Genomic DNA, 288358 nt, shown 5'->3' on the forward strand with positions numbered 1-288358 from the left:
TTACACTGGCTGCCTGTCCGTCAGAGGATAGACTTTAAAGTTCTGATGCTGGTCTATAAAGCTCTGAATGGTTTAGGACCAAAATACATCAGTGACCTCCTGACCCAGTATGAACCTTCCAGATCCCTCAGGTCATCTGGATCCGGTCTTTTATCAGTTCCCAGAGTCAGAACCAGACACGGAGAAGCTGCATTCAGCTTTTATGCTCCTTATATCTGGAACAAACTCCCAGAAAGCCTCAGATCAGCTGAAACACTCAGTTTATTTAAATCCAGGTTGAAGACTCACCTGTTCTCAGCTGCATTTGAATAAAGCACCAAATCCACACTTTTAAGCTTAAATTTCAAAACTTATATTAACTACTGATTTTATCTACTGTTCTGATTTTATCTGTTTTGATTTTATATACTGTTTTGTTTGTTTGTTTGTTTGTTAATTAGTTAGTTCGTTTATTTGCTTGTTTTAATCAATTTTAAATCGTGCTTTTTATTTGTTTTTGTTTCTAATGTCTCTGTAAAGCACTTTGAATCACCTTGTTGTTGAATTGTGCTATACAAATAAACTTGCCTTGCCTTGCCTTGCCTTTTTTGGACACTGTTAAATTGAGTTAGGGACTTTAGAGATTAGGCCAGATACAGTTAGAGGCTGATACTGGTTAATTGATTACAAAAAAGTTGGACTTTCTTCAGTTGGACCCGTTAACTTAAATTTGTCAAAATTGTGTAGGTGCTAAAGCTGTCAGGCTTGAGAGTGATTGTAAATATAAGACGTCTTTGTAATATAAAATAATAGAGCTGTGTGAGAGACTGTGAGTGAGGCAGTGAGTGAGGCAGTGTGTGACGACAGTGCGCTGCAGCGCTGCGAGCTATTTTTAGACGGTGTGTGAACATGCAAATGAGGTGAGGCGCACAGAGGACTTTTTCTTCCTGTTTAGCGTGTTTTTGAGTTTTATAATTATGATTTGCAAACAATGATACATGCCTGTAAATAAGACGCTGATTTTGCTGATTATAATATTACAAATAAAGTTTTGAATGACTAGGGTGAATGTTTGATATATGGCTGGGTTTTGATATAGAAAAGACAAATCGTGCATGATCTAGACCGGCATTTCAGTCGGCAGGGTAAGATTGAGTGATAAATACAGCTGTGATTTGTTTCAGTTTTGTGGTGTGAAGCAGGATTTATAAGATTTTTAAGTGACTCTTGGTTCAGTTCAATAATATAAGCAGTTACATTTGATTCACGGTTGGTTTGATCATAATATAGGGTGTGATCAAGCACGAATTTCAGCTGTGTGTGTGTGACAGGAACTCTGCATGCCCATAGAAGGCAACTGCCTGACTGTGTGAAGTATGCACCCAGAGAGAGAGAGAGTAAAATCTAGGCAGATGAAGCGAGTGGATGTTTTCAGAAAAGAAATAGTAAATGAATGTTTTAGTGTGTTAATACAGGTGGATTTCTCTCAACCTGGAAACCTGAGTACAGCAGCAAAAGGATTAATTAACAGAATTGGGACGACAGACAGGCCAAGCTTTGGCTCAAAAGTTACAGCTTGACCCCGGCTTTGTCCCCACCCGGAAAAGAAGCTTAAAGGACATCTTCTCCTCCAGTTATCGGTTACCATCACTGGAAAATTTCAGGCAAGTTTTTGGCTGAATTGTTATTGGCACCATGTGTCCCTGAATCTCACAAGCAAGCTCTAACTCCTGGTTGTAGACATGGAATGCTGTTATTTAAGGTGGGAAATCAAAATTTGGGAAACAAAATAAAAACACACACACAACCGGAGAAATGTATGAGAAAGACACGTGTTAGAGAAAAGTTAAAATAACCCACCTACAAACGCACACACACGCAATGAAAAAAAACAAAAAACAGCTTACATTCATGAACACGTGAAGATTTTCCAGGAAGGTTAAAGCAGCGAAACTTAACATACACCTGTTGTTAAAGGATAAAGTTGATCCACTACTAAAAAATAAACTCTCTGGGTTGCAGGACAACAACTTAACTTCAAAAAAGACACTGGTCTGACCAACCAGTGATGACACGACAAATTTAGTGGTTAGAAGATTCAAATTGTGACATGTTTTCTGCTGATTAATTAACCCTCCTGCCTTCTTGGGACCTTTTTGTGCCACTGCTATGTGTTAAATGGCTGCCATTTCCACTGTGTTCAGTGGAATATAACCAAACTTGCCACAGGATAGTTTTTACCTGTCAATGTTAATATTCCAGTGTGAATTCCTTAAATCAGCCTAAAATGGCTGAGCAGCAGAAATCCCCACACCCATCACCCTGGGGACCATTTTCTGCCCATTGACTTCCATTATAAACGCTATTTTTCAACCCCAAATTATCATCGTATGATTTTATTTTTTCTTCTTTTCTTGGATGTCAATGAAGACTCAGGGCCTTGAAGTTTTAATTTTTAAATTGCAAAAAAAATAATGGCAGGTCAAAATGTATGTTGGTGCCAATCTTTGGTCCATCTAAAGGCCTACTTATAATGACAATCACATATTACTTCAACTGGTTTTTTGTGGAAATATTTAGTTTCGTTTTTTGGTTTTTGGGGCTTATAACACAGGGCGCTCATGTAATAACACTGGGATTTGAAGGGTTAAAACAACGAAAATATAATTAAAACTTTACATGAATATTTCAGGGAGAAGTAGTTTTACAAGGTTGGCTAATTTAAAGTGGAATAAAATATGGATATATGGTCTTTTTATGGCGTGGCTGAGAATGGTCCCTAGGGTGATGGGTGTGAGTTTTTTAAAGGATGGCAGGAGGGTTAATACAAGTGATTACTGAATGAAAGAAAATTCCTTTTTTGTGCTTTTAAACATGATCTTAAGAATTTTAACATGTACCTGTATTGTCCTGTCAACTTGGTGGGTTATGAGTTGATTATATGGTGAGAAAAAACAAAAAAAGGGGGAGAGAAGGCTGACACAGGGCCTGGTCCCGGTGTTTCCCCCCTCTCTGAATATCACAGCCAACACAACATCATTTTCCTGTTCGTCTGTTTTTGTTTTGTTTTTTCTCTTTATGCTTGATTACAGGCTGCTTTGTCAACCTGAAAGCCGAGGCTGACCTGGACTCCTGCTCTCCCCTCTACCATCTTTGCTCTCTCCTCCACCATCTTTGATGTGACCCTGACCAAATGCTACAGTAGCTGGACCCACAACAACAACCTGAAAATGTCAACACTGCTGCAGGAAAACGATCTCATGCAGCGGAGATGGAGAGCGTTAAACCCAAGGCCCGTTTCACTACACGGGGGAGATTTCCAGACAGCTTCAGCTGACAGAGCTGTGACGAGACGCCCATTAAGCCCGGATGAAAAGTGAGGGCGAGCAAGACAATGCTGACCTTAACAACTCTGCATCAAAGCTGTGCAGGACAGTGACGGACCAACACGGATGATCGGGCAGCAAAAAGGGCGTGCCAGAGACAGGAGGAGTAACTGAGGTCAGGAGGCACCTCAGAATGAACAAAAGCACCAGAAGAAAATAAGCTGAAGGCACAGGTGTCGGGGCTTGGCCAGGAGCTCACCTCTGAGAAGAGCCGGACAGCAGAGCTGCAGAAGGCCGTGGAGCAAAGCAAGGAAAACATCAATAAACTTCAATCTGACGTGTACGGAAAAGACTCTGAGGTTTCTGCCCTCAGTAAGAGCTCAAGGCATCAGAGCAGAAACTGAGCATGGCTCAGGAGGAGCTGGCTGCTAATCGAACCCATCAGTCAGCCTTGGAGTCCCAGACACAGGACTTGAAATCAGGCCGGAGCTTGCTGGAGCAGGAGGTCACCAGATGGGACAAGAAGCTCCAACAGCAGCAACCCTGAAGGAGCTACAGAAGCAAAAGGGTCAAGTTAAGGAGGAGCTGGACAAGGAGAAGATGCAGGACACTGGAGAAAAGGACTGCCTCAATTGGGGCCAGAACCAGTATGGACAGAACTTTGAGCAGCAGCACCAATGGATGCAAACAGACTGAAATGGAGGAGGGCAGGACCCCAGGGCACGCTTCAGGCCGTGGTTTACCCATAACACCAGAACAGGAAAGTGATGAACACAAACACACAGCTGAACACCTCCTCTTTCCTCAGAAGTGATCTGTGGCAGTCTGCCATCATGGCTGCACACACTAATGCCGTGTCCGAATTCAGGGGAAGGATGCTCCAAAGGACACTACCTACATCACGTCCTGGCAAAAATCTCAGGTTCACATAAATCTGAGCTGCACCCCTTATGATCCCTGCAAAAGCTTCTTTCTAATCCTTCGAAAGGACACTACCTACGGGTAGATAGCGTCCTTAGTAGTAATGTCCTTCAACGTTTTTCCAGTCGCTAACGCCATAGCACGAAAACTTTAAAATGGACCGTCATGTCGCTCCGTTTTCTTGTACATTTTTAATTCTTGATGAGCTAGAAAAACCTTATCAACGTTACCCGCATGTTTTGTATCTTAGGCTCATCAGAGACAATCATATCCAGGTAAAATAATTTCCTTTAATCTACACGCATTTAGGAATTACAGTGGACCCCGTTTCACGAAAAATTCAAGTTACGAAGGCACTGAACGGAAATATTTCTGCCCGTGTTACGGCAAAATGCCCGAGTAACGAAATCCGCTGTCTCTGATTGGCTGAGCCTACAATGCCCACAATGCCTTCCGAATCATGTGACAACCCCTTGGCTTCTGTACTTGCGCTTCGCTGTTCCACTTGAACGACGTATTGTTGTTCTAGTTAGCAATTAGCCTATAGCCTATCGTTCAGCATCGCCTCACTCAAAACGCGCAATGGGTGCTTCGACTTACGAAAATTTAAGACTTACAAAAGACCCTCAGGAACGGATTCATTTCGTAAGTCGGGGTTCCACTGTACCTAGCTAATCACATGGATAATTGAATTCCAGATTAACTGGCGTCGCAGATCAACTGGCATTGGTCGAACAGATGTGTGGTAGACTTGCTTTTCAGGAGCTGCTACGACAAAACAGGAAATAAACACCAAATATTCCATGTGTGATATTTGTGAGGTTTCCTCAAACACACTCCATCAGTCTTGTGGCTCTTGAACAACAAAACGTTTAAAAACGTTGCGAGTTTACCTGGTGATATTCCCATGCAGGAGGCGATCGCGAAAAAGCAAACAATTAACACCACGCCGACGCTGTTCACAGGACAGCAAGAGTAAACGATCGGGAGAATCTTGTCTTCGTTATCGTTCCCCTCGCACGTTTTATTTCTCCGATTTCAGCATTTTTGCTGCACAACTAAAGCGTGCAGTTTACTTTGTGTGCACTCAAATGGAGTCGAGTCAACTAGCGCCACCTGTGGCCATAGACTACAGGCAGATTAACTCTTGAAACACATCTGCACCACGTTTGAATTTGTTTCATGCACAATATATTTGGAACTTTCTATTTTTTCTGTTTTTGTGTCTTGCAAATAAAACTTTAAAATAAATGAAATTGTATTATATATTTCTTTCTGGCCTACATCAGTAAGAAATGCCAAATTATATACACAAAGTTATAGAAATCCCCACTCATTCATGATGATTTCAGTATTTCTTCCCATGACAAAGAAATACGTCTGGAACAAATATATGACACATTCATGTTTCACTAGTGTTGTAACATCACATCCTGTAAGCAGAGTCTGCCTGTGTCTTTTCTCTAGAAATGAACATTTCCAGCCAATATAAGTAATTCATGGCTGGAGAGAGTTGGTAGTCATATACAGTCTGTATAAGTGTGGTTAAGATAATAAACATTTGTAAGGAGATGATTAGTAATAAACAGAGCCAGTGAGAGTGAGTGGAAGGAAGTGAGTGACTCAAGTGTGTCAGTTGGTTTGTCGTCTGTTTTTGAGTGTGGGGGAGAGCTAGAACTTTTAAAGCTAAGTTGGGAATATTTATAATGTAATTTCCAAAACGTGCATATGATCTTCAAGTTGTAGTAGATCTGCTATCACACAGTAGCTGTTCTTAATGTGAGCATGCTCCAGTGGAGCAGCTACACCAGTACAACAGGTCAGCTTTGAAACTGAAGAACGATGACAGAGACAGAGACAGTCCCCAAACCCTCAGGTGTACTTCACCTCAGCCATCACAGGCATGCAGGCCCACACACTGTGATTGGATGGTTGGGACACATGCAGACTCTGATTGGCTGTTCTCTTCTTTGAGCTGAAAAAGAAGTCTCATAGTAAAAACAAAACAAAACAGGAGTGACAGAAAGAAATGGGGAAAATATTTTGACAACTTTTATTTTTCATTTGTTTCATCACTTATACAAAAATCTTTTCTTACAGAGAGGAGACATTTAAAAAAATCATAAATCTGATATATATCGCACACACTCATGCCTTGTTTAGGACGACAAAGCATCATATCCACATAGTGTTTTTAACACAACAACAATCCAGCTTTATTATCTGTCACATACAGGATCACACAGAGTACAACATGCAGTGAAATGTTCTTGTGTCCGTGTTGTGGACAGGCTGCAGATGTAGCCGAGCCATTCCAGGGCCTTTTGGTTTGTAGCATGAAGGGTCTAGCCAGGACCCTTACTGGATACTGGATGGGAATCGAACTTGCGACTCCCGCTCCAAGGATGTGCAGTCTTACCACTACACATCTTTTTTGTTTTTTAAACAAACATTCTGTTTGTGTGTTTTCTCAAACAGGAGACATTAAGATGTTTATGGTTTTCAGAAAACCAGCTGCAGCTATCCAGATAAAAACGGACACATGAAGATGAGGTCACTGTGAAAACACACAAACATAAAAGAAAATCATGTGCACACCTTTGATGGAGATTGATCAAAAAGTGAGCAGCCTGTTGTGCAGCATCAGCGTGTTTCCATGAATGAACCACATTCGGTGGATGTTGGCTGTGCTGGACATCAGGAAACCAGAAACAGGAACCTTATAAATGCTATTTGGCCTCCCATGAAGCTTCCAGAGAAACCTCTAAACCTTCACTTTAAAATGCTCCGCTGCATCTGAAACGTCCCCCATCACACAGGCTCCACCCACCTGGCACAAACCGAGAGATAAACCAAACCACAGCATTTTTTCAGGCATTATTTTAACCCTAAAAACCTGTTTGTGATCAACCAGGCATCACAGTTGTTTGGTGTGTGTGTGTGTGTGTGTGTGTGTGTGTGTGTGTGTGTGTGTGTGTGTGTGTGTGTGTGTGTGTGTGTGTGTGATCAGGACGTCAGCGACAGCCTGAAAAACAAGGCAACAGAAAACAGTGATTAGCACTGACCACGTGTTTGTGCAGCAGTGTGCTTGACAGCAAGGAGCCGTGACCGTCACACAAACTGTGCTATCAGCTGAAGGTTCACAGTGTGAGATGTTCAAATATGTGATAAACAGGATAAAGTGTAACACGATCCAGCTACAGTCTCACAGCCTCCCTCTGCCTCGTGTTTGTGCTAGCACAGCTTCTGTTTAGAGGCTTAGAGGTGAAAGGTCAGAGAGCGAGCTGCTGCTAATGCTAAAGCTCCCAGTTTCAGCATCGCTGCAAACAAGTTATTATAGAAGGATCACCTTCAATCTGCAGCACAAAGATGCTAATCAGCTTCATCTGCGTGTGCCAGCTGAGACTGTGTGAAGCTTCCAGGGAGATGTGTGTGAAACCCACCAGAGTGTGGACCCTCAGTCTGCCACAGCAGAGTCACAGCAGGCCTACTGTCAGCAGCAGTGTTTGTGCTGCTGTGACACGTTTGATGCGTAACATTCACTTGTAAATAAACGTGACTTCTCACAATTGCAGTTCACACCTTTGTGACTTTTTCTGCAGCACATACATTGCTAGGGTGTGGTGTTCACACCATAAATAAAGCTTCATCCACAGTGTGATGTGTGGACAGCACGCCTTTGCTCAGAGTCATATTATGAATTTGTTCACATGCAGGGTTTATGTCGTGTGAGCAATGGCCTCATGTTGATTTACTTATAGAAACATAATAAATAAATGTCATAAATAAAAGAAATACTTTACCATTTCCTAGATGGCAGCAGTATGAACCCGAGTGAGTGGGGTTAGCAGCAATACGAATCAAGTCAGATCCTTGACTGTAGTCTACTATGACCTTCATCCACTTTAACCCCACAAATTTGTGACAAAGATGTTGTTATGATCTCTCTCTCCAGCTGTGTGTCCTCCCAGTTAGTTTGGTTTGGAGTTCCTCACAGTTTAGATTTTGTATGTTGTAACTTAGCAATATTTTTGTAACTTAGTTTTGCCGTTTGGTTCCTCAGTCTTACCCGATTCACACATATGGCAGAAACAGGAAATGTGTTTGCAAAGCTGTTGCTATCTGCACGAATTCTACTTGGTATAATACAAAAAGCGACGTCACAGAGAAATCAGGGTTTATTGTGCTTTTGTTCTCTTTGCTGTTTTTCTTGTGTCCTTTTTGGATTTTTGATAGTCTGCTGCACACAGGTGAGTAGGTAAGCAGGGCCTTGTCACCTGTCTTCTTTTTACTCCTCCTGGCATCACCAAATGCCCACCTAAGCCATGATAGTGTTGATGTGTGTTAGAATTTGGGGTCCATCAAAATCAGCATCTTGGTTTTGTGTCTTTTTGAGGGTTAGACAAACAATTAGACTTGGGGCCAGATGTACTAAACTGCTCAATCTATGTCTCACGTATTGTCAAAGCTCATGCAGCTGAATTTTGTAGGTTCACCAGTAAAACGGGTGTTAGACAGCTCATGCGATCACATTGAAAACAGTGTGTGCTGTTCATGGTCCTAAAATTGTTTGATCAGCATCTATCAGAAACTTCAAAGCAAATGAAAACATCACAATGAAAAAGGAGCTGCGATGTCTTGTGCCTGTCAAGTCAAGTCTTGATCATTTTCAGGATAAGATCTGAAGTTGGTGTTGTCATCCCTTTATTTTTGTGCATACACTTCCTGTTTGTTTGATTTTTGTTTTTTGCATATTTACTTTTGGCTAAACCATTGCTTTTATTGCTATGGTTAAAATATCATTGTTTTCTGTCCACAGCCATGTCATTTGTCTTTGAAGATGATTTCTTTTGGAACAATTATTCCTATGATTACAACGAATCGAGAGAATCATTCTCTCCAGATCCAGATACCTTAGTATGTGGATATGAACCTTTGGAACCTACAGCAGTTGTGATCCTGTGCGTCATCTTCACAGTCATCTCTGTATTGGCCATATTCGGAAACCTGCTGGTAGGATGGGTGATCAGAACCAGCCAAGAAATTTTGGCTCCATCAGATGTGTACCTGTTCCAACTGACCATAGCAGATGGACTGCTGGCTTTAACGCTTCAGTTCTGTGTTGCAGCACTAACTCGAGGATGGCTCTTAGGAGACTTCCTTTGCCAACTCCTCCACATCGTCATGGATGCGAACTTCTACACCAGCATCATCTTCCTCACCTGCATTAGCATCGATCGTTACCTTGTGATTGTGCGCGCCAGGGAGACACTGAAGAGTCACCAAAAGATGTGCAGCAGGATCCTCTGCACAGTGGTGTGGGTTCTCGGTTGTGCCCTTGCTCTGCCTACTCTTTCCATTCGCTTTGACATCTCTACCGCATGGAGGCTCACGATTCAGGGGTTCATTCGTGTTTTTGGCTTTTTGGTCCCTGCGATTGTCATGATCTCCTGCTACAGCATCACTGTTTCACGGCTGCTGCTCACTCACGGTTTCCAGAGGCACCGAGCCATGCGGGTGATCGTAACCATCGTGGTTGCGTTTCTGCTCCACTGGACACCATACCAGATAACCATGGTGATAGACATACTGCTGAGGGCTGATTTGGTACAGCATGACTGTGATACGAGGAGGTCGTTAAACACAGCCTTGGTTGCAACCCACTGCCTGGCTCTGCTGCACAGCTGCATCAACCCATTCCTCTATGTTGCTGCAGAAGAAAAGCTCAGGAAGAAGATGAAGCTGCTTTTTTAGAGAAAAGACAGACGGGAAAGTATGTGACGCTCAAAATTCAGGAGGTCAACATGTCAGTAGATTGATCTGAAGGTCATAGTGATAATAATGCTATTTAAACTATGTTTCTTACTGCCGTTGTTTGTACTGATAACAAATAGCAAATATTGGGAATGATTAAATAAAGTCTCTAAATATTTCACACTTGACCTCTGACCTCACTTTTACATTTCACATCAGTCTTTCTTTCAAGTTGACCCCAAAATCTGTTATTTTTACACATACTTTAAATTTTAAAGTATGTGTAAAAAGAAGAAAGACAACGAAATGGACATACACAAAATACAACGCTATCCCCTTAAAAGTAAATGTTGCCCAGGGACTGAGCTGCCTTGGCTTAAGTTTGGGCTCCCTGAGTGCTTCTTGCTTATTACTGTCATCATCACTAGTTGTAGTTGTACAAACTATCCAGCAGATGGCAATGAAGACCAAGAAGTTGTATAGACAAATACGTGACATTAAAAAAATTGAGAAAAAACAAGATTTAAGTGTTTATCATGCAGAATTTTCAGAAACAAATAAGTCATTCGCACGCGCAGTCAACTTCCAGATAAACTTTGTTACTAGCCATTGGCTATGTTGAACCCGGCAGAGTCCCAAATGATCATTATTTGAACTTAAAGACTTGACACCTGCCCTAAATGTGTTTTCAGGCAGAGGATGAACAGAGGTACTGCATAAAGGGTCACTGTGTGATAAATCATCACACCAAGTCAATTTACTTAAATGCAGAGCTGATAATGAGCACAGCAAAGTGTACTTAAATAATTTTGTGAGTTTAATTCTTCATTGACTTTAGTTTTGTTTGTTTGTCCGATTCAATGCACACTGTTAGAAAATACTTGTAACAGGCTCTGCAGGCATTTGTTGTCAATTTTAAAGCGACGTTGATAAAATGTTGTATTAATAATTTTGATGTGTGTTTTTTCTGTTTTGTTTTTGGTATATTAATTAAAGGTTCATTTAATTAACATGTTATAGAGCAAGTTATTACATATTAAATCTAAAACCGTACCCAGATGTAGAAAATGGTGTCAGTAGAGAAAGTAGTTCTAGGAAGTAAGTGCATCGCTTTTGTTTATATGCCATGTATGTGCTTAGAGTAGAGAAGTGAAGCGGACATGAAATGTGGGCGTTAAATCATCGTTGTGTCTTTGATTTTCTTTGTTCTTTTCTTTTTGAGTAATCCAGATCAGTCTTTAGATCTGTTATATTTTGCCATTTTGATTTTGCAACTGTTTATTTGTGTATAACCTCTGTCTTTGTGTGTAATAAAATGAAGTAGGTCTATTGAAAGAACTGGTATCGTTTCTGTTTCTGTGAATTCTGATATTTCTGCATTGACTGGTCTGTACATGAGCTCCAAGTCAACAGTACATCCATGCTGTCGTGACCAAATGGCCCCAAAGTCACGTCTGTATTTGTGGTTTTATGGTCTTTATGGTAATCTTAAAGGTAGTCTGAAAAAATGCATTTAAGAAAGCTTTTAAATTATTTAGACACCTTTGCTCTGAGTCATTTTACGAGTACAGCATGAATGCAAACAATATATTCAATAAAAGTATGGGTTTAATGTACATGTACAAGCCACATGTTCAAGATCCACAAAGTTTATTTTCCAGAGCAATGTCATGGAATCCTTTTTATTCAGGAAAGTGATCGTGATTTTTTATTTTACTTTCCCCCCCAGCAAATCACCGGGCTTCGGTGTGCCTATTTGCTGCTGCTGGGTCTTATGTAGTTACAATGAATTAAATGAATAATAAATTAAATTTTATGTTCTTTATAGAATTTAATGTAATGTCTCTGGCTTGAGTAGCCAGCACTCGTAGAGATCATTAAACACCCGTTTTTAATTAGCCTGAAGGAGAACTCAAGGCTTAACACTGATAATAACTGATAGCTGCCCTGATATCGGTTATCGCTATATGAGGTTTTAGGTTTTGTCGAGCCAACTACCTCAAAGGAAGCTGGGCTGTGTTGAACTTCCTTCACAGTAGAAATATAACATAGAAAATAATGCATCTTCCAAATTTTGGGGGACGTCCATAAAAATTCACATCTAATGTAAACACAGAAATAGTAAAACATGAGCAACGATTAAGGATCAAAGTTGAAAGGAATTAAACATCATGTTATGTTGATTATGTTGAGATTGGCTGTTATGGATGTAATGCAATGAGGTGTTATTACTGACAGCTTGTTGATGCTGATTCATCTGTCAAAGTATTATTGTATAGTTTGTGTTGTTTATGTTGTTATTAATGTCCATATAGAACATGTATAATGTCTATATGTAAATTGTAATAGTAATTCATATTTTATACTATACAAGGCAAACACATATCCAGTCATTAGTTTTGTTTTTTAAACCCCAATACATAAGTGGATCAAGTATAGTGCTGCTGCTGTTAGTTGAAGAAAAACATTTCATTACTTCTGGAAAACTGATTTGTTTCCAAACCGTTCTGTTGCTGACTGACCAGGAAAAGTGGTGCTGAGAAGTGGCAAAAAGCAGGACTGATATATTGTTGTTTGACCCATGGAGAGTATAAAACACAGACATAGTCACAGTAATATCTCCCACTGGATTGGGAATCCACATTTTAAACTCTGAATTGTGGCGTTTTGGTCATCACACTGTCATGTGGTATTTTTTGAAGCCATAAGTTGCCTCATATCGATGAAAGGCTCGAGATGAAAGCAGAAAGCTCTATTCATAAACTGTATCAGTGAAACATACAGAGACACATATATATTTGTTTTAAGTAATCATCTCAATACTAGAATTTCAGTCCTGAGATGGTCTGTAAAACACAGATATTAGTAATATTAGCTTGATGAATTCAGGGTTTGTTTGGTATCCTGGATGTTCAGGTTTTTTAGTGATGATTTACAGAAGAAAAGTTGCATTTCCAGTAAACTATCAAGGGTCACGTGGGATGGGTGGGTGATCAAAAGTTACATAATATGAAAGGTCTAATTTTTATCAACAGTTTGATGCCACCCCTCATCTTGTAGTGATGATTTTTTCTGGGTAAAAAGAAAACAAAAAATGTGTTAAAACAATCTAATCAGTGGCTGAAATTACTGATGAGACAGAGTGTTCCAGATAGCTATTTTCACCTTTTTTCTAAGAAAAACACTGCAATTCTTAAAGCATCGCTGTAAATACAACTATTTATTGCCCACCAGTACAATAACACACACAGAAAGCTCTCGTGTTCATCAGCTTTTCACAGTCATTTCTGTAAATATTTGAATATTTGTGAATATTTGACAATGTTTGTAGTCTGGCCTCTCTACGCCACTGCAATGGATTTTAAAAAACAATCAAGTTTGTGATTCCAAGTGCATCTTTTATGTAAGGGGTTTAACTTAACTATTGCATTAACTCAGTGGGTTTAATATATATTTGTTTTTATTTGTATCATATTTGCTTTTATTTATTTTTTTAGCGGGGGCAGATTATTTAACTTTATATTTTACAGCTCAGTGTATATCAACCCACTAGTCACTTCATTAGGCATGGCTATTCAGCTGCCACACAGCCACACAGTTTTTCAGCCCTGTGTGGTTGTTGGTCCGGATGGTCATGTCACGCGTTTTTATCCTTGTATTTTAGCTCATTTTAATCTTTCAATCTTGCAAACATGGATGTTTTTGGAAAGATGTTATGAAATATTTTAGGGTTTCAAATGGAAATAAATTTTTGTACCAAACTCTCTGTTCTTAGATTATTTTTGAAGACTAAGACTATGGTGACACCAAAACAGACCAAACTGTTTGAAGAGTACGGCCATCACCACCATCAGAATCACCGTCACTGAAGATATAAATACTGAAGCTCAATAAAAATACTAAAATGCCTTTAGTTGATTCAGTTGCCTTAGCTCATTGTAGAGCAATCTCCAACTTTCCTCTTATTTTGGAAGAGTAGTTGTGGTAGATGAGGTCAGGATCTGGAGTGCATACTGACCACTGCTGAAGGTTACGAATGATCTAATTGCCTCTGATAATGGACTCATCTCTGTGGTTGTCCTATAAGAACTCCGAAGCTTTTATTTTGGTATTTCCGTTGATCCGTACAATAAATTTGCATATTAGCCTAAACATTTAGGTTTAACATTTAACATTTAGATTTAACATTTAACATTTAGATTTATCTTTTAACATTTAGGTTTAACATTTAACATTTAGCATTTAGATTTAACATTTAGATTTAGATTTAAATATAATATTTAGATTTAACATTTAGCATTTAGATTTAACATTTAGATTTAGATTTAAATATAATATTTAGATTTAATATTTAACATTTAGATTTAATATTTAGATTTAATATTTAACATTTGATGAAAAGTTACAAATATTTTACTAAATGTTGTAAAAAATTACTCGAAAAAATATGTTTTTGTAAGGTTTTGAGCTAAATGTGGAAAAATGTTGCCGTTAATTTCAGCATGTTTCACTTTACAAACGGCGCCCCATAAGCAGGACACATTTAACTTAGCTGGGTTAGTTTGCTTTGTTTCTCCAAATCTTAATGTGATTAGTTGTAAATTCTTTACTTTACAATTTAAAGCGCCTTGTGGTGACTGCTGTCATAAATTGTCACTATATAAATAAACGTGAATAGAATTAACAAAGTCAGAAAGTGCTTTAGCCTGAAACACCAGCCACAACGACCCCTAAGGTCCAGCTGTCAACTATGATTTAAGGGCTAATGTGTTGACGAGTTTAGTCTGACCCATAATTTATGTTGGAAGCAGTGGAACAGCAGCAGAGCTGAAGGCAGAACTGATCGATTCTGGAACGATGACTTCATTCCCCTTTGTACTGAGGCTGCCTCTTCTCCTTGAAAGCAGACAAGCCTTCCAAACGGTCTTTGGTTGGTATCACCTGGGAATAACAAGCCTCTTCTATTGCCAGACCTGTAGATAAATCCACCTCTATCCCCTGGTTAATTGCCAACTTTGCCATCCTTATTGCAATTGGGCCCTGGGGGTTAATCTCCCGTGCAAGCTCCAGAGCCCTCAAGTAGGCAGCATCTCCACTGTTATTCTGCTCCACAGAATGACTGACAAGACCCATTTGTTGCGCCTGTGTTCCATCAACCACTCGTGCAGCAAAGATGAGCTCCTTGGCAAGAGAGACGCCAATCACCCTAGGGAGACGTTGTGTACCACCTGCTCCAGGAATAATTGCAAGTTTAGTCTCAACTAGTCCCATTTTGGCAGTATTGGAGGAAATTCTGATGTCACAAGCAAGGGCCATTTCCAAGCCTCCTCCTAAGGCAGCACCATCAATTGCAGCAATTGTTGGTACTGGCAGGTTTCCTAGCTCTGTAATAAGGGCTCGTGCTTTGGATACAAATGGTCCCACTTCGCTCTGGTGCATCTTGGCCCTCTCCTTCAGATCTGCACCTGCACAAAATATACCAGGAACCAAACTACATAAAATTACACTGCGCACTTTTTTATTCTTCTTGATGTCCTCCACAGCTTCAAACATCATTTTCACAAGATTTTTGTTTATGGCATTTTTAGCTTTTGGTCGATTTATTCCAACGACGACAATACCGCTGTCTTCTCCGTCCAGGTATCTAACGTGCAGGTCATCCTTTGAGTCGGAGCTGTAGTATCGCGTAACAGCACCGTGACCATTCAGGCGAGGACAAAGCACAGACTCCGCCCCTTCCTCCACCTGACACACTGAAAGGACAACAAACACAACATGAGCTGTACAAAGTGTGATTGGTGTTCACAGAGCAGCATCATGTGACTCTTGTTCTGCACTAAATGAAGCGATGGAGTGGCGCCTCCTTCAGGCAGAGAAACAGCTCATGGAGAGAAATAATTATTAGAGCAAAAACAAGAGTGGAGCTGCAAATTAAGGCCGAGAGGAACGCTGCAGAAAACTGTTCATGTGTGAATTCATAATTTCATAGATTTCTTTGAGCACTAAAATCAGAGCTGCTTCTATTTCTAATATGACAGCTGTACATTAGAGCTAGAACACTTTTCCTCCCAAACCCAAATGTTTTGGCTGGAAATCAAATAAAAACCAAAACAGCCACAAACATCAGACATGCATCATGACATTTGACCTGTATCTACAGCACTGACCTCTGACTTTCAGCTCCACTTGTTTCTTCATCAGGATGTTTCCCTCCCTGCTGTAGACGGTGCAGGTGTAGGTGGAGTTGTCTCCGTCTGTGGGGTATTTCAGGGTCAGACTGATGTCTCCAGGTTCCAGTAAGTTTCTCTTCATCTTCGTTAGACCGTTGTATTTATCGTCCTGTTCTTCAGGTCGGTCAGAGCCGTTCTCATACACGTGGACCTTCCTGTTGTTTGCATCCTTCCACTCCACTTTAGCATCTTTAGGCAGACAAACTGTGGTTTCGCAGATCAGCTGGACAGACTCCACCCCTGAATCCACCTCCACCCAGGGGACTGAGAGGACAACAAAGCACAACATGAGCTGTAGTAACATTTTTTAATAATCATCTGATGGCCTCCTTACAGTAAACCTACCTCTGTACTGCGCCTCAGTGCTGCATTTGATACACCAGAAAGCATTGACAGTAAAGTAATTATGCTGCTGCTGTGGTTTCTGTCATATCCATCTCATAGATTCATGAGGATTCTTCCTCAGTTACAAACGTTAGTCATGGAGTTCCAAAAGGTTCTGTACTGGGACCAGTTCTATTCAAATTATAAATCTTTCTCTTATAATATAAGAAAACAATGTAAACATTTTCACTGATATGCAGATGAAACCCATCCATCCATCTTCATCCGCTTTATCCGAGGCCGGGTCACGCGGGCAGCAGCCTAAGCAAAGAGGCCCAGACCCCCCTCTCCCCAGCCACCTCCTCCAGCTTATCCGGGGGAACACCAAGGCGTTCCCAGGCCAGCCGAGAGATATAATCTCTCCAGCGTGTCCTGGGTCTGCCCCGGGGCCTCCTCCCGTTGGGACATGCCCGGAACACCTCACCCAGGAGGCGCCCAGGAGACATCCTTGTCAGATGCCCGAACCACCTCAGCTGGCTCCTTTCGATGTGGAGGAGCAGCGGCTCTACTCTGAGCCCCTCCCGGATGGCCGAACTTCTCACCCTATCTCTAAGGGAGAGGCCAGCCACCCTTCGGAGGAAGCTCATTTCCGCCGCTTTATCCGCGATCTCGTTCTTTCGGTCACTACCCACAGCTTGTGGCCATAGGTGAGGGTAGGGACGTAGATCGACCGGTAAATTGAGAGCTTCGCTTCACTCAGGTCCCTCTTCACCACGACGGACCGGTGCAGCGTCCGCATTACTGCAGCTGCAGCCCCAATCCGTCTGTCGATCTCCGGCTCCCTTCTCCCATCACTCGCGAACAAGACCCCGAGATACTTGAAATCCTCCACTTGGGGCAGGAACTCATCCCCGACCCGCAGTAGGCACTCCACCCTTTTCCGGCTGAGAACCATGGCCTCAGATTTGGAGGTGCTGATCCTCATTCCCGCTTCTTCACACTCGGCTGCGAACCGTTCCAGTGCGAGCTGGAGGCCCTCACCTGATGAAGCCAACAGAACCACATCATCTGCAAAAATCAGAGATGAGATTCTGAGGCCACCAAAGCGAAAGCCCTCCGCCACTTGGCTGCGCCTAGAAATCCTGTCCATAAAAATTATGAACAGAACCGGAGACAAAGGGCAGCCCTGGCGGAGCCCATCACGCACCGGGAACGAATCCGACTTATTGCCGGCAATGCGAACCGAACCAAGCTCTTACAACGGTTGTATAGGGATCGAATGGCCCGTAACAATGGGCCAGACACCCCATACTCCCGCAGCCTTCAGGAACTCGGGGCAGACCTCATCAACAGCTGGGTTGCAGATGAAACCCAGCTTTATTAATCTATGAGAAAAGATAAGAGTTAAACTACCAGCATGTCTTAAAGTCAACAACCTTGATGACCTCCAGTTTTTTTTTAAATTCATACATAATTGATACATAATAATTCTTCTACTCGACCATTAAAACCTGAGAAACAGGGGGATCAATGACTGATACAAAAGGAGGAACATTTACTGTCAGCACATGTTTCCATGGCTGTATCCCAATTCAGGGTCTGCAGCCTTAAAGGCCACATTTTAAGGCCGATTACGTCACATTGACGTGACGAAGGCTGTCCCAATTCAAAGGCTGCTCGAAATGCGGCCCTCAAATTTATCCTTCATTTCCCTGAACTTCAAGGATGTGGCGGTGTAGACTTCGTGGCCCAACATATCCCAGAATGCATAGCGCGGCGATGGGTGTGGATAATTTTGCCGGGAAAAAAAAAAAAACGGCGGATGAGGGGCGCCCGAAGAGTAAACTTTAAGTACTGAATATTATGTCACTTATTTATGTGCAAATGTTTAATAACGAAGAACATTAAAACATTACTGTTGGCCACATGTCGGCAAAGTTATGTGACATTAGTGACGTTTGTACTAACTTGGTTTTAAAGCCTTTGCTTTAAAATATATGCCGTTCAATAGCTGAGCTTAATCTTACAGAGAATGATCAAAGCTCATGTAGAAAGAAACAAACAAATGAACAAAAGATTTTCTCCTTCATTTCTGTCAAACAAAGCTGTATGAAACGTTTCCAGCTGTTAGTATCATGGTTGCTAGGCAACCTGGGCAGCACAACGGAGGCTAGACCGTCCCATTTTACAAGCCTCGCACTTCTGGCCTTAGCGGTCTTTGAGTACGCGGCCCTTGAGGATCGTTGAGGCTGCATACTTTAAGGCTGCAGACCCTGAATTGGGATACAGCCCATGTCAGCCTGCTGTTTACCACCACAGAAGAAGAACAGCTTGTACACATACAGCCTCTGTGTCAGATCAATGCAGTGAAGCACACACACTGTTTAGTAAAGTCGTGTTGTGGAGCTGTTTCACTGATCAATGACTGAGTCTGAAGGAGGTTTTCTGACTTCTGGAACAAACCTGGAAGTTTCTCTTCAGCTCTCTGTATCAGCTGTTTGTAATTCTCAACTCTTTCAGCTTCTGGAACAAGTTTGTGTGAGCCACAGTCAAGGAGCCACCAGAGGACACCTGCTAACCATCGGCATTATGGGTAGTGTAGGAGGAGACACTCACCTGACATGAAATAGTGACAGAAATGAAATAAAAGACCTCCAGAAACCACAAGAAGAATCAGGAGAACCAGGAGAGCTTTGGCCCAAGATGGGAACCGTTCTGTGGAGAAACACAAAGAACAACATGACCTTTGACCTCTGACTGAATGTAATGATATATTTTACTGAATATACCTCAAGCCAAGATACTTGTAGTCAACATGTGTTTTCAGCAGTAAAATAATAAAGTTTTATCTGAATGATAAAACCGAGTGATCCGAGTGTTTGTTGCTGACCTTTGACCTGCACCTGTACATCGCCCAGTTTCATGTAGCCATATCTAAGGTCTGTGACGGAGCAGGTGTAGGTGGCGCTGTCAGACAGTTGGAGGTTGGTCAGGTTCAGGCTGAGCTCTCCAGTTTCCAGAGCGTCAGTCTTCATGGATGTTCGGCCGCTGTAACGCTGGTTTTGATCTTTCAGTTCGTCTCCTTGAAGCTGACGCTGGTGGACGGTTGGAGGACTGAGGTCGGAGCGACTCCACACCACTGTGGGGTCAGTCAGAGCGAAAGTGTTATACTGACAGGGCAGGATGAACGAGTCCCCCTCATACAGCTCCACAGCTGAGGCATGCTGGGAAACTGAGGACACACAGACAGAGACTCCATGAGTCACTTTGAGGTAAAGATACACCAGGTAGATATTTGTGTTTTTCTTTCCTTTACTTTCTGTACAGTCTCTCACTTCTTATTTTTTATTTTTAGATTCTTTACTTTTTTGTGAATCTGCATGCTCCATGCATGTGTAACAGGTGTATTAAAAAGACCATTTGTATTTCACCAAAGATCCATCCTGTGGTGTTATTTTCATTTGTCAGTCTTGTTTATGGACATGCATATGTATATATATTTATTTTCTGTATTTATATTTTGGGAGCTTTTATTTTCTTTGTGTGACCTTTGACGTCCCACAGAGTCACTTCCTGTTCCGGTTACAGAGCGATTAAACACAGTTAAAGTAATTGAAGTCATTCAAATATTGTTTGTTCCTAGGGATGGGTACCGGTGTCCGGTGCCATGATGGCACCGGTTCTGACATAAACGGTAGTAACCAGACCGAAAAGCAGCGCACATTTCGGTGCTTTATTTCGGTGCTTTTTTTTCCTGAGCTGTGATACACTTCTAGCCAATCATTTTACGTTTCCGAGGATAGTAGGCGGGCCCAGGTACGTACGTTCTTTTAGAGCAGAGCTACAGATTAAAAATGTCCAAGGCGAAGCGGTCAAAAGTCTGGCTGTACTTCACAGCAAAATATGCAAACTCAGCAGCCTGCAACAAGTGCTTTAAGCTGATACTGTGATACTGTCAAAGGAGGTAACACCTCAAATCCGATGAAACACCTGGCGACGCATAGCGTTTTTTTTAAAAGCCGAGAAATGCGCCGTATTTGATAGCTTGCTGCGAGACCTCACACCGAGCACATCTACTGCGGGTGTGGTGCCTGTTATCGGACCCGGAGTTAGCAACATCCCCCAAAAACCCGAAGAGGAGAGTCCTGGCCCCTAGCCCTGCCAGTGTAGCAGAAATGATGAGGATGATGATGGCAGCAGCAGCCGTTCTTCTCTGCGTGAGTAGCTTAATGTTGTTCGCGTGTAATTTACGCTGAGTAGGCTAACCACGTTATTACATTAATGCAGTAAGGTGAACTAGCAAACATCATCATAGCTACATGCGGCTGTCTTCTTGTTTGATGGCAGATACTCCCTTCACCCTGGCCAAAAAGGCTAAAATGACCAAAGAAAAAGTGGAAAACAGTTAAACATGAGAGGTTTTTGGATAAAGTTAGTGTTTTTTCCATTGTTTAAGCACTGCTTCCAGCCAAGAGTGATACCATATATGCCCCATAGCTGCAGAAAAGGCTAACATTGTTATCTTTTTACAAAAAAACTGCTGAACATGAGAGGTTTTTGGACCAATTTTGTGTTCTCCATTCTTTAAGCACCGGTTTGAGCACCGCCACCGTTTCAAAAGTACCGATTCGGATAAAACCTAAACGATACCCATCCCTATTTGTTCCACTTGTGCATTTTGTCTCACACTGTTACTATATGGTCACGATGCAGTGCATTTTAATTTGTTATATATGTTTATATGTATATTTCATTATTTTAGCAGCTTGATTTATAATGAGGTTTGTTGTGATGTCACACCTCAGTCGGCTAGAGGCCCTGCTGGGGAGAGGTGTGCATGCAGACGTCCAGTCATATGAAGTTGCTGCACTGAATTTGTTTTTATTTGAACAGTTTTGAGAGGATAAACCTGCCTCAGCTGGCAAAGCGAGAGTCAACTCGTCTCATCATTCGCATAACAAAACACAGAGAACACAGCAATCACAGTGTCAGGCCAGACCACCTACACCTGTCACTGTGCTGCTGGAACACTCACCCAGTGAGGGACAGTAAAGGATATTTCTATTCTTCTCTTTTTTAAGTTCTTTTTTTTAATTGTAAAGGTTTAATAAATATTCAAGTGTTGATTTTCTCTGTTTCTGCGCTTTGGATGTTTTGGAATAACCTTCCTCTCCATATTAGACAGGCTACATCAGTGCAAGTCTTTATTAAAAAGCTATTTTTATTCCCCCGCTTTTAATTCTGTGGGTAACTGATATTATTATTATTATTTTTTTTATTATTCATTCATTCATTTCTTTCTTTCTTTTTTTTTTATTGCTATGTCTGATTTTATTACTATGTGCATACAGTGTTGGGGAGTAACTGAATACATGTACCGCCGTTACGTATTTAAAATACAAAATATGAGTAACTGTATTCCGTTACAGTTACCGTTTAAAAAGGTGGTATTTAGAATACAGTTACTTTGTTGAAATAAATGGATTACACTGCGGTACTTTCCTGTTTCATATTGTGGCCTGTCAGGACTGTTTGGGTTTTGTTTGACAGCTACGTTCTGTTGTTCCAGGTGGCGGCGTTATGGTTGCCATGGTTACAGGGTGACGCTCTCTCTCTGCGTGTTTCCTGGGTGAGAGAGGCCTTTCTGTTGTTGTTGTGCTAAGCTAACAGGCAGAATGTTACAGGCATAGTTCTAAAGAATGTAGCATCATGGGCAGTGTAGTCCGTGCTGCAGGGAGAATGGACTGCCATACCCGTTATGTGTCTGTGAGCGCGAGGAGGGAGAAAAAGGAAAAGTAGAGCTGTCATCGAGCAGAAACGGGAGCTGGAAGCATGTAAATATAATAATAACTACTGCAGCCAAGAAGAGAGCCTGACGAGCCCAGTTGTAAGTAAGCTATTAAGACTCGACTGTACGCTGTGTTCGTGTTTTCCTCCAAAAACAACAAGTTCCATTGGAGCAGCCTTTCAACACCTCTCTCTGTCTCTCGCAAGCAAAGTTGACCCAGACAACAAAGTAAAGCTAGTTTGAGCCCGACACGGCCTTTTGTTGTGGGCAGTCTGAGGTACACCTGTGCACTACTCATGATGTCAGATCAGCATCCTGATGTGGCACACCTGTGAGGTGGGATGGATTATCTCAATATAGCAGATGTGCCCACTACCACACATTTGGACTGATTTGTGACCACTGTTTGGGAGGGATGGTTATATTGTGTATCTGGAATGAATTTTAGGTCTCTACGTCCATCCCATGGGGAATGGGAGCAGTAACAAAGGTGTTGCGTTTATATTTTTGTTGAGTGTAGTTCTTGTGGCGTAGTCTGTGTTTCTCTGTGAACCTCCCATGTAGTCTGCACTGTTCCATGTTTCTTCGTGTCTCTCTGCTCCTCGCTTCATGTCCTCCATTTTGCATTAGTTTTCACAGTTTAGGTTTATGTTCGGTTCTGCCCACACCTTGGTTTTGTGCACTGTAAATAAAACCCACTTGCACCTCCGCCATTGTCTGCTATTGGATCCTCCTTTCTCCTTTTTCCTCCACACGACTGCCGCCCCAGCCGTGACAGAATGAGAGAACTGACAGCTGTTATTTTAATCAGCCTGTCTCAGTTGTTTTAACTGTAAGTATCATAAAGTAATGTGGTAACATCTGGACTGACGAGTTTACTGTCAGCATTTTAATCGCTAGTTTAAAGGCTGTGGGCTGCAGCCGTTGCTCTAACACTATAAGTGCAACAGGCCTCAGTGCTGGTTCTAACAGTCTGAGCTGCTTCCAGCTTTATTTGTGAAGAGCACAGCAGCTTACAAAACACATAGCTAGCTCGTACAGCTGCGACGTAAAACTTTCATAAACTAAGATGACCTTAAAATAACGGGGCTACGTGCGGTGATCAACAGGTGGTCAGACTGCATAAACAGGCACACAGTCAAAGGTTGAGCTCTCTGTTTCGCTGCAGGGTCCCTTCATTCTTCACATTTCCGTGTCGAGCCGAGTGTAAATCCTGAGGCTGAACGGCCTTTGCACAAGCACACACACTTCTTAGCAGGGCGAAGCTATGAGAAGAAAAATCCAGGCTGGCAGCCTGTGTCTGTCCAACCCAGTGACTTTCTACAGTCATTCGTCCAACCAATCAGAGAGCTCCTTACATCCCACGGTGTGGCTAATTTGCATTGCAGCAGGATTTTTAAAATGCTAATCCAAATGTTAATCCCTGAGCAAACAGGAACGGGAAATGGATTTTGATATGAGGAGTGGAATCACCATTTTAAAAAGCATTTTGAAAATCAGTTTATTAAAGTGGAATTCAAAAATGAATTTACAAATGCAGAATTTATTCTACAATTCATTATTTAAGCACAGAATACTTTATTTCAATGCGCACGACTCTTGTGGTCCTCCATAAAGGAGTCCCTCTTGCAGCAGATATGTATATTAAAATCACCAGAAATATGAACACGGTTATAATTTTAAAAAAGAGAAGCTGGGAAATCTGCAAATCTGGAAATAAAAGACTTATTGTATTTGGGTGGCTGATAAATCACAGCACAGAGAGTCACAGGGGGGCCAGTCAGGTCAAATAATTGAGCCTCGACGCAAGAGAAAGTAGGAGTAGGCGGTCGCTGAAGTTTAAGTTTATTTTTGAAAACTGTGGCTTGGCCTCCAACCTTCCCTGGAAGTCTCGGTGAGCTGGGAAAAAAAACAGTCAGGGGGAAGGAGTTCAGAGAAGGAGAAAAGTTCACCGGGGTGAATCCAAGGTTTGGTCAGGAGCAAAACATCCAGCTGCAGGGTGAGGAAAAGATCATTTAGGATGAAGGTTTTATTCGCCAGTGATCTTGAGTTAAACAATGCCATCCGGCTCTTAGCCACGTCATCCCTGACAGAGGCGCGTCTCAGCTTGCTTAGGAGTCTCAGAGGTTCCAATCCAGGTCCGAAGCGGCGAGTACACAACTGGAAAGGTCGGATAAAAATGAAGTCCAATAGGGCAGATCCAGCAATGGCTGAGCAGTTAAAGGATGGCCGGCCATGGGAGGTGAATGGAAATCACAGAGGAGTTAGCCACAGCATGTGCCTTAAATAAGGCTTTAAGGGAGACCCGAATAGTCTAAATAGTCTAAACAAAAAGTCTAAATAAAAAGTACGGAAAGAGATGAGGATTGGAGTGGGTAGAGGTGAGCTGCTGTTTCTTTTGATCACCAGTTTTCTCCTGTTTTGAGTTAGTTAGGGAGGTCAGACTGTCTCGGTTTTGGGTCGCTGCTCTTGCCGTCGACCGGCCAGTCAGCTGAGCAGTTTTGCGTTCTTTTTCTAACTTTAATGCTGTTTTCGTTGTTGTTTTTCACCGTCTACTCAGTATATTTGTATTATTTTCTTTTTCCTAATTTTTGTGATTTTGTTTCCGACACTCGACATGACCCCAAGGCTCACCTACACCAGTGACTCCCTCATCTAGCTGCGGCTGCAGCCTGAACATTGATGGCTTTTCTTTTTTTTTTTTTTTTTTTTTTTTTTTTTTCTAAATGACATCAGAAACAGCAGTATGCGACATTACGTGATGGCAGAGCTTCAGTTCATCCTTTGTCATTTTTTTTTTTTTTTTTTTTTTTTTTTTTTTTAATAAATAGGACAGGGGGAATGAATGAGAGAGAGAGGGGGAGAGAAAGAAAGAAAACCAAAGGGGAGAAGAAAAAAAAAAAACTCCTGGGTCACCTGTATGGAGAAAAAAAACAAACAAACAAACAAACAAAAACAAACAGAGGAGACAGCAAACAACAAAGAGCAACATAATAATAGAGAAAACAAAGCACCATCACAATAAACTAGCTAGTCATAGATATCAGTATTTACTAAGTAATAAACGATATTGTGCAGCACGCAAGATAGACAGCGCACAGTGTGCTTTGAGGCAGCAGCCAAGAAATTGATGGCTTTTCACCACTTCTTCGTCTGGACAGGCGGCGGCGTGTGTCTGTATTTAAACAACAGCTGGTCCTCTACAGTCACTGTGAGGGAGAAACTGTACACCACAGACATCAAGCTTCTGGCTGTTTCCCTGCGCCTCTACTACCTCACCCGAGAATTCCCACAGCTTTTCATCATCTTGGTTTACATCAACCCCAGAGCTGATGCAGCTAAAGCCACAGAGTACTTCACCAACAATCTGTACAAACTGGAACAATTATCACCGGACTCTCCCAAGTTCATCCTGGGAGATTTAAACCACTGTTCCCCTGACAAGTCATTTAAAGTCTGGTCTGCTGGGGCGGCAGCATCTCTGCCGGGACAGGAAGAGACTGAACAGGCTGATCCGCAGGGCCAGCTCAGTTCTAGGATGCCCTCTGGACCCAGTGGAGGTGATGAGTGACAGGAGAATGGTGGCTAAGCAGTCATCCCTGTTGGACAACATCTCCCACCTCATGCAGGAGACTCTGACAGCACTGAGCAGCTCCTTCAGTGGCTGCAGCACCCACAGTGTGGGACGGAGAGATTTCACAGGTCTTTCCTCCCCACTGATGTCAGACTCCACAACAAAGACTTTAACTGATCAAACACACATTCACCAGTGTGTGAATGTGTGTGTGACTGAATGTGTAAAGCGCTTTGGGGTCCTTAGGGACTAGTAAAGCGCTATACAAATACAGGCCATTTACCATTTACCACACAAACCCACACATGTGCAAAGTTGTATTTTTACTTAGTTGTATAAAGCATTTGTATTCTATTTTTATCCCATTGTATATTTTATTTTATTCTATTGTATATAGTATTTTAGTTTATTCTTTTCTATTCTGTACAGTTGTGCACAGTATATTATTCTTATTGTATTCCAGTGTTCTCTAATTTTTGCTATATAACTTTTGCACTGTCCACTTTCTGCTGTGACAAAACAAATTTCCCACATGTGGGACTAATAAAGGTTATCTTATCTTATCTTATCTTATCTTATCTTATCTTATCTTATCTTATCTTATCTTATCTTATCTTATCTTATCTTATCTTATCTTATCTTATCTTATAGGATACCAACAGTATGTTACATGCAGCACACGTGAGGGGAAGACTCTGGATAAAAGCTATGGCTCTGTACCAGATGCATTTAAAGCCCTACCCCTCCCTCCTCTCAGCTCAGCAGACCACCACACCATCCTGCTGGCCCCTGCTTACACTCAAGTCATCAAGAGGATTAAAAAGGCCACCAAAGACATCATAGAGTGGACAGCGGAAAGTATCCTCACACTACAAGGAGGATTTTCTTCACCGGCTCTGCTCTGGATAAAAAGGACGTCAACAGGGCCATAAAAACTGCTAAACTGGAGTACAAAAACACAGCTGAAAAAAATTCACCACAGGGGACCTCCGCTCAGCCTGGCAGGGCCTCAAACCATGGCCTCTGTGAATACTGCAGTCACCACCCCCAGGAAGAGAGCAGCAACCCCTCCTCCCTCCCTGACAACCTCAATGCTTTCTACACCAGGGGCCTGTTCTTCGTACGTCGCTTACTACATCCAAGATCAAATGACACATCCAAGACCAAACCATCGCGCTAACCGTGAGCTCGCTAATCCGGTTCCCCGAACACACCTGCTGTTGACGATTAGTACAGCTGGACGCAGTAATGTGACATCACTGGGTGTCGTAAAAGGGGCTACGCATCGATAGTAGAAACATTGATCGGCAACCCGCTGATTGGTCGGCGAAAATGTCGAAGGGGCGTGCTCGGTATTTTCCGGCAGCAGAGCAAGAACTCATGAGTGAGAGATTTCAGGAGTTTCAGAGTTTAATTAAAACGCAAGAGAACACTGCAAAGGCTGCAGAAGCAAGGAGAGAGGGCTGGCAGAAAGTTGCTGACAAATCAAACTCGTAGGTAATTTAATAATAATACTAATAATAATGGATTGGGTTCATATAGCGCTTTCCAAGGCACCCAAAGCGCTTTACGATACCACTATTCATTCACTCCCACATTCACCCACTGGTGGAGGCAGCTACGGTTGTAGCCAGGCTGCCATATCGCGCCATCGGCCCCTCTGGCCAACACCAGTAGGCGGTAGGGTAGATCTATCATATGACACTATATTGTCCAATATCATATGGCATTATATTATATTATAATATGTTATATTATATCCCCTTTCACATTAGAGCCACAACAGGACCCACAAGAACATGGGAACAAGTAAAAGTGGAATACAGGAGTATTCTACAGAATGGTAATATTTATCACTTATATTGCTTTTCGTCTCTTGGAAAGAGACCCTGAAATAATCTGTTAGTTTGTTCATAACAGCAACCAAGAAAAGGGCAGAGCAAAAAAAGACAGGTGGTGGTCCTGCACCCCCTCGTCAACAAGTTGGTTAAGTAAATAATACCCTCACGGGAATATCGATATCTCTCAATGAGCACACTGTCGCGCTGAGCTAAAGGATCCTGTCTATCCCGCAATATACGCTGAATTCTGAGAACTCTCCTTATCAATCTTGCACCTTCCGCAATGGGCTGCTCGCGTATACGGACAGGACACGGCTGCGACAGGCTTCCCAAATCCACCTTCGCTTTTATAGCCGTGGTCTCTCATCTTGATTACACGAAGTAATTTACAATTACTACTCTGAAATATGAATTACATCTGTAATAATCACATACATGTAATAGAATGTTAATAGTACATTTCCCTTTTTTAGGAAATGACCTGTATGTATCTGTGTGACATCAATAAAAGGATCAAGTGCTGCATTATCTTTAGTTACATTGATGTTATTTATTTATGGTGAAACAGTGGTGGAATATCGCTGTTGCTTTCGTATAAATGAAGCGGACATACCTGCGTGGCCGCGATCTAATCCTGTTTACATAAAGTAAGCCTGCTCCCCAGCAGGTTTACGCTTACGGCTTTGTTGCTATGACAGCAAGTCCCGGATGAGCTTCAGGGAACCGAACGATCCAGGATCACGCGAAATCGTCAACAATCTAATCCAGCTAACTCACTTAGCGAGGTACGAAGAACGGGCCCCTGGTGTGAGACGGACAACATGGCCCAGCTTGAGGAGTCCAGATCCTCACTCGAACCTGGCAGCTCTGCACTCACCTTCAGGACTGAGGACGTGGTGAGAGCCCTCAGGACGACCAGGGAGAGGGTCAACATCAGCAGTCGAGTTCTGAGGCACTGTGCAGGGCAACTAGGAAGTGTGTTCCAGACTCCATTTCAACACTCAGTTGACAGTCACACCGTCCCCAGCTGTGGAAACACTCCACAGTCACCCCCATCCCCAAAAGAAACTACCCAAAGTCTCTGAATGATCTTCGTCCTGTGGCCCTCAGCTCCCTGGTGATGAAGGCCATGGAGAAGATCATAAAACAGCACATCGTAAGAGCAACTGACCCCCTGATGGACCCACTCCAGTTTGCTTATCGTGCACGCAGAGGTGTTTTCCACCACAAAGTTACCACCATGCAAACTAACATTTTTACTGGAATCAGGGATGGACTGATAATCTGGTACACCATGCATTTTACTGGTGGCTGCTACACAGCCGGCCCTACAAGAACGAAAAACAGCCCATTTGTTTATTTTCATTACTGACACTGGATTGTCCAATCAAAGCTCTTAGTGCAACTGGCCCCTCCCCCTCACTCACTTACTAACCAGGCCCCACAGTCACAGCAGGCTGCTGCACCAGCTGGGGACAAGTGAGGAATACAAGTAAGAAGGGGCAGATTGAAGGACTGAGGTAAAATGAATGGCTACTTTCACCATGACCACTGCTAACAGATAACGTGTAGTTAACTGCATAATGTTGCCCCGAGGCAAGAACGCAAAAAGAGACATTTTATAAAAAAGAAACTGAATATGAATCTTTAAACAACTACAAATACACCTCAGATATTCTTGTACATACACAATTTTTTAAAAATATTGTTTTTTAAACATGCATAAAAATGATATTGGTCTTAGGTCCAATCCTCTGCTGCTCCTTATTTCACTCAACACTGAGAGGTTTCACGTAACAAAATAAGTCAATAACTGTAAGGTACAGGGTCGTGACATAAAGAGTTAAACGTGACACACTATCTGTTGGCCGCTCCGCCCTGACCACAACCATCCACAAAGCACCACAATCCTACAATCCTGAAAGTGTGTTGTAAGGTTTTTGTACCATATGGTCCATGGGTGACGTTCCAGTCACCTTAATACTTATAATACCTGTTATGTTGGACTTGGGTTTTAGAATTTTTGGGAGATAGATGAAGCAAATATTTCTGGATTCATAAGCTCTTTATTCCGAGGGGTCACCCTGTGTGGTTTTTGATGCAGCCTAACAGAGAGGACACTCAGTACACCACTCATCTAAAACTGCAGCCATTTGTAATTTTTGAAACTTAGTCATCTGTCAATTATTGTAAAATGCTTTTGTCTGATTATCTGATTAATGATAAATAATAAATCTTCAAAAGTGAAGAATCTCAGGTGTTTCAGAATAACTGCTTTCTGTTTTGGAACTTTCAGTATTTTATAGTTGAACTAAAACCCAACTAAACCCATCATTGTATTTGCATGTTTACGAGTTTTAAAGAAAACATTTTCTTAAATGCAAAAATATGTAATTAATCTCAAGTACAGTCGAAGTCAAATGTAACAAAGCATAAAACATGAATCTTTACTCTGTAAATGTAAAGTCGCTCTTACTTCTCTGTTGCTTCTGTCTTGAACAGAAGCTTCTCTCGACTCTCACAGAGCACACATCATTGCATTTGTATTTTGTAGCAATGAATTTAAATCATCACATAAACACCACACAGTGAGATTATCTGCCTTAAACTGTGGTGTGAGTGCAGATTGATCTGCATTCAGTTTCTTACCATTTATGAGGAGCAGGATCACCAGCAACGTCTTCATCCTCCTGTAAAAAGCTCAAACAAACACAAAGTCCTTTAAATCTGCTGCTGACTGAACAAAGAAACAAACACTCAGCAGTTTCTTTCCAGCTGAAAGTACACAAGGAAAGTTCACTTTTGTTTTTAAGAGGAAGTCAGTCATGTGACATGAAACTGTCCACTGTGAAAAATCCTCTTTACAGCCCACAGCTTCCACCTCAGTGCTGACACAAGGCTCATCGGCAGACTGACATGTATTAAATGTCATTTGAATAAAGAACAATAAAAAAGTGTTGCCATGCTTAAAAAGCGTAAGTTTAATAACCCAAAGCTCCAGCTTGTCTCTATGTTTGTGATATATTATCTATGTAAGTGTAGGCTCATCAGTGCCCTCACAGAGTTGACTGTGTTTAATAAATAATGTGTCAGAATTATTTCAGAGTTTAGTCTAAGATTAGTTTTAAGTTTTGTAATTTAAGCTGGACTGTTTGAAACAACACTGCTGGGGTATTTTTGCACCACCTTTTCAGAGCAGGTAGAAACTCGTGATGGTCCTGGCAGGTCAGGTTTGTTCTCCTTCTTTCCTTCCTCTGCTTCCTCTCTGTGTCTCCTTCCCTCTCTCTTTCCTCTCGGGTGGCTGGCTTGATCTCCAGTTTTCCTGGGCTCTGGCTGTTTGTCATCAGCTCATTCACTCAGTAGAATTTAAAGACTAACAGGCACCTCCACTCTCTAACAGACTGTTGCCCTGTCAGTGGTGGTAATTGCCGTCCAGTGTTTTCCTCCCTGTTTGTTCCTCAGGAATTTTCTCACCTGTTTTCTTTTGTGTTCTGACAGCTGGAAATACGTTCATGTGGAAGAACTCATGGTGAGTCCTGCAAATCCTGCTCACCTGAGTCTTTGAGCTGGTTTGAGCTTCTGCTGAAGAGAGAAAAGCCTACCTGTGACTCATCTGCCTGCCCACTCTCCACAGCTCTTCTCAGTTCATCTCCTGCCAGGTTACGCTGGTGGATGATTGGAGGACTAAGGTCGTGGCAGCTCCACACCAAAGTGGGACATGCAGGTACAGAAGAGTCCTGACAGGTCAGCAGGACAGACTCCACCCCCTCATACACCTCCAGAGCCGAGGCATGCTGGGAAAGTGAGGACACAGAGACAGAAACATGAACCAGCTGTGTGTGAGTCTAAAGCTGAACTGCAGTAAATTTTGAACAATGAAGCTGTGCAGGTTTTCTGGTCCAAGATATCAAATCTAAGTTTAAGAACAGAAGATTTCACTTTAGATTAAGGACAGTATGCAGCTGATGTTTTATATCTAAAGGTCTCTGAGTTTTAGATTTAATAATAATAATAATAATAATGGATTTCATTTATATAGCGCTCTCTAGGCACCCAAAGCGCTTTACAATGCCACTATTCATTCACTCTCACATTCACACACTGATGGAGGCAGCTATAGTTGTAGCCACAGCTGCCCTGGGGCAGACTGACAGAAGCGAGGCTGCCATATCGCACCATCGGCCCCTCTGGCCATCGCCATAAGAAGCTCTTATGGCTCCATGTGTCACATAAATCCAAATCAGATCAGATCACAGCATCCAGATATCACTGAAGTCTGAAACCAAGACAAAGACCACAAAGATAGATCTTCCTTCTGAAGCTGCTTTGCTAAATTTCCTTCTGAGCCTGTTTTGTTTCATCCAGTCAACATGGCGCAGATCATTTCTACTCACTACAGTTATGAGGCAGGTTCTCAGTTTCATCCATGAGGTCTGGACTCTTCTCACTGAGCAGTTTCCTGTTTCATGGCAATAAAAACTCAAATTAGGTTCAGACGACAAACATTTGACATTTTAATTAGTTTTGATCCGTCAGCCACACGTCGTCTACTCCAGATACACAGGAAGTGTTACCGGGCAGGCTTTTTAAATATAAGAATATATTTATCTACATGTTAGCTGTGGCTGGTATCTCACAACATAACACAACCAAATCCAGCCCACAGCATCATATTATTTTACATCAGTTGGTTTCCTGCCACCAGTAACATTATTATTGTGTCACTGAGGCGCCGTGACAGTGGCAGCCTGTTGCAGAAGCTCCTGTTTCTGGTTGTTCGCCATAGTTTCGATCAATATTGTCGTTTTAATGTTTCACTTTATAAACGTACTTATTCCTCAGTCATGTGTCCATGTTTGTGTGTGAGTGACTCTGTGTTACATACACTCAGGACCAGCTGCTTGCACGCTCCCAAACATGGCTGCTGCCTGGAGTTAGACCTCCTGAGGAGATGTGGTGGAGTGAGAGTGTGTTAGAAAAACTCTCGTATGAAGTGAGACACACAGAGTAACAAGGTCATACATGTTTATTTACTGTGATGGAAGTAAAGGCAAACACAGTGAACGTCTATGTGAGTGCTCGCCGGGGCATTTCTGCTACTCTTATTATGTATGAATTAGGATTTTTTTTAAATGTACTATTATGTCTATTTTTAATATATTTTTGGACAACAGATGGAAATTAGCCGTGGCTGTGGTGTTCACACACAGGAGTACTGTCCTGTTGTAGTATTAGTGAGTGTTAATAACCTGCTGCAGGTAAACTATCCCCATGGATCCCCACACTGCTCTACATGAACGTCTCCACTAATGGGAAAACAGGCATCTGCACACATGTGCTTCACTAACTACACGGAGTATTGATGTATAATAACTCTGTCACAATCCTAACAAAGCAGCTTCTTTGAACACTTAACTTACAGCTTGTGATCATTTCCAGTCTGTCTCTGCATCTAATCTGGCAGCTGGATAGTTAAAGGAAACCAGTGTGTTACATCCCCCAGGAGGATGTTGGTTTTCTTCTTTCAACTAACTGCTTATGTTTTTTCTAGGCTCCACCTCCTCTGTCCTGATTGGATGCTGCTCACAGAATCCAGCTAATTGTCAATCAGCAGAGTTACTTAAGGCCTGTGGAGCTGTGTTTCTGGGCCCTCTGGCCATTTTAATTGCCATATCTGTGCAGGCTTGCATGCCTTTTGACTTATATGTGCATTTTTGTGTTTTCATGTTCAGACTGCCTGTAGGAGAGAGCTGCCTTTTGTTTTGACACCCTGTTTTCTCCTGTTTATGTGTTGTTAGGTAGGTTATGGTTATAGGTTGTATATTTTGTTTTCTCTAGAGTTGGGGAAGTTTCTTTTATTTTCATATCTGGGATGTTTTGTTTGTTATGTTGGCCTTGGCTCTTCCTGAAGTTAACCCTCAGTCTGAACCAGAATTTCAAAACGAGCATGAAATAAACCTTTTAAAATTACCATCTGGGCTCCTCCTTCACTACTTACCTTTATGTTAGTCCCTTCAAACCCCCTAGACTAGCCAGGGGATGTAACAAGTGTTATCCTTGGAGCTGCTCTAACTACACCAGCTTTATTACTCTGCTCACTGCTTTGTATCTGCTGTAAGAAAAGTTACAGCTGGGTACGGTTCATGGTGCCACGTGGAAGTTTCCTCAGTAAAGTTCAAGCTGAAATCATTTACTGAACAATAATAGCTGTGTGAGTCTCCACAGAAAGTAAGCTCTCTCTCTCTCTCTCTCTCTCTCTCTCTCTCTCTCTCTCTCTCTCTCTTTTAAGTCCCGCCCCTGAAACACAGGGTGAGGTTGACTCACTCACACGGAGGAGAGAAAGAGCATCAAGAGACAGAGGCAGGTAGAAAGTGTTGAGCCAGCACAGGAGCACAGAGAGATCATGACAGGCTGGTAGCTCGGTGTAGGCATCTAATGGTGCTCAGTCAGATGCTTGTTTTGCTCCTTGGTTTTCTGAAGGTCTGCCTGATGGACCTCCATAATCACTGACACTGACAAAGGTGATGCTGAGCCAAGGGAACAGAAATATCGCCTTTAGGAGGTGGAGGTGGTGGTGGAGGTACTGCTTTCAATTCTACATAATTAAAGTCTCCAGCCACTGTCAAAACCCCCTCTGCTTTGACATTCAGCTGTTCATCATGCAGTACAGCTAACTTAGCATTAGCCTGTGTGCTATATAAACCCCTGTGGTGTGTAGACCGCTCTGCATTTTACTGACAGATACTCCAAACCTGTGAGCAATGTGTTCACATCAGCACCTTATCTGTATGTAGACACACACACCTGCAGCTTTACAGGACACACACCTGTCCACTCGAACACTGGAGCACCTCTCTGACTCCACAGCTGTGTGGGGAGTATTGTGATCCAGCCAGCTCTGCTTTGGCTCTCAGAGGAGGCGGACGCACTTTTTCTCCTCTCCCTTATCTTTCCTGCTAGTTCTTATGTTTTTGTCTAGTCTCGTGTCTTTTTTGTATTACTTTCCCTGGAACACTCTCTCACAGTCTGTGTCTAAAACCTAAAAGAGAATTATGGATTTGATCAACTGGTCTCTGAATGCTATTGACACCCTTTAACAAGAAGTCTGGGCTCGGGAGAGCCCGAGTGCCCTGGATGGACATTCCCTGCTGGATACACGATGGACGGGTGGCAGAGGATCGTGTGCCTGGCGGGACTGTTGATCGAGGACGCTGAAGATATCTACCTATTCGGAACCATGATAACAGGGTTCTTGCTGATCGGAGCTGGCTTGGCCCTGGCTTATCGGAGAATTAAGAGAGCGGAACCGGCTGTTCAAACCCCCACAAGGCTGCCCGCTGGGATTGGAACGACAGGTGCGACTTCTCAGAAAGGGCTCACTGAAGGCAGCATGGTTAAGAGCTTGGAGGTGCTTACGACTGCAGTGAATGCTCAGAATGACACCTCTGAGCGCATGTATGTTGGATTACATCAGGAAAGAATCAACTCAGAACAACATCTCTGGGCGGAGCTGGATTACACCTCGGATCAGTTGGCTGCGGTCGTGAGGTCTCAGAATCTGCTATGTGAGCAAAAAGAGTGACAAGACCACAGAATCGACGGCTAATAACATCACGGAGAAGCTTGCAGCTATTAACGGGAGACTGAGAGACCAGTGTCGGTGTCGGAGTGTTAAAAACAGCTTGAAATTCTCATGAGTTGTGTGCAAAAGAAAAATCACCATCATAACCCGGCTACCCCTTCGGCGCCAGCTGTGGGCTCAAGGCCGGAGCTCAAGGCTGGAGCTGAACAACAACACCCTGATAACGACTGTGTTTAGTCTGTTCCTTCCCATTCCCTACAAGGCCACCTGGGTTGGCTGGTAGACTGTTTACTTAGCCTGGCAGGGTGAAGGACACTGTCTCAGCTGAACTATGGATACGCACACACATACATATACTGATAAGCACTCACTGACGCATCACCCTCCCTACCCCGGATCCAACGCCACCTCCAACGCTTACCTCCCCCATGATGTGGACATCGGGTCAGCTGGAGGCACAGTCGAAGATTGCAGCGGTCCCAGATCAGATGTACACACTGGGACTCTTTCCCGTGTTGTTGTCTGTGTTTATTGTGTTATGGTGTGTTGATACCTGTGCATTCCTGTATTATCCTTTTGTGTTGCACATTTCAATGTTTTTTTTTCTCGCTACCTGGCCTGACCTGTCTCCCCAATGTGATGATTGTGTACGGTCGGCAAGGTCTGTCATCTCGGTTGTGGGCAAAAGACCTGCAACTGACAAATAAAGGCTATCTCATCTCATCTCTCTGTGATTATTGTTAGACACCTGTCCGTCCTGGAGACATCTCATCTGCATCATGTCCATTATGTTGGTGAGTGACTTGGTGAGTTTGTGAGGACGAGACTCAGTAAAGCCGGTTTGTGTTAGCATGTAGCTTCTGTTAAGGTTCAGAAATTGAGGAGGAGAGTACAAACAACCAGGGTCCAGAAGAGCTTGGTCAAACAATTGATTTTAATGAATACACGCGTGGGGGGGACCAGCGCCGTTCACAGACAGCGCTGATCTCCGACTAATCAAAGCATAAGCAGATATTATATACCATCAGGGTTTGAATTTAATGACAACCCTTCAACGTCACAGATACATTTCATACATAGGTTCCCAGACCACAATGACTTTTAACACAGTTTAAAAAGAACATTGTCTCTGTCTTCGTGGCAGATGTTTCCTGTCAACCTTTTGACTGCCGCTTCTCCGAAACCACAGACCATGCTCTGCAGTGAGATAGCACTTCTGCACGCCCGCAGTTGCAAGAAAACATGATTAACCTCTCATCTATAAATGAGTGTATCTACTATGTGTGTGTGTGTGTGTGTCACAACCTCACTTGGCACTCTGTGTCACCTCTCACCTACTAACACTCGCAGTCAAACAGAGGCCACTCTCAAATGTGTCAGCAGTTTACTAAAACTATATGTGTAATATATTGAATAAATGTTTTAATCAAGAACCTCTACTAGAAGCTTAATAAAAGAATATAAAAGTATAAAAGATAATAATGAACAACCTGGTTATTCAAATAGCATCATCCCAACAGCTCCTCAGAATAACCTGCACTTAGACTCTGCTTTTAGTTTCACTTTTGCAAAAGCACGCTCTGCAAACCTGCAGTTCCTGTCTACTTTGCACAGAGTGTACTCAGAATCAACAGAATCAGCACATACACACTTAAGATTATAACAAGCATTCAAAAGCATTTAAGATCATAGATTCAACTCAACAGTTTAAAGTGGTTATAACTGCACCTGTAATAAATTGGGTGCCAATATGTTTAAACATCTAACTACAATATCAATGCTGTAGATTATATTATTAATGCAATGGTAATGATGATGATTATTAACAATAGCAGCAAAATAATTTCCCTGATCTCCACACTTCAGACGTGTGCCGGCCTCCTCAAAGGTGACATGGTGATGGCTTTGCTTGTTGCTCTATCTCTGGTGGTATAAAGTTTGTGTACCCTAACATTAACCTATATGCCCCTCCTCTTTCTACAAAAGAGTAAGAGGAGCAGAAGGAGGAACCAGCTGGACTGTTTCCACCACAGGTGGCCTCACAGCTGAGACACCTGAAGCTTTACTGACACCCAGTGGACGCAGCAGGAAACTGCAGCAGCTCCGACAGTAATTGAAGTGTTTATTCAGGGCTGCTGTGGCTCATTAAAAACTCTGATATTAAAAACAAATGAAGGTCTTTAAATGTCTCATGTTTCCCCAAATCATTGAATGGAAGTGTTTTAAGACTGGAAGGGAAAATGAAGCCAAGAACAATTATTATTAATAGTAATGATGATTATTATTCTTATTGTTATTTTATTTTTGTAAAACAAAAAAAAAACTGTTTCACTTGAAATTTATTGGTGAAAACTTGAATGAATTTTCCTGACCAATGAAATAGTGACATGTTCCCCATCCAAATCAATCAAAATAATAGCTCTTAAAGTGTTAGATCATAGAAAATCTCCAGGGCCAGACTTGCTAGATCCTTACTCCTTGAAACTGGCAGCTGATTTTGTGGCAGAGCCTCTCACAACACTTTTCAACCTCACACTCGATATGAATGAAATTCCCTCAGTATGGAAATCATCTTTTGTTGTCCCTCTGTTAAAGGGGGCGACCCAGCAGTGTTAACTAATAACAGACCAAAATCTAAACTATCTGTGCTGGCCAAAGTACATGAAGCTCCTTTGTTTGAGCAGTTAAAGGGGTTTTTAGACACCAATTCCATTTTATCTGAATATCAATCAGGCTTTAGGAAAGATCCCTGGAACTCTTTTGAGGAAATGAAAGTATTTTAAGCACACCTTATAGTCTGAAAAAATGCGGCACTGAAGTTATTGTGCTTAAAGTGCTTCACTGAGCTTAAATTTAAAATATCTCAAGATACATAAAATAAAAAGAAAGTCAAAATTAAAAATACCTCAAAGGCTTTGAACTGAACATCTAAATAAATGCACATCTTACCTTGGGCACAGGCATCAGAGGTCCCTCCCTGACTATCTCTGAATGTAACAATAATAAGTCAGGAAGTGTACTTCTAAAATGTCTTTGTTTCCTCTGTAAAGTGTGCATTTTTTGGTGGTTATTTTGAGGAGCTGTCTGGATGAGGCTATTTGAATAACCAGGATATTCATTACTGTCTTTTATTCATTGATAATATTAATATTAAGCTTTGAGTAGTGGCATTTAATTAAAGCATTTATTCAATATATACATATGTAGTTTTAGTAGATTGTTACACATATGAGAGTGGCCTCTGTCTGGTTGTGAGCTTTAGTAGGTGAGGTGAAAGGTGAAACAAAGTGCAATTGAGGTCGGGAGACATATACACACACATCTTAGGTAGACTTATATTCTAGGTAAGATTTCAGACATATTTTTCTTGCAACTGCATTTTGAGTCTGCAGAACTGACAGTTTTTGTTGCAGAGCATGCCCTGAGGTTTTGGAGAAGCGAGAGCGAGACGGGCTACAGGAAAGGCACCTGGCATGGAGATGGAGGCGATGTTCTTTTCACTGTGTCAAAAGTCGTTACCAGAACATTTGTGGTTTTGCAACTTATGCATGTATTGTATCTGCTTGGCGCATGAGGGGGCGTCATAAACAATACCCTGATGTTATAAAAACAACTGATTGTGTTCGAGTGAGATCGATGCTGTCTGCGTACAGTGTTCATCTCCCACACGTGTGTTCATTAAAATCATCGTTTGACCGACTCTCCTGGACCAGTGTTGTGATTTTGAATCCCTCCTGTATCCCTCTTCAATATTTGAACCCTTAAGTTTAGACCACGATATGGGCACAATGTGTGTCTGTTGTTGACCACACAGAGACTTTCAGAGTTGCAAAGACTTCTCTTTCTTTTTTTTCGTTCGAATAGCTGGTCTATGATTTTTTTGGCAGAACACTGGTGGAATGTGCAGGTGTCGCTGTGCGCAATTAGATTATTGTGGGAATTCCCTACGTCATTTTCCCTTTCTGTGCGTCTGTGCAGAGACACCCGCATGATACACAAATCGAGCAAACAGCAGCAGCACGGAGTCGGTGGTGCAACACTTTAGCGGTGCGTTCAGCTACTCTAAGCAGCACGTTAATGATTGGTTTAGGTCATGATGGGGGCATAATGTTGTCTGCTGTTGGCCACACAGAGACTTTCAAAGTTGAGGAGATTTTTTGTTTTTATTCGAACGGCTGGTCTCAACTGTAAGTTGTGTTAGCGCTACTTTAGCATCTAGCTAGCCCTGCTGAAGAGCAGCGAGCATAAAGGGAGGAACGTTTTTGAAGTGTCAGCTAATTTCAAATGCAGCGTTTCTATCAGCTCAACAAACATCAGCAAACACACAAACTGTTTGTGTGCAGTTTGTCTCACAGTGTGTTGCAGCCAAAGGTCCAGCTGCTGTATTTCACAGGGAGAGAAAGAAAGAAAAGAAAAGCTGCTGTAGGAGAGGAACCCAAGCTTTGGCATCGCTCTGAAAACTATCGCTGATCCTTTTACTCGCTGGCTTTCAAATCAAAGCTGGAATGAAATTTGTGGCGTTTGCAGGATCTAATCAATCACACAGGATCAGGAGAGAAGACAGCAGAGCAGCTGATTTTACACCTGAAGATAAAACTGTAATGTTAGAAACATGTGAAGATATTACACACACAATACAGACTGCAGCTCAGACAGCTGCTGGACAGATGTGTGTGTGTGTGTGTGTGTGTGTGAGTGTGTGAGTGTGTGTGTACTTTAACTCCTTTATTCCACACAGACAGCTTCAGCATTTGTTCTGCTTTCTCTGCTTTTATTTGAACGTGACAGAAAAACACGACTAGAATTTACACAAACGTGTTTACAGGCTGACTTTAATGTGTTTCTGCACATGCTTGTCCTCTGGTCATGTGATCATGTGGTTTGTAGGACACTCCTCTTCCTCAGAGGATCCACCTGTGCTTCCTCTCCTCTCTCCTCCACCTGTTACAGTGAGGGAACGTCCTCCATGATGGAGGAGCTGCTGGAAAGTGCTGAGAGTTTCCTCCAGAGTGAGACCTCTGTCACAGTTCAGAGGATCTACGGCAGCAGAGACCTTCATGGACACTAAAAGTCTCAAACACACAACAACAACATCACACTGACTCCACTCTGACATCACTGATCAATAATCAAAGAACACACAGATCAAACTGATTGATCAGCCATCAGAGGAGTCGGATCAATGGAGCTGCTTCTGTTCCTGATGTCCCCTGTTTGATCCTGGACCTGAACTCTCCCTGCAGAGGAGACACAAGACAGTCAGAGACACACACACACACACAAAGACACACAGACACACACACACACACACACACACACACACACGCACACACACACACACACACACATACAAACCTTTAACTTTAAGCTGCACTGTTTTGAATCTAATCCGTCCGTTCCTCCTCACTTCACATCCATATCTCCCACTGTCTCTCTCTGTGGGGTGTTTCAGGGTCAGACTGAGGTCTCCAGTTTTCAGCAGGTCTTCATTCATCTTCGTTCGGTCTCTGTAATCCTGGTGCTGTTCTTCAGGCTGGTCAGAGCCGTTCTTATACAGGTGAACAGTCATGAATGGGCCATAGCGTTCCCACTCCACTCTAGCATCTTCAGGCAGGTTTTGTGTGGTTCTGAAGGGCAGCTGGACAGACTCCGCCCCCTCCTCCACCTCCACCTGACACACTGAGAGGACAACAAACACAACATGAGCTGTACAAAGTGTGATTGGTGTTCAGAGCATCATCATGTGACTCTTGTTCTGCACTAAATGAAGCGATGGAGTGGCGCCTCCTTCAGGCAGAGAAACAGCTCATGGAGAGAAATAATTATTAGAGCAAAAACAAGAGTGGAGCTGCAAATAAGGCCGAGAGGAACGCTGCAGAAAACTGTTCATGTGTGAATTCATCACTTCATAGATTTCTTTGAGCACTAAAATCAGAGCTGCTTCTATTTCTAATATGACAGCTGTACATTAGAGCTGCAACACTTTAAATGTGAGCCATAAAAACATGATACTCTACAAGTGCATTCAGCTCTGACACTGTCACATCATGAAGGAGACGTGGAAATCACTTTGTTACACAAATCAAAGTCCAATCAATTCTATTGATGGAATATTGTGTGATCAATAGACTGATCAGTTTCTAATCTGTCATCGATCAGCTGGAAATCCAGCATGTCAAACAGACAGGCAGCAGATTAGGACCAAACACAAACACATGGAGACTTTTTCTTCACAGCAGTTGCAGGTAAACTGCAGCAACAATGCGACTCAGACAGTTTCTGTGTAACTGCAGGGCTTCCTGCGCTGCTGTTAGTCAGACACGGATCAACAGGTTGTGGATAGAAAGCAGATTCCTTCAGCAGAGGATCCATATCACACGTGAAGCATGTCGTCGGGAAACAATCAGTGAAAATGGGACACTTTGAGCCTCAAACTCTGAACATGACCTGCTGCAGACCAGCTGATGTGTTCAGTTACCATGGTGAGGAATTTCACAATAAAGGAGGCGTGCGCTCTGTCTTTTCCCGGCCCGACGCTCTGGGACATTTTAGACAAGTTTCCTGGCAGAATACGATCCCGTCCGGAGGCCGACACCATCCTTATCCACATGGGCACCAACCGGACTCCAAACAGCGCTCCCACTTCCTCAAACTGGACTTTGTGTGTCTTTGTGAGGCTGTGAAACAAGCCCACCGTAGTGTTTGTATCTGCGGCCCCACTCCCACCTGTGGCCGTGGGGCGTTTGGGCGGCTGCTCGGCCTCCACACCTGGCTCTCCTCTGTGTGTGACTCCCACAGCCTGGGCTTTAGAGACAACTTAAATGTTTTCTGGGACAGGAGGCATCTTTCTGCAGCAGATGGGCTCCACTTCAACCAATCAGGAGCCAGATCCTCTCTGCTAACATATCATATGGAGTCCAGCAGGAAACACTCCATCAAGTACCTGTCCACACCTGCCCACACCTGCTGACCGCTCCGTCACTGACTGACGTCCCCCAGGTCCTAGTCCCTATCACCTCAGTTCCACTCTAAACACTAATACATGTTCAGCTGGACTCGGAGCCTCTGGAGACATTTTGGATGTTCCAGTCATAATAAGTAACAGGACAGTTTGTGCAAGGTGGAGGAAATCTGCTGCATCATCCCATTGATGAAGCATTCAGCTCCACCCTACAGTTTCTCTGCTGCCTCCACCCACCTTGGTTCACTTTGCTCTTCTTAATGTTGGAGCTCTGAATAGTCAGGCTTTTATTCTGAAGGATTCTACAACTTCCCATCAGCTTGATTTGATGTTTTGAACAGAAACAGGATGAAATCTGGAGAGGACTGTCTAGTCTGTGAACTCTGACCCAACATATGATTGTTTCAGTCAGCCCAGAGAAAGTGGCTGGAGCTTTGGCTTCAAATGCTCCCCTATTAAGGTGGATGAAGGGTGTAGTTTGGAGGTGCTGCTTGTTAAAGTGTGAAACAGCTCCTATCTGTGCAGGTATCTCCGCCCTCCTAAGACTCCATCAGAGTTGCAGCTGAACTCTCAGATGTTTCCTGCTCCATGGTTCTTATGTGTGATCACATGATCTGAGCTGCTGATTTTAAGATCCATGTTGATGATCTTACTGACTCATTTGAGTTCCTCAGTACAGTAAATTCATTGGTTTCAAACAGCGTGTTGTTGGCCTACATATAACTGTGGGCTTCAGTATGAACTCCAGGCTTTGAGCTGATGTGTTTCTCTCTGATCATTGATGGATTCTGTTTGAGATCATTTTTCCAAGTGATCAGGCAAAAGCAGCTGTGTCAGTACGCTGACGCTCTTTTCATGAGGAAGCAGGAGAAACATGTTCATCAGTGTTTCTACCACCACTGGTGTTCCTCCTCCCTCACACACACAAACACTCTGAATGATCTGAACCTCCTTTGTACATCCACTTTAGATTCAACTGCACCTTTAAGATCAGGACTAAACGTGGTGCTCGCTCGCTGCCCTGGATCCACAAAGACATTCACAGAAAAGACAATGCTGGAGGGCAGAAAGGAGACGGAAGAAGGTGAATCTTCAGCTGCGTCATCAAGAAATGAAAGCATGAACGATTGCTTTCAATGAACAGGTGAAGGAGGCGAGGGCCGGCTATTTCTCTCCGTTAATTCATTCTAATAAGCACAGCCCAGAGCTCTTTGGAGCTCTTTGGAGCTCAGTGGAGCGTCTTTGAAATCCTGCAAGTTTTCATCAGATTACGGCATCGAGTGAGGAACGTCTCCACTTTCTAAACTTTCTGAAGGATCAAAAGAATGAGAGGAAATCCAAAACAGCAGCTCCTGATTCTTTTCTTGATGTCCCCGACCCCAGCCACCATATCTGATCTTCTTTTGTGCCAGTCTCTGTGGAGGAGCTTTGAAGGACTGTGGCACAACTGAAACGCTCATCAAGCTGTGTAGATATGATTCCTCCAAAGTTTCTGAGTGAAGTTTGGGATGTCCCTGCCCCTCGGCTGCTTCCAATAATGAACACTCGTCTGTCCTCTGGCTGTGTCCCAGAATACTTAAAGACAGCCTGTGTGCAAGCACTCATCAGAGATCCAGCCTCCATCCTTCTGACTACAACAATCACAGAGCCAGCTCAAAGTTTCCTTTTAGAGCAGAACTTTTGGAGAACACTGTCTGTCTGAAGCTTCTTGAAGCGTCACGTCCATGCTAGAACTCCACTTTGACTCTGACTGTGGATCCTGCTGAAGCTTCTCCAAATAGTGGAGAAATGAAGACAAGATCAGCAGAGCCAGCTCAACAATGTCTGCAGGTGCTAACAGGTCAATCTTTGAGACGCTGAATGTTCCCAGTTTGCTGCTGTGAAACTAGAAGTGATGACTATTATTGTAACAGCACTGCAGCTGGAACTGCTGACGGGGCTGGAGATGAACTGGATTCTGATTTCAGGGACAGTTTTGGCTTTCAGTCGTCATCAAAACACTTTGTTTCATTCATGTTGCTCTGAAGCTTTCCTTTCTTCTCATTGACGTGTTATGAACCAATCACAGCCCTTTCCTTTACAGCGCTCTGCCTTCACCCCTCCCTAAAAGCCCAAATTCACTCTCAGTTTAGTTCAGCTGGAGCCGAGATGACACAGAGAGCCTTTGGTCCATGAGATCTATCTAGGAGACATCAGTAACATCAGGTTTGTGTCAGCCGTCCTGTAGAACGCTTCCATACAGCTGCTTCTGTCTCTGAGTATCTCTCAGCTTCAGCTGGGACTCCACCCAGGTGTTGGTTGGTTGTTGGCACAGAGCTGCTGCAGTGACTCACAGCTGCTTTCATCCAGTTTAGATTCAATGGTGACTTTAAGCGTGTTTCATGTATGAAAGCCAATAAAGACAGAATGAGTGGTCAGAGGTGTCATAATGATATTCATGGTCAGATTTACTAACAGTTACAAAGCTGCTGTCTGAATTTACTAAGGAGCTGCAGGTCAGTCTGGGACTGAAACACGAGGAGCAAACTGGTGCCATGCTGCAGTCACAAACATGAGCTGATGGCTGATCTACCAGCAACGTGCTGCTTTATATACAAACATGCAGCCAATCATGACTCTGTCAGAGCAGCCAATCAGAGGAAAGCAGCAGATGAGGGCGTGTGAGGCAGAGAGTGATGGAGCCACCAGAATAATCCACAGTAAGCTCAGGTTTCACTGATGAGTTTCTCTGTGGAAACAGATGAATGAGAGGAGGCTGAAGGAGGATCAATATGTTTGTGATATCAGGGAGAACTCTGCTGATAGAAGCTGCTGGGACTGTGTGAGGTCCTGAGGACTGAGACTCAGGTGGAGCTCAGGATTTATCAGAGGAGAGCTGCATGATTACAAACTGAACTGTGAGGATCAGCTGACTGTACATGAACATGATTCAGCATCAGATCTGATCACTTACACACTCTGATAACATCTCCCCCTCTCTGTGCAAATACATCAACACTGCTAGAAGCAACAAGCACATCAGGATCAATCACATTCTGATTGCTGTTTGTGTTACATTGAGAACAATCTGCAGTAAAGTGTGCGTCACACACCTGATTTATTCCAACACTTTCCTTTGAAAGTGAAACAAACACATATGAAATAATCCAGCCACAGAAACTGTCCACAGCTTTCAGTCCCCACATTAGAAGCTCTGCAGGAAACCCTGACAGCAGCTTTTTAGCTCCAAAGCAGGTTTAGCTCTGGTGCAGAGTGTTGGTGACTCTGCCCGTGGACACAGTTATTTCTGCAGGTGACCTTGTTACAGGTGCATTTGGAGGAGACTCAAAGCTTTGTGGCAGGGAGTTTACTGCAGACTGCAGCATGTTTAATAGCAAGCATGATGTGAGCCTGATGTGGCTGATAGCTGCTTCTAGCAGTCTTCATGTATGTGGAATGAGAGGGGAGATGTTATCAGGACCAGTTGCTGATTGGACGTCTCAAAGCTGTGAGCGCAGCGCTGAAACTTTGTCCTGTAGCTCTTCACTCAGTCCTCACCCTGAGTGTTTAGAGCCCAGCCCCACATATTCCTGCTCCTCAGGAATTCTGGGATTTGGAGGAAACACAGCTAAACTGATGTTACGCCCCACTTAAGAACGAAGTGTCGACTGGAGTGAGGGGTAACACAAAGTGAAAGGGAACACATGAACTAGATACAAGATTTATTGCCTAAAACTACTACAGTACAAAAACACAGGGAAGCTCTTTTCTTCAGGGTCTCCAAGGCCAAAACAATAAACAAAACACCCCCCTTTAGCTAGAAATCAAAACCAAGTACTCACTAACCGAAAACAAAATACAATGGCTGAGCTCCCTGTCTAACCAAACCAGGAGAAAACAGTTGAAACAAAAATGGCAGAGAACCCCTACCTGCTTCCACAATGACAAACTGATTATCACAATAAGGGCACACCTTCGCTCACAATAAAAGAAAGAAAAACCAAAGTTCACAGAGGGTAAGTTCTCACACACATACACACAAAGGCCCGCTGCCCAAAACTCTACAGCTCACAGCTCTGGCAAACATGGGGAAAATGGCAGGGGGGGTGTGGCAGTTTAGGATGGCAGACTATATGCCGTGGCTGACGAGCTGGAACACACCTCAGCTGCGGCTCATGAGGCAGACCTGCAACACAAGAAAGGAGAAAAACAACTCTTCGACAGAGGGAGAGCCACTAGAGGTCAGCGACCGTAACACCCCCCCCACATAAAATATCACATACAGTAAACAGACACCTTTAACAACTGCCACCAAGTCCGTTACTGGGGTTAAGGGGTTAATACTGGGTCCTGGACAGTGCGTCAGCCACCACGTTGTCCACACCTCTCTGATGTCGGATGTCTATGTTATACTCCTGAGCAAGCAACGCCCATCTCATCAATCTTTGGTTATGATTGTACATGTGCTTTAGAAATACCAGAGGGTTATGGTCAGTATAGACCATGACAGGGGTGGTGGTTGATCCCACGTACACGTCAAAATGCTGCAGAGCAAGCAACATGGCTAGGGTTTCCTTCTCAATGGTGGAATAGTTGAGTTGATGAGGCTTGAACTTAGCTGAGAAGTAGGAAACCGGGTGACTGATGCCATCAACTCCATCCTGTAACAGTACTGCTCCCGCGCCGGTAGCGCTTGCATCCACTTCCAGCTTGAAGGCCTTGCTGAAGTCGGGAGCAGCCAGTACAGGGGCACTGCAAAGGAGAGACTTGGCACAGTCAAATGCATGTTGGCACTCAGCAGTCCATACGAAGGGTTCCTTTGGACTGCACAGACGAGTCAGGGGAGCCACCACTGTTGAAAAGTTCCGGCAGAAACACCTGTAGTAGCCCACCAGACCCAAGAAGCGTCTGAGCTCCCGTCTGGTGGTGGGCACCGGGTAGCTCAGTACGGCCTCCACCTTTGCATTCACGGGGCGCACCTGGCCATGTCCCACTTGTTTTCCGAGGTATGTCACTACCGCCTTGGCAAATTCACACTTTGCCAGGTTCAGAGTTAGGGAAGCCTGGGTTAAACGAGCAAAAACATCCCTCAGAGTACTCACGTGATCAGTCCAGCAAGAAGAATATACCACAATGTCATCCAAATACACATTACAACTGTGAATGTCTGCTAACACAAGGTTCATAAGTCGTTGGAAAGTGGCTGGTGCATTCCGCATGCCAAACGCCATCACTGTGTACTGCAAGAAATAGTCTGGAGTAACAAATGCTGAAATATCAGAGGCTCTGCTAGTTAGAGGAACCTGCCAGTACCCTTTTAACAGATCTAGCTTTGTTATGTAGGTGGCGGCTCCAATACTGTCTATGCAGTCTTCCATGCGAGGCAATGGGTATGAGTCAGGGACTGTGACTGCATTTACTCTCCTAAAATCAGTGCAAAAACGAGGAGAACCATCTGACTTTGGTGTCAGCAGACATGGAGAGCTCCAAGAGCTATGGCTAGGTATCGCCAAACCATTTCCAAGCAGGTACTGTACCTCGTTTTTCATTAATTCCCTCTTGAGTGGGGGGCACCGGTATGCGTGTTGCTTAATAGGGCACGCATCACCCACGTCAATGTCGTGCTTTAACACTGGGGTTTTAGACGGTACATCCCCAAACAGACTAGGGTGCGCTTGGATCAGATCTTTCACATCGTCTCTCTCGTCATGAGGAAGATAGGAGAGGTACGTGTCTAAGGCACCAAGAACCTCTGAGTTTGCAAGCCTGCCGCTCTGCTGACCTTCACTACCCTTCACCAAACCATCATCATGGTTTATGGGCACAGAAATGAGTGAGATGGAGCCCTCGCGATCGTTTTCCCTAGAGGGAAACAGTTTCAGCATGTTTATATGGCAGAGCCGTGTTTTACGCCTCCTATCCGGAGTGCGAACGATGTAGTCTGTGTCATTGACTTTGCTCTCTACCACATATGGTCCCGCAAATTGGGCTGACAGAGACGGACCAGATGTGGGCACCAACACGAGTACCTGATCACCAGGTTTAAAAGAACGCTGCACTGCCTTCCGGTCATACTGCCGCTTCATTTTCCCTTGGGCTGCTGACAGAGACTTCTTAGCTATTGCACAAGCATGGTACAAACGTTCCCGACACTGCGTGACAAACTCAAGCACATTTGATTGCGGCTGCACATCAGACAAAAACTGTTCTTTCAGGGCTTTTAGAGGCCCTCCCACACTGTGCCCAAAAACTAATTCAGCAGGGCTGAAACCAAGGGACTCCTGTTTTGCTTCACGAGCTGCAAACAGCAGGAATGGCAGTCCCTCATCCCAGTTCTTGTCAGTCACCAGACAATATTTTCGCATCATCAACTTTATGGTCTGGTGCCATCTTTCCAGTGCACCTTGTGACTGGGGATGGTAAGGGCTGGAAGGGATGTGTCTGATACCAAGTGATTGTAATGTCTGCTTGAACAGTTTTGACTGGAAATTGCTGCCTTGGTCGGTCTGAACAATTCTAGGCAGACCGAATGTTGAAAAGAATTTAAGTAGAGCCTTAATCACAGTGGGAGCGGTGATTTTTCGAAGTGGTATGGCTTCAGGAAAACGGGTTGTGGCACACATGATTGTCAAGAGGAACTGATTACCCGTTTTTGTTCTGGGTAGAGGACCCACACAGTCCACTAAAACACGCTCAAAAGGCTCCCCAACTACCGGGATGGGTTTAAGAGGAGCAGGTGGCACCGTCTGATTAGGTTTACCCACAATTTGGCAAACCTGGCATGTTTTGCAGAACTTGGCAACGTCTTTCTTCAGACCTGGCCAGAAAAAGTGCTGAAGAACGCGGTCATAGGATTTAGTAATACCTAAATGACCTGACCATGGGTGTTCATGCGCAAGCTGCAATATGCCACCCCGGTAATCCCTAGGAATAACTATTTGGCGTACCACCCCCCAACCCTCATCACCTCCTTCCTGCTGTAATGCAGGTCTTGAGACCCATTTTCTTAGCAGTAACCCATCCTCAAGATAAAACCTGTGTGCCTTTTTATTGTTTGCTAACTCGCTTACCTCTTTAAAACAGTTAGTGAGTGACTCATCCTTTTCCTGAGCCTGGCTCAAACACTCACGTGAGACCGGCAAAGGAAGAACCTCAGACAGAGTAGCCAGACCCTGTTCATCGAGCGCTGGTTTAGAAGGGCTAGCAGCTGGCTCTCTGTCCCCAGTTAGAACAGACCCAAGAACAGTCTCACTCAGGTTCACTTCCTCCAGCTTCCGAGCTTGCGACCTGGTAAGAACACTGACAGAAAACACATCAGGGTGGGATTTCAACAGCTCGTCCTCTTCCGGGATACAGCTGGGTTTATCCACCACTTCAGGAACAGGGAGTACTTTGTCCCCAGCAATATCATTTCCCATTATAAACTCAACTCCCTGAATAGTAAATGAGTTTCTTACTGCAACCTTGAACAAACCAGAGGCTAACCTCGACTGCACATGAACACAATGTAATGGTGCAGGTATGTAGGCCATCCCAATACCTTGCACTATTGTACTAGCGTTACAAGATGACTCATCACTGACTGGCAAAACGTCGGCCAATAGAAATGACTGCGAGCCACCCGTGTCCCTCAGTATTCTCACGGGCTTTTGATCCCCAGGAAACCCTGTTAAGGAGACAAAACCATCGAAAATGAAGGGTTTAAAACACTTATCAGGTTCACTCATGGTCACATGGGAGGGGGAGCTCAGCGACTTAACTAGGCCAACCCCTTTGGCTTGTTTTAATTGCTGGGGCACTTGTTTACGTTTAAGAGCCAAACACTCAGAAACTATATGCCCCACTTTGTGACAGTAGAAACATTGTCTATCAGACTTGGAACCCAGGGAACCCCTAGGTTGTTGAGGCTTTGTGCCCTTTTCCAGTCGTTCATGATAGTGTGATTCGGATTTACCCACAAACACGCTTTTGTGTGTTAAAGCAAATTCTTCTGCCAGGACAGCTGCCTCCTGCAAAGTGGCCACTTTTTGTTCATTCAGGTACAGCACTGTACGATCAGGAACACAGTTTTTGAACTCCTCCAACAATACCAGTTCACGCAATGCGTTAAACTCTGACACTTTGCTTGCTTGACACCACCTATCAAATAGTGTCCCTTTTTCCCTTGCGAACTCAAGGAATGTTTGAGCAGCGGATTTCCTCAGGGTCCTGAAACGCTGCCTGTAGGCTTCAGGCACCAACTCATAGGCTCTGAGTATAGCGCTTTTGACATTGTCATACACAAGACTGTCCTCGATAGTGAGAGCTGCGCATACTTCCTGTGCCTTACCAATTAATTTGCACTGAAACAAAAGGGACCAAACCTCCTTGGGCCAATGTAAAGCCATAGCAATGCGCTCAAACGCATTAAAATAGGCCTCCACCTCAGTCTCCCTGAATAGTGGAACTAGGGCAATGTTTTTGCCCACATCAAATGCCGGAGGTGCAGGAGCAGGGGGAGAATTATCTGAAGGATTGCTATTGTTGTCTTCATCCTTCACTGTAGGTGGAGCAGAAGGCTCAGGGGACAATTTGTTAGCTTGCAACTCCAGTTGACGCAACCTAATAGATGTCTCAGCTTCTAGCTCCCGACACTTTAACTTGAACTCAAGCTCATCCTTACGTTCCCTTTCTTTGGCCTCAAGTTCAAGACGAACTAAACGTACCTTTACGCGTGCACTAACACTGGGATTACTAGATTCGACAGAGAAGGGCTCAAACCGTGGAAGAGAGGTTGGTAGCTTTCCCTCACCTGGTTTGACCACCGTAGGTGTCCCCGCCCCCTCCTCAGCACAAACCTCAGGCTGACCAGAGGTTTCGAGGAGTGACGCGGCATCCCCCGAGTCCACCTCTAAGGGGAACACGCCTTTCCCAACCAACCCACTGACAACAAGAGTCTTTAACTCTTGTTGTCAGTGGGTTGCCCCCTTAGCTTCTAACCTGAAGCTAAGGGGGAGGAGCCACAATACAAGCTGCATCCAGCCAATGGGTGCACTGTTGAGCCATGGATGTGCAGAGGGTCACATGTTTAGTCCCATTTGTAGAAATGTGTCCATAATGAAGACAAATGCAGTCACACAGCTCTGCAACAGCACAAATCACTTTGATGGAGTTTGTTTGTGCTGCTCTCAGATCTGTACAACACTGACATGTGTGTCAACATGCTGCAGACTCACAAAGATGTGCCGTGTTAGCTTCATGTGTCCATCTGACACTATATTTTAGTGACTTGAAGAAATCCCTGCAGCATCACATGCAGAACAAACAGAGGCCACGTGTGGCACAGTTCCTGTAACGGGATGAATCCGTGGATGTGTCGGGATCTGACGCTGAATCATGTTGCTGTTCTTTTCCACATGGTGCAGGTCAGCTGTTCCACACAGATGTCAGCTTTCTAGAAGAGTTAGTCTGGAATAAAGCAGCTCTCCTCTGGACCAATCCTGCCTCCAGCTGAGCCGTCACACATTCACACACAGTCCCAGCAGTTTGTAGCACAGCAGTGATGCTTCTATCAGAAACATGCTGCTTCTCCTTCATCCTCCTCTCATTGATCTGAATCAGCTGTTTTCACAGAGAAACGCTGCACAAATCCTTCACTCCACTATTTCTGTCAGCAGAGGACTCGCTCTATCATGGCTGCTGCTCCTTTTTCACTCATTTGTGCTTTGAATCCAATCTGTTTCTCATCATCACCATGAACAGGCTGCTCATCAATCAGCACATTAGCTGTAGAATAGAATTAGAATAGAATAGAATTCAACTTTATTGTCATTGCACATGCACAGGTACAGGGCAACGAAATGCAGTTTGAATCCATCCAGAAGTGCTTTAGTGATATAGATATATTACAATATATATTAGCAATAATATAGATATGTGAGTATATTACAGAAATGGGTCTATTATGGTATGTTATAATGTACACGGTATGAAGTATGTTGTGAATATTCTATAACTATAAGTATGTACAGGCTGTAGTGAGTACGAGCTATGTACAGGCTATGAACAGGATATAAATATGAAAAACTATACAGAATATGAAATAAATAACTTTACAGAATCTGAGATATACAGCTATACAGAAATGGGAACTATGCAAGTTGTAAACAGTTGTAGGATTAAAAATTATCGAATGTACAGAATGATTATTTACACAGAGCTATACAGTAGTGCAGTTAAGATAAGTGAGATATAATTCCTACAGAGGCTATATAAAGTGCTGGTGGTTGTGAGTGGTGGTTCAGTCCATGTTGTTATTGTGTGTTTGAGGGTACAGTTGTCCATTGTGGGTGTGTATATGTTCAGTCCATGTGTTAACGTGGGTCAGATGTCAGGAGGCAGAGTTCAGGAGTCTGACAGCTGTGGGGAAGAAGCTGTTCCGGTACCTGGTGGTCTTAGTCCGGAGGCTCCTGTAGCGCCTCCCAGAGGGCAGGAGGGTGAAGAGTCCATGTGATGGGTGACTGGGGTCTTTGATGATTTTCCCAGCCCTTTTCAGACACCGCTTCCTGTAGATGTCCTTTATGGCAGGAAGTGGCCTTCCGGTCCGAGGCAGAGCAGTTCCCGTACCAGACTGTTATACAGTTGGTCAGGATGCTCTCGATGGTGCAGCGATAGAAGTTCACCAGGATGTCTGAGGACAGGTGGTTCTTCCTCAGAGTCCTCAAGAAGAAGAGGCGCTGGTGAGCCTTCTTGACCAGCTTGGAGCAGTTGGTCATCCAGGTGAGATCCTCGGAGATGTGGACTCCCAGGAACTTGAAGCTGCTCACACGCTCCACAGCCGTCCCCTTAATGTGGATGGGTGGATGTGGGTCGCAATTCCTCCTGTAGTCCACGATGAGCTCCTTGGTCTTCTCGGTGTTAAGCAGCAGGTTGTTTCTGTCGCACCACTCAGCCAGACGATCCACCTCCTCCCTGTAGGCGGCCTCAGCGTTGTCACTGATGAGGCCAATCACCGTGGTGTCATCTGCAAACTTAATGATGGTGTTGGAACCATCAGCAGGTCTGCAGTCGTGGGTGAAGAGGGAGTAGAGGAAAGGGCTCATCACACAGCCTTGTGGTACACTGGTGTTCATCGTGATTGTAGATGAGCAGCGGTTATCCAGCCGGACATGTTGGGGGCGGTTGGTCAGGAAGTCCAGTAACCATTTGCAGATGAGGGAATTGATGCCCAGGTCTGTCAGTTTCCTGATGAGTTGTGAGGGGTGGATTGTATTGAACGCTGAACTGAAGTCTATAAACAGCATTCTGGCGTAGGTGTTGTTGTTGTCCAGGTGTGAGAGGACAGAGTGCAGTGCGATGGAGACTGCATCCTCTGTGCTCCTGTTCTGGCGGTATGCGAATTGGTGGGGGTCTAGGGTGGGGGGGGAGACAGGATTTGAAGTGTGCTAGGACCAGCTGCTCTAAGCACTTAGTGATGATGGGGGTGAGTGCTACTGGGCGGTAATCATTGAGGGAAGATGGGTTGGAGTTTTTGGGTATCGGGACGATGGAGGTGGATTTGAAGCAGGCCGGTACCACAGCGTGGGCCAAGGACAGATTGAATATGTCTGTGAGCACTTCTGCAAGCTCCCCAGAACACGCTCTGAGAACACGCCCGGGGATGCCATCAGGACCTGCAGCCTTGTGGACATTGATCCTGCTCAGCACCGCTCCTACATCGGTGGGGGAGAGAGTCAGAGGTTGGTGGTCTGGCGTCACGTCTGCTTTGGTTGTGGTTGTGGGGTTCCCTCGCTCAAAACGAGCATAAAAGTTGTTGAGCTCGTTGAGGAAGGAGACATCAGAGGATGCGGGGGAGGGTTTGGTGGTCCTGTAGTCTGTGATGGTCTGGAGTCCTTGCCACATGCGTCGGGGGTTGGAGTTGGAGAAGTGTTCTTCTACCTTCCTTTTGTAATGGTGTTTGGCTTTTTTGATGCCCTTCTTTAGATTAGCCCTGGCTGTGCTGTAGGCGTGTGCATCTCCTGACCTAAAGGCAGTGTTGCGGGCCTTCAGGAGGAGACGAACATCCCGGTTCATCCAAGGCTTCTGGTTGGGGTACATGGTGATCCGTTTCTGGGTGGTGACACTGTCTGTGGTTTCGGAGATGTAATCCAGTACAGATGAGGCGTACTGGTCCAGGTCTGTGTGGGTGAACATGTTCCAGTCTGTGTTTTTAAATCTGTCCTGGAGCACTGCGTCTGTCCCCTCTGGCCACACTTTAATTGTCCTCACAGCAGGTTTCACACGTTGGATGAGTGGTGAATACCTAGGTGTGAGGAATAGGGAGAGATGGTCCGATTGTCCAATGTGGGGGAGGGGTGTGGCTTTGTAGGCTCCAGCCAGGTTGGAATACACATGGTCTAAAGTCTTGTCTCCTCTGGTGTGGCAGGAGACATGTTGGTGGAATCTGGGGAGGACTGTCTTTAAGTTGGTGTGGTTGAAGTCGCCAGCAACAATAAAAGCAGCCTCGGGGTGTTTATTCTGGTGTTTGTTAATGGCTGCAGAAAGTTCTTTCATGGCCAACCTAGCATTAGCGTCGGAGGGTATATACACGGCAGTGAGTATGATCGAAGTGAGTTCTCTGGGGAGATAATAAGGTCTGCATTTGACCATTAAAAACTCCGCATTAGGTGAGCAGTGACTCTCAGTAGTAGTGGAGTTCATGCACCAAGCATTGTTAATATAAATGCACAAACCTCTACCTCTGGTCTTGCCGGAGTCATCTGCTAGCCTGTCGGCTCGGTGTGTGTGGCGTCCTGCTAACTCGATAGCATTGTCCGGGCAGCTGTTGTTCAGCCATGTTTCGGTGAAAAACATGACATTTGAGTCCATAATCCGTCTGTTGTTAGTGATGGAGAGCCGTATCTCATCCATTTTGTTTGCCAGAGAATGGACATTGGCGAGAAAAATACTGGGTAAAGGCAGCCGGTGTAGTGTTAGCTTTAGCTTAGCCCGTAGCCCTCCGCGCCTACCTCACCTTTGTTTACGATCTCGGCGCCGTCTGCGTGCACTTCCGCCCGGCCGGGGAGAGTGGGCTGCCTCCGGTGTTCTGGAGATCTCTGGGATGAGTCGGAGATCGGCGATAAAACTGTTGGAGTTGTGAGTCCAGATGTCCAGAAGCTCTGGTCTGCTGTAGGTCAGCAACGCACAGCAATTCTGGACGAATAATCCGGTTAAAAGTAGATAAAAAACCGCTAAATAGCAGATTCTGGAGAGACACTGAGCCTCGCGTTGTTCACGCGCCGCCATCTTGGAAAGTAGAGATCAGCTGCACACTGATGAAGATGCTCAGACAGACGGGCTGGGCACACAGAGGACTTTATGATCTGTTCTTCAATTCAGTCCAACATGGATCATTTCTGCTCACAGTCCAATCATCTCTGGAAACTTGTGCTTCCATGGCACAGCTGGGCTACTTCAACAAATAGCGCTACACCTCTGGTTGTCAGCTTCACCATCCATCAGTGGAGGCTGTGGGCCAGTAAGGAGCAGCAGCTGCCTGCAACATGGGCTTTACATTGAAAACAGCCACAAGTCTGGGCCTAACCACGCCTTTGGACTTCTTCTTCATTTCAATGAGATTTACATTTCAGGGAGTTCCCCTGGAAAAAGAGCCATTTTGAAAGCTGTTTGCTGACTTCATCAATAATCTGCTTCAATCATCCAGATGAGAATCCTGAGAATGGAGCAGCCCTGATAGCAGCTCATAGGATCACAGTGTTTTTCATTCAGCTGGTTGATTTCACAGGTTAGGAGGTGAACAATCTAACTGTGCTCCTCCTTCCACCTTTGGACCACTCATTTGGTGACAGCCAGGATGTGACAATCAGCTGTGACACAGGAAAACATGAGGTGGGAAACTCTGGAGAAGATCTGCTTTTCTCTACAGGGAGGCTCGCACATCTAATCTGCTCACCATCACTCAACTCACTTCAACAACATGCTGACTCAGTCATTTCTGCACGTTTCCTCATGTTACAGCCCTGACTTCAGTTCAGCTGAGGAGGAGATGAGGGAGGAGAGAGCAGTGGTGGAGGAGGCAGATAAGGAAGAAGAGGAGGAGAAGATCCAAAGAGGAGGCAGGGGGAGAGGCTCAGGAACAGTTAGATCAGAGACTTTGAGCCATCATGGACTCCCACTCCTTCCATCCAGCCCTGTGTGGATCAGCAGCTCCAAAATGTCTGCTCACTCATGTTCTTCCTGTCTGTGCTCTTCTTTCATTTCACTCATTATATATGAACTGCTCCTAAATCACACTGGATATGGATTTTCTGTCCATCCACACTAATTCTCTTCATCCTCACCTGATTGTTTGGATGCTCTTTGACAGCACATTGAAAATCCTCACAGTGACTTCTATTGCCACACTGACTGGACACATACAAAGTTGAAGGCTTCATGTGTTTGGCACAAATAATACTTTGGTAGGTCTGAGTTGTGTTTTGAACCATCTCTCAGGACCAAAGTCTTTTTGCTTCCTTCAAAAAGAGCTGAAGGCTTTTTACCTCACACTTTGTCCTTTGATATTATTGGATGATGGACTGTGGGAAACACAAATGTGCACTTCTTAATGGCTCATATGTGCTGTGAAAGAGCTCTTTGTGATCTTGAAGCTTTTCAATAGTTTTTCTTTGGCTGTTTGTAAAGTTTTCTGTGTGAACTCTCAGGAATCTGGAGCAGTCTAATAGAAGTCTACTGGGGTACAGAGGGAGGAGCTTCTGTCAGACTCTTTCTGATGAGGAACTGAAGCCGCTCTCATGGTCTCATCAAATCATCAGACTCTGCTGAGAACAACAGTCATGTGACCTCTCAGAACAAACAGCCTGTTAGTTTCCTGCTGCCTCCATCACTCACTTTCATTCACTCTCAATCACACCAACATGTTAAAGCAGCGCTATAGCTCACCTGGCTGAGCAGGTGGGCTGAAGGCGGGGCTTGCTACAGGTGCCTGTGTGTCCCTCACTCTCTCCCCACTTTCCTGTCTACTCTCTGCACCTATATAATAAAGGCCAACATGCCTCCAATAGAAACCTTTGCAAACACAAAGTCCCACAGCAGCCCCGTGTTCTCCGGCTAAAATGAGAGTTTTTGTCAGTGGAGTCTGGTGGCTTTAACCACACAAACATTACAGCTGCGCTCAAATATCACAAAGAGCTGTGATAGCAGAGAAACACATGACCATCCTCCAAATATCATCTAGAAATAGAAATGTGTCCACTGTGGGACGTGTGAGGCTGACATTAATATGTCTTAAAGTGGGAGATGAAGAAATGACTCCAGGGCCCAAATCATGGAGACAAACATCAATCCACACTTCACTTTGTTTCCTGTCTCTAAAGTGGGAATATTTCAGTGTGATGAACAAACGGCCTCCAACAAATGAAGCTGATTTCCTTTTCCTGTCTTTTCTCCAGCGGCCTCAGCTTCTTCCTCTTTCCCCTGTCTTCTTCTGCAGACGCTCCTCTGTAGCTTCAAGCTGTTTCTCTTTACAAGGAGAGCTACAAACCTTTGCATCCAGCCACAAACACCCCATGGGCTCCTCTGGATCATCACACTCAGCATTTTCACAATAAAAGCCTCATATTTATGGCTGCTCCAGCCTGACATGTGACAACATCTAAATAACTGGATCAAAGTGTTTGAATGATCTCAGCAGCTTTAAAACTATTGATATTTATACATTTACATTGATTTGGACTAAACTAACAAAACTATTGATTTGATCCAAACTCACATCATGCCAGAGGCTTTTATTTTGAAGTTGGGATCATTTTAATGCTCTTCTTAGTTCATTTAAACACACAGTTGCTCCGCCTGACATTTTTGGCTTTTAGATCAAAACATCAAAGAATTTATTTTATTTGAATGAACTGAAAATAGATTCAAACTAAAAGCTTTTAGAGAATAAACTCCTGCATGACCTCTGACCTTTGCCCTGTATCTACAGCACTGACCTCTGACTTCCATCTCCACCTTTCTCTTCAGCAGGATGTTTCCCTCCCTGCTGTAGACGGTGCAGGTGTAGGGGTCTGTGTCTCCATCTGTGGGGTGTTTCAGGGTCAGACTGAGGTCTCCAGTTTTCAGCAGGTCTTCATTCATCTTCGTTCGGTCTCTGTAAACCTGGTGCTGTTCTTCAGGCTGGTCAGAGCCGTTCTCATACACGTGGACCTTCCTGCTGTATCTGTTCTCCATCCACTCCACTTTAGCGTCTTCAGGCAGGTGAAGTGTGGTGTTGAAGGGCAGCTGGACAGACTCCACCCCTGAATCCACCTCCACCTGGGGGACTGAGAGGACAACAAAGCACAACATGAGCTTGGATGGAGACATTTGTGTTGACTCTAACAGGCTGAATGCTGCTGCTTCACTGGGAGCTCACTGTTAGATAGAAAGTGGTCAGTGTGAAGAGGAGACGCAGCAGAAAGATGAAGACTGACAGGAAGAAAGCAGTGAACAGACTGTTGGAGCTGCTGTTAGTGGGACAGGACTTTATTCAGTCTCTGAGGACCAGATTTGACTTGATGAAGCAGAGAAACACAGTCTGAGTGTTTCTGTCACACTCACTTCATCACACAGCTCAGTTTGACAACATGTGGAAGAATTTGATAGAAGCCTTCCTTTAGTAAAAGCACCAAGAAAACACCATGAAAACACCTCACTACACACAAAACTGCAGTACTGGCAAATTGTACATAAAGTATGAAAAGTCAAAGTACTCATTGTGCAGAAAAATGTTCCCATCAGTGTCTGTGGATCAATATTACTGCTGCACATGTTTAAGGCTGAGCTCATTTCAAATCCTTTCTATTGTGTTGAATCTGCAGTAATGCATCATATTCTATAAAATCATATGTTTGTAGTGGCTGTCCTGTGAGGACCACGTCTCTCTAAACAAACAGCTGTTAATGAGCTCACAAACACAGGCCTACAGCTGGATTTGAAAAAGTCCATTCAATAGAAAATCAACAGTCACAGCTGGATTCAAAGGCTTGAGCTCTGTGTGACATGGTTACCTGTCAGCATCTACAGGGGGATTCAAATATGAAGGAAACATGAAGGTGGTGCATTAGAAAAACTGCTGCTTTCAAGTGCAGAGCAACAAACTGTTTGAACTGATCCAACTTTATTAACACAGACAAAGATTTGTCCATCAGCTGCTGTAACATTTGTAATTGTCACGGTCCCCGTGTCTCTCTGGCTGGCCCACGCTGGCTACAGGTTTTGTTGTTGTTCGTTTTGGTCTTCTCTGTCTCTCCTCCTCCTCTCTGCCTGGGTGGAGCTCGTTACGGGCTCTCGCTCTTGGCCCACGCACCCGTGTGATGGTGTCCACCTGCGGCTGATCTGGCTGATTTTCCCAGCTGCTATTTAAGGCAGTGGCACAGAGCAGCTCACCGCTGGAACGTTGAACTACCTGAGTTCGTGCTCGCGGCATATTCAAAGAAGAATCTCTTACATGTTTTTTTTCTGTTGTGGAACTAACCGTGAACTTCTGTCTGTAGATTCTGGACCGAATCACCGGACCTGTCCAAGTGGGGCAGTGTGTGGAGTGTTGGAGCGAGTGCGGCTGAAGAGGAGTGCGTGTGTGCGGAGGAGCGGTGGCGGTGACTGAGCCCTGGAGCCCTGGACCCCCTCCCAACTCACTGTACATATATTTTGCACTAAGGTGATCCCTATTGTAAATAAATCCCTTTTTTGTTTCCTTGAAAAGAACTGTCTGCGCGTGAGTCCGTTCAGTAGCCATGACAGAACGTTCCAGCCAGAATATGGACTCAGCAGACCAAGACCCAGTCCAGCAAGCCCTTGCGTCCCAGGAGACGATGCTGGTCCGCCACGAGGCGATGTTCTCACACCTGCTAGGCCAGATAGCGTCCCTCACCCAGGCAGTGGCTCGGCTTACACCGCTGGAAGGAATGCCCTCGGTGGCTCACCCCACCCTGCAAGGTGCCGAAGCCCAAGCTGTGGATCCGGCTGCAGCTGAAGTAACAGCCCCCTCTGCTCTGGAGCCAGGCACCGCAGGACTCCGTCTACCTGCCCCTGAGCCCTTCTCTGGTGAGCTGTCAAAATGTGCAGGATTTTTGACGCAATGCTCTTTGGTTTTCCGCCAACAGAGACGTTTGTTTGAAGATGATAGAGCAAGAATCGCATTCTTTGTACAGTTGTTACGTGACCGCGCGCTGCCGTGGGCACAGGCAGCGCTTAAAGCCAATCCACACATAACCTACGCTGTTTTTCTCTCGAAATTTAAAAATGTTTTTGAGAAGGGATCCGGCGCCGAAGCAGCAGCTCATCAGCTGCTCATCAGCTGCTGAACCTGAAGCAGGGGAAGCGGAGTATGGCAGACTACTCCATTGACTTCCAGATTCTGGCTGAGGAGACCGGCTGGGGTGAGGATGCATTACGTTGTACCCTGCTAAATAACCTTTGTGAAGAGTTAAAGGATGAATTAGCCATGCGGGAATTGCCCTCCTCGCTAGATGCTTTGATGAGTTTGTGTGTGAAAGTAGACGGCCGTCTGCGTGCACAACGGAGTTCCCGGCTCCACACCTTTCATGAGCCTTCAGGGCAGCCCAAGACGGCGCCCGGAGGAGCCCAGGCAGAGCTCCGTGAGCGAAGGGAGGAGTTGGATCAGGAGGAACCCATGCAGTTGGGGCACTCCCGGGTTAGCGCCACTGAGCGCCATCGCCGTTTGGTTTCTGGTGAGTGCTTGTTTTGTGGCAAGACAGGCCATTTCGTGGCAACCTGCCCATTGCGATCAAAAGGGCGCGCCCGCCAGTAAAGGCAGGAATACTGGTGGGCGGGCTCTCTCAAGATTCTCCTCCACTTCTTCTGCTGCCAGCCAAGATAACTAAGCAAACCATGACACACTCTCTCTCCGCTTTAATAGACTCCGGCGCCGAACAAAACTTCATTGACTCAAACCTCGCCAAACGCTTAAACTTGGTCTCCGACCCGTTGCCACACCCCCTTCGTGTTTCTGCTTTGTCGGGGCAGCCGGTTACCCTCACGTTATCTGGCAATCATTCCGAGACAATCAGCCTTTTTGTGTTTCAGGCTCCGCACGCGCCCCTGGTTTTGGGCCACTCCTGGTTACAACAACACAATCCGCGCATAAATTGGAAGAGGGGGTGCGTGTCTGGGTGGGGGGAGGAGTGTCATATGAACTGTCTTAGATCGGCCCCTCCCCTCGCTTCTACTGTCGAACCGCCCCCTGCTTTGGAACCACCGGACCTCTCCTCTGTGCCGCCAGTTTATCATGACTTGGCCGGGGTGTTTTGCAAGGACAGGGCGAGGTCGTTACCCCCCCCCACCGGCTGTACGACTGCGCGATTGAATTGCTTCCTGGGGCTCCGTTACCTACGAGCCGCTTGTACAGCATCTCGCGGCCTGAGTGGGAAGCAATGGAGACGTACATCTCAGAATCCTTGGCTGCTGGCATAATACGCCCTTCCTCGTCCCCGGCAGGGGCTGGGTTTTTCTTTGTTGAGAAGAAGGACAAATCGCTACGTCCTTGCATTGATTACCGGGGGCTGAACAAAATTACAGTCAGGAATAAATATCCTCTCCCGCTTCTCTCATCTGCATTCAAACTCCTTCAAGGGGCCACCATGTTCAGCAAACTGGACCTCCGAAATGCATATCACCTGGTCAGACTCCGAGACGGCGATGAGTGGAAAACCGCTTTTAACACACACCTCGGTCATTTCGAGTACCTGGTGATGCCATTCGGGCTAACCAACGCCCCAGCCATCTTCCAAGTGTTGGTTAACGACGTGCTCCGTGATTTCCTAGATCGTTTCGTTTTCGTCTATCTGGACGACATCCTGATTTTTTCTAAGTCTGAAACCGAACATGTAACCCATGTAAAACAGGTCCTCCAGCGGCTGCTGGAGAACAGACTTTTTGTAAAGGGGGAGAAATGTGAATTCCACGTTCAAACAGTGTCGTTCCTGGGTTACATAATTGACCAGGGTAACCTCAAACCGGATCCAGCCAAGATCAAAGCTGTTGTGGAATGGCCGGAACCAACTGATCGCCGTCAGCTTCAGCAGTTCCTCGGCTTTGCGAACTTTTATCGCCGGTTCATTAGGGACTTCAGTAAAATCGCTCTGCCTTTGACCCGCTTAACCTCTCCTAAGTTCTCTTTTCAGTGGGATCAGGCGGCCCAAAAGGCCTTCGCACAGCTCAAGGACCGATTCACCACTGCACCCATCCTGGCCCAGCCCGACTTGCGACTCCAGTTCATTGTGGAGGTGGATGCCTCCGACTCGGGGGTCGGCGCCGTGCTCTCGCAACAGCGGGAGGGTAAGCTACGGCCCTGTTCCTCCTTCTCTTGCCGTCTCTCCCCAGCTGAACACAACTATGATGTGGGAGACCGGGAGCTCTTGGCTATAAAACTGGCCTTGGAGGAATGGAGGCACTGGTTGGAGGGCACGGCTCAGCCATTCATTGTATGGACAGACCACAAAAACCTGGCTTACCTGCAAACAGCAAAACGTCTTAACGCCCGACAGGCCAGGTGGTCTCTTTTTTTCACCCGTTTTAACTTTTCAATCTCCTACAGACCGGGCTCGCGGAATGTGAAGCCGGACGCCCTATCACGTCAGTTCTCGGTGTCTGAGGAGAGGCGGGACCCTGAGCCTATCCTGCCAGCGGCTTGTGCCATCGGTACCATAACATGGGAAATCGAGTCGGCCATTCGTGAGGCTCAGCGGGCCGAACCAGACCCTGGAGGAAGACCAGCGGGGAGGCTCTTTGTTCCATCGGCCACTCGGTCTCAGGTACTGCATTGGGCTCACACTGCCCGCTTCACATGTCACCCAGGAGTACACAGAACGATCACCTTCCTTCAGCGCTATTTCTGGTGGCCCACGAGACGTTCGGGAGTACGTCTCTGCCTGTTCAACCTGCGCCCGCAGCAAGCTGGGACATCAACCTCCGGCCGGCTTGCTGCAACCTTTACCTACCCCGTCTCGGCCGTGGTCCCATATCGCTGTGGATTTCGTTACCGGCCTCCCGCAGTCAGCAGGTAACACCACTATAATGACTATTGTTGACCGCTTTTCGAAGGCTGCGCATTTTGTTGCACTCCCCAAGCTCCCAACGGCCCTGGAGACGGCTCGGCATCTCACGAATCATGTGTTCCGCCTCCATGGCATCCCAGAGGACGTGGTCTCGGATCGTGGGCCGCAATTCACCTCTCGTGTATGGAAGGAGTTCTGCTCGGCGCTAGGAGCCAAGGTCAGTCTCTCCTCTGGTTACCACCCACAGAGCAACGGACAAACTGAGCGCACTAACCAGGAGCTGGAGACCGCTCTGCGCTGCATAGTTGTTTCCAACCAAACCATCTGGAGCGACCAACTGCCCTGGGTGGAATATGCCCATAATAGCCTGACGTCTTCAGCTACAGGGCGATCTCCGTTTGAGGCCTCCCTGGGGTATCAGCCTCCTCTGTTCCCTGCTCTGGAAGGTGAGCTCTTTGTCCCTTCTGTCCAGTTTCACCTCCGTAGGTGTCGCCGGGTTTGGAGGGCCATCCGGGCGGCCTTGCTGCTCACGAAGGGACGCAACAAACGTCTGGCCGACCGGCGCCGCACTCCCGCTCCTGAGTACACCATCGGTCAAAAGGTTTGGTTGTCCACACGCTTCGTTCCTGTTCATGGCGAATCAAAGAAACTCACCTCAACCTTCATCGGGCCGTTTGAAATTGCTGCTTTGATAAACCCTGTTTCTGTTCGCCTTAAGTTGCCGCGCAACATGAAGATCCACAATGTCTTCCATGTGTCTCAGATTAAGCCGTGTCTCTCCAGTCCTTTGTGCCCTCCTTCCAGCCCCCCCCCCCCCCCCCCCGCCCGCTCGGGTCATTGATGGCCTCCCTGCCTACACGATCTCCCGCATCATGGACTCTCGCCGTCGCGGGAGGGGTCTTCAATATCTGGTGGATTGGGAGGGTTACGGCCTTGAGGAACGTTGCTGGGTTCCCCGCTCCGCAGTGTTGGATCCCGGGATGGTTGCGGACTTTCATCGCCTTCATCCGGATAAGCCTGGTGGGTCGCCGGGAGGCTCCCGTTGATGGGGGGGTACTGTCACGGTCCCCGTGTCTCTCTGGCTGGCCCACGCTGGCTACAGGTTTTGTTGTTGTTCGTTTTGGTTTTCTCTGTCTCTCCTCCTCCTCTCTGCCTGGGTGGAGCTCGTTACGGGCTCTCGCTCTTGGCCCACGCACCCGTGTGATGGTGTCCACCTGCGGCTGATCTGGCTGATTTCTCCAGCTGCTATTTAAGGCAGTGGCACAGAGCAGCTCACCGCTGGAACGTTGAACTACCTGAGTTCGTGCTCGCGGCATATTCAAAGAAGAATCTCTTACATGTTTTTTTTTTGTTGTGGAACTAACCGTGAACTTCTGTCTGTAGATTCTGGACCGAATCACCGGACCTGTCCAAGTGGGGCAGTGTGTGGAGTGTTGGAGCGAGTGCGGCTGAAGAGGAGTGCGTGTGTGCGGAGGAGCAGTGGCGGTGACTGAGTGGAAGAGGAAGCGTGTGTGTGGATCCCCCCCTTCTCTCCCTGGAGCCCTGGACCCCCTCCCAACTCACTGTACATATATTTTGCACTAAGGTGATCCCTATTGTAAATAAATCCCTTTTTTGTTTCCTTGAAAAGAACTGTCTGCGCGTGAGTCCGTTCAGTAGCCATGACAGTAATGAGCATTAATATTAATAAGTGTGAGTGAACAGAGCTGCTGCAGCAGTGAAACTCTCACTGACTGATGTCACGTGAGGCCTTGTTGGCTCGTTGTTAGTTCGCTGCACTGAAACAGGAAAATCCAGCTGTTAGTCATAATGTTTGTGTTTGTAAAGCACTTTATAACTGAGGACAGTGTGGAGGAGAGTCTGTGTGAGTCAGCTGCACCAGTGCTTCATGCTTTGGTGTTTGTAACATCAAGTCGTCCCTGTAGACTGCTTTTAGTTTCAGTGTCCTTAATTTGCCCTCAGTTATTGGTTCTCACTGTCTCCAGATCAGGTTCAAACACAGAGGAGATCAGGGCTTTGCAGCTGCTCCTAAACTGTGGAACAAAGACCCACGCAACATTAGAGACCTTCAACACCCTCCATCCTCTTCCTCTTCTCCTTATCCCAGCTAACACAGAGAGACACTCACAGCACACAGAGAGGAGTGTGGGGGGAAAGGCCCCACTCAGGTGGTGGAAATGACCTCAGGAACTTGTTGCTGTGAGGCAACAATGATCAGCACCACCATGCTGTTTGTTTCACTCATGGTTTCTCGTCTTATGTTTGTTTTAATCTGTTGAATTATTTCAGGACTTTGACTCCTTTAAATGTGCATCACTTTGGTCAGCAGCTGTTTCAGTAACACTTTATAACACCACCTGCAAATAAGGCTCAAGCAGCCTGTAGTTACCTGTAAGTTTGTGTAACAAGTAGGTTTGTACAGGAAGAATAAAATAATTACACTGTCAGTACATTTAAGTACAGCTTTTACGTGTGTGTGATGTTGATTTCAGCCTCATCATTGTTTTCCACAAATATACTGCACAGCATCATTTCCTGCTTCTGGTTTTCACACTAAATCTCTCAGCTTGAAAATAATTGGTTGTTATTGGTAGAAGTTATCAAATGAAATGAAAATGATGAACAGACTTAATAACAGGACTTCAAGAAGCTCAAACCTGGAACCTTTGGTTTGTTACTGGATTAAATGAAGACATTACCTGACCTGACATCTGATCCTCTGTTTTAGTAAACCCATCTTTTCTCTACTCAGCAGTTTAGTTTTTTTATTGTTTGAATCAAAGCCTCAGGTGGGATGATGTCACTTCCTGTCAGCAGAGGAAGCATTTGTTGTTGACGGTCGCTTTGCAGCCACAAACTCTGCACAAGCAAGAATAAAGAGCGTAGAAGACTTCAAATCCTTCCTGTCTCAGTGTTTTTATCAGCTGATGCTCTAAAATGTTCAGAGCTGAAGCTCCGCCCACATGGTTGCTTAGTTGCATATACACAAGTACATGATTGGACCTTAAATATAATCAGACATGACAGCACAGCTCTAACACAGCACTGTTTTTAAGCTGTTTCAAATATGACAAATAATATTGACAGATTGAGTCCACAGATGTGTTTGATGTGTTTAATCAGTCACAGCACCAGTGTCCCTCACAGCTGTGGATGTGTTCAGCTTCTGCTGCTGGGCTCAGTTTATATACAAACATGTGTTTATTCTAAATGTTACAATACTTTCAGTTTGCTTTTATTAAGTTTACAGTTTAAAAAGTGAACTTTAGCCTTAATGAGCTGAAGCTGCAACATTGAATGAAACCAAACATGTCTGATGTTATTTTCCTGTTGTTGAATATTAAATCACTTTATTACTGAATGACTGTTTCTGTCTGATGACATCACAGTCCACACTTCCTATTACACATCTGAGTCACTTTAGTATTTTCCACTCAGATGATGTCATTTTAATGAAAGCTCTGCCGTCCTATCTGACCACAGTTCCAGTCTGAACCATATACTATCCACACAGCTGCTTCATGTGACCCACAGGTACAAGTTATTATGAAGAGATACCAGAAAGTCTGTCACCAAGACAACCAAGTATGACAGTGTGAACAACACAACCCTGTCACACAGCAGCATCACTGTGAGCTCCAGCATGTGCATTTAAAACACTATATTTATGAAGTTATGCTTCTATCTTACTGTCTGTGAAATGTTCTGTGGAAATGACACGTCCACACTTTTTAATGGGCCCACAGTAACCAGAGATCATTAAAGCTGCACTAAGGAAACAAAGAGGAAAGACTTATAGTGTTATATCCAAGTTTGCTCTGTGACATTCATTTTGTAACACAGCTTGTAAAACTGTTGCAGCTTCATGTCACTTGCACATGGATCCTTGTAAGAAAGCTCATTGAAATGACTGTGAACAGGGCACGCTTGTTCTGATGTGCTGGGGTTTGACCACAGCCTCCTCCAGGGTTCACTGACAATGGTCCAAAGAAGAGAAGCTGTCCAGTGAGCAGCAGCTCTGTGTGAAAATACCTGGTTGGTGTGGATGTTTCTAGCAGGAGAAGCAAATCTGACATCATCTCAAAGCAGTTCTTCAAACATGAAAATCACTTCACTGGATTCAAATCCACCAAGTCTGGATCCAATAGAGCAGCTGTGGCTGTGGTGAAAGTGGATATTTGCATCATGATGTGGAGATGACACGTGTGCAGTAACTGTGTGACACTATCATGTTAACATGGTGAAAATGTGTCCTTGTTAAAACGATACTACAAAGAATGAAGGCAGCTCTGAAGGAAAAAGGGCTCCAGCCCATTACTAACAAGGTGGACCTAATGAAGTGGCCAGGAAGTGTGGTAGTAAGTTACCACCTAAACTCCCAGAGAGCAGCCATTTGGCTTTTCTACCTATAAAACCCGGAGAGCAGCCAAATGGCTGGTAGGCTTTTAGCTAAGCTTTAGCTTCAGCCAAGTGGAAGCTAAATTGGCTAGTCATTCATATGTATATTAGGTTGTTACCTGGGAATTCTGGAGGGAGGGGAGTGGGGGTGTGTGATTGAGGGGGTGGGGGAGCTGCTAAAAGCTGTGCACTTCCTTTTGTGTTTCATCTTGATGCATTCTCAATCATCCAGGGAAATAAATCTCCAAAAGTCACCAACTTGGAGTGTTTCAGTTTGCCATCTTAGGGAGAAATCAACACACATGGGTGTATGTCCTTTGTTGCTGAGATTTATTGATAAAAACAGTACAAAAAACCAACCATTTGTACACATATTTACAAATAATAATAAAAAGTGATATGCTGAAAAGGTCCCGGAAGAGGAGATCAATCGCAATGATGGCAAGCTGTGGTATATACCACACCATGGTGTTTACCATCCGACCAAGAAGAAACTCAGAGTTGTGTTTGACTGTGGAATGAGTTAACAGGGAACATCTTTAAACTCACAACTCTTACAAGGACCTGATCTTACAAGCTCTTTAATAGGAGTGATCACAAGATTCAGGAAGGAGCCAGTTGTAATTATGGGAGATATTGAATCCATGTTCCATCAAGTCATGGTTCCAGCTGAAGATAAAGATCTATTGAGATTTCTCTGGTGGCCTAAAGGTGATCTGGAACAACCAACATCTGAATACAGGATGAATGTACATCTCTTCGGGGCAACTTCGTCACCAAGTTGTGCCAACTTTGCACTCAGAAAGTGTGCAGATGACTTTGGACATCTCTACAGTGAGGAAGCTGTGAAGAAGTTGTTGCACTGTTTTTATGTGGACGATTGTCTTGTGTCCGTTGAAACCGATGAGGAAGCAGTGTTAATGTACCATGAGTTGGTTTCTTTGTGTGCCAAAGGAGGATTTCTGCTCAAAAAGTGGATCACCAACAAGCCTGGAGTGCTGGAATCAATTCCTGAAAGTCACAGAGCCACAGGAATGAAAGAGTTGAACATGGAATTGGATTCCTCAATGATCGAGCGAGTTTTGGGCGTGGAGTGGTGCATAAAATCAGACTCTTTTAAGTTCAAGATTGTGCTCAAGGACAGACCGCTCACCAGAAGAGGAATCCTTTCAATTGTCAGTTCTATCTATGATCCTCTTGGAATGCTAAGTCCTGTGGTCTTAACTGCTAAGAAAATCCTAAGAGATCTATGCCAGGAAGGAATCGGCTGGGACGATAACGTACCAGAGCTGTTTTCCAAAAGATGGTTAACATGGCTCCAGCAGCTCCAGCTATTGAGCAAGTTTGAAGTGAGTCGTTGTCTGAAACCTGATGGATTTGGAGAAATCACGAGTGCTGAGTTGCACCATTTCTGTGATGCCAGTGAGGATGGGTATGGAACAGTGACCTATCTGCTGATTGAAAACATCTGTTCAGAACAACACTGTGCGTTTGTTATGGGAAAAGCTCGTGTTGCTCCTCTTAAATCCTTTACCATCCCGAGAATGGAGCTCATTGCAGCAACCATGGCCAGTCGATTGGATGTACTCTGGAGGAAAGAGCTGCAGATGGAACTTCTGGATTCTGTGTTTTGGACAGACAGTGCTTCTGTTCTTAAATACATCAGGAGTGAGACTTCAAGATTCAAGGTTTTTGTGGCCAACAGAGTTTCACAAATCTTAAGAGTTTCATCTTCCTCGCAATGGAGATATGTGGACACTGCCAGTAATCCAGCAGATATGGCCTCAAGAGGAGTGAAAGTCGATGTTTTTATGAAGAATACAAAGTGGTTGTCTGGGCCTCAGTATCTTCTACAATCTAGAAGTGAATGGCCTGTCTACCCAGATGACATCAGTCTGCTTGCATCTGATGATCCTGAGGTAAAAACAGTTGCCACAGTGAGTGTTGGGCAAGCTGGAGAAAATTCTGTTACTCGCTTGTTTAAACATTTTTCCACCTGGACACGTCTTAAGAAGTCAGTGGCATGGCTGTTAAAATTTAAGGACTTGCTTCTGTCCTTTGTGAAGAAAAGGAGAGAATTGTGTTCAAGCTTACCACAGTCAGAGGTCACCAAAGAGCAACAGAAATCATTTGTGGAAGAAAAGCTGAGGAACTTTAAGAGGACATCTGTGATTAAGAATCTTACAGTGGAAGATCTGGACAAAGCTGAGGTCGTCATTATCAAGTTTTGTCAGAGGAGGAGATTTTCCTTGGAGCTTGTGAGTCTGGAGAAGGGACAACCCATTATAAAATCAAGTCCTCTAAGAAGACTCTGCCCACAGCTGCAAGATGGAATTCTCAGAGTGGGTGGGAGACTCAGTAGATCATCGATGCCGGTTGAGGTGAAACATCCCATAATACTAGCAAAGGATCAACACATTTCCGAGCTCTTGCTTAGACACATACATCAGGAAGTTGGACATGGTGGTCGTAACCACATGCTGTCTAAGCTAAGAGAAAAGTACTGGTTGATTGGAGCTAGTACAGCAATAAGAAAAGTGTTATCTAAATGTGTCATCTGTCGACGTCTTAATGCTCCACCAGTGACTCAACAGATGGCGGATTTGCCCAATGAAAGAATCATTCCAGATGAACCTCCATTCACGCGGGTGGGAGTGGATTACTTCGGACCCTTCAGTGTAAAAAGTAGGAGGAGCGTGGTGAAGAGTGTAGAATAAGGAGGGGATGTTTTTCTCATTATCATTTAATATTTTAATATGTCATTATTAGTTCCTTAGAAGTATATAACCAGCTTTGCATTAAGCATAAATTGAAGTTTTTGATCTTATATTATTCTTTGCATTACAGTGATGGTGATAACTTTAATTTGATCTTTCTTACAGGTACCAGAATAATAACATGATTTTCCATTGCAGATGTAATCATGATCATTCCATACACATTGCAGTTTGTTGCTCATTCTAGAGTTGTGCTCAAGGTAATTAAAGGTTAAAAGCTACAGCCAGCGCGAGTCTGGCTGATCTATGGAGGGCAAAGGCTTTGAGCTTGGAAGGCCGCACGCGCTTACACAGCACTTATAAGATGTCATTCTTGGTGATTTTGTGCTTAGTCATGTTTTAGTATGTTTTAAGTAGAAGTAGCTGATCCAGCAATATTCATTTAATATTATATACTTGATTTAGAGCAATACACACTGATGGTCTTAATAAATGAAAGAGTCCTTGTAGTTGCCATGTTGTGTCTCAGCAGGGTACAGACGGTTCCAGGAGAAGGGGGGCAGTTAGCGTCTGCCCTCGGGAAGGAGACAATGTTATTCTTTGTGTTAAATAAAATTGTCAACATTGATTGTATTACACCTGTCACTACGCATGAGGGGGCGTTCTAATACCCTGATTTCATAAAACTATGGTGATGTGTTTTTTGAGATGAGATCTGAGACTGTCTGCATACAGTGTCCATCTCCCACGTGTGTGATCATTAAATCATCGTTTGACTCAACCCGACCGGACCAGTGTTGTTATTGTGGGTTTTTCCTCTGGTGTCCATCTCCAATATTTTTGAACCATAACATTTTGGGGGCTCGTCCTGTGGTATTGGGGTGGACGTGCGAGGTGTGGACGGTCTGAGGTTGTCGAGCGGACAGGCACGGACCAGGGATCTGATGTGAGTGAGCTCCGCGGGTGCTTCTAAAGGTAAGGCACTGCCTGTTGAGTTGATTCCCAAATTGTGCCAAATTGGGCTGCATTAAATTAAAAGTTTGCTCACTGACGTTGCTGGTGGGTGTCTGTTTTGATTTTGATGAGAATCACCGGGTGTTATGCAGTTAAAGTTGTTTAAGAGTATTTAATGAAGTTGAAGAAATATGAAAGTAATAATGTTGGGTTTGAGTCCCTGGATATTGAGCTGAAGGCTCAGGTAGTTTGGTAGGGAAATTAGGACAGAAACTGTTCCAGAAGTAACAGATACTGTTTAATAGTCTTACAAATTAGGACAGAAACTGTTCCCAGAAGTAACAGAGACTGTTTAATTGGTCGTAAAAAAGTTATCTTTCTTCGGTAGGACCCGTTATGGTAAAATTTTTCAAAATCGGTTAGGTTAAAATTATTATAGGACGGCAGCCCAGAAGTCTGCTAAGAAGCACATAGCCCGGGGGTTACGCCCCCTCCTGGCCGTGGACGCGCGGTCTTGACCTGTCGGCGAACAGGGGTAGTTCAGTTTTGGTTTAACTGTGGGGTACAGGGCATCCCGAAATAAGCTAGGAGTTACCGAGACTCCTCATCGTTTGAAACGGTGTCATGTGCTTGTTTGGACAAAGTTAAATTGAGTTAGGGATTTAGAAGTTAGGTCAGAAACTGTTCCCAGAAGTAACAGATACTGTTTGATTGATTACAAAAAAGTGAAGCTTTCTTCGGTTGGACCCGTTAATTTAAATTTGTCGAAATTTGTTAGGTGCTCAATTTGTCATGTCTGTCAGTGGTTGTAAATATAAGACGTCTTTGTGATATAAAATAGAGTTTTGTCTGAGCTTTGTGTGACCCTGTGTGTGATGAGAGCGCAGCTGCAGCGCTGAGAGCTATTTTTAGACGGTGTGAACATGCAAATGAGCGTGTGGCTGGGAGGAGAACGGAGCTTTTCACTTCCTGCCCAGAGTGTGTGTGAGCCTTAGAAGCAGAAGGCCTTTTATTGCTGAAAGCCTGTAAAGAAGCTGCTGGTTTTGATGTTATAACAATGTAAATAGTTTCTGATTTAAAAAGAGTGGTTTAAATAATTTTCAGACACACCTTGCAAATGTGCTTATAATGAGTTGGCACTCGGCCTTTGAAGGTCAGAAGCTTCGTTCGGCGTGACTGTCCGGATTGATAAAGTGTAGTAAATGCTTTGAGTGCAGAGGGTTAAATGCAAACAAGCTTACAAACACATAGGCTATGATCAGAATAGGTCCCTAGAAGGCTTTTGAATGTTTTAAACCAAGTGGGAATCACTAGAACGTTATTTGTTAATCACAGTTGATTTATGTAATGTAAAAAATCATTTAAGACTGAGTAACTTCAGTTTTTGAGGAGCATAAGAGAGTGTTCCTAGGTCAGAGTAAGCTGCTGTAAGGCAATTGAAAACAATTTAATTAAATCTTAAATATTTTATACTGATAACACAACTGATTTTAAGCCATATCTTTAAATAAGTAAAGTTCATGAAGTTTTCTGAGCTGCCATGACACAGAGAAAGTGGAGTGTTTCACCCTGAAAGGATGAAATGATGCTCTGCCTTTGTTGTCAAGTTCAAATATAGGCCTTAAATAAATATGAGCCACTGATAAGCGTGACATAATTAATAATCTCAAACAATAAAGCACATTGGGTGAGTGACCCAGATAACAATAATTTATGAGCACGCAATAAAGTGGACCTGTTAGAACCCCTTTGACATTTGTCCCTTCAACAATAAATGATTATATTGTGTCCCATGCACTAAACAGTCCCATTTAATACTGTTAAATCGTTGTTTAAATAGAATAAGCAAACATGCCTGTGCTTTATTTTGCAACCTGTAACATACAAATAGCAGAGGAAGACGGTCAATTGGAGGTGACCTGTAAATGTCACATAGTGACTGAGGAAGGTGTTTCACCTTATGAGATGACAGTGTGGTCCGTGATTGAGCTGCATGAGCTAAATGCCTATATACAACGTTGCCTATTTTTATTTCAAGGCTTAAAGGAGATGACTGAGCATGAAAATGATCCAAATTGGGAGCCCACAGAGGCCGCCCACTTTGCTCAGGTTATGATAGAGTCGGTACTAGACGGTTTTGATTTTGATATGCTTGCTTGGGAAATAATATAATTATCTGTGGAGATGTCTCCAAGCGATTAGTAGATTTAAAGGAGACAAATGTGTGCTTGAGAGTGCGTGGTTGAAATTGTGTGTGTGGGTGTGCGTTTGAAAGGCTTTGAAACATAGGTTTGATTTGAATAAAGCTAATCACAGTACTATGGTTTGGCATTGAAGTAGAGCGAGCTATACAGCTAATTATTGAGGAGTTTGGAATTAATTGGTCCATTGCTCCCTCGCTCGGTAAACAACACAGTGAATTTGTTAGTTTGTGAGCAAACATGATATTGCTTTGGAGCAATTTTCTGTGAAAAATTTAAGGCTGTGTGAATGCATTTGAGCTGTGTTATTGTTTTGTGCCCCAAAGTTAACATGCAGTGTGTATGAGTTTATAACATTTATGTTACAGAGTGAAAAGTAGTTATTAAAAGTGAATAATGAAAGAGGCTTGGTTAAGTCTTGACACACTGCGTTGGCTGTGTGTCTTACCAAGCAGATCACAAGGAGACAGTGACCCTGGGAGGAGCGAAAGTATTTCTGAAAGCTAACAGGCAGACATTGCGGAGTGATCCAGAAGGAGGAGCCGTAAAACGTCACAAAAAAGGGAGGTAAGCTTGTGTTCTAGGATAATGGCTGACGGCCCGAACACGACACCTACTGGGCACAGAGGCTATAAGCCTCTAAAGGAGCAGCAGCAACAATTAAAAAAAGCTATTCGTTTAGCTTCCCCTGGATCAACAAAGTTAGCTGAGAAGGAAGGCAAAGCAATGGAAGCTGAGCTAAACAAGCTTATTGCTTCCCAACAGAGAGGGCTGGATGACAAAATAGCCCTAAGTCTTGTGCTCAAAATAGAAGGAGAGAGATGTGAGCAGCAATTGGAACAACTGCAAGCCGAGGCAGAGAAACGTTCAATTAACTGGAAGATTAAACAACAAATCAAGAAACTACAGCAAACTCATGCAAAGTGTTGCAAGTGGATGTTCTTGTGGAACGGAGCATCTTCCTGGATGGAGGAGGATGACACACCTGAAACAGAAGATATGGAAAGCATAATGGAGGCTTTGAAACAACTGAAAGACCAAAATAAGAAGCTGGAAAACCAAATGAAGAACTGGATTCCAAAACCAGGAGATGCTAACAAGTATCACACAGCAGAGATTCTTCCTTGGGCCACGTTAACATCTAATGCCGTAGGACGACAATATGTCATGCCTGTAATGACCCTCAGAGGAGGACAAGTTCAAGGCCCCGATGGACAGACGGCAGTGGTTGTGGGAGGAGTAGCTGATGTTGAATACACCAGAGCACCACGGGTGTTTCATAATGAAGGGCCTATGACAGTTAAATGTCAGTCCCTGAATGGGGAAGGGAAAGTGATAACATCAGTCGCAGAGGAAGGCTTGCCTTTGCCTTCTTGTTCACATGAGGGAGGAGACAGGCCAAAAGCCGAAGCATCAAGAGAAAGCCTGCCAGACCAGACTGGAGAAGCGGATTGGACCCCAACAAACGAGGAAATGATTTCACCGGTGGAAAGGATGGCACAACCGGCTTTCATCGGACTGCCAACACCAGCAAGAGAAGAGCAGGCCCAAACCAGGTCAAAACACTCCAAAGCAATAGCCAAGTCAGACACATGGGCAGGAGAAGTATTCGGACGAATGCTTGAAGCCCCGCAAGGGCTATTGGAAGTATTAAATACACTGAAGATCGTAAAGGACAAAATGACCAAAACCATGGCAGAAGAGGAGAGCGACAAAGATTCATCTACCACAGAGGAGGAAGAAGATGATGAAGATAACGACAGAGGAGGAGTCGCGTCAGAACCAAGTATAGCCAGGAATCTTAGGTCAAGACAGGTGAAAAAAGAGCAGGGACAGAGAAGGCCTATTTTTAAGAGTTCAAAAGGCAAGGGAAAATTGGGACAGTGTAAAACTGTGACCAAAGCAGAAAAAGCTGCGGGTACTCATTATAATTTGCCTTTAGTGGCTGGTGCAAAAAATGAACCAGTGTACCGCGCATACAAAGTAAGAGATTTGGAGGCATTGGTTAAACAGCTTCCACCTATAACTGGGGGAGGAGCAAGGTGGTTGCGTGAATTAGGCAGACTAACAGAAGGAGAGGAGCTTGCGATTGGCGATTTTCGCGCCATTTCTGCGCGGTGTATGCTCGGTGGTGGGCTAGCAGATGTAGAGGCTATAGCTCGCACAACTCGCCATGCAAATGATTTGCCTTACCATGAAGTGCAATGTGCTTTGTCTGACGCAGTCCGTGAAAAGTACCCAACCCCTAATACAGGAGCCATACCTAAAATAATTTGGGACCCCCAAAACACACCTAGAGAGTTTTTAGAAAAAGCCAGAGATCAGTGGTTGTTAGAAACAGGTACCCATCCGGGTAGAGAAGGTGAACATCGGGCATGGTTTCGCTCAGCGGTGCTGGCAGGGCTGCCAAACCAGGTCACAGAAGATCTACAGAAAAACCCAGATTTTGCCGTAGCAGATTCGGTGCAGTGGGAAAGACACGTCTCACATCGTTTGCAGCTGGAGCAGGACAGGGCGAACAAGCAGAAAAAAGAGTTGGAGGAGGCACAAGCGTCTCTACTCAAACTACAGTTGGTGGAGGCCAGAAACAAAGCCAGCGAAAAGAAAAAAGAGGAAAAAGAAAAAACAGAAAAAATTATGATAGTTGCGACCCAGCCTGGTCCTGGGCCTGAATGGCCAGATAGTGGCCCGGGTCCCTGCACTAATGACGGATGGCCCGCCAATGCACCAAGGCAGAACCAACCCACAGGGAATTGGGGAACCGGTGGATCGTACAGAGGGCGTGGTGGCTCAGCGGGGGGAGTACAAAGAGCTCGTGACACGGGGAATCTCAGCAGTGTGCCTTGGAATGTCTGTTGGAGGTGTGGAGCAGAGGGTCATTGGAGCAGAAATTGCCCAGAACGTCGTCAGAACAATCAAAGAAGAGGCTACCAATCCCAGGCACGTGGAGCTCCGAGAGCAAGAGATGGCTCTAGGGGAGCATATCAGGCCCCAAACCCGAGTGCAGCACCAGCCGCGCAGTATCCAGTGGCTGACTGGAGGGAGGACCAGTACTGAAGGGACCCGGAGGGACCAAACAGTATGGTGGTGGCAGATCCCATGCTGTTAATGACAATAGAAGGGACAGAATTGCCCTTCTTAGTAGACACTGGAGCAACATATTCAACCTTGAGAGCAGCACCAGACAGTGCAACGTTGTCCTGCCACACAGTGAATGTGGTGGGTTTTTCCGGGATCCCGACAACTCTGCCAGTGACTGACCCAGCTTTGACAAAGCTGGGCAAGCAGACTTTGAAACACAACTATGTGGTGTCATCGCAAGCGCCAGTAAATCTTATGGGCAGGGACCTGCTCGTGAAGTTGGGCGCCACAATCACATGTTCAGCAGATGGATTATCTGTGACTCTGCCAGGGGGCCAGCATTTTCCGTGCCTGGGAACAAGTTCAAAGACTCAATATCTGCTCCAAGACTGTGAAAGAGCAAAAGTCAATATCTACTGGGGGAGACTAGTGAAAGAGGATGTTCTGAGGCAATTTCAGCTGTGGAGACCCTGGATAATGAGCTTGGCAGTTTACTCCCCTCCGCGCGACCCTTACCACGTTACCCTGTTTTATGATAAAGAGAATGACGACACCTATCGTGAATTATTTCAATCTGATCTTGAAGGTCAGACGTGGAATGTGCAAACACATGACATCTACATCGGACCAGAAGGTGTAGCCGCGGCTGTGAAATTAACTGATGAACAACTGCCTTGGTACAATGTGGAAGAAAATTCAACCCCTCACATTACATTGGCGGTCCACCAAGGTCATGGTGCAGGTGATCTAGGTCCAATGGTCAGGCGAGCACTGGACGACACAGGGTGGCAAAGAACCCAAATTCCTAACTTATCTTATGCTCCAAATTGTAAAACCTATCGCATAACTTGTGCCTGTGAGGATACAGTGATCTTGGAACATAAAGAAATTTCAAAAACACATGGTGAGGAGTGTGTAGATCATCCTCACGCAGTTGCTGGACTGTCGAATCTGCCTGACAGTCTATGGTCAAAAGGGCCCACGGATGTTGGCCTAGCTAAGTGTCCTCCTGTCTTGTTCCAGCTCAAGTCACACACACCAATCAATAGACCACAGTATAAACACAAACCTGAAGCAGAGGCAGGAATTACAGAAACAATAGAAGGCCTGCTAAGGGCCGGGGTGTTAGAGCCCTCTCACTCACTGTGGAACACACCAATTCTACCAGTGGAGAAACATGGAACAGGAAAATACCGTATGGCACATGATTTGAGAGCCATTAATGAAATATTGCTCTCTACTACTGCACCGGTACCAAATCCGTACACAGCTTTATCAGCTATCACATGTGACCAAAAGTGGTTCACGTGCATTGACCTGGCAAATGCATTCTTTTGTCTTCCTCTGCATGAGTCACTCAGAGACATTTTTTCATTCACATACAGAGGCCAACAACTCAGATACACACGTTTGCCACAAGGCTTTGCACTTTCTCCAGGCATTTTCAATCAGGTGCTTAAAGAAGCCCTGTCGTCATGTAATTTGCCTAATGATTGTACATTAATACAATATGTTGATGATGTTCTCATTGCAGCCCCGTCAGCAGCGGATTGTTCAGCGGCATCGTTCGTTGTGTTGAATAGGTTGGCGGAATGTGGCTTTAAAGTAAGTAAAGACAAGCTGCAGTTAGTTCGCCCTGAAGTGACCTTTTTGGGCCGGGTAATCGCACACAAATCAGTGGGTTTGATGAACACACACAGAGACCAAATTTTGACACACCCAAAACCGCGAACTGTGAGAGAAATGCTTTCTTTTCTTGGTTTAACAGGTTACAGCAGGCAGTTCATTCCGGATTATGCAGGCAAAACTGCCCCTTTAAGGGGCCTAATGAAGCAAGTTGGTGTTCGAAACTTTAAGGCTGAGTTGCCTTGGACGCCTGAAGCTGAAGCCGCATTTATTAGGGTAAAACAGGATTTGTCAAGGGCCTCAGATTTAGCCACACCCAATTATGATGAGCCATTCTATTTAGATGTTTCTGAAACAAACTCAATTGTAAATGGAGTGTTGTTTCAGAAAAAAGGGGGGGGTAGAGAAGTGCTCATGTATGTTAGTGTAAAACTACATCCAACAGAAGCAAAGCATCCTACATGCACACAACATGCAGCAGGGGTCGCTAGAATTATCCAAAAAATAGCACATGTAGTGAGAGAACACCCACTAAAAATACTCACTACACATAGCATAGTGGCATACGTAAATTCACAAGCATTTTGTATGTCACCACGGGCACAACAGAGACTGAGCAAAGTCTTAGAGGCCCCAAATTTGACATTCACACATGAAGGAATTAACATGGCAGATTTAATGGGTGTAGGGGAACCACATGACTGCGCCAAAAGAGCACAGATCGAGGAAAAGATTAGAGAGGACCTGAAGGCCGAACCCATACCGGGAGCTGAGGACTGGTTCACCGATGGATGTTGCCACCGAGACGAAGGAGGACTGAAAGCAGGGTATGCGGTGGTCTGCAGAGTAGAAGGAGATTATCAGGTCAGAGAGTCAGGAAGGATTGAGGGAAAGCAGTCGGCCCAGAGAGCTGAAGTGATAGCCTTAGCTCGAGCTTTGAGACTAGCCAAGAACAGGAGAGTGAACATCTACACCGATTCGGCATATGCGTTTGGAGCAGCGCATGTGGAGCTGCCTCAGTGGAAAAGAGCAGGATTCAGAACAGCAACCAATGCACCTATTTCCCACAAACATGAAATGGAGGAACTGGAAAAGGCCTTGGCTGACCCAGAGGAGGTGAGCATTATAAAATGCAAAGCTCACTCCCAAGGAACCAGTATGGTGGAAAAAGGAAACCAGAGAGCAGACGAAGCCGCAAAGGAGGCCGCAGGCTACAAAGGACAGAGACAAATGATACAGGTAACATCAGAAGAAGAGATACCTGTTGACCTGATTGAGGAAGTTAAACGGGCCCAGGAGGAGGCATCCCCAGAGGAAAAGGGGGTGTGGAAAAACAAAGGAGCCTGGCAGGATGGACATTTGTGGAGGGGGCCAGACGGGCGCCCCGTGCTGACAGCCAAAATGGCAGAACAGAAGGTGGATGAAGCCCACGGACTTGCCCACGTGGGGAGAGCCCAGATGGAAAGAAATTTGTGTCATTGGTGGCATCCTGAGCTGCGAGGAATGATAAGGGAGAAGGCCAGGATGTGCTTAATCTGTGGGGCACACAATCCTAAGCCAGCAGTAAAACCGGAAGTGGGTAAGTTTCGGCCCCCTGAGAGGCCGGGAGAGGAGATTGTTATTGATTTCACTGATATGATTGATTCCGGGCCGGGCGGTGTAAGATATTTGCTAGTGTGTGTTGACGCTTTGACCGGCTGGCCAGAGGCCTGGGCTACAAAAAAGGAGGATGCTAAGACTGTCATTAAGTGTTTAATCAATTATTACATTCCCCGTCATGGGTTCCCGAAAAGAATTAGATCAGATAATGGAACCCATTTTAAAAATCAAGATTTGGAAAAAGTAGAAAAAATGTTGGGCGTCCAGCATAAATTTGGAACGGTCTATCATCCTCAGTCTCAGGGGAAAGTAGAAAGAATGAACCTAAATTTGAAAAACAAATTGGCAAAAATCTGCGCGCAAACAGGGCTAAATTGGGTCGCAGCCCTGCCGGTTGCGTTGATGACCATAAGATGTTCTGTTAATCAATCCACAGGTTTTACACCATACGAGCTGCAAACCGGGAGACAGTTTCCGGCACCTTGGACGGTGGGCTCGGGTGAACGGGACAAAAAGGGGAACCGGTCCCACGCAGACTACTGGAACGAGCTAAAGGCGCTAGTGTCCAGTTTCACGAAACAGGCGGCTTGTAAAGGGCCCACAGGAGAAGGAGAGGTCCCGGACGCGAAAACAGTGTGGCTGAGAGTCATCAAACGAAAGTGGAAGGAGCCCCGCTGGACTGGTCCATATGAGGTATCGGCTCGGACGGCGACAGCGGTCCAACTGAAGGGGAAAGGCGACACCTGGTATCACTGGACGCAGTGCGCAGCTGCGCACGAGGGCTTGGTGAGGAAGGATCAATCTCAACTCAACGCAGGTGAAATTGAGCGGCACAATAATCCCTCACACCTGTGCAACGGACCGACCGGTAGTCTACCTGGAAGGTCGAAGAAAGAAGAGCAGCCAAGGAGGAGATCGCCGCGCCAACGAAAAGGAGCGGTACCACACTGAACACCTAAAACAAGAGAGAGGCTCTGACAAAGGGCTTTGAACTTTTTACTACACCATAACATTCACATACCACCATGCCATCACAACAATTAGACACTGGTGATGAAAGAAGAGTCTCAAAAGCCATCACAATGTTTAAAATTATTATGAGTTTGATGTTAACTATGTTGCTAATCATGGCTATTTGTTTTTTGATTTGTTTGTTGCAGACCGACCCGGGAAACCAGTCTGAGCACGGAGGCCATGCCAGTCCGGCGTTGTTTGATACACCAAGTACATCACACGTGGTCCATAGTGATTTAAGGTTGCGGGCAAGAGTGAAGCGCGAGGTCTCTGGTAAAAAGGATGAGTGTCTCAGCACATATGGTGGTTTAGAATTAGATTATGTGATTGGCTCCACAACTTCCTTTACGTTTGATCTGTGTGATGTTGTTAATTGCAGGGACGTCGGCAGTGCTTGGAGGGGATACAATGTGTGGGTCTGTTGGGATTATTCAGTGAGTACGCACTGTGAGAGGGGAAATCGTCCATATGACAGCTGGTGCCGTAATTGGGACCAGGTAAGGGGTTACACTGGGCAAAATTGGGAACCGTTAGAATCAGGATCAGAAAACGGGCTTAAACTACAGAGGGATTTTAGCCCCTCTGGAAACGCGTTAACTTTATCATTGGGGAATTGGCATCGCAAACAATCTATGTATTTAATTTTGGGGGTGGAAATAGCGGGGGTTGATCCAAAAGGGTTAATTAAAGTTAATTTCCTAGAAAAAACTAATCGCGTACCGTCAGGTAGAGAAGACATAACAACTCGTGTGATTTCTACTCCCACCAGCTCTGTTGCATCTTTTACAGGGCAGGAGGGGAGCGGGTCATCGGAAGCTATACCAGAGGAGCACGAACCAAGGGAGAGGCGAGTAGTGTCGGTGGACTACACCACCCTGAAACCTCAGGATTTGATTGAACGCGCTACCGGGTTCAGTGACAGTAACATCTGGCTGGACTGGATAGCCCAAAATGCTAGAGAACAAAAAGTGGCTAATTGTGTAGCCTGCGCTTCAGCAAGGCCGCGTTTATTTATAGAGCCTGCACCTCTGCATCCAGAGGATCAGTGGGGCTATAATTGTATGTTGCAAATAACTAGAGGAGCTGTGAATACGGGGAACTGCACTGTGTTGTCCAGTCTATTTCCCCCTATTGGCAAGCTCACGCAAGTAGGGCCGTTTATGCCCCGGAAAGATAATTATACGTGCTTTAAGTTTACCACAGATAAAGTTAAATATCGGTTGGGGGAAATTGACCCCAGTTGGTGTTCGGTCACCCAGATTGGGAGGACCACCAACAATGTGAGTGATGCAGCCACCCTAATTGGGACTTGGGCTAGGAGCGGGCTGTATTACTATTGCGGGCACAGGACTCTACTGGTGCGTGTTCCTCTTGGGAGCGTGGGGACGTGCGCGATGGTGAGACTAGGAGCGCCACTTATGCTAATCGGAAATAAGGTAAAATCAATTCCCTCACACAATACGCGCACTTTGGCAGCCAAGCGCAAAAGACACATTTTGAGAAAGAGAGGAATACAAGACACAAATGTTTATGACCCTAGAATGAATTCCCCCACCTGGATCGACTCCATTGGAGTGCCCAGGGGGGTTCCAAATGAATTTAAACTTATTGATCAAATAGCAGCCGGGTTTGAAAATATTCCAATAATTTCTGCTTTCTTTCCAGTGACTCCAAATAAGAATGTAGACAGGATTAATTATGTTCATTACAATGTACTGAGGCTCTCTAACCTGACCAGAGACGGATTGGAGGGGCTAGCGGAGCAGGTGGGTCCGACCTCGTTAATGGGAGTGCAGAATAGAATGGCCCTTGACATGTTGTTAGCGGAAAAGGGGGGCGTGTGTGCTATGTTTGCTGACCAGTGTTGCACCTTTATTCCAAACAATACTGCTCCAGATGGGTCGGTAACCAAGGCTCTGGAGGGCCTAAAGAGCCTTTCTGAAACTATGCATGATCACTCCGGTGTTGGTAATCCGTTAGAAGGCTGGCTGACCTCAGTGTTCGGACGGTGGAAGGGGGTCATCGCTTCGGTCATGTTTTCTTTGTCTATTGTGGTGGGTATTATGGTTATTTGTTGTTGTCTCATCCCTTGTGCCAGAAGAATGTTCAAAAGTATGTCTGTGAGGGCAGTGGACCCTGGAGTCATTACTCCAATGTCCATGATGCCAATGATGCATGTGGAACTGAATGTGTAGGCCAAGGAGGGACACAACTGTTTGTGACCTCTGGATTCTCCAGAGGTCAACAGAGGGAATTGTTGTTGTCTCATCCCTTGTGCCAGAAGAATGTTCAAAAGTATGTCTGTGAGGGCAGTGGACCCTGGAGTCATTACTCCAATGTCCATGATGCCAATGATGCATGTGGAACTGAATGTGTAGGCCAAGGAGGGACACAACTGTTTGTGACCTCTGGATTCTCCAGAGGTCAACAGAGGGAATTGTAGAATAAGGAGGGGATGTTTTTCTCATTATCATTTAATATTTTAATATGTCATTATTAGTTCCTTAGAAGTATATAACCAGCTTTGCATTAAGCATAAATTGAAGTTTTTGATCTTATATTATTCTTTGCATTACAGTGATGGTGATAACTTTAATTTGATCTTTCTTACAGGTACCAGAATAATAACATGATTTTCCATTGCAGATGTAACCATGATCATTCCATACACATTGCAGTTTGTTGCTCATTCTAGAGTTGTGCTCAAGGTAATTAAAGGTTAAAAGCTACAGCCAGCGCGAGTCTGGCTGATCTATGGAGGGCAAAGGCTTTGAGCTTGGAAGGCCGCACGCGCTTACACAGCACTTATAAGATGTCATTCTTGGTGATTTTGTGCTTAGTCATGTTTTAATATGTTTTAAGTAGAAGTAGCTGATCCAGCAATATTCATTTAATATTATATACTTGATTTAGAGCAATACACACTGATGGTCTTAATAAATGAAAGAGTCCTTGTAGTTGCCATGTTGTGTCTCAGCAGGGTACAGACGGTTCCAGGAGAAGGGGGGCAGTTAGCGTCTGCCCTCGGGAAGGAGACAATGTTATTCTTTGTGTTAAATAAAATTGTCAACATTGATTGTATTACACCTGTCACTACGCATGAGGGGGCGTTCTAATACCCTGATTTCATAAAACTATGGAAATGTGTTTTTTGAGATGAGATCTGAGACTGTCTGCATACAGTGTCCATCTCCCACGTGTGTGATCATTAAATCATCGTTTGACTCAACCCGACCGGACCAGTGTTGTTATTGTGGGTTTTTCCTCTGGTGTCCATCTCCAATATTTTTGAACCATAACAAGAGATACGGTGTTATGTTCACCTGCCTTGCTATCCGTGCTGTTCACATTGAGGTTGCTCCATCACTGGATACTGACTCTTTCATTAATGCGTTCAGACGTTTCAATGCAAGAAGAGGTCAGGTTCGAGAACTGCGTTCTGACAACGGGACCAATTTTGTAGGTGCTGAACGTGAACTTAGAACTGCCATTGAACATTGGAACCAGGTAAAAATCAATGACGTCTTTCTGCAAAAGGGAGTTAAATGGACCTTTAATCCACCTGGAGGTTCACATCACGGAGGAACCTGGGAGCGACTGATAAGACTGGTTTGCAAAGTACTTAATTCCATAATGAAAGTACAAAACTTGGATGAAGAAGGTCTTCATACTGTACTTTGTGAGGTTGAAGCCATCATTAACAGCCGCCCAATTACCAAAGCCTCAATGGATCCTAACGACCTGGAAGCTTTGACCCCTAATCATCTTCTTCTGTTAAAGACCTCACCGATATTACCACCAGGAGTATTCCATTTCACTATGTACACACACAGAAGATGGAAACAAGTCCAATACATGTCTGACTTGTTTTGGAAAAGATGGGTGAAGGAATACCTACTACAGCAACAGGAACGTCAGCGATGGATTGGAGTAAAAAGGAACCTCATCGTGGGAGATCTGGTTCTCATCATGGACAGTTCGGCACCTCAAAACTCTTGGCCAATGGGACGTGTGATAAAGACTCTTCCCGACCGAAGAGGATTCGTTCGTCAAGTTCGGATTAAAACTCAGACTAGTTGCCTGGATCGACCTATTACCAAACTGTGTCTACTGCTGGAGGCAGATCACAGTTAAAGACTTCTGGGTCCAATTATCAGACTTTAAGACTCATTTTTCTTTAAAGATAGACTTTAAGATTACCTATAGGATTCCTGCGGGTAATATTGAAATACAGTAAATGCTTGACTTTTCTCTGCATGTTTTATGTCTTCTACTTGGTTAATTATGGGTAATTATTAGAAGGGATCCTAATAATTAGGGGCTGGTGTGTAGGAGCCATAATTGAATGTATTGAATTTTGATGATCACTGGGTTTTTATTTGTTTGGTTGTTATGGGAGTCACGTGGGAGCTAGCGGTGACATAAATGGGCGTTGTCAGTCTGTCATTCACTGGTTTTGATTTTGACAGAGAGGAGGGCTGGGTAGCCGTAGTTTTTGTTGACCGCTGCACAACATGTTTCGCTTCGTTATATTAGAACCTGTGACGTTGTAAGAGTCTGAATCGGGATCCGATGACATTACTCTGTAAACTCTCAAAGCACTTTAATAAACAAGCAAACAATTCCACCTCTCGCATTATTGCGTAAAGTTGACGGCGCGTCAGGCAAATAGGCAGGCTTCATCCCCGGCCTCTAGCGACTGTGGAAGTCGCTACATCTTTATGCTTTTGGCAGTTCCAGAAATTCGTCACCACAAAGAGCGGCAACCTCCAGTCCTGATAAAGTGTTGATGCTCACAACTCTTTCCTGGCCCATGGTTCTGAGGAGGATGTTTCCTTTCCTTCCCTCAAGGTGAAGTCTGCGCATCAGACTCTCAGCGCAGAAAACTGCTGTGCTCCCTTGGTCCAAAAAAGCATATGTTGTAATAATGTTGCTTCCTTTCTTTGACTTTACTTGGACAGGCACAATGGGCAGTTTACAGTCCTGGTCTCCAGCCCCTGTAAGACCACTCGACACCAGTGTGCTCACATGCGGCTGCATGTTCCTGTCAGTCTTTTCAGAAGGTGAACTTTCTTTGTGCAGGATGGTGGGATGTTTCCGGCTGCATTTGGAACAGGAAATCCTCTTACGGCAGTCTTTACTGATGTGTCCTATACACAAGCAGCCAAAACAGATGCCATTTTCCTTTAAGAAGGTTATCTTCTCATGAGCCATTTTTCCCAACTGTGCACAGACGTCCAACATGTGTCTTCCTCCACAACAAATACAGACGTTCCTTCCAACCTGATTATTTTTCATTTCCGCAGGCTTAGGTGTACTCTCCACAACTTGCATAGTGGTGGCAAAGCTTGTTCCTTTATTTCCAGGTCTGCCTTGATACTTGGCTTTACTCATTCCTTTTGTTGGTAAAGAAAGCGGAGAATCTTGAATATTACCGAATACAGGATCAGTTAATATTCTTATTTGCTTCTCCAAAAAGTCTGCAATATCCATAAATTTGGCTCTTCTTTTATGCCTTTCTTGCAGGTCACAAACATGTCTTCTCCATTTGTCCCTAAATTTATACGGCAATTTTTTAATAATGTTCACCATATTAGAAGGCATGTCCAAATCACTCAGATGCTGCACCTCCTCCATTGCATTACAGCATCCCCTGAGGAACAAACTGTAGTTCTGAAGAGCTTTTACTTCCTCTGTTTTAATTGATGGCCATGAAAGTGCCTTGTCCAGATATGCAGCTGCGACCTTCTGTTCATCGCCATAGTGCTCCTTTAACAGTGATTTTGCCTTGTGATAACCACGATCTGAGTTCATTTGTTGACAGCTTCTCACCAATTCCTTTGCATGGCCTCTTGTGTACTGTTCCAAAAAATATAAACGATCGCTGTTATTTTTCGTATTGCACTCAACTTTATTCTCAAATGCTTTAATAAATGAATAATATTGAAGTGGATCTCCATCAAAATGAGGTATTTCTCTCTTTGGTAAAGAAAAGAGGCTTTGTTGTTGGATTAAGAGTGTTGTTATTTCATTTTGTTTAGTCATTATTCCAATAACATCATTTTGTGGTTCCAGTTCCACCGTACCATTTGTATGACAGTCATTTTGTCCATTTGCATCAGATGGGTTTGAAGGAATAACTGAATATTGTCGAGGATGCTTATTTTGAGAAGATTCAGTCAGCACGGCTTGTTGCATGACACATTCCTGGGTTTTATCTTTTCTCCTGTTTTGAGTTTCAGCATTAGTCAATGAATTTTGTTTTGCAGAAATGCGAGGTATAAATTCCAATGCATCAACATTAAGGGTTTGTTTAGATCTTTCATGGGAAATGTATGAATTCATTCCATCTGAAACTTTTAAAGATCCTTTTTTGCTTGTTATACTTTGAACTTTAAGGACATTTATTGCAGCCATTTTTTCAGCAATTTCAGTGTCCAATTTTAGCCTTTCCTTTCTTTTACGAAGACGTTCCTCCTCTTCTTCCAGTACATGTTTCTCATCCAATAATTTCTGCTTTATCATTAAAGCTGCCAACTCTGCCTCAGCTTTCATATGAACAGATGAAGTTGAAGATCTTGATGAAGAAGTTTTGTGGCTTTCAACATTTGAAACACTATCACTTGGCTTGATATCATCCTCCACTTCTGTCTCAGTATTTGATGCAACATTGTTTTCCAATAAATTGATTTGCTTTGAACGAACAGCAGGATTTTGTTCTCTTTGATTTATCCAGTTTTGAATTTCATTTAAAAACACATTGGTGTATTTCATGATACTTGAAAACCATTCCTCTTGTTTTATTACTTCTTCCTCTGGCACCAAAGACAACACCTCAACATGTGAACTTGAAGCCTTTTCACACAGTGCCTTTAAATCCACCAAATACTGCTTAATTTGAGAAAGATTTTCATTGTGTTGCATGAGCGCTTTCATTTTTTGTATTAGTTCTTTCATTTTATTAACATATATTTTGCATTCATTTTGTAATTTTTCGATTTTATTCAACAATGCCTTTCCAGTCATTTTTCTTTCTCTCTTTCCCCTCAAATCATTAGAGGAACAATCATCACCAGCTGTTTGACTCATGATTTTCCCGTTTGTTTGTTCGATTTTTTTATTTATTTATTTTAATCTTCAGTGATCATCCATTAAAACATATATCCACTGGAAGCCACAATAGACTTTGACCATAAAATCCTTTCAACGTAACGGCACTTTAATTGTCCATTTGAACGTCATCCAAGCAGCAATTAATAAGACGCAGCGCAGACATCATTCCAAGAGCGCAGCCAAAAACGTTGCACATTTAACCAACATTCATTCCATTCAGTGTCTCCTCTTGAACATCTCAGCGCTAATGCAATGTGGCTTCCTTTTCCACAACCAGACATGCACAGGTATTCTTACCTGCGCTCCTCAGAATTGCGTCAGGTGTGTCGGTGCTGCTGGGCTCACTCATTCAGATGCGCTGCACTTACTTGGCGTCTTTCAGGTTCCTTGATCTGATTTCTTTGATCCTGCTTGCGGCTTGCTTCTCCAGAATGCCGTTTTTTGTTGACTAAAGATGTAGCGACTTCCACAGTCGCTACAGGCCGGGGATGGAGCCTGCCTATTTGCCTGACGCGCTGTCAACTTTACGCAATAATGCGAGAGGTGGAATTGTTTGCTTGTTTATTAAAGTGCTTTGAGAGTTTACAGAGTAATGTCATCGGATCCCGATTCAGACTCTTACAACGTCACAGGCTCTAATATAACGAAGCGAAACATGTTGTGCAGCGGTCAACAAAAACTACGGCTACCCAGCCCTCCTCTCTGTCAAGTCAAGTCAAGTCAAGTCAACTTTATTTGTCAATTCTGCCATGTACAGGACATACACAGAATAGAAATTGCGTTACTCTCAAACCCTAGTGATTAGAAAAATGCAAATAAAATAATTAAAAAGTAAAAATTTAAATAAATACAATACAATTTTACGTATAACAAAAAAAAGCTATGCAATATACAATATACAATATTCAAGTAAGAAGGCATAGTGGTGCAAAATAGGCAAATAGTGCAAATGGAGATTTAGTAGTGTACGGTAAGAGATAGTGTAACAACAAAGTCTTATGAGGTAATGGCAGTCCAATGCTCCACAAAGTGACTGGAGCAGGCCAGTGAGTGCGTCAGAGAGTGAGTGTGTGTGTGTGTGTGACAGAGTTCAGTGAGACCGTGGTGGAGAAGAGGGGAGAGGGGGGCAGAATCGGGAGGGAGTTAAGCTTCCTGACAGCCTGATGGATGAAGCTGTCCTTCAGTCTGCTGGTCCTGGCCTGGAGACTCCGCAGTCTCCTCCCTGACGGCAGCAGCTTGAAGAAGCTTTGCATTGGGTGCGTGGGATCAGCCGCTATGCAAAGGGCTTTTTTAGTGAGACGGGTGCTGTAAATGTCCTGGAGGGAGGGGAGAGAGACACCAATGATCCTCTCTGCAGCTCTCACTATGCGTTGGAGGGTTCTATGGCAGGACGCATTGCAGGCTCCAAACCACACAGTGATGCAGCTCGACAGGATGCTCTCGATGGTGCCTCTGTAGAAAGTGTACATGATGGGGGCTGGAGCTCCTGCTCTTCTTAGTTTGCGGAGAAAGAAGAGACGCTGCTGTGATTTCTTGGCCAGTGCTGTGGTGTTGTACGTCCAGGAGAGATCCTCTGTGATGTGCACACCCAAGAACTTGGTGCTGCTCACTCTCTCCACAGACGCTCCGCCAATGGTCAGAGGAGCATGTTGGGTGTGCATTCTCCTGAAGTCCACAACAATCTCCTTCGTCTTCTCCACATTCAGAGAGAGATTGTTGTCAGCACACCATGTGGCCAGGCGTCAAAATCAAAACCAGTGAATGACAGACTGACAACGCCCATTTATGTCACCGCTAGCACCCACGTGACTCCCATAACAACCAAACAAATAAAAACCCAGTGATCATCAGAATTCAATACATTCAATTATGGCTCCTACACCATTTAAATCTATTTCCAGAACAATCAGCTGGGCTGCATCAAATAAGAAGGCACACAAATTATTTGTGCCAGTCCAAAAAACTAGTTTGTGTTCAGTATAAGACAGGAGAACAGCACAGGCCTAAACCCTGCAGGTCTGACAGCAGGAGGAGCATCAGTCCAGTTTTCCAAGTGGAATCAGAGTTTACACTGGAATCTGCCTTTGACGGCTTTTTAGAGCAACTGTGACATTCAGCAGTCTGACACACAACACACAACAATAACTACACAACACACTAACTACAGCCTCCAAACACGCTCAACGTCACTAATGTCTCACATGTGAAAACTCGCTCTCTCTCTCTGTCTTTCGCTCGCCCGCTTTCCGTCGCCGGTGTCCTAAAAACTTCCCCTTCTCCCTAACAACCAAATGTCACATGTTGCCATATCATTTTTTGATTGGCTGACATGGTAAACTCTAACACCAATAGGGAAGGGGTGTTTTTTCTTTTTCTTTTTTCACTCACAAGCGGAGAGTGTTTGCTAGCGCTATCTGTAGAAAACGCCGTTTTTACCGTTCTTCCCGATGTAAACACCACTGTTTTGTTCAGAAAAAAACATCGCGTGTAATTTTTTATCATAACTCTGGTTTTACGTGGCCCATTGACACAATTCAAAAACTGGTATATAGTTTGAAGTCCGCACTTTCGACCCAAGCTGTGAAATGAGACTCAGAGTCGCTGTGTTGTCTTAAATTGATCATGTGATTTTGACGTGCCGGCGCGTCCCTCGACCCCAGAGGGTTAATGAAAAGTTTTAGTTTTACACACAAGAAGACTGAAGATGAAGTAAAAACCTTGAACTTAACTTCTGTGTCTGATGTTTATTGAAGCTGTCAGCTGTCTGTCAAAGTGGACAAATGGACGCACAGTATTGGCGAAACAGTAAAGCCCCTTCATGACGAGCAGAGACATTCAAGGAGAGAAATGCTGCTGATGCTGCTGCTGACGCCTGGCTCACAGCAGCATCGAGAGATGGATGACACAAAGAAATAACACAGCTGTCCGCTCTAGAGACCACCGACAGAGTCAGCTGTTCACCAGCTAACACCTGTGACTCCACCCAGATGAAGCTTTAGCACCACTCCTGCAGAAGCTGCCTGTTCACACCGAGGAATGAATGAGAGCATTTCAAGGTCAGGACCACCTCAAGAACCAGACTGTGATTTATCCCCACTCAGCACCTCACCCACCACACAGCATACAGGAACAGTCTTCCAGTCATGACACTAGATGGCTGTTATTACATTTGGCACGAGGGGATCTCAAAGAAGTGTCTCACAAAGTTGGACTGAGCACAGAAATGCTCTGTTCAGAAAGAATCAGTGAAGGGAAACTCCGTCCTAATACCCTCGTACACACAATAATAACATGGACTGAACCACCACTCACAGCCACCAGCACTTTATACAGCCTCTGTAGGAATTATCCACATATCTCACTGATCTTAACTGCACTACTGTATAGTTCTGTGTAAATAATCATTCTGTACATACGATCATTTTTAATCCTACAACTGTTTATAACCCGCATAGTTCACATTTCTGTATAGCTGTATATCTCAGATTCTGTATAGTTTTTCATATTTATATCCTGTTCATAGCCTGTACATAGCTTGTACTCACTACAGCCTGTACATACTTATAGTTATAGCATATTCATAACATACTTCATACCGTGTACATTATAACATACCATAATAGACCCATTTCTGTAATGTACTCACATATCTATATTATTGCTAATATATATTGTAATATATCTATATCATGGCTAAAGCACTTCTGGATGGATGCAAACTGCATTTCGTTGCCTTGTACCTGTGCATGTGCAGTGACAATAAAGTTGAGTTCTATTCTATTCTATTCTAAGTGTCACGGTCCCTTTGTCTGCCCGGCCCTCCCAGCAAGGCTTCCTGCATTTTTGTTTTGATTTCTGCTCTCCTGTCTTTCCTCTGCCTGGGTGGAGGTCTTGGCGGGCTCCCGCCTTCGGCTCACGCACCTCTGAGTACTCGCGGACATGTGGCTCATTATCCAGCCTTCCTCAGCAACTACTTAAGACGCTGGTTCAAAGCTTCTCGTCGCTGGATGTTGTTAGACACACATCAATGACACCCTGGCTCTTGTTATGTCTCGTGTTTATTCCTAGCGTTTCCTGGTTCTGATTCATCTCTCGTTTACCTGTACATAGATTCCTGGACCCGTCCTGTAATATGACCTCCTCTCCTCTCTCCTTCCTGTGCTCCTCATTTCTCCTTTACATTTCTAGACCATCATCCTCTCTTTTCCTCCACTCACTGCTTTCCCACCTGTCTGAACACCTGTGCTGTAAACTGACCAAAGATGAACCCGAGTCTGATCACATGACTCATCGTAGTGTTCTCATGTCTCCAGCCATCTCTCCTGTGTACACTGATACCATCATTGATCCTTTTCCTACTTTGACAATGAATGCTGTGTTTTGATTGGCTGTGTTCTTTGATGCATCTGTACAGATTTGAACATAACTGTGTGATCAGTGTTTGTTCTGTGTGTCAGTTTAAAGTCAAAGCTCTCAAACCTGCAGCATCAGGAGGATCCACGGCTGTACTGTTGGTACCAACATTGTCTGACTGACAGGTTTTAACTTCAGCTGTTTTCTCTTTCTTCTGACATCCTTTCAAACCACACACTCACAAACTGCAGTTGTTCTGTCCTCCCAACTGTTGTTCATGAGATCTGAGTTTGATTTCATCTTTTTATTGTTTCATGTTTTAAACATGAAGCTGGATCCATCGTACTTCTCCGTCTCCTAAACCCACTCCGATATCTTTCATTTTCATTATAGTTTGTTAATCTGTTGTTTATCATCGTCTCCATTATGTTGCAGATGTTGGATGTTGAAACCATCTGTCTGCCATTTCCTGGTTTCATGTTGGTACAATCTCTGCTTCCTTCCAGCTCTGTGGAAGTTTCCCATCCTCCCAAACTCTGTGATATTCTAATAAAATATCTTTAGAGATGATTTAACCTGACGTAGATCATTGTTTAAATGATCACCAAGCAATATTTGTTTGTGCAGACCTGCAATAACTGTGGCGGACTAGTCCAACCGGAATAGTATGGTGGGGGGAGTTTTGTTCTTCCGGTGCGGTCGGTGTGTTTTGTCGTGTGCTGGAGTACGCATTGAAAGTTTTACAGCGGACTAACATCGAGAGTGATTATTGGCTCGTCGCATCACACGAGAGCGCTACATGGTAGGGCTGCTCGATTATGGCAAAAATGATAATCACGATTATTTTCACTGAAATTGAGATCTCGATTATTTGACGATATTTATTTAACCCTTTAAGACCTACCATAGAACCAAGTTCGCCAGAGCTTATATTATTTTTTTTACATGCTGTAGTGCCATTTTTGGGAGCATTTCAAGTTGCTATACATCAATACAACTGTTACAGCCCATATTTTAATAATATGTATGCATTAAGTCCATAGTAATTATATTCATTGCAAAAAAGTGCAAAAAACTACAAAAAAATTGAAAATCGTTTTTGTTTTTTTTTACATATATTTCCACATGGGGAAATTTAAGAGGCTTATTCCTCAAAACTTTAAATACAAAAAAGTTGCAAATAATAGTTTACAACAACAGGAAATTTATTTTGAGTGTCTTCATAGTTTTATTTTGGAGATACAGCAATTTTTATATACTGCAGGAAAAATGAAAAAACAATCCTATGATGCAAATTTGCAAAGAAAACAGCAGGTGCATCAAAATAAACTATTTCCAACAGTGCAATTCGAGTTCTAAGCATCCCAGAAACTATTCAGAAAAGTCAAACATGACTTATAAAAACACCAGTATAGGTTTAAGGCCTACAAGTAAAAAACTACATTTTCCGCGAAAATGACGTCACTTCCGGTTTTGGTCAGGAAATGGCGGACATGCGATAGTTCGCGTTGACGTCTTTTTCAACGTGGGAAGTGTTACGAACAGCTGATCGGATCGGCAAAGCGTGTTTCTGGAATATTATGTTTTTGTTCCTGCAAGCGCTTTTTATGCAATTTTTGCAAATCTTTATGTGGAAGGAAACCGTGACCGAGGACAAGCTGATGGCATCAGATGTAAGTACAACTCCTCCGGTTTCATATGCAAAACAAATTATTGCGCTAGCTTACGCGGTTCCGGTTCTACAGGGATTTAAAGGGTTAACAATAACAATGTATTGAATAATGACTTTAAAAATAATATAAAATAGTGTGCAAATACTGATAACAGTGCAAATGTTTGCAATATAAGAAATAAATAAAAAATGTAAACATCTATGTTTAGTGAACTTTGCAGTGTTGCTCTGTGGTGCAGCTATGACACCGTAGCAAAGTTTACACACTATGTCTACTTGATCCACGTCTGACTCCGCCAACCCATAATGTTTCCACACCACTGAAGTTTTTTTTTTACCTCTCTTGTCAACCAACAGCAGTCACTCTCCTCTCCAAATAACTTCTGCTTAGCTTTCCGAGCTTCCCTTGGGTCCTCTTAATTGTTGTGATGTGTGTTCGAAATGGAGAGAGGTGCGCTCGATTTACCACACGGAGCAGCGCAAGAGTAAAGCACGAGGGAGGGGCTAATAATCGGCTCAGTCATTTTTAATGATCCTTGAAAGCCCAGATCGTAATCGTGATTAAAATTCGATTAATTGAGCAGCCCTACTACATGGTGTCAGAAGACGGTACAGACGTCACGCCAGCGCGTATGTTTATATCCCTGTCGGGGTACCGCACTGCTTATTGTGCGCTGTGTTGGATTAGCCGCTAAAGAAAAAAAAAAGAGAGAGAGAAAAGAAGTCGCCCCATCATGGCGGACGGATTTCGCAGACCTGACCCTCTGGTTTTTGATGAGAACATTGCCAAGAATTGGCGTGTTTTTGAAAGGGAGTATGATATTTTCATCGCCGCTGCTCACTCTGACAAGCCGGCAAAGACAAGGGCTTACATTCTCCTAAATATTGCTGGACCAGACGCCATTGAACGAGAACGCTCATTCGTTTATGCTCCTGCCATTCGCGCAGCTGGTGCAGATGGAGAGATACTCACTGCTGCTGAGTCCAGAGAGGATCCAGAATGTTTGAAGGCAAAATTTCGAGAAATCTGTAATCCTCAACACAACAGGACGATGGAAAGATATAGATTCCACACCAGAAATCAGAAGCCAGGTGAGACACTTGAATCATTCATCAGTGATTTAAAGATCAAGGCTAAATGTTGTCACTTTGGGGACCTCACTGACGCTCAGTGATCGTATCGTCTGTGGTGTCATTAGCGACACGTTGAGAAAGGCTCTGCTAAGAGACAGCGAGCTGACACTTGCTAAAGCTATCTCGGTGTGTCGAATACACGAAATGACTGAAAAAAAAACAGCAAGACACTAGCAACACAAGCTACCAGTGTCGACGCAGTAAAGCCCATTCTGAACAGCAAGCACAAGCCTACGCCCCTTTCATTCCCACAGACTGTCACCAATTGCTCCAATTGTGGAGGCAGCCACACGGCCAAGCGAGACAAGTGTCCAGCATTTGGACAACAGTGTCACAACTGTAAAAAACTGAATCACTACAAAAGTTGCTGCAAGTCTAAACCACGCAGCCATCACAGAGCCCCTAACAGACAGACTGCAAGGCAGCTTGTGAACGAATTAACAGTGAGTGAGCCACCACTTCAAGATGAAACGTTTTACGTGGATGGTGTAGAGCCTGACAGACAGATTGACTGCATCCACGCTAAAGCTAATAAAAAAGATGAGGGATTTGTCACAATACACATAAATGGCGTGCCCACAGAGATGAAAGTAGATACGGGAGCGAAATGCAATGTCATGCCACTCAAGACTTTCGAAACAGTGAATGGCGGAAGACAGACTGTTAAACAAGAGAATCCTGTGAGCCTTGTTGCCTATGGAGGCACGAGAATTCAGACCACTGGAACTGTTACACTCCCTTGTTGCTTAAAGAAGCAGTGTCACACGTTGCCTTTCTTTTTGGTGGATAGAGAAGTGCAACCGCTGCTAGGATTTCGAGCATGCATGGAAATGGGCATTGTGAAAATGAGCCCTGAGGTCCACCAGATCAGCACAGAAAGCAGCACAGATTTCAGCTCCCACATATTCACACAATACCATGACCTGTTCAGTGATGAACTGGGGGAACTTCCAGTCACATACTCAATGATGCTAGACCCTGATGTACAGCCTGTGGTCCGTCCAGCTCACCGCATCCCTGTCACGATGCAAGAAAGAGTCAAAGCTGAACTTGAACGCATGCAACGCATCGGCGTTGTAACACCAGTCACCGAGCCTACTGACTGGGTGTCCTCAATGGTGGCAGCACACAAGAAAGACAAGCATGAGATCAGACTGTGCATAAATCCAAAAGACCTCAACACAGCACTGAAAAGACCCCATCACCCAATGCGCAGCATTGAGGAAGTGGCAGCACAGATGTCAGGAGCGACAGTGTTCTCAGTGCTAGATGCAAAAAACTCCTTCTGGCAAATACGGCTCGACGAGAAATCCTCAATGCTGACCACATTCAGCACCCCATTTGGGCGATACAGGTTTCTGCGGATGCCCTTTGGTATCAACTCAGCCAGTGAGGTGTTCCAGCGCTCCATGGAACAGCTGTTTGCCGGTTACCCGTGCTCTGTCATCGTGGATGACATCATCATCGGAGGACACGGAGTGGCCGAACATGATGCCAACCTGAAAAAAGTGCTGACACGTGCTCGAGAGATCAAACTCAGGCTAAACCCTGACAAGTGCAAATTTCGCCTAGATCAAGTGTCATATGTGGGCCACATCTTCACAAGGGACGGTCTAAAAGCAGACCCCTCCAAAACCACAGCAATAGGAGCAATGCCGGTGCCCACGGATGTCACGTCGCTACAGCGCTTCCTCGGTATGGTTAATTACCTTGGGAAATACATACCGAACCTTAGTGAGATTGCCGCACCCCTAAGGAAACTAACCCACAAGGAGACTGCGTGGTGCTGGTTCCCACAGCACCAAGAGGCTTTCGACCACCTCAAATCATGCCTCTCCAGCCCGCCAGTATTGGCGTATTACAACGTCAAGGAGCCAGTCACACTGACATATGATGCATCATGCTATGGGCTGGGTGCCGCGTGTTTGCAAAATGGCAGACCGGTGGCCTTCGCCTCGCATGCTCTCACTGACACAGAGGCGCGATATGCTCAAATAGAGAAGGAGCTCCTCGCCGTGGTGTTTGCCTGCACGAAGTTCAAAGATTCTGTCTATGGCAAAGCAACAATCGTTGAAACCGACCACCAGCCCCTGGTGACCATAATGAAAAAGCCAGTCCATGCCGCCCCTGCCCGGCTCCAGAGGATGTTACTGCGACTACAGAGTTACAACATCAGTCTGGTCTACAAAAAGGGGAAATACATGTATCTAGCCGACACCCTTTCAAGAGCCCGGCTCGCTCCGCTGTCACGCTGCCCGGTTGAACACACTGATTATGAAGTGATGACAGTGAGCTACATCTCCACTGCTTGCCTGGAGGAGCTAAGACAGCACAAGATGATGTGCTACAAGCGCTCAGCACAGTCATTCAGTGAGGGTGGCCCAGCAGAGAGAGCCAAGTACAGCCCGCTCTGGCTCCGTTTTTTCCATTTAGAGATGAGCTCAGCATGGAGGATGGGATCATCATGAAAAGCCACAAAACTGTCATTCCCCAGTCCCTGCACAAAGAGTACATCAACATCGTACACAAAGGCCATCCAGGTAACCAAGCGCAGACCTTGGAGTGTCATTTTTTGGCCAGCAATGTCAAAAGACATCGCAGAAGAGCTGCTCTCTTGCACTGTGTGTAACAGCACTAAGACACATCAGCAGAGAGAACCGCTACAACAGCACCCTGTTCCAGACCTCCCATGGTCAACGGTGGCTGCTGACATTTTTGCCTGGCATGGAAAACGATACCAGGTCCTTGTAGATTCCTATTCAGGATGGATTGAGATTGACCTTCTCCGTGACTTGACCACAGCAGCGGTCATCTCCAAGCTAAAGAGACACTTTTCAGTTCATGGCACACCGCACACGCCCCTCACTGACAATGGCAGACAATACACTAGTCAACAGTTTATTGATTTCGCAAAACAGTGGGACTTCACCCATTCAACCAGCAGCCCAGAGTTTCCACAGTCAAACGGTCTTGCTGAGAGAGCGGTGCGAAGTGCAAAACAGCTCATGGAAAAATCTCACCGAGATGGAACCGACGTGTTTCTTGACCTCCTAAACCTTAGAAACATTCCCCGTGACACACAACTAGGCTCCCCTGCTGAACGCCTCATGTCTCGTCAGACACACGCGGGCATTCCTGTGTGCAGCAAGGTGTTGGCACCCATTGCAAAAGACACAGGACAGATCTGTGACCGACTTCGCGACAAAAGACTCAGACTGAAGCGTCACTATGATAAGTCCAGTCGCACGCTACAGCCGTTGCAAGAAGGACAAGTGGTCCGCGTGCAGACAGAGAAAGGCTACGACAAGCTGGGAATTGTGGAAAGGAAGAGCAAGGAGCCATGATCCTAAATCATTCAGGTCGATCGAAGAACCTACAGGAGGAATCGCCGCCACATCCTCCCAGTGGCAGAACCGCCGCCGCCACCACTCCATGACTATGACCTGATATACACCTGATATAATAACAGAATACATGCCCCAAAATGTATTTTGTAACGTATTCCATTACGTTACTCAATGACAGTAACGTATTCTGAATACTTTGGATTATTTAATATATTCTCATGCTTTTTACAACTACATGAATGTACTATTGCTGTGTGATTTATTACTATTACTGAAGGTTACTTGCCATATAAATACCAACTACATTTTTAAATCTTAATATAAATGAGATTATATTTATATTAATCCCTCTGTCATCCGGGAGGGAGGAAGGGAGAGGCAAGTGACGGAAGGGAGAGGTAAGTGACACATGTTGTAGGTGACGTCAGACGCCGGAGATTTGGCGGAAAAAAAAAAAAGCGAATGGTAGCATAGAATTTAACAAAGTTTCTTTAAACTTCAGTATTGCCAAATAAACTAACCAACTGTCATATAACTAACAACATCTGTCCTATCATCTCTAACACCCTGGAGGACAACGAGGAGAGTTTAGACGCTCTCCAAGAATACATCGACCGGTGCTTCGAAGATTTAGTAATGAAGAAGGCCCAGAGCGCGTCTTCCCCGGCCAAAGCTGAGACGCCGTCATCTAAAAGATATCGTCCGGCAGACTCCCCCGGAACAACATCGCCTGCCGGCAAAGATATCGTCGACATCCTGGAGTCAATCGATAAGCGATTGTCCAGTTTTGATGCAAGGCTGTCCCTGGTGGAGATCTTACACCGGGAATTTAAATCTCTAAAAGAATCCCTGGAGTTCAGCCAGCGGCAGGTGGAAACACTTGCTGCGGAAAACGCCACGCTACGGGACTCGGTCAAATCTCTAACCGAAAATGTGACCATTAAACATAGAAAATAAAAAAATAAAAGAGACCGTTATAGATTTACAAGCCCGTAGCATGAGAGATAATCTGGTGTTTTCTGGTATTCCAGAGTCTGCCGGAGAGGACCCGGAAACGACCGTGAGAAGCTTCATTAAAATCCACCTGAAGCTGCCGGAGGACACGATGAAAAACACAGGGTTCGATAGAGTGCATCGCATAGGGGCTCTGAAGACAGGAAGCGGGAGACCACGTCCTATTGTAGCCAAATTCGGCCACTTCAAGCAGAAGGAGCAGGTGAAGAGTCGCGGCAGAGAGCTGAAAGGAACGGATTTCAGCGTGAACGATCAGTTCCCCAGAGAGATCCTGGAACGACGCAGGGTCCTCTTCCCAGTCCGACGTAGTTTTATCCAGAAAGGCTCCCGGGCTGTCATTGCCGTGGACCGGCTCTACGTGGACGGACAGCTCTACCGCGACCCTGGCATCACTCCATGGCTGTATTGACCGCAGACCAGATAAGAATCCGCTACACTATTCTCTTCACTCATACTCTCTTGTATTAACTTTTGCTTAACTATGTAATTTCAGTTTGCTAATTTAGTATAACGTCACCGTCACTCTCCGCCAACGCTTTAATTGGAATGTTTCCGTTTTTATTTCTTTTTCCCTCTCTCTCTCGTCGCGCACGTTGCTCTTTGGTTTATTTGCTTCTCTTTTCTATCACTATGTCGATCACCTGTTTCCCTATCCATCCATAAGCGACACTGTCTATTTCTACATGCTTACTCTGCACGATCACGCACACACGTGCGTTTAAAGGCAACACATTTACAACAGCCACACAGCGCACACAGATATAGGACACATGCACACATTTGCTCATATTAGTTATTATGCGCACACATAGTCAGACCTATGGAGCTTCTTACCGCGCATTTTCTTCTCTTTACTCACCAAAAAAAAAAAAAAAAAGATGTGTTTCCATTTTCCTCACCCGTCTAAGCGAGACACACAGCGTACATCATTAGCCACAAACACACAACTATGGGCATGCTAAGATTTGTCACATGGAATGTGCATGGAGCTGGCTCTAGGGAAAAAAGGTTAAAAATACTTAACCAACTTAAAACATTACAGGCAGACGTTGTTTTATTACAAGAAACCCACATGCCTGTCACAGTTTCGAATAAACTTAAAACACCTGAGTTTCCTAATGTGTTCTCAGCCTGTTATAATTCTAGACAAAGAGGAGTAGCAATTCTAATACATAAAAATATTAATTTCACAGTACTCGATACAGTTATAGATCCAGAGGGCAGATTCCTAATCGTCAAACTATCTATACTTAACCAAAAGCTAGGTATTGTAAGTATATATGGTCCAAATGTTGATGACCCCTCATTCTTCCACGGTTTTTTCAGTGCACTCTATGAACACTTAGATGGCACACTTGTTCTTGGAGGCGACCTCAACCTTGGACTAAATGAAGACATGGATAGGCTCAATACAGCAGGAACTCAGCGTAACTGGCAGTCCACAAATATAATCAAACAGTATATGAGCGACTTTGGCCTTCGCGATGCATGGCGGTCCCTTCACCCCAACAGTAAGGAATATTCTTTCTTCTCACATGTCCATCACTCCTACTCTCGTCTGGATTATTTTCTGGTCAGCAGCTCACTGCTGAGTGACATTACAGACACTGAGATTCATCCTATAGCTGTCAGCGATCATGCTCCTGTATCTTTAACACTAATACAGATGAATAATACTACACCAAGAAAAAACTGGAGATTTAATACATCACTGCTCAAAGACGAAGAGTTTATCAAATACTTTAAAAAAGAGTGGACTCTATATTTAGGCTTTAATGACATTCCTGGAACATCAGCATCTGTCCTCTGGGAAGCAGGGAAAGCCGTGATGAGAGAAAAACATCAAATTCTTAGAAAAAGCCTATGTGTCACACCAAGATCAAGAAATATTAAACAAAATACGCAAGACAAAACTAGAATTAAATTAAATTATTAATAAAAAGACTAAATTCTTAGTACAAAGACTTCGCCTGCAAAATTATGAACACGGTAACAAATCCGGACAATTTCTTGCTAACCAGTTAAAAATCAATAAAGAAAAAACAACTATATGTGCTGTTAAAGATTTATCTGGGAATACAATATATGATCCTAAAAAAATGAACACAATTTTTAGGGATTTCTATGAAACTTTATATACACCACAAATAAACCCATCTAAAAACGAAATTGATCAATTTCTCGACAACATAACTCTTCCAAAATTATTAGACACCCAAGCAATGGCACTGGATTCGCCACTGACACCAGGTGAACTCCAGGAAGCCCTGATAAGTACCGTATGCCCAATAATAAGGCTCCTGGTCCAGACGGTTTTCCAACAGATTTTTACAAAGAATTCTGGACAACCAGTTTTTCACAGGATGTTGCAGGAAATCAAAGAAAATGGTAGACTACCACCAAATATGAACTCTGCAAATATCAGTCTCTTACAAAAACCAGGCAAAGACCCTGTATTTCCTTCAAGCTATCGTCCAATATCCCTTATTAATGTAGACCTTAAAATAATCTGCAAAGCTCTCTCAAAGAGATTAGAGAAAATAACCCCCCTTTTAATTCGTCCTGACCAAACTGGTTTTATTAAAGGTAGGCACTCATCAACAAATACACGTAGATTACTTAATTTAATAGACAAATTGAAGGAAATTGCCTTCCCGGGTTTCCTCCGTGGCGTGAGCGATAAGCAGAGTTCTGTCCTTTCCTTATAAGATTCCTAATTATTTAAAGTAACACTCAGGTATGCCATTCAGCTGGGTTAGTTACGACGTCGGGAGCAGCTTGGGAGAACAAGGAAACACAGACTGCTTCAGGTTGTCTTCCCAAATCGACTCAAAGGTTTATTTGATACACAGCAGTTTATATAGAGGAAAAAAAAGGTTCGTGTGTCAGCTTTCCCAGTTCAAACCGGTACAGACCAAATAAGGAAACGTCTTCCTGCCTTGTGAGCAAAGAAGTATCCTGTGTGTAGTTTATCAGCTCAGCTACAATTTATGATCATCCCAGCAAAATACACTCCTAGACATAAAATACAGAGTTCTTTCATTAGTGAATTCTGAAACGAACCACCTAGCCTTTAACGAGCCTTTTCCAGGAGATAAAGAAAAAGGGAGGATGGGAGTAAGGAAGTGGTCTCATCTCTGTGGTGTTTTTGACCTTCAGGTACCAGCTTGTGAGTCTTACACATTAATTCTTGGGTCACAGAGAAAGAGAAAAACAACTAGTAGTTGGGCCTTATTGAGTAACAGTTTTCCTGTATAAAACAATATCCTGTAAATGCTACTATGGTATCAAAATATCTAACAGTTCCCCTCTTTTATTATTTTTAAAAATAATAACTCAAATAGAAAGGAAAAATCACAAATGTAATAACATAATATAAAAAGCAAATCATAAAATGTAATAGTTCACAACCTAATGTTCAATATACACATCAGGAACATCATTGGTAACATCTGACACATAATCTGGGTCAATTTGTGCCAATTGCAAATACATTGAAGTAGCTGTACTAGTAGCTATACGGGTTATCATTGAACGTACACAGGGTACCACACAACAGACAATAATCATCAAAAACATGCTGCAACGGTTACAAAGGCTACAATTAGTTCCTTCCATCTTCCAAACGTGTCCTGTAGCCACCTATGTAGCCACTGACCGTGACCTGTATTGGCAATTAGTTCTATCTGCAATGCTTCAAGTTTATTCATAGCTTGTGTGAATGAACCGTTAGGAGCGGTGTTATTGGGAATGAAAGTACAGCATACATCAACGGTTACTAGACCACAGGTACCGGTCCAATTAACAGGTAAAGCTAATCTAAGGGTATTATTGCACAACCAATAAGCATGTGGGATTGGTCTGGTCAGGCGCGTGACCATGTGTGATTTAACTAACTCCCCCCAGTCAGTATCATTTAAGACACCCTCTGGGGGAACAATGATCGATTCTCTGCTCGAACTCGAACTGTGTGTGTGTTCCTCCAGATATGATAAAACTTCAGCCACAGAGACAGCTAGCCATGTCTCATTACAGCGTGCACCTGGGGAGTCAGAGAAGAATGTATAGTTATCCTTTGTATAATCTATGTGTGTGTCTGGGCCAGTTAACTTTAGTCTGCGCAGACATATCATACTAGTATTAAAATGGAGAGGGATCTGTCCTAAGGGCAGTGAGGGCTTTAACCTATTCTTAGGGCGTTTCATTGGGGCGCAGGTCCCTGCGGTGTCATTAGATAACTTCAATAATTCGCCTAATGGAGTCTCAGGGTTAGTTGGTGTGTGTGTGTGTCTAAGTAGGCAGTCGAGAGGGCTCAGAGTCAACTGTAAAGCGTCTTTAAAGAGAGCATTATTTCCGCTGATTTTCTCTAGTCCCTCAGTGAGGGGGAAACCGGATATGGGGTATCCTACTATTACCTGTTCTGGATTAGCCTTTGAACAGACATAACAGTTACTGTTTCCTAAGTCACGAGCGGCTGTTCTGGCATTTTCATACCAGGCGTTAGCTCCTGTTCTAGAGGGCGCATAAGATGGTTTATTAGTGGCGTCTATGTTGCTATTTACTGATTTTAGGGAACGTAATGAGTGCATTAAGTAGGTGTCTTGCAAAATGGAGCATGAGGTATAGTCAGCAAAATATGACCTGCAGAAATGTGAACATGGTTGCAGTCTACAATACAAAATAGCAAAGAGAAATCCTAAGGTTAATGCGATAGATATGATAAATAACCTAAATATATAAGAAAGTATATAAGAAAAACAGTTCTTCAGTCGTCTCCTGGCCTGGTCCCAGGTTCGAGAGACATTGAATAAGCGTCGTATGATGACAATGGGCATTTCATTTTCTCCATTATCAGGATGAAATGAGTCTGGCTTTATCAGGTTAGACATCATGTGGTACTTTTGGCTTTCTGTTCCTGCTGGATGTTTGAGTACCTTGTTGTTGTTCTTTCAGGCGTTGTGTGTTAATCAGTGATTGTGTGTGTGTACATTGGATCCGGGCGCTGGCTCGCCTGAGATGTCGTCTACCCGTGTGTGTTTATTTGCTCTAGTTCCGGGCGCTGGCTCGCCGGAGATGTCGTCTGCTTGATCCGACGCCTGAGATGGTCCGATTGGGCTGGTCTTAACCCTGCTGGCATGAATCCACTGAGGTTGTCCGTCTGTGAGGATGCTGGTTCTTCGTCACTGCCAGTAAAGCCTGGGGGCTGGAAAACGCGGCCTCCCAGAGTGTCCTTGGTTTTAGTGGCTTCTCCAACATGCGTCTCCTTGTCTCCACTGGTGGAACTGTGGAGGGGAAAAGCTGAGAGAGACAAACTTTCTGATAGTTATTATTCAGTTTTTCTACCAGGTTGTGAACATCAGTGGACAATGCAATATACATCACCTTCTACTAGCGGTGCCCCTCTGGAAGCTGACCATGGTGTTGGAAATAATCTTATTTCAAATGGAGATAATTTGGTTACTGCAGATTGAGTCATTCCAATCTCACAGAGGACTTGAGGAAGTAATTTGACCCAGGTCATTAAAGTTTTAGCACACTTTTGAATTACTTCTAATGTGAATGAAGATCCTCTATCACTGTTAATCTGGTGAGGTATTCCGAATCTGGGTATTATTTCATTGCTCAACTTTTGATAGACTACTTCTGCAGTTTCTTTTGAGGTTGGATAAGCTTCTACCCATTTACTAAATTGATCCACTATTACCAGTAAGTACTTGATGCTTCCTTGTGCTGGCATATGTGTAAAATCAATTTGTAATGTATGAAATGGAAAATCTGGTTGTGGTAAATGCTGATGTTTTGCTTTTGATTTTCCTACATTAGTTCGCGCACATGTTAGACAGGTTGCTAATATGCTTTTTACTGCATGTGATGTTTTCTCAATTACAAATCTTGATTTTATTGCCCCTATTACCCCTCTTTGTCCGACATGACTCACACAGTGAAAATGTCGGGCAAGGACTGGCATCAGGGAATATGGGAGGGCAATCAAACCCTTAAGATGTTGTATAAGCCATCTCTGTCATCTAAGGTACAGTCATTATTCTCCCAATAGGTGTAATCACATGCAGAGGCTTGCTCTTGTATGAATTTTAAATCAACATTTGTGTCTAAATAGTCTGGGAGTGTAACAAGTGGCAGCTGTAGGGGCACAGATAATACTTCCTGCGGAGGTGGGAGCTGTGATGCAGCTGCAGCCTTGGCTGTCACGTCTGCTAAGGCATTACCTGTTGCTTCGTCTGTGTCAGCTGTACTGTATCCTTTCGTTTTTACAACTGCAACGGCCGATGGCAGCTGTATAGCCTGAAAAAGTCTTTGAACAAAATCAGAATTTAGCAATTTATTTTCCATCAGCAGATCTAAATCCTCTCTGTCTCCACAATGTGCCAAAGTCATGCACAACGCCAAATGCATAGCGGCTGTCTGTGTAAATCGTCACATGCTTATCCAAATGTAGCTCACAGGCGCGTATTAAAGCCATGAGCTCTGCTTTTTGTGCTGAGTGAAATGGTAATGAGTGAGCCTCTAGTATGATGTCAGGCACTGTTACCACTGAATAGCCACAAAGAAATGAGTTGTCACTCGGCCTTGAACAGGACCCGTCCACATAAACCGTGGCTGAGTCTGAGATAGGTGTTTGCTCTAAATCTGGACGTGGTGCTGTGGATTCCTGTATACGTGTCATGCAGTCATGATCGTCAAGCCTGTCTGAGCCATCCTGTCGGTCAGAAGAACACAGCATAGGATCAATAAATGTGCTGGCGAATCAGGTGTGCTGCTCGCTTTTATAGTGAGATTTGCATATGTTGTGTAGTTATGTTTGCTACAATGGTCGTGACCTGGTGATTGGTGTGTAGAATAGTGTCATGTGAGAGTGTGAGCTTCTCGCAGTCCCTTATCATGATAGAGCAAGCTGCTACTGCCCTCAGGCAGGCCGGCATTCCCTGAACAATTCAGGCAGCACCTTTGAGTGGCGGAGGTCAGCACTCCCTTTAATGCATTGAAAGAGGCAGTCATTTCTGTGGATCACAGTATTCGAGGAGGCTTGTCTTTTTTGCAGCATTCACGCAGAATGTGGTCATGAAAAGAACAGTCTGGTATCCACTGTCTGCAATAGTTCACCATGCCTAAGAAGGACGACATGTCCTTCTGTGTAGTGGGACGAGGGACGGAGGTCACAGCTTTGACCCTGTCTGCAGTCATGGGACGTTTTCCGTGAGACAGTGTGAATCCCAAATATTGAACAGAAGTCTGACAGTACTGCATTTTCTTTGCAGATGCTTTGTGGCCAGTCTTTTGGAGGTGCTGGAGAAGCATGTGTGTAGCAGTTTGACACAGTTTTTTCACTTTCAGCACAGAGGAGGAGGTCATCCACATGTGGATCAGGGTGCAGCCCTGGAGGAGTGGAGCACCATTGAGAAAGCAGCAGAGCTGTCTATCATGCCTTGGGGCAAACGAGTCCAAGTGTACTGCTTATTTCTATGTGTGAATGCAAATAACGGCTGTGTGTCTTACTGAGAAAAAGGAGCGGAGCATAAATCCACCACGGGAAAATGTGTATGCAATGCATGTCAATATGCTGTGAACATCTGAAACGAGAGGTGGCAGAGGAATGTTGACTGCATTAATTTGCCTTAAGTCTTGTATGAAACGCCATACGCCAGGTTTGTTAGACTTTGGCACAGGATTGACAGGAGTGTGGGCTTTATTACTCCTGTAGTCAATAAATCTCCTATCATGACATCTAGGGCTGCGGCTTTTTCCGTGGAAATGGGATGCTGCTTGACATATACTGCTTGTTGTGTTTTAATAGGTGTACGTGATAAAGTGTACAGTCAATAAATCCTATATCATTCTCACTTTTTGACCACAATGTCATATTCTGGTATTCAGCTGGCAATGTAACTGCAGAAATAGTACAGTGGATAGGGTAGGTTAGATCTATGTGACGACATGGTGTAGTTATATCATAACCTATGTCTGAGTTATGTGACAAAATCACTGTTTGACCTTCACTTGTGTGAGCAGTTATCATGTTGTTGAACAGTGTGAGAGAAACAAAAGTGTGGCTCCCAGTCATGGGATTACCTGTTAGTGGCGTCTGTACACGTTTTTTTTGGCACAGTGTGTGACATAGAGTACCGGACAAAAAGGATGTTGAGTTCATTCTCTGCTGAGGGTCCAGCTGACACAGAGGATGTTCCTTCTCCATCATGTCGGTACATAGGGCAGAGAAAACATAAGCTGTTATCAGTGTCAGCAAACATTTCACCCTTTATGTTAAATGAAATACACAAATTCATTTTTGCTTTGGGTGTCTGCGGCTGCTGGAAAACTGAGCTAAATTTGCACCTCTAGCTTGTCCAACAGTGCATAAAGCGTTTTATGAATACTAGGATAGATTCATCAGGCTTCTGTTTACACATAGTTACTGCATTTAAGTCAATTTTGTCTCTGGACATTGTTAGCAGGAATTTCTTTAGATTCTTAAAGAAATCGGCGACTTTGTCATTATTTACCCTCCTTTTGTCCATAGCGGTAACATTTGATGCATCACGTCGCGGCATTCTATCATATATTTTCTACAGGACTTTTTAAGCAGACTACTTTTCTTATCACAAATGATATTCAACATTTCTACTGACCTGTTTTCTGGCGATAATCGTTCGGGATAAGGCTCCGAAAAGAAATTAGAATGCATTGAACTTCTTAAGTTGTAAACAAAGTCAGTCACATAAGCACTCCCGCATGTTCTGGATACGTGATCATGGACGTCTTCACCGATTCGCGGACGTAGGTTACACGTAACCGGAAATGGGAGTTATACTGAGCCGTTATTTGAGACTTTATTTTGTATTTTATTAATTTTTTGGTTTTACAGGTACTTTAGATTTTTTATCGGACCTGTCTGTGGTCTTTGAATAATTCTGACCCATGTTCAGTGATTTCCAGAGGGGTTTACACGCTAGGAGGATTTATGTTAGTATTTTCGCTGCGGCACAGCTGAGGTCACTTTAAATTTATTGCTAGCAATTTTTTGTTTGTGTGAGCAACTCTCACTTAGCGAGCAACTTCTCGCTTAACGAGCAACTTCTCGTAAAACAACAGGCAACTTCCTGTGTCTTTCTGCTTTTAATTTACTGCTTTTAACCCTTGTATGGTAATCGGGTCTGTGAGACCCGTTTTCAGTTTTCTTTCGTTTTTTTTTTTTTTTTTAACAAAATTAAATTTAATTATTTACTAGCTTTCTGTGAGTGAGCAACTTCTCACTTTTTAACGTACGTTTCAAGATAACAGGCAACTCCCTGTGTCACTCTTTGATGAGCAACTTCTCACTTAACGAGAAGTATTTAAGACAACAGGCAACTTTCTGTGTCACTTTTTCTGAGTGAGCAACTTCTCACTTTTTAACGTACGTTTAATTAAACAATTAATTATTATTATTATTTTTTTTTTTTTTTAAACAAAATTAAAATATTCAAGACAACAGGCAACTTCCTGTGTCCACCAACACCACACAAGGGTTAATTTACTTTATTCGGGGACTGAGGAAGTCAGTCAGTGTATCTCTCTGGATCACTAAGTGAAACTTCGTCAGCATATCCCGTTTTTTTATGGATCGATCACTGAGAGAGGTATAATATGGTCTCTATATAAATATGAAAGACGCATATTTACCTTCTGTCAGTAATCCCACTTCTGACACCAAAATTGAAGGAAATTGCCTTCCCGGGTTTCCTCCGTGGCGTGAGCGATAAGCAGAGTTCTGTCCTTTCCTTATAAGATTCCTAATTATTTAAAGTAACACTCAGGTATGCCATTCAGCTGGGTTAGTTACGACGTCGGGAGCAGCTTGGGAGAACAAGGAAACACAGACTGCTTCAGGTTGTCTTCCCAAATCGACTCAAAGGTTTATTTGATACACAGCAGTTTATATAGAGGAAAAAAAAGGTTCGTGTGTCAGCTTTCCCAGTTCAAACCGGTACAGACCAAATAAGGAAACGTCTTCCTGCCTTGTGAGCAAAGAAGTATCCTGTGTGTAGTTTATCAGCTCAGCTACAATTTATGATCATCCCAGCAAAATACACTCCTAGACATAAAATACAGAGTTCTTTCATTAGTGAATTCTGAAACGAACCACCTAGCCTTTAACGAGCCTTTTCCAGGAGATAAAGAAAAAGGGAGGATGGGAGTAAGGAAGTGGTCTCATCTCTGTGGTGTTTTTGACCTTCAGGTACCAGCTTGTGAGTCTTACACATTAATTCTTGGGTCACAGAGAAAGAGAAAAACAACTAGTAGTTGGGCCTTATTGAGTAACAGTTTTCCTGTATAAAACAATATCCTGTAAATGCTACTATGGTATCAAAATATCTAACACTACTCATGCAGTAAAAACATTGAAACCATAATATTTTCTTTAGATGCAGAAAAAGCATTTGACAGAGTTAACTGGAAATTTCTATTTGCAACTTTACATAAATTTGGTTTTGGATCCTCTTTCATAAACTGGTTAAAAATATTATATAACTCCCCAACAGCTTGTGTCAGAACAAATGACCAAACATCCTCCAGCTTCTCTCTTCTGAGGGGCACCAGACAGGGATGCCCACTCTCCCCTTCACTGTTTGCAATTTTTATTGAGCCACTAGCAGCAGCAATTAGACAGGCTACAACAATTAAGGACATAAAATGTAAGAATATAGAACATAAAATCAGCCTTTATGCAGATGATGTGTTACTTTTTCTCCAAAACTCACAAACCAATGTCTCTGGGGTAATTGCATTGATAAATTCCTTCTCAAGTGTCTCAGATTATTCAATTAACTGGTCGAAATCAACAGTTCTTCCGATTAATTGCTCCTTCCATAATTCTCCTTCTTCCCCACTGCAATGTGGAAATATAAAATATTTAGGTATTAATGTCTCTCCTAAACTTTCAGAATTAACTAAATTAAACCACATCCCACTTTTAAAGACAGTAGAAGGCGACCTGGCTAGATGGAAATCTTTACCCATATCACTCATGGGAAGGGTCGCCGCTATAAAAATGATGGTCTTGCCAAAAATAAACTATTTATTTTCAATGATCCCAAATAAGCCATCACAAGATTGGTTCAGATCTCTAGACTCGTATATTTCTAAATTCCTTTGGAAAGATAAACCCCCACGTATCAGCTTAAAAACACTACTGTCATGGTCCTGGGTCGGTGACCCAGCGCTTTTAGTTTATCATTTTCTAGATGATGATTGTTTAGGTTCTGTATTATATTCGGTCTGCCTCTGAGTCTGCGTCTGTATCTGTCTGTCTATGGTGTCACCCCATCTGTTTGTGAATCTGTCTGTTTAGTTCAATGTCTTGTCTGGTTCCATGTGTCTGAGTTTCCTGTTTTATTGTGAAGGTCCGTGTCGTATGTGAGTGTGATCAGTTTACGTTTCCCCTGTCCCGTCAGCCCAGATTCCTCCCAGCTGTGTTGCCCTCTTGTCTCTCATCCCCTGATTACTGGTGTGTGTATTTAAGCCCTGTGTGTTCTCCTGCCTGTTGCCGGTTCGTCTGTGTTCCTCCGTGTCAGTCTGTGTTACTCGGTGTCCTGCTCGTCTCTCTGCCTCTCATTCCTTTTTGTATCATCTCAGGTTTGTCATTTAGCTTTCCCAGTTCAGGTCTTTAGTTTTGTCTTCCCTCTTGCCTGTTTGCCTTCTCACCCCTGTATAAATAAACTCACCGGCATCTTATCCACTGCCTGCATCTTGGGTCCTCCTTCTAAATCCACACGGCTCGCCTCGGCAGCCGTGACAGTACGAACCGGCCACTATGGACCCAGCAGCATTCAACCCGCCCAAGGAGCTCCGGGAGGACATTGTTTACTCCGTGGACAAATTAATTAACGCGTGGCTGGAGCACGAGGGGAGAGAATTTCGCCAAGCCGTGGCTAATCGGCTACAGCGCTTGGTTTCTGGTCTCCCCTGGCTGCTCAGCTCACTTCACCCGCTCGCACAGAATTTCATTCTGAATGGACTCCGTCTTCACCCCCCGGCTGCTACCACCCACCCTGCAACTCATGCTTCACTGCCCGGTCCGACAGAGGATGTTCTGCCCGGCCCGTCAACCCAGCCTTCGAGGGGGAAACGGCGCTCATGCTGACGACGCTCCTCGCCACAGTCGGACCTGGGGATTTCCGAGCGGCCAGCTGTGGTGAGTGGACAGGATAGTATTATTGGTCTGAACTGTGGGACCGTTTACTCAGGGGTGATGTTCTGTACGGCACAGGACAAAAACTGTTTATCGCCAGAAGCTCAGTTAGCCGCCCGGCCAGAAGCTCAGTTAGCCGCCCGGCCAGAAGCCCAGTCGCCACCTCCGCCACATTCAGCCTCACAATCCATAGCTCAATTACAGTCACAGCCAGACTTATTACAAACCCTGTTACAATCCATGGCCCAGTCAGTAGCCCGGTTGGCAGAAGAATCATTAGCTTTATCCTCAGTTCAGCCTCCTGTTCAGCAGTCACCAGCCCTGCATCCTGTGTCAGTTGCTCCACCACCTGTTCAGCCATCACCTTCACCTACTCCTCCTGTACAGCAAGCCATGTCAGTCCAACCCATAACGGACAGTTCAACAACTTCGTACTCTAAGCAGAGAGACAAACCCAAGAACAATGTCAACATTCCTCAAAGGCTGGCCAGTTCTGAGACTGAGATGCACTCCAGGGCCTCCCCAGAGGCTGGGTTTCAGCCCCCATCAGACTCTGGACCCCTGGAGTTTAAGAAGCCAGCTGAGGACTGCACCCGGCTGTCGCTGCCTGGGCAGGGTCAATGCTCTGCGCAGCTGCAGGCCGCTATGTGTTTGCCAGAGGCCCGTGTGCCTGCTGGTCCTGTTCTGTCCCTGCCAGAGGCCCGTGTGCCTGCTGGTCCTGTTGCGTCCCTGCCAGAGGCCCGTGTGCCTGCTGGTCCTGTTGCGTTCCTGCCAGAGGCCCGTGTGCCTGCTGGTTCTGTTGCGTTCCTGCCAGAGGCCCGTGTGCCTGCTGGTTCTGTTGTGTTCCTGCCAGAGGTCTCCGCACCTGCTGGTTCTGTTCTGTGTGTGCCAGGGGCTCCAGTGCCCACTGGTTCTGAGACTGTTTTTGCTGGGGGGCCCGAGGAGCCCGTCCAGCCTTCTGCCTCGTCAGCTGGGGGGCCCGAGGAGCCCGTCCAGCCATCAGCTGCAGTCTCATCACCAGCTGCAGTCTCATCACCAGCTGCAGTCTCATCGTCCTCGCCTGCTGCAGTCTCATCGTCCTCGCCTGCTGCGGCCTCAGAGTCTTCGGCCTCGCCTGGTCCAGCCCCTGTGTCTTCGGCCTCGCCTGGTCCGGTTTCAGCATCTGCTTCAGCATCCTCATCGCCTGGTCCAGCGTCTGCTTTGGCTTCATCCGCTTCGCCTGGTCCAGCCACTGCTTCATCCTCGTCTGGTCCAGCTTCCGTGTCCTCGTCAGCATCGCCTGGTCCAGCCTCCGTGTCCTCGTCAGCATCGCCTGGTCCAGCATCTGCTTCAGCATCGCCTGGTCCAGCATCTGCTTCAGCATCGCCTGGTCCAGCATCTGCTTCAGCATCCTCCTCGCCTGGTCCAGCCTCCGTGTCAGCATCCTCATCAGCCTCGCCTGGTCCAGCTTCAGCATCCTCATCAGCCTCGCCTGGTCCAGCCTCCGTGTCTTCATCCACATCAGCATCGCCTGGTCCAGCTTCTGCTTCCGCGTCCTCATCCTCGTCTGGTCCAGCTTCTGCTTCCGCGTCCTCATCCTCGTCTGGTCCAGCCTCCGCGTCCTCATCCTCGTCTGGTCCAGCCTCCGCGTCTTCATCCTCGTCTGGTCCAGCCTCCGCGTCTTCATCCTCGTCTGGTCCAGCTTCCGTGTCAGCATCCTCATCAGCTGCTTCGCCTGGTCCAGCTTCCGTGTCAGCATCCTCATCAGCTGCTTCGCCCGGTCCAGCTTCAGCATCCTCATCAGCTGCTTCGCCCGGTCCAGCTTCAGCATCCTCATCAGCTGCTTCCCCTGGTCCAGCCTCTGCTTCTTCGTCCTCATCAGCATCGCCTGGTCCAGCTTCTGCTTCAGTGTCCTCATCAGCTTCGTCTGGTCCAGCCTCAGCTTCCGCCTCGTCTGGTCCAGCCTCCGCTTCGCCTGGGGCTGCAGGGGCCACGCAGCCTTCAGGTCCCCTACTGCCACCTCCACATCATCGGTCATCTGCCAGGCCGCTTGTTGGGCATCTCCGCCACCGTGGACGCCCTCCTGAACGCCGCCACTGCCTTCCGCGTGGCCGGCCTCCGGACTTGTTTCCACGCCGCTGTTGCCGTCCGCACGGTCGGCCCCCAGAACTGTTTCCACGCCGCTGTTGCTGTCCGCACGGTCGGCCCCCAGAACTGTTTCCACGCCGCTGTTGCCGTCCGCACGGTCGGCCCCCAGAACTGTTTCCACGCCACTGCCTACTGCGTGGCCGGCATCCGGACCTGCCCCGCTGCCATTCGCATGGTCGGCCTCCTGAACTTGACCATCTGGGCCTTTTTGGACTCTGTCCCTCCGTCCTGGGCCCCCTCCGCCCGCCCTGGTCGGGTCCTTTTCTGTTTTGTTTTGGTCTGTTTTTGTGTTTCTGCTGGGCTGTCTGGAGCCAGCCCTTGAGGGGGGGGGGGGGGGGGGGGGGGGGGTACTGTCATGGTCCTGGGTCGGTGACCCAGCGCCTTTAGTTTATCATTTTCTAGATGATGATTGTTTAGGTTCTGTATTATATTCGGTCTGCCTCTGAGTCTGCGTCTGTATCTGTCTGTCTATGGTGTCACCCCATCTGTTTGTGAATCTGTCTGTTTAGTTCAATGTCTTGTCTGGTTCCATGTGTCTGAGTTTCCTGTTTTATTGTGAAGGTCCGTGCCGTATGTGAGTGTGATCAGTTTACGTCTCGCCTGTCCCGTCAGCCCAGATTCCTCCCAGCTGTGTTGCCCTCTTGTCTCTCGTCCTCTGATTACTGGTGTGTGTATTTAAGCCCTGTGTGTTTTCCTGCCTGTTGCCGGTTCGTCTGTGTTCCTCCGTGTCAGTCTATGTTACTCGGTGTCCTGCTCGTCTCTCTGCCTCTCATCCCTTTTTGTATCATCTCAGGTTTGTCATTTAGCTTTCCCAGTTCAGGTCTTTAGTTTTGTCTTCCCTCTTGCCTGTTTGCCTTCTCACCCCTGTATAAATAAACTCACCGGCATCTTATCCACTGCCTGCATCTTGGGTCCTCCTTCTAAATCCACACGGCTCGCCTCGGCAGCTGTGACAACTACAAAGGACCAAGGATAAAGAAGGATTAGATCTGCCTAACTTTAATCACTATTTTTTAGCCAACAGGCTTCAGTTCATCTCTAGATGGTTTAAACACACCCTCTTAGATGAACCTTGGATAGATGTAGAACAGGCACTATGTAATAACCTAGAAATTTCAGACCTACCATTTATCAGCTCAAACATCAAACGACATGAATGTTTTAAAAGCATCAATATCAGCTCTTCTCTGACAGCATGGTGGGAGTTTCTAAAAATGACAGTCTTCATTAATCCCATGCAAATGTACACCTATCTGGAACAATCCGGACATATTACAAAACAATAATATGATAAACTTTCCAGATTGGAGTTGCAAAGGAATTAAATACTTGGAACATACCTGTATGTGGGAAGGAACAGACTTTATTTCGTTTGACAGACTAGTTACACAATATGGGATCAACAAGAAACGATTTTTGGAATATCAACAAATTAAATCCATAGTAAAAAAGAAATTTAATCCCAGTGAAGCTGAATTACAAACACCACCAAGTGTGGTACAATATTTTAGTCTAAAAACCCCCCAAATTATTGTCTAAAATATACAGAACACTTTCTAAAATAGATGAATCAATATCCCTTCCTATTGCAAAATGGGAAGCAGATTTTTCAATCAACTTAGACCCAATCCTTTGGTCTCAGATATGCTTAAAAACCTTTCAATGGATCAGAAATCCCAGTTTGCAATTAATACAATACAAAATATTACACAGAGTGCACTATACTGGTCATAGGATGTTCAAGATGGGCTATACGCCTTCCAACAACTGCTCACACTGCACAGCAAATACACCGGACAATTACATCCACGCTCTTTGGTTCTGTCCACCAGTTCAGAAGTTTTGGCGTGAGATATGTGAAGACTTATCAAAGTATCTGAAATGTAACATTCCAGCCTCCCCTTTAGTATGCTTGCTGGGCAACTTGGATGAGGTCACTGCAGAAATAAACACAGCCCACGTTGTTTTTACGGCCCTATGCATTGTCAAGAAAATGGTCCTCATTAACTGGAAAAATAAAAATAATCTTAATTCTAACCAATATAGAAACCATCTAATAGATCAGATTAGTCTTGATACAACATCTGCCATCACATTTGATCAATCCCTTTGGGCTCCTTTGATCGGCTTCATCACCTAGTGGGGGGTCATGGTTTGGTCCTGCCTTTGCTATTGTGGTTGATATGGGGGAGGGACGGCCTTAGGGCGTCTGGGGAGTCCCTAGGAACGTTTCCCTAGAGGGACTAACCTGGGGGATGTGGCCATGACCTGGTTAGGAGCTCTGGGGCTCTTGGATGGTGTTTTCCTTGTGGCTGTGTACAGCGGAGATGGGGGAGGGTCTGTGCTGGCGGACGTTGGTTACTGGCCTGGTAGCCTCGCTGCCCCTGGGAGGATCCGGGACGGGCGTGGAGGCTTGGGGGTCTGGGGGTGCTCCGCCCCCCGGTCTGGGGTGCTGGCTGGGCCTTGGGGGCTTGGGTCCTGGCTGTTGTGTCACCGGAGCAGTGGGCGGGTGGGTGCAGGGGGGCTCAGCCCCAGTGCAGGGGACCTCTGGTGCATCAGCCCTACTAGGGGGCTCTCTAACTGGTAAGGAGGTTGTTATATCTTTGCAGGTGGTCTTCTCACTACAGGAGCTCACTCTGCAGGTGGGGGGAGAGATATAGGAGAGGTGGAGAATGAACTCAACCTGGGTGTCTATTGTCTTGTGTAGTTTGGGAGATGATGGGGTGGGTGCAGTTTTCTCTGGGGTGGAGTGGGGTGGGCTGCCCCGGACTCTGTGGGGCTGGGCGGTGCTGCTGCTGCGGGCCCCGGTCCGGATGGGCCTGGGCCCCCTTGCCCTGGTGGGTTCCAGAGTGTGGGGGTGCCTACTGGGGTCAGCGGGGGAGCTGGCCCCAGGGAGGGGCCGCTTACCCCTCCCTTTCTTCCCTCGCCATCCTCAGCTGCCTCCCTATTCCCGCTCTACCACACCCACCCACACACGCAGGGCTTGGGGTGCAGGTATGTCACCAGGGTGCAGGGGAGGCACTCCCCCTCTGTCCCCTTCTGGCCGCCTGTGCCTCAATTTTATTCTGCAACCTAGACATCCACATTACTCACACTCTCACATAACACATACATATAGGGCTTTGGGGGTGGGCACGTTTTACAGCATCCAGAGGATGGTCGGTGTACCTCTGGCGCTGGTGCCCTACCCTCAATTTTAAATGCATTTAGACACTAAGGGTTTTCGGGAAGAGCCGTGCTGCTCTCTGAGAGGAAGCTAGTACCATGCTCTCCTGAGTTTTAAATGCACTTTAGAACAGCACACAGCAACACTACATATGAGCGGGCGTAGGAAGGTTTGAGGTCTTCACTCACCCCGGTTCTGTTAGCCGTCAGGGCTGGGGGGCTGGGAGGAGGTGTTGGCCGTCAGACTGGGGTCTGGGATGCGGGGCCTCCCTGCTACTGCAGATAAGGAGGTGGTCCGCTTGCCTCCACCCCAGAGAGAAGGGTTGCATCTCCTGGGTCTAGGTGCGGCTTGCCCCTCTGAGGGCGGGGGTACCTGGACCTGGGATATAGAGTATGTTTGGGGAGTGTGACTGTCTGTGCAGTGTCTATTTGTGTCTGTCTACACGTTGGGTGAGTGCCTGTATTTGGTTGTGCATATGGGGTGGGAATGCACGTCTGTGTCCGCGTGCGCCTGTCCGTCTGTGTCTATATGTCAGGTTGGGTCTTAGACTCAACCTCTCTGGGTACATCTCAGGCCCTCTAAAGTACGGAGGCCTATCCTCCTTCACCACACTCCCTGCCGGTGGCTGATGCCCTCAGACGTTGGTGTGTTGGTGGTCCATGTCGTCTGGGGCTGGGCGCTCATGTATGTACCGGCTCACTCCTGGTGGCCGATTGGCGGGGCCGGGCGCCTGTGGCCCGGCTGGGCTCCTTCCGGGGGGTGGGATGCCCTCAGGCCTCTGGCCTCTGGGCCTGAAGCTCGGTCCTCTCTGGCACAGCTGGCTGCCGGCAGAGCCCGCGGGCACGCCACTGCAACCCCCACTGGCCTCTGCTCCGTAGCTGCTGAGTGACCTCTCCTTTGGGGCTCTGATCAGCTCTTCCCAGGAGGGAGGCACGGTTCCCCCCCTTTGGTGGTCCTCCTCGGGTCCTTGTACTCTGGGGCCTCTGGATATCTGGGGCCTGGATCTCCTCCATACCTGCTTCATACCCTGGTGGACGGGGCTATGGCTCCCCACACTCCCTAGCAGATCGTTACATGGCGAAACCTTTGGAATGCAAGCATGCTCATCCACACAGGTATGCACACAGGGGTACACACGGGTGTTCACAGACGCGGACTACAGCTTTCTTGGCTGCTGCCTCAAAGCACATTGTGCGCTGTCTATCTTGCGTGCTGCACAAAATCGTTTATTATTTAGTATCTACTGTTATCTACTGCTAGCTAGTTTATTGTGATGGTGCTGTTTTTTTTTTTTTTTATTATTATGTTGCTCTTTGTTGTTTGCTTTCTCTTCTGTCTTTTTTCTCCATACAGGTGATCCAGGTGTTTTGTTTGTTTATTTTTTTGTTTGTTTTGTTTGTTTTTCTTCCCCCCCTTCTCACCGTCTCTTCTCCCCTTTGGTTTTCTTTCTCTCCCTCTCTTTCTTTCATTCTTTCTCCCTGTCCTATCCCCCAGTCATGTCTGTCCCGTTTGTAGCAACTGAAAATAAAATAAATTCATAATTATAATAAAGGTCAATCAAATGGACCAATATGGCAAGGCCATGATGATCCACTTGGTAAAATAAATCCGCTTGGCATCTTTCTTGGCCTTAAGACAACAATTCTGATGGCTAAAGATCCAAACGGGACACACACACAAAAAAAAATACATATATATATATATATATATAAATGAATAACAGTAGGTGGACATTAGGTAAGGCTGCACTTTTTGCAGTGATCTCGTGTAGAAAACTGTTTCACGCGTATATAAAACAGGTCCGTGGCTCTGAACCGTAGTAAAGGGACCTCTGGCTAATACGTTGGGTTTGTGTCGGGCTCGTAGCTGAAAACTAGCTTTACTTTGTTGTCTGGGTCAACTTTGTTAGCCAGAGACAGAGAGAGGTGTTGAAAGGCTGCTCCAACAGAACTTACGGTTTTGGAGGAAAACACGAACACGGTGTACAGTCGAGTCTTAATAGCTTACTTACAACTGGGCTCCTCAGGCACTGTTTTTGGCTGCAGTGGTTATTATTATATTTACATGCTTCCAGCTCCCGTTTCTGCTCGGTGGCAACTCGTACCTTTCCTTTCTCTCCCTCCTCGCGCTCACAGACACATAACGTGTATGACAGTTCTCCCTGCAGCACGGACTACACTGCCCATGAGGCTACATTCTTTAGGGCTATGCCTGTAAGACTCTGCCTGTTGCTTTCATATTAAATGAGTTTTTGAATAATAATTTTAAAAAATATTTCTTCACGTCATTATGCAGCTGCAAGCAGAGGTGACATGGGCCGTGAGATTGAGACACAGACATTAGAGCCTCTTAATCGTGTTTTGTTTGGGTTTCCACCAACGTGGAATTACCAAAACTAGAGAGAGCATAGCCTAACATACAGTGGGGCAAAAAAGTATTTAGTCAGCCACCGATTGTGCAAGTTCCCCCACCTAAAATGATGACAGAGGTCAGTAATTTGCACCAGAGGTACACTTCAACTGTGAGAGACAGAATGTGAAAAAAAAATCCATGAATTCACATGGTAGGATTTGTAAAGAATTTATTCGTAAATCAGGGTGGAAAATAAGTATTTGGTCAATAACAAAAATACAACTCAATACTTTGTAACATAACCTTTGTTGGCAATAACAGAGGTCAAACGTTTACTATAGGTCTTTACCAGGTTTGCACACACAGTAGCTGGTATTTTGGCCCATTCCTCCATGCAGATCTTCTCGAGAGCAGTGATGTTTTGGGGCTGTCGCCGAGCAACACAGACTTTCAACTCCCGCCACAGATTTTCTATGGGGTTGAGGTCTGGAGACTGGCTAGGCCACTCCAGGACTTTCAAATGCTTCTTACGGAGCCACTCCTTTGTTGCCCGGGCGGTGTGTTTTGGATCATTGTCATGTTGGAAGACCCAGCCTCGTTTCATCTTCAAAGTTCTCACTGATGGAAGGAGGTTTTGGCTCAAAATCTCACGATACATGGCCCCATTCATTCTTTCCTTAACACGGATCAGTCGTCCTGTCCCCTTGGCAGAAAAACAGCCCCATAGCATGATGTTTCCACCCCCATGCTTCACAGTAGGTATGGTGTTCTTGGGATGCAACTCAGTATTCTTCGTCCTCCAAACACGACGAGTTGAGTTTATACCAAAAAGTTCTACTTTGGTTTCATCTGACCACATGACATTTTCCCAATCCTCTGCTGTATCATCCATGTGCTCTCTGGCAAACTTCAGACGGGCCTGGACATGCACTGGCTTCAGCAGCGGAACACGTCTGGCACTGCGGGATTTGATTCCCTGCCGTTGTAGTGTGTTACTGATGGTGACCTTTGTTACTTTGGTCCCAGCTCTCTGCAGGTCATTCACCAGGTCCCCCCGTGTGGTTCTGGGATCTTTGCTCACCGTTCTCATGATCATTTTGACCCCACGGGATGAGATCTTGCGTGGAGCCCCAGATTGAGGGAGATTATCAGTGGTCTTGTATGTCTTCCATTTTCTGATGATTGCTCCCACAATTGATTTATTCACACCAAGCTGCTTGCCTATTGTAGATTCACTCTTCCCAGTCTGGTGCAGGTCTACAATACTTTTCCTGGTGTCCTTCGAAAGCTCTTTGGTCTTGGCCATGGCGGAGTTTGGAGTCTGACTGTTTGAGGCTGTGGACAGGTGTCTTTTATACAGATGATGAGTTCAAACAGGTGCCATTCATACAGGTAACGAGTGGGGGACAGAAAAGCGTCTTACAGAAGACGTTACAGGTCTGTGAGAGCCAGAGATTTTCCTTGTTTGAGGTGACCAAATACTTATTTTCCACCCTAATTTACGAATAAATTCTTTACAAATCCTACCATGTGAATTCATGGATTTTTTTTCACATTCTGTCTCTCACAGTTGAAGTGTACCTCTGGTGCAAATTACTGACCTCTGTCATCATTTTAAGTGGGGGAACTTGCACAATCGGTGGCTGACTAAATACTTTTTTGCCCCAGTGTAACTGTATTCTCATTGCCACCTATTTAAACGGTAACTGTAACACAATACAGTTACTCATATTTTGTATTTTAAATACGTAACGCTGGTACATGTATTCAGTTACTCCCCAACACTGCTGTAATAACTCCTGATTAGGGATGGGTACCGGTGTCCGGTGCCATGATGGCACTGGTTCGGACATAAACGGTAGTAACCAGACCGAAAAGCAGCGCACATTTCGGTGCTTTTTTTCCCTGAGCTGTGATACACTTCTAGCCAATCATTTTACGTTTCCGAGGATAGTAGGCGGGTCCAGGTACGTACGTTCTTTTAGAGCAGAGCTACAGATTAAAAATGCCCAAGGCCAAGCGGTCAAAAGTCTGGCTGTACTTCACAGCAAAATATGCAAACTCAGCAGCCTGCAACAAGTGCTTTAAGCTGATACTGTGATACTGTCAAAGGAGGTAACACCTCAAATCCGATGAAACACCTGGCGACGCATAGCGTTTTTTTTAAAAGCCGAGAAATGCGCCGTATTTGATAGCTTGCTGCGAGACCTCACACCGAGCACATGTGGTGCCTGTTATCAGACCCGGAGTTAGCAACATCCCTCAAAAACAAGAAGAGGAGAGTCCTGGCCCCTAGCCCTGCCAGTGTAGCAGAAATGATGAGGATGATGATGCAGCAGCAGCCGTTCTTCTCTGCGTGAGTCGCTTAATGTTGTTCGTGTATAATTTACGTTGAGTAGGCTAACCACATTATTACATTAATGCAGGTAAGGTAAACTAGGAAACATCATCATAGCTACATCTGGCTGTCTTCTTGTTTGATGGCAGATACTCCCTTCACCCTGGCCAAAAAGGCTAAAAGTGTTTTTTCCACTGTTTAATCTCTGCTTCCAGCCAAGAGTGATACCATATACAGGGAGTGCAAAATTATTAGGCAAATGAGTATTTTGTCCACATCATCCTCTTCATGCATGTTGTCTTACTCCAAGCTGTATAAGCTCGAAAGTCTAGTACCAATTAAGCATATTAGGTGATGTGCATCTCTGTAATGAGAACGGGTGTGGTCTAATGACATCAACACCCTATATCAGGTTTGCATAATTATTAGGCAACGTCCTTTCCTTTGGCAAAATGGGTCAAAAGAAGGACTTGACAGGCACAGAAAAGTCAAAAATAGTGAGATATCTTGCAGAGGGATGCAGCAGTCTCAAAATTGCAAAGCTTCTGAAGCGTGATCATCGAACAATCAAGCGTTTCATTCAAAATAGTCAACAGCGTCGCAAGAAGCGTGTGGAAAAACCAAGGCGCAAAATAACTGCCCATGAACTGAGAAAAGTCAAGCGTGCAGCTGCCAAGATGCCACTTGCCACCAGTTTGGCCATATTTCAGAGCTGCAACATCACTGGAGTGCCCAAGAGCACAAGGTGTGCAATACTCAGAGACATGGCCAAGGTAAGAAAGGCTGAAAGACGACCACCACTGAACAAGACACACAAGCTGAAACGTCAAGACTGGGCCAAGAAATATCTCATGACTGATTTTTCTAAGGTTTTATGGACTGATGAAATGAGAGTGAGTCTTGATGGGCCAGATGGATGGGCCCGTGGCTGGATTGGTAAAGGGCAGAGAGCTCCAGTCCGACTCAGACGCCAGCAAGGTGGAGTACTGGTTTGGGCTGGTATCATCAAAGATGAGCTTGTGGGGCCTTTTCGGGTTGAGGATGGAGTCAAGCTCAACTCCCAGTCCTACTGCTAGTTTCTGGAAGACACCTTCTTCAAGCAGTGGTACAGGAAGAAGTCTGCATCCTTCAAGAAAAACATGATTTTCATGCAGGACAATGCTCCATCACACGCGTCCAAGTACTCCACAGCGTGGCTGGCAAGAAAGGGTATAAAAGAAGAAAAACTAATGACATGGCCTCCTTGTTCACCTGATCTGAACCCCATTGAGAACCTGTGGTCCATCATCAAATGTGAGATTTACAAGGAGGGAAAACAGTACACCTCTCTGAACAGTGTCTGGGAGGCTGTGGTTGCTGCTGCACGCAATGTTGATGGTGAACAGATCAAAACACTGACAGGATCCATGGATGGCAGGCTTTTGAGTGTCCTTGCAAAGAAAGGTGGCTATATTGGTCGCTGATTTGTTTTTGTTTTGTTTTTGAATGTCAGAAATGTATATTTGTGAATGTGGAGATGTTATATTGGTTTCACTGGTAAAAATAAATAATTGAAATGGGTATATATTTGTTTTTTGTTAAGTTGCCTAATAATTATGCACAGTAATAGTCACCTGCACACACAGATATCCCCCTAAAATAGCTAAAACTAAAAACAAACTAAAAACTACTTCCAAAAACATTCAGCTTTGATATTAACCCTTTAAGACCTACCATAGAACCAAGTCCGCCAGAGCTTATATTATATTTTTACATGCTGTGGAGCCATTTTTGGGAGCATTTCAAGTTGCTATACATCAATACAACCATTATAGCCCAGATTTTAATAATATGCATTCATTAAGTGCATAGTAATTACATAAATTGCAAAAAAAAGTGCAATAAACTACAAAAGAATTGAAAATCGTTTTTGCTTTTTTAACATATATTTCTAGTTAGAGAAATTTAAGAGGCTTATCCCTCAAAACTGTAAATACAAAAAAGTTGCACAAAATAGTTTACCACCACAGGAAATTTATTTTGAGTGTCTTCATAGTTTTATTTTTGAAATACACCAATTTTTATACACTGCAGGAAAAACGAAAATAAATATTATACTGCAAATTTGCAAAAAAGCAGCATATGCATCAAAATAAGCTATTTCCAGCAGTGCAATATGAGTCCTAAGCATCCCAGAAACGACACAGAAAGTCATAAAGTCAAAGATAACTTTTAAAAAGAGCAGTATAGACCCTGAGGCCCTGATGGCAAAAAAGACTACATTTCCGCGAAAATGACGTCACTTCCGGTTTCGGGCAGGTAATGGCGGAAATGCAAAAGTTCGCGCTGACGTCTATTCCAACGTAGGAAGGGTTATGAACAGCTGATCGGATCGGTAAAGCGTGTTTCTGGAATATTATGTTTTTGTTCCTGCAAGCGCTTTTTATGCAGTTTTTGCAAAGCTTTATGTGGAAGGAAACCGTGACCTAGGACAAGCTGATGGCATAAGATGTAAGTACAACTCCTCTGGTTTAATATGCAAAAAAAATTTTTGCGCTAGCTTACGTGGTTGCAGTGCTACTGGGATTTAAAAATAGTTACGCAAAACAGAGCGTTCCCGTTTTGGGTTCATTGAGAACATGGTTGTTGTTCAATAATAAAATTATTCCTCAAAAATACAACTTGCCTAATAATTCTGCACTCCCTGTATGCCCCATAGCTGCAGAAAAGGCTAACATTGTTATCTTTTTACAAAAAAGCAGCTGAACATGAGAGGTTTTTGGACCAATTTTGTGTTCTCCATTCTTTAAGCACCGGTTTGAGCACCGGCACCGTTTCAAAAGTACCGATTTGGCACCGTTATCGGATAAAACCTAAACGATACCCATCCCTACTCCTGATATTCTATAACTGTTTTCTTCACTAATATTATCTGAACTATATTGATCTTTCACTGCTGTGACTTCACCAGCCTCCACTGTCACTGCTCCACCCTCCCCTACAGCTGAGCTACAGACCTCCACAGCTCTTTAATCACACTTTGTGTCACGGTCCTGGGTCTCCTGACCCAGCGTTTTTAGTTCTTTGTGATGTTTGTATTATTGTACTTGTGTGAGTTATTCTGTGGTTTCTAGTTTTGATCCCTTGCCCTTCCTGGGAGATGTGGACTTCCTGGGAGTCCACATCTCCGAGGATCTCATCTGGACGACCAGCTGCTCCAAGCTGGTCAAGAAGGCTCACCAGCACCTCTTCTTCTTGAGGGCTCTGAGGAAGAACCACCTGTCCTCAGACATCCTGGTGAACTTCTATCGTGGCACCATCGAGAGCATCCTGACCAACTGTATAACAGTCTGGTACGGGAACTGCTCTGCCTCGGACCGGAAGGCGTTGCAGAGGGTCGTGAAAACTGCCCAGCGCATCGCCGGAGCACCACTTCCTGCCATAAAAGACATCTACAGGAAGCAGTGTCTGAAAAGGGCTGGGAAAATCATCAAAGACCCCAGTCACCCATCACATGGACTCTTCACCCTCCTGCCCTCTGGGAGGCGCCACAGGAGCCTCCGGACTAAGACCACCAGGTACCGGAACAGCTTCTTCCCCACAGCTGTCAGACTCCTGAACTCTGCCTCCTGACATCTGACCCACGTTAACTCATAGACTGGACATACACACACCCACAATGGACAACTGTACCCTCAAACACACAATAATAACATGGACTGAACCACCACTCACAACCACTAGCACTTTATATAGCCTCTGTAGAAATTATATCTCACTTATCTTAACTGCACTACTGTATAGCTCTGTGTAAATAATCATTCTGTACATTCGATAATTTTTAATCCTACAACTGTTTACAACTTGCATAGTTCCCATTTCTGTATAGCTGTATATCTCAGATTCTGTAAAGTTATTTATTTCATATTCTGTATAGTTTTTCATATTTATATCCTGTTCATATCCTCAAATTTAGCAAGAACAATCACTCATCCTGGGAAAGCACAGGAAAAACCCGATACACTGATTGACAGAAATCCATATTCTATGTTTCTCACAGCCGTTGATGAAAATGAAGTTCTTGAAATTGTCAAAAAATGTAAAAATCACAAATCTTTGGATTGTAATGATATTGATATGATAGTGGTTAAAAGAGTCATTGAGGCTATTATAAAACCATTTACATACATCTGTAATTTATCATTTCAAACTGGTCGATTTCCAGACAGAATGAAAATAGCAAAAGTTATACCTCTATACAAATCTGGAAACAAACACCATTTCACAAACTACAGGCCTGTCTCTTTACTACCTCAATTCTCAAAAGTTCTTGAAAAACTGTTTAAAAACAGACTGGAAAAATTTATAGATAAACATAAACTACTCACTGAGAGTCAGTACGGATTCCGATCAAGCAGATCAACATCATCGGCACTATTAGATTCAATAGAATACATCACAAATTCCACAGACAAAAAGCAATATGTGGCTGGGTTATTCATAGACTTGACAAAGGCATTTGACACTATAGATCATGATATATTAATAAGAAAACTGGAACGTTATGGTGTCAGAGGGGTAGTTTTAGATTGGGTCCGGAGTTATTTAAGTGACAGAAAGCAGTTTGTGAAAATAAATGGTGGTTGCTCCTTATGTATGGACATTGCTTGTGGTGTACCCCAAGGGTCAGTTTTGGGTCCAAAATTCTTCAACTTGTACATTAACGACATCTGTAAAGTGTCCAAAGTATTAAAAGTGGTTCTCTTTGCTGACGATACAAACATTTTTTGCTCTGGTGATGATCTGCAGAATTTATTGGAGGATATGACTAATGAAATAAGTAAAGTGAAGTTCTGGCTTGATAAAAACAAATTATCATTAAATTTGAATAAATCTAAACTTATGTTATTTGGAAATAGTAGTTTAAATACTAATGCAAAGATTCAAATAAATGGTGTTGATATTGAAAGAGTCAGTGAAAATAAATTTCTGGGGGTAATAATAGATGAAAAACTTAACTGGAGAGCTCACGTAAGATATGTTCATTCCAAAGTATCACGAAGCATTGCAGTACTAAACAAGGCAAAACAGGTATTCGACAGAACATCACTTCATATTCTCTACTGTTCACTGGTTTCACCATACTTAAGCTATTGTGCAGAGGTCTGGGGCAATAACTATAAAACCACATTACATTCACTTTTTACTCTTCAAAAGAAAGGAATTCGAATCATCCACAATGCAGGTTATAGGGAACATACAAACTCACTATTTTTGCAGTCTGAAATATTGAAAATTGACGATATAGTGAAATTCCAAACAGCACAAATTCTATTCAAAGCAAAAAATAAAGAACTGCCAGGTAATATTCAGAGTATGTTTTTTTTGAAAGAAGGAAGTTATAATTTAAGGGGTTTTTGTAACTTCAAAACAATGAAGGTACGTACTACAAGAAAACGCTTTTGTGTTTCTGTTCAAGGAGTGAAACTATGGAACAAACTGAATATGGAATTAAAGCAATGTCCAAACATAAAACTGTTCAAAAAGAGTTATAAAAATATGATCTTCTCGATCTATAAAGAAAAGGAAAATATTTAAATTAAGTGAATGTCTCTATTTAAAAACAAACAAACAAAAAATTCATGATGTGATATTATAGTATATAGTATATCAGAAATCTGTTCACTATTTTTATTACAAATTATATCAGTAAGGAAGCTGACTAAATATTCACTGATAATTTATGGGACAGGGGTGGGATTAAATAAGTGTATACTTCTTCCCACTCCCTTTCAACATGTAAATTAATCAGAATGTTTTTTTGTATGTAATTTGTATAGTATATTTTTTTTCTCTCATTTCTTTTCTAAATGTACTTGTATATTGTTCACATGTTGAAATAAATTACCAATCAATCAATCAATCAATCAATCAATCCTGCTCATAGCTTGTACTCACTACAGCCTGTACATACTTATAGTTATAGAATATTCACAACATACTTCATACCGTGTACATTATAACACACCATAATAGACCCATTCTGTAATATACTCACATATCTATATTATTGCTAATATATATTGTAATATATCTATATCACTAAAGCACTTCTGGATGGATGCAAACTGCATTTCGTTGCCCTGTACCTGTGCATGTGCAATGACAATAAAGTTGAATTCTATTCTATTCTATTCTATTCATGTTTCTCTGTGTCCCCTCTGTTCTGTGTGAGTCTGTGTCTGCATGTTTGAGTTCCCCTCTGTGTCTTTCGGTTCTTAGAGTCCTCTGCCTTATGGTTTATGTCTCTGTGTTTCTTAGTTGCTGTCTCCACTGTGTCAAGTTCGCGTCTCTGTGTGATACTTCCTGTTTTACTTTGAAGGTCCGTGTCTTATGTGAATGCGTCCTGCTTTGCTTGTCTCGTCAGTCCTGATTTCTCCCAGCTGTGCCCTCCTTCTGTGTCTCATTCCCCTCGTTACTCCCCAGTGTATTTAAACCCTGTGTTTCTCTGAGTCAGTGTTGTGTTGTCCCTCATGCTGTGTGTGATTGTCCCCGTGTCTTCTGGTATGAATTTTAATTAGCTTTTCCCAGTTTAGTTTTGTATTGCTTGTGTTCTATTTTCCAGCAATAAAGCTGTGCTTTTGAGTTCAAGTTCTGTCCCCGTGAGTTTGCGTTTGGGTCCAATCCCTGCCTGCCACACAGCCGAAACATGACACTTTGTTGTGTCACTTTGTTTGTGACCTTCCCTCCTTACAGAACAACTTACATCATCAACACTCACATCACTTTGCACAGTTTACTAACAAATCTGAATGTCCTCCAGTCAGCAGCACTGAAACACCACCCTGTATCGCTCCTCTACACTCAGCTCGGTCTCATCATTACAGGCAGTGGCGGTCCCCCCCCCCACACACACACAAACAAAACATATTAAGGATTGTACATTAACATGAAGCTGTCGTACACACACACACACACACATATGAAGAGAGAGAGAGTATGTCATGGTCCGTGGTCCTGTGTCTGTGGAATGGTCTTTTCTGTTAGCGCGGAGTCTGCGTCTGGATCCTTTTGTGCATGCGCGCCGCGGCATCTTTATGAATGAAATGTGCTCTATTTGGAAGCAGCCGACCCCCCTCCCCTTTCGACGGGTTGTGTGTGAGACTTTAAATCATCAAACTGTAAATTTTAAATTGTCATTGATCCCTTTATCCCGAGTCCTAAAGTGTATATTTATTTTCTTACTCTTCTTATATATATTGTTTGTTTACTTGCACTGCTGTAACTGGAGCCTCGTCGTCTCGTCTCTCTATATGCTGGACTGTCTGTAGCGGAGATGACAATAAAGTTTACTTTGACTTCAGCAGCGAGCAGGCTCTCGCGCTCACTTCTTGTGTATAGAATTTCGAAAAAACATCGGTGCAAATTATAAGTCAGTATTATAATGTCTGCTGTTTTCGTGTTTGTTGGTTTGTTTTTATTTTGTGTTATTTTGCGAGTTGGTTATTAGATGCTGCTCCAGCCGGTCAGAGACTCCCCCACCGCCCTGCCCTCCTCTCCAAAAGCATAAATAAGAATTCTCCCTCAACCTACAACCCACTTCTTTAAAAGCACTAAAAGCTGCTGTACGTCGCAAACGAAGGGCGCCCTTACTCCCAGCAAATGGGCGACAGAAGACCGATCGGTGCCTGTGACATTCCCAATATGCGCTGGCTGACGTCGGGGCAGCATGAGTACGAGCATTTATTTATTTATTTTTGCCGATGCCCGTGATGCCGCCCCCCACCACGATGCCGCCCCGGGCAACCGCCCGAGTCGCCCGTATCTAAAACCGCTACCGATTACAGGAGTGAGGTCACTTCCTGTCTGTGACTTCCTGCCATCAACAAACACCTGACAGCCAATCTGAGACCATCCTGAGATCAGCTGCTGACTCTGTCCCTGCTCTAATATCTACTCTTGTACAGCTTCTTTAACTTCACTCATTCTTCACTGACTGCTCTGCTCACTGTGACCATTAAAATCCCCACACCACATTATCTTCACTGCACTGGTTTCATCCACTGGTTCTGATGACAGTCTGCTACATAGGCTGTAAAAGCTGAGCTTAAACTGTCCCAGTGTACAACAATCAGCCTGTCCTCTCTGCTGGTCCTCCCCGAGTCTCTTATTAACATGACACGTCTCTGAGAGCAAACACGTCTCTGCTGCCTTCAAAGTTACTTTCATATGTTTCCATTTGTCTGTACACTTTATTACATATGCAGTGAATCATCTTCTCTAAGCGCTGTATGAGGTTCCTGTATTTTTCTGACATCTGATGCTGACACTGAACAAATGTTACTCGTCCTCTCCCTTCTTTCCTTTGACAGTTACTCTGTAACTTCATGTTATCGACTGCTCTGACTTCTTCTACTTCCAGCAGTTTGTAGCACAGCAGTGATGCTTCTATCAGAAACATGCTGCTTCTCCTTCATCCTCCTCTCATTGATCTGAATCAGCTGTTTTCACAGAGAAACGCTGCACAAATCCTTCACTCCACTATTTCTGTCAGCAGAGGACTCGCTCTATCATGGCTGCTGCTCCTTTTTCACTCATTTGTGCTTTGAATCCAATCTGTTTCTCATCATCACCATGAACAGGCTGCTCATCAATCAGCACATTAGCTGTAGATCAGCTGCACACTGATGAAGATGCTCAGACAGACGGGCTGGGCACACAGAGGACTTTATGATCTGTTCTTCAATTCAGTCCAACATGGATCATTTCTGCTCACAGTCCAATCATCTCTGGAAACTTGTGCTTCCATGGCACAGCTGGGCTACTTCAACAAATAGCGCTACACCTCTGGTTGTCAGCTTCACCATCGCTCTCCCCGTGGCTACAGTACAAGTGAGCTGACACATCCATCAGTGGAGGCTGTGGGCCAGTAAGGAGCAGCAGCTGCCTGCAACATGGGCTTTACATTGAAAACAGCCACAAGTCTGGGCCTAACCACGCCTTTGGACTTCTTCTTCATTCCAATGAGATTTACATTTCAGGGAGTTCCCCTGGAAAAAGAGCCATTTTGAAAGCTGTTTGCTGACTTCATCAATAATCTGCTTCAGTCATCCAGATGAGAATCCTGAGAATGGAGCAGCCCTGATAGCAGCTCATAGGATCACAGTGTTTTTCATTCAGCTGATTGATTTCACAGGTTAGGAGGTGAACAATCTAACTGTGCTCCTCCTTCCACCTTTGGACCACTCATTTAGTGACAGCCAGGATGTGACAATCAGCTGTGACACAGGAAAACATGAGGTGGGAAACTCTGGAGAAGATCTGCTTTTCTCTACAGGGAGGCTCGCACATCTAATCTGCTCACCATCACTCAACTCACTTCAACAACATGCTGACTCAGTCATTTCTGCACGTTTCCTCATGTTACAGCCCTGACTTCAGTTCAGCTGAGGAGGAGATGAGGGAGGAGAGAGCAGTGGTGGAGGAGGCAGATAAGGAAGAAGAGGAGGAGAAGATCCAAAGAGGAGGCAGGGGGAGAGGCTCAGGAAGAGTTAGATCAGAGACTTTGAGCCATCATGGACTCCCACTCCTTCCATCCAGCCCTGTGTGGATCAGCAGCTCCAAAATGTCTGCTCACTCATGTTCTTCCTGTTTGTGCTCTTCTTTCATTTCACTCATTATATATGAGCTGCTCCTAAATCACACTGGATATGGATTTTCTGTCCATCCACACTAATTCTCTTCATCCTCACCTGATTGTTTGGATGCTCTTTGACAGCACATTGAAAATCCTCACAGTGACTTCTATTGCCACACTGACTGGACACATACAAAGTTGAAGGCTTCATGTGTTTGGCACAAATAATACTTTGGTAGGTCTGAGTTGTGTTTTGAACCATCTCTCAGGACCAAAGTCTTTTTGCTTCCTTCAAAAAGAGCTGAAGGCTTTTTACCTCACAGTTTGTCCTTTGATATTATTGGATGATGGACTGTGGGAAACACAAATGTGCACTTCTTAATGGCTCATATGTGCTGTGAAAGAGCTCTTTGTGATCTTGAAGCTTTTCAATAGTTTTTCTTTGGCTGTTTGTAAAGTTTTCTGTGTGAACTCTCAGGAATCTGGAGCAGTCTAATAGAAGTCTACTGGGGTACAGAGGGAGGAGCTTCTGTCAGACTCTTTCTGATGAGGAACTGAAGCCGCTCTCATGGTCTCATCAAATCATCAGACTCTGCTGAGAACAACATTCATGTGACCTCTCAGAACAAACAGCCTGTTAGTTTCCTGCTGCCTCCATCACTCACTTTCATTCACTCTCAATCACACCAACATGTTAAAGCAGCGCTATAGCTCACCTGGCTGAGCAGGTGGGCTGAAGGCGGGGCTTACTACAGGTGCCTGTGTGTCCCTCACTCTCTCCCCACTTTCCTGTCTACTCTCTGCACCTATATAATAAAGGCAAACATGCCTCCAATAGAAACCTTTGCAAACACAAAGTCCCACAGCAGCCCCGTGTTCTCCGGCTAAAATGAGAGTTTTTGTCAGTGGAGTCTGGTGGCTTTAACCACACAAACATTACAGCTGCGCTCAAATATCACAAAGAGCTGTGACAGCAGAGAAACACATGACCATCCTCCAAATATCATCTAGAAATAGAAATGTGTCCACTGTGGGACGTGTGAGGCTGACATTAATATGTCTTAAAGTGGGAGATGAAGAAATGACTCCAGGGCCCAAATCATGGAGACAAACATCAATCCACACTTCACTTTGTTTCCTGTCTCTAAAGTGGGAATATTTCAGTGTGATGAACAAACGGCCTCCAACAAATGAAGCTGATTTCCTTTTCCTGTCTTTTCTCCAGCGGCCTCAGCTTCTTCCTCTTTCCCCTGTCTTCTTCTGCAGACGCTCCTCTGTAGCTTCAAGCTGTTTCTCTTTACAAGGAGAGCTACAAACCTTTGCATCCAGCCACAAACACCCCATGGGCTCCTCTGGATCATCACACTCAGCATTTTCACAATAAAAGCCTCGTATTTATGGCTGCTCCACCCTGACATGTGACAACATCCAAATGACTGGATCAAAGTGTTTGAATGATCCCAGCAGCTTTAAAACTATTGATATTTATACATTTACACTGATTTGGACTAAACTAACAAAACTATTGATTTGATCCAAACTCACATCATGCCAGAGGCTTTTATTTTGAAGGTAGGATCATTTTAATGCTCTTCTTAGTTCATTTAAACACACAGTTGCTCCGCCTGACATTTTTGGCTTTTAGATCAAAACATCAAAGAATTTATTTTATTTGAATGAACTGAAAATAGATTCAAACTAAAAGCTTTTAGAGAATAAACTCCTGCATGACCTCTGACCTTTGACCTGTGTCTACAGCACTGACCTCTGACTTTCAGCTCCACCTTTCTCTTCAGCAGGATGTTTCCCTCGCTGCTGTAGACGGTGCAGGTGTAGGTGGAGTTGTCCCACTCTGTGGGGTGTTTCAGGGTCAGACTGAGGTCTCCAGTTTTCAGCAGGTCTTCATTCATCTTCGTTCGGTCTCTGTAATCCTGGTGCTGTTCTTCAGGCTGGTCAGAGCCGTACTCATACACGTGGACCTTCCTGTCATATTTGTCCATCCACTCCACTTTAGCGTCTTCAGGCAGGTGAAGTGTGGTGTTGAAGGGCAGCTGCACAGACTCCACCCCTGAATCCACCTCCACCTGGGGGACTGAGAGGACAACAAAGCACAACATGAGCTTGGATGGAGACATTTGTGTTGACTCTAACAGGCTGAATGCTGCTGCTTCACTGGGAGCTCACTGTTAGATAGAAAGTGGTCAGTGTGAAGAGGAGACGCAGCAGAAAGATGAAGACTGACAGGAAGAAAGCAGTGAACAGACTGTTGGAGCTGCTGTTAGTGGGACAGGACTTTATTCAGTCTCTGAGGACCAGATTTGACTTGATGAAGCAGAGAAACACAGTCTGAGTGTTTCTGTCACACTCACTTCATCACACAGCTCAGTTTGACAACATGTGGAAGAATTTGATAGAAGCCTTCCTTTAGTAAAAGCACCAAGAAAACACCATGAAAACACCTCACTACACACAAAACTGCAGTACTGGCAAATTGTACATAAAGTATGAAAAGTCAAAGTACTTATTGTGCAGAAAAATGTTCCCATCAGTGTCTGTGGATCAATATTACTGCTGCACATGTTTAAGGCTGAGCTCATTTCAAATCCTTTCTATTGTGTTGAATCTGCAGTAATGCATCATATTCTATAAAATCATATGTTTGTAGTGGCTGTCCTGTGAGGACCACGTCTCTCTAAACAAACAGCTGTTAATGAGCTCACAAACACAGGCCTACAGCTGGATTTGAAAAAGTCCATTCAATAGAAAATCAACAGTCACAGCTGGATTCAAAGGCTTGAGCTCTGTGTGACATGGTTACCTGTCAGCATCTACAGGGGGATTCAAATATGAAGGAAACATGAAGGTGGTGCATTAGAAAAACTGCTGCTTTCAAGCAGAGCAACAAACTGTTTGAACTGATCCAACTTTATTAACACAGACAAAGATTTGTGCATCAGCTGCTGTTTGCTGCTATAGATATAATCCAGCTGATGTGGAGAACTACATGTGACACTGTGATGCAGCCATGAATCTGACTGATTTCTTTCCATTTTCAAAGGTTAAAGTCCTTAAAAAGCTCAGAAATAAAGAGAAAGGTTGGTTACAGCAAAGAGAGGCACTGGCAGCATTTAAGACACTAAACTGTGTTGGTCTGCAGGACTTCCTGTTCTTCTGCTTTAATGCTTTTTAAACATTATTTTTTTATGAGTATTAATGATGATTGAAGCTGTCAGCTGTCTGTCAAAGTGGACAAAGGGACGCACACTTTTTTTATAACAGTAAAAAAGCTCCTTCATGAGGAGCAGAGAGATTCAAGAAGAGAAATCTTCACTTTAGAGCTTCTCATTGTCAAGGCTCGAGGGATGAGCCATGTGAAATTTAATGAGGACCCAAGATGCAGGCAGCTGAAGCTCTAACTGGAGACCAAGGGAAACATAGAAACACGCAGGGAATTAATGCAGACGAACCGGCAACAGGCAGGAGAACACGGGGCTTAAATACAAAGAGCAGTAATCAAGGGATGGGAGACAGGAGGGGAACACACCTGGGAGAAATCAGAGCTGACGAGACACGGGAAACGTAAACTGAACACACTCACATGAGACAAGGACCTTCAGAAAAAAACAGGAAACAGACATAGAGGACCAGACAAGACACTGAACTTAACAGACAGACTCACGAGCAGACACAGTGACACCATGAACAGACAGAGGGAACACAGGCAGGCATAAAACAAAACCCCAATACATAGCAAACCTAAACAAAAGACATAACAGAATAAACAAGAACATAGAAGAAACGCAAAAGACTGAGTCGTTTTGAAGCTGCAGCAGAGGTGTTTAACCAGAACAGAAAACCGTGTTTGAGGAGGACTCTGAAGGACACAGCAGTGTGTAGAGCAGCAGCTACAACCAGCAGAGAGTGCAGCACCAGATATAGGCTGTATCCCAATCCAGGGTCTGCAGCCTTAAAGTACGCAGCCTTAACGATCCACAAGGGCCGCGTACTCAAAGACCGCTAAGGCCGGAAGTGAGGGGCTTGTGAAATGGGACGGTCTAGCCTCCGTCGCGCTGCCCAGGGTGGAAACGTTTCATACAGCGTTATTTGACAGAAATGAAGGAGAAAATCTTTTGTTCATTTGTTTGTTTGTTTCTACATGAACTTTGATTTGATGAGTATCTGAGGCTGAGACCACGGGACTGTGAAACATGATTGTTGGGCTTCATTTCTGTACTGAACAGTCATTTTAAGATTAGCTAGTAAATAACAGTTAGCTAATGTTGTTCATGAGACTAAAGTCATCTTACTTTGGTAATGTAAATATAATATGGCCAATATTAAAGTTATTATTTCAATCATCATTAGTTATTAACGCAGTGAATGAAGTCTGTTTCAAACACTGAGCTGCAGTAAAGATTCAAGCTGCATTTATTTATATTTCCTGTCACCTTAAATCTTCACTCAAAGACAGGTTCCTTTGACACTGTATATGTATTATGTATAATAGACAAATATTGTTCTTTTAATATGTTGGCATTACTAAATTTGTCTCAGTGCTTACTTTTAATATCCATAAAATCATCACATTGATGAAGGTCGACTATTGAACGGCGTATATTTGAAAGGCTTTAAAACCAAGTTAGTACAAACATCGCTAATGTCACATAACTTTGCCGACATGTGGCGAACAGTAATGTTTAAATGTTCTTCATTATTAAACATAATATTCAGTACTTACTTTTAAAAGTTTACTCTTCGGGTGCCCTTCGTCTGCCTTTTTTTTCCGGCAAAAATCATCCACGCCACCGCCGCGCTATGCATTCTGGGATATGTTGGGCCACGAAGTCTACACCGCCACATCCTTAAAATTCAGGAAAATGAAGGACGCATTTGAGGGCCGCATTTCGAGCAGCCTTTGAATTGGGACAGCCTTTGTCGCGTTGCTGTGATGTAATCGGCCTTAAAATGAGGCCTTTAAGGCTGCAGACCCTGAATTTGGATACAGCCATAGAGCCTACAGACTCAGCTGTTCACCAGCTAACACCTGTGACTCCACCCAGATGGAGCTTTAGCACCACACCTGCAGAAGCTGCCTGTTCACACCGAGGAATCAGAGCATTTCAAGGTCAGGACCACCTCAAGAACCAGACTGTGATTTATCCCCACTCAGCACCTCACCCACCACACAGCATACAGGAACAGTCTTCCAGTCATCCTGAAGTTTAACTGAGTAAAGTCTGGGACTGTTTGAAGGAGTGTTTTGGCTCTCCAGAGATCATTTAGTGATCTCTCTCTATGACCTCCTCTCCTCTCACCTTCCTGTGCTCCTCATTTCTCCTCCACATCCTCTCTTTTCTTCCACCCACTGCTTTCCCACCTGTCTGAACACCTGTGTTGTAAACTGACCAAAGATGAACCCGAGTCTGACCTTTAACCTTTGACCTCACCAACTGAAGAGAACTTTTCTTCTTCTTCAGTTGAATAGAAGAATCAAACAGTGATGTCACAATAATCCATCAGTCTGTTTTGGCCCTGCTCTCTTAAACTTACTGCACTACACTCTTTATGGAAACACATCATTTCCTGTGTGAATTTCAAATTAAAAGCACTCTAACATGTCAGTGGACACAAACGCTTCCTTTCTGAGGGTCTGCATGGGTCACAAAGAGCTCTTTGTGATCTTGAAGCTTTTCAATAGTTTTTCTTTGGCTGTTTGTAAAGTTTTCTGTGTGAACTCTCAGGAATCTGGAGCAGTCTAATAGAAGTCTACTGGGGTACAGAGGGAGGAGCTTCTGTCAGACTCTTTCTGATGAGGAACTGAAGCCGCTCTCATGGTCTCATCAAATCATCAGACTCTGCTGAGAACAACAGTCATGTGACCTCTCAGAACAAACAGCCTGTTAGTTTCCTGCTGCCTCCATCACTCACTTTCATTCACTCTCAATCACACCAACATGTTAAAGCAGCGCTATAGCTCACCTGGCTGAGCAGGTGGGCTGAAGGCGGGGCTTACTACAGGTGCCTGTGTGTCCCTCACTCTCTCCCCACTTTCCTGTCTACTCTCTGCACCTATATAATAAAGGCAAACATGCCTCCAATAGAAACCTTTGCAAATACAAAGTCCCACAGCAGCCCCGTGTTCTCCGGCTAAAATGAGAGTTTTTGTCAGTGGAGTCTGGTGGCTTTAACCACACAAACATTACAGCTGCGCTCAAATATCACAAAGAGCTGTGACAGCAGAGAAACACATGACCATCCTCCAAATATCATCTAGAAATAGAAATGTGTCCACTGTGGGACGTGTGAGGCTGACATTAATATGTCTTAAAGTGGGAGATGAAGAAATGACTCCAGGGCCCAAATCATGGAGACAAACATCAATCCACACTTTTCCTGTCTCTAAAGTGGGAATATTTCAGTGTGATGAACAAACGGCCTCCAACAAATGAAGCTGATTTCCTTTTCCTGTCTTTTCTCCAGCGGCCTCAGCTTCTTCCTCTTTCCCCTGTCTTCTTCTGCAGACGCTCCTCTGTAGCTTCAAGCTGTTTCTCTTTACAAGGAGAGCTACAAACCTTTGCATCCAGCCACAAACACCCCATGGGCTCCTCTGGATCATCACACTCAGCACTTTCACAATAAAAGCCTCGTATTTATGGCTGCTCCACCCTGACATGTGACAACATCCAAATGACTGGATCAAAGTGTTTGAATGATCTCAGCAGCTTTAAAACTATTGATATTTATACATTTACACTGATTTGGACTAAACTAACAAAACTATTGATTTGATCCAAACTCACATCATGCCAGAGGCTTTTATTTTGAAGTTAGGATCATTTTAATGCTCTTCTTAGTTCATTTAAACACGCAGTTGCTCCGCCTGACATTTTTGGCTTTTAGATCAAAACATCAAAGAATTTATTTTATTTGAATGAACTGAAAATAGATTCAAACTAAAAGCTTTTAGAGAATAAACTCCTGCATGACCTCTGACCTTTGACCTGTGTCTACAGCACTGACCTCTGACTTTCAGCTCCACTTGTTTCTTCAGCAGGATGTTTCCCTCCCTGCTGTAGACGGTGCAGGTGTAGGTGTAGTTGTCTCCATCTGTGGGGTGTTTCAGGGTCAGACTGAGGTCTCCAGTTTTCAGCAGGTCTTCATTCATCTTCGTTCGGTCTCTGTAATCCTGGTCCTGTTCTTCATGCTGGTCAGAGCCGTTCTCATACACGTGGACTGTTTCCTCTTCATCATCCATCCACTCCACTTTAGCGCCTTCAGGCAGGTGAAGTGTGGTGTTGAAGGGCAGCTGCACAGACTCCACCCCTGAATCCACCTCCACCTGGGGGACTGAGAGGACAACAAAGTAAGAAACACAGTCTGAGTGTTTCTGTCACACTCACTTCATCACACAGCTCAGTTTGACAACATGTGGAAGAATTTGATAGAAGCCTTCCTTTAGTAAAAGCACCAAGAAAACACCATGAAAACACCTCACTACACACAAAACTGCAGTACTGGCAAATTGTACATAAAGTATGAAAAGTCAAAGTACTCATTGTGCAGAAAAATGTTCCCATCAGTGTCTGTGGATCAATATTACTGCTGCACATGTTTAAGGCTGAGCTCATTTCAAATCCTTTCTATTGTGTTGAATCTGCAGTAATGCATCATATTCTATAAAATCATATGTTTGTAGTGGCTGTCCTGTGAGGACCACGTCTCTCTAAACAAACAGCTGTTAATGAGCTCACAAACACAGGCCTACAGCTGGATTTGAAAAAGTCCATTCAATAGAAAATCAACAGTCACAGCTGGATTCAAAGGCTTGAGCTCTGTGTGACATGGTTACCTGTCAGCATCTACAGGGGGATTCAAATATGAAGGAAACATGAAGGTGGTGCATTAGAAAAACTGCTGCTTTCAAGCAGAGCAACAAACTGTTTGAACTGATCCAACTTTATTAACACAGACAAAGATTTGTGCATCAGCTGCTGTTTGCTGCTATAGATATAATCCAGCTGATGTGGAGAACTACATGTGACACTGTGATGCAGCCATGAATCTGACTGATTTCTTTCCATTTTCAAAGGTTGATGCATCAGTTAAAGTCCTTAAAAAGCTCAGAAATAAAGAGAAAGGTTGGTTACAGCAAAGAGAGGCACTGGCAGCATTTAAGACACTAAACAAGAGAAACAGATCAGAGAACATCAGACTGAATAAATGGAATAAAGTGAAACAGAGAACTAACGCTCCCTAAGAATGGAGCTGTCAGAGGAAGAGAGCAGCAAACTGAAAGTCTCTGTTAGCTGCAGAGCTCTGAAATTTCACACAGCTTTGGATGATAACATGGAGAAAGGATGTGGAGATGTTCACACTTCTGCTAGAAATCATCTTCTAGTTATTGTGACTCAGATATGACTGATTATAGATGAGGACCAAAGAAGGTTGTTACTGAGATTTGAGCTGACTTAGCTTAGCCTGTGTTTTAGCCACATGCTAAACAAACACATGTTCAGAAACTAGAAGATGTGACCTTTTAGATGAAGTCTCACACATGAACTTTGCTCCTACTGTTCATCTGCTGAAGCTTTTACATTTGGCTGGAAATCAAAGATAAACCAAAACAGCCACAAACATCAGACATGCTAACACTGTGACATTATTGGATGGAGCCACTGAGACTGAACCACCATCATGAGTCTGACCTCTGACCTTTGACCTGTATCTACAGCACTGACCTCTGACTTTCAGCTCCACTTTTCTCTTCAGCAGGATGTTTCCCTCCCTGCTGTAGACGGTGCAGGTGTAGGTGGAGTTGTCTCCATCTGTGGGGTGTTTCAGGGTCAGACTGAGGTCTCCAGGTTCCAGTAAGTTTCTCTTCATCTTTGTTCGGTTCTTGTATTTATCGTCCTGTTCTTCAGGCTGGTCAGAGCCGTTCTCATACACGTGGACTGTTTCCTCTTCATCATCCTTCCACTCCACTTTAGCATCTTTAGGCAGCCAAACTGTGGTTTTTAAGGTCAGCTGGACAGACTCCACCCCTGAATCCACCTCCACCCAGGAGACTGAGAGGACAACAAAGCACAACATGAGCTGTAGTGAAGGTTACTAATGTTCTCCTTATGACCTGTTACAGAGGACTTATTTCTGTGCTTGTCCTGTTAGACCTCAGTGTAGACCACAACAGTTTACTGCAAACACACCAGAGTTATTAAAGGAAATTTACTGCAGTGGTTTGAATCACATCTGCACAACATTTTACTACAAACACTAGAACACACCAGAGTTATTAAAGGAAATTTACTGCAGTGGTTTGAATCACATCTGATAGATTCCAGTTTGTTTATGTAAATGAGGAGTTTTCTTCACATAGAAAACTTTGGCGTGGACTTCCACAGAAAGGTCACCATTTCTGCTGACATTATACTTGGTTTTCTACAACATAATGTAAAGTTATTATATATTATTCACGTTTCTGTTCAGTTGTATTGGTTGTTTTCATTGTAACTTCTGCTGCCCTCCGCTGGTCTCTCTTGTAAAAGAGATTTTAATCCCAGTGAGACTTTTACGTGCATAAATAAAGTACACATGCAGCCTCTGTGTCAGATCAATGCAGTGAAGCACACACACTGTTTAGTAAAGTCATGTTGTGGAGCTGTTTCACTGATCAATGACTGAGTCTGAAGGAGGTTTTCTGACTTCTGGAACAAACCTGGAAGTTTCTCTTCAGCTCTCTGTATCAGCTGTTTGTAACTCTCAACTCTTTCAGCTTCTGGAACAAGTTTGTGTGAGCCACAGTCAAGGAGCCACCAGAGGACACCTGCTGACCATCGGCATTATGGGTAGTGTAGTAGGAGACACTCACCTGACATGAAATAGTGCCGGAAATAATATATGAGACCTCCAGAAATAACAAGAAGAACCAGGAGAACCAGGAGAGCTGTGGCCCAGGATGGAAATGGTTCTGTGGAGAAACATAAAACGATATCAACATGACTGCTGAACATTGACCTCAATTTCCTCCACTAACACCTGGTGTTTTTCTACATCTCTGACCTTTGACCTGCAGCACTACTTTGTGTCTCAGGATGTCTTTGTCCCTGTAGATGGTGCAGATGTATCCTCCACTGTCTCTCTCTGTGGGGTATTTCAGGGTCAGACTGAGGTCTCCAGTTCTCAGCAGGTCTTCGTTCATCTTTGTTCGGTCTCTGTAAAAACTGTCCTGGTCATCCAGGTGGTTACTTTTGTTTGGATACACATGAACCACCATCAGTTCAGGGTCAGAGTGAGTCCACTCCACTCTCGTGTCCTGAGGCAGGTCAGCTGTAGTTTTGCAGGGCAGAATGACAGACTCTGAGCCTTCCTCCACCTCCACCTCCACCTGGTGGTCTGAGAGGACAATAAACCACAGTATCAGGTGTAGAAGCAGCAGCAGTCACACTGATGGTAACTGAAGCACGGCTGAGTATCTACACAGCAAATCTCTGGAGTTAAATATCCTGGAGTTTATTTTTCACCTTATACTACAGTCAGTGTTGGGGAGTACTCTAAGTGGTGTAATATTTAGGTGTTCATTCACTGGGTGCTAAGGAGTCTAATTCAACACATTGCTGGTGTTGTTTGTCTGTCGACCGTTACCGCGTCTATCTGTGTTTCTTTCTTGGACTCCGACATGTAGGAGGTAAAAATACTTTATTTACTTTGGGATTTTCTGAGAGTGTAGTGATGTTATTTATATATATTTGGTTGCATGTATGCATAAGTAAAATATAAAGTTAACTAACTAGCACTACATGTGTTTTCTGTATGTTGTGCTGATTTGGAGATAGCAGCTAGGCTAAAGCTAGTCAAAAGTTAGCTAACTAACTTATCTTACTGTATTTTAAGATACACATTTCATGTTGTCAATGAAAACGTTTATTTCTATTTCTTAATTTTAACACCAACGTTTAATTTAACGTTAGCTAACTACAGTAATATTCTGTTTAGACTCATGGTAATGGCCGTATTTAACCAACGAGAGGTGCAGCCTGCACTGATGAGATGTTGAGGTACCATTAACATCAGTTAGTTAGTCCTGCTGCACACTGAGATATGCACACAACCCTGTCTGCAGAACTGTAAAGACAAGGACACAGCAAACATGCGGTCACATAGTCTGCTAAACCAGCCTAGCTAAATAGATTTTAAGCAATATTTAGTGTGGACAGGCTAGCTCAATGTAAGAAAGTGTTTATTGATTAAGTTATACACAGTTTACATAAAGTTACCATATACAACCTCTTCTTCTTGTGTTGTGTTTCACATTAGTAAAGGTATTTTTTTTCGTGGGTGGCCAAGATGTTGATAAAAGTAAAACACAGAGAGACAAAGAAATATGCAAAATTGGAAGAAGTCAGCTTCACAGATTTTGTGAGAGCAGGTAAGTTATGGTTTGTACTAAGTCATTAAAGAGGAAATGATAATGTTGTTAGTAACCGAGTGATGATTTTACTTCAGTGCAGCAGAAGTTTCTCATACCAGAAAATGCAGCACTGAAAGTCACGGATGAGCAGGGTATAGAGGTGGATGAGGATGTCTTTCCTGAACTTGCAGCAGGCAAAGAGGTGTGTTTGTCATCTATACAGCTGAAGGTAAGTAAATATGCTCTGATAGATTTTGAAGGATTCGATTTGTACATCCATCCATCCATCCATCTTCATCCGCTTATCCGAGGTCGGGTCGCGGGGGTAGCAGCCTAAGCAAAGGTCTACCACGATAAGGTAGCGATTCAAGGAGGAGCGATTTGTACAGTTACTCTTAAATAAACATTTTTAATTTGTCTAATATCCTGTGGTAACAACAGTAAGTTGGATTTATCACATGCATTTCAGACATCCTGGAAACACAATCATCCAAGAAGCTGCGCGACTGCTCACACCTAACACACTATGTGACACTCACACCTTGTGGTATGTAAATTGTATATTACCATATTAAAATACAAGATAACCATCTGTTCTCCTGGGAGAAAGTATACTTTAATCAAAGCGTGCAGTTTACTGGCCCTGTGTGCATAAATGGCATCTTTGTTGTGTTGTGTTTTTGATTGTAGATACCTTATATTGTAATATTTTTATTTGTCACCCTCAGATTTGACTGTCCTGAAGCAACATGTGGAAGAGTCCTCCTCTCCAAGTCTAACAGATACATTTTCTGTCTCAACCACCGGCAGTCAGAGCAGTGACACAAGTGATGCCGGACTTCAAACGGTTCAACCTCTATTGGACAGCATACATGAAAGAAATGTAGATACGGTACTTAATTGACTTATACTTGACTCTTTAGTTGCCATTGAGCTATAGTCAAAATCTCTACCATTGGCCAAATTCATATTGTTTCTATCTATAGCCCTATAAGCGTAAAAACTATAATCTCTATCAAAAAAGGAAAGTTTGGAGTCTAACCTTAGAAGTAGAGAGGGTGTCTGGGATCTTTTGCTTTTACTCTTGAATGGTTTCATAAAATATTCACTGGATCTTTCTCTGGGACAGCCAGTCCACTGAAAAAGATGCTTTCTATTTAGTTTTTTACAAATGTCTCTCAAATGAGTAAATGCTTTGTTTGTGTATAATGAACTTACAGGAAAGTCTATCGAAACTATTTCAAGTGTTTCCGTCAGGCAGCAGCTGTCTGAGATGATGGTTGATAAATGTAACAGATAAAAACTTAAGCAGAACAATATCAAAATATAAACATCAGTCCTACAGTTTTATGCCATTAACTCTGCAGTCCCCTCGCTGTTACCTGAACCCCGCTATGATTTGCACTACATATCCTAACAGCAGTTATTAACCTGAGAGTCTCAGTGACATCAGGACCAGCTGGATGAAACATGATGAACCATCTCTGCTCTGTCTGCGTTTCATAGCAGCTCCTCCAGTCTGAGTCTGTACAACATCAGGACACTTCCTGCTGCTCTGTGAGCTGCAGTGAGGCTTAGAGAGCTCATGCTCTCCACTGTGTACAGTGTGTAAATGTTGCGAGTGTAACCCTGCACATGCAGTAAAGACTGCAGCTGTTGTAGCAGAGACATCCTGTTTGCACTGAGGTTAGCTCTGAGCTACATGTTGCTGCTGGTTTTTCAGGTTAGTCACAACAATTTACAAAACTTCAGTTTGACCTCTTACTCTGAGATGTCACATAGATAACAGGCTCCATGTGGAGTCTCTAACCCACCCAGAGTTCTGACTGACCTTTGACCTGCAGATGTATATCTCTCAGTCGCAGTTCTTCTCTCCCATCACTGATGGAGCAGGTGTAGCTGCCACTGTCAGTCTTTGTTGGTTTTCTCAGAGTGAGGCTGAAGTCTAAAGTGTCCAGAGCATCAGACCTCATTGATGTGCGCCCGCTGTAACGCTGGTTTTGCCCTGTAAGATCGTCTCCTTCTCGTCGTAGATGGACAGATTTGGGATCAAGATCAGAGCGAGTCCACATCACTGTGGGGTCATCAGGTATAAAACCTGAGTACTGACAGGGAAGCAGGACAGATCTTTCCCCCTCATTCACCTCCACCACCACAGCCAGGGCATGCTGGGAAACTGAGGACACATAAACACAAATTATCTGCATGCAGTGGGTTTGTCTCAGAGCCCACATTTATCAGCAGGACACAGAGACCAGTTTTATAGTCAGACACTCAAATTGAATGCATTTATTTATTAAATCTGAACATTTAATCTGTGAACACCTGACAGATTAAACTGAGTGTGTCTGTGCTCATGAACCAGCCTCAGTTTGGTGCATTTTACTGAGTTTACAGAAAATGTTGGAAAATGTGACTCTTCCTGGTCTTTATTTTCTAAGCACTTCCTTTAAACTCTGCTGTATCTTCATCTTTGTTAAATGTTTTGGAGGACCTGAAGGTTTTCTGCTCCCTCTGAAGAGTTCACTGTGACAGTCATAACTATTTATTTAATTAATTAATTCCAATTGTAATTAATTATTGCCACATTTAATTAATTATTTAATGGTGTATTTAATTAATTCATTATGGCAGTCCTGGCATTCCATACATCAGCACGATATAAAATACAGACTTACAATAACGCTATTTTATATTTCACCTGAAGTTGGCAGTAGACTTATAGCCACACTATCTAGGCGTGACCCTTGTGCTTATCCTTTTTAAGCCCATTTCTAAAATGGCAAGTGTAACTAAAAAAAGGAAAGCTGGCAGCGAGGGCTGTCACTTCCAGGATATGTGGAAATTGTTGTACTTTTTCACTGAAATACAAAACAACTGTGTCGGCCTAATCTGCCAAGAGACTGTGGCTATTTTCAAGAAATATTAACCCTTTAAGACTTACCATAGACCCAAGTCCGCCAGAGCTTATATTATATTTTTACATGCTGTGGAGCCATTTTTGGGAGCATTTCAAGTTGCTATACATCAATACAACCCTTATAGCCCAAATTTTAATAATATGTCTGCATTAAGTGCATAGTAATTACATAAATTGCAAAAAAGTGCAATAAACTACAAAAAAATTGAAAATTGTTTTTGTTTTTTTAACATATATTTCTAGTTAGAGAAATTTAAGAGGCTTATCCCTCAAAACTGTAAATACAAAAAAGTTGCACAAAATAGTTTCCTACCTCATGATTTCCTGAGGTCAGATGGCCCAGGATGTGAGTGGGCCTTCCCAGACGCCCACTCACATCCTGGGCCATCTGACCTCAGGAAATCACATGATAGGGTGGGGCCAGGTTTCACAATGAGCTCAAAACCCTGGCTGATTGTGACCCACACCCGCTTTCACACCTTGGCTCATGTGATTAGGTAGAGGATCATCAGGGGGTCCTTTGTCCCTCTTTGGGGGGAAACTCCCACTGGGTTTAAATCTGGGACTTTCCACCATTTGACCTTAGAACTGAAGAAGCTTCTCGGATGAGAGGTGAAACGTCTTCATTTTTCTTTCCAAGCTCCTTAGACTACGATGGCCTGGGTGACTGAGAACCTTCACAGACATTGCTCAATAATATTAATTTTTTGAGAGGAGTGGACAATGAAATGAACGTGAGTGAAGAGATACTTGACCCCCAGAGCCTTAAGAACCAAACAAGAGGATTTATTTGCTACTGTTTGTTCCGCTATAGATGACATGAAACTACCGTGGAGTAAAGTAGCAGCTCCACAGACCCTTCAGCTACACCCTGCCCTCAGTTCACAATGAGATCCTCTGTTCGTATTTGTTAATAGAGCTGAACTGAAAACTTTTACATTAGTTTGTTGCTCCACTCTGTCATGGTCAGTGTAAAATTAAGCAGTAAAACAAGGACACACATGAAACCGTCTCTGTGTTCAGGATACAGTCAGCTGTGGTTAATCTGGATGAACTGGTCCTTTAAACAGACCAGAGGCAGAGACAACAGCGTGTATCTGACAGGAAGTTTAACCACACAGTAATTAATGGATATGATCGCTGTTACCATGGTTTCATAGTCATTAATGTTCAGAGAGGTCTCACTCACTCTTTATGATAAACATCCATGGCAGAAATAATCAGTCTGTCAAACTGAGTCTGTGACAGCTCAGGAGATCCTGACCCCTCCTCTCTGTGCTCCAACTGATTTATACCTTTAAATAATTAATACAGTTTAATAAAGGGACTCTAATGAGATGTGTCCTCTCTCTTTATGTTACCTTTATCATACTTGTATCCCGCTGATGAAACTAGCTGCTCATCTTAACTGATGTTTGGAGTTTATGTGAGGGTTTTAATTTGCTTTGTCTTGTTATCACTTGCAGATGTTAGTGTCAGTGGGATGCAGATTATATGCAAATGACATTCAAGACTCAGCAGAGAAGCCCCGCCTCTCAGCCCCTCTCACACACAGTCAAAGAAAACAGGATTTAAACTGAAAAGCAAAAAGTGAAAAAAGAAAACTGAGTAAACAAATCTGTTTAAGGCTATGATCTTTTTAATGCTTGTATTTTATCTTTCCCTTAGGTTAATTGCTGAATTCTAAATTGCCCTTAGGTCTGAGTGTGAACGGTTGTCTGTCTCTGTGTTAGCCCAGCGTCAGGCTGGCAACCTAGAAAGGGTGTACCCTGCCTCTCTCCCTGTGGTAGCTGGGAAAGGATAAGCAGTCAAAGACTCATTGTTTTTGCAGCATATCCAGCTGTAGAACATGATAGAACATGGACCAGAAGGTTCTCAGTGGAACACATTTCTGACTGAGGATGGATCTTAACAGGGTAACACAGAAACATCAGCTGTGCCATGTAGGTAAGAATTACGAGAAAAAAGACCAGCTGATCCTTCTAAACAGAACTTTGCAGTCAATCCATCCAGTTTCCATGCAGATCATGGACATAAAGCAGCTCCAGGATGAAGAGTGTGAAAGAACTTCTTCCACTACAGTATTCATTACAGCACTGTGGCACTCCACAAACCCTCACACTGTCTCAATCCCTGTTTCCAGTTTGACTGAGAGAAGGCCTGAAGCTCAGCCAATCACAGGACAGGAAGTGATCAGCTGACACAGTGATTTGAAGCTGTCAGGGTGCGGCTGCTTCATGCAGGTGTGAAACTATGAGGAAGCTGAACGCCTCCTCTTTCCTCAGAAGTGATCTGTGGCAGTCTGCCATCATGTTTGGCTGCTCACACTAAATGTGACTCACTGAAAAGTGCAGGATAAGCAGGTTAGTTTGCTGTACTGTGATGGATTTAAAGTAAAGAACAGTGTGTGACTGATCCACCGTGGCTGTGGATTCATAGTCAAAGTTAGCTTACATCAAGTGTAGCAGAGATTCATTTGAACTTTAGTTGATGATGCTGAGATTCACTGACTGAATTCCACCTTCATACCAACTTTGTACCATCTAGTAAACAGACAGAATAAACGGTGTACTGTCAGTGTAGAGAATGAAATCAGCCAGGACAACTCATGAAACATCTGCTCACATCTGGTTGAATTCAGTTTTGTACATACACAAAGAGCATCAGGTCAGCTGATACCAGCCTGTACACTAAGGAAATCTTCTGGAGCTCTGAATAGAAATTATTGTAAGTCTGATTCTTTTCCCCACACTGAGACATTACAACCAGTTTTAAAGTTCCTCCACCTGCTGAATCCACTTTAACCACTGACTGTACACATTTCACTGTTTAGAGGCAAAATCACCCTCTACAATGTAGCAACAGGAAATAGAAATACAGTTTTATTTTCTTTTGTTTTCTACTTATTCAAGCCAGGTATGATTAGAATAAAAAAAATAAAGTTTGTTTCCCATCTACAAACATTATTTTATTATTATGTTAATAAAGCACGAGGTTCAGTTAGCTTTGCACAAACGTCCTCCAAAGAGCTGTTTTTACTTTCTTACTCTGATTACATTTCAGAGCCTCTACTTTTTGACTTTTACTTGAGTAAAGAAGTGGAAACAGTTCTTCAGCTTTACTGGAGTATTTCTAATAGTAGTATTTGTAGTTGTACTTAAGTACTGAATGTCTGTACTTTGCCAACTCTCCTCATCTCCTGATGTGTTTACCTGTCCAAGCGTGCACAAGTGAGGGACCCTCACACTCATGTTTTTCAACCTTCACCTGCTTCTTATTACACTTAATGCTCTGGTCTGTGTTTGATGTGAGACTCACTTATATATTTTTATTGTTTTAATCCACAGCTCAGTTCTGTTAAATTAAACCAATCGTTTCCTCCTCTTGCTGTCAGTGTGGTTGCTGAACATGAACTCTGATCTCTGAGCAGCAGACTGAATAGACTATGTGCACCTTAGCATATGCTACTTCCGGTGGGGAAACTCCTGTAGGAGTGCTTTGTTTCCGGTGTGATATTCGCGTCTTTAAAAAGTCAACCAAATGACAATAGAGGAAATTGGAGCAACCTGGGGACTTGGAACCACGAGGAATCAAATAATGGCCGACAACCCAACGAGGAACAAAGGAAACACCCACAATATATACACAGAGGGCTACGAGGTGTGGTGGAAGATTTCTTTTCTGATGTATTAATCACATATTTTAATCATATCACTTTAGTAAAGCAAGATCACTGCTGTCACCACTTGTATGTATGCATGTATAATGTTATCACAAGTGGGTTTATTGCACTTTCACAGAGGGCCCATTGTAAAGTTCAAGAGATCCATCCATAGAGTGGCAGGGGGTCAAGGATGAGCTGGACTGGATATATGATGTTCTTTCTTTGAGAGTGTTTGGGAAGGTATAAAAGAGTTTCAGGCCGTGTCAATATTCAGACAACCATTTTGGTGTTTGACCTGAATGTTTTCTCCACTGCTGTGTTTTTCTTTTTTAGTAAACCTCCCTTCAAAAGAGATGCTCATCTGGTGGTTGCAATTTTATTTAAGATTTTCCACAACAGAGGGAATACACAACAGGAGGGAGACATAGCTGAACATAATCTGACATGATGAACCAAAGGAAGCAAACCTCAAAACACTGAACGTGGGATGCAAGACTGTCTAAATAAAAGAGGAAACAAGAGGCATTTACAAAGACGCAGACTTCACACTGTGATGTGGAGACATGACTGACTAGGGAAACTGATGCAACATGAGAATAACTAAACGTGGGACAGAAAACTAGAAACTAGGAACTATAAATATAACACAAGCAGAAATCAATAAAGAGAACCAAACCTATACTAGAGACATGAAACACTTAACAGCACAGGAACAAAACCTAAGGAGGAGAAATTACCAAAATATATCCAGAAACGAAGCATATTAGTAATCAAAAAACACAAACATGGAGTCACCAGACTCCGGACCTTGGCAAAAACACTAATTATGTAGATTAGGACGGTCACAATATCAGATTACCACATGCCCAAATTATCATGATCACAAGAATTCCTGACAATGTTCTTATCTCAATGTCTGTGCAGAAACAGAAAGAAAATATTAGTCAAATTAAATGTTAAATGTCTTTTCAGCCTCTTGCTCTTTCTCAAGTGGATAAACCTGTTTCTGTTTTCTGCTGTACTCATGATCTTTCCCCAACACACACACACACACACACACACACACACACACACACACACACGCACACACACACACACACACACACACACACACACACACGTCCCCCTCTTCCCCTCTACTTGACTGACTGTGATGCATCTGCACAAAACAAAACTTTGTAGAATCGCTTAAAACTAGATAATTTAACCAATAAACAGTTAACAGACTCTAATCCAGTAACTGACTCTTACTCAGGTATCCATGAAACATATTTCCATGGCTGCTGTAAACATTTCCTGCCTGAAATAGGCAGTTTACTCACTTCTAGACTTTTAAATATATTCGGAGTTTCTTACCGAGGAGCAGGAACGACAGCAAGTTTTTCATCATCCTTCAAAGAAGGACAGCAAACACAGAGTCCTGATCACTCCGCTCATAACTGAGTGAATCCACATCTCAAAACTCTGCCATTCCTGCCTCACTGCTAACGAACAGAGAGGATTTCCTGCTGGGCTGTGATCCAGTAAACTGGTTCAACATGCTCAGAGGCTGAACTTGAAGTTGATAAACCCTCCAGGGCGTGGGTGCATGATTCACCGTGGAAAGAGCAGAGCCTCCATTTGGTTTGAGTTTATTGAAAGAACCACATAAGTTTGAAATAATGCCACATATTTGAACTGGATCAATAACAGATAAGAAAGGTTATCAGAACATCATCAGCATCTGAATCCCAACATTAAGGTGGAGGTGAAAGAAACCCTGCTTGTCTCCAGGTGCAGCTGAGTTTGAGAGAAGTGCTCAGGGACCGTCTACAAAGTGCAACACCACAAAAACATGTTGCTGCTTCACTGATATACAGTGGTGTTTCTCCCAGATCACTTTATACTGCAGGGCCATCTGGTCCTATCAATCATTCTGCCATAATAAATAAAAATGTGAATTTTTAAACTGTCTTGATGCATGCTCAAACAAACAAGCTTTATTATTTGTCATATACAGTATCGTACAGAGAACGATGTGTAGTGAAATGTTCTTGTGTTTGTGCTGCAGACAAAGCCACGCCATTCCAGGGTTTTCTGGTTAGCATGAGGGGTGAAGCCAGGATCCTTACTGGATACTGGGTGGGAATCAAACTTGCAACTCCTGCTTCAAAGATGTGTAGTTTTACCACTGCACTACCCAGCTACTCAGTCATCAAGGTAAGGTTTATTTGGAGATAGACTTAAACCAATCAAAAGGAAATATTTGAAAGAATCCAAACTAAAGTGAAAGAAGAAAATCCTCTGAGGAAACTCACTGAAACTGAAGTGAAGCCAAAGAAAAAGTCCAAATGAAATCCAAATAAAAGTCAGTAGAAAATACAAAGTAGAATAAGTCTGTGAAGGTTCTCAGTCATCCAGGCCATCGTAGTCAAAGGAGCTTGCAAAGAAAAGCGTCTGGACTTCTTTAAGTTGCTTGAAGACGTTTCACCTCTCATCCGAGAAGCTTTTTCAGTTCTAAGGTCAAATGGTGGAGAGTCCCAGATTTAAGCCTAGTGGGAGTGACCCCCCACAGAGGGACAAAAGGACCCCCTGATGATCCTCTAATCGCCTGAGACAAGGTGTGAAACTGGGTGTGGGTCCCAATCAGCCAGAGTTTCGGGTGAGTTCATTGTGAAACCTGGCCCCACCTTATCATGCGGCACCAACTCTCTGCCATCTATAATCCAGTTTTGAGATCCCTTCCCAGACGCCTTAACGCCCACTCACATCCTGGGCCATCTGATCTCAGGAATTCGCATGATAAGGTGGGGCCAGGTTTCACAATGAACCCACCCGAAACTCTGGCTGATTGGGACCCACACCCAGTTTCACACCTTGTCTCAGGCGATTAGAGGATCATCAGGGGGTCCTTTTGTCCCTCTGTGGGGGGAAACTCCCACTAGGTTTATATCTGGGACTCTCCACCATTTGACCTTAGAACTGAAGAAGCTTCTCGGATGAGAGGTGAAACGTCTTCAAGCAACTTAAAGAAGTCCAGACGCTTTTCTTTGCAAGCTCCTTTGACAAAGTAGAATAAGTGAGCTTTGGATGCTGCTCTGGGACTTTGTTTAAAGAGGTTCAGTGTGGACTTGAACTCACTGATCCTCCAAACATCAAATGAGTGAACATCAGGAACACATCTGCACTCTGGTTCCATTTATGTGAGAAAGAGTCTGAAGGTGTTTGTGCTCCTTCACAGCTCCGTCTCAGGAGCTTCATCCACCTCAAACAGCAGGAACAACACTCGGTGAGGACACCAGCCACAGACTGAACGACTATAGACCAGTTGCACTCACTCCAATCATTGTGAAGTTCTTTGAGAGAGTGGTGCTGGCCTACATCCAGAGCAACATCACAGACACTCTGGACCCCCTGCAGTATGCCTACCAGTCCAATAGGTCCACGTCAGACATCATCGCAGCTGCCCTTCACTATTCACTCTCCCACTCGGAAAACAAAGACAAAGAAAACAATACTGTCATCCCACACAAACTCACTCACAAGCTGGCGACACTCGGCCTGCACCCCACCCTATGTGACTGGCTACAGGACTTTTTGACTGGCAGGCCTCAGTCTGTCAGGATCGGCAACAGGACTTCAGCCAGCATTATTACAAACACTGGTGTCCAACAAGGTTGCATCCTCTACACCGTGTGCACCCACAACTGTTTCACCTCCAACAAAGACAACATCATTTTGAAGTTCGCAGACGACACTGCTGTGATTGGTCGCATCACTGGAGGAGACGAAGCGGCTTATAGGAGAGAGGAGGCCGGTCTGGTGTCATGGTGTTAGGACAACAACCTCACCCTCAACACTGACAAGACAAAGGAGACGATACTGGACATGAGGAAGAAGAGGAGGCCTCACCCACCGCTGTCTATCCAGGGCCTAGAAGTGGAGAGGGTGAGCAGCTTTAGGTACCTGGGCGTCTACATCGCTAAGGACCTCACCCTCGAGACGAAGGTTTAGAAGTGTGAAATCCAGAACATCCAGACTCACTAACTCCTTCTTCCCCACTGCTATCAGATTCTTGAACAGCTGACCCATTCTGAACAGTAATAATAATTTTTTTTGCACATCAGGTCAACTTACATATTAAGCCAGCATATTAAGCTACAGGTCTTTTGCACACATCTGTTTCAAATCTCCATATTTTGTCTCCTTTTCTGTCTTCAGCTATTTATTTGTACTATTTGTATTTATATGTTCTATTTCTAGTGTATATATTAATCGGCATCTGTGGGCGGACAGCAAAGAAAGAATTTCATTGCACAAAGAAGTGCCTTTTCTCTTGTGACACATAACAATAAACACTTTGAATCTTGAAGCACAGAGACATCTTTGTGCTCGATATCACAAACACTCTTTGCAGCATCTCTGCACCATCAACACAACAGCAGCACATGTAAAACATTCATATTACATTATATCAGCCAAGGTTGTGACCTACACCCGTTTTCTCTGACTCTCCACCATTTGACCCTAGAACTGCAGAAGCTTCTTGGATGAGAGGTGAAACGTCTTTAAGCGACTTAAGGAAGTCCAGGTGCTTTTTTCTTTCCATGCTCCTTAGACTTAAACAGATAGTGAGACTCCTTCTGCTTATCAGGGATAATCTCTAGGTGACCGCTAAGCAGAAAACAAGGTCTTTCTTTCGCTGTGTGTATATAAGATGCCAGGGCGGCGGCTGTTGGGCAGAGACCATCCTAGTGTTTGGCTGGGATATTTCTCTCCACATTGTTTTGTGTTTATTAAACCCACTTCAAATAATGCTCACGAAGGTTGTGTTGTAGGTTATTGTTAAAATTTCCATAAACAAAGCATTTAAATGGCATTTCAATTCAAAGCAGAGAAACAAAAATAATATTTCTGGCCAAAATCAGGCAGACTTAAAACTAGTCGGTGATCCCCACATGCTTCAAAGAGTCCATCATTGTTCCTGTCCCGAAGAAACCCCACCCTGCTTCTCTCAATGACTATCGCCCTGTAGCCCTCACCTCAGTAGTGATGAAGTGCTTTGAACGCCTGGTCAGAGACTTCATCATTTCTTCACTACCAGACACACTGGACCCACTACAGTTCGCTTACCGTCCAAATCGTTCCACAGACGATGCCATCTCTCATCTCCTCCACACATCACTCACTCACTTGGACACTAGAAGGGGGAATTATGTTAAAATGCTCTTCATAGACTACAGCTCTGCATTTAACACCATAATTCCCTCCACACTCACCACCAAGCTGGAGCATCTGGGACTCAGCTCATCTATGTGTCAGTGGATCTCCAACTTCCTAACTGGCAGACCACAGGCAGTAAGGATGGGCGGACATGTCTCAGCCTCCACCACTCTCAGCACTGGAGCCCCCCAGGGGTGTGTTCTGAGCCCCCTGCTGTACTCTTTGTACACATGACTGTGTGGCCACTACCAGCTCCACCACCATCATCAAGTTTGCTGACGACACCGTCGTGGTGGGCCTGATCTCTGATAACAACGAGACGGCCTACCTGAAGGAGATTAGGAATCTGGAGAACTGGTGCCAGAGGAACAACCTCCTTCTAAACGTCAGTAAGACAAAGGAGCTGATAGTGGACTTCAGCACTAAGCAGGAGAGGAACTACCAGAGCCCCGTCATCAACGAGTGCCCAGTGGAGAGAGTGGACAGCTTCAAATACCTCGGAGTTCACATCACGCAGGACCTGTCATGGTCCTGTCACATCAACACCGTGGTGAAAAAGGCCCGACAGCGTCTCTACCACCTCAGACGCTTGAGGGACTTCCAACTGCCCTCCAAGGTGCTCAGGAACTTTTACTCGTGCACCATAGAGAGCATCCTGACGGGAAACATCTTAACCTGGTTCGGGAACAGCACCATGCAGGACAGACGAGCTCTACAGAGGGTTGTGCGGTCAGCTGAGCGCACCATCTGCTCCAAGCTCCCTGACCTGCACTCAATCTACAGCAGGCGGTGCTGGACCAAGGCCAGGAAGATCGTGAAGGACCTCAGCCATCTCAACAACAGACTGTTCTCTCTGCTGAGGTCAGGAAAGCGATTCCGCTCCCTGAAGACCAACACAGAGAGACTGAGGAGGAGCTTCTTCCCGCAGGCGATACGGTCTCTCAATCACACCACCACACAGTACTGACCCACACATATGGTTCTTACACACACACTGGACTTTCTGGACTTTGTTTTCACTTCATCACTTAAATCACTGCTGCTGTTATTGTGTATATATTTATTTATACTTCTTGTGTATTTTGTTCATACATTCTTATATAGTTCTATATTGTGTATTTTGTTGTACAGTTATTTTATTTTCAATTTAATTTATATATTTTATCTTATTCTTTCCCAGTGTGTTGTACAGTTATTTCATTTTTAACCTTAATTTATATTTTATTCCTTCCTAGTTAAATTTACACTTTTTAATTTTTCATATTTATTTCCTATCTTATTCATAGCCTTTTCCTTTTTTTGTTTTCTTTAGGTCACGAGCAGTTGTCCAAGCATTTCACTACATATCGTACTGTGTATGACTGTGTACGTGACAAATAAAAATTTGAATTTGAATTTAAAGTGCTATTTTAAGTGCTTTAAGTACATTTTAAAAATGATACTGCCTTTAAATAATAATGATTAAATTTGAACATAAATTGGAGCTTTTCTTCTTACAAAATAACACAGAAACATAAAAGGTTGTTTGACCAACTTCACCTTTAAGTGAGTAACCTTAGCCAACATTATTTTGTACATTAGGCTAAAACAGTGTGATCATTGAACATTTTAGTGCAAAAAATAACAAACCCATCGGACTCACAATACTTCATCTGAGATTATTGCAGCTCCTATGTGTGCATCAGCATAATCGGTATACCAGGACATCTAGCATTGTCAAAAGTTCCCTTTTGCTTGGAATGCAAAGTGTCATTAAATGCGTTTTCTTTTACGTGTTATATTTTTCAAATGACTTAATCATAATTACCGCCTTAAATTCCCACTCCTAATTATATTATATTATATTATATTATATTATATTATATTAGAAGCTGAATCACAGAAACAGAAATAGAGGACAGAGATGTAAATGGCCTGTATTTGTATAGCGCTTTTCTAGTCCCTAAGGACCCCAAAGTTGTAAGAAGTGAAAAGATGTTTGTGGAACTTGATTCCAGCTGTCGGTCGGACTTCTCCTTGTCCTGTTGGCTGTTCGGAGAGAATATTCCATTAGTGGCACGACTGACGAGGAGGACCTTTGCTTCATGTTTGCTGTGAACTCATCAGAACAGCAAGCTGATAACATCCATGAAACAATAATCAGAGGAAGGAGGAAAAAATACATTTTTCAAACAGTTATTGCCTTTCATGTGTTGTGAAAATTTACAACTGTTATTTGTCCACTGCCATTGTAGCTGCAGCTTCACTCACTGTGATCACCAGCTCCTCTATAAAGCTTGTTCAGGTCCAGGCTGTATCGATCCATGGATCAATAGTACTGACAGCAGTGTTGGTATTGGTTGAATATCAGCATGATATGAGTGTCTCTTATACACTGATTTGTTCTACATTAGTTGATCAGAAGGTTTTTTATTTTCATTCGTCATATTTTTACATAATCTTCAGCTTTACAGCAGGAATAGGTTCCTAATAAAGTGAACAATGAGCATGGACCGTGTAGTCCTCAAAATGTTGGAGCCAAAACTGCACCCTGAATTAACTTTGAGGGACACCAGGTGAGGAACCTGCAGCTTTACTGACACCCAGTGGACGCAGCAGGAAACTGCGGCAGCTCAGACAGTAATTCAAGTGTTTATGCAGTAATTCATTAAAAACTCTGATATTCAAATAAATGAAGGTCTTTGTCATGTCACTCGCTCAGCGTCTCTCTTCTTATCACCGCTGATCAGACACATTTATTCATTTGAAGATGCAGTTAGCAGCTGACACGCTGATGATGCTCAGCAGACCTGATCTTTGTATCTGGATTTGTTTGACAGGGACAGTGTTCATGTTCATGGACATCAGGATAATGAGCTAAACTGCTCATTTCCATGTGTAGTCCCTGGGCAGGTCACATGACTCTATCCAACATACAAAGACACACAGACACACAAGAAAAGCCAGAGAAACAAAGACAAATCCAAACGATCCATCATACTGAGTCAAAGTGATCACAGGTCTGCTTTGTTGGAGATGAGCTGTTAGAGCCAATCTATAGAGAAATATTTTTGATACTGTTTCAGTTATTATGTTACATGTTTGATTTTGTATAATATGTTGTTAGAGAATAAATGCTGCGCGTTTAATTTGTGTCGGGTAAGAAAACATTACAGCGCATGTGTGGTAGCAGGTTAGAGTGAGCCAGGATGGCAATGGAAATGTGCGCTGTAGCAGCAAATACTTTTTGACCGTGACATCTTTTGTTTGTATGTACGAGTCAGACATAAATCTGAACAGCTCACATTAAGAAGTGGAAGAATTATTTTTTCAAAGCTTGGAACAGAAATTCGCCACTACATGAGCCTTCAAAGTGGAACATGTGGACTGTTCCTTTATTACTACCACTGAAGGCCACGCCCCTCTGGTCATGTGATCATGTGGTTTGTAGGACGCTCCTCTTCCTCAGAGGATCCACCTGTGCTTCCTCTCCTCTCTCCTCCACCTGTTACAGTGAGGGAACGTCCTCCATGATGGAGGAGCTGCTGGAAAGTGCTGAGAGTTTCCTCCAGAGTGAGACCTCTGTCACAGTTCAGAGGATCTACGGCAGCAGAGACCTTCATGGACACTAAAAGTCTCAAACACACAACAACAACATCACACTGACTCCACTCTGACATCACTGATCAATAATCAAAGAACACACAGATCAAACTGATTGATCAGCCATCAGAGGAGTCGGATCAATGGAGCTGCTTCTGTTCCTGATGTCCCCTGTTTGATCCTGGACCTGAACTCTCCCTGCAGAGGAGACACAAGACAGTCAGAGACACACACACACACACACACACACACACACACAGACACACACACACACAGACACACACTCACACACGCACTCACACACGCACTCACACACGCACTCACACACGCACACACACACACACACACACACACACACACACACACACACGCACACACACGCACCCATGCAGACATACAAACCTCTGACTTTGAGCTGCACTGTTTTGTATCTCCTGGTGAAGAAGATGAAGATGTCTCCACGACTCCAGACTCCACATCTGTATTCTCCACTGTTTCTCTCTGTGGGCTGTTTCAGGGTCAGACTGAGGTCTCCAGTTTTCAGCAGGTCTTCATTCATCTTCGTTCGGTCTCTGTAAACCTGGTGCTGTTCTTCAGGCTGGTCAGAGCCGTTCTTATACAGGTGAAGCTTGTTGTATGAACCCACCTCCCACCACTTCACTTCAGTATCTTCAGGCAGGTTTTGTGTGGTTCTGAAGGGCAGCTGGACAGACTCCGCCCCCTCCTCCACCTCCACCTGACACACTGAGAGAACAACAAACACAACATGAGCTGTACAAAGTGTGATTGGTGTTCAGAGCAGCATCATGTGACTCTTGTTCTGCACTAAATGAAGCGATGGAGTGGCGCCTCCTTCAGGCAGAGAAACAGCTCATGGAGAGAAATAATTATTAGAGCAAAAACAAGAGTGGAGCTGCAAATAAGGCCGAGAGGAACGCTGCAGAAAACTGTTCATGTGTGAATTCATCACTTCATAGATTTCTTTGAGCACTAAAATCAGAGCTGCTTCTATTTCTAATATGACAGCTGTACATTAGAGCTGCAACACTTTAAATGTGAGCCATAAAAACATGATACTCTACAAGTGCATTCAGCTCTGACACTGTCACATCATACTCCCTAAATACAGACAGCACATAGACTGCCCCACCAGGGACAACATCATACTGGATCACTGCTACACCACTCTAAAAGATGCCTATCGCTCTGTGCCCCGGGCAGCTTTGGGACATTCTGATCACTGCATGGTCCATCTTATTCCAGTTTATAGGCAAAAACTCAAATGTGCCAAGCCTGTAGTCAAAACTGTGAAGAAGTGGACTAACGCAGCAAAGCAGGAACTGCAGGACTGTTTTGACTCCACTGATTGGACTGTTTTTGAAGCTGCATCTGAGAACCTAGATGAGCTCACGGACACTGTGACATCATACATCAGTTTCTGTGAAGACGTGTGTGTGCCAACAAAGACCTTTTGCACATACAACAACAATACACCATGGTTCACTCCTAAACTCCAACATCTTCGCAAGGCCAAGGAGGACGCCTACAGAAGTGGTGACAGGGTCCTGTACAAGCAAGCCAGGAACACACTGACCAAGGAGATCAAAGCAGCTAAAAGGATCTACTCCCAGAAGCTGGAAGAACGGCTCTCAGCCAACGACCCTGCGTCAGTGTGGAGGGGCCTGCAGGAAATCACCAGCTACAGACGCCCCCCACCCACTATTGAAGCAAACAAAGACCTGGCCAACGAGTTAAACACTTGCTATTGCAGGTTTGAGACGGACAGACTCCCACGCCCCACCCTCCCCAGGGACATTGCTTCAGACACTGACCCCCAACACACCTTCCACCTCTCCCCCCTTCACCCTGCCCCTCCCCAATCAAGACTCAACGACCACCCCCACCCTCCCCAATCCAGACTCAACGACCTCCACCACATCTCTCACCCCCCTTTCCTCCTCCCTGAAACTCAGAATACACACTCAGGATGTGAGCCGACTATTCCAGAAACAGAAGCCCAGGAAAGCCCCCGGACCAGACGGCGTCTCACCCTCCTGCCTCAAAACCTGTGCTGAACAGCTGGCTCCCATCTTTACTCGCATCTTCAACAGATCCCTGGAGCTGTGTGAAGTTCCCTCCTGCTTCAAACGCTCCACCATCATCCCTGTCCCCAAGAAACCCACCATCACAGGACTGAATGACTACAGACCTGTCGCCTTGACGTCTGTGGTCATGAAATCCTTCGAACGACCGGTGTTAGCCCATCTGAAAGACATTACAGGCCACCAGCTGGACCCTCTGCAGTTTGCCTACCGGGCAAACAGGTCGGTGGATGATGCAGTGAACATGGGGCTGCATTACATCCTGCAACACCTTGACCGCCCGGGAACTTATGCCAGGGTCCTGTTTGTGGACTTTAGTTCGGCTTTTAACACCATTGTGCCTGAACTTCTTTCCTCCAAACTCTCCCAGCTCAGCGTGTCACCAGCTACCTGTCAGTGGATCACCAGCTTCCTGACAGACAGAAAGCAACAAGTGAGGCTGGGGGAGATCACCTCTGAAACCCGGTCCCTCAGTATTGGTGCCCCTCAAGGATGTGTCCTCTCACCACTACGGTTCTCCCTCTACACTAACGACTGCACCTCCAAGAACTCGGCTGTTAAACTCCTAAAGTTTGCAGATGACACCACTGTCATTGGCCTCATTCAAGATGGTGATGAGTCTGCATACCGGCAGGAAGTTGAGCGGCTGGTACTCTGGTGCAGTCAGCACAATCTGGAGCTGAACACTCTTAAGACTGTAGAGATGACAGTGGACTTCAGGAGACATCCCTCAACTCTGCTCCCCCTCACCATATCAGACAGCCCTGTGTCAACTGTGAAGACCTTCAAGTTCCTGGGTACAACCATCTCCCAGGACCAGAAGTGGGAGACCAACATCAACTCCATCCTCAAAAAGACCCAGCAGAGGATGTACTTCCTGAGACAACTGGGGAAGTACAGTCTTCCACAGGAGCTGCTGATCCAGTTCTACACTGCGGTCATTGAGTCTGTCCTGTGCTCCTCCATCACAGTCTGGTATGGAGCAGCCACTAAACAGGACAGGAGCAGACTGCAGCGGACTGTACGGGCAGCAGAAAGGATCATCGGCACCCTCCTGCCCTCCATCCAGGATCTGTACCTTTCAAGAACCAGGAAACGGGCAGGGAAAATCATCACAGACCCCTCACACCCTGCACACAGACTTTTTGATCTGCTGCCCTCTGGCAGACGGTACAGAAGCCTGCAGACCAGGACCACCCGACACAGGAACAGTTTCTTTCCCCTCGCCATCTCCCTTCTTAACAGTTGACCTGTCACACTGCTCCCACTGCCAGACTGCAACTGCACCTTTTGTACATTCTGTAGTATTCATTCCACCTCATCCATTTCTGTATTTTATGTATATAAGTTTAGATTAGTTATTTATAGTTGGTTTACACAGCTTTGTGTATGTATGTGTAATGTGTATATATAGACACTTGTGTGTGTGTGTGTGTGTGTGTGTGTGTGTGTGTGTGTGTGTGTGTGTGTGTGTGTGTGTGTGTGTGTGTGAGAGAGAGATTTACATTGCTGTGCTTGAGAGCCACCATCTACCGGAACCAAATTCCCTGTATGTGTCTGCACATATACTTGGCCAATAAACACGATTCTGATTCTGTTTCTGATTCTGATCATGAAGGATCAGAAATCACTTTGTTACACAAATCAAAGTCAAATCAGTTCTATTGATGGAATATTGTGTGATCAATAGACTGATCAGTTTCTAATCTGTCATCGATCAGCTGGAAATCCAGCATGTCAAACAGACAGGCAGCAGATTAGGACCAAACACAAACACAGTGAGACTTTTTCTTCACAGCAGTTGCAGGTAAACTGCAGCAACAATGCGACTCAGACAGTTTCTCTGTAACTGCAGGGCTTCCTGCGCTGCTGTTAGTCAGACACGGATCAACAGGTTGTGGATAGAAAGCAGATTCCTTCAGCAGAGGATCCATATCACACGTGAAGCATGTCGTCGGGAAACAATCAGTGAAAATGGGACAATTTGAGCCTCAAACTCTGAACATGACCTGCTGCAGACCAGCTGATGTGTTCAGTTACCATGGTGAGGAATTTCACAATAAAGGAGGCGTGCGCTCTGTCTTTTCCCGGCCCGACGCTCTGGGACGTTTTAGACAAGTTTCCTGGCAGAATACGATCCCGTCCGGAGGCCGACACCATCCTTATCCACATGGGCACCAACCGGACTCCAAACAGCGCTCCCACTTCCTCAAACTGGACTTTGTGTGTCTTTGTGAGGCTGTGAAACAAGCCCACCGTAGTGTTTGTATCTGCGGCCCCACTCCCACCTGTGGCCGTGGGGCGTTTGGGCGGCTGCTCGGCCTCCACACCTGGCTCTCCTCTGTGTGTGACTCCCACAGCCTGGGCTTTAGAGACAACTTCAATGTTTTCTGGGACAGGAGGCATCTTTCTGCAGCAGACGGGCTCCACTTCAACCAATCAGGAGCCAGATCCTCTCTGCTAACATATCATATGGAGTCCAGCAGGAAACAGTCCATCAAGTACCTGTCCACACCTGCCCACACCTGCTGACCGCTCCGTCACTGACTGACGTCCCCCAGGTCCTAGTCCCTATCACCTCAGTTCCACTCTAAACACTAATACATGTTCAGCTGGACTCGGAGCCTCTGGAGACATTTTGGATGTTCCAGTCATAATAACTAACAGGACAGTTTGTGCAAGGTGGAGGAAATCTGCTGCATCATCTCACTGATGAAGCATTCAGCTCCACCCTACAGTTTCTCTGCTGCCTCCACCCACCTTGGTTCACTTTGCTCTTCTTAATGTTGGAGCTCTGAATAGTCAGGCTTTTATTCTGAAGGATTCTACAACTTCCCATCAGCTTGATTTGATGTTTTGAACAGAAACAGGATGAAATCTGGAGAGGACTGTCTAGTCTGTGAACTCTGACCCCACATATGATTGTTTCAGTCAGCCCAGAGAAAGTGGCTGGGTGGGTGGAGCTTTGGCTTCAAATGCTCCCCTATTAAGGTGGATGAAGGGTGTAGTTTGGAGGTGCTGCTTGTTAAAGTGTGAAACAGCTGCTATCTGTGCAGGTATCTCCGCCCTCCTAAGACTCCATCAGAGTTGGAGCTGAACTCTCAGATGTTTCCTGCTCCATGGTTCTTATGTGTGATCACATGATCTGAGCTGCTGATTTTAAGATCCATGTTGATGATCTTACTGACTCATTTGAGTTCCTCAGTACAGTAAATTCATTGGTTTCAAACAGCGTGTTGTTGGCCTACATATAACTGTGGGCTTCAGTATGAACTCCAGGCTTTGAGCTGATGTGTTTCTCTCTGATCATTGATGGATTCTGTTTGAGATCATTTTTCCAAGTGATCAGGCAAAAGCAGCCGTGTCAGTACGCTGACGCTCTTTTCATGAGGAAGCAGGAGAAACATGTTCATCAGTGTTTCTACCACCACTGGTGTTCCTCCTCCCTCACACACACAAACACTGAATGATCTGAACCTCCTTTGTACATCCACTTTAGATTCAACTGCACCTTTAAGATCAGGACTAAACGTGGTGCTCGCTCGCTGCCCTGGATCCACAAAGACATTCACAGTCTGAAAAGACAATGCTGGAGGGCAGAAAGGAGACGGAAGAAGGTGAATCTTCAGCTGCGTCATCAAGAGATGAAAGCATAAACGACTGCTTTCAATGAACAGGTGAAGGAGGCGAGGGCCGGCTATTTCTCTCCGTTAATTCATTCTAATAAGCACAGCCCAGAGCTCTTTGGAGCTCTTTGGAGCTCAGTGGAGCGTCTTTGAAATCCTGCAAGTTTTCATCAGATTACGGCATCGAGTGAGGAACGTCTTCACTTTCTAAACTTTCTGAAGCATCAAATGAATGAGAGGAAATCCAAAACAGCAGCTCCTGATTCTTTTCTTGATGTCCCCGACCCCAGCCACCATATCTGATCTTCTTTTGTGCCAGTCTCTGTGGAGGAGCTTTGAAGGACTGTGGCACAACTGAAACGCTCATCAAGCTGTGTAGATATGATTCCTCCAAAGTTCCTGAGTGAAGTTTGGGATGTCCCTGCCCCTCGGCTGCTTCCAATAATGAACACTCGTCTGTCCTCTGGCTGTGTCCCAGAATACTTAAAGACAGCCTGTGTGCAAGCACTCATCAAAGATCCAGCCTCCATCCTTCTGACTACAACAATCACAGAGCCAGCTCAAAGTTTCCTTTTAGAGCAGAACTTTTGGAGAACACTGTCTGTCTGAAGCTTCTTGAAGCGTCACGTCCATGCTAGAACTCCACTTTGACTCTGACTGTGGATCCTGCTGAAGCTTCTCCAAATAGTGGAGAAATGAAGACAAGATCAGCAGAGCCAGCTCAACAATGTCTGCAGGTGCTAACAGGTCAATCTTTGAGACGCTGAATGTTCCCAGTTTGCTGCTGTGAAACTAGAAGTGATGACTATTATTGTAACAGCACTGCAGCTGGAACTGCTGACGGGGCTGGAGATGAACTGGATTCTGATTTCAGGGACAGTTTTGGCTTTCAGTCGTCATCAAAACACTTTGTTTCATTCATGTTGCTCTGAAGCTTTCCTTTCTTCTCATTGACGTGTTCTGAACCAATCACAGCCCTTTCCTTTACAGCGCTCTGCTTTCACCCCTCCCTGAAAGCCCAAATTCACTCTCAGTTTAGTTCAGCTGGAGCCGAGATGACACAGAGAGCCTTTGGTCCATGAGATCTATCTAGGAGACATCAGTAACATCAGCTTTGTGTCAGCCGTCCTGTAGAACGCTTCCATACAGCTGCTTCTGTCTCTGAGTGTCTCTCAGATTTGAATGAACTGAAAATAGATTCAAACTAAAAGCTTCTAGAGAATAAACTCCTGCATGACCTCTGACCTTTGCCCTGTATCTACAGCACTGACCTCTGACTTTCAGCTCCACTTGTTTCTTCAGCAGGATGTTTCCCTCGCTGCTGTAGACGGTGCAGGTGTAGACTTCATTGTCTCCATCTGTGGGGTGTTTCAGGGTCAGACTGAGGTCTCCAGTTTTCAGCAGGTCTTCATTCATCTTCGTTCGGTCTCTGTAAGCCTGGTGCTGTTCTTCAGGCTGGTCAGAGCCGTTCTCATACACGTGGACCTTTGTGTATGAACTGTCCATCCACTCCACTTTAGCGTCTTCAGGCAGGTGAAGTGTGGTGTTGAAGGGCAGCTGGACAGACTCCACCCCTGAATCCACCTCCACCTGGGGCACTGAGAGGACAACAAAGCACAACATGAGCTTGGATGGAGACATTTGTGTTGACTCTAACAGGCTGAATGCTGCTGCTTCACTGGGAGCTCACTGTTAGATAGAAAGTGGTCAGTGTGAAGAGGAGACGCAGCAGAAAGATGAAGACTGACAGGAAGAAAGCAGTGAACAGACTGTTGGAGCTGCTGTTAGTGGGACAGGACTTTATTCAGTCTCTGAGGACCAGATTTGACTTGATGAAGCAGAGAAACACAGTCTGAGTGTTTCTGTCACACTCACTTCATCACACAGCTCAGTTTGACAACATGTGGAAGAATTTGATAGAAGCCTTCCTTTAGTAAAAGCACCAAGAAAACACCATGAAAACACCTCACTACACACTAAACTGCAGTACTGGCAAATTGTACATAAAGTATGAAAAGTCAAAGTACTTATTGTGCAGAAAAATGTTCCCATCAGTGTCTGTGGATCAATATTACTGCTGCACATGTTTAAGGCTGAGCTCATTTCAAATCCTTTCTATTGTGTTGAATCTGCAGTAATGCATCATATTCTATAAAATCATATGTTTGTAGTGGCTGTCCTGTGAGGACCACGTCTCTCTAAACAAACAGCTGTTAATGAGCTCACAAACACAGGCCTACAGCTGGATTTGAAAAAGTCCATTCAATAGAAAATCAACAGTCACAGCTGGATTCAAAGGCTTGAGCTCTGTGTGACATGGTTACCTGTCAGCATCTACAGGGGGATTCAAATATGAAGGAAACATGAAGGTGGTGCATTAGAAAAACTGCTGCTTTCAAGCAGAGCAACAAACTGTTTGAACTGATCCAACTTTATTAACACAGACAAAGATTTGTGCATCAGCTGCTGTAACATTTGTAATGAGCATTAATATTAATAAGTGTGAGTGAACAGAGCTGCTGCAACAGTGAAACTCTCACTGACTGATGTCACGTGAGGCCTTGTTGGCTCGTTGTTAGTTCGCTGCACTGAAACAGGAAAATCCAGCTGTTAGTCATAATGTTTGTGTTTGTAAAGCACTTTATAACTGAGGACAGTGTGGAGGAGAGTCTGTGTGAGTCAGCTGCACCAGTGCTTCATGCTTTGGTGTTTGTAACATAACCCTGTAGACTGCTTTTAGTCTCAGTGTCCTTATTTTGCCCTCAGTTATTGGTTCTCACTGTCTCCAGATCAGGTTCAAACACAGAGGAGATCAGGGCTTTGCAGCTGCTCCTAAACTGTGGAACAAAGACCCACGCAACATTAGAGACCTTCAACACCCTCCATCCTCTTCCTCTTCTCCTTATCCCAGCTAACACAGAGAGACACTCACAGCACACAGAGAGGAGTGTGGGGGGAAAGGCCCCACTCAGGTGGTGGAAATGACCTCAGGAACTTGTTGCTGTGAGGCAACAATGATCAGCACCACCATGCTGTTTGTTTCACTCATGGTTTCTCATCTTATGTTTGTTTTAATCTGTTGGATTATTTCAGGACTTTGACTCCTTTAAATGTGCATCACTTTGGTCAGCAGCTGTTTCAGTAACACTTTATAACACCAGCTGCAAATAAGGCTCAAGCAGCCTGTAGTTACCTGTAAGTTTGTGTAACAAGCAGGTTTGTACAGGAAGAATAAAATAATTACACTGTCAGTACATTTAAGTACAGCTCAGTCATTTTAAGTGCTGGGTTATTTCATGGGAAATCTCAGAACAACAAACAATATTCCATCTTTGAACTTTCCGGGCCGCGGCTCATATTATGGAGCGACTCAGCCTTAGCCTAACATCCTGGTATTTTACAGCAAAGCACGCTAAGAAAGGAAATCCAGCCACACTGTAGCCGACTGTCTGCATTGTAATCAGGCTGCAATGTAGGGACGTGTCTACAAAGAAGCTCCAGCTGAAAGGATTACAGCAGGTTAGTGTGATGACAGATAGAGGTGGAAATGTGCTGACATGGAAAGAGTGTGTTGAGAAGCTGGAAGAGTGACGTGTGAGCAGCAGCTTCATGACAAGAACAAGCACTTCAGATGTGCAGAGAAGGTCAGGAGGAGCTGCACTGTTTCTGTGTGCATGCAAACAATGGTTGGTGCAGTACATGTATGAGGACAGAGAGACAGTGGGAAGGTTTGCAGCAGCAGGGAAAGATGGGTTCCTGCTGGGGCTGGGATTACATCAGAAATCCACTCTGAGCCCTTCTTGTTAGCAGTGCTGATGGACAGGCTGGCAGATGAGCTCAGGCAGGAGTCTCAGCAGCTCTGTTTGCTGAGGACATTGTGATCTGTAGTGAGAGCAGGAAGCAGGTGGGTGGAAGAGAGCCTGGACAGGTGGAGGTATGCTCTGAAGAGAAGAGTGTGTGTGAAGAAGCTGGAGACACGACAGTGAAGATGAAGGAGTGGAGGTGGTGATGGTGGAGACATGACACAACGACAGGAGGCGACCTGGAGGTGGCAGAGTAGAAGATTTGAACAAGTGAGCAGAATAGAAAGGATGGAAATGAGTGGGTGACAGGGACAGCTCAGGCTGAGGAGTCTACAGGACAAAGACAGAGAGGAAGGCTGAGACTGATGAACAGCAAACGTGCAGAAGAGGGACGCTGGATATATCCATGCACCATGTTGGACCTGGAACTACCAAACATCAAGTGTTTGTATGGAAAACCTGAAGCAGCCCAGGAAACGTGTCCATCCATAATATTTGTGTCATTAGTCTTTCTATAGTCACCTGAACACAACACAAATAACACACAAACCAACAATCAGCAGGGTTTGTGTTGTTTTACGTTCAGTAACCATGAAGCACGACTGCAAACATTTAGTATCACAAGTAGCAGCTAAAGCATCAAATAAATGTTCCACCTGCTGTGTTTACACACAAATGTTGTGTTTATTTTTACGTGTGTGTGATCTTGACTTTAGCCTCATCATTGTTTTCCACAAATATACTGCACAGCATCATTTCCTGCTTCTGGTTTTCACACTAAATCTCTCAGCTTGAAAATAATTGGTTGTTGTTGGTAGAAGTTATCAAATGGATGAAAATGATGAACAGACTTAATAACAGGACTTCAAGAAGCTCAAACCTGGAACCTTTAGTTTGTTACTGGATTAAATGAAGACATTACCTGAATATCTAACCATGCAGTTTAAGGCACAGTTTACAAATTTAATTAAAACAATGACAACATTTAACGATATGGCAGCCTCGCTTCTGTCAGTCTGCCCCAGGGCAGCTGTGGCTACAACTGTAGCTGCCTCCACCAGTGTGTGAATGTGAGAGTGAATGAATAGTGGTATTATAAAGTGCTTTGGGTGCCTAGAAAAGCGCTATATAAATGCAATCCATTATTATTTCAACCTAACAACATCTTCCCCTCTTGATCCTGTTGGCACTAACCTCTGACTTTCAGCTTAACTTGAGCCTTTATTAGGATCATCTTCCACCTGTTGTAGACGGTGCATCTGTAGGTCTTTGTGTCCCAGTCTGTGGGGTGTTTCAGGGTCAGACTGAGGTCTCCAGTTTTCAGCAGGTTTCTCTGCATTTTAGTTCGTCCTCTGTAAGCCTGGTGCTGTTCTTCAGGCTGGTCAGAGCCGTTCTCATACACGTGGACCTTTTTGTTGTCTTTGTCCTTCCACTCCACTTTAGCATCTTTAGGCAGGTGAATTGTGTTGAAGGGCAGCTGGACAGACTCCACCCCTGGATCCACCTCCACCTGGGGGACTGAGTGAAAGAGGAGGAGTTTCTGTCAGAGCAGCAGAATGAACTTATTCCCTGGAATAGTAAAAGTCTGTATTTTGAGACTCTGAGTCTAACTGTGATTCATTTATGAGAGTGCCCTTGTCACATTTGCATCTTGAAGCAATCGTGATGTTAATTACCAGTTATAATTAATTTTTATGAGAAAAGTGACAGAGTTGTGCTGAGTAAATCACATCATGCCAGAAGCAGCATAATCTCCTCTGCAGATTCCATCATCTTTAAAGTTTACTGTTCACTTATATAAAGGAGAGCGGGGGTGGCTGTGTGTAATACCTGTATATTGTTACTGTACAAATACAAAATGACCACAGCAGGGCCCCAAACCCAGTCTGAATAAACTAGTCCTCCTGTGTGTTATCTGGTTACTGACCTTTCTCTCCCATTTTAAGCTCCACTGGTTTTAACAGAAGATTCAGATGTTTGATCGTTTATGTTTAAAACGTGTTTAAGACATAACACATAAATGTGTCGTGTCTTCTATTCAGTTGTACAGCACTGACCTCTGACTTTCAGCTCCACCTTTCTCTTCATCAGGACTTTTCCCTCCCTGCTGTAGACGGTGCAGGTGTAGGTGTTCGTGTCTCCATCTGTGGGCTGTTTCAGGGTCAGACTGAGGTCTCCAGTTTTCAGCAGGTCTTCATTCATCTTCGTTCGGTCTCTGTAAGCCTGGTGCTGTTCTTCAGGCTGGTCAGAGCCGTTCTCATACACGTGGACCTTCCTGTGTAAACTGTCCGTCCACCCCACCTCAGCATCTTCAGGCAGGTGAACCTTGGCTTTACAGATCAGCTGGACAGACTCCACCCCTGAATCCACCTCCACCTGGGGGACTGAGAGGACAACAAAGCACAACATGAGCTGTAGTGAAGGTTACTAATGTTCTCCTTATGACCTGTTACAGAGGACTTATTCCTGTGCTTGTCCTGTTAGACCTCAGTGTAGACCACAACAGTTTACTGCAAACACACCAGAGTTATTAAAGGAAATTTACTGCAGTGGTTTGAATCACATCTGATAGATTCCAGTTTGTTTGTGTAAATGAGGAGTTTCCTTCACATAGAAAACTTTGGCGTGGACTTCCACAGAAAGGTCACCATTTCTGCTGACATTATACTTGGTTTTCTACAACATAATGTAAAGTTATTATATATTATTCACGTTTCTGTTCAGTTGTATTGGTTGTTTTCATTGTAACTTCTGCTGCCCTCCGCTGGTCTCTCTTGTAAAAGAGATTTTAATCCCAGTGAGACTTTTACGTGCATAAATAAAGTACACATGCAGCCTCTGTGTCAGATCAATGCAGTGAAGCACACACACTGTTTAGTAAAGTCATGTTGTGGAGCTGTTTCACTGATCAATGACTGAGTCTGAAGGAGGTTTTCTGACTTCTGGAACAAACCTGGAAGTTTCTCTTCAGCTCTCTGTATCAGCTGTTTGTAACTCTCAACTCTTTCAGCTTCTGGAACAAGTTTGTGTGAGCCACAGTCAAGGAGCCACCAGAGGACACCTGCTGACCATCGGCATTATGGGTAGTGTAGTAGGAGACACTCACCTGACATGAAATAGTGACAGAAACAATATAGAAGACCTCCAGAAACCACAAGAAGAACCAGGAGAACCAGGAGAGCTGTGGCCCAGGATGGAAATGGTTCTGTGGAGAAACATAAAACGATATCAACATGACTGCTGAACATTGACCTCAATTTCCTCCACTAACACCTGGTGTTTTTCTACATCTCTGACCTTTGACCTGCAGCACTACTTTGTGTCTCAGGATGTCTTTGTCCCTGTAGATGGTGCAGATGTATCCTCCACTGTCTCTCTTTGTGGGGTTTTTCAGGGTCAGACTGAGGTCTCCAGTTCTCAGCAGGTCTTCGTTCATCTTTGTTCGGTCTCTGTAAAAACTGTCCTGGTCATCCAGGTGGTTACTTTTGTTTGGATACACATGAACCACCATCAGTTCAGGGTCAGAGTGAGTCCACTCCACTCTGGTGTCCTGAGGCAGGTCAGCTGTAGTTTTGCAGGGCAGAATGACAGACTCTGAGCCTTCCTCCACCTCCACCTGGTGGTCTGAAAGGACAATAAACCACAGTATCAGGTGTAGAAGCAGCAGCAGTCACACTGATGGTAACTGAAGCACGGCTGAGTATCTACACAGCAAATCTCTGGAGTTAAATATCCTGGAGTTTATTTTTCACCTTATACTACAGTCAGTGTTGGGGAGTACTCTAAAGCGGTGTAATATTTAGGTGTTCATTCACTGGGTGCTAAGGAGTCTAATTCAACACATTGCTGGTGTTGTTTGTCTGTCGACTGTTACCGCGCCTATCTGTGTTTCTTTCTTGGACTCCGACATGTAGGAGGTAAAAATACTTTATTTACTTTGGGATTTTCTGAGAGTGTAGTGATGTTATTTATATATATTCAGTTACATGGATGCACAAGTAAAATATAAAGTTAACCAACTAGCACTACATGTGTTTTCTGTATGTTGTGCTGATTTGGAGATAGCAGCTAGGCTAAAGCTAGTCAAAAGTTAGCTAACTAACTTATCTTACTGTATTTTAAGATACACATTTCATGTTGTCAATGAAAACGTTTATTTCTATTTCTTAATTTTAACACCAACGTTTAATTTAACGTTAGCTAACTACAGTAATATTCTGTTTAGACTCATGGTAATGGCCGTATTTAACCAACGAGAGGTGCAGCCTGCACTGATGAGATGTTGAGGTACCATTAACATCAGTTAGTTAGTCCTGCTGCACACTGAGACATGCACACAACCCTGTCTCCAGAACTGTAAAGACAAGGACACAGCAAACATGCGGTCACATAGTCTGCTAAACCAGCCTAGCTAAATAGATTTTAAGCAATATTTAGTGTGGACAGGCTAGCTCAATGTAAGAAAGTGTTTATTGATTAAGTTATACACAGTTTACATAAAGTTACCATATACAACCTCTTCTTCTTGTGTTGTGTTTCACATTAGTAAAGGTATTTTTTTTCGTGGGTGGCCAAGATGTTGATAAAAGTAAAACACAGAGAGACAAAGAAATATGCAAAATTGGAAGAAGTCAGCTTCACAGATTTTGTGAGAGCAGGTAAGTTATGGTTTGTACTAAGTCATTAAAGAGGAAATGATAATGTTGTTAGTAACTGAGTGATGATTTTACTTCAGTGCAGCAGAAGTTTCTCATACCAGAAAATGCAGCACTGAAAGTCACGGATGAGCAGGGTATAGAGGTGGATGAGGATGTCTTTCCTGAACTTGCAGCAGGCAAAGAGGTGTGTTTTGTCATCTATACAGCTGAAGGTAAGTAAATATGCTCTGATAGATTTTGAAGGATTTGATTTGTACAGTTACTCTTAAATAAACATTTTTAATTTGTCTAATATCCTGTGGTAACAACAGTAAGTTGGATTTATCACATGCATTTCAGACATCCTGGAAACACAATCATCCAAGAAGCTGCGCGACTGCTCACACCTAACACACTATGTGACACTCACACCTTGTGGTATGTAAATTGTATATTACCATATTAAAATACAAAATAACCATCTGTTCTCCTGGGAGAAAGTATACTTTAATCAAAGCGTGCAGTTTACTGGCCCTGTGTGCATAAATGGTATCTTTGTTGTGTTGTGTTTTTGATTGTAGATACCTTATATTGTAATATTTTTATTTGTCACCCTCAGATTTGACTGTCCTGAAGCAACATGTGGAAGAGTCCTCCTCTCCAAGTCTAACAGATACATTTTCTGTCTCAACCACCGGCAGTCAGAGCAGTGACACAAGTGATGCCGGACTTCAAACGGTTCAGCCTCTATTGGACAGCATACATGAAAGAAATGTAGATACGGTACTTAATTGACTTATACTTGACTCTTTAGTTGCCATTGAGCTATAGTCAAAATCTCTACCATTGGCCAAATTGATATTGTTTCTATCTATAGCCCTATAAGCGTAAAAACTATAATCTCTATCAAAAAAGGAAAGTTTGGAGTCTAACCTTAGAAGTAGAGAGGCTGTCTGGGATCTTTTGCTTTTACTCTTGAATGGTTTCATAAAATAGTCACTGGATCTTTCTCTGGGACAGCCAGTCCACTGAAACAGATGCTTTCTATTTAGTTTTTTACAAATGTCTCTCAAATGAGTAAATGCTTTGTTTGTGTATAATGAACTTACAGGAAAGTCTATCGAAACTATTTCAAGTGTTTCCGTCAGGCAGCAGCTGTCTGAGATGATGGTTGATAAATGTAACAGATAAAAACTTAAGCAGAACAATATCAAAATATAAACATCAGTCCTACAGTTTTATGCCATTAACTCTGCAGTCCCCTCGCTGTTACCTGAACCCCACTATGATTTGCACTACATATCCTAACAGCAGTTATTAACCTGAGAGTCTCAGTGACATCAGGACCAGCTGGATGAAACATGATGAACCATCTCTGCTCTGTCTGCGTTTCATAGCAGCTCCTCCAGTCTGAGTCTGTACAACATCAGGACACTTCCTGCTGCTCTGTGAGCTGCAGTGAGGCTTAGAGAGCTCATGCTCTCCACTGTGTACAGTGTGTAAATGTTGCGAGTGTAACCCTGCACATGCAGTAAAGACTGCAGCTGTTGTAGCAGAGACATCCTGTTTGCACTGAGGTTAGCTCTGAGCTACATGTTGCTGCTGGTTTTTCAGGTTAGTCACAACAATTTACAAAACTTCAGTTTGACCTCTTACTCTGAGATGTCACATAGATAACAGGCTCCATGTGGAGTCTCTAACCCACCCAGAGTTCTGACTGACCTTTGACCTGCAGATGTATATCTCTCAGTCGCAGTTCTTCTCTCTCATCGCTGATGGAGCAGGTGTAGCTGCCACTGTCAGTCTTTGTTGGTTTTCTCAGAGTGAGGCTGAAGTCTAAAGTGTCCAGAGCATCAGACCTCATTGATGTGCGCCCGCTGTAACGCTGGTTTTGCCCTGTAAGATCGTCTCCTTCTCGTCGTAGATGGACAGATTTGGGATCAAGATCAGAGCGAGTCCACATCACTGTGAGGTCATCAGGTATAAAACCTGAGTACTGACAGGGAAGCAGGACAGATCTTTCCCCCTCATTCACCTCCACCACCACAGCCGGGGCATGCTGGGAAACTGAGGACACATAAACACAAATTATCTGCATGCAGTGTGTTTATCTCAGAGCCCACATTTATCAGCAGGACACAGAGACCAGTTTTACAGTCAGACACTCAAATTGAATGCATTTATTTATTAAATCTGAACATTTAATCTGTGAACACCTGACAGATTAAACTGAGTGTGTCTGTGTTCATGAACCAGCCTCAGTTTGGTGCATTTTACTGAGTTTACAGAAAATGTTGGAAAATGTGACTCTTCCTGGTCTTTATTTTCTAAGCACTTCCTTTAAACTCTGCTGTATCTTCATCTTTGTTAAATGTTTTGGAGGACCTGAAGGTTTTCTGCTCCCTCTGAAGAGTTCACTGTGACAGTCATAACTATTTATTTAATTAATTAATTCCAATTGTAATTAATTATTGCCACATTTAATTAATTATTTAATGGTGTATTTAATTAATTCATTATGGCAGTCCTGGCATTCCATACCTCAGCACTGTTGATTACGATATAAAATACAGACTTACAATAACGCTATTTTATATTTCACCTGAAGTTGGCAGTAGACTTATAGCCACACTATCTAGGCGTGACCCTTGTGCTTATCCTTTTTAAGCCCATTTCTAAAATGGCAAGTGTAACTAAAAAAAGGAAAGCTGGCAGCGAGGGCTGTCACTTCCAGGATATGTGGAAATTGTTGTACTTTTTCACTGAAATACAAAACAACTGTGTCGGCCTAATCTGCCAAGAGACTGTGGCTATTTTCAAGAAATATTAACCCTTTAAGACTTACCATAGACCCAAGTCCGCCAGAGCTTATATTATATTTTTACATGCTGTGGAGCCATTTTTGGGAGCATTTCAAGTTGCTATACATCAATACAACCCTTATAGCCCAAATTTTAATAATATGTCTGCATTAAGTGCATAGTAATTACATAAATTGCAAAAAAGTGCAATAAACTACAAAAAAATTGAAAATTGTTTTTGTTTTTTTAACATATATTTCTAGTTAGAGAAATTTAAGAGGCTTATCCCTCAAAACTGTAAATACAAAAAAGTTGCACAAAATAGTTTCCTACCTCATGATTTCCTGAGATCAGATGGCCCAGGATGTGAGTGGGCCTTCCCAGACGCCCACTCACATCCTGGGCCATCTGACCTCAGGAAATCACATGATAGGGTGGGGCCAGGTTTCACAATGAGCTCAAAACCCTGGCTGATTGTGACCCACACCCGCTTTCACACCTTGGCTCATGTGATTAGGTAGAGGATCATCAGGGGGTCCTTTGTCCCTCTTTGGGGGGAAACTCCCACTGGGTTTAAATCTGGGACTTTCCACCATTTGACCTTAGAACTGAAGAAGCTTCTCGGATGAGAGGTGAAACGTCTTCATTTTTCTTTCCAAGCTCCTTAGACTACGATGGCCTGGGTGACTGAGAACCTTCACAGACATTGCTCAATAATATTAATTTTTTGAGAGGAGTGGACAATGAAATGAACGTGAGTGAAGAGATACTTGACCCCCAGAGCCTTAAGAACCAAACAAGAGGATTTATTTGCTACTGTTTGTTCCGCTATAGATGACATGAAACTACCGTGGAGTAAAGTAGCAGCTCCACAGACCCTTCAGCTACACCCTGCCCTCAGTTCACAATGAGATCCTCTGTTCGTATTTGTTAATAGAGCTGAACTGAAAACTTTTACATTAGTTTGTTGCTCCACTCTGTTATGGTCAGTGTAAAATTAAGCAGTAAAACAAGGACACACATGAAACCGTCTCTGTGTTCAGGATACAGTCAGCTGTGGTTAATCTGGATGAACTGGTCCTTTAAACAGACCAGAGGCAGAGACAACAGCGTGTATCTGACAGGAAGTTTAACCACACAGTAATTAATGGATATGATCGCTGTTACCATGGTTTCATAGTCATTAATGTTCAGAGAGGTCTCACTCACTCTTTATGATAAACATCCATGGCAGAAATAATCAGTCTGTCAAACTGAGTCTGTGACAGCTCAGGAGATCCTGACCCCTCCTCTCTGTGCTCCAACTGATTTATACCTTTAAATAATTAATACAGTTTAATAAAGGGACTCTAATGAGATGTGTCCTCTCTCTTTATGTTACCTTTATCATACTTGTATCCCGCTGATGAAACTAGCTGCTCATCTTAACTGATGTTTGGAGTTTATGTGAGGGTTTTAATTTGCTTTGTCTTGTTATCACTTGCAGATGTTAGTGTCAGTGGGATGCAGATTATATGCAAATGACATTCAAGACTCAGCAGAGAAGCCCCGCCTCTCAGCCCCTCTCACACACAGTCAAAGAAAACAGGATTTAAACTGAAAAGCAAAAAGTGAAAAAAGAAAACTGAGTAAACAAATCTGTTTAAGGCTATGATCTTTTTAATGCTTGTATTTTATCTTTCCCTTAGGTTAATTGCTGAATTCTAAATTGCCCTTAGGTCTGAGTGTGAACGGTTGTCTGTCTCTGTGTTAGCCCAGCGTCAGGCTGGCAACCTAGAAAGGGTGTACCCTGCCTCTCTCCCTGTGGTAGCTGGGAAAGGATAAGCAGTCAAAGACTCATTGTTTTTGCAGCATATCCAGCTGTGAGTGGAGAAACACTGCAGCTGTAGAACATGATAGAACATGGACCAGAAGGTTCTCAGTGGAACACATTTCTGACTGAGGATGGATCTTAACAGGGTAACACAGAAACATCAGCTGTGCCATGTAGGTAAGAATTACGAGAAAAAAGACCAGCTGATCCTTCTAAACAGAACTTTGCAGTCAATCCATCCAGTTTCCATGCAGATCATGGACATAAAGCAGCTCCAGGATGAAGAGTGTGAAAGAACTTCTTCCACTACAGTATTCATTACAGCACTGTGGCACTCCACAAACCCTCACACTGTCTCAATCCCTGTTTCCAGTTTGACTGAGAGAAGGCCTGAAGCTCAGCCAATCACAGGACAGCAAGTGATCAGCTGACACAGTGATTTGAAGCTGTCAGGGTGAGGCTGCTTCATGCAGGTGTGAAACTATGAGGAAGCTGAACGCCTCCTCTTTCCTCAGAAGTGATCTGTGGCAGTCTGCCATCATGTTTGGCTGCTCACACTGAATGTGACTCATTGAAAAGTGCAGGATAAGCAGGTTAGTTTGCTGTACTGTGATGGATTTAAAGTAAAGAACAGTGTGTGACTGATCCACCGTGGCTGTGGATTCATAGTCAAAGTTAGCTTACATCAAGTGTAGCAGAGATTCATTTGAACTTTAGTTGATGATGCTGAGATTCACTGACTGAATTCCACCTTCATACCAACTTTGTACCATCTAGTAAACAGACAGAATAAACGGTGTACTGTCAGTGTAGAGAATGAAATCAGCCAGGACAACTCATGAAACATCTGCTCACATCTGGTTGAATTCAGTTTTGTACATACACAAAGAGCATCAGGTCAGCTGATACCAGCCTGTACACTAAGGAAATCTTCTGGAGCTCTGAATAGAAATTATTGTAAGTCTGATTCTTTTCCCCACACTGAGACATTACAACCAGTTTTAAAGTTCCTCCACCTGCTGAATCCACTTTAACCACTGACTGTACACATTTCACTGTTTAGAGGCAAAGTCACCCTCTACAATGTAGCAACAGGAAATAGAAATACAGTTTTATTTTCTTTTGTTTTCTACTTATTCAAGCCAGGTATGATTAGAATAAAAAAACTAAAGTTTGTTTCCCATCTACAAACATTATTTTATTATTATGTTAATAAAGCACGAGGTTCAGTTAGCTTTGCACAAACGTCCTCCAAAGAGCTGTTTTTACTTTCTTACTCTGATTACATTTCAGAGCCTCTACTTTTTGACTTTTACTTGAGTAAAGAAGTGGAAACAGTTCTTCAGCTTTACTGGAGTATTTCTAATAGTAGTATTTGTAGTTGTACTTAAGTACTGAATGTCTGTACTTTGCCAACTCTCCTCATCTCCTGATGTGTTTACCTGTCCAAGCGTGCACAAGTGAGGGACCCTCACACTCATGTTTTTCAACCTTCACCTGCTTCTTATTACACTTAATGCTCTGGTCTGTGTTTGATGTGAGACTCACTTATATATTTTTATTGTTTTAATCCACAGCTCAGTTCTGTTAAATTAAACCAATCGTTTCCTCCTCTTGCTGTCAGTGTGGTTGCTGAACATGAACTCTGATCTCTGAGCAGCAGACTGAATAGACTATGTGCACCTTAGCATATGCTACTTCCGGTGGGGAAACTCCTGTAGGAGTGCTTTGTTTCCGGTGTGATATTCGCGTCTTTAAAAAGTCAACCAAATGACAATAGAGGAAATTGGAGCAACCTGGGGACTTGGAACCATGAGGAATCAAATAATGGCCGATGAACAGACAACCCAACGAGGAACAAAGGAAACACCCACAATATATACACAGAGGGCTACGAGGTGTGGTGGAAGATTTCTTTTCTGATGTATTAATCACATATTTTAATCATATCACTTTAGTAAAGCAAGATCACTGCTGTCACCACTTGTATGTATGCATGTATAATGTTATCACAAGTGGGTTTATTGCACTTTCACAGAGGGCCCATTGTAAAGTTCAAGAGATCCATCCATAGAGTGGCAGGGGGTCAAGGATGAGCTGGACTGGATATATGATGTTCTTTCTTTGAGAGTGTTTGGGAAGGTATAAAAGAGTTTCAGGCGGTGTCAATATTCAGACAACCATTTTGGTGTTTGACCTGAATGTTTTCTCCACTGCTATGCTTTTCTTTTTTAGTAAACCTCACTTCAAAAGAGATGCTCATCTGGTGGTTGCAATTTTATTTAAGATTTTCCACAACAGAGGGAATACACAACAGGAGGGAGACATAGCTGAACATAATCTGACATGATGAACCAAAGGAAGCAAACCTCAAAACACTGAACGTGGGATGCAAGACTGTCTAAATAAAAGAGGAAACAAGAGGCATTTACAAAGACGCAGACTTCACACTGTGATGTGGAGACATGACTGACTAGGGAAACTGATGCAACATGAGAATAACTAAACGTGGGACAGAAAACTAGAAACTAGGAACTATAAATATAACACAAGCAGAAATCAATAAAGAGAACCAAACCTATACTAGAGACATGAAACACTTAACAGCACAGGAACAAAACCTAAGGAGGAGAAATTACCAAAATATATCCAGAAACTAAGCATATTAGTAATCAAAAAACACAAACATGGAGTCACCAGACTCCGGACCTTGGCAAAAACACTAATTATGTAGATTAGGACGGTCACAATATCAGATTACCACATGCCCAAATTATCATGATCACAAGAATTCCTGACAATGTTCTTATCTCAATGTCTGTGCAGAAACAGAAAGAAAATATTAGTCAAATTAAATGTTAAATGTCTTTTCAGCCTCTTGCTCTTTCTCAAGTGGATAAACCTGTTTCTGTTTTCTGCTGTACTCATGATCTTTCCCCAACACACACGCACACACACACACACACACACACACACACACACACACACACACACACACACACACGCACACACACACACACACACACACGTCCCCCTCTTCCCCTCTACTTGACTGACTGTGATGCATCTGCACAAAACAAAACTTTGTAGAATCGCTTAAAACTAGATAATTTAACCAATAAACAGTTAACAGACTCTAATCCAGTAACTGACTCTTACTCAGGTATCCATGAAACATATTTCCATGGCTGCTGTAAACATTTCCTGCCTGAAATAGGCAGTTTACTCACTTCTAGACTTTTAAATATATTCGGAGTTTCTTACCGAGGAGCAGGAACGACAGCAAGTTTTTCATCATCCTTCAAAGAAGGACAGCAAACACAGAGTCCTGATCACTCCGCTCATAACTGAGTGAATCCACATCTCAAAACTCTGCCATTCCTGCCTCACTGCTAACGAACAGAGAGGATTTCCTGCTGGGCTGTGATCCAGTAAACTGGTTCAACATGCTCAGAGGCTGAACTTGAAGTTGATAAACCCTCCAGGGCGTGGGTGCGTGATTCACCGTGGAAAGAGCAGAGCCTCCATTTGGTTTGAGTTTATTGAAAGAACCACATAAGTTTGAAATAATGCCACATATTTGAACTGGATCAATAACAGATAAGAAAGGTTATCAGAACATCATCAGCATCTGAATCCCAACATTAAGGTGGAGGTGAAAGAAACCCTGCTTGTCTCCAGGTGCAGCTGAGTTTGAGAGAAGTGCTCAGGGACCGTCTACAAAGTGCAACACCACAAAAACATGTTGCTGCTTCACTGATATACAGTGGTGTTTCTCCCAGATCACTTTATACTGCAGGGCCATCTGGTCCTATCAATCATTCTGCCATAATAAATAAAAATGTGAATTTTTAAACTGTCTTGATGCATGCTCAAACAAACAAGCTTTATTATTTGTCATATACAGTATCGTACAGAGAACGATGTGTAGTGAAATGTTCTTGTGTTTGTGCTGCAGACAAAGCCACGCCATTCCAGGGTTTTCTGGTTAGCATGAGGGGTGAAGCCAGGATCCTTACTGGATACTGGGTGGGAATCAAACTTGCAACTCCTGCTTCAAAGATGTGTAGTTTTACCACTGCACTACCCAGCTACTCAGTCATCAAGGTAAGGTTTATTTGGAGATAGACTTAAACCAATCAAAAGGAAATATTTGAAAGAATCCAAACTAAAGTGAAAGAAGAAAATCCTCTGAGGAAACTCACTGAAACTGAAGTGAAGCCAAAGAAAAAGTCCAAATGAAATCCAAATAAAAGTCAGTAGAAAATACAAAGTAGAATAAGTCTGTGAAGGTTCTCAGTCATCCAGGCCATCGTAGTCAAAGGAGCTTGCAAAGAAAAGCGTCTGGACTTCTTTAAGTTGCTTGAAGACGTTTCACCTCTCATCCGAGAAGCTTTTTCAGTTCTAAGGTCAAATGGTGGAGAGTCCCAGATTTAAGCCTAGTGGGAGTGACCCCCCACAGAGGGACAAAAGGACCCCCTGATGATCCTCTAATCGCCTGAGCCAAGGTGTGAAACTGGGTGTGGGTCCCAATCAGCCAGAGTTTCGGGTGAGTTCATTGTGAAACCTGGCCCCACCTTATCATGCGGCACCAACTCTCTGCCATCTATAATCCAGTTTTGAGATCCCTTCCCAGACGCCTTAACGCCCACTCACATCCTGGGCCATCTGATCTCAGGAATTCGCATGATAAGGTGGGGCCAGGTTTCACAATGAACCCACCCGAAACTCTGGCTGATTGGGACCCACACCCAGTTTCACACCTTGTCTCAGGCGATTAGAGGATCATCAGGGGGTCCTTTTGTCCCTCTGTGGGGGGAAACTCCCACTAGGTTTATATCTGGGACTCTCCACCATTTGACCTTAGAACTGAAGAAGCTTCTCGGATGAGAGGTGAAACGTCTTCAAGCAACTTAAAGAAGTCCAGACGCTTTTCTTTGCAAGCTCCTTTGACAAAGTAGAATAAGTGAGCTTTGGATGCTGCTCTGGGACTTTGTTTAAAGAGGTTCAGTGTGGACTTGAACTCACTGATCCTCCAAACATCAAATGAGTGAACATCAGGAACACATCTGCACTCTGGTTCCATTTATGTGAGAAAGAGTCTGAAGGTGTTTGTGCTCCTTCACAGCTCCGTCTCAGGAGCTTCATCCACCTCAAACAGCAGGAACAACACTCGGTGAGGACACCAGCCACAGACTGAACGACTATAGACCAGTTGCACTCACTCCAATCATTGTGAAGTTCTTTGAGAGAGTGGTGCTGGCCTACATCCAGAGCAACATCACAGACACTCTGGACCCCCTGCAGTATGCCTACCAGTCCAATAGGTCCACGTCAGACATCATCGCAGCTGCCCTTCACTATTCACTCTCCCACTCGGAAAACAAAGACAAAGAAAACAATACTGTCATCCCACACAAACTCACTCACAAGCTGGCGACACTCGGCCTGCACCCCACCCTATGTGACTGGCTACAGGACTTTTTGACTGGCAGGCCTCAGTCTGTCAGGATCGGCAACAGGACTTCAGCCAGCATTATTACAAACACTGGTGTCCAACAAGGTTGCATCCTCTACACCGTGTGCACCCACAACTGTTTCACCTCCAACAAAGACAACATCATTTTGAAGTTCGCAGACGACACTGCTGTGATTGGTCGCATCACTGGAGGAGACGAAGCGGCTTATAGGAGAGAGGAGGCCGGTCTGGTGTCATGGTGTTAGGACAACAACCTCACCCTCAACACTGACAAGACAAAGGAGACGATACTGGACATGAGGAAGAAGAGGAGGCCTCACCCACCGCTGTCTATCCAGGGCCTAGAAGTGGAGAGGGTGAGCAGCTTTAGGTACCTGGGCGTCTACATCGCTAAGGACCTCACCCTCGAGACGAAGGTTTAGAAGTGTGAAATCCAGAACATCCAGACTCACTAACTCCTTCTTCCCCACTGCTATCAGACTCTTGAACAGCTGACCCATTCTGAACAGTAATAATAATTTTTTTTGCACATCAGGTCAACTTACATATTAAGCCAGCATATTAAGCTACAGGTCTTTTGCACACATCTGTTTCAAATCTCCATATTTTGTCTCCTTTTCTGTCTTCAGCTATTTATTTGTACTATTTGTATTTATATGTTCTATTTCTAGTGTATATATTAATCGGCATCTGTGGGCGGACAGCAAAGAAAGAATTTCATTGCACAAAGAAGTGCCTTTTCTCTTGTGACACATAACAATAAACACTTTGAATCTTGAAGCACAGAGACATCTTTGTGCTCGATATCACAAACACTCTTTGCAGCATCTCTGCACCATCAACACAACAGCAGCACATGTAAAACATTCATATTACATTATATCAGCCAAGGTTGTGACCTACACCCGTTTTCTCTGACTCTCCACCATTTGACCCTAGAACTGCAGAAGCTTCTTGGATGAGAGGTGAAACGTCTTTAAGCGACTTAAGGAAGTCCAGGTGCTTTTTTCTTTCCATGCTCCTTAGACTTAAACAGATAGTGAGACTCCTTCTGCTTATCAGGGATAATCTCTAGGTGACCGCTAAGCAGAAAACAAGGTCTTTCTTTCGCTGTGTGTATATAAGATGCCAGGGCGGCGGCTGTTGGGCAGAGACCATCCTAGTGTTTGGCTGGGATATTTCTCTCCACATTGTTTTGTGTTTATTAAACCCACTTCAAATAATGCTCACGAAGGTTGTGTTGTAGGTTATTGTTAAAATTTCCATAAACAAAGCATTTAAATGGCATTTCAATTCAAAGCAGAGAAACAAAAATAATATTTCTGGCCAAAATCAGGCAGACTTAAAACTAGTCGGTGATCCCCACATGCTTCAAAGAGTCCATCATTGTTCCTGTCCCGAAGAAACCCCACCCTGCTTCTCTCAATGACTATCGCCCTGTAGCCCTCACCTCAGTAGTGATGAAGTGCTTTGAACGCCTGGTCAGAGACTTCATCATTTCTTCACTACCAGACACACTGGACCCACTACAGTTCGCTTACCGTCCAAATCGTTCCACAGACGATGCCATCTCTCATCTCCTCCACACATCACTCACTCACTTGGACACTAGAAGGGGGAATTATGTTAAAATGCTCTTCATAGACTACAGCTCTGCATTTAACACCATAATTCCCTCCACACTCACCACCAAGCTGGAGCATCTGGGACTCAGCTCATCTATGTGTCAGTGGATCTCCAACTTCCTAACTGGCAGACCACAGGCAGTAAGGATGGGCGGACATGTCTCAGCCTCCACCACTCTCAGCACTGGAGCCCCCCAGGGGTGTGTTCTGAGCCCCCTGCTGTACTCTCTGTACACATATGACTGTGTGGCCACTACCAGCTCCACCACCATCATCAAGTTTGCTGACGACACCGTCGTGGTGGGCCTGATCTCTGATAACAACGAGACGGCCTACCTGAAGGAGATTAGGAATCTGGAGAACTGGTGCCAGAGGAACAACCTCCTTCTAAACGTCAGTAAGACAAAGGAGCTGATAGTGGACTTCAGCACTAAGCAGGAGAGGAACTACCAGACCCCCGTCATCAACGAGTGCCCAGTGGAGAGAGTGGACAGCTTCAAATACCTCGGAGTTCACATCACGCAGGACCTGTCATGGTCCTGTCACATCAACACCGTGGTGAAAAAGGCCCGACAGCGTCTCTACCACCTCAGACGCTTGAGAGACTTCCAACTGCCCTCCAAGGTGCTCAGGAACTTTTACTCCTGCACCATAGAGAGCATCCTGACGGGAAACATCTTAACCTGGTTCGGGAACAGCACCATGCAGGACAGACGAGCTCTACAGAGGGTTGTGCGGTCAGCTGAGCGCACCATCCGCTCCGAGCTCCTTGACCTGCACTCAATCTACAGCAGGCAGTGCTGGACCAAGGCCAGGAAGATCGTGAAGGACCTCAGCAATCCCAACAACAGACTGTTCTCTCTGTTGAGGTCAGGAAAGCGATTCCGCTCCCTGAAGACCAACACAGAGAGACTGAGGAGGAGCTTCTTCCCGCAGGCGATACGGTCTCTCAATCACACCACCACACAGTACTGACCCACACATATGGTTCTTACACACACACTGGACTTTCTGGACTTTGTTTTCACTTCATCACTTAAATCACTGCTGCTGTTATTGTGTATATATTTATTTATACTTCTTGTGTATTTTGTTCATACATTCTTATATAGTTCTATATTGAGTATTGTGTATTTTGTTGTACAGTTATTTTATTTTCAATTTAATTTATATATTTTATCTTATTCTTTCCCAGTGTGTTGTACAGTTATTTCATTTTTAACCTTAATTTATATTTTATTCCTTCCTAGTTAAATTTACACTTTTTAATTTTTCATATTTATTTCCTATCTTATTCATAGCCTTTTCCTTTTTTGTTTTCTTTAGGTCACGAGCAGTTGTCCAAGCATTTCACTACATATCGTACTGTGTATGACTGTGTACGTGACAAATAAAAATTTGAATTTGAATTTAAAGTGCTATTTTAAGTGCTTTAAGTACATTTTAAAAATGATACTGCCTTTAAATAATAATGATTAAATTTGAACATAAATTGGAGCTTTTCTTCTTACAAAATAACACAGAAACATAAAAGGTTGTTTGACCAACTTCACCTTTAAGTGAGTAACCTTAGCCAACATTATTTTGTACATTAGGCTAAAACAGTGTGATCATTGAACATTTTAGTGCAAAAAATAACAAACCCATCGGACTCACAATACTTCATCTGAGATTATTGCAGCTCCTATGTGTGCATCAGCATAATCGGTATACCAGGACATCTAGCATTGTCAAAAGTTCCCTTTTGCTTGGAATGCAAAGTGTCATTAAATGCGTTTTCTTTTACGTGTTATATTTTTCAAATGAATTAATCATAATTACCGCTTTAAATTCCCACTCCTAATTATATTATATTATATTATATTATATTATATTATATTATATTATATTAGAAGCTGAATCACAGAAACAGAAATAGAGGACAGAGATGTAAATGGCCTGTATTTGTATAGCGCTTTTCTAGTCCCTAAGGACCCCAAAGTTGTAAGAAGTGAAAAGATGTTTGTGGAACTTGATTCCAGCTGTCGGTCGGACTTCTCCTTGTCCTGTTGGCTGTTCGGAGAGAATATTCCATTAGTGGCACGACTGACGAGGAGGACCTTTGCTTCATGTTTGCTGTGAACTCATCAGAACAGCAAGCTGATAACATCCATGAAACAATAATCAGAGGAAGGAGGAAAAAATACATTTTTCAAACAGTTATTGCCTTTCATGTGTTGTGAAAATTTATAACTGTTATTTGTCCACTGCCATTGTAGCTGCAGCTTCACTCACTGTGATCACCAGCTCCTCTATAAAGCTTGTTCAGGTCCAGGCTGTATCGATCCATGGATCAATAGTACTGACAGCAGTGTTGGTATTGGTTGAATATCAGCATGATATGAGTGTCTCTTATACACTGATTTGTTCTACATTAGTTGATCAGAAGGTTTTTTATTTTCATTCGTCATATTTTTACATAATCTTCAGCTTTACAGCAGGAATAGGTTCCTAATAAAGTGAACAATGAGCATGGACCGTGTAGTCCTCAAAATGTTGGAGCCAAAACTGCACCCTGAATTAACTTTGAGGGACACCAGGTGAGGAACCTGCAGCTTTACTGACACCCAGTGGACGCAGCAGGAAACTGCGGCAGCTCAGACAGTAATTCAAGTGTTTATGCAGTAATTCATTAAAAACTCTGATATTCAAATAAATGAAGGTCTTTTTCATGTCACTCGCTCAGCGTCTCTCTTCTTATCACCGCTGATCAGACACATTTATTCATTTGAAGATGCAGTTAGCAGCTGACACGCTGATGATGCTCAGCAGACCTGATCTTTGTATCTGGATTTGCTTGACAGGGACAGTGTTCATGTTCATGGACATCAGGATAATGAGCTAAACTGCTCATTTCCATGTGTAGTCCCTGGGCAGGTCACATGACTCTATCCAACATACAAAGACACACAGACACACAAGAAAAGCCAGAGAAACAAGATGAGCTGTTAGAGCCAATCTATAGAGAAATATTTTTGATACTGTTTCAGTTATTATGTTACATGTTTGATTTTGTATAATATGTTGTTAGAGAATAAATGCTGCGCGTTTAATTTGTGTCGGGTAAGAAAACATTACAGCGCATGTGTGGTAGCAGGTTAGAGTGAGCCAGGATGGCAATGGAAATGTGCGCCGTAGCAGCAAATACTTTTTGACCGTGACATCTTTTGTTTGTATGTACGAGTCAGACATAAATCTGAACAGCTCACATTAAGAAGTGGAAGAATTATTTTTTCAAAGCTTGGAACAGAAATTCGCAACTACATGAGCCTTCAAAGTGGAACATGTGGACTGTTCCTTTATTACTACCACTGAAGGCCACGCCCCTCTGGTCATGTGATCATGTGGTTTGTAGGACGCTCCTCTTCCTCAGAGGATCCACCTGTGCTTCCTCTCCTCTCTCCTCCACCTGTTACAGTGAGGGAACGTCCTCCATGATGGAGGAGCTGCTGGAAAGTGCTGAGAGTTTCCTCCAGAGTGAGACCTCTGTCACAGTTCAGAGGATCTACGGCAGCAGAGACCTTCATGGACACTAAAAGTCTCAAACACACAACAACAACATCACACTGACTCCACTCTGACATCACTGATCAATAATCAAAGAACACACAGATCAAACTGATTGATCAGCCATCAGAGGAGTCGGATCAATGGAGCTGCTTCTGTTCCTGATGTCCCCTGTTTGATCCTGGACCTGAACTCTCCCTGCAGAGGAGACACAAGACAGTCAGACACACACACACACACACACACACACACACACACACACACACACACACACACACACACAAACAAACCTTTGACTTTGAGCTGCACAGTTTTCTGTCTGATGATCCATATGCTCCTGATGACTTCACATCCATATTCTCCACTGTCTCCATCTGTGGGCTGTTTCAGGGTCAGACTGAGGTCTCCAGTTTTCAGCAGGTCTTCATTCACCTTCGTTCGGTCTCTGTAAACCTGGTGCTGTTCTTCAGGCTGGTCAGAGCCGTTCTTATACACGTGGACCTTCCTGTATGAACTGTACCACCACTTCACTGCAGCATCTTCAGGCAGGTTTTGTGTGGTGTTGAAGGGCAGCTGGACAGACTCCGCCCCCTCCTCCACCTCCACCTGACACACTGAGAGGACAACAAACACAACATGAGCTGTACAAAGTGTGATTGGTGTTCAGAGCAGCATCATGTGACTCTTGTTCTGCACTAAATGAAGCGATGGAGTGGCGCCTCCTTCAGGCAGAGAAACAGCTCATGGAGAGAAATAATTATTAGAGCAAAAACAAGAGTGGAGCTGCAAATAAGGCCGAGAGGAACGCTGCAGAAAACTGTTCATGTGTGAATTCATCACTTCATAGATTTCTTTGAGCACTAAAATCAGAGCTGCTTCTATTTCTAATATGACAGCTGTACATTAGAGCTGCAACACTTTAAATGTGAGCCATAAAAACATGATACTCTACAAGTGCATTCAGCTCTGACACTGTCACATCATGAAGGAGACGTGGAAATCACTTTGTTACACAAATCAAAGTCAAATCAGTTCTATTGATGGAATATTGTGTGATCAATAGACTGATCAGTTTCTAATCTGTCATCGATCAGCTGGAAATCCAGCATGTCAAAAAGACAGGCAGCAGATTAGGACCAAACACAAACACAGTGAGACTTTTTCTTCACAGCAGTTGCAGGTAAACTGCAGCAACAATGCGACTCAGACAGTTTCTCTGTAACTGCAGGGCTTCCTGCGCTGCTGTTAGTCAGACACGGATCAACAGGTTGTGGATAGAAAGCAGATTCCTTCAGCAGAGGATCCATATCACACGTGAAGCATGTCGTCGGGAAACAATCAGTGAAAATGGGACACTTTGAGCCTCAAACTCTGAACATGACCTGCTGCAGACCAGCTGATGTGTTCAGTTACCATGGTGAGGAATTTCACAATAAAGGAGGCGTGCGCTCTGTCTTTTCCCGGCCCGACGCTCTGGGACGTTTTAGACAAGTTTCCTGGCAGAATACGATCCCGTCCGGAGGCCGACACCATCCTTATCCACATGGGCACCAACCGGACTCCAAACAGCGCTCCCACTTCCTCAAACTGGACTTTGTGTGTCTTTGTGAGGCTGTGAAACAAGCCCACCGTAGTGTTTGTATCTGCGGCCCCACTCCCACCTGTGGCCGTGGGGCGTTTGGGCGGCTGCTCGGCCTCCACACCTGGCTCTCCTCTGTGTGTGACTCCCACAGCCTGGGCTTTAGAGACAACTTCAATGTTTTCTGGGACAGGAGGCATCTTTCTGCAGCAGATGGGCTCCACTTCAACCAATCAGGAGCCAGATCCTCTCTGCTAACATATCATATGGAGTCCAGCAGGAAACACTCCATCAAGTACCTGTCCACACCTGCCCACACCTGCTGACCGCTCCGTCACTGACTGACGTCCCCCAGGTCCTAGTCCCTATCACCTCAGTTCCACTCTAAACACTAATACATGTTCAGCTGGACTCGGAGCCTCTGGAGACATTTTGGATGTTCCAGTCATAATAAGTAACAGGACAGTTTGTGCAAGGTGGAGGAAATCTGCTGCATCATCCCATTGATGAAGCATTCAGCTCCACCCTACAGTTTCTCTGCTGCCTCCATCCACCTTGGTTCACTTTGCTCTTCTTAATGTTGGAGCTCTGAATAGTCAGGCTTTTATTCTGAAGGATTCTACAACTTCCCATCAGCTTGATTTGATGTTTTGAACAGAAACATGATGAAACCTGAATCTGCTTTCACCCCTCCCTGAAAGCCCAAATTCACTCTCAGTTTAGTTCAGCTGGAGCCGAGATGACACAGAGAGCCTTTGGTCCATGAGATCTATCTAGGAGACATCAGTAACATCAGCTTTGTGTCAGCCGTCCTGTAGAACGCTTCCATACAGCTGCTTCTGTCTCTGAGTATCTCTCAGCTTCAACTGGGACTCCACCCAGGTGTTGGTTGGTTGTTGGCACAGAGCTGCTGCAGTGACTCACAGCTGCTTTCATCCAGTTTAGATTCAATGGTGACTTTAAGCGTGTTTCATGTATGAAAGCCAATAAAGACAGAATGAGTGGTCAGAGGTGTCATAATGATATTCATGGTCAGATTTACTAACAGTTACAAAGCTGCTGTCTGAATTTACTAAAGAGCTGCAGGTCAGTCTGGGACTGAAACACGAGGAGCAAACTGGTGCCATGCTGCAGTCACAAACATGAGCTGATGGCTGATCTACCAGCAACGTGCTGCTTTATATACAAACATGCAGCCAATCATGACTCTGTCAGAGCAGCCAATCAGAGGAAAGCAGCAGATGAGGGCGTGTGAGGCAGAGAGTGATGGAGCCACCAGAATAATCCACAGTAAGCTCAGGTTTCACTGATGAGTTTCTCTGTGGAAACAGATGAATGAGAGGAGGCTGAAGGAGGATCAATATGTTTGTGATATCAGGGAGAACTCTGCTGATAGAAGCTGCTGGGACTGTGTGAGGTCCTGAGGACTGAGACTCAGGTGGAGCTCAGGATTTATCAGAGGAGAGCTGCATGATTACAAACTGAACTGTGAGGATCAGCTGACTGTACATGAACATGATTCAGCATCAGATCTGATCACTTACACACTCTGATAACATCTCCCCCTCTCTGTGCAAATACATCAACACTGCTAGAAGCAACAAGCACATCAGGATCAATCACATTTTGATTGCTTTTTGTGTTACATTGAGAACAATCTGCAGTAAAGTGTGCGTCACACACCTGATTTATTCCAACACTTTCCTTTGAAAGTGAAACAAACACATATGAAATAATCCAGCCACAGAAACTGTCCACAGCTTTCAGTCTCCACATTTGAAGCTCTGCAGGAAACCCTGACAGCAGCTTTTTAGCTCCAAAGCAGGTTTAGCTCTGGTGCAGAGTGTTGGTGACTCTGCCCGTGGACACAGTTATTTCTGCAGGTGACCTTGTTACAGGTGCATTTGGAGGAGACTCAAAGCTTTGTGGCAGGGAGTTTACTGCAGACTGCAGCATGTTTAATAGCAAGCATGATGTGAGCCTGATGTGGCTGATAGCTGCTTCTAGCAGTCTTCATGTATGTGGAATGAGAGGGGAGATGTTATCAGGACCAGTTGCTGATTGGACGTCTCAAAGCTGTGAGCGCAGCGCTGAAACTTTGTCCTGTAGCTCTTCACTCAGTCCTCACCCTGAGTGTTTAGAGCCCAGCCCCACATATTCCTGCTCCTCAGGAATTCTGGGATTTGGAGGAAACACAGCTAAACTGACCTGAAGCTAAGGGGGAGGAGCCACAATACAAGCTGCATCCAGCCAATGGGTGCACTGTTGAGCCATGGATGTGCAGAGGGTCACATGTTTAGTCCCATTTGTAGAAATGTGTCCATAATGAAGACAAATGCAGTCACACAGCTCTGCAACAGCACAAATCACTTTGATGGAGTTTGTTTGTGCTGCTCTCAGATCTGTACAACACTGACATGTGTGTCAACATGCTGCAGACTCACAAAGATGTGCCGTGTTAGCTTCATGTGTCCATCTGACACTATATTATAGTGACTTGAAGAAATCCCTGCAGCATCAATGCAGAACAAACAGAGGCCACGTGTGGCACAGTTCCTGTAACGGGATGAATCCGTGGATGTGTCGGGATCTGACGCTGAATCATGTTGCTGTTCTTTTCCACATGGTGCAGGTCAGCTGTTCCACACAGATGTCAGCTTTCTAGAAGAGTTAGTCTGGAATAAAGCAGCTCTCCTCTGGACCAATCCTGCCTCCAGCTGAGCCGTCACACACACACAGTCCCAGCAGTTTGTAGCACAGCAGTGATGCTTCTATCAGAAACATGCTGCTTCTCCTTCATCCTCCTCTCATTGATCTGAATCAGCTGTTTTCACAGAGAAACGCTGCACAAATCCTTCACTCCACTATTTCTGTCAGCAGAGGACTCGCTCTATCATGGCTGCTGCTCCTTTTTCACTCATTTGTGCTTTGAATCCAATCTGTTTCTCATCATCACCATGAACAGGCTGCTCATCAATCAGCACATTAGCTGTAGATCAGCTGCACACTGATGAAGATGCTCAGACAGACGGGCTGGGCACACAGAGGACTTTATGATCTGTTCTTCAATTCAGTCCAACATGGATCATTTCTGCTCACAGTCCAATCATCTCTGGAAACTTGTGCTTCCATGGCACAGCTGGGCTACTTCAACAAATAGCGCTACACCTCTGGTTGTCAGCTTCACCATCGCTCTCCCCGTGGCTACAGTACAAGTGAGCTGACACATCCATCAGTGGAGGCTGTGGGCCAGTAAGGAGCAGCAGCTGCCTGCAACATGGGCTTTACATTGAAAACAGCCACAAGTCTGGGCCTAACCACGCCTTTGGACTTCTTCTTCATTCCAATGAGATTTACATTTCAGGGAGTTCCCCTGGAAAAAGAGCCATTTTGAAAGCTGTTTGCTGACTTCATCAATAATCTGCTTCAGTCATCCAGATGAGAATCCTGAGAATGGAGCAGCCCTGATAGCAGCTCATAGGATCACAGTGTTTTTCATTCAGCTGATTGATTTCACAGGTTAGGAGGTGAACAATCTAACTGTGCTCCTCCTTCCACCTTTGGACCACTCATTTAGTGACAGCCAGGATGTGACAATCAGCTGTGACACAGGAAAACATGAGGTGGGAAACTCTGGAGAAGATCTGCTTTTCTCTACAGGGAGGCTCGCACATCTAATCTGCTCACCATCACTCAACTCACTTCAACAACATGCTGACTCAGTCATTTCTGCACGTTTCCTCATGTTACAGCCCTGACTTCAGTTCAGCTGAGGAGGAGATGAGGGAGGAGAGAGCAGTGGTGGAGGAGGCAGATAAGGAAGAAGAGGAGGAGAAGATCCAAAGAGGAGGCAGGGGGAGAGGCTCAGGAAGAGTTAGATCAGAGACTTTGAGCCATCATGGACTCCCACTCCTTCCATCCAGCCCTGTGTGGATCAGCAGCTCCAAAATGTCTGCTCACTCATGTTCTTCCTGTCTGTGCTCTTCTTTCATTTCACTCATTATATATGAGCTGCTCCTAAATCACACTGGATATGGATTTTCTGTCCATCCACACTAATTCTCTTCATCCTCACCTGATTGTTTGGATGCTCTTTGACAGCACATTGAAAATCCTCACAGTGACTTCTATTGCCACACTGACTGGACACATACAAAGTTGAAGGCTTCATGTGTTTGGCACAAATAATACTTTGGTAGGTCTGAGTTGTGTTTTGAACCATCTCTCAGGACCAAAGTCTTTTTGCTTCCTTCAAAAAGAGCTGAAGGCTTTTTACCTCACAGTTTGTCCTTTGATATTATTGGATGATGGACTGTGGGAAACACAAATGTGCACTTCTTAATGGCTCATATGTGCTGTGAAAGAGCTCTTTGTGATCTTGAAGCTTTTCAATAGTTTTTCTTTGGCTGTTTGTAAAGTTTTCTGTGTGAACTCTCAGGAATCTGGAGCAGTCTAATAGAAGTCTACTGGGGTACAGAGGGAGGAGCTTCTGTCAGACTCTTTCTGATGAGGAACTGAAGCCGCTCTCATGGTCTCATCAAATCATCAGACTCTGCTGAGAACAACAGTCATGTGACCTCTCAGAACAAACAGCCTGTTAGTTTCCTGCTGCCTCCATCACTCACTTTCATTCACTCTCAATCACACCAACATGTTAAAGCAGCGCTATAGCTCACCTGGCTGAGCAGGTGGGCTGAAGGCGGGGCTTACTACAGGTGCCTGTGTGTCCCTCACTCTCTCCCCACTTTCCTGTCTACTCTCTGCACCTATATAATAAAGGCAAACATGCCTCCAATAGAAACCTTTGCAAACACAAAGTCCCACAGCAGCCCCGTGTTCTCCGGCTAAAATGAGAGTTTTTGTCAGTGGAGTCTGGTGGCTTTAACCACACAAACATTACAGCTGCGCTCAAATATCACAAAGAGCTGTGACAGCAGAGAAACACATGACCATCCTCCAAATATCATCTAGAAATAGAAATGTGTCCACTGTGGGACGTGTGAGGCTGACATTAATATGTCTTAAAGTGGGAGATGAAGAAATGACTCCAGGGCCCAAATCATGGAGACAAACATCAATCCACACTTCACTTTGTTTCCTGTCTCTAAAGTGGGAATATTTCAGTGTGATGAACAAACGGCCTCCAACAAATGAAGCTGATTTCCTTTTCCTGTCTTTTCTCCAGCGGCCTCAGCTTCTTCCTCTTTCCCCTGTCTTCTTCTGCAGACGCTCCTCTGTAGCTTCAAGCTGTTTCTCTTTACAAGGAGAGCTACAAACCTTTGCATCCAGCCACAAACACCCCATGGGCTCCTCTGGATCATCACACTCAGCATTTTCACAATAAAAGCCTCGTATTTATGGCTGCTCCACCCTGACATGTGACAACATCCAAATGACTGGATCAAAGTGTTTGAATGATCTCAGCAGCTTTAAAACTATTGATATTTATACATTTACACTGATTTGGACTAAACTAACAAAACTATTGATTTGATCCAAACTCACATCATGCCAGAGGCTTTTATTTTGAAGGTAGGATCATTTTAATGCTCTTCTTAGTTCATTTAAACACACAGTTGCTCCGCCTGACATTTTTGGCTTTTAGATCAAAACATCAAAGAATTTATTTTATTTGAATGAACTGAAAATAGATTCAAACTAAAAGCTTTTAGAGAATAAACTCCTACATGACCTCTGACCTTTGCCCTGTATCTACAGCACTGACCTCTGACTTTCAGCTCCACCTTTCTCTTCAGCAGGATGTTTCCCTCCCTGCTGTAGACGGTGCAGGTGTAGGTCCTGTTGTCCCAGTCTGTGGGGTGTTTCAGGGTCAGACTGAGGTCTCCAGTTTTCAGCAGGTCTTCATTCATCTTCGTTCGGTCTCTGTAAAACTGGTGCTGTTCTTCAGGCTGGTCAGAGCCGTTCTCATACACATGGACCTTCCCATATATATTCTTCCACTCCACTTTAGCGTCTTCAGGCAGGTGAAGTGTGGTGTTGAAGGGCAGCTGGACAGACTCCACCCCTGAATCCACCTCCACCTGGGGGACTGAGAGGACAACAAAGCACAACATGAGCTTGGATGGAGACATTTGTGTTGACTCTAACAGGCTGAATGCTGCTGCTTCACTGGGAGCTCACTGTTAGATAGAAAGTGGTCAGTGTGAAGAGGAGACGCAGCAGAAAGATGAAGACTGACAGGAAGAAAGCAGTGAACAGACTGTTGGAGCTGCTGTTAGTGGGACAGGACTTTATTCAGTCTCTGAGGACCAGATTTGACTTGATGAAGCAGAGAAACACAGTCTGAGTGTTTCTGTCACACTCACTTCATCACACAGCTCAGTTTGACAACATGTGGAAGAATTTGATAGAAGCTTCCTTTAGTAAAAGCACCAAGAAAACACCATGAAAACACCTCACTACACACAAAACTGCAGTACTGGCAAATTGTACATAAAGTATGAAAAGTCAAAGTACTTATTGTGCAGAAAAATGTTCCCATCAGTGTCTGTGGATCAATATTACTGCTGCACATGTTTAAGGCTGAGCTCATTTCAAATCCTTTCTATTGTGTTGAATCTGCAGTAATGCATCATATTCTATAAAATCATATGTTTGTAGTGGCTGTCCTGTGAGGACCACGTCTCTCTAAACAAACAGCTGTTAATGAGCTCACAAACACAGGCCTACAGCTGGATTTGAAAAAGTCCATTCAATAGAAAATCAACAGTCACAGCTGGATTCAAAGGCTTGAGCTCTGTGTGACATGGTTACCTGTCAGCATCTACAGGGGGATTCAAATATGAAGGAAACATGAAGGTGGTGCATTAGAAAAACTGCTGCTTTCAAGCAGAGCAACAAACTGTTTGAACTGATCCAACTTTATTAACACAGACAAAGATTTGTGCATCAGCTGCTGTAACATTTGTAATGAGCATTAATATTAATAAGTGTGAGTGAACAGAGCTGCTGCAGCAGTGAAACTCTCACTGACTGATGTCACGTGAGGCCTTGTTGGCTATTTTATAGCAAAGCACGCTAAGAAAGGAAATCCAGCCACACTGTAGCCGACTGTCTGCATTGTAATCAGGCTGCAATGTAGGGACGTGTCTACAAAGAAGCTCCAGCTGAAAGGATTACAGCAGGTTAGTGTGATGACAGATAGAGGTGGAAATGTACTGACATGGAAAGAGTGTGTTGAGAAGCTGGAAGAGTGACGTGTGAGCAGCAGCTTCATGACAAGAACAAGCACTTCAGATGTACAGAGAAGGTCAGGAGGAGCTGCACTGTTTCTGTGTGCATGCAAACAATGGTTGGTGCAGTACATGTATGAGGACAGAGAGACAGTGGGAAGGTTTGCAGCAGCAGGGAAAGATGGGTTCCTGCTGGGGCTGGGATTACATCAGAAATCCACTCTGAGCCCTTCTTGTTAGCAGTGCTGATGGACAGGCTGGCAGATGAGCTCAGGCAGGAGTCTCAGCAGCTCTGTTTGCTGAGGACATTGTGATCTGTAGTGAGAGCAGGAAGCAGGTGGGTGGAAGAGAGCCTGGACAGGTGGAGGTATGCTCTGAAGAGAAGAGTGTGTGTGAAGAAGCTGGAGACACGACAGTGAAGATGAAGGAGTGGAGGTGGTGATGGTGGATCAGTTTAAATACATGAAGTCCTCCATACAAAGCAGCAAAGTCCCAAAGAGGTGAAGTGACAGTATAGCAGGATGGAGTGGGTGCACACATGTATCAGCTGTGATCTGTGACAGGAGGACAGCAGCTACAGTCAACATGAAGCTTTACAGCCTAGTGAGGCTGTGATGATGGAGACATGACACAACGACAGGAGGCGACCTGGAGGTGGCAGAGTAGAAGATTTGAACAAGTGAGCAGAATAGAAAGGATGGAAATGAGTGGGTGACAGGGACAGCTCAGGCTGAGGAGTCTACAGGACAAAGACAGAGAGGAAGGCTGAGACTGATGAACAGCAAACGTGCAGAAGAGGGACGCTGGATATATCCATGCACCATGTTGGACCTGGAACTACCAAACATCAAGTGTTTGTATGGAAAACCTGACGCAGCCCAGGAAACGTGTCCATCCATAATATTTGTGTCATTAGTCTTTCTATAGTCACCTGAACACAACACAAATAACACACAAACCAACAATCAGCAGGGTTTGTGTTGTTTTACGTTCAGTAACCATGAAGCACGACTGCAAACATTTAGTATCACAAGTAGCAGCTAAAGCATCAAATAAATGTTCCACCTGCTGTGTTTACACACAAATGTTGTGTTTATTTTTACGTGTGTGTGATCTTGACTTTAGCCTCATCATTGTTTTCCACAAATATACTGCACAGCATCATTTCCTGCTTCTGGTTTTCACACTAAATCTCTCAGCTTGAAAATAATTGGTTGTTATTGGTAGAAGTTATCAAATGAATGAAAATGATGAACAGACTTAATAACAGGACTTCAAGAAGCTCAAACCTGGAACCTTTGGTTTGTTACTGGATTAAATGAAGACATTACCTGACCTGACATCTGATCCTCTGTTTTAGTAAACCCATCTTTGCTCTACTCAGCAGTTTAGTTCTTTTATTGTTTGAATCAAAGCCTCAGGTGTGATGATGTCACTTCCTGTCAGCAGAGGAAGCAGTTGTTGTTGACGGTCGCTTTGCAGCCACAAACTCTGCACAAGCAAGAATAAAGAGCGTAGAAGACTTCAAATCCTTCCTGTCTCAGTGTTTTTATCAGCTGATGCTCTAAAATGTTCAGAGCTGAAGCTCCGCCCACGTGGTTGCTTAGTTACACATACACAAGTACATGATTGGACCTTAAATACAATCAGACATGACAGCACAGCTCTAACACAGCACTGTTTTTAAGCTGTTTCAAATATGACAAATAATACTGACAGATTGAGTCCACAGATGTGTTTGATGTGTTTAATCAGTCACAGCACCAGTGTCCCTCACAGCTGTGGATGTGTTCAGCTTCTCCTGCTGGGCTCAGTTTATATACAAACATGTGTTTGTTCTAAATGTTACAATACTTTCAGTTTGCTTTTATTAAGTTTACAGTTTAAAAAGTGAACTTTAGCCTTAATGAGCTGAAGCTGCAACACTGAATGAAACCAAACATGTCTGATGTTATTTTCCTGTTGTTGAATATTAAATCACTTTATTACTGAATGACTGTTTCTGTCTGATGACATCACAGTCCACACTTCCTGTTACACATCTGAGTCACTTTAGTATTTTCCACTCAGATGATGTCATTTTAATGAAAGCGCTCTTCGTCCTATCTGACCACAGTCCCAGTCTGAACCATATACTATCCACACAGCTGCTTACTGGTTCATATTATGTGGAGCACTAAAAGCAGCCTTTGTGTCGAGCTACTGGGAATCTACGAAACCATTAAAGAGGACAAAATGATTGTGTCTGTAGTCGCAGCATCACGGTTCTTCTGATGTGCTGGGATTTGACCACAGCCTCCTCCAGGGTTCACTGACAATGGTCCAAAGAAGAGAAGCTGTCCAGTGAGCAGCAGCTCTGTGTGAAAACACCTGGTTGGTGTGGATGTTTCTAGCAGGAGAAGCAAATCTGACATCATCTCAAAGCAGTTCTTCAAACATGAAAATCACTTCACTGGATTCAAATCCACCAAGTCTGGATCCAATAGAGCAGCTGTGGCTGTGGTGGAAGTGGATATTTGCATCATGATGTGGAGATGACACGTGTGCAGTAACTGTGTAACACTATCATGTTACCATGGTGAAAATGTGTCCTTGTTAAAACTGTACTACAAAGAATGAAGCAGCTCTGAAGGAAAAAGGGCTCCAGCCCATTACTAACAAGGTGGACCTAATGAAGTGGCCAGGAAGTGTGGCAGTAATGGCTTGTTTGTAAAAGCCAAAAATCAAACACATGATTTTAGCTCTGTACGTTCCACTTTTTGGGTCTCAGATGATAAAGAAGCAGATTTATTTACATCTATAACTGCTTATTCAGCTCCTGGTGGTGGGAGGTGGATTCAGGCCGACGTTCATCAAACCTAAATGAATTATTGGTCCTAACAGTAAGAGGCCACATGTATTAATGAGTGCTGGAAACCTCCATGTGTGTCTGCACAGGTGGAGATCACTGCAGAAGCTGAAAGCTTTGGTGCTTTTCTACTAGTTGGGACGACTCTGTGAAAATCTGCTGACAGTCTGAGCAAGTTTTTGGACTCTTGCTCACAAAGTAAAAGACATTTTACAAAGTGAACAGAAAAGAAACTTGTTCTGAGTGTGAGTGTTGTTGTGGATGCTGATGGATTGTTTCATGTTCTTCTGTTTCAAGTTGAATGAACAGCTCGTCTCCATGTTTATAAGCTCACATGATGCCTGTGCAAAGTCTCTGTTAGCTGCAGAGCTCTGAAACTTCACACAGCTTTGGATGATAACATGGAGAAAGGATGTGGAGATGTTCACACTTCTGCCAGAAATCATCTTCTAGTTATTGTGACTCAGACATGACTGATTATAGATGAACCACACAGGGCTCAGTTTTAGGCCCCTTCTGTCTCTATTTGCTCCCACTTGGTTTCATACTTCATCTGTTATGTGGATGACAGTCAGAGTTATGTCCCTATTAAAAACAATGACACATACTCTGTTAGACTGTTGCTCGAGAGTCTTGATGACAAAGGTCTGGACGACTCTCACATAGACAGCAGTGATGGTTTTGGCAGCAGCCTCTGTGGATCTGGGTTTCTTGGTCCAGCATATCAAACCAACTATCACAAACCTCGAGGTTAAAGTGGAGACTGATGTGAAGCTTTGCAGTCAGATCAGGTCTGTCGTTACATCGTTTATTCTAATTAACTCAGCCGGTCAAACTTAAGCGATTCTTTCAGGCAGCACTTTGAGACAGTAGTCCACACTGTGGTCACTCTGCTGGATCACTGTGACGCTCTTTACGTGGGGTTAGTGGTTGCTCCATCACTCGTCTCCAGATGGTGTAAGAGGCTGCTGTGTGTCTTTGTGCTGCTGCAGATGTCAGTAAACGTGGCCCTAAATGCTCCTTCTTTAAAAAGTTCATACTTTGTAATGAAAGGAGATTTTTCAGCGGCTCCTCCTGTTAACATGACCTGCATAAAACCGCAGGGTTAGAACAGGCTGTGGTGAAGTAAGATGTTCTGTAGTCCATTGTCTGCACATTGTAGTTTTAACACAGCGTCACATCGTTAAGGAGAGACGAGAGTAACGTTGTTCCAGTTCTCACAACAGGACTCTTCTCTTTTCCTCAGCAACTCTCCTACCCACTGTTCCTTGAGCTCACTAAATCTTTCATCGAGATCAAAGAAAGTAGGATGGAGCAGACATGGAAAGCTTTTAATGAAGTGTGTGGGTTTGAACTGCTTTACTCAGAGCTGGATTTTTAGATACTATTTTTATATTTTGTTGTTCACATTTTCTTTAATGTTTTTGCCCCCAGAGCTCTGATTTTCTTAAAAGGTTTACTCTATGACTTTCTTCACCTGTTCAGAAAGGTTTTTGTCCTTTCACATTTGGACCGTCCACACAAATATTTCTACACTACAACATGTTACCTTTCAAACTAAATCTCGTACATGCACCTTGATGATTCAGTAACTCTATTATGACTTTTTCCATTTGGGTAAGTGTGACAGAAAATACAAACAAAAACCTGTATCTACAGCACTGACCTCTGACCTTTGACCTGTATCTACAGCACTGACCTCTGACCTTTGACCTGTATCTACAGCACTGACCTCTGACCTTTGACCTGTATCTACAGCACTGACCTCTGACCTTTGACCTGTATCTACAGCACTGACCTCTCAGTTTCAGCTGCACTTGTTTCTTCAGCAGGATGTTTCCCTCCCTGCTGTAGACGGTGCATCTCTCAGGATGGACCAAACTGTAACTTGTGCCGATTTCTGGGATGTTTTTCTGTTCTCACAGCTTAAGTATGGCTCGTTTCACCTGCATGGAGAGCTTCTTCAACGCATGTTGTCAAAATCTTCCAAATACAAGCACCACACCTCAAATCAACTCCAGGCCTTTATCTGGTTAATTGAGCATAATTGACATAATGAAAAAGAATAGCCCACACCTTCACATGAAACAGCCTTTGAGTCAACTGTCCAATTACTTTTGGTCCGTTTAAAAAAAAAAGGGGGGGTGTGGCACATGTGAAGGAGCTGAAACTCCTAAACCCTTCATCCAATTTGAATTTGGATGCTCTGTAATGAAAGCTGAGAGTCTACAAAGTAGCTTTTTTTCCTCTTCTTCTTTGACCTTTTGGTGTTGGTTAATGTACCGTGTGTGCACTGTGCTGTGCTGTGGGCCAACATGTGACCTACATTTTACAGTGGGGCCCACAGGGAACTGTAGACTGTCGATCGTGTGAGTCTCTGAGGCGGCCCACTAGCTGGGTAACTCAGCAGAATAACCTGAATGATCTTTTCAGGTCAGAAAACAAAAAAAGTTTGAAGGAACCTTTTAGCTTCCTCAAAAGCTGCTGAGAGAAGTTCTTGCTAATTTGGTTGGAAAACAGCAACAGAACAAAACAGCAGTATCTACAGCACTGACCTCTGACCTTTGACCTGTATCTACAGCACTGACCTCTGACTTTCAGCCTCACTTCTTTCTTCATCAGGATCTTCTTCTTCTTGTTGTAGATGGTGCAGGTGTAGGTGGAGTTGTCTCCATCTGTGGGGTATTTCAGGGTCAGACTGAGGTCTCCAGTTTTCAGCAGGTTTTGCTTCATTGCTGTTCGGCCTCTGTAATCCTGGTGCTGTTCTTCAGGCCAGTCAGAGCCGTTCTCATACACGTGGACCTTCCTGTTTTTCATGTCCTTCCACTCCACTTTAGCATCTTTAGGCAGGTGAACTTTGGTGAAGGGCAGCTGGACAGACTCCACCCCTGAATCCACCTCCACCTGACGGACTGAGAGACAGAGAGGAGAGTTTGTGTAGGAGGAGAATGTAAAAAAAAACTTTGTGGTGCCCCCACCCACCACCATCAATGTCACTGGACGACATCATGAAAAGGACCACGAGGAGTACATGTACTTGAGTACATGTTTAATCTATTCATACTTTAATAACTTTAATGCAGAGGTGGCACAGATGGTAGAGCAGGTCACCTACTAACTGGAAGGTTGGTGGTTTGATCCCAGTCTGCTCCAGTATGCATACCTACTATCCTTGGGCACGGTACTAACCCAATGTTGTTCTGCGATGCATCCAGTATAAATGTGTGTGGATGGTTAGTTAAGAAAAGCGCGATATAAGAACCAGTCCATTTAGCATTTCTACTCTACCCTACTTTATACCAGTATTTTAAAATTATATAAGTACAGTGGAACCCCGACTTACGAATACCTCATTTAACGAAAAATTCAAGTTACAAAGGCACTGAACGAAAATATTTCTGCCTGTGTTACGGCAAAATGCCCGAGTAACGAAATCCGCTGTCTCTGATTGGCTGAGCCTACAATGCCCACAATGCCTTCCGAATCATGTGACAACCCCTTGGCTTTCGTACTTGCGCTTCGCTGTTCCACTTGAACGACGTATTGTTGTTGCAGTTAGCAATTAGCCTATAGCCTATCATTCACTCAAAAGGCGCGATGGGTGCTTCGACTTACGAAAGACCCTCGGGAACGAATTAATTTCGTAAGTCGGGGTTCCACTGTATTTAAAATTCTTAACAGCTGTAATTATCCAACCACATAATGCATATGACTGCAAAAAGTACCATTCTACACTATGACTGTATTTAGTGTCGGCACTCAGTATAAATCTATTGTAATTGAAGAACTTGTGCACTATTGAGCAGGTTCAGTTTGTACATTTTAAGTTGGGCTGAGTTCTTAAAAAATGTTGGAAGTTTCTACCAATGCTTCTTCAGTTTAAAAATGTAAATATCTTTTTTAAGCTGATGAACGTTTCCACTTAGTTGTTAATCACTGACCTCTGACCTGTAGCACCACTTCCTTCTTCATCAGGATCTTTCTCTCCCTGCTGTAGACGGTGCAGGTGTAGATGCCTCCTTCTCCATCTGTGGGCTGTTTCAGGGTCAGACTGAGGTCTCCAGTTTTCAGCAGGTCTTCATTCATCTTCGTTCGGTCTCTGTAATCATGGTGCTGTTCTTCAGGCTGGTCAGAGCCGTTCTTATACACGTGGACCTTTTTATAACCACCGTCCTTCCACTCCACTTTAGCGTCTTCAGGCAGGTGAAGTGTGGTTTTGCAGGGCAGCTGGACAGACTCCACCCCTGAATCCACCTCCACGGGGGGGACTGAGAGGACAACAAAGCACAACATGAGCTGTACGGACAGCAGCAGCAGCAGAGTTAAAAATGTTACAAATTGAAATGGAACAATTTTCTCTCCTTAATTGTATAAAGTGACATAAAGAGGAAGCCATACATCGACTCTATGCAGAAAAACTGAACCCAAGCTCATCTCAAGTGGACCAAATGACTGTTAAACCATGTGTGTGGTCAGATGAGTCCACGTTTAAGCCTGGTTCTCTGATTGAAAGAAACATCCAGATTGTTATAAACGCCCAGGAGCTTTGATGGTATGTATGTATATCCATGGGTGGGCTGCATCATCATCAAGTGATTACAAACTGTCATTAAAAGCAAAGGTGATCTAACACAATGGTAAATATGCCTCTGCCCCAACATTTGGTGAGTATGTTGCAACCATCAAATTCTGAATTTGGGTATTTTCACCAATGTGCACCACGATGTCTTTGTTATTTCTCACTGGAAAGACATTTGAATTATTTGACATGAAGCAGGAATTCTAATTTTACATTTTATTTTAAAACCTACTCATTCATCTGTAACCTGACAGGGATAAAATATATACAAATATGGATGAGACAGTAAAGATGGAGACAGTGAGTACATCACTGAGTTATTATCAGGTCAGGATTAAATCTGTAGCCTACATCTTTCTTACTGTGATTCTGCTTTATCATTCACAACTGACTGAAGATGTACACAAAATAACAAACTAATCTCTAACTGGGATTTTAGTGTTTGTAGAAAAGTAAGTTTATGCAAATGTGCTAGACCCCTAAGAAGGACAAAAAACCAAGGGATCAGTTTACCCTGCCTGGGATAAGTTCACCAGGGCAGCACCCTGGAGCCAGGACTGGAGAAGTACTTAAAGGGAGAACACCTGGTGACACAATATGAGCTTGTCCTCCTGTAGGCTCACCACCCGTCAGAGATGCCATAGGGATCAGGTGGCGATCCATTAATTGACTACTCAGGCCGACTCTTGTGGCATGAACGTCGCCTCTCTGGTGGGGAAAGAGCCTGAGCTAATGCCTGAGGTTGGGAGATGCTGACTAGATATAATCAGTCTCATCTGAACACATACCTTGGGCTGTGGAACCAGTTTACTGGAGAGGGGCTCTTTTCACACTGGACTTGCCCTCAGGCAGTGGGCAGGGGTGGGTGTGTTGTATCTTGTCAACTTGGGGGTTTTCCGTAGAGATCCTGTGGGGGTGCTTCGGGAATATTGCCCAGTGCTGCAAACCACTCAATCCCTGTACAACCACAGTGAGAGGTTGGTCCACATCGCTGGCAATAAGTCGGAGTTGTTCCTGGTGGGTGATGAACTTTGCCGGGGCTGCCTGTTCATAACTTTTTCTTTCACTTTGGTGGCCTCAGGATCTCGTCTGGTTTTTGAGGAAAAAGTGGTTCTATTGGCTTCATCACATCTGAGAGGGGATGACCGATGGATTGGGGCTCTGCAGTAATGCGGACTCTGCATCGGTCCATCATGATGAAGAGAGAGCTGACCATGAAAACAAAGATGTTGGAGCCAGCTGAGGTGGATGCCTGCCGGGTGAAGTGTGCTGGGGATGTCCTACCTGCTACCCTGTGGCAGACCTGGAGAAATTACATCTCTCAGCTGGGCTGCGAACACCTCAGCTTAAACCTGGATGAGCAGCTGGAGGCGGCTGTGGGGAGATCTGGGCTTCTATACTTAGACTGCTGCCACCACCAAGAGATGGATGGATGGACGGATGGATGGATGGATGGATGGATGGATGGATGGATGGATGGATGGATGGATGGATGGATGGACGGATGGACGGACGGACGGATGGATGGATGGACGGAAGATGTACTATGAGCTTAGATAGGGAGTTTATAAATGTGGAAATGACACCAAGAGCTTCCAGGGAGGAACTCTTACCATTAAAACAACATTTTAAACAGAAGGCTGCTTATTTTGTTATTGTTCTGTTGTAAATACCATGTCACATTACCATATCATAACTCTGACTTACAAGCAGGAGAATTATACAATTATTTTGATGGTATAGGGCTGATAGCAGCCTCCACTGAACACATCAACCTAAACTAGCTGATTATTATCACAGAGGTCACTGGAAAAACCTCAGAAATGAAGTAGAACACTGTCAGAGACTTTATTTATTTTAAGACACACACACACACACACACACACACACACACACACACACACACACCTCTGTAGAAGAGTTTCCATAAATACACTCCAAGACCCACAATGGCAGCGATGGCCAGGACAGCCAGGATCACCCAGGCCTCAGCTGGGAAAGTGTACGGCTCTGTGAGAACAAGAAGAGAACGAGGTTTACATGGACACGATTATTGTGAACCAGTCTGAGCTGTATCAGGTCTGCTGCTCATTGCAGAGTTTCACTGGTTAAAGAATAAAATCAGTCAGAAAATACCTCCACCCAAACATCAGAGCACACTGAACACATCAGTCTGAATAACTCTTGTTCTAGTCGCTCTATAATGGGAGGGTGTGGCTGGGTTTCTGTTTGTTTTCCTCTTTTTTATTTCCCTACAGTTAGCAGGTGTACCTCTGGGCGGAGCTACTGTGGCCGGGGTTTGCTTCTCACAGCTGTGACTGATTAATTCATCTAATCTGTTACTGATTAATGTGTGAGTCTAAGACATAAAATTCCATCAATGTCAAAAAAACTTCAGTCAGTATGATTTCAGTCAAATCCAGCAAAAATCAAATCAAATCACTTTTATTGTCACATCACATGTGCAGGTACATTGGTACAGTACATGTGAGTGAAATTCTTGTGTGCGAGCTTCACAAGCAACAGAGTTGTGCAAAAATACAATAACGTAAACAAGCAAAATACAAGAATGGCTACATCTGAAACTAATAAATATATGTACAATATATAATAGTATATGCATCACTGGATGTGTGTACTAAATGTTTTTCTACGTGTGTGTGTGTGTGTGTGTATTTTACAAATTAAATAGAGTAAACAATAAAATAAAATATATAAAAATATACAGAGGTTGGTAGTTGGATATGTGCAAAACAGTGGCATTACTGTACAGTATGGAGTGCATAATGTTAAAGTTCCAGTAGTGAAGCTGAGGTGTCTATGACGTGTTCAGCAGTCTGATGGCCTGGTGGAAGAAGCTGTCTCTCAGTCTGCTGGTACGGGACTGGATGCTGCAGAACCTCCTTCCTGATGGAAGCAGTCTGAACAGTTTATGGCTGGGGTGACTGGAGTCCTTGATGGTCCTCCCTGCTTTCCTCAGGCAGCGCTTCCTGTAGATGTCTTGGAGGGAGGGAAGCTCACCTCCAATTATCCGTTCAGAACACCGCACTACTCTCCGGAGAGCTTTGCAGTTGTAAGCGGTGCTGTTGCCGTACCAGGTGATGATGCATCCAGTGAGGATGCTCTCAATGGCACAGTGATAGAAGGTCCTGAGGATGCGGGGGCTCATGCCAAATCTTTTCAGTCTCCTGAGAAAGAAGAGGCTGAAGAAGTGAAGAAGGCGCTGCTGCGCCTTCTTCACTGTTTTGTTTGTGTGTACTGACCACGTAAGATCCTCAGCCAGATGTACTCCAAGGAAGCAGAAGCTGCTCACTCTCTTTACAGCAGCGCCGTTGATGGTGATGGGGGTGTGTACTTCTCTGCACCTCCAGAAGTCCACTATCAACTCCTTTGTCTTTGCAATGTTGAGGGTGAGATGGTTGTCTTGACACCAGTGGGTCAGGGCGCTGACCTCCTCCCTGTAAGCCGTCTCATCACCGTTGGTGATAAGACCCACCACTGTAGTGTCGTCCGCAAACTTCACAATGATGTTGGAGTTGTTAGTGGCTGTGCAGTCGTAGGTGTAGAGTGAGTACAGGAGAGGGCTCAGTGCACACCCTTGTGGAGGTGTGTACTGCTTTAACATAACCACATGTTTATGTTAAAGCTGTTGCAGTGTTTTCAAATGATGGGCAGTGACTGTGCTCAAATATACTGGGTGATGGTGGCATTAATCATTTTTATTAAGAAATATTTTTCCACTCTGCTCGACTCAGATGGTTTTTGGTGATAACCTCTTCAGTTTTAGAGAAAACCCTTTCACTCAGAGAGGCAGGGGTGATATAGATGATACCCACAGATCAGATGTTGTTGTACTCCAGCTACTAGGCACACAACAAAAACTTTACCTTGAAAAATCAAGTTGTGGATGTCATAGTAGGATCATAATCATAAACCATCACAATGTAAGATCTCTTGTGTTTTCCTTTCAGTTATCCGGCTTCGAGTAATAATCCTGTTATTCTGTTGCCTCCTAACCTCACTCCTACAGTCCCACATAACTCCTGTTTGGTCTCTCAGAAGTGCTGCTCCTGCATATCTCAAGCTTCCTGGATTTACTCACCTGGCCTCCTCGTCCACCTGCCTGCCCGCTCTCCACCTCCATCCTGCCTGCTCACCTCCAGTAATCTGTCCTTTCCCTCTCTGAACGCTGTGATAATTATCACTGTTTCATTTCTACACACCTCTGATTTAGTTACCAGTTCTTCTTCTATATCTAACTCTTGGTTTCTTATAGATCATCTTTGCTTTTCCTTTCAGCACCCTCACTAAAAGTTTGTTAACCCTGAAAATCCTTTCACTGTTTACATCATAATCAAAACAAAATGTCTTAAAAGGAGGAAAAGAGATTTTTAAAAGCTAACTGAAAACATGAGCTGTAACTTCAGCTTCAGGAAAACCTCATGGTAAAAACTAGGATTTGGTGTGTGCTGCTGACCTTTGACCTGCAGCTGAACATCTGTCAGTCTGGGTTCTTCTCCCGTCACTCTGATGGTGCAGGTGTAGTTGCTGCTGTCAAAGATGTGGGGTTTCCTCAGAGTGAGGCTGAAGTCTCCAGTCTGCAGAGCGTCAGTCTTCATGGATGTTCGGTCTCTGTAACGCTGGTTTTGATCTGTCCGCTCGTCCTCTTCCTGCTGACGCTGGTGGACGGTTGGAGGATTGAGGTCGTAGCGGCTCCACACCACTGTGGTGGGTCCAGATACAAACGGGATGTGACAGGGCAGCGGGACTGACTCCGCCCCCTCGTACACCTCCAGGGTGAAGACTTGGTGGGACACTGTGAGGACACAGAGACACATGAATCAGCTGTGTGCAGAGACGGCAAAAGGACAGACAGTCTGTACTTAAGTCAAAGTACAGATACGTGTGTTAAGAATACTCCAGTAAAAGTTGAAGTACTGATTTAACTTCTACAGTACAGGCTCTGACATGTACTCAAAGTAGCTCTTTGATTGGTACATGAGAAACCTTTTCTGCATACAGTAAACTGTATTGATGATGTCTTTATACTAGATGGTTGGCAGTTGGTATAAAGGTTGAATCCAGTGAATGAATCGAAGTGTCATCTCTGCTACACTTGATGTGAGTGAACTCTGACCCTGAACAGCACAGCTGCTGTGCAGCAGTCACACACTGTTCTTTACTGTAAACTAATCACAGAAAGGTGAGCTAACCTGTTTATCCTGCAGTCATTTCTTGGTGAGGTACCTCAGCTTATTTACTGGATACTTCACAATATGAAAAAAAAACAATTTCCCTTCATATACAGATTTAATATCTGATTTCACAACTGAAAACTAAAATTTACATTTAAAGAGCAGAATAGAGGAGAAAAGAAGAAAATAGAACATAACATAATACAACAGAACACAATTCAACACTAAAGATCACAATAGAAAAAAACCCCAAATAGAACAGAATATAACAGAATAAAAGAGAATAGAAGAGAATAAAGTAGAGTAGAGTAGAATAGAATAGAGAGTATGATCAGTTTTGATGGCCACAGCGTCAGAACCTGATGTTAACAGTTTGGATGTTGGGTTAGAGTCTCTAACGTCTGATAATCGTCTGTTTCCTGTTGCTGTCTTTGGAGTCTCTGTAAGTCAGACCTTTCTGTGCTGCTCACACCTGAAGCTGTTTGGACCTCCTGCTTTAGTTCTTATGAATGTGAGGACATTTTTTTCTCAACGAGAAGTCTGGGCTCGGGAGAGCCTGAGTGCCCTGGAGGGACTTTCCCTGCCGGATACACGATGGACGGGTGGCAGAACTGGAGGACCGTGTGCCTGGCGGGACTGTCGATCGAGGACGCTGAAGATATCTACCTATTCGGAACCATGATAACAGGGTTCATGCTGATCGGCGTTGGCTTAGCCCTGGTTTATCAGAGAAATAAGAGAGCGGAACCGGCTATTCAAACCCCCACAAGGCTGCCCGCTGGAATCGAAGCGACGGGACGAGGCGCGACCTCTCACAACGAACGTAATATGGTCAACACCTTGGAGACGCTTACAGCTGCTGTGAAGGCTCAAAACAACACCGTTGAGCGTATGAGGGGAAACATCAGAGAGAGGCCTGCTCAAAATGAGACCCTTGAGCGACAGTTGGAAAACATCGCGGAACGGATCACTGCAGTTGTGAGGTCTCAGAATCAAAAGAATGACAACACCATGGAACAGAAGTTTGATACCATCATGGGGAGGCTCGCGACTCTCCAACGGGAGATTGAGAGACCAGTGTCGGAGTGTTAGGGCAGCCTGAAAATTCTCCTGGGCTGCTCGCATGGAAATTTACAAAATCAACATCAACATTGCGGACCCCCATCACGGCGCCAGCTGCAGGCCCAAGGCTGGAGCCGAACAATCACTCCCTGATAACGACTGTGTTACGGCTATTCTTCCCATCCCATGAAAGGACACCTGGATTGGCTGGAGGACTGTTTACTTAGCCTGATAGGCCGAAGGACACTGTCTCAGCTGAACTATGGACACGCACACACATACACTTACACTGATAAGCACTCACTCATCCCCCCTCCCTTTCCAACGCCTTTGATGCTTGCTGCCCCCTGGGAACACGAGGCGGGTCCGGGCCCGCGCTGTCGAAGAGCGGGGCGATGTATTACGTCAGCCCCGGCTTAATGACGGCGCCGTTGCAGGATGGCTGCTGTGTGGCTGGGGTTACTCCACATCCCCTACCCATCCCTGTGGCTTGTCATGTCTTCCATAATGTTGTGCTGTGGACATTTATGTGCTTTTGTGCAGAGGAGTTTTTTTTGTTTCCTGTTCTCGTGCTGTCCTATCATGGAAGCACAGCATGAGTGGAGGTCTCTTTTTTTCCTCTTGTACCTTCCCGTTGTTGTGTACATTTCAGTGTTTTTCTGCAACGCTACCGATCTCCGACTTGTAACCCAATGTGATGTCTGTGTTATGTGTGTAAGGTCGGGGGGGGTTCCCATCTCGCTGCAGGGCAACCTGCTTGTGACAAATAAAGCTTCATTCATTCATTTATGAACAGTGAGGCTGAACTCAGTCTGTAGATAAACAGCAGAGTGGAGGTTTGTCCTCGATGAAGACTGAAGCTGTTCACACAGGCTGATGATAGCTGAGCCTGAACATCTGTGTAAACAGCTACAACAAAGGTTAAACGGTCAACAGTCTTTCTTGGTGTGTTGGGTGTGTTGCTGACCTTTGACCTGCAGCTCTACTGCTGTCAGTGTCCGTGTGTTTCCAAATGCAGTGATGGTGCAGGTGTAGGTGCCGCTGTCAGAGGTGATGGGGTTCCTCAGAGTGAGGCTGAAGTCTCCAGTCCTCAGAGAGTCCGTCTTCATGGACGTTCTTTTCCTGTAACGCTGGTTTTGGTTTCTCAGTTCATCTCCTGCATCATTACGCTTGTGGACGATTGGAGGACTGAAGTCGTGGCGGCTCCACACCAGAGTGGGACGTGCAGGTACAGAAGAGTCCTGACAGGTCAGCAGGACAGACTCCACCCCCTCATACACCTCCAGAGCCGAGGCATGCTGGGAAACTGAGGACACAGAGACAGAAACATGAATCAGCTGTGTGTGAGTCTAAACCTGAACTCTGCATCAGTTCACTCTGAGTTTAGAGTCCACATTTTTTGGCAGCCAGATCACTGCATTTGGCAACAAACATGCTCATAGCTCAAAATGTGCACTGGTACTGAACATCCATCCATCTATTCTCTTCCACTTATCCAGTTCAGAGTCGTGGGGAGCTGGAGTCTATCTCAGCTATCGTAGTGTGGACCATGGACAGGTCAGCAGTCTCAGTAAAAAACAGAAAGAGAGACAACCATTCACACTAGGGGTGGGTTTTTATAATCGATTCATCGATTAAAATCGATTCTGGCTTTGATAACGTAAAATCGATTCATTAAAATCCTGAATCGATTTTTTAATATAAATTTATTTAGATTTATTTATTTTTGCCCGAAATGCCAGAATCTCTGGTGACATCTCACAAAATTTCAACAACCACCAAACAGTTAAAACAGTAAATGAGAGCAGGTACAGGGATTCTGCACATAGACTTAAACACACAGCGCGACCCGCGGATCAGAATCAGTTAGATGTCGCCTTTCTCACAGTCGGGGCTGAAAGCCGACAGCTCGCTGATTCTGATCTGTCGGCGGGTCCGCGCTTTGTGTTCACGCCCTTTATGAGCCGATTCTAAAGCTGTTAGTTTGATGTCTCTCCAAACAATATTGACCGAACCAGCAGCAAAAGAAGATCCAAACGCTTCACATAAACATCGTCATGAATTCACTTTTACTGTTTTGCTTCCACCGCGATGCGCAGCTCTCTCTCTCTCTCTCTCTCTCTCTCTCTCCCTCTCTCTCTCTCTCTCTCTCTCCCTCTCTCTCTCTCTCTGTACTTCAAGAACAGTTTCCCTTTCTTCATTAGTCGCTTGCTTGTTACGCACAAGTCTACTGTTGCTTACAGCGCTGTCAGCCGCTGTTTTTTTCCCTTTTACATTCTTCCGAAAAGAAAACCTAATTTCTGCTGTTCAATACTGAACAAATTTAAACTTTTTAAAATTATTCAAAATGCAAAACGCTTAACCGTGTCTCTACTAAAACCGCTGTAACGTCAGAGGTAATGTTCATATGTTGATTAATGGTTTTCTTTCGTTTTTGATGTACTGCAGAATATTTTTATAAAATCCCAGGCCAGGAAAATAACCTTCATGTTTTTCTGTGTTTTATCTTCAGCTACTTTGACACAAAGGCATCTGCTGTGATGCTTACACCTTTGATAAAGTCTTGCGTGTGTCAGCTTCCTTTTTATAGATACAAAAATATGTAAATGTACTGATCTGAATTATAATATTTCTGACTGTCAAAATTTCCCAGATTTAAATCGAATCGAATTAAATCGAATCGTGGATCGAATCGATTCGGGACCTTGTGAATCGGAATTGAATCGATTCTAGAAATCAGTGACAATACCCAGCCCTAATTCACACCTATGGAGATTTAGAAAGATCCAATAACCCAGCCACACTCACTGTGTGTCTTTGGACTGTGGGAGGAAAGCAGAGTACTCGGAGAGAACCCACACAAACATGTGGAGAACATGCAAACTCCAAACTCCATGAGGATGCATTTTTCATAAAATCACAGAGCTTTCAGTTTGTTTATATGTTACAAGAAAAATCTGAAAATCTGAAAAGAAAAAGTTGTTTGTTTTAGTTTTAGTTCAAAGGTGACGTTTGACTGAGGTTTGTATTGGTTGTGATCAGACAGCCACATGTCATCCTCTCCAGGTACAGACTGCTGTTGTCGAGTCATTTTAAAGATGAAATGTGTTTATATCTTTTTTCTGTTAGTGTCAGCTGGTGACTTAATGGGATAAGTTGGAAGCCCGTTTCTGCCACTAATCATCCTCTGACTTCATCTGTTATGGTCGATGTAAACTTTGGCAAAGAATTGCAATCAGATTGTGAGTCTGATTTAAGGAGAAAAGTGAAAAATCAAGAGAAGTTTAAAATAAAATATTATCTCAAAATCTCCTTAAAAATCCAGATGTTGTTGTGAACGCTACACCTCTTCTTCTCTTTCATTCAGTCAGAGGATGATCTTTGTATTAAGGTGGAACTTCAGTATGATTGTGATTATGTTCAATGATGGTTAGTGACAAATGTAATCGCATGGCAGGATGCTGTAAAAGGACCAAACTTCAGTCAGGAGAACCACTGAGATAATCCATCCACAATACGAGGTCAGTCATTCATATACTGCTGCATGGGCTGGGCTGTAGTTACATCCTAAGGTTTTTAAAACTGAGCTTTAAAATGAACAGTGGTGATAACAACCGAGAGAGGCCGACAGTGATCACTGACTTCTTTTAGGGGCTTGTTCAGATTAAATGGAAGAAGATTCAAAGCATTAAAACATGTTAAAAACACAACAGCCTTAATAAACTCAGAGTCGTTTGGACCCAGAAGCAGGTTTCACCAGGTCATCACTTAAAGATTGGATATCCCACCTGCTGCTGTGTTTTAATGCAGTACAGTTGCTACTAATGTCACTCGTCACATCCTGTTTATGACAGTTAAAATAAATAACATTCATATCAGAAATAAAATTGTCTCGTGTAAACTGTTTGTGGTGTTAAATAGGCCTTTACTACTGTACTTTAATGTGGGTCATAAGGCTGGTACTTCAAGAGCCATATATTTTATGATGGTGTTTAGGGCTGCACGATTAATCGTTAGAAAATCGCGATCTCATTTCCAAATGACAACGATTTAAAAAAACAAAATTAAAAAAAAAGACGACGACGATTGTACCGCACTTTGATCCGGGACATAATCTGCATGAAAACAAGCGCTCACTCTTCCTGCTCAACAAATGACAAGGGCGGAGCCTTATACCACGTGATACAGAAGCTGTGCCGTGTGATGCTAAAATTAGCAGGGAAAAAACAACGGAGAGCACGTCAGGGATGACGAGAAAGTGACAGGAGAAAATCCGTCCCGGTCAACCACCCAAACATCAATAACGGGAACCTTATACAGCGCTTCCCTATACCCGTCGAACTCCCACAGGCACAAAGAAATTACGGAGGCTATCACTTATCACTGTTAGGAGGTGGTGGGTAGGTGTATTGTTGTTGTTTGGGTTTTGTTTTCCTTTTTGGTATAGGTAGGCGAGGCGGGGCTTGATGGCATTCCGGCACACCTGCGGCGCATCGGACGTCATCAGTGAGCGCTTTTAGGGAGTAGTGATGGGATTTCCGGCTCTTTTTAGAGATCCGGCTCTTTCGGTTCGGCTCACTAAAAAGAGCCGGCTCTTTCGGCTCCGAACCGGCTCTTCAGGTTGTTTTGTTGCTTTAATTAATTTATTATTAACAATAATATAAAATTATGCACAAAAGGAATTACTAACGTAAAAAAAAGTGGTTTTATTTATATATGTTTATATATAAATATATGCGGTGGCCCCTAGAGACAAAACACGTACAAACTCCAAAACACATTTCTAGCATGAACTGAACTTCCAAAGCAGAGCTACTAGATCACTTAAATTACACAATTGAAAGCATGTGTGTATTGTTTGTGTATTTATACACAGGCACTCATATATATTCAAATAATTTAAAAAAAAGTTCATTTACCTGTTACTACCACACACCAAATCCGGTCGTTGGTACTTGCTGGCTTGTGTAGCCACTAGGTAACAAAAGCTTAACACTGCGCCCAGCATCCTGGAGCACTTCTGTTGTCTTTTGTACGTGTTTTGAGTTTTTATGTGCTTCTGAGTTTTTTGTACGTGTTTTGGAGTTTTTACGTGTTTTGGAGTTTGTACGTGTTTTGGAGTTTGTACGTGTTTTTACGTGTTTTGGAGTTTGTACGTGCTTCAGAGTTCGTACGTGATTTGAAGTTTATATGTGCTTTGTCTGTAGGGGCCACCGTAAATATACTTTTATTTTTTCACTCCACATAAAATGTAATAAATAAATCATATAATACAAAAATCAACTATTCACATTTCAACTTTTAACTATTTAAATTTTCAGCTTTTTCCTTTTACAAATTTAAAGTGAAAACAACACAAAACACTGCAAACCACAACACAATTAAATATAAATTATAATATGAAAACATAAAGAAGATGCATATTCTCTGTCATATGGGCCTGCATGAATAAACTTTCTGAATCCTTTATCATCTGCAACTGAAAATAGTTGTGGATGATTACTATACCTTTCTAATGTGACATTGTTGTCCCTGGCTCTCTTTCTCTCTCTCTCTCTCTGGCTCTGTTCCTGTGCTACTGAGTGTAACTACCGCCCCTCCCCCCTCTTCCCAGCATAAAGCACAAGGCTCAGGTGCGAAGTGAAGCGGAAAAAAGTGCGAGAGAGAGAGAGAGGGTGAGAGAAAGAAAAGAAAAAAACCCACGTGACGGCTCGCGATAAGGAGCCGGCTCGCGTCGTTCACGTCAAAGAGGCGGCTCTAAGAGCCATTTCGTTCGCGAACGACCCATCACTATTAGGGAGCTGAGTCACGGACGTCTGGTGTCGGAGTATTGTCGCTGTCACAAGTGGTAACGTGTTAGCACAAGCTGAATCTGTTGATTCTACGCTGTGGAGCTGTATGTTTTAAGGATCCACGTTTTGCCTGCTTCTCTTTTGTCTTAGCCTGTTCCACTGCTTGCCCGCCTGCCTAGGTTTTTGTGTTGGCTACTGTGGATCCGCGACGGAGAGCTACGTTCCATCGGGCTGCGGTCACTGCAGCAGGTTTGTGTTTCAAGTAAGCTCTCCAACTCTCTCCGTCCACTTGTGTTTAACTTTCGGCTATCAACGGTACGCCGTAAACTGTTTTGTTCCTTGTTGTCAGGTAGCTCCGGTGCGTCATCTGCCTACCTGCATACCTCGGCTTCGTCTCATCTCTTCGGTGTTAATCTCCTGGCACATTTTTATCTATCACTGTATATAGCCCCCTTCCTTGTAAATATTCCCTATTCTTGTATATAAACTTGCATCACAACTATTTTGTGTCCGTGTGTGTTTCTGCCACGTAATCCATCCGTGTCAGTTTACCTAACAATCACCTGACCAAAGATATGGCTCCATCAACACTGTGCAAAACGAGGGATTTAGGAAAATGATCAACACCCTAGAGACAAACGCTACACAGTGCTGTCCCGCAACTATTTTTCTATTGTTGCACTACCTGCTCTATACACGCAGCGTCGAGCAACGGTGGAGACGGAATTTCAAGCAGGACAACATTTTGCGGCAACAACACAACGTGAGACATTTGTTGTTTTTATGTTTATTTATTGTTTTTATGTTCAGTCTCAACTGTTACGAAGTTGATGTGCAGTTAATAAGTGCAATAAATATTTATACTGGAAAAGAAAATCGGGAGATTTAAGGGTGAAACCAGATGGGTAATGTTTTCGGGTTGTGTGTAGCGGGACTGCGCCGGTGTGTGAAGAGAGAGCGGAGAAGGTGAAAAGTAACGGTTAGCTACAGAAGAGACGGGAAGACAATAAATAAAAGGAATATAATAACTCCCTCGACAGCCAGAGTTGTGTCGGCGATGCTCGCTGTGAGTAAACTGTTTCAGCCCACTGTACGCGGTGTTCGTGCCTTAGAGAAGAAATAAAGCTCGGTGAAGCAGTTTCCTACGCCTCCTTCGATCTTTTTGCGAGCGGAGTTGACCTGTATAGTAAGCTGGTTGCCGGCTACGAGCCAGTTACGGAACCTTGAAGTAACTGCCAGAGGTTTACTACGGTTCGAGGCCGCGGATCTGGCGCGGTAACACAAGGCAAAAAGTTAGTGTAGAGCCGTGTAGTTAATTTACATAATGTGAGTAATAAAAACTTCTCCAGAGTTGGGCAGTAAGTACTTAAGTACAATTTTCAGGTATCTGTACTTTACCTGAGTAGTTTTTTTTTTTCTAACTACTTTTTACTCCCTACAATTTTAAACACATATCTGAACTTTCTTCTTCTTACATGTGTTGTGATTTTCCCAAGTGTATCATTACTGCTTTTGCTAAAATGGTCATATTTTATTAGAAGTTTTTATTTTGAGGTATTACAATCAGAACAGAAAAGGAAAAAGAAGAAACTGCTGAAGAAGTTTACAGAAGGTGAGGAAGAGAAAAAAAAACCCTGAGGATCTGCTCCAAACCTGCCTAAAAAACAAAAACCCAAGCAGGGGCCTGACAGAGCCAGGGGGCCAGGCCCCACCAAGCAGCCATTAGCCAGAACACACCCGAGCACCAAGAACCACCAACTCACCAGAGGATGGGGGCACCAGCCACCAACAGAGAGTGTGGTGGGGAAAATAGTGTCTATTTTGATAGTTTATTAGAGATTTCCATCATGAATTCATTGTGGAAACTGAGCACAAGTTAAAGACCAAACACAACTAAATGTGTTTATCATCCAAATATAAAAGGGTGTTCTAATAATATGTGGCTTACACGCCTGTTAAAACCTGCCTGGTGACAGATGACACTGACAGTAATCTGCTGATGATTGAACTGCAGATTTAATGCAGGAATATTTCCTGTTTGAACTCTTCAGGGACCCGTGTATTTCCTGAGCAAACACTCTTCTCCTGCTGTGCTGGCAGCTTTAAGATGCAACAATAAATATTTCTATTGATTTGCACAGAAAGCTTTGAAAAAGCAACAGAACAATAAAAGCAGCAGCAGCTCTGACTGTGTTCATACCAACTTAAATATGTCAAAGTCAGGTTTCTGTTTAAAACACTGAATGTTTGAGTTACAAATACACAGATTTAACTACATTAACTTAACTGTGGTGTAAAAACTGGATTCATTGACTGAGCTCAGTTTAACACACAGAGTAGAAAGGTCTGTATAAGAATGAAGCTGCTGATGCAGGGCTGTACACATGTTCCTGTTTAGAGGCAAAGTCGCCCTCTACAATGTAGCAACAGGAAATAGAAACATAGTTTTATTGTCCTTCTTTTTCTTCTGGTTCAAGCTGAATACAGTTAGAATAAAAAGTTAGACTAAAGTTTGTACTCACATATACTGATATGATTTTATCATTATGTTAATACAGCACAAGCTTCAGTTAGCTTTGCACAAAAATACAAACATTGTTCCAACTTCCTGCTCTGACTCGGCCTCAGGATGTCTAGAAGCAAGAATCAAGCGCACCCAAAGGAAACAAGCGCACCAGTGGTCACGTGCTCAGCACACAGAGTGGGAATGACTGAAGGAGCTGCTGTGACGCAGCTATGATGCAGTTTTGTGTGACTGAGTGAGTTGATGGATCTGTAAGTGTTCTTACTTTGGCAGATTCATTAACATGATGCTGATTATAATCTGGCTGTAATCTCCTGCAATGACCACAATCAGCGGGATGAGGAATAAAGGACTTTTCTATGGTTTCCTTTAGCTGTTGCTAGCTTGTCATATTTATGCCTCACTATCAGTCCCCACAATGTTCCACTGTGGAATAATAGGGTGATATTGAATCGGGGGAAATCTATGTTTGTGGAAGAATGGATGACAAAACAAATTTGGTCTGTGACACATATAATGGATGAAAATGGAGATATACTTGAATTAAACAGGCTTAATGAGAAATATGACATGAGTTGCTCGTTCGAGCTCTATAACAAGGTTTCACAGAATATCCCAACAGTCCTTGTAAATACGGTAAAGAACAATTTTTCAAATATACAGACTCCAAATTTACATAAAGTTAAACTAGATGGTCTTGACTTGGTTAATGGAAAATGCAATAATCAGTTTTTGAGGAGGTATTTGGTTAACACCTTATATCCAGGTAGGACAAAACATTCACTCGTCTTTAAAGATTATAACAAATCTGAGATCTCGTTGATCAGAACCAAATATTTAACATTTCCAATTCCCCCCAAATTTAAAGAAGTCCATTTTAGAACTACAAAAAATATTTACCCCTCCAATGAATTTATGAGAGACAGATTTAAATTTGTGTTAGACAACTGTTATATTTGTAAAACAACTTCGGAAACAACAGAGCACATGTTCTATGGATGTGTGACAATCCAGAACTTATGGAAATCTCTCCATGTCCTAATATTGTCCCAGTATGGATATATTGATTTTTGGTCTTTTCAAAATATTCAAATTGGAGTAATCCTTAAGGACAAAAATAGTGAGTTTTTAGTTAACAATCTCATTATTATAACAAAGTATTACATACATAAATGCCGATATGCTAAATCCCTCCCTTCATGGCCTGCTCTTAAAAACGACCTCTCCCTGTTCCGTAAATCTCTTAAGCTAATAAATAAGCCCCAAGCAATCAAATTGCATAGATTTTTAGAAGAGTTTGATTTTTCTTAGCCCCTTATTTAAGTTATGTGTCTTGTTTATGGAACCTCACTTTTAGAGAGTTTATGATCCCCCTTGTCTTCTTTATTTCTGTTCCTTGTTTTTCATTCTTTTTTTATTCTTATTTATTTTTGTATTGGTTATTCATCTTTTTATATTATTATTATGTAGATGTGTGAATATGGATGTGTATGTATGCATGTGTATATGCATATATATGTATATATGTATGTGTGTATGTATGTTTACTTTCAGTTATTGTCGATTTCATTGTGGTGTATAGGAGATGTGATTCTGTTCTGATTGATTTAATATGTCGCTTGTCTCTTTGAGATTGTCATTGTTATTGTTCTAAATAAAGTTCATAAAAAAAAAAAAAAGCCTCACTATTAGCAACTTGTAAGACATGCGCTATTTAGACAATTCTGGGTCTGCAGTGACCCCTTGTGGACATTGTGAGATGTTGCTTGTGTTGAGTAGATGATGTGTTGTGATTGTTTTCCTAGTTATCTATGACTCTACTAATGATAAAATTGCCCATTTCTGTTTCCAGAAAACCATGTTTATAGTCACACGTGCTGTTTACTATAAAACAAGAAGTTCAAGTTTGGCTGCACCGAATTCAGATTAAGCCTCACAAACATTTTCATGTAAACAAATCTTTGGTGGGACTTAATTTAAAAAAATTAACCAAACTCCTGGACTGCTGCAGTCTCTCTCTTTTCTTTTGGAAAAGACCAAAGCAGACCCCTGGATGAGGCTCATCCAGCAGGGGGGCTTCTGCACAAGCTTTAGAAAAACTGCCCAAAATGCATTGACAGAGACATTTCAGGGATTTTAAGTCATTCTGCACTCAGATGGCTTAATTGTTAATCGCGTTAGTCATGAAAATTGTGTTAATGGGGCTTAAATGCGTTAACACTGACAGCCATGATTATTATATTCTGTTTTTTGCCTGTCCTGTCCGGCAGTATAGCTGCACAGGACAAGACGAGAATGAGAATTATTATCTGAAGGCCAAAAAAATGCCCAAAAGAATTATTTTCCAAAGTGCATCATTACTGCTTTTGCTATAATGGCAGTCATATTTTATTAGAAATTTATTAGGATTTTTTATTTTGAGATATTACTATCAGAACAGAAAAGACCTTCCGAAGAAAGGAAAAAGAAAGAAATTGGTGAGGAAGTTTACAGAAGGAGAGGGAGAGAAAGAAACACTGAGGATCTGCTCCAAACCTGCTTATAAGACACACTGAGCAGTGTGGGGATTAGAGAAATATTTTGCTGCTATTGTTAATAACCATCATTACCATTGCATTAATAATTAATATTGATATTGCATTCAGATGTTTAAACATATTGGTACCCAATTAGCCTTTATTACAGGTGCAGTTATAACCACTTTAAACTGTTGAGTTAAATCTATAATCTTAAATGCTTTTGAATGCTTGTTATAATCTTCAATGTGTACGTGCTGGCCTTCTGTCTGGTGGAAAGGTTACAAGGTTTAGCTGGTGAGGTGAGAGGTGAAACTGAGTGAATGTCAGGTCGACACACACACACACACACACACACACACACACACACACACACACACACACACAGACTTACACAGCAGTTAGACTCAGGGGTAGGTGAAGGTTCAAATGATATTTTGTAAAAGCTTGCAACTGCAAAATTGTGTTTGCAAAAGAAGAGTTTGTTGCAGAAGGTGGGCCTGATGTTCCAGAAGATGAGCGCGGGCAGGACGTGCGACAGGAAGACTCCTGGGATGGAGACGAGGCGATGTTGCTTTTTCAAACTGTGTTAAAGGTCATTGTGGTTTTGACTTGACGTGTGCATGTTTTGTATCTGATGACGCATGAGGGGGCGTTAACCCTGATGAATCAAAAGCAATCTGAAGTGTCTTTTTGGGCGGAGATCTACAGCTGATGTTTTGCAGTGTACATCTCCCCACGCTGCGTGTTCATTAAAATCATCGTTTGACTCCACCCGGCCGGATCAGTGTTGTTGTTTTGGAATTCCTCCTGTATCCCTCCTCAATATTTGAACCCTTAACAGCAGCACACAGGACTACATGATATGTTTAGAGGCAGCAGCCAACCAAGATAGTGTGTCTGTGAGTACGTGTGTGTGCACCTGTGTGTGTGAGCGCTTGTGTTCACAAGCTTTTACCATGTAACTGTCTAATTGTCGGTATGTGGAGCCATAGCCCCCCCCCAGGAGATGAAGCAGGCACGGAGGAGATGCAGGTTCCAGACATCTAGATGCCCCCAGAGTACGAGAGTCCAAAGAGGCTCACCGCAGCGGGAATCGCACTACTCAGAAAAGACCAAAGCAGACAGTGCAGAAGCCCCAGGGGGCCCTGACGACGTGCCCGCGGGCTCCGCTGGTCTGCCAGAGCAGACTACGCACCAGGCCCAGAGTCCTGAGACTCAAGGGTCCCACACACACTCCAGCAGGGGCCCGACAGAGTAAAGGGGACAAAGTCAAGGAGCCTGGGTGTTTAACTAGGATCCTGATCTCCATGGGTGGAAAACAGAGAAATTTAATCAAGTGGAAGATCTTTCAGACTCATTGATCCAGCTCATTCTTTGGATATAATCAGAACTATTAATCAGCATCATTTTGTATTTCTTTTGGAAAAGCAGACAAACACCAAAACATTATTATATTTTGAAAAATACTGACAGCCAGCAGTGCTCCCCTCAGCCTCCCAGTAGATGCAGCTGTGGTATAAACGTCAAAATCCTGCATCGACGTTGATCAGGTGCACCTGTGCTGTGTTTAGTGCGGAGAAACGGAGCTCAGAGGGCTGAATGAGCTCGGCTCAGACCGGAAACAGCGCAGACACGAGGCTATGTTAGCATGGTTAGCTAGCTCTGCCAAGTGTCCAATCTGTGGCTACAAAGTCCACAGTCTGTTAGTCTGGTCTGTTTCTAACCTTCCCTCATACTTTTACTATTAAAGCCTCATCATTAAATCTGTATTTCCAACACTGTGTGAATTTCCATCACGTCAGAGGCGCGAGCTGCGCCTGAGTGTAGCACTTCCGGTCACAGAGGACTGTCTGCGGAGCTGCTGCAGGTTAAACAGAGACTTTCTTACCGTTCATGAGGAGCAGGAACACCACCAGCGTCTTCATCCTCCTTTAAAAACAAACCGACACAAAGTCCCGTTAAATCCTCTGCTGACCCAACGAACCCACAGCTGGACACACCTGCAGCTCCAAACACGCCCACGCACAAAGGTTACTTTCTGTTTAACAGGAAGTCTCCGTGTGTCGCAGATATCAGATAATAAAATGTGAAGTAGATTTGAAATAAAACGTATAAATGCGCCACATGAACACAAACAGCTGGATCATTGTGGTCTGACAGGCCTGTTAAAGAAAGTCTGAGGCTCAGTGATGTTTGTGGGAATAGTTCATGGAGCTGTGATCACCTTCATGCAGGAAGTGAACTTTGTTATGGTGAAATTATAAAAGCGTTTCTATTTAAAATATGTTTTATAAAAATAAAACATTATTAAATTATGATTTAAAGCTTCAGCCTTTAAAGTGGTGAGAGAGTTAAACTGAACACATCCTGTTAAAATCTGATTCATGAGGCAGTAATAAGATCTGCAACAGATTAATAACATAATCTGAGTTATGGAAGAGCCTCAATAAATTAAGAGTAATATCATCAGTTTTCATTAACTTCCACTTAAGTCATAGTTTTCAGTAATACAGGATCAAATATAACCCAATATAAATGTGATTTATGATATAAATGCTCATGTGCTGATGAGAAAAGAAGTCAAATGTGACATTTTCACATTTAATTGTCTGTGTTGATTCCTTCAAAATTTAACATTGGGAGATGTTGACATCAGTGGGAATCTGTTTTGGGATTTTTTTAAATTAACTTTTACTGTTTAATCAGTAAAAACATAATAAAAACTATGAAACTGTAGTCATGCTTTTTATGAGTGTGATGTGTGGTAGACAATGTTCCCTCTAATGTTTCACGTGTCTGAGCGAACACACAAACTCCCTGAGCGTCCCTTGGACCACTGTGAGCAACATCAGACGTGTGCACTGTGGTCACGCCAGCATCGAATCCATCCAAGTTACTTGTTTATTAAAATAATCAAATTACAGCGTTTATGTTAGACTACTTTTAATTAACTGCTTTAGCCCACTTACAATGAAAATTTAAAAAAAAATCGTCTACACATACTACACTACCCATGTAGCATGTTAACACTATTGGAAGTAAAAATAACTTGAACTCCAATTTTGAAAACACAACTTTCTTTTTTCTTTTTCTTTTTTTATAAAGCACTGACTTGTATTATGAGTCTGTGGTCTGGGAGATATTGAAATCAATTTCTCCAATGTACCTTTTCAGGTAACGAGAAACTGTTGACTGGGCAGCTGTCATCTCCTCTGGAAAGATTAGAAGCTCCTTCACTGTTTTTACAGTTGGGTTTTTTTCTGCTATGAAATGATGCAGTCCTTCTGGTGGGAGTAAACCAGCTACAGAACCCACAACGGGACGCCAGCACTTGATTACAGACATTGGGGCCTGAATAAGTACTTTGTGTCCTATCTGTGCCAAAACAGGGAGCAGTGTGTCCTTAGTAGGAACCTGCTTGCACTCATGTGCATCAAGTACTTCCAGCAATTCATCTGTATCCACTGAATTGAAGTCATCCAAAGCCTTCAGGAGAACAGATCGCTCTTCTTGTGAGACGTCCAAAAGAAAGGAATCTTTTAAACTACTGGTTGTCGAGCCGCACAATATCTCCTCCAGAAAGGGTATTGCAAGCTTCACTGGGAAGTAACCAGCTTGTTTCCACCCTACAACAAACACTCTAGCTATAGCCTGCCATTCTTCACACTGAAAGTCATGCCGGATGAATGGGACTTTCACCTCAACTCCCAATGTGCAGCTGTCATAGAAATCCATCCAAAATTCTGTCAGGCAGTCTCGCAAAACACCACTTCCTTCCCCCTGTTCAAGCTCTCCATTTGGTAACAACATTTTGATATTGACCTCAGATGAAATAATGTTTGAGTCCTTAAAGGCACTGATCAAATCAGTAAGACAATGACCTCTTCTAACAGTCAGTATTACGGGACAAGATCGTGGTTCAGGGGGTGCTTGGTCAGGAATATTGGCCTCTCCTGTCAGCCCCGGTGAGAGAGACAATGTGTGATGACGTGGATCAGACTCTTTTTCTGTAAACAGTGTTTCAGGGTTTAGTTCAACCACACTAATATCCACCCTGTTATCCCCACTAATAATAACAACTGCATCAGAATCTTCACTTTCACCTACTTTTGGCAGACCATCCCATGGTTATGTGTCATTCAGTTCCAAATATCCACTTATGGAAGCTCCATCATTAATTACAAAGTGGTTTGATGGTTCTGAATTTATGTTTTCCACCAACAGATCATCAGCGGCCCGATTAGGTTCATTGTCAGTGAGATCTACCACAGAGGGCTGGGTTATTGCATGATCGGCCTCTACGTCTTGGGGATGCTGTTGTGTTTTCTTTCTGGTACACAGATAAAGTCGCAGAATTTTGACCTTACTTTGCTTATATGTGGTGGATCATAATTTTCATTAGTTTTGGAGTTGTACATCTCTGTTCCTTACATTTCATGTGATGCCTTTATTAATGTTTTATTTGTTGCTTTGACTGTTTTTGAATAGAATATGCAGTGGGAATATAGAGGGAGATAAGCAGTGAAAGTTTTGCCTGGGTTGATTGTGCGTCGATCCATTGTTAATGCCTCAGGGCTCCAGTAGGTGGGTTCGCGCGCTTCCTCCTTCACTCAATACAGACGAGTGAGAGCTGCGTGTCTGTGCCGTTCTTTCACCTCTCCTCACTATTTCCCCTGTTTAAGGTAACTGTCATGCACAAATCTGTATAAATGTGTGTTACTGTTGATTATTACGTTGTTATCATTGTTCATTGTAGCGAAAGATGTGAATTGCGGACTATTCTGAGAAGTTCCAGTTAATCTCTGTTGCTGCGTATGCTAGTTTTCGCTATTACTCCGCCATATTGTGTGAAGATTTTTCTGTTACTATCTGTATAAGTTAACTACTGAAAGACATGCAGTACTTAAAGTATTATTTCATTGCTGTGGAAAGTTAGTGACTGTGTCAGCTAACATGTGCGAGTTAAAAAGATGTTTTTGTCTAATGCTACAGTTCATGTTATCTAAAGTATTCTCATCAGCTAATGCAGCGAACAATAGTGACTTAGTTTGGACACAGTTGTCCTGAGACTGAGTGCATCCATAAGAATATTGTTTTGGTTGTATTGCTTCTGAAACTCAATACAGACGAGTGAGAGTGAGAGCTGCGTGTCTGTGCCGCTCTTTCACCTCTCCTCACTATTTCCCCTGTTTAAGGGCACAACATATACAACTCATCAACTGTACTGGAAGCATCCACATGCATCTGTGAGCTCTCAATATGAGTTGACTAGTGTGAAAGACTTTTGGGGTTTTTTGAGATGCCATTGGGGAAAAACAGATTTTCAGCCATAAGTTTGATATTTGACACGGTTTCATTTTTATCTACAGATAAATGCCTTGTTCCACCACCACTTACAGACTTCACCTGTTTGAACCCACCCTTCTCCTCATCAAAATCCATCCAGCCAACCTCAGTTCGTCTCACTGTTCGTTTTGCATTTGTATTTTCTGCCCACTGAGACAATTTCTTTTTAGGAGGCATTCCCTCAGCTCCTGTCAGTCTTTGTCGTAGCCTTGAGAGTATAGATTCTTTCCTGGATGGTGACGTCCGTGACAGTGTTGCTTGTCTGCAGAAGGCCACAGTGGAGACTCTATCGCCAACTTTGGGGATGTACTTTGCCAGGTCACTGTCTGTCATTAAGGGAATGACAGTTTCATCAATCTGAAAAATATAAACAACAAATTAATAAAATTGTCAATATTAAAAAAACAATGAATACATACAACTGCATATTTTAGAGTTGTTTTTTGCTATCTACTTTTGATAACAGATACTTTTGGTAATGTGGTACACATTTGTCCAACATAAGATGAACAAGAATTACTTTTTAAATTACTCTTTAAACATATCATGTCATTAATTAATGTCATTGATTAAACAAAAATATGAAATTCAATAAATCTTTTTAGAATGCGCATAGTAAATTGTGGATTGCGGCTCTCCGTTCACAAACAAACACACAGACACACACGCACGCACACAGCAACAGCTGCAGTGGCTTACATTCTCATCTTCAAGTTTCTTGATCACATCTTCTTCAACTTTGCGCTCTGTTAAAAATTCTCACAGCCGAGTATCCATAGCTGACCTCTAAACCACATGAAAATGAAATTAATTTTATGTAGCAGATTTTTACATGATAGCCTACCTATAAAATCCCTTTATCTATGGCAAATCAGAATTTGATAATGATTCAGAATCAGAATACTTTATTGATCCCTGGGGGAAATTATTTTTTGTTACAGTGCTCCATTATAAACCAACATAAACCAACATTAACAAGACAGACAATATGCTAACTAAGAATAGTACAATATATATATATATATATAAGTCAGTCATTAATAAATAGCTGTAAAGAAATGATAATGATTGTTTTATTTCTTAGATATTATCTATGGTAATGAGGAATGGAGCGATTGTCTACTTGGAGTTTAAGTAGTTCAGTATGAGCAATGACAACCTGCATCAATACAAAATCATTCCGATCACTGTATGCTTTATTAGTTCCCTTGGCAACGTGATACCCGCAGTGAGCTACTGTAACTGCAAGGCTCCATCCGGTGATGCATTGAAAGCTACGGCTCATTTAGCATGTATTACCTTAACAAGTGTGACTCACATGATGCTACTTTCAAAGGAGATGTTCAGCGAAAAAAAGAGGCAATTTTAAGATGCTTTCCATCTAAAACTGTTATTATTGTCCAGACCAGATTAGTTGCACCAGCTAGCATGGTGATGTGGTCAGAGTAAAAGAGAGACACCTTCGTGACACAGAGAACTAAGGTTTTCTGTTGAACATACCTCGTTTATTAGTAGCCTTCAGCCTTGCTCTACTTTGAAAGTGTTAGGATGCCTGGGTCGTTGACCCAGGGGTTTTGAGTTCATTATATTATTTATAATTTCTAGTCTTTGGTTTCTTTGTTAGAGTTCTGTCTTTTGGTTTATGTCTCCGTGTAATCCTTAGTTGCTGTCTCCCCTGTCAGCTATATCCCCGTGTCCTGTCAGTGTCTGTGTCTGCCCTGGTCCCACGTCGCTGTTCCCTCTGTAGTGCCTGTCTGTGTGTCTTTGTTCAGTCTGTGTTATGTGTTTCCTGTTTTACTTTGAAGGTTTCTGTCTTATCTCAGTGTGTTCAGTTTACGCTTCCTTTTGTCTCGTCAGTTCTGATTTGCCCCAGCTGTGTTTCCCTCCTGTTATTCATTCCCTGATTGCTCCCTCTGTGTATTTAAGCCCTGTGTTTCTCTGTGTCCGTGTCGCGATCTACCGTTTATTTTGCTGTGTGTTTTGCCCATCCACCGGTGTTAGTTTATTTTGAGTTTTTTCTAGTTATGTGATGTTTGCGTTCAGCATTAAAGCTGTTTTGGTTTAAGTTCTGTCTCCGGAGTCTGCACCTTGGGTCCTATCCCTGTCCGCACACAGCCGTCACCTAACAGAAAGTGTGCTGCCGGGCCGCCGCTCGTCCTACAGTTAAAAATGAGTTTACGGCTACATATTAGCACAACAAAACAACGTGTAGTAACAACATGAGGATACAACGTTTGAAACGTCAGCAGATACCATTTAGAACATAGTAACAAAGATAGGTCTGAATAAATAACTGCCGCAATGCGGGATAACAATATAAAATAAATATAAAATATAATACACTAACCTTAAGGACATCACCAACAGCAAGGACTCCGTACTATGGCTGACGCAGGTTCTAGTGAATGTGCCCTGGGATGATATATATATATCATCAAGTGTTTCGTGTCCACAAATTAGCGTTTCGTGCACACGTCATACCTATTTCGTGGCCTCGAAATGGTATTTCGTGGCCACAATTTATTTATTTTTTGTACCATGTCATCAGAGGCGCTCCGTATAAATCACATTTATATTAGGTTATGTTTGATCTCGTATTACTGAAAACCATAGCTGGATGGCCATCGGGCATACCGGGCATTTGCTCGGTGGGCCGATGGTGATTTTTCGTTTTTATGGGCCGATGGGTTTTTTTTTTCGTTTTTTTTCCGTAACAGTATAAACACTGAAAGGTGGTGGATTGGCCAGATGCTGGGAGATGTGTAAAATGAACTCAATTGTTTGGTGGTGGCTATTGCGGAGCTTCTACAGATTCAGTAACATTAGCAAGTGGTGGAGGCCAGCAGATGCAACACGCTGGTGGGTGGATGACGGAAAGGCAGGTGGAGCAGAGACCCGAGGCGGTGAACTGAACTTCAGGTAAGAAGTTATGACCTGCAGTCTATCTGGATCAGATATAAACCAAGTTTAGGTGGAGTTTATTTTCGTTATGCTGACTTTTTACAGTCTGTTACAATAACTCGTACTGCGTACTAGCCAGCATGACGGGGTTTATAGACTGCTTTTAGATCTGACCGCTGCCTTTGATTCTGTTGACCACAGCATCTTAGTGTCACGGTTGGAGCATTGTGGCGTAAAGGGCACCCCATTAGAGTGGTTCAGGTCATACCAGTCTGACAGGACCTTCTCTGTGAGCTTTGGCTATTTTATCTCTTCCTCAGCTCCCCTTACTTGTGGTGTTCCCCAGGGATCTATACTGGGGCCAATTTTATTCTCCATTTATATGCTACCTCTAGGTCTAATTTTTAGAAAATATAACGTTTGTTTTCATTCATATGCCGATGACACTCAGATCTATCTTCAACTGAAGGGAAACAGTCCTGCCTCACTAGAACCCTTACTTCAGTGTCTCGGTGAAGTTAAATCTTGGATAGCCTCTAACTTCCTTAACTTCAATGAGAACAAAACCGAAGTGATAATTTTTGGACCAATCCCAGCACCTCTAATTTTAACCTGCACAGTCTTGAGCCTTTTGTCAAATCACATGCCAAAAATTTGGGGGTTATATTTGCCAGCAATTTCACATTTGAAAAACAAATTAGCTCAGTCGTACAGCGGTCCTTCTTCAAACTGAGGCTTTTATCTAAGGTGAGACCATTTTTATCTTTTAAAAACTTCGAACGGGCGATTCATGCTTTTATTATATCCCAGCTGGACTATTGTAACTCCTTATATGCTGGAGTCAGCCAGACCTGCCTGGTAAGGCTGCAGTTAGTCCAGAATGCTGCAGCTCGTCTTCTGACACATACTAAAGGATGTGAACACATTTCCCCGGTGCTCGCCTCTCTTCATTGGCTCCCTGTCCGCTTCAGAATTCATTTTAAAATTTTATTGTTGACTTACAAAGCCCTGAATGGACAGGCTCCCGGGTATTTGTCTGACCTCTTGCAGACTTATACCCCCCTTAGATCTCTTAGATCAAGTGATCTTTTGCTTTTAGCCGTACCAAGGTTGAGGCTGGTTCACAGAGGTAATCGAGCATTTGCAGTCGTAGCACCTAAGCTGTGGAATAATTTACCCCTATACATCAAACAGGCTCCTACTGTCAATCTTTTTAAATCTTATCTTAAAACACATTTTTATTTACTGGCTTTTAATACAGCATGAGAGTTATTTGTTATTTTATTGGGTATGTTGCATTCTTGTACAGCACTTTGGTCAACGCTCCTGTTGTAATTAAATGTGCTATATAAATAATTAAACCATTTTGTTCTTAGGCGCACCCAAATTTTTCAATCGCATCGATTAACACCGCAGTTTTACATGTTCACTTTTTTTTATTGCTGTCCATACAGACAATATTGATTTGTAAATGATTAACTAACAGTCTTGTGAACACAAAGTTCTTTATTTGCAGCACTGTTCTACAAGAAAGATAAGTTACTGAGAAAGTGCTTAAAGTGCTTTGGCACTCTTTGGCAATATTGCTATATAAATGTTAAACTTAATCATCGCATCGGCCTCCTCTGACGACCTGTTTGCTGCTGAAAGGCAGTGGGGAGAGGGGCCACTTGGGCAGTGCATTTATCGCAGTATATAATGTGTTTTCTGGGTTACAGCTGTGTATGATGTGTTTATCGGGGACAAACTAAGATTTACAAACGTGTGAAATCATTTGTGCCTCAATCCAGACACAAATAACAAAATAACATGAAGTATTTTACAAATGTGTGAATCCAAACTTGATTAAATATCATTTAAAGACACAAAAATCTTCCTGTGTCTGAAAATATTTGTTAGTTTCAGTCCCTGACAGAAAATCAAATATACCTGACACACACCTGTGTACGTGTAGTTTTGCTTTCAGTGAGTCACATTTAGTGTGAGCAGCCAAACATGATGGCAGACTGCCACAGATCACTTCTGAGGAAAGAGGAGGACGTTCAGCCTCCTCGTAGTGTGACTGCTCCAGGTTCCCAGAGACACACAGAAAGCTCTACACTCACATGACCATCATTTACAACCAGCTCGGAGCAACTTTATGAGTCAAACACAATAAAACTGAAACATGAAGCTTTGGTGCTTCAGTGAGTTTATGTTAGCATGGATGCTACACACTGCACACACACACCAACATGAAGCTTCACTCTGTGCTGTACATGTTGTACATGCTGTACATGAGCCAGAACCTTTTTAATCACAGGTCACACACTCCTGTGATTTCAGACTCTTTGTGGAGACACTGAACACACCTTTGACCTCCACCAACACAAACAGCTGCACTAAGAAACAAACAGCGCCTGATATATATGGATGTGATTAATCTGAGAGACCATTATTGTTTCAAAGACCAACAAAACTCACTGAAACTGTGTGTTTGCGCAAAGGCTGAAATGTACATGTGTGTTATTATTTCAGATTCTTGCACTGAGCTCTAAATCTGTCATTAAAGTTCACATGTAAACCAGGCTGTTTGTATCACTGCACACTTTACTCAGAAACACATGCAGACACGTTCTTCTGCAAATGAAAGAAGGAAACAGAAGTGGTGCTTTATGTTTATCTCAGCTCTACAATCAGGAACGACAAAGAAATAAAGGACAAAGGATCCCATCAGGAAGAAGAAATGATTAACTACACATGAAATCAAACACTGTGAACTCTGGACTCTGACTTCAGATCAGAAACAGATGAAGGTTTTATGACAGTCAGAGAAATCAAACTAAAGTAAAACATTAAACATCAAAACAGCACCGAATGAACAAGACAAGAAATAACTAAACACGATCCAGACGCACACTGAGGAGGCAGCACCACAATAAACTCACAACACAAACTCAAACAAGTCACAGGAAATAAAGCTGAGACAGGAACACAATGAAAACGTCCAAACAGTGAAGCAGCGATGAAACAGAAACACCTTTCAGTAATAGTCAACCTCAGAAACACAACAATCCCAGCGACCAGCACAGACACACAACTGTCTATTTCTAGATTAAAATCAAAGCTGAGTTTGTAAAAGTTTCTTCATACTCATCTTTCCTGGTTGCTTCTTTTGCAGGATGTTGGGTTCTTTGCTGTGTTAGTGTGTAAATGTGCGCTCTCTTTAATAAAGTCTCCCAGTTTATGGATACATTTTATTCTAGTCTCATTGTGTTTGAATTGACACGTTACCGCCGGCCAACACTGACAGTGTGGCTCAGCTGGGACCTGCTGTGAGCTCCTCCATCACCTCCATGCTTTCTACTGACTGAATGTGTGGCAGCTGCAGGAAACAGGCCTGTGGAAACATAAGACGCAGATGTGAAGCTATCCTAAGTGACAAAGTGATATTGTTAAAATATGTGATCAACACATAGAATAAAGACATTTGTCACCACAATTCCAAACTTTGTGATCACCCCAATTCACATTAATTACAGAAATTTCTTCTCCAATTCCTGCACATAACATCAACACTCAAAGGGATGTCACAATGTGTATCCTTCTACAGTGTCAGGAAAAAAGAATTCACACTTTAATTTTCATCCTCACTCTGCTATCCTCTCCTCTTCCTCTGAGCCTTTTTGTTAAAAAAAATAACAGTAATAATACAAAAGAAAAACACACAAAAATACGAGATTGCACACAAAAATATTAAACAGCATTAGTTATTCATCTGCTAAAAAGCTCAGTTACTTCAAATTGTTCATTCATGAGAACCTGTTGTTAAGATAAGGAAGCCCTTCAGTGTGAGACAGTTTCTCCACTTTATCATCAAACCATGTTTCCCAATTCAGTAACTGTTTGTGTAAAAGAACCTTCATCCCCAGTGTTATTAGGGAATAAGGCAAACATGCCTCACCAAACATCACACACACTCCTTTGTGCCGTTCTGTTTGCCCCATCCAGATGTTTACCATCAAGGACAGTGAATACGACTGAACCTGTGGATAAATTAATAAAAAAAACATGAGCTAACTTTGATGTTAGTGCTTCTTAAAGTCTGGGGTAAAACCCAGAAGTAGCCATGTGTTTCCGCACCGCCACCATACGTCAAACACTTCTGAGCTAAATTTACAACAGAGTGATTGTTTTCTATCACATTTACCTCTGAAAGAACGACTTCATTCTCTGGGTGCTCTCAAAATGTTAAAAGCCTAATAAAATCCCTCAGTGAAGTAAAATGACCCCCAAATCCTACTTTTAGGGTGTCAAACAATGTATCAACGTTCTGTACATATGTCAAAGCAACTTACAACTGTTGTCGCTATGTTGACTAGGATAATCAGGATCTAATGCACTTACACATCAAGAACTGACATGCTAGAAAAGCAGTCTAGCTGCCATACAAAATGTACACAAGCCGACTGTACTTCCTCAGGAGGCTGAGGTCTTTTAACATCTGCAGGAAGCTCCTGAGGATGTTTTACCAGTCAGTGGTTGCTGAAGTACTTTTCTATGCTGTGGTGTGCTGGGGGAGCAGCACAGCAAAGAAGGACTCATGCAGGCTGGAGAAACTGATCAGGAAGGCTAGCTCTGTGGTCGGCATGAAGCTGGACACTCTGGTGACAGTGGCAGAGAAAAGGACACTAAAAAAACTGCTGGACATTATGAACAATGCCAGGCATCCTCTGCAGACGGCCATTAACAACCAGAAGAGTCTGTTCAGTGACAGGTTGCTTCTCCCCAAGACAAGAACTAACAGACTTAAAAACTCCTTTTTCCCACACGCCATCAAACTGTTTAACTCCTCTCTGGAGGGGAGAGGGAGGGGAGACAGGAGGACAAAGGAGGGGGGAACAACTAAGCTGTAGTGCCTCTGCACCTCACTGTGCAATACCTTTGTGCAATACCTTTTGTTAAAAGTCAACGGTGCAATAGACCTCAATACTTGAAATGTGCAATTCCCTTGTATTCTTATTCCTATTTATCCCTTTCGTATATTTTATTTATATATGTCTCTGTATTCATATATGTGTATATATATAATATTCTGCTCACGCTCTGTAACTTCTGTCGGTGCTGTGCTATTGGAAACCGAATTTCCCAGAGGAACCCTCCCGAGGGATTAATAAAGTTTTATCTTATCTCTTATCTTAAGTTATTGTTAGTCAGGTAGCTGTGAAACTTGCATACTGTAATTACTTCAGTCACTTTTAATCAGGATCAGGACTTTAAAAGAATTTGTGATGTTCAGAGAGTCATGTATCATTTGCAAAATGCTGAGAAACGTCACACCAACGACCACCTTAAGTTAAAAACACACTAAACCTCTTGGGCAAAACCGGCCTGACTGTTTAGTCAAGTGTTGTCTGTGTTCCATCGCTGATCCCTTGTAGGTGGCACAGAGTCTCTGCTCTGCGGTCACTGACTCTGTCGTTCCAACGCAGCTGTATGATGAAAGGGCAGAGCACGTCGTACACCCTGGTTGACTTCCTCAGTGTCAAACGCAGCAATCTTTCTAACCCTCTGAGTTATTGCTGTGGTTCTGAAATCTTCTTGTGATGACTAGCAGGACCACAAACGGCATCAACCTTGACCTTAACCCCTGTCTGGGTTGTCAGCCGTGCCTGGAATGGTTCCCGCTTCCCGCTAGTTCTCTGAAAAAAACTTCTCATCCAGTCTCAGTCTGGAGTTCCGCCTCTGGGATACCTCCTTTAATAGAAGGAAAAACTTCTAACCATTTGGAAAGCACATCAACCATCATCAAACCACATTTTACTTCCAGTTCAGTGAACTTTACTTATAGGTTCTCAAAAGCCTTACCTGAGCATGGATGTACCACCTGTAGAGTTCTAAAACCTGTACATGAATTGTTAATCACACAAAAACCATATCCAAGGTTTTGGGATTCCAGAGAATCACAGTGAGAGCCATTAAACACAAATGAAGAAAACTTGGAACGGTGGTGAAGTTCCCAGGAGTGACCAGCCTACCAAAATTACTCCAAGTGTCATGCGGCGGCTGTGTGAAGGCAAGAGAGGACCCAAATGCACGGCTCTAGACACACGGGGATGAACTCAAAGGCCGGTCTTTATTAACAGGAACATAAGAAGTCATATAAAACTATACTGGGAGCAACTAAAAGCTGAGGCGCTGGGAAGACACGGAAAATGCACACAACCTAGAGGGATGACGCAACACAGAACAAAGGGACACTCTGACATAAATATACAGAAGGTAACGAGGGGAGTGGGAACACACGGGGAACACAGCTGAAGACAATTACTCATGGCCGAGCAGGGAGGACACGAAACTGACGATACTGACACCAAGATGTGGACCTTAAACACAACACAGTACACAGAGATGAGCACGGAGAGAGAGAGGCAGAGAGAGAGGCAGAGAAGAAGGATGAATACGAGGGGATGAGGAGAACACAGAACACATAGGGTGGGAACACGGTACCAGAGCAAACACCACAATAAAAACATGGACACAGAGGGAATCCAAATACCAAACCAAACAATCCAATGGACATAAGAAACAAAATACAAAACTACAGAAAAACTAAGAACACTGGGTCAAAATGACCCAGGACCATGACAGTACCCCCCCCCTCAAGGGCTGGCTCCAGACAGCCCAAACACAGGAAAACAAAACCCAAACAGAAAACGACCCAGGGCGGGCGGCGGGGGCCTAGGACGGAGGGCTCGGAACAAAAAACAAAAACGAACAACAGAAAACACAGGAGCACAAGACCAAAGGTCAAAGAAAGTTCAGGGGGCCGACCATGCGGAAGGCAACAGCGGAGACATGGAACCAGTTCAGGGGGCCGACCATGCGGAAGGCAACGGCGGCGATGCGGAAACAGTTCAGGAGGCCGGCCGTGCGCAAGGCAACGGCGGCGACGTGGAAACAGTTCAGGAGGCCGGCCGTGCGCAAGGCAACGGCGGCGGCGAAGGAGACAACGGAGCAGTTCAGGAGGCCGACCGCGCGGAAGGCAGCGGCGGCGGCGAAGGAGACGACGGAGCAGTTCAGGGGGCCGACCGCGCGGAAGGCAGCGGCGGCCCTCCAGTCTCAGGCGTGCTGGCCATGGCCTGGTGGGCACAGGACCAGACGAGGCAGGACCAGACGAGGCAGGACCAGACGGTGGCGATGCGGGGGCCGGACCAGGCGAAGCACAGGCTGAGGCTGGACCAGACGAGGACGAAGACTCGGAGGCCGGACCAGACGAGGACGAAGACTCGGAGGCCGGACCAGACGAGGACGAAGACTCGGAGGCCGGACCAGGCGGAGCTGCAGAGGCTGAGGCTGGACCAGGCGGAGCTGCAGAGGCTGAGATCGGACCAGGCGTAGCAGAAGCACAGGCTGAGATCGGACCAGGCGTAGCAGAAGCACAGGCAGAGGCTGGCCCAGGCGTAGCAGAAGCACAAGCAGAGGCTGGCCCAGGCGTAACAGAAGCACAGGCGGATGCAGCTGGACCAGGCATAGCAGAAGCACAGGCGGATGCAGCTGGACCAGGCGTTGACGAGGCGGTCGCAGGTGGCGGCTGGACAGGCTCCTCGGGCCCTCCAGCTGACGTGGCAGAAGGCCGAACGGGCTCCTCGGGCCCTCCAGCTGACGTGGCAGAAGGCCGAACGGGCTCCTCGGGCCCTCCAGCTGACGTGGCAGAAGGCCGAACGGGCTCCTCGGGCCCTCCAGCGGAGACAGGTGGCTGAACGGGCTCCTCGGGCCCTCCAGCGGAGACAGGTGGCTGAACGGGCCCCTCGGACCCTCCAGCGGAGACAGGTGGCTGAACGGGCCCCTCGGACCCTCCAGCGGAGACAGAAGGCTGAACGGGCCCCTCGGACCCTTCAGCGGAGACGAGGAGGTGCTGGCCGGGCTCACTGGAACCCCCAGCGGACGAGGTAGATGGCGGCGTGGGAGCCGCGGAGTCCTGGATGAGCTCATCCGAGCTTCCAGCAGGAGCTGATGTAGAGCCAGAGAGGTTTGGGACCCCTGGCTGAATGTTAAGCCGAACAGAAGACCGTATTGCTATCGGGGACTGGGCCAATGGTTCAGGTGCGAGCTGAGCTACTGGAGATGCGGATGAGAGTGGGAGCTGAGCTACTGATGGTGGTGAAGTAGATAACTGCACGGGAGACTGAACTGAGGGCGTCTGCACTGGCACAGGGGACTGAACTGATGTCTGTTGTAACGGAGGTGGTGAGAGTGGAGTAGGCAGTGGAGTTGATGACTTCACAGGAGAATGAACCAGAGGTGAGTGCACAGGAGACTGAGCTAGAGGTGGTAGTGATAGTTGAGGGGAAAGTGGAGCTGGTGATTGAGTGGATGACTGTGCTAAAGGAGGCTGCACTGGGGACACTGGAGACTGCACTGGGGAAAGCAGAGCTGCAGGAGACTGCGCTAGAGACTGCAGTGATGGTTGTAGTGGAGGTGTGACGGGTGGAGGAGTGGCTGAAGTGGCTGCGGGTCGGGCGGCTAACGGCTCAGCTACAGAGTGTATTAATGGCAGGGTTATGGGTCGAATGACTGACTGAGGGGCATCCTGTGCAGCTGAGTGCAATGATGGGTGTGGGAGCGGATGTAGGACAGGTGGCAGTGTCAGTTCCCCTGGGCCTACAACGCAGTTGAAAGGTGCAGGCACCTGCTGGACACCAGTCGCTCCCACCTGAGGAGTAGGTACAGGTGCAGAGACTGGCTGGGTCCTGGCGGGCCCCACCTCAGCGGTTGGCACAGATTTCGGCAGGGACTGGGCGGCTGCTGTCCCCACCCGAGGAGCCGATACGGGTGCAGGGACCAGCAGAGCCTCAGTTGACCCGGAAACCGGAACAGGGACCAGCTGGGCGCCAGCCCCCCTCACCTGGGGAATTGAGACAGGTGCAGGTGAGTGCTGGGCCGCAGTTATCCCTGGAACACAAGGGGCCTGGGAGGCGGGCCTAGAAAGAACAGTCTGCAAGAGATCAATTCCCTGCCCTGAGTGAGCGGATGAGGAACAGCGCTCTGACTTCGTAGCGTTAAGTGTACTAAAGCTGTAGCTTACAGGCACTAATGCATCACCTTCAGTGTGTACAGACTCTAGAGAAATGTGATCAGCTGATGCACCAACAGTCTTAGAGCTTCTTTCTTCGGAGCTAACCGTACTTATACTGACAGAGGAGGGGTTAATAGCCGATGTAAACATAGGTCTGTGCACCGGAGAGGCAGATGAAACAAAGTCTTTTACCACCGGATCGCCGGAAGCAGTAAACCTAGGGTAAACAGTGGTGGGTGTAGAGCCCCCTGACTCAAGAACATTTGAATCAGTACATACGTCAGAATGGACAATCCCCGGGGGTGATGGCTCAGAAGCAACGAGCTGGGGTCGAGCTATCACAGGAACATTTACAGTCTTGGATTTTACTGTTTTACCATCTAAGGGGGCAGGTAGTAAAGCCCCAGGGGTGAGCTTAACTGCAAAACAATCATCCTCAGCAGACACACAGGTAAAGGGCACAGAGACAGGTGTCTCTAACTCAGGAAATGCTGACTTCGAGTTTTTAGACCTAGGAAACACTAGCGAAGGATGATCTTTCTCGAATATGAGTCCAAACGTAGGAGAAACTGTCTCTGAGTTGACCCTCCGGGCAGTACAATGGTTCATAAGAAGTTCGGGTTCAGATTCAACGTTTACAGACCGTGAGCCTTTAGCGTCTACGGCAAGAGTCACAGAGTTTGCATTCCTGCATTCAGAGTAGTGAGAACTAGCCTCAGAGTGAACAGAGAAAGTGTCTTTGTCACTCACCCCAGCCGGCTGCCCAGTAGTCCCGGAATCCGACTGAGGAGAGGACCGGCGACGGCGTCTCCTCCTTAATGAGGGAACGGAGGTGACGGGGAAAACCGGTGATGATGCGGGGGTGACGGTCTCCTCTTCATCATCCGACCACATCGCTGCTAGGAGAGCAGCGGGAGAGCGACGGTCAGAGCTGAGAGGGGATGGAGAAGGGCTCTGCGGCAGCGGCGCCAAAAAACCCTCTCGTTTTAGCAGCTGCTGTTGCGACACCGAGAGCCCCGTCTGCTGCTGCGGTACCGTCGCGGCGAGCTTAGTTTGCTGCTGCTGCGGCGGCTGATGGGCGGAGATCTCCGTCTGCAGTCGCTGTGGCGTGGAATCCCGGGAACGGACATTGTCTGCCAGCTCACGGGCTTGTAATGCCTCCTTAGCTCGGCTCAATTCGTCGATAAAGCCTTCATAGCAGGTGAGCTGCTGAAGGAAAGGGTTTCCCTCGATTATTGCCTTTATGGCGTTAAGTCCGACGGAAATTGTCCGTGAGTCCGAGGCGTGGGTTATTCGTTGCACCAGACTCTGTACACGGAGAATATCTCCCTCACGGGCGGAGCCTGCTGGGTCCATTTCGTGGTTGCGTCGTTCTGTCATGCGGCGGCTGTGTGAAGGCAAGAGAGGACCCAAATGCACGGCTCTAGACACACGGGGATGAACTCAAAGGCCGGTCTTTATTAACAGGAACATAAGAAGTCATACAAAACTATACTGGGAGCAACTAAAAGCTGAGGCGCTGGGAAGACACGGAAAATGCACACAACCTAGAGGGACGACGCAACACAGAACAAAGGGACACTCTGACATAAATACACAGAAGGTAACGAGGGGAGTGGGAACACACGGGGAACACAGCTGAAGACAATTACTCATGGCCGAGCAGGGAGGACACGAAACTGACGATACTGACACCAAGATGTGGACCTTAAACACAACACAGTACACAGAGATGAGCACGGAGAGAGAGAGGCAGAGAGAGAGGCAGAGAAGAAGGATGAATACGAGGGGATGAGGAGAACACAGAACACATAGGGTGGGAACACGGTACCAGAGCAAACACCACAATAAAAACATGGACACAGAGGGAATCCAAATACCAAACCAAACAATCCAATGGACATAAGAAACAAAATACAAAACTACAGAAAAACTAAGAACACTGGGTCAAAATGACCCAGGACCATGACACCAAGAGTGCAGCAACGACTCATCCAGGAGGTCACAAAAGAACCCAGAACCGTGGCTAGGGATGCACCGATACCACATTTTCTAAAGTACTCGTACTCGTTAAGAGTCCCCCGATACCGGGGACCGATACCACGGTCTGAGAAATGTTTTTGTTTGAGTGGCGTGTAAGGGGTTAATCACAGGCGCCGAGTGCCCGCCCCCAGGCCCCGGCTGCAGCTCAGAGTGGGGGAGAAGGGGAGGCGAGACATGTCAGCCGTGTGGAACTATTTCAAAGTGAATGAAGACGACAAAACAAAGGCGGACTGCAAATTGTGCTCAGCGAAATTGTCCAGAGGAGGCTCAAAAGGTAGCGCATTTAACACAAGCAATTTAATCAAGCACCTAAAATCCCAACACGACAATGAATACAAGGACTTTACCCACGCTTCTAAACCAACACAACCCACGCTGCAGCAAACTCTTGCAAGACGAGAGAAAATGTCCAGAGACAATCCACGTGCTGTGAAAATAACACAGGCAATTATTGAGTACATTGCATTGAGTGACCAGCCACTCTCGGAGGTAGAAAATGTTGGATTCCTGCGTCTCCTCCATGTTCTGGAGCCCAGATATGATGTCCCAAGCTGCGACTACATGACTGACACGGAGCTGCCTAAACTACACGAGTCCGTGAAAAAACATATCCACAGCCTACTGCAAGCCTCCTCTGCGTTTAGTTTCACCACGGATATTTGGACAAGCAGTGTTAGCCCCGTGTCGCTGATTAGCCTAACCTCCCAGTGGATAGACGAGTTTCACGCCGCAACGAGCCATTACATGCCAAACAATTCCGCGGTTCGCACACCAGCCAGGCTATAGCGCATGTGTTTGAGGAAATGCTCCAGACATGGGGTATACCTAAAACATCAGTGCATGTTGTGCTTTGTGACAATGCCAAAAACATGATTAAAGCCATGAATGACGCAGGGCTCCCATATGTCGCGCACACGCTCCAACTGGCTGTTCACAAGGGCTTATTAGCACAGAGGAGCATAGCTGATGCTATAGCAGGGGGGCGGAAAATAGTTGGGTATTTTAAACATTCCGCCTTAGCCTACTCCCGCCTCGAGGACATTCAGGGACAGCTCAACCAGCCAATAAAGAGACTGCAGCAGGACGTACAGACGCGCTGGAACAGTACGTATTACAAGCTCCAGTCCCTCATTGAGAAAAAGCGAGTGCTGGGGTGTCCGAGCACGAACTCCCTGACTATCTCACCGCTCACCAATGGGCTCTTATGGAGACGACTGTTGCCATCCTCGCCCCCTTTGAGGAACTAACTAAAAAAGTGAGCAGTTACGACGCACTAGCCTCTGATGTCATCCCACCTGTGACTGTGCTAGTGTGACTTCTAAACAGAGAAACAGACGAACAAATTTAAAATTAAATTTTGTTTTTGTTTTTTTTCTTTTGGCCCACTCATGATTATAGAATTGGAGGCTTTTCAGGGATAAACCACCTTTTTAAGGTCACCCCACACCATTTCAGTTGTATTCAGGTCAGGACTTTGACTCGGCCACTCCAAAGTCTTCTTTTTGTTTTTGTTAAGGTGGACTTGCTACTGTGTTTTGGATCATTGTCCTACTGCAGAGCCCAAGTGGTCTTCAGCTTGATGTCATGAACTGATGGCCGGACGTTCTCCTTCAGGATGTTTTGGTAGACGGCAGAATTCATGGCTCTGTTTACCACAGCAAGTCTTTCAGGTCCTGAGGCACCAAAACAGCCCCAGACCATCACTCTGCCACCACCAAGTTTTACTGTTCATTTTCTGAGATGCTGTTACTTTTACACCAGATGTAATGGGACACACACCTTCCACAAAGTTCAGCTTTAGTCTCGTCAGTCAAGATATTTTGGCAAATGTGAGACGAGCCTTTTTGTTCTTTTTGATCAGCAGTGGTTTTCTCCTTGAACTCTTCCATGATTGCCCAGTCTCTTTCTTAATGTTGAATCATGAACTCTGACCTTCATTGAAACTTGTGGTTTACTGGTGCCAAAGCCTTAGATATGACTTTGTAACCCTTTCCAAACTGACAGATGTCAGTGACTTTGTTTCTCAAGTTTCTTTAGATCATGGCTGTCATGTAAAGCAAAACTGAAAACATTGAACACAGGACTAGGAACTGTCAAAATAAAACAGGAAATACGAGACATTCACAAGGGTGCGGATTTGACACTGTGACATGGAGACATGACAGACTGAGGGGAGACAGAGAGGGAACATGGAGCACAGAGACAAGAGTAACTAAAACGAGAAACATGAGCACAGGAAGGGCACAGAGACAGAAACCTACAGACTAGGAAATATAAATATAACACAAGCAGAAAACAAAGGGAACCAAAACCATGAAAAACAACAAATCAAAGAATATAAGTTAAACCAGAATTACACAGACTGGCCCACAGACCCAGGACTGTGACAGCAGCATGATGTGTTGCTTTCTGAGATCTGTTAGTCTGCTTCAGTTTGTCAGTCGGCTTCTGTTGAAGTGAATTGTTGATTCAGCAGGTCAACTCAGCTTTCTAAAGAAAGTGTTAATCACAGTTAATTCATGATTTAACAAGATGGACAGTTACTTTTTTACACAGCACCAGGCTTGGATGACTTTTCTCTCTTAATCAATGAAATCATCTTTTATAAAAATTTGTTTTGTGATGTGAAACATGTAAGAGTGGCAAATGTGCAAAACTCAGGAAATCAGGCAAAGACTTTGCCACCACTGTATCATCCATTGACAAACTCAGCACCTTCTTTAACTTCTGCATCTCTAACCTCCAGTACAACAAACAGACAACACAGCATGGTCATCATCTTCCTGCTGGTCATGAAGCTACAGTGTCAGACTTTGTGGGTTAATGTCTGTGTTGATGGAAACAAAGAAGACACAAAGATGTGAGCTGTGCAGCGAGGTAGGAAACATGGGAGATGCTGTGATCATTCTGTAACTGCTCCTCTTTATTAAATCATGAATTAACTGTAATTAAACACATTTTTTAGAAAGCTGAGTTCAGTCTCAGCAGTGGAGGTGAGGCCTCTCCAGAGGTGTAGCACACCGTCAGCAGTGGAGGTGGAGACCCTTAGGAGGCTCAGGAGGAGGTCAGTGAGAGCAAAACAGTATTCCAGGAACACTGCAGTATAAGGGACCAGCAGAGGGCGGCTGAGCTGGAGGTTGAGTCGGTGGAGGCAGCACCATCCACTGGACTCTGCTGAACTGTAAAGTGGTGCCTCCATCAGGCTGGGCAGCATCATCTCCATCACACATGATAAGAGCAAAAAGGCTAGAAGGCTGGTTGGATGCAGTGAGGAAGAACCTGGGGAGGTGTGGTGGCAATCAGGAGATAGTGGGTCAGATGAAGCTGGAGAGTGGGAACTTCCCAAGTCCCTGAGCCACAGCAGCAAAACATGTGAGTGAAGTTGCCCCCCCACCTTCTTCAAATCCAACAAAAGTGGTATCAAACGTTTGTGCTACGTTTGTGCTGGTTTGTGCTGCAAAAATTTTCGTTTGTGCTACTATCATTTTAAAGATATTAATAAAAATTTCTAGAGGTCATCAGAGGTCAACCAGCCCCCCCACATTACCCAAATCAAACAAAATGGGTGTCAATCAACTGTGCTACGTTTGTGCTGGTTTGTGCTGCTAAAACTGTCGTTTGTGCTGCTTCTGTTTTAAAGATATTAATGAAAATGTAAAGGTCAAAAGGTCAATCAGCCCCCCCACATTACCCAAATCCAACAAAATTGATGTCAAACGTTTGTGCTACGTTTGTGCTGGTTTGTGCTGCAAAAATTTTCGTTTGTGCTGCTATCATTTTAAAGATATTAACAAAAGTTTCTAGAGGTCAACCAGCCCCAGTGGAGTCACCTGTAATGGAGAGGACCTTCCAGATGAGGCAGGTGCAGTAGATCTCCTGGGGAGGGAGGCAAGAGAGGTCCCCACAATGCTCTCGGCTGTTCTCACTACCCGTTGTCATTTTTTCCTGCAGAACCCAATGCAGGAGTCATACCACACAGTGATGCAGCTGGTGAGGATACTCTCAACTGTGCCTCTGTAAAAGGTGCTCATAATGGGGGTTGAATCTCTTGTGCTTCTCAGTTTGCAGAGGAAGTAGAGTCGCTGTTGGTCTTCTCCACATTCAGGGACAGGTTGTTGCTGCTGTACCACTCTGGCAGATGGTTAACTTCACCCCTGTAGTAGATCTCGTCGTGGGTCAGCAGAGTGAAGAGAAGGGAGCTCAACACACATCCTTGGGGAGCCCCCGTATTCCGTGTTCTTGGGCTGGAGGTGTTGCTGTCGACCCGTACTGTCTGCTGTCTTCCTGTCAAGAAATCTAGCAGCCCGTTATACAGCAAGGTGCTGATCCCCAGCAGATCCAGTTTGTGAATGAGTTGCTGGGGAATGATGGTGTTGAATGCTGAACTGAAGTCTATGAACAGCACTCTGACATATGAGTCTCTGGTGTTCAGATGTGTGAGGGCTGAGTGAGGGGCAGTTGAAATTCCATCATCAGTTGAGCGTTTTGACCGATATGCGAACTGAAATGGATCCAGGTTGGGGGAAAGCGATAATTTGATTTGATGCATGACTAACCGTTCAAAGCACTTAACTTAATAATGATGGAGGTGAGTTTGACAGGACGGTAGTCCTTAAAGCAGGAGATAGATGACTTCTTGGGTACAGTAATGATGGTGGAGGCTTTGAGGCATGTGGGAACGACGGCCTGACCCTAGTGATGTGTTAAAGATGTCTGTGAAGACATTTGTGAGTTCCACAGCATAGTCCGTCAGTGCTTGTCCAAGGATGTTATCAGGACCTGGAGCTTTGCGTGTACTGATTTTGGCAAGGGATCTCCACACACTGTCTGGGGATTGTGTCACCACGGTCTGTAGAGTGGGCTTGTAGTCTGTGATGGTTTGTATTCCTTGCCACTGCCTCCAAGTATCTCTGCTGTCGCTGAAGCTTTGCTGTAGCTGATGCCACGTGACAGGTTTGCCCTTGCTGTTCTTAGACTCACCTAATTCCCGGCTCTGAAGGCTGCATTTTTCAACCTTAGGAGCATTTAAACCTGACCTGTGAGCCATGGTTTCTGATTGGCCCAGACAGTGATAGTCCTGGTCTCTGTGACATCATCGATGCATTTTGGGATGTAGGCAGTGACAGTTTCTGTATATTCCTGAAAGTCTGTGGTGTTGTCGTGTGTGGCGGCCTGTGGTGGAAAAGCAGTGCCTCTGAGGACCCTTCTGGCCACACCTGTACCTGCTTACGAACTGGTTTGGTGACTTTGAGCAGGGGCCTGTGGGAACCCATGGCACACCTAGATTTCTGCCTGTACTGACCCTTATGCAAAATAGGTGGAATTAAGACACAGTTCCAAAAGCAAACACAACTGATCAGTGCTGAGAGTGGTCCTGTTGCTGAGGTTGGGATGATCCTGTAATCTCTTATGAACGACCTCCAACGCTTCTATGACTGGGATGCAAGTGAAGACAGATGTAACATCTCTCTCTCACTGTACATGTACTGTTTATAAAATTAGGGAAACATAACCTGCACAAACAAAATAATTTGCAGGACAAATGTTTGACATCAATTTTGTTCGATTTGAAGAAGGTAGGGGGGCCAACTTCACTCACGTGTGTTTGTAAGGTTGGGGAAACCTGCAGTCAGCTGAGACTGAAGAAGTCACTTGGATGAGTGACGAAACGTTTCTCCAACTGAAAATGTCCAGATGAACAGAATCAACCTTTTGGGATTTACTTACCTGGATGATTAAGCACGCATCAAGACGTTATTTTATTAAAAATTTTAAAATGTTAGCAGCACAAACAAACATTTCCATTAATATGGGGGGGCTGGTTGACCTTTGATGACCTCTAGAAATTTCTATTAATATCTTTAAAATGATAGCAGCACAAATGAAAATTTTTGCAGCACAAACGTAGCACAAACGTTTGACATCAATTTTGTTGGATTTGGGTAATGTGGGGGGGCTGATTGACCTTTTGACCTTTACATTTTCATTAATATCTTTAAAACAGAAGCAGCACAAACGACAGTTTTAGCAGCACAAACCAGCACAAACGTAGCACAGTTGATTGACACCCATTTAGTTTGATTTAATTAATGTGGGGGGGCTGGTTGACCTCTGATGACCTCTAGAAATTTTTATTAATATCTTTAAAATGATAGTAGCACAAACGAAAATTTTTGCAGCACAAACCAGCACAAATGTAGCACAGTTGATTGACACCCATTTAGTTGGATTTAATTAATGTGGGGGGGCTGGTTGACCTCTGATGACCTCTAGAAATTTTTATTAATATCTTTAAAATGATAGCAGCACAAACGACAGTTTTAGCAGCACAAACCAGCACAAACGTAGCACAGTTGATTGACACCCATTTAGTTGGATTTAATTAATGTGGGGGGGCTGGTTGACCTCTGATGACCTCTAGAAATTTTTATTAATATCTTTAAAATGATAGCAGCACAAACGAAAATTTTTGCAGCACAAACCAGCACAAACGTAGCACAAACGTTTGATACCACTTTTGTTGGATTTGAAGAAGGTGGGGGGGCCAACTTCACTCACATCAGCAAAACATCTACAAGCCATCATTGTTCCAGAGTCTCCTCACCTCAGTCTCAAGTGTATATTTATTCTTATTATTCTTATTCTTCCCATTTTTATTGTTGTTCTTTTGCACTGAATGGAACTGGAGCCTCATCGTCTCGTGTCTCTATATACTGAACTGTTGTTATGGCCCTGGGCCAGCTGTGTACTTTTGTTGTGCTGTGTCAAGTCAAGTCAAGTCAACTTTATTTGTCAATTCTGCCACATGTACAGGACATACAGAGAATAGAAATTGCGTTACTCTCAAACCCTAGTGATTAGAAAAATGCAAATAAAATAATTAAAAAGTAAAAATTTAAATAAATACAATACAATTTTACGTATAACAAAAAAAGCTATGCAATATACAATATACAATATACAATATTCAAGTAAGGAGGCATAGTGGTGCAAAATAGGCAAATAGTGCAAATGGAGATTAAGTAGTATACGGTAAGAGATAGTGTAACAACAGAGTCTTATGAGGTAATGGCAGTCCAATGCTCCACAAAGTGACTGGAGCAGGCCAGTGAGTGCGTCAGAGAGTGAGTGTGTGTGTGTGTGTGACAGAGTTCAGTGAGACCGTGGTGGAGAAGAGGGGAGAGGGGGGCAGAATCGGGAGGGAGTTAAGCTTCCTGACAGCCTGATGGATGAAGCTGTCAGGAAGCTGTCTTTAAGACTCCACAGGTCCTTCCCGATTGGAGAGCTGGCGGCGGCTCATTGGTTCCTGATCATGTGGCTCTTTTCAAAATCCCTCACCAGCAGTTGTGCCGGGGCAGCCACTGACAGCAGCAGTAGACCTGACCCTGGCTTTCAAAACCTGTAACCTTCGTGTTTGAGATTCTCGTGACTCACCGAGCTTTGTATATAGTGTGTACATTAGTTTTCATTGTAAATAGCACTGGAACAGAAGGGGTGAGCTGTAGTGATGTGACGTTCTGTATCGAGGCTTCGAAGCTTGTGTCGAGTAATGGAGGGGGCGTTTCCACGATGCGCGTATCGAGGCTTGCTTCATTTATGGGAGGAGCTGAAAATGATGACGTCCGAAGCCTCGCTGCCCGGCTGTACCACGTGACTGGTTCATGAAGTGGTTCGAACTTTGCCGCGAGCTATGACAGCGATATAAACCCCTCAGACTTCAATCAAAAATGTGGGTGTTTGATGGAGAGTTGTTAGTGAGAGTTTGGAGACAGTTTGGAGGTTTATGAGAGTGAGGAGAGAAAGTCAGGAGAGAATGGAGCCAGCTAAGAAGAGGAGGATGTCCTCCCCTGTGTGGGAACATTTTGATCTTATTCCTCCCAACAAGGTATGTAAATTTCTACAGAAGATGTATTTTCATGATACTGATGGTGCAATAAAACCTATGTTAAGCTGTCTGTACTTTTGTACAAGGTGAAGTGTTTGCTATGTGCCAGGGAGCTGGGATATGACAACAACACCTCATCCATGCTTAGGCACTACAGAGCTTTGCATGAGAATAAGGGGAACAGCGATTGTGGAGCAAGACCAGGTGAGCCATCAAATGCAATGATAATACAGCATGCAGTAATGTTACTAAATGATATAACAATATTATACAGCTGTAATAAGTTACGCGTGATATTTATACTTGTGCTTTGTCTTTATTGTCTTTCCTCAGGAGAACAATCTCAAATAGATGAAGACCTGGTCAGCATGGTGATTGAGGACTCACAGCCATTTAGCATTGTGGAGGACAAAAGATTTAAAAGATTTGTTAAATCATTAAATCCTAGCTACGTTCTCCCCACTAAAGGTTATAGAAGCAGTGAAAATTTAGTTTTTACTGAATAAAATGTGAACAGGCAGGACTGAGGCTCAAAGCCTCAGTGTGTAGCTGTCCATACCTCAACGTTACAAAAGCACAACCACTGTCCACACCCCAACCACACCTCACCTCACAGTAAATGATCATTTCCATTTCAAGCATTTCCAAATAATCATTTCCCATACTGCCACTATAAATATACACAGTATACTGCCATCACTACAATATACATGTTTTACACACTCCTTTTGTTGTTGACATTTACAGGCTGTGTGCAAAAGGCCACACTCTTCAAATTCATGCCAACTACTATTTTTACGTCCAGTAGGTGTCCTGCTAGAGCAAATGAAGCTTCATGAAGCTTTGCACTGGAGTGAACCAATTGGATGAAAAGCTTCAGTGCTTCATGAAGCTTCATCTGCCCATCACTAGTGAGCTGCCTTATTATTTTTTCCTTGTACTGTTTTCTCCTGTTTATTTCAGTGAGGGAGTGTAGCGTTTGTCTTTGGTTTTTGTTTCACATAGGGTTTTAGACAACACCTCCTCTCCTGACTTAGCTTGTTTTGTTTGTTATTTTGGCCTTTGTTCACCCAGGAGTTTCATTTTTCAGTGCAGACAAATAACTCTGCAGACTCTGAGGCTGCAGTGACAGTTGATGTGTGGACACATGGAGGTTTGTAATGTCTATTATACTCCCTAAAGGAAGTGCCCCACCTATTTTAATGGTTCAGCCCAGATAATGTTAGCTGGGGGAGTTCAGCTCTTAGTTTTATCATCATCACATGTTCTTTATCCGTCTCCACAGCAGCACAAACTAACAGTTTGTAGCCTCAGTATCTGAATTATTTCTCACATGTTATCTCACCATGTAAACCACAGCAGCCACTGGGGACATTTACACACTTCTTCTTACAACCAGCAGATCTTACAAACACAGTTTATTAGAAAACATGTTTTACCTTTGACTGGTACATAAATATGAACATTTCACAGGTTAATGCTGGGAACACGAGACCGAACACCATCACAGACTTTTGATGTGATATTAACAGAAACAGGCTCTTTGTAAAAAAGTTCATCTGGATTTGAACATAGTTTCATACGTCGGGAAAATCAGGCTGAAGTTTTCTGTATTTAAGCGTTAACATGTATGAAAGCAGTCTGATGGTTTTTAAAGAAAGTGTCTCGTGTAGAGCTGCAACGATTCATCGAGTGATTCCAATAATTCGATTATAAAATTCTTTGCTTCCATGTTTCACAGACCTCCAATAGAAACGTGTTCATGAGCAGCGTGTGAATAAAAGTCTGAGCACATTAAGCCCACACAGCCTCCAGTGTTAAACACAAACACTGATAACAGCAGCAGTGATGATGATGTCACAGTTTAACGTGGAGGCGGAGCCTGTTTACACACTAAAATAATGGATAGCTGCAGGCCTGGTCTCGTGTGTGAGAAGCTGTAAATCAAATATCTTCTACCTGCAAAACTCCTTCAGTTTTATTTCTACAGCAGCAAATGACAACAACAGTCACCTGCAGGAGTTTCTACTGTAAAGTAAAGACTCGACAACAACAGAGAAACTCCACCAATCAGACCACCCCCCTATGAGAACGGTGACGGTGGATCATCCTCGTGTTCTTACAGCGTGGTTACAGCGTGGCTATGAAATCTCCACCATGTTAAAGAGTTTTTGGACACTCGATGGGAAACTGCCCGCTCAGGCCCAGCAGTTTGCTTCAATGACCTGGAGAAGAAGCAGGAAATCCTCCAAGGTTTCCAACATGTTTCAGTCCTGCAAATGTGCAATACTACCTGCTGCATTATGAGCTTCAGTGATGAGCACAGCAGTGGACTCAGTGAGTGTTTCCATCACATCCAGGCCCAGAAGACTTGGAGGAAATGAAGATTTTGTTCTTCCACTTATTTCCTGTCATATTCTGCACTTCTTACTTCTTTCAGCTGCCCATGAAATAATGAAACTTTCTGCAAGAAAGACAATAAAGATCCGTTTGATGGTCAACATGAAGTTTGTTTTTGTTTGACAGCATCAGCTGTTGCATCAAGTAAGGAGTCAAAGGCAGCAAAGAGCTGTTTGTGTTTGTGGATCACTGCGGCTTTATTCACGTGTCCTCTCTACAGAAGCTCACTGGCTGCTGGGAGGACCCGGACATTTCCCTCTGGGTTGTTCGGCTCTGTTGGAACTTTGAGGAAGAATAAATGTGATAAAAGCTGGTCTCTAATAACTCTCTCTGTCATGTTCAGTATATGTGTGCGTGCTGTGATTGGTGTTTTCCCTGTGAGTGTTTGATGTGACACCTGGAGCTTTAGCTCACCTTGAAAACACAGGTTATGTTTGTGGTAGCGTGTGTGTGCGTGTCGTTCTGTGTGTGAACACGACAGCTCGAATAGTTGTGAATGAACTCTGATCAAACTTTGTAGGGGTGTAGAGCGGGCTCATGTTAAACATCTGTTCACATCTGGCTCACATCCACCCAAGTCTTCAAGGTCGACTTCATGATTTATTGATGGAAACTGAGAAAAGCCTCAAACTTAGAAAGCAGGATTGGAACAAGTGTGCTGTGGATCATCAACATGTAGAAAGGAGCACATGAAGATATCAGCTCACATCTGACCTCTGACCTCACTTCAAGGTCAACAGATGGATCTGAAGGTCAAAGTGATAATAATGCTCTTTAGAGCCATTTTGGAGCTCTGAGCTCTTTTTCAAGGTCAAATGAGGTCAAACTTCCATCAAATGTCTCGTGTTTCAAACTCTGTTTATAATTCTACTGTCTGTGTTTCTAATGGAACATTTACTTTATTAAACAATGAGATAGTGACATGTTCTACATCCACATCAATCACAACCATAGGAAATGTCACATAGATGTGCTTGTGTTGTGTCCATGATGATGTTAACAAACTGTGACAGAGCCTCAGACGTGATGAAGACGCTGAATCAGCAGAAAGAGCAGAGCAGGAAGCAGCAGCATCCACACAGGTGTGTCTCAGGTGAGTCCTGCTCCCACACTAAACACATCCACATCATATTAGCATGTGCTAACATGTGCTTCTGCTTTATTTCAGTCTGACATGTTTCCAGTCAACATGTCTGCTGTGTGTCTCTCAGCACTTGCACTAAATCTTCCCGTGTGTCTGTGATACTGCGTGATGCTGACAGACTGTAACGTCAGTGAGTCTGTGAGCATCTCTGTCACCTACAGCTTCCCTGTGGAGCTCATTTCAAATGCTCAGGTTTACACTCAGGAACAGGAAATGCTGCGTCTGCAGTTTGTCTCCTTCAAACTAAAGCGTCTCAGACACGAGCAGCACGTGAGCACAAAGATGTTTGTGGTCACGTGGTGGGCACGAGGAGCTCTCAGTGAGTTTGGAGCTGAAACATCTTTGACTCCCAGAGTGTGAAAGTGAAACAAGCAAACGTGGATATTTAGGAGCCTCAGACGGTGTGATGATGATCATGAACCCAGGAAACAAAGAGAGAAAAGAACAGATTGGAGATCAGAGCTGAACACACACTTTTTTAAAAGCATGCAGGAGCCGTGAGGACGAGCACGGATTCATTCATTCATATCTGCACTGTGATCTGAACTCTCTCTCTTTCTAATCTCATGTCTGAAGGTGAGAAGGACACGCCTCCCTGACAGAAAAGCTTCTCCACCCACACAGCTGAAGAAGATATTTACAGTGTGTACAATGGCATCACTCTTCCACACACAGACAATCACTTGGTGATGCAGCGTGGTCCAGCTGGGAGGAAGGAGGTAGGAAAGCTGAGCCAGTGTTCCCGCTTTAAAGAAGGCACCTTCAGCCAATCACTGACTCCACCCACAGCATAGTGACAAATACTCAGTACAGGCTAAACAGCACCACCCTCAGGCCAACATGGAGAAAAGCATCCACACTGAAACCAGACCAATGATGATCTGGGCTCCAAACATTCATATCCAGCACATGTAAAGCCTTCAAACGTCATCTGCTAATGTTTCTGTTTATTCTATGATGATTTTAAAATGAGCTCACAGCCACCTGTCGTCCTGCTGAGCTCCACCAAGGGGCCACTTTAAGGACCTGTCAGATAATCTTATTAGTCAATCATCATCTTATCATTTTACAATTCTCTTTAAACTTTCAGCCGTTTAACTTCAGTGATCCTCAGAATGTCTTTGATATCCAGGAGTTTCACCCACGTCCAGTGAAAAAGACGATCAAATGAAAACATCCACTTTTTCTTCTTTGAGTCAGTTCCTGAAGAGGGTCTTATACCTGCCAGACTCCCAGAAACTCAGTGTGTTCAAGAGTGAGCTGACAGTCAGAGTCAGTCTGAGCGTGATCCAACCATATTAGTGTGAACAGCATCACAGAGGATTCAGCTGCTGTAAATGGGACAGTGTGAGTAAATAACAGGGACTAGAAAGAGAGAGCAGAGTTCTCCTCAGTAACACCAGGATACCTCACCCCTCTGAGTCTCGCTTCCCCGCCTCCATCGTTTAGTGACGGCCTTCTCTACCATGTCTGTGCCGAGCGCTTTGGTCAGGGCCAAACCTTGTGTCACCATGGCAACTACACCATGACAGCACTCAGAGAGAAACTTGTGAGCCCACGACTACATTAGATGTTTGCTCTGCTGAATCCAGCCAGCCCCTACCTGGCTTTAGTCATATGGGATAAAACGGTAGGGCCAGAGGTGGGAAGTAACTAAGTACAAATACTCTGTTACTGTACTTCAGTAGGATTTACAGGTATCTGTACTTTCTACTCCTTACATGTTCAAACAGGCTGGTTACTTTAGCTTTAACACATTTGAGGGGAGTTATTATTCCATCAGTGCGAGCCTTCAAACATCAAAGTGATTTGAGCCTGAACAGAAACACATGAAAGGAAATCCTGTTCATTTATTAATCACATAAAAAGAGACCAAAGAGTCAAACTGTGAGTCACAGTCAGGGCTTAAAGTGGGCCATGTTTTTATTTGAGATGTTTTTGGGACGACAGCTGAACGACTGCAGGTAAGTTGTGTTAGCGCTACTTTAGCATCTAGCTAGCCCTGCTGAAGAGCAGCGAGCATAAAGGGAGGAACGTTTTTGAAGTGTCAGCTAATTTCAAATGCAGCGTTTCTATCAGCTCAACAAACATCAGCAAACACACAAACTGTTTGTGTGCAGTTTGTCTCACAGTGTGTTGCAGCCAAAGGTCCAGCTGCTGTATTTCACAGGGAGAGAAAGAAAGAAAAGAAAAGCTGCTGTAGGAGAGGAACCCAAGCTTTGGCATCGCTCTGAAAACTATCGCTGATCCTTTTACTCGCTGGCTTTCAAATCAAAGCTGGAATGAAATTTGTGGCGTTTGCAGGATCGAATCAATCACACAGGATCAGGAGAGAAGACAGCAGAGCAGCTGATTTTACACCTGAAGATACAACTGTAATGTTAGAAACATGAAGATATTACACACACAATACAGACTGCAGCTCAGACAGCTGCTGGACAGATGTGTGTGTGTGTGTGTGTGTGTGAGTGTGTGTGTGTGAGTACTGTAACTCCTTTATTCCACACAGACAGCTTCAGCATTTGTTCTGCTTTCTCTGCTTTTATTTGAATGTGACAGAAAAACACGACTAGAATTTACACAAACGTGTTTACAGGCTGACTTTAATGTGTTTCTGCACATGCTTGTCCTCTGGTCATGTGATCATGTGGTTTGTAGGACGCTCCTCTTCCTCAGAGGATCCACCTGTGCTTCCTCTCCTCTCTCCTCCACCTGTTACAGTGAGGGAACGTCCTCCATGATGGAGGAGCTGCTGGAAAGTGCTGAGAGTTTCCTCCAGAGTGAGACCTCTGTCACAGTTCAGAGGATCTACGGCAGCAGAGACCTTCATGGACACTAAAAGTCTCAAACACACAACAACAACATCACACTGACTCCACTCTGACATCACTGATCAATAATCAAAGAACACACAGATCAAACTGATTGATCAGCCATCAGAGGAGTCGGATCAATGGAGCTGCTTCTGTTCCTGATGTCCCCTGTTTGATGCTGGACCTGAACTCTCCCTGCAGAGGAGACACAAGACAGTCAGACACACACACACACACACACACAGACACACACAGACACACACAGACACACACGCACACACACACACACACACACACACACACGCACGCACGCACGCACACACACACGCACGCACGCACGCACACACACACACGCACACACACACACGCACACACACGCACACACACGTGCACACACACACACGCACACACACGCACACGCACGCACGCACGCACACACACACGCACACACACACACACACACACACACACACGCACACGCACGCACACACACACACGCACGCACGCACACACACACACACACACACACGCACGCACACGCACACAGAAACAAACCTTTAACTTTGAGCTGCACGTATTTCCATCTCATGATCTTCCTGCTAGAGACTCCACATTCATATCTCCCACTGTCTCTCTCTGTGGGCTGTTTCAGGGTCAGACTGAGGTCTCCAGTTTTCAGCAGGTCTTCATTCATCTTCGTTCGGTCTCTGTAATCCTGGTCCTGTTCTTCAGGCTGGTCAGAGCCGTTCTCATACAGGTGGACCTTGTTGTATTCAGGTACATAGCGTTTCCACTCCACTTTAGCATCTTCAGGCAGGTTTTGTGTGGTTTTGAAGGGCAGCTGGACAGACTCCGCCCCCTCCTCCACCTCCACCTGACACACTGAGAGGACAACAAACACAACATGAGCTGTACAAAGTGTGATTGGTGTTCAGAGCAGCATCATGTGACTCTTGTTCTGCACTAAATGAAGCGATGGAGTGGCGCCTCCTTCAGGCAGAGAAACAGCTCATGGAGAGAAATAATTATTAGAGCAAAAACAAGAGTGGAGCTGCAAATAAGGCCGAGAGGAACGCTGCAGAAAACTGTTCATGTGTGAATTCATCACTTCATAGATTTCTTTGAGCACTAAAATCAGAGCTGCTTCTATTTCTAATATGACAGCTGTACATTAGAGCTGCAACACTTTAAATGTGAGCCATAAAAACATGATACTCTACAAGTGCATTCAGCTCTGACACTGTCACATCATGAAGGAGACGTGGAAATCACTTTGTTACACAAATCAAAGTCAAATCAATTCTATTGATGGAATATTGTGTGATCAATAGACTGATCAGTTTCTAATCTGTCATCTATCAGCTGGAAATCCAGCATGTCAAACAGACAGGCAGCAGATTAGGACCAAACACAAACACAGTGAGACTTTTTCTTCACAGCAGTTGCAGGTAAACTGCAGCAACAATGCGACTCAGACAGTTTCTCTGTAACTGCAGGGCTTCCTGCGCTGCTGTTAGTCAGACACGGATCAACAGGTTGTGGATAGAAAGCAGATTCCTTCAGCAGAGGATCCATATCACACGTGAAGCATGTCGTCGGGAAACAATCAGTGAAAATGGGACACTTTGAGCCTCAAACTCTGAACATGACCTGCTGCAGACCAGCTGATGTGTTCAGTTACCATGGTGAGGAATTTCACAATAAAGGAGGCGTGCGCTCTGTCTTTTCCCGGCCCGACGCTCTGGGACGTTTTAGACACTTCAAATGTTCCCCTATTAAGGTGGATGAAGGGTGTAGTTTGGAGGTGCTGCTTGTTAAAGTGTGAAACAGCTCTTATCTGTGCAGGTATCTCCGCCCTCCTAAGACTCCATCAGAGTTGCAGCTGAACTCTCAGATGTTTCCTGCTCCATGGTTCTTATGTGTGATCACATGATCTGAGCTGCTGATTTTAAGATCCATGTTGATGATCTTACTGACTCATTTGAGTTCCTCAGTACAGTAAATTCATTGGTTTCAAACAGCGTGTTGTTGGCCTACATATAACTGTGGGCTTCAGTATGAACTCCAGGCTTTGAGCTGATGTGTTTCTCTCTGATCATTGATGGATTCTGTTTGAGATCATTTTTCCAAGTGATCAGGCAAAAGCAGCTGTGTCAGTACGCTGACGCTCTTTTCATGAGGAAGCAGGAGAAACATGTTCATCAGTGTTTCTACCACCACTGGTGTTCCTCCTCCCTCACACAAACACTCTGAATGATCTGAACCTCCTTTGTACATCCACTTTAGATTCAACTGCACCTTTAAGATCAGGACTAAACGTGGTGCTCGCTCGCTGCCCTGGATCCACAAAGACATTCACAGTCTGAAAAGACAATGCCGGAGGGCAGAAAGGAGACGGAAGAAGGTGAATCTTCAGCTGCGTCATCAAGAGATGAAAGCATGAACGACTGCTTTCAATGAACAGGTGAAGGAGGCGAGGGCCGGCTATTTCTCTCCTTTAATTCATTCTAATAAGCACAGCCCAGAGCTCTTTGGAGCTCTTTGGAGCTCAGTGGAGCGTCTTTGAAATCCTGCAAGTTTTCATCAGATTACGGCATCGAGTGAGGAACGTCTTCACTTTCTAAACTTTCTGAAGGATCAAATGAATGAGAGGAAATCCAAAACAGCAGCTCCTGATCCTTTTCTTGATGTCCCCGACCCCAGCCACCATATCTGATCTTCTTTTGTGCCAGTCTCTGTGGAGGAGCTTTGAAGGACTGTGGCACAACTGAAACGCTCATCAAGCTGTGTAGATATGATTCCTCCAAAGTTCCTGAGTGAAGTTTGGGATGTCCCTGCCCCTCGGCTGCTTCCAATAATGAACACTCGTCTGTCCTCTGGCTGTGTCCCAGAATACTTATAGACAGCCTGTGTGCAAGCACTCATCAAAGATCCAGCCTCCATCCTTCTGACTACAACAATCACAGAGCCAGCTCAAAGTTTCCTTTTAGAGCAGAACTTTTGGAGAACACTGTCTGTCTGAAGCTTCTTGAAGCGTCACGTCCATGCTAGAACTCCACTTTGACTCTGACTGTGGATCCTGCTGAAGCTTCTCCAAATAGTGGAGAAATGAAGACAAGATCAGCAGAGCCAGCTCAACAATGTCTGCAGGTGCTAACAGGTCAATCTTTGAGACGCTGAATGTTCCCAGTTTGCTGCTGTGAAACTAGAAGTGATGACTATTATTGTAACAGCACTGCAGCTGGAACTGCTGACGGGGCTGGAGATGAACTGGATTCTGATTTCAGGGACAGTTTTGGCTTTCAGTCGTCATCAAAACACTTTGTTTCATTCATGTTGCTCTGAAGCTTTCCTTTCTTCTCATTGACGTGTTCTGAACCAATCACAGCCCTTTCCTTTACAGCGCTCTGCTTTCACCCCTCCCTGAAAGCCCAAATTCACTCTCAGTTTAGTTCAGCTGGAGCCGAGATGACACAGAGAGCCTTTGGTCCATGAGATCTATCTAGGAGACATCAGTAACATCAGCTTTGTGTCAGCCGTCCTGTAGAACGCTTCCATACAGCTGCTTCTGTCTCTGAGTATCTCTCAGCTTCAGCTGGGACTCCACCCAGGTGTTGGTTGGTTGTTGGCACAGAGCTGCTGCAGTGACTCACAGCTGCTTTCATCCAGTTTAGATTCAATGGTGACTTTAAGCGTGTTTCATGTATGAAAGCCAATAAAGACAGAATGAGTGGTCAGAGGTGTCATAATGATATTCATGGTCAGATTTACTAACAGTTACAAAGCTGCTGTCTGAATTTACTAAAGAGCTGCAGGTCAGTCTGGGACTGAAACACGAGGAGCAAACTGGTGCCATGCTGCAGTCACAAACATGAGCTGATGGCTGATCTACCAGCAACGTGCTGCTTTCTATACAAACATGCAGCCAATCATGGCTCTGTCAAAGCAGCCAATCAGAGGAAAGCAGCAGATGAGGGCGTGTGAGGCAGAGAGTGATGGAGCCACCAGAATAATCCACAGTAAGCTCAGGTTTCACTGATGAGTTTCTCTGTGGAAACAGATGAATGAGAGGAGGCTGAAGGAGGATCAATATGTTTGTGATATCAGGGAGAACTCTGCTGATAGAAGCTGCTGGGACTGTGTGAGGTCCTGAGGACTGAGACTCAGGTGGAGCTCAGGATTTATCAGAGGAGAGCTGCATGATTACAAACTGAACTGTGAGGATCAGCTGACTGTACATGAACATGATTCAGCATCAGATCTGATCACTTACACACTCTGATAACATCTCCCCCTCTCTGTGCAAATACATCAACACTGCTAGAAGCAACAAGCACATCAGGATCAATCACATTCTGATTGCTTTTTGTGTTACATTGAGAACAATCTGCAGTAAAGTGTGCGTCACACACCTGATTTATTCCAACACTTTCCTTTGAAAGTGAAACAAACACATATGAAATAATCCAGCCACAGAAACTGTCCACAGCTTTCAGTCTCCACATTTGAAGCTCTGCAGGAAACCCTGACAGCAGCTTTTTAGCTCCAAAGCAGGTTTAGCTCTGGTGCAGAGTGTTGGTGACTCTGCCCGTGGACACAGTTATTTCTGCAGGTGACCTTGTTACAGGTGCATTTGGAGGAGACTCAAAGCTTTGTGGCAGGGAGTTTACTGCAGACTGCAGCATGTTTAATAGCAAGCATGATGTGAGCCTGATGTGGCTGATAGCTGCTTCTAGCAGTCTTCATGTATGTGGAATGAGAGGGGAGATGTTATCAGGACCAGTTGCTGATTGGACGTCTCAAAGCTGTGAGCGCAGCGCTGAAACTTTGTCCTGTAGCTCTTCACTCAGTCCTCACCCTGAGTGTTTAGAGCCCAGCCCCACATATTCCTGCTCCTCAGGAATTCTGGGATTTGGAGGAAACACAGCTAAACTGACCTGAAGCTAAGGGGGAGGAGCCACAATACAAGCTGCATCCAGCCAATGGGTGCACTGTTGAGCCATGGATGTGCAGAGGGTCACATGTTTAGTCCCATTTGTAGAAATGTGTCCATAATGAAGACAAATGCAGTCACACAGCTCTGCAACAGCACAAATCACTTTGATGGAGTTTGTTTGTGCTGCTCTCAGATCTGTACAACACTGACATGTGTGTCAACATGCTGCAGACTCACAAAGATGTGCCGTGTTAGCTTCATGTGTCCATCTGACACTATATTATAGTGACTTGAAGAAATCCCTGCAGCATCAATGCAGAACAAACAGAGGCCACGTGTGGCACAGTTCCTGTAACGGGATGAATCCGTGGATGTGTCGGGATCTGACGCTGAATCATGTTGCTGTTCTTTTCCACATGGTGCAGGTCAGCTGTTCCACACAGATGTCAGCTTTCTAGAAGAGTTAGTCTGGAATAAAGCAGCTCTCCTCTGGACCAATCCTGCCTCCAGCTGAGCCGTCACACACACACAGTCCCAGCAGTTTGTAGCACAGCAGTGATGCTTCTATCAGAAACATGCTGCTTCTCCTTCATCCTCCTCTCATTGATCTGAATCAGCTGTTTTCACAGAGAAACGCTGCACAAATCCTTCACTCCACTATTTCTGTCAGCAGAGGACTCGCTCTATCATGGCTGCTGCTCCTTTTTCACTCATTTGTGCTTTGAATCCAATCTGTTTCTCATCATCACCATGAACAGGCTGCTCATCAATCAGCACATTAGCTGTAGATCAGCTGCACACTGATGAAGATGCTCAGACAGACGGGCTGGGCACACAGAGGACTTTATGATCTGTTCTTCAATTCAGTCCAACATGGATCATTTCTGCTCACAGTCCAATCATCTCTGGAAACTTGTGCTTCCATGGCACAGCTGGGCTACTTCAACAAATAGCGCTACACCTCTGGTTGTCAGCTTCACCATCGCTCTCCCCGTGGCTACAGTACAAGTGAGCTGACACATCCATCAGTGGAGGCTGTGGGCCAGTAAGGAGCAGCAGCTGCCTGCAACATGGGCTTTACATTGAAAACAGCCACAAGTCTGGGCCTAACCACGCCTTTGGACTTCTTCTTCATTCCAATGAGATTTACATTTCAGGGAGTTCCCCTGGAAAAAGAGCCATTTTGAAAGCTGTTTGCTGACTTCATCAATAATCTGCTTCAGTCATCCAGATGAGAATCCTGAGAATGGAGCAGCCCTGATAGCAGCTCATAGGATCACAGTGTTTTTCATTCAGCTGATTGATTTCACAGGTTAGGAGGTGAACAATCTAACTGTGCTCCTCCTTCCACCTTTGGACCACTCATTTAGTGACAGCCAGGATGTGACAATCAGCTGTGACACAGGAAAACATGAGGTGGGAAACTCTGGAGAAGATCTGCTTTTCTCTACAGGGAGGCTCGCACATCTAATCTGCTCACCATCACTCAACTCACTTCAACAACATGCTGACTCAGTCATTTCTGCACGTTTCCTCATGTTACAGCCCTGACTTCAGTTCAGCTGAGGAGGAGATGAGGGAGGAGAGAGCAGTGGTGGAGGAGGCAGATAAGGAAGAAGAGGAGGAGAAGATCCAAAGAGGAGGCAGGCGGAGAGGCTCAGGAACAGTTAGATCAGAGACTTTGAGCCATCATGGACTCCCACTCCTTCCATCCAGCCCTGTGTGGATCAGCAGCTCCAAAATGTCTGCTCACTCATGTTCTTCCTGTCTGTGCTCTTCTTTCATTTCACTCATTATATATGAGCTGCTCCTAAATCACACTGGATATGGATTTTCTGTCCATCCACACTAATTCTCTTCATCCTCACCTGATTGTTTGGATGCTCTTTGACAGCACATTGAAAATCCTCACAGTGACTTCTATTGCCACACTGACTGGACACATACAAAGTTGAAGGCTTCATGTGTTTGGCACAAATAATACTTTGGTAGGTCTGAGTTGTGTTTTGAACCATCTCTCAGGACCAAAGTCTTTTTGCTTCCTTCAAAAAGAGCTGAAGGCTTTTTACCTCACAGTTTGTCCTTTGATATTATTGGATGATGGACTGTGGGAAACACAAATGTGCACTTCTTAATGGCTCATATGTGCTGTGAAAGAGCTCTTTGTGATCTTGAAGCTTTTCAATAGTTTTTCTTTGGCTGTTTGTAAAGTTTTCTGTGTGAACTCTCAGGAATCTGGAGCAGTCTAATAGAAGTCTACTGGGGTACAGAGGGAGGAGCTTCTGTCAGACTCTTTCTGATGAGGAACTGAAGCCGCTCTCATGGTCTCATCAAATCATCAGACTCTGCTGAGAACAACAGTCATGTGACCTCTCAGAACAAACAGCCTGTTAGTTTCCTGCTGCCTCCATCACTCACTTTCATTCACTCTCAATCACACCAACATGTTAAAGCAGCGCTATAGCTCACCTGGCTGAGCAGGTGGGCTGAAGGCGGGGCTTACTACAGGTGCCTGTGTGTCCCTCACTCTCTCCCCACTTTCCTGTCTACTCTCTGCACCTATATAATAAAGGCAAACATGCCTCCAATAGAAACCTTTGCAAACACAAAGTCCCACAGCAGCCCCGTGTTCTCCGGCTAAAATGAGAGTTTTTGTCAGTGGAGTCTGGTGGCTTTAACCACACAAACATTACAGCTGCGCTCAAATATCACAAAGAGCTGTGACAGCAGAGAAACACATGACCATCCTCCAAATATCATCTAGAAATAGAAATGTGTCCACTGTGGGACGTGTGAGGCTGACATTAATATGTCTTAAAGTGGGAGATGAAGAAATGACTCCAGGGCCCAAATCATGGAGACAAACATCAATCCACACTTCACTTTGTTTCCTGTCTCTAAAGTGGGAATATTTCAGTGTGATGAACAAACGGCCTCCAACAAATGAAGCTGATTTCCTTTTCCTGTCTTTTCTCCAGCGGCCTCAGCTTCTTCCTCTTTCCCCTGTCTTCTTCTGCAGACGCTCCTCTGTAGCTTCAAGCTGTTTCTCTTTACAAGGAGAGCTACAAACCTTTGCATCCAGCCACAAACACCCCATGGGCTCCTCTGGATCATCACACTCAGCATTTTCACAATAAAAGCCTCGTATTTATGGCTGCTCCACCCTGACATGTGACAACATCCAAATGACTGGATCAAAGTGTTTGAATGATCTCAGCAGCTTTAAAACTATTGATATTTATACATTTACACTGATTTGGACTAAACTAACAAAACTATTGATTTGATCCAAACTCACATCATGCCAGAGGCTTTTATTTTGAAGGTAGGATCATTTTAATGGTCTTCTTAGTTCATTTAAACACACAGTTGCTCCGCCTGACATTTTTGGCTTTTAGATCAAAACATCAAAGAATTTATTTTATTTGAATGAACTGAAAATAGATTCAAACTAAAAGCTTTTAGAGAATAAACTCCTACATGACCTCTGACCTTTGCCCTGTATCTACAGCACTGACCTCTGACTTTCAGCTGCACTTGTTTCTTCAGCAGGATGTTTCCCTCCCTGCTGTAGACGGTGCAGGTGTAGGTGTAGTTGTCCCAGTCTGTGGGGTGTTTCAGGGTCAGACTGAGGTCTCCAGTTTTCAGCAGGTCTTCATTCATCTTCGTTCGGTCTCTGTAATCCTGGTGCTGTTTGTGAGGCTGGTCAGAGCCGTTCTCATACACGTGGACCTTTGTGTCATAGACCTTCCACTCCACTTTAGCGTCTTCAGGCAGGTGAAGTGTGGTGTTCAAGGGCAGCTGCACAGACTCCACCCCTGAATCCACCTCCACCTGGGGGACTGAGAGGACAACAAAGCAAAACATGAGCTTGGATGGAGACATTTGTGTTGACTCTAACAGGCTGAATGCTGCTGCTTCACTGGGAGCTCACTGTTAGATAGAAAGTGGTCAGTGTGAAGAGGAGACGCAGCAGAAAGATGAAGACTGACAGGAAGAAAGCAGTGAACAGACTGTTGGAGCTGCTGTTAGTGGGACAGGACTTTATTCAGTCTCTGAGGACCAGATTTGACTTGATGAAGCAGAGAAACACAGTCTGAGTGTTTCTGTCACACTCACTTCATCACACAGCTCAGTTTGACAACATGTGGAAGAATTTGATAGAAGCCTTCCTTTAGTAAAAGCACCAAGAAAACACCATGAAAACACCTCACTACACACTAAACTGCAGTACTGGCAAATTGTACATAAAGTATGAAAAGTCAAAGTACTTATTGTGCAGAAAAATGTTCCCATCAGTGTCTGTGGATCAATATTACTGCTGCACATGTTTAAGGCTGAGCTCATTTCAAATCCTTTCTATTGTGTTGAATCTGCAGTAATGCATCATATTCTATAAAATCATATGTTTGTAGTGGCTGTCCTGTGAGGACCACGTCTCTCTAAACAAACAGCTGTTAATGAGCTCACAAACACAGGCCTACAGCTGGATTTGAAAAAGTCCATTCAATAGAAAATCAACAGTCACAGCTGGATTCAAAGGCTTGAGCTCTGTGTGACATGGTTACCTGTCAGCATCTACAGGGGGATTCAAATATGAAGGAAACATGAAGGTGGTGCATTAGAAAAACTGCTGCTTTCAAGCAGAGCTTTCAAATTAAAACTTTGGGTGTCAGATAATTATTTATTAAAAGCTAGACATTTTAAATGAGAATAAGAAAGAAAAGTATGTCTTTGTGCCCCTTTTTCCCTGTTCATGCCCTATCGGCCCCCCTAGCTAAACTTTGCTAGATCCGCCCCTGCACAGTTACCAGCCGTCAGCTACGTAGAAAAAGATCCTGGTGTAGAAAGAAATATTAAATACATTCTAACAACAGCTGATCAAGCTTAAACGTGCTGCTGTTGTTCAGCCGCTGGTTTCCTCTTTCTGGTGCAAAGTGGACCAAAAACAAACAAGAGAGACGGACTCGCGACAGAAAAGCCGATCAGCTGATCAGTTTCACGATTGAAGTAGCAGCCGGAGAGCGAGAGGCAGTCGCTCGTTAAGCTTAACGCAGGAATGCTTTACAAACATTCAGAGATGGACTTACACACTTGCTTTACTTCTCTCGGGGATAACTTTGTCGGAGATGAAATGCCAGGTTCCTAGCGAAGCTCCACATGCTATCCAGACCACCGACAGGTCCCGCAAGCCACAGCCGCTCTATCACGTGATGCATACTGCTCCGACGTGCTAACGTTCGGTGTGTTGCAAGTTTTGCGAGGTGCTTTCCTGATATTTAATGGATCGGATTACATTTTTTATTTTTCTCCGATATCCGATCCAGTAATTTAGGTCAGTATCGGACCGATACCGATACGTAATATCGGATCGGTCCATCTCTAGTTTATATACAAACATGTGTTTATTCTAAATGTTACAATAGCTCATTAAGGCTAAAGTTCACTTTTTAAACTGCACATTTAAACTTAATAAAAGCAAACTGAAAGTCTGAAGCTGCAACATTGAATGAAACCAAACATGTCTGATGTTATTTTCCTGTTGTTGAATATTAAATCACTTTATTACTGAATGACTGTTTCTGTCTGATGACATCACAGTCCACACTTCCTGTTACACATCTGAGTCACGTGAGTATTTTCCACTCAGATGATGTCATTTTAATGAAAGCGCTCTTCGTCCTATCTGACCACAGTCCCAGTCTGAACCATATACTATCCACTAGGGATGGGTATTGATAAGATTTTAACGATTCCGATTCCATTTTCGATTCTGTTTAACGATTCGATTCTTTATCGATTCTCTTATCGATTCTTTTTTTTTTTTTTAAAAAAGGAGAACACTAAGGTCGATTAGCTCAGAGCTTTGTTTTATATCTTCTCTTTGAACAAGATAGAAATTTAGGAGTAACATGGCCTTACAAACCCAACAGTGAGATCTTGAGAGATCCAGCCTACGGCTCTTCAATGGGGTGTCACAGGGTCCCCAGGAAAAAAAAATTGTAAATGTAAAATAATAAAATAAATATTCTTGTGAGACATATCACATATTGACGGGGTCGGGTTATGTTAAAAAGTATAAATTGTTATACTTTGTTCATTGGTTCAAAGGTACCCCACACTTCTTTTTTTGTTTGCTTGTTTGTTCTGGTGTATTTTTCATTTGAACTGTTACTCTGCCAGAGTACTCATATTTACAAGATGGCATTGAACGCCCCATTGGTGTATCAGGAAAACTATTTTGTACATATGTTCCTTGAAGGGGATTGAAGTCGTTCTTTTTTCCACCGCAGCGAAGGGCTAGGAGTAGGAGAGGAGCTGCTGTATGTTTTTGTTATCGAATCGATCTGATTGTGAAATAAAGCATATGCAGTGAGAAAGCAACTCCAGGAGTCATCCCTGCCTTAAAGCTGCAACATTCTTCTGTAGCAATAACAAAGTATAACATAAATTGTTCTGTGGCAATTACACAAGAATATCCAGTAATGTCCCTGCCTACAATTAAACACATTCACTTACCAAAAATTGGGGGCATCTGCTGTGGCAAATGGGTGCAAGCCTTTGACCACAAACTTAGACACTGCTCGGTGACATTAGTCTATCCTGGCCTGAAAGGAGACGCTACCGGTAGACTGCAGCGAGAACTGCCAGCGAGCGCCAGCCAGACTCAGTCTGTCACTCTCATCATGGTCACCTACATGTACAGTAATGGCAGGTCTTGTAATAAGGCAGATTGCGCTAACATAATATGCACTGTTAGTTGATTATTTACCTGCCGCATTAACGGGAGAGGACGTGCAAACGTTAGCGCTGCTGCTGGGTTGAGAGTCACGAGTCCGGAGCGGAATTAAAAACGCGTGTCATCGCGTGTTTTGTGAGCAAATGCTTTTGCATATTCGTAGTGTTTCCTCCCTTAAATGAAATATCTACTTTGCAAGTTGCCCTGTTGTCATCGGTTCTCATAAAGTATAATCAAACTTTTGAGCGTTTGAGCCGCTTAGGCGCCATGTTTCCTGCCAGGTAAATGACGCTCCGCAACGTGGTGACGTCATTCGGGGCGACTGGAATCGATAAGGGAATCGTTTGCAAAAATGGCAAACGATTCCAAGGAATTGAAACAGTGGGAACCGGTTCTCAACAAGAACCGGTTTTCGATACCCATCCCTACTATCCACACAGCTGCTTACTGGTTCATATTATGTGGAGCACTAAAAGCAGCCTTTGTGTCGAGCTACTGGGAATCTACGAAACCATTAAAGAGGACAAAATGATTGTGTCTGTAGTCGCAGCATCAGGTTAGTGAAATAAACTAAAGCACTAAAAGAATCAAACTGAGTCAACAGATTGAATTGAATGTTTCTTTCTTCTTTGAGTGACCAGCCCTGATCATGTGACCCACAGGTACAAGTTATTATGAAGAGATACCAGAAAGCCTGTCGCCAAGACAACCAAGTATGACAGTGTGAACAACACAACCCTGTCACACAGCAGCATCACTGTGAGCTCCAGCATGTGCATTTAAAACACTATATTTATGAAGTTATGCTTCTATCTTACTGTCTGTGAAATGTTCTGTGGAAATGACACGTCCACACTTTTTAATGGGCCCACAGTAACCAGAGATCATTACAGCTGCACTAAGGAAACAAAGAGCAAAGACTTATAGTGTTATATCCAAGTTTGCTCTGTGACATTCATTTTGTAACACAGCTTGTAAAACTGTTGCAGCTTCATGTCACTTGCACATGGATCCTTGTAAGAAAGCTCATTGAAATGACTGAACAGGGCACGCTTGTTCTGATGTGCTGGGATTTGACCACAGCCTCCTCCAGGGTTCACTGACAATGGTCCAAAGAAGAGAAGCTGTCCAGTGAGCAGCAGCTCTGTGTGAAAACACCTGGTTGGTGTGGATGTTTCTAGCAGGAGAAGCAAATCTGACATCATCTCAAAGCAGTTCTTCAAACATGAAAATCACTTCACTGGATTCAAATCCACCAAGTCTGGATCCAATAGAGCAGCTGTGGCTGTGGTGGAAGTGGATATTTGCATCATGATGTGGAGATGACACGTGTGCAGTAACTGTGTAACACTATCATGTTACCATGGTGAAAATGTGTCCTTGTTAAAACTGTACTACAAAGAATGAAGCAGCTCTGAAGGGAAAAGGGCTCCAGCCCATTACTAACAAGGTGGACCTAATGAAGTGGCCAGGAAGTGTGGTAGTAATGGCTTGTTTGTAAAAGCCAAAAATCAAACACATGATTTTAGCTCTGTACGTTCCACTTTTTGGGTCTCAGATGATAAAGAAGCAGATTTATTTACATCTATAACTGCTTATTCAGCTCCTGGTGGTGGGAGGTGGATTCAGGCCGACGTTCATCAAACCTAAATGAATTATTGGTCCTAACAGTAAGAGGCCACATGTATTAATGAGTGCTGGAAACCTCCATGTGTGTCTGCACAGGTGGAGATCACTGGAGAAGCTGAAAGCTTTGGTGCTTTTCTACTAGTTGGGACGACTCTGTGAAAATCTGCTGACAGTCTGAGCAAGTTTTTGGACTCTTGCTCACAAAGTAAAAGACATTTTACAAAGTGAACAGAAAAGAAACTTGTTCTGAGTGTGAGTGTTGTAGTGGATGCTGATGGATTGTTTCATGTTCTTCTGTTTCAAGTTGAATGAACAGCTCGTCTCCATGTTTATAAGCTCACATGATGCCTGTGCTCTCCACAGTTTGATCGTACGGATCAAAGTATCAGTGTGTTTATCACTGTGTTCATTTTATAGGTAACATGTAAAGACAGCTGAACAGTGAAACAGTGAAACGTCCAGTGTGCAGAAAATGACTGAAGCAGAACTTACTCAGTAATGACTTCGGCTGCTACGATACTGAAAATGATTCACAGACAATTTGCATCTTTCCTATAAAATACCTGAAGTTCAACCAGATTAAGACTCCACGATATGGCCCACAGGAAGTTCAGGGTTTTATTGTTTCCTGCAAAAACCTGACTCGGTGTCCACGTCCACCATAAACAGAAGACAGCATGAAAGTAAATACAGAGGGTTCACTGCAAAGTGAAAGCCACTCATCACCCTCAAGAATACAAAGGCTTGATTGGCCTATGGAAGAAAAAAAGTATGGAGAAGGTGTGGAACAGCTCATGATACAAAGTATACTGCATCACCTGTAACACTGCGTGATGGTTTGGGCATGCACTGCCAGTGGCACTGGGACAATGCTGGGGGGGAACCTGAAGAACTGAAGGTGAACCCATTTTATGTAAAATCCTCTTTTCCTGGTGTTTCTGTCATATCATATTATCCAAAATTATTCAAGGCAGAGACCAATAAAATTTCTGTCTTAAGAGGTGAAAGCAGATTATAGATGTGAATTATTTCCTCTCAGCTGCACGTGTAGCTTGTAATGGAAAATATTTGATGCTTCTCTACTAAGTTTTCAGCTATCAAAGCAATTTCTTACTTCATGCCTCATTCATCCATTCACACACACATTCATGCAAACACTTTTGTCTAAGCATAAGTGATTCCTATCACTCACATCTATTTGATCTGGCTAAAAGTTCTTTCATATACAGAGAACAAGGCCCGGGTGTCACAGTGGCATCACTCAACATAAATGCAAGGAGATTTAAACAATCGCTCTGACCTTTGACCTGTATCTACAGCACTGACCTCTGACTTTCAGCTCCACCTTTCTCTTCAGCAGGATGTTTCCCTTCCTGCTGTAGACGGTGCAGGTGTAGATTCCACCCTCTGTGGGGTATTTCAGGGTCAGACTGAGGTCTCCAGTTCTCAGCAGGTCTTCATTCATCTTCGTTCGGTCTCTGTAATCCTGGTGCTGTTCTTCAGGCTGGTCAGAGCCGTTCTCATACACGTGCACCTTCATGTCACTCTTCTTCCACTCCACTTTAGCATCATGAGGTAGGTGAGCTGTAGTATTGCAAAGTAGGTAGACCGTCTCCACCCCTGAATCTGCCATCACCTGGGGGACTGAGGGGACAACAAAGCACAGCATGAGCATTTTTTTTAAAGTGAAAACATGTTTGACTGGTTCCAGTAAGACTCATCACTCAACTTAAGCTCAGTCACACATCCCCCTCTCTTCCATTCAGTTAAAGTGAATAGATGGAGGAGGAGTGGCAGCTGTAATTACCTCCAGCTCATCAATAAACCAAAGACCAAGACACAGTGATAATTCATTTGAAGGGCTGACTCTGAGATGTTAGACATTAACTTGAAAACTCAACAACAAATAAAACGATTTTTTCTATTGTCCACCTGGCCTGGTCTGAGCACACAGCATCATCAAGGCCCACAGCCACCCAGCACATCAGCTGTTCTCCTTGTTACCATCTGGCAGACGTTACAGGAGCCTGTCTGCTCAGACTACAAGACTCAAGAACAGTTTTTACCACCAAGCCATACGACACCTCAACCACAACACTTAAACACACACAACACAGCACTCAGAAGCTACCCTGCAGCTTCACAAGTACTCTGTTTAATCTGCACCGATCACTCCACTTTATTGTTATTGATATTTATATTTAAAAGTGCAATACTGTGATTTTCTGCTGCTCATTCCTGTGCAATATCTCATCTGCCCCCCGTCATATTTCTTTTCAAGATTTTATTTAATCACTAGTGTACATATATTTATATTTATAGATACATATATATTTATATTTATAGATACATATATATATTTAGTCATCTTTTCTCTTTGACCACGTCTCTCTAATATTTTGCTCTTTACTATTTTTCTATTTTTTTTTTATTATTTTTATTTTATTTTATTATATCTTCTCCTACTGTATCATGCTGCTGAGTGACTGCTGCTCGTCAAACACATTTCATTGCAATGTTGACCCTGTGCTAACTTGCATATGACAAATAAAACTGAAACTGAAACTGGTCAGCTGGTTTGATTTCTCAACATTTTAATTTGATTAAAATGTTCAGTTCAATTCGATTGAACTTTATTTATACAAATCACAACTGCAGTTGTGTTAAAGAGCTTTGTATTGTAACGTAGACCCACAATAATACAAAGAAAACAAAGATCCCAACAATCATATGACCCCCATGAGCAAGAGCTTTGGTGAAACATGGGGAAGTAACTGTGTGAACAGGAGTTAAAACACACACACACACACACACACGCACACCATACCTTTATTGAGTAATCTCCTCACATATACTGAAAGACCCACAATGACAGCAAGTGCAACAAGCAGGAAGGCCAGGAGGACCGAGGCCTCAGCTGGGAACATGTACGGCTCTGTAACAAAGAATGAAGTCAACAGGATCAATTATTTAAAATCCACAACCAAACTGAAAGAGCAGTGAACACAACATCAGACTGAGAAAAGAACAGGAAACTAACTGAGTGATGACAAAGGTCACAAAGGTCATGTCTCATCAGGACTAAAAAAGACAGAAAGTGACCACAGAAGTGACCGAGCTCCAGCTATTTGTGGGCTCAGTCCACTCAAAAGGACTCAATCCAGTCATTTACATATAATCCAGTGGAAGAAGCATAAAACACAAGCACTTTTTTAATGTCTAACTTGAAAGCCTGTAGCCCACCTCCAAAACTCTGTACCTGCATACTGTCGTATGTCTTAATGTGAACTCTAAGATAAAAGATAAAAACAAAACAAAAACTGAGAGTATGATGGTAAACATGCTGCAAAATGTGAGAAATGCTCACTTGTAAAAATGCTTCGCACACTGTTTCAATTTCCAGAGTTACTGAGAACATTCAGAAATGTGCAGATTGATATTTACACAAATATACTGAGAGCTGCAAACTTGTAATTCAAAATTTGTTCATATTTATTTAATTTTGTTTACTTACAACAACAACTCTGATTAAAACCTCTCAGATCTGTGAATATAACGGCTTCACTGGACTCTTTAGAGTCACTAATTTACGAATTCATGCACTGACTTATACCACACTATAAGGTAACTTGCAGTGTGGAGTGAAGGGTGGAGAAGCTGGAAGTAGAGCTCAACCAATTAGAAAGCAGTAGACTGAGCACTCTGTCCTCTGTCTGATAACGGTCCTAGCTAACCAGCTCTCCAGCACAAATACACTGATCAGTGTGCTGCCCTGACGTTAGCGTGGATATTTGACACACATTCAGTCCTGCAGTGTGTTCTCACTCAGTTTGTCCCACTGTGGGCGTAAAAGAGGACTGTTAGATTTACCCATGTTTATTATGCTAATAGGAAACTGTACCAAGCAGTTCCTGTCGTCTCATTAGGAGTCCCAACATTGTCAGACATTCATATAAGCAAGAGGACACCTTACAAACTACTGAGGACAAAATGGACCAGGCTGCTGCATCATTCCTCACTTTGATTCTCAGGGTCACTTTGTATGTATCAGGGATGATCAGGAAGAGGAGTACAGAAGTCTGGTGAGGAACTTTGTCACATGGAGTCACACAAACCACCTGCAACTCAGCACCTCAAAGACTAAGGAACTGGTTGTGGACTTCGGGAGGTCCAGAGAAGGTCCACTGCCAGTTCAGATAGAGGGGGAGGAGGTAGAGGAGGTCAACACATACAAGTACCTCGGGCTGTGGGTGGACAACAAACTGGACTGGTCATGCAACACAGAGCACCTGTATAAAAAAGCCCAAAGCCGACTGTACTTCCTCAGGAGGCTGAGGTCTTTTAACATCTGCAGGAAGCTCCTGAGGATGTTTTACCAGTCGGTGGTTGCTGGAGTACTTTTCTATGCTGTGGTGTGCTGGGGGAGCAGCACAGCAAAGAAGGACTCATCCAGGCTGGAGAAACTGATCAGGAGGGCTAGCTCTGTGGTCGGCATGAAGCTGGACACTCTGGTGACAGTGGCAGAGAAAAGGACATTAAAGAAAATGATGGACATTATGGACAATGCCAGGCATCCTCTGCAGACGGCCATTAACAACCAGAAGAGTCTGTTCAGTGACAGGTTGCTTCTCCCAAAGACAAAAACCAACAGACTTAAAAACTCCTTTGTCCCACACGCCATCAGACTGTTTAACTCCTCTCTGGAGGGGAGAGGGAGGGGAGACAGGAGGACAAAGGAGGGGGGAACAACTAAGCTGTAGGGGCTTTTCTACACGGTGCAATATTTGCAATATTTGCAATATTTGTTTTTGTTTTGTCTTTTTTCTTATATTTGACTGTGCAATAACCACTGTGCAACATACTCACTCAAATGAGCAATCCTAGTTATCCATATTGTATATTCTGTATCTATATATGTGTATATGTGTATATAACTTATTTCGGTGCTTTGCTACTGGAAACTGAATTTCCCAGAGGAACCCACCCGAGGGATTAATAAAGTTTCATCTTATTCAAGATTGCTTCAGTCACTCCTTCACTGAAAAAACCTTCCTTAGACCCTAACAACTTTAACAACCTCCGTCCAATTTCTAATCTACCCTTCATCGCTAAAATACTCAACAAAGTAGTCGCAGCTCCACTTCATTCATTCACACCTGGTTAATAATAACATCTATGAGAGACTTCAGTCTGGTTTTTGTCTCAGTACAGAAACTGCTTTACTTAAAGTCACTGACGATCTTCTAATCGGAGCTGACTCTGGTCTTCTCAACATCCTCGTCCTTTTGGATCTGACCTCAACACCATCTCTCACCCCATCCTTCTAAGCAGACTTTCCCCTCTCTGCGTCACTGACACACCCCTCGCCTGGTTTCAATCATATCTCCTTGACCGCTCCCAGTTTATTCACCTTAAATCATTCCGGTCTCATCTATTCCCGGTCAATTCTGGTGTACCCCAGGATTCATTCTTAGGCCAACTTCTGTTCATAAGTTACATCCTCCCTCTTGGTACCATTTTCTGTAAATTTGATCTTCAATTTCACAGTTTTGCTGATGACACCCAGTTAGATCTCTCCTGCAGGCCTGATTCCTCCCTCCCAGAATGCCTATCTGACTTAAAACCTGGTTCAGCTCTAATTTCCTTAAGCTTAATGAGGATGAAAATGAAATCCTCCTTATTGGCGCTAAATTCACTATCCTATATATGTCACATCAATAATCTGACCTGTTCTGCCTATTTTTTCCATCTACGCAACATTAACAGATTACGTCCTTCTCTTTCCACCCTGTCTGCATCCATTCCTGTTCATAGTCTTGTTACCTCCTGTATTGACTACTGCAGTTCTCTCTTGCATGGTCTCCCCCAAAAATCCCTCCATAAGCTTCATACTGGTTCAGAACTCTGCTGCCTGCATTATCACCAGAACCCCTCCTACCAGCACATCACCACCATTCTCCAGGAACTTCACTGGCTCCCTGTGAAACTCCGGATAGTGTACAAACTTCTTCTGCTCACCTTCAAGGCCCTTCATAACCTTGCTCCTCCTCAGCTTTCTGACCTGTTAAGCGCTATCACTTTGATCTTCTTCTATCCAGCTTGCTGTCCCTCCTTTCGGCCTCACCACCATGGGAAGCAGAGCTTTCAGCTGCTCTGCTCCCAGGCTGTGGAACTCTCTACCCCCAGATATAAGAAACATCGGTTCTCTTTCCCAGTTTAAATCTCAACTCAAAACCCATCTGTTCAAATCTGCATATTCACTGTGAACCTATTGTTTGTTTATTTTACCTTGTGCTTTTGTTTTCTTATTTTTCTTCATTGTCATTGTTCTATTATGTGTTTTATTTATTGTTAAGTGTCCTTGGGTGTCATGAAAGGTGCTTTAAAATAAAATGTATTATTATTATTATTATTATTATTATTATTAAGTATCGGAGTGTGCTGCTGACCTTTGACCTGCAGCTGAACATCTGTCAGTCTGGGTTCTTCTCCCGTCACTCTGATGGTGCAGGTGTAGTTGCCGCTGTCAAAGATGTGGGGTTTCCTCAGAGTGAGGCTGAAGTCTCCAGTCTGCAGAGCGTCAGTCTTCATGGATGTTCGGTCTCTGTAACGCTGGTTTTGATCTGTCAGCTCGTCGTCTTCCTGCTGACGCTGGTGGACGGTTGGAGGATTGAGGTCGTAGCGGCTCCACACCACTGTGGAGGGTCCAGATACAAACGGGATGTGACAGGGCAGCAGGGCTGACTCCGCCCCCTCGTACACCTCCAGGGTGAAGACTTGGTGGGACACTGTGAGGACGCAGAGACACATGAATCAGCTGTGTGCAGGTCACATGACTAAATAGAGACCATTTGTAATAGATTTTGTCAGCATAAGAATCACGAGGGAACAATACCGAGTAAACTGTCTTAAACATAACTGCAGGAAAATATAATTATTGAAGAGTTACTGAATATCTGATTGTTCACTTTGTTCTGCCTTTATAAATTATGCTGGATTACACTTTAAACACCATTTGTTTCTGCTACACTAGACCAGCACCGAATCAAGGTTAAAATTGAACCACGAGGACTTCAAGCACCTCTGGAATAGAATAGAATAAATTACAATAGAACAGTTCCAGGGATGCTCAGTATGTGTGTAAAATTTAAATAAAAACAGAACGTAAAGATTGATAAAGCCAAAAGTTACTCATAGTAGAAAAAATATTTGAAAAAAAGAATATTAAATGTTTATATTTTATGTTATAGGAAATATGAAAAATATTTACTCAGTTTGAAATCGAGGGCAGCAACACGTCTCCTCTGACCTCTGACCTGTATGTACAGCAGGTTTTATAGTGTGTTGCTGACCTTTGACCTGCAGCTCTACTGCTGTCAGTGTCCGTTCATTTCCAAATGCAGTGATGGTGCAGGTGTAGGTGCCGCTGTCAGAGATGATGGGGTTCCTCAGAGTGAGGCTGAAGTCTCCGGTCCTCAGAGAGTCCGTCTTCATGGACGTTCTTCTCCTGTAACGCTGGTTTTGGGCTCTCAGTTCATCTCCTCTGAGGCTACGCTGGTGGACGATTGGAGGATCGAGGTCGTGGCGTGTCCACATTAGAGTTGGACGTGTAGTTACAGAGGTGTCCTGACAGAGCAGCAACACAGACTCCACCCCCTCATACACCTCCAGAGCAGAGGCATGCTGGGAAACTGAGGACACAGAGACAGAAACATGAACGCTGCCTCAGTTCACTCAGAGAGCTTTCAGAGTTTGGAGTCCACACAAATATAAGAGGACATAAAACATCTGTCCTCAGGTCAATAATGAGATCTTCTGTCTTCAGATGTTATTAGAGCTGAACTGTTAGACTGCAAAGCACAGTCTTGTTTTATTGTACAAATAGAAATGTTTTGTTATTGTAAATAGGTTTTTCTTATTCCACAGGTGAAGCTTTCACTACATTTCCCCCTTTTAAAAAATATCAGTGGTTCAAACAGATCAGATCCAAGCATCCAGAGTCCATCACTGCAGCAGAAAATAGAACAAAGACCTTAAAGTTAATCCACCTTATGAAGGAGCTCAGTCAGACTGACTCTGAGACTCTGTGTAAATGTGTGAATTAACTGATGTCTGCATAGTAAAAACTGTTGCCACGGCTAACATTAGGTTTTGTTTTGGTTCAACAGCTTAATGTGACCTTTGACAGCTGCATATCGTCCTCTCCAGGTACAGCCTAGTGTTTGTGTAGAGCGATTATTTTAAATATAAAAATGTCTTTATATCGTTTAACTATCAGTGTGGCTGGTGGATCTAAACATTCAGCACAATGTCAGACAGCACCTCCCATCATCACCACATCGGCATTGCAGAGAAACAGTCAGTAAATCTTGCTCCATCCAGCACCACAGTGACATATATATGCTGGGTGGGTGGTGATAGCCACTACACAGCAGAGATGTGTGCTTACATGTTAGGAAGAGGTTTCTACATCGCTTAGTGCTGATCTGCTATTTTCAACATCTCTCTGTGCGACTCACACAGAGAGGGATCAGGTGGTGCTGACGTAGTTTGATCATCTGCAAGGTGTCGAAGCAACTCTGCTTACCTCTGCTTCACCAACACTGTTTCTCTCTCTGTGCGACTCTGCTGGGGAGACAACGGTCAGGTCGCTTGGAGAGCATTTAGGCGTTTGAGTTTTCAGTACTCGTGTGTAACACCAGTGATTCCAGGTTTTTAGGGGGGGCTCAGCCCTCAATCATGATGCTGTGCAGACGATGCTTTGCAATTGCAATGTTACCTTTTAAAGAAACTCATTTACCTGGATGACCTGTTGTAGTGTCTAACAATTCAGAATGCATGATCACAGATTTCAGTATAATACACCAGCTTTAAGGTGGAACCTTTAGTTATTAAATCTGAGCCAAAAGCTCAGCCATGTTGAACTGAATTTTCCAAAAAAAGTTTAAGAATAATTTGTAATAAAGCAAATGAAGAGAAACTTGCACAACATTGTTTCAGTCTCCATTGTCCACCAAATATAGTAATTAAAGCAGCATTAACCAACACAGACACTTGAAAGTCTCCCTGCCACTACAACAGCTGGACAAATATATGTCATTATATATTATACACTAATTTATATTATCCCGCCCACAGCACCACAACAGTCTCTACACAGCATACGATGATCTCAGCTACAGCCCAGAGACCTAATCTGCCCACTTATAACTCAGCTACAGATCTGACAGGTGTTCTGTGGTGGAGATGTCACAGCACACCTGAAATCTGGACCACACATTAAAGACCTGTGGCTGAACATAGGAAACAGACTCAAACTGAGTCAAACAGTTTCCTGAAGTCTGTGATCCATTCATGAAATTACTGTTCAGTCAGATGAACATAAAAAAGGCACAAGCCTGCACAACAACACACACATATATTCTCACACCTTGGTGAGTACATCTAATTGACGTAATGCTTTCAAAGGCCGCTGACTGTAACCAACAAAAGTGAATGACTAAACCTAACCTTGACCTAATTCGAACCCTGAGACTAAAACCACATTTTGAGTCTCAAACATGCCTTCAAGCTTGTGGGGACGGGCATTTGGTCCCCACAAGAATGGTGGCACGACAATTTCTGTCCTCATAAAGATGTCTAAAAATGTACACACACACACACACACACACACACACACACACACACACACACACACACAGACACACACACACACACACAGCACCAAGTTTCCTTTGGTCACATATGAAATGTGAGTCCGAGCTTCAGCTACACAACAACACACACAGCAGCTGATTGTAACATGCAGGTGTGAAACTATGAGGAAGCTGAACGCCTCCTCTTTCCTCAGCAGTGATCTGTGGCAGTCTGCCATCATGTTTGGCTGCTCACACTAAGGCTACGTCCACACGTACTTTGGAAAACTGAGATTTTCTGTTTGTGTTTTTAAAGAAAATCTCGCCAAAAACGCAGTCAAACACGGTCAAGAACATGTCAAATCCACGCCGTGTAGAAATGTTGGCCAATCAGGAGTCTAGAAGCCTGGGAGGGAAAGAGTGAGCAGGTTTGATGCAAACCTGAAGTACTTCTGAAAAGTGTTTGTGTTTTTAAGTGCCTTCATCAAATGTTAATGACCAAAAACAGTACTCTGGCTGCTGTAGACTCACAACTTAGGAATGAACAAATGCATACAACATGCATAAATTTAAATTAAATACAAATTAAATTCATTAAAAACCGACAACGACGTGGCGTCTGGATTTAGGTTGTGAGAGCGTCTGTGTTGACTCTGTTCACTCTGACGTCTTTGTAAATGGAGGGACAGTAACTGTGTGTGTACATGTACGTGTGTAAAACTGCAGATAGATTAACAGCAACAGTATTTTGTGTTTATCCACCATTGTAGAAATTCATCTCATGTAAACAGTAACGTGGCGCACAGCGGCACGTCAAAAAAGGCGCACACCTTTGACGTTGCGTGACTAAATCTCTGTTTTCCTCGTCAACACGTAAAAGCAAAAACTGAGTTTTAAAAATCTCAGTTTTCAGTGATCGAAAACGGCGTTTACGTGTGGACGAAAGGTGCAAAAGCATAGAAAAGTAGCAGTAAGTAAGTAAGTAAGTAAATTAATATTTAGTATTTACTGTCATATTCCCATATATCATTGTGATGTTGTTTATTCTATTACTCTTGTTCTCTTCTGCTTGTTTTCCTTTTTCTTTCTCAGCAGGTGACCTTTTTTTTTTTCTGCTCATTCTGTTGGTTTTTGTCTTTTGCCCTTCTCCCCCGTCCCTCTTCTCAGCTGTTTCTCTTTCCCTCTTTCTTTCTCCCCTTCTTTCCCCCAGTCAAGTCTGTCCCGTATTCAGTAAGTGAAAATAAAATAAACAATAAAAGGTGAATCAAATGGACCATTATGGCAAGGCTGGGATGGTCAGTTTGGTAAAGTAAATCCGTTGGGCATCTTTCTTTGCCTTTAGACAATAATTCTGATGGCAAAAGAGCCAAACGGGACAGGCCAAAAAAAAAAAAAAAAGAAAAGAAAAGTAGCAGTAAGTACTTAAGTACAATTTTCAGGTATCTGTACTTTACCTGAGTAGTTTTTTTTCTAACTACTTTTTACTCCCTACAATTTTAAACACATATCTGAACTTTCTACTTCTTACATGTGTTGTGATTTTCCCAAGTGCATCATTACTGCTTTTGCTATAATGGTCATATTTTATTAGAAGTTTATTAGGAGTTTTTATTTTGAGTTATTACAATCAGAACAGAAAAGAGCGTCTGAAGAAAAGAAAAAGAAAGAAATTGGTGAGGAAGTTTACAGAAGGAGAGGGAGAGAAAAACACTGAGGATCTGCTCCAAACCTGCCTAAAAAAAAAAAAAAACCCAAGCAGGGGCCTGACAGAGCCAGGGGGCCAGGCCCCACCAAGCAGCCATTAGCCAGAACACACCCGAGCACCAAGAACCACCAACTCACCAGAGGATGGGGGCACCAGCCACCAACAGAGAGTGTGGTGGGGGAAATAGTGTCAGTTTTGATAGTTTATTAGAGATTTCCATCATGAATTCATTGTGGAAACTGAGCACAAGTTAAAGACCAAACACAACTAAATGTGTTTATCATACAAATACAGTGTTGGGGAGTAACGGAATACATGTACCGCCGTTACGTATTTAGAATACAAAATATGAGTAACTGTATTCCGTTACAGTTACCGTTTAAAAAGGTGGTATTCAGAATACAGTTACTTTGTTGAAATAAATGGATTACACTGCGGTACTTTCCTGTTTCATTTTGTCGCGGGTCAGGACTGTTTGGGTTTTGTTTGACAGCTACGTTCTGTTGTTCCAGGCGGCAGCGCTACGGTTGCCATGGTTACAGGGCGACGCTCTCTCTCTCTCTCTGCGACTGTGTGTTTCCTGGGTGAGCGAGCGCCTTTTCATTGTTGTTGTTGTTGTTGTTGTTGTGCTAAGCTAACAGGCAGAATGCTACAAGCATAGCTCTAAAGAATGTAGCATCATGGGCAGTGTAGTCCGTGTTGCAGGGAGAATGGACTGCCATACACGTCATGTGTCTGTGAGCTCGAGGAGGGAGAAAAAGGCGAGTGGAAAGGTACAAGCTGTCATCGAGGAAAAACGGGAGCTGGAAGCATGTAAATATAATAATAACCACTGCAGCCAAGAAGAGAGCCTGACGAGCCCAGCTGTAAGTAAGCTATTAAGACTCGACTGTACACCGTGTTCGTGTTTTCCTCCGAAACAGTAAGTTCTGTTGGAGCAGCCTTTCAACGCCTCTCTCTGTCTCTCGCAAGAAAAGTTGACCCACACAACAAAGTAAAGCTATTTTTCAGCTACGAGCCGACAGGGACCCCGCCGTATTAGTCAGAGGTCCCTTTACTACAGCTCGGAGTCGCGGACCTTCAGTAATAGTAATAAATCACACAGCAATAGTACATTCACGTTGTTGTAAAAAGCATGATAATATATTAAGTAATCCAAAGTATTCAGAATACGTTACTGTCATTGAGTAATGTAACGGAATACGTTACAGAATACATTTTGGGGCATGTATTCTGTAATCTGTAATGGAATACATTTTAAAAGTAACCTTCCCAACACTGTCCAAATATAAAAGGGTGTTCTAATAATATGTGGCTTACACGCCTGTTAAAACCTGCCTGGTGACAGATGACACTGACAGTAATCTGCTGATGATTGAACTGCAGATTTAATGCAGGAATATTTCCTGTTTGAACTCTTCAGGGACCCGTGTATTTCCTGAGCAAACACTCTTCTCCTGCTGTGCTGGCAGCTTTAAGATGCAACAATAAATATTTCTATTGATTTGCACAGAAAGCTTTGAAAAAGCAACAGAACAATAAAAGCAGCAGCAGCTCTGACTGTGTTCATACCAACTTAAATATGTCAAAGTCAGGTTTCTGTTTAAAACACTGAATGTTTGAGTTACAAATACACAGATTTAACTACATTAACTTAACTGTGGTGTAAAAACTGGATTCATTGACTGAGCTCAGTTTAACACACAGAGTAGAAAGGTCTGTATAAGAATGAAGCTGCTGATGCAGGGCTGTACACATGTTCCTGTTTAGAGGCAAAGTCGCCCTCTACAATGTAGCAACAGGAAATAGAAACATAGTTTTATTGTCCTTCTTTTTCTTCTGGTTCAAGCTGAATACAGTTAGAATAAAAAGTTAGACTAAAGTTTGTACTCACATATACTGATATGATTTTATCATTATGTTAATACAGCACAAGCTTCAGTTAGCTTTGCACAAAAATACAAACATTGTTCCAACTTCCTGCTCTGACTCGGCCTCAGGATGTCTAGAAGCAAGAATCAAGCGCACCCAAAGGAAACAAGCGCACCAGTGGTCACGTGCTCAGCACACAGAGTGGGAATGACTGAAGGAGCTGCTGTGACGCAGCTATGATGCAGTTTTGTGTGACTGAGTGAGTTGATGGATCTGTAAGTGTTCTTACTTTGGCAGATTCATTAACATGATGCTGATTATAATCTGGCTGTAATCTCCTGCAATGACTACAATCAGCGGGATGAGGAATAAAGGACTTTTCTATGGTTTCCTTTAGCTGTTGCTAGCTTGCCATATCTATGCCTCACTATTAGCAACTTGTAAGACATGCGCTATTTAGCCAATTCTGGGTCTGCAGTGACCCCTTGTGGACATTGTGAGATGTTGCTTGTGTTGAGTAGATGATGTGTTGTGATTGTTTTCCTAGTTATCTCTGACTCTACTAATGATAAAATTGCCCATTTCTGTTTCCAGAAAACCATGTTTATAGTCACACGTGCTGTTTACTATAAAACAAGAAGTTCAAGTTTGGCTGCACCGAATTCAGATTAAGCCTCACAAACATTTTCATGTAAACAAATCTTTGGTGGGACTTAATTTAAAAAAATTAACCAAACTCCTGGACTGCTGCAGTCTCTCTCTTTTCTTTTGGAAAAGACCAAAGCAGACCCCTGGATGGGGCTCATCCAGCAGGGGGGCTTCTGCACAAGCTTTAGAAAAACTGCCCAAAATGCATTGACAGAGACATTTCAGGGATTTTAAGTCATTCTGCACTCAGATGGCTTAATTGTTAATCGCGTTAGTCATGAAAATTGTGTTAATGGGGCTTAAATGCGTTAACACTGACAGCCATGATTATTATATTCTGTTTTTTGCCTGTCCTGTCCGGCAGTATAGCTGCACAGGACAAGACGAGAATGAGAATTATTATCTGAAGGCCAAAAAAATGCCCAAAAGAATTATTTTCCAAAGTGCATCATTACTGCTTTTGCTATAATGGCAGTCATATTTTATTAGAAATTTATTAGGATTTTTTATTTTGAGATATTACTATCAGAACAGAAAAGACCTTCCGAAGAAAGGAAAAAGAAAGAAATTGGTGAGGAAGTTTACAGAAGGAGAGGGAGAGAAAGAAACACTGAGGATCTGCTCCAAACCTGCTTATAAGACACACTGAGCAGTGTGGGGATTAGAGAAATATTTTGCTGCTATTGTTAATAACCATCATTACCATTGCATTAATAATTAATATTGATATTGCATTCAGATGTTTAAACATATTGGTACCCAATTAGCCTTTATTACAGGTGCAGTTATAACCACTTTAAACTGTTGAGTTAAATCTATAATCTTAAATGCTTTTGAATGCTTGTTATAATCTTCAATGTGTACGTGCTGGCCTTCTGTCTGGTGGAAAGGTTACAAGGTTTAGCTGGTGAGGTGAGAGGTGAAACTGAGTGAATGTCAGGTCGACACACACACACACACACACACACACACACACACACACACACACACAGACTTACACAGCAGTTAGACTCAGGGGTAGGTGAAGGTTCAAATGATATTTTGTAAAAGCTTGCAACTGCAAAATTGTGCTTGCAAAAGAACAGTTTGTTGCAGAAGGTGGGCCTGATGTTCCAGAAGATGAGCGCGGGCAGGACGTGCGACAGGAAGACACCTGGGATGGAGACGAGGCGATGTTCTTTTCAAACTGTGTTAAAGGTCATTGTGGTTTTGACTTGACGTGTGCATGTTTTGTATCTGATGACGCATGAGGGGGCGTTAACCCTGATGAATCAAAAGCAATCTGAAGTGTCTTTTTGGGCGGAGATCTACAGCTGATGTTTTGCAGTGTACATCTCCCCACGCTGCGTGTGTTCATTAAAATCATCGTTTGACTCCACCCGGCCGGATCAGTGTTGTTGTTTTGGAATTCCTCCTGTATCCCTCCTCAATATTTGAACCCTTAACAGCAGCACACAGGACTACATGATATGTTTAGAGGCAGCAGCCAACCAAGATAGTGTGTCTGTGAGTACGTGTGTGTGCACCTGTGTGTGTGAGCGCTTGTGTTCACAAGCTTTTACAATGTAACTGTCTAATAGTGGGTATGTGGAGCCATAGCCCCCCCCCAGGAGATGAAGCAGGCATGGAGGAGATGCAGGTTCCAGACATCTAGATGCCCCCAGAGTACGAGAGCCCAAAGAGGCTCACGGCAGGGGGAATCGCACTACCTACTCAGAAAAGACCAAAGCAGACCCCTGGACATCAGAGGCGCGAGCTGCACCTGAGTGTAGCACTTCCGCTCACAGAGGACTGTCTGCGGAGCTGCTGCAGGTTAAACAGAGACTTTCTTACCGTTCATGAGGAGCAGGAGCACCACCAGCGTCTTCATCCTCCTTTAAAAACAAACCGACACAAAGTCCCGTTAAATCCTCTGCTGACCCAACGAACCCACAGCTGGACACACCTGCAGCTCCAAACACGCCCACGCACAAAGGTTACTTTCTGTTTAACAGGAAGTCTCCGTGTGTCGCAGATATCAGATAATAAAATGTGAAGTAGATTTGAAATAAAACGTATAAATGCGGCACATGAACACAAACAGCTGGATCACTGTGGTCTGACAGGCCTGTTAAAGAAAGTCTGAGGCTCAGTGATGTTTGTGGGAATAGTTCATGGAGCTGTGATCACCTTCATGCAGGAAGTGAACTTTGTTATGGTGAAATTATAAAAGCGTTTCTATTTAAAATGTGTTTTATAAAAATAAAACATTATTATATTATGATTTAAAGCTTCAGCCTTTAAAGTGGTGAGAGAGTTAAACTGAACACATCCTGTTAAAATCTGATTCATGAGGCAGTAATAAGATCTGCAACAGATTAATAACATAATCTGAGTTATGGAAGAGCCTCAATAAATTAAGAGTAATATCATCAGTTTTCATTAACTTCCACTTAAGTCATAGTTTTCAGTAATACAGGATCAAATATAACCCAATATAAATGTGATTTATGATATAAATGCTCATGTGCTGATGAGAAAAGAAGTCAAATGTGACATTTTCACATTTAATTGTCTGTGTTGATTCCTTCAAAATTTAACATTGGGAGATGTTGACATCAGTGGGAATCTGTTTTGGGATTTTTTTAAATTAACTTTTACTGTTTAATCAGTAAAAACATAATAAAAACTATGAAACTGTAGTCATGCTTTTTATGAGTGTGATGTGTGGTAGACAATGTTCCCTCTAATGTTTCACGTGTCTGAGCGAACACACAAACTCCCTGAGCGTCCCTTGGACCACTGTGAGCAACAGCAGACGTGTGCACTGTGGTCACGCCAGCATCGAATCCATCCAAGTTACTTGTTTATTAAAATAATCAAATTACAGCGTTTATGTTAGACTACTTTTAATTAACTGCTTTAGCCCACTTACAATGAAAATTTTAAAAAAAATCGTCTACACATACTACACTACCCATGTAGCATGTTAACACTATTGGAAGTAAAAATAACTTGAACTCCAATTTTGAAAACACAACTTTCTTTTTTCTTTTTCTTTTTTTATAAAGCACTGACTTGTATTATGAGTCTGTGGTCTGGGAGATATTGAAATCAATTTCTCCAATGTACCTTTTCAGGTAACGAGAAACTGTTGACTGGGCAGCTGTCATCTCCTCTGGAAAGATTAGAAGCTCCTTCACTGTTTTTACAGTTGGGTTTTTTTCTGCAATGAAATGATGCAGTCCTTCTGGTGGGAGTAAACCAGCTACAGAACCCACAACGGGACGCCAGCACTTGATTACAGACATTGGGGCCTGAATAAGTACTTTGTGTCCTATCTGTGCCAAAACAGGGAGCAGTGTGTCCTTAGTAGGAACCTGCTTGCACTCATGTGCATCAAGTACTTCCAGCAATTCATCTGTATCCACTGAATTGAAGTCATCCAAAGCCTTCAGGAGAACAGATCGCTCTTCTTGTGAGACGTCCAAAAGAAAGGAATCTTTTAAACTACTGGTTGTCGAGCCGCACAATATCTCCTCCAGAAAGGGTATTGCAAGCTTCACTGGGAAGTAACCAGCTTGTTTCCACCCTACAACAAACACTCTAGCTATAGCCTGCCATTCTTCACACTGAAAGTCATGCCGGATGAATGGGACTTTCACCTCAACTCCCAATGTGCAGCTGTCATAGAAATCCATCCAAAATTCTGTCAGGCAGTCTCGCAAAACACCACTTCCTTCCCCCTGTTCAAGCTCTCCATTTGGTAACAACATTTTGATATTGACCTCAGATGAAATAATGTTTGAGTCCTTAAAGGCACTGATCAAATCAGTAAGACAATGACCTCTTCTAACAGTCAGTATTACGGGACAAGATCGTGGTTCAGGGGGTGCTTGGTCAGGAATATTGGCCTCTCCTGTCAGCCCCGGTGAGAGAGACAATGTGTGATGAGGTGGATCAGACTCTTTTTCCTAGAAACAGTGTTTCAGGGTTTAGTTCAACCACACTAATATCCACCCTGTTATCCCCACTAATAATAACAACTGCATCAGAATCTTCACTTTCACCTACTTTTGGCAGACCATCCCATGGTTATGTGTCATTCAGTTCCAAATATCCACTTATGGAAGCTCCATCATTAATTACAAAGTGGTTTGATGGTTCTGAATTTATGTTTTCCACCAACAGATCATCAGCGGCCCGATTAGGTTCATTGTCAGTGAGATCTACCACAGAGGGCTGGGTTATTGCATGATCGGCCTCTACGTCTTGGGGCTGCTGTTGTGTTTTCTTTCTGGTACACAGATAAAGTCGCAGAATTTTGACCTTACTTTGCTTATATGTGGTGGATCATAATTTTCATTAGTTTTGGAGTTGTACATCTCTGTTCCTTACATTTCATGTGATGCCTTTATTAATGTTTTATTTGTTGCTTTGACTGTTTTCGAATAGAATATGCAGTGGGAATATAGAGGGAGATAAGCAGTGAAAGTTTTGCCTGGGTTGATTGTGCGTCGATCCATTGTTAATGCCTCAGGGCTCCAGTAGGTGGGTTCGCGCGCTTCCTCCTTCACTCAATACAGACGAGTGAGAGCTGCGTGTCTGTGCCGTTCTTTCACCTCTCCTCACTATTTCCCCTGTTTAAGGTAACTGTCATGCACAAATCTGTATAAATGTGTGTTACTGTTGATTATTACGTTGTTATCATTGTTCATTGTAGCGAAAGATGTGAATTGCGGACTATTCTGAGAAGTTCCAGTTAATCTCTGTTGCTGCGTATGCTAGTTTTCGCTATTACTCCGCCATATCGTGTGAAGATTTTTCTGTTACTATCTGTATAAGTTAACTACTGAAAGACATGCAGTACTTAAAGTATTATTTCATTGCTGTGGAAAGTTAGTGACTGTGTCAGCTAACATGTGCGAGTTAAAAATATGTTTTTGTCTAATGCTACAGTTCATGTTATCTAAAGTATTCTCATCAGCTAATGCAGCGAACAATAGTGACTTAGTTTGGACACAGTTGTCCTGAGACTGAGTGCATCCATAAGAACATTGTTTTGGTTGTATTGCTTCTGAAACTCAATACAGACGAGTGAGAGTGAGAGCTGCGTGTCTGTGCCGTTCTTTCACCTCTCCTCACTATTTCCCCTGTTTAAGGGCACAACATATACAACTCATCAACTGTACTGGAAGCATCCACATGCATCTGTGAGCTCTCAATATGAGTTGACTAGTGTGAAAGACTTTTGGGGTTTTTTGAGATGCCATTGGGGAAAAACAGATTTTCAGCCATAAGTTTGATATTTGACACGGTTTCATTTTTATCTACAGATAAATGCCTTGTTCCACCACCACTTACAGACTTCACCTGTTTGAACCCACCCTTCTCCTCATCAAAATCCATCCAGCCAACCTCAGTTCGTCTCACTGTTCGTTTTGCATTTGTATTTTCTGCCCACTGAGACAATTTCTTTTTAGGAGGCATTCCCTCAGCTCCTGTCAGTCTTTGTCGTAGCCTTGAGAGTATAGATTCTTTCCTGGATGGTGACGTCCGTGACAGTGTTGCTTGTCTGCAGAAGGCCACAGTGGAGACTCTATTGCAAACTTTGGGGATGTACTTTGCCAGGTCACTGTCTGTCATTAAGGGAATGACAGTTTCATCAATCTGAAAAATATAAACAACAAATTAATAAAATTGTCAATATTAAAAAAACAATGAATACATACAACTGCATATTTTAGAGTTGTTTTTTGCTATCTACTTTTGATAACAGATACTTTTGGTAATGAGGTACACATTTGTCCAACATAAGATGAACAAGAATTACTTTTTAAATTACTCTTTAAACATATCATGTCATTAATTAATGTCATTGATTAAACCAAAATATGAAATTCAATAAATCTTTTTAGAATGTGCATAGTAAATTGTGGATTGCGGCTCTCCGTTCACAAACAAACACACAGACACACACGCACGCACACAGCAACAGCTGCAGTGGCTTACATTCTCATCTTCAAGTTTCTTGATCACATCTTCTTCAACTTTGCGCTCTGTTAAAAATTCTCACAGCCGAGTATCCATAGCTGACCTCTAAACCACATGAAAATGAAATTAATTTTATGTAGCAGATTTTTACATGATAGCCTACCTATAAAATCCCTTTATCTATGGCAAATCAGAATTTGATAATGATTCAGAATCAGAATACTTTATTGATCCCTGGGGGAAATTATTTTTTGTTACAGTGCTCCATTATAAACCAACATTAACAAGACAGACAATATGCTAACTAAGAATAGTACTATATATATATATATATATATATATATATATATATATATATATATATATATATATATATATATATAAGTCAGTCATTAATAAATAGCTGTAAAGAAATGATAATGATTGTTTTATTTCTTATCTATTATCTATGGTAATGAGGAATGGAGTGATTGTCTACTTGGAGTTTAAGTAGTTCAGTATGAGCAATGACAACCTGCATCAATACAAAATCATTCCGATCACTGTATGCTTTATTAGTTCCCTTGGCAACGTGATACCCGCAGTGAGCTACTGTAACTGCAAGGCTTCATCCGGTGATGCATTGAAAGCTACGGCTCATTTAGCATGTATTACCTTAACAAGTGTGACTCACATGATGCTACTTTCAAAGGAGATGTTCAGAAAAAAAGAGGCAATTTTAAGATGCTTTCCATCTAAAACTGTTATTATTGTCCAGACCAGATTAGTTGCACCAGCTAGCATGGTGATGTGGTCAGAGTAAAAGAGAGACACCTTCGTGACACAGAGAACTAAGG

The 288358-nt window shown here is 43.8% G+C and overlaps 6 protein-coding genes and 4 long non-coding RNA genes across 15 annotated transcripts in view; 5 read left to right on the top strand and 5 right to left on the bottom strand.

The window, feature by feature from the left end:
* Positions 1-9047: 9047 nt before the first annotated feature.
* LOC112432347 (C-X-C chemokine receptor type 2-like) lies at positions 9048-10015 on the top strand. The gene has a single exon (XM_024800891.2). It carries the CDS (start codon positions 9048-9050, stop codon positions 9978-9980), a length of 933 nt encoding a protein of 310 aa, XP_024656659.2. The 3' UTR covers positions 9981-10015.
* A 4298-nt stretch (positions 10016-14313) lies between these two features.
* Positions 14314-222846, bottom strand: LOC112429671 (methylglutaconyl-CoA hydratase, mitochondrial-like). Of its 5 annotated transcripts, none has more exons than XM_076879219.1 (6): positions 222684-222846; positions 144536-144880; positions 141357-141689; positions 141166-141264; positions 16148-16474; positions 14318-15733 (listed from the first exon to the last, which is right to left on the bottom strand). In XM_076879219.1, the coding sequence occupies exons 1-6, from the start codon at positions 222718-222720 to the stop codon at positions 14844-14846; spliced, it is 2031 nt and encodes a 676-aa protein (XP_076735334.1). In that variant the 5' UTR covers positions 222721-222846; the 3' UTR covers positions 14318-14843. The 5 variants fall into 5 exon arrangements, with proteins under 5 accessions (XP_076735341.1, XP_076735344.1, XP_076735334.1 ...); XM_076879224.1 differs by lacking the exon at positions 222684-222846 and adding an exon at positions 156133-156258 and having other exon boundaries at positions 14319-15733; XM_076879221.1 differs by lacking the exon at positions 222684-222846 and adding an exon at positions 150645-150772 and having other exon boundaries at positions 14319-15733.
* On the top strand, positions 78796-83076 carry LOC143414019 (uncharacterized). Its single transcript, XM_076877624.1, has 5 exons — positions 78796-79847; positions 80304-80806; positions 81028-81154; positions 81671-81791; positions 82980-83076. Exons 1-5 carry the CDS (start codon positions 78857-78859, stop codon positions 83074-83076), a joined length of 1839 nt encoding a protein of 612 aa, XP_076733739.1. The 5' UTR covers positions 78796-78856.
* LOC112432394 (uncharacterized) lies at positions 102856-109186 on the bottom strand. The gene is made up of 2 exons (XR_013095185.1): positions 108160-109186; positions 102856-104812 (listed from the first exon to the last, which is right to left on the bottom strand). It is a non-coding gene; the product is annotated as an uncharacterized LOC112432394 (long non-coding RNA).
* LOC143414572 (uncharacterized) lies at positions 142915-144822 on the top strand. The gene is made up of 4 exons (XR_013095207.1): positions 142915-142933; positions 143174-143251; positions 143433-143596; positions 144738-144822. It is a non-coding gene; the product is annotated as an uncharacterized LOC143414572 (long non-coding RNA).
* Positions 172431-174319, top strand: LOC112432665 (uncharacterized). Of its 2 annotated transcripts, XR_013095205.1 has the most exons (4): positions 172431-172473; positions 172601-172678; positions 172860-173023; positions 174165-174319. It is a non-coding gene; the product is annotated as an uncharacterized LOC112432665 (long non-coding RNA). The 2 variants fall into 2 exon arrangements; XR_003023161.2 differs by lacking the exon at positions 174165-174319 and having other exon boundaries at positions 172860-173236.
* Positions 187322-195344, bottom strand: LOC143414569 (butyrophilin-like protein 2). Its single transcript, XM_076879248.1, has 3 exons — positions 194809-195344; positions 187795-188118; positions 187322-187702 (listed from the first exon to the last, which is right to left on the bottom strand). Exons 1-3 carry the CDS (start codon positions 195173-195175, stop codon positions 187611-187613), a joined length of 783 nt encoding a protein of 260 aa, XP_076735363.1. The 5' UTR covers positions 195176-195344; the 3' UTR covers positions 187322-187610.
* Positions 215669-216254, top strand: LOC143416947 (uncharacterized). Its single transcript, XR_013097183.1, has 2 exons — positions 215669-216014; positions 216102-216254. It is a non-coding gene; the product is annotated as an uncharacterized LOC143416947 (long non-coding RNA).
* Positions 222847-254060: 31214 nt separating the features above from the next.
* LOC112431854 (uncharacterized) overlaps positions 254061-288358 on the bottom strand; it is a 179889-nt gene continuing 145591 nt past the window's right edge. The window contains exon 7 of the mRNA XM_076879237.1: positions 254061-254580. Within this exon, the coding sequence (XP_076735352.1) occupies positions 254489-254580 (92 nt within the window). The 3' untranslated portion in view covers positions 254061-254488. The remainder of the gene's footprint in view (positions 254581-288358) is intronic.
* Positions 261881-283562, bottom strand: LOC143414020 (uncharacterized). The gene is made up of 6 exons (XM_076877626.1): positions 283383-283562; positions 275042-275380; positions 274139-274477; positions 270517-270624; positions 263054-263163; positions 261881-261958 (listed from the first exon to the last, which is right to left on the bottom strand). Exons 1-6 carry the CDS (start codon positions 283417-283419, stop codon positions 261881-261883), a joined length of 1011 nt encoding a protein of 336 aa, XP_076733741.1. The 5' UTR covers positions 283420-283562.

This window comes from Maylandia zebra, linkage group LG3 (assembly GCF_041146795.1).
Source record: "Maylandia zebra isolate NMK-2024a linkage group LG3, Mzebra_GT3a, whole genome shotgun sequence".
NCBI lineage: Eukaryota > Metazoa > Chordata > Actinopteri > Cichliformes > Cichlidae > Maylandia > Maylandia zebra.

What these genes read in the sequence shown, in the direction of transcription:
- LOC143414019 (XM_076877624.1), top strand. Translation starts at nt 78,857, where the DNA reads ATGTCACCACGGGCACAACAGAGACTGAGCAAAGTCTTAGAGGCCCCA. An exon ending in AGTGAAGCGCGAGGTCTCTG is followed by an intron (nt 81,155 to 81,670) that starts GTAAAAAGGATG and finishes CATCTTTTACAG; the next exon opens with GGCAGGAGGGGAGCGGGTCA. An exon ending in TTGATTGAACGCGCTACCGG is followed by an intron (nt 81,792 to 82,979) that starts GTTCAGTGACAG and finishes CCCTTGTGCCAG; the next exon opens with AAGAATGTTCAAAAGTATGT.
- LOC112432347 (XM_024800891.2), top strand. Translation starts at nt 9,048, where the DNA reads ATGTCATTTGTCTTTGAAGATGATTTCTTTTGGAACAATTATTCCTAT.
- LOC143414020 (XM_076877626.1), bottom strand. Translation starts at nt 283,419, where the DNA reads ATGAAGACGCTGGTGGTGCTCCTGCTCCTCATGAACG. An exon ending in TGTTCAGCTGCAGGTCAAAG is followed by an intron (nt 270,625 to 274,138) that starts GTCAGCAGCACA and finishes TCTTTGTTACAG; the next exon opens with AGCCGTACATGTTCCCAGCT. An exon ending in GGAAGGTCTATGACACAAAG is followed by an intron (nt 261,959 to 263,053) that starts GTCCACGTGTAT and finishes CTCTCATTTTAG; the next exon opens with CCGGAGAACACGGGGCTGCT.
- LOC112429671 (XM_076879219.1), bottom strand. Translation starts at nt 222,720, where the DNA reads ATGAAGACGCTGGTGGTGTTCCTGCTCCTCATGAACG. An exon ending in CCGGCACTATTTCATGTCAG is followed by an intron (nt 16,475 to 141,165) that starts GTGAGTGTCTCC and finishes TTGTCCTCTCAG; the next exon opens with TCCCCTGGGTGGAGGTGGAT. An exon ending in AGTGGAGCTGAAAGTCAGAG is followed by an intron (nt 15,734 to 16,147) that starts GTCAGTGCTGTA and finishes TTGTCCTTTCAG; the next exon opens with TGTGTCAGGTGGAGGAAGGG.
- LOC143414569 (XM_076879248.1), bottom strand. Translation starts at nt 195,175, where the DNA reads ATGTCTCCATCCAAGCTCATGTTGTGCTTTGTTGTCCTCTCAGTCCCC. An exon ending in GGTGGAGCTGAAAGTCAGAG is followed by an intron (nt 188,119 to 194,808) that starts GTCAGTGCTGTA and finishes TTGTCCTCTCAG; the next exon opens with TGTGTCAGGTGGAGGTGGAG. An exon ending in TGTGCAGCTCAAAGTCAAAG is followed by an intron (nt 187,703 to 187,794) that starts GTTTGTTTGTGT and finishes TCTCCTCTGCAG; the next exon opens with GGAGAGTTCAGGTCCAGGAT.